Below are 288,358 nucleotides of genomic sequence, written 5' to 3' on the forward strand. Positions count from 1 at the left end.
GACGACATTCCCAATTTAAATGGTCACCTTATTCATATTTCATTCAGTGTTGGTGACAAATGTTCGGCTCGTTTGTGCGCGAGTTCAAGGGTGCTTACATGTGCTGAGGCACGCGTGTGTCCTCCTTGTCGTGCACTGGCGTGGAGGGCCACGCAGACCTCTTCAAAGCTATTTCTCTCCATATGCTAGTGGAGGCTTGGGGGGGGTCAACCTGCAGCACAAGTCTAAAGAGAGGGTTTTCGCTCTGTCCATTGTCTGTCCAGAGGACCTGCAGAGAGAGCCTGCCGCTTTCAGGACACCACTCCCAGCCACTAATATGGCAAATGAATGCATGAGCGAATACGAGGGTGAATAACTGAATGAATAACCAAAGACAATTTACATAATTGCACGTAGGATATGTATTTTCTAAGGCTTGAGCAGATATTTGCATATTCACACGCTATAGAAATTATTCAGTGAATACTGAAGATCCATCATGTAAATACAACTCCTTTGAAATAACGGAAACACGGGGACAAAAAGGAACTCATACAATAATAATGTTAATGATGTTTTGTGCCCTAAGAGAAGCTGTCGCTCCAGCCTCCAGAGCAATTACTGTCAGAGAAAGCAGTGAGATGCCCAAAAATTCAGTTGTTAGCAGGTAAATATCAGGTAGAAAATTAGAAAAAAAGAAAAGGAGAGAGAAATATTTAGTGTGATGTGCCCCCCCCAAACCCCCACCCCCCACCCCTTCTTGGCCTGCAGCATTGATCTTAGCTCAAACAAACCATCCATTTCAAATGTCACGGGGCCTTTGTTTCACACATGTGATCACAGTTTGCAAAAACTCCTCGCAAATTGTTGCCACTGTCTCGTTGCATCATTTGAAGTGCTATTTTCCCTCATGTCACCCTTCTTTGTGATCAAGATAGACACGAGGCTCATGCATGCCGACATCTTTTGAACTATTCAAAAGCGCCACTATCACTCGACGTTCCTTTTGTTGTTGTTTGAGGCAGGATAAGAGGCCCGTGAACCTTCATGTCGCCTGCTGGAGGATGAATGCAGGTTAGTTTGGTGGAACTGAAGGAGAGTGGGGGGTGTTGAAGTGAAGAGAGAGGCAGATGAAGGGGGAGATGGGGGCGGAGGGTAGTGGTGGGGGTTAGCAAAGCGTTCTACATGTGTGTGTGCGTGCTGACCTGCCTATCCTTCACCTTTTGTCTCACTGTGCGCTGCTGTCGTGAGTGCTGGAGGTGGACATGTAAAGAGCCGGATTCTGGCCAGCAGAACGGCACCCCTGCCTGGGTTTTCACCTGCCCGCCCCTTCTCTCTTTCTCCTGCCTCCCCTCCATCTTGCTGGCCTGCAGCTATACACATATTTTTCTTGGTTTGAGTGGGGGCAGGGGTGTCAGTGATGGCGGTAGGGAAGGAGAGGGGGGGGCTAAGAGCAGAGGGAGACCAAACACATTAAAAGCCCAGACATGGGGCATGTAGCTGTGTTTGACCAGGTCATTCTGCGTGGTTACATTTCTGTTGAATTACTGAACGCTTCCTCCCTCAGACTTGCAGCTCACAGTCCAGAACAAGCCTTCGGCCCAGTCTCTCATTTTGCTTGTCATATTCAAATGTCTCCTGTTTGCCAGCCGTGAGTCTATATCTCCTGATTCCTTTGAGTCTTTCTTGACGGACCGGGCACCTGTGCCTTGTGGCTACTAAAAGCAGGGCGCATCAAGCCGCTGCAGATTTGCCCCGCTTAGTCCTCAAAACAAGGTGGGGGGTGTAAATGAGATAGCCCGGAGGTCCTGACGGGAGGGGGAGTCCTGATCACTGTCCACCACATTAAGCACCACTCATTTCCTCACACGCAATCATCTCATCATGTGTGAAACAGCAGCCTCCCAGCTGAAAAACAAAAACAGCCAAGCTAATGAAACACTCGCTTTAATGTGATTCTGAGTGGCATGTCACCTCCTGAAGATGGATAGATGTAGTGCTTTAAAAGTAATCTCATCAATGAGGAGGTTCACTGAATATAAATACAAATGACAGTCGGGGCTGGTGCACTTGGTGTATTTGTTGTATTTGGTGTGCAAAAAGGTACAAACCATTTAGCATATTTGCTGAGGAGTTAGCATGTTTGAAAAACATAAAGAGGAACAACTTGATGATTAACGGTCCATACCTTTTAACTCGCATGTCAGGTAAACAATGATAGAGAGACTACATTTTACTTTACTGCTTTTCAGAAGTCGTTTCTGATTAACTCAAATAGCAGCTTATTGGTACACGTTGGTTATGTTTCCCTTCCAGGTAGGTGAAGCATCAAATTAAGCAGTTACTCAGTACTTCCTCATTGCTTAAGTGTTACGTTGACATTTTATAACCACAGTTTATTTGCTCTAAAGTGAAGCATAACAATGATTAGCTACAGAGTCTGTCTTCCGTACTTTACCATCAGCTGCTGGTCCTGTTAGCCGTCAAGTAAATGGAGCAATCGTACTGATCAATTATGTTTTCTTGAGCAAATACTGATGCCAAACAGGGTTCTGGTTTCTGACATGTTTAACTCAAACCCATGAAGGGACGTGTTTCCTCCACTGGAAGAGGAAGCTTTAAGTGAAGTAAAACATCAGAGATGTCTTTCAATACTTCAACGTTAACAAATACTCTCCACTGACCGTTTACACGTGGCAAAACGGTGGCGTTTTCATGCGTTTTGGCCGTTCGTTTACACGAAAACGAAGTTCAAAGTCACCAAAAACAATTATTTCTGAAAACTTCGGCCAAAGTGGAGATTTTCAAAAACTCCGTCTTCACGTTTGCTTGTAAACACAGGGAAAGGAGATTTAGGCTTCAGAACGTCACATTATGCAACAGAAACGTCACCAGCGTCATGTGTGCGACCTGTGTTTACAATTTGTTTGGCCACCGTCAATATTTTCTTGTTTTATATTCTAAAGTCACACTTAAAAGTAACTCCACTTCTCTGTCACTCCGAACGAAAGACTCTCGTTCCATCTTGGAAGTAACTGGAAGTTACACGTGTATATTCGGGTTTGTGTAAATGATGGTATTTTCCAAAACGTAAATGGGGAAATATCCGTTTTTGTAAATACCCGGCTATGTGTAAACATGGCCTTATTCAGATTAGAACAGTCTGGTGTCTCCTAAATATGATCTTACAAGCCAGGGCTTCTGGGATAGCTTAGCGAAAAGACCCAAAAATAAGAAATGGCTAATTCTATTATTCCACCCAAAAACAAGAACTGAGCAGTGTTGTAAGTGCTGTAACTCATGTATTTGTTTATTTATTCATTATTTCATCATGAGTTACGTGCAGGGACACTAAGCACCGCTGTGTACGTGACTGACCCTGAGATATATACATATACATATATACACACATGTATATGTGTATACATGCGTATATATATATAAACCTGAATTTCATTAAAAAAAAAAAAACGTATCTACGTTTGCAATTCTCAAATAATTTGTTTTATCCAATAATGTGTAGCATTGGATTTCTAAATCCAGATATACAGTAGTTTTACAATTTGATGTGGAGGCTAAATACTTCATCTCGATTTTTCACTGGAAAAAAGTCTCCTGGGCAGCACATAACCAATATTTCCCTCCCATTGTCCTTGTAATTACATGATTGTTGACCTTAACAATAAATCCTTCTTCAGTAGTGCTGCTTCAAAAGCAACAAAGAAAAAGAGGTAATACAAGATCTACTACTGATATTGACCGATCTTCCATCCGTCCATTGTTTTTCTGCTTATCCAGAAGCCTTTCGACTCAGCTCCATCTTCACCACGACAGACTGATGCACCACATGCATGTCCACATGTCGATCTCCCGCTCCATTTTACCCTCACACGTGAACATTACTTGGGAAAGGATCAGATCCCCGACAAAAAGACAGCATTCCATCCTTTTCTTGCTGGAGAGCATGGTCTCAGCATGGTAATGAGCAGGTAATGAACAGAGAGCAGCCTTGGCGGAGTCCTCAACGGACACAAATCCAACTTGTGATTTTGCAGTCACTTATTTAAACACTACTAAAGCATACTGATTTAGCCAAATAGCACTATGTGGTAGGCAGTGTGCAAATTATTGCGCAATCTGGGGTACAGTATATGAAAATACCAAAATAATATGCCACTTCTGTAAAACAATCTCAATCTCAAAATGCAATGTGTAGCCACTGTCTGCTTTCCAAAATCTGAATCTGGCCACAAACTTCATAGTTCTTCAATCCCTTTTACTTCTTAGGGATGGCTGCCTTGACGTGCACAGAATGCTGCCAGTGTTTCCTGGCCTTTAATTAGGAGGAATTCCTTAATGATCAGTTTCTAATGATGACAATAAAGGACAGATATGTGTTTTATGCTGACTCTCAGAGACAGAAATAAATCAACAACAAAACCTACACCTACTGATGTATATCAATTTTGACTATTTTCTACATTTTCTACAATAAAGACAACTAAACATTTGGGATATAACCTGGAATTTTGTGGTGAACAAAAAGTGGCCAAAACAGTAGAGACTCTGCTTCAAACGTTATCTTCTTTAAACAAGTCACCTTTGATGACAGCTTCAGGAGCTAAACACCTGGAATGCTTTTAATTACCAGGTGTTCCTCATTAAAGGTGAACTAGTTAAACTTCTTGGCCTCTAAAACCACCAGTGGGGTTATGTTGGATGGCAGTAAATGCACATTTGACAACTGCAGCAGGTCTGCTCAGCTCAGTAAAGAAAAGCAAGTCTGTCATTACTATAATGCATGAAAGTCAGTCCAGAAGTGTGTCTTCAAATGCAGTTGCAAAAAACCACCCCAACAACACTGGGAAGAAACTGGAACTGGACTGTCCTGGACAAGAAGAGCAGGGCTCACCTTGGTCAAGCAATGCTGACCAAGAGTCACAAACGCCACCTCGGCCACATTTAGAGCTTCTGTCTGAATTTTCAGATTTCCTATCTGGTTTATTGATCAGTACAGATAAAGTCATCATAGTGGGGGACTTTAACATTCATATGGATGTTGACAGCGATAATCTGAAGTTAGCTTTTAATTCTCTTCTAGAATCATTGGGCATCTCACAAAAAGTAAACAAACCGATGCACTGTTCTAATCATAATCTTCCTCATGTATGGTGTCGAACCCAAGTGTCGCCTGTAAACTTCCTCCTATCCGACCACTATTTAAAGGGGACCTATTATGGCATCTAATACCTATTTCAAACAGGCCTTGAATGTCTTAAAAACAAGCTTTTGATTGTTTTTGCTAAATAAATTAGAAATTCAGCCTCTGAGCCATGTCTTTATCTTCACATTCTCTAACCTTATTATCTATGCAGGATTCTGAGTGGGCGGGGCTATGATAATGAGGCACTGTGCTGATTGGCTGCCTGAATGACACGATACACCATTGCGAAAAAATGGCGGAAGCTCCGGCCGGCAGAGTTAGTTGTGGGCGTGGTTTCACGCATCGGAGGCCAACCTATGTAAATCACATTTTGGTTACGTAACGACGGGAGCAGAATCTGAACGGCTCGTAGATCCACATCACACTGGACGGCTCATCCGGGCGGCTGTACAGACACTGCAGAATTCGGTTGCTTTCCTCCTTCTCTGAGTTGGCAGGCTGAGGGGAGACCACTTTATATATGTTAAAGCAAGAGAAAATGTGTTTTTCATAATAGGTCCCCATTTAATAACGTTTGAATTTAACATTGTCGATGTTGGAGCGCAAAATAGGAGGTAAAATTTTAACAGATGTTTGTCCGATGAAGCTATAACAAAATTTAGGAAGGCCATCGCTCATCTTACGACAGTGGAAAATTTAAGTTTAGTACTAAACTGTAACTCGAGCTGAAGTGTAACTTTTCTCTCTTCTGCCACTGTACTGTCACTTTCTTTTCTTCCTCACTCTTCATATATTTATTATGTAAAGCACCTTGAATCGCCTTGTTGCTGAAATGTGCTACAAATAAACTTTGTCTTGCCAAGCGTACTGTATATATAAGTTTATATATATAATACTTTCATTTATTTATTTTATTTTTATTTCATTTTTCATTGGAGTTGTAGACCAGGGAATCTGTGCTAAAGGAAATGGGTTAGGATGGGTTGTACCAGGCAGTGAAAAAATAGAGCGGCAAGTATTCCATATACCTTTTTAAAGGTTTTTGTGGCACTAGTGGCCTTTATTGAGAAAGTCAGTGGACAGGAAACAGGTAGAGAAAGGGGGGAGAGATTGCAGTTTAGAGCGACAGGCGGGACTTGAACCTGTGCTGCCCGCACAAGGACTAGAGCCTCTACAAATGGCACCCGCTCAACGCACTGAGCTATCCAGGGCGTACTCCACATCTTTAAACACATTTAAGATTGTTGGAAAAGCTCTGCTACGTCATGATTCTGATTGGGATAATGTGTGACTGTGATTTGGGCAAAAATATTGGAGGTTGTTTTGTCGACCATATATTATTCTATATTTGTAGAATGAAGAAAGTAGTCAAACTAAAGAGAAAACAAGGCCTGAATCCTGCAGGTCCATGCTTCATGCATTACGTACATACTTTGAGTGATACTCAACAGGGTTTTTTAAAAGTCATTGTATGTCCTAAGATCTTCTAGACATTGTCAATACGTCTCTGCTTTCCGTTATCTGTCTTCAGTGCCTAAAAACATCCGTTATTAAGCAACTTTTTAAAAAGAACTTTTGAACAGCTATAGGCCCATACCAAACCTCCCCTTTCTTAGTAAAGGCATAGGAAAATGTATTTTTCAACAGCTGTAGAACCTCCTAACAATAAATGACTGTTCTGATGTCTTCCTGTCACGTTTCTGGCAACATCAAAGCACTGAGACAGCTCTAGTAAAGGTCCTAAATGACATCCGCTCCAATACTGATAGTGGCAACATGTCAGTGTTGATCTTACTGCATCTCATAGCTGCATTCGACACAGTCGACCAGAACATTTTGATAGACCGATTTAGGAACTGGGTGGGACTTTCTGGCTCAGCACTTGCCTGGTTAGAGTCCGATCTAAAAGACAGGGATTCTTTTTTGTCTTTAAGTTACCAAAAATTGGAGCTAACAAAAATAACGTGGTGTTCCTCAAGGTTCAATTCTGGGGCCTCTGTTGTTTAACATCTAATGCTCCCAGTTGCTCAAATTATGAAAAAGAACTAAATGTGTTACCATAACTATGCAGAAGACACACACATCTATATAACCATCTTGCCAGGAGACTATAATCCAATTCAATCATTGATCAAATGCATCAAATTAAAGTTAAATGAAGATAAAACTGAAATAATAGTGTTTAAAGCTGAAGAAGAAAGATTAAAAGTCAGCCTTCAGCTTCAAGCAGTAAAGTTAAAAACAAATAGCCAAGAAATCTGGGACTGGTTCTGGACTCAGATCTGAACTTTACCAGCCACATTAAGACAGTAGTGAAGTCAGCCTGATATCACCTAAAGAACATCTGGAGGATTAAAGGACTGATGTCTCAGCTGTACTTAAAAGAACTGGTCCAGCTTCTTTTCTTCAGTAGGCTGGACTACTGTAACGTTGTTCTCACGGGTCTCCCTAGAACCTCCATCGACCAGCTGCAGTTAGTCCAGAACGCTGCTGGCCGAGTCCTCACTAAGACTAAGAGACCCGAGTCCTCACTGAGACCAAGAGAGTGGACCATATAAGTCCAGTTCTTATATCTCTAAGAATAGATGTTAAAATCCTGCTGTTGGTTTATAAATCAATTTCCCTTCAGGGATAAATAAAGTATATTTAATTGAATTTAATCTCAGATCTCCTAGTCCGTGATGAACCGACCAGAACCCTCAGGTCACCAGAGTAAGAACCAAACACAGTGAGGCAGCATTCAGCTTTTATGCTCCCCACCTGTGGAACAAACTCCCAGAATGCATCAGGGCTGCTGAAACTCTCATTTGCTTTAAGTCAAAAACCTATTTATTTACTGCTGCAGTTCAGTAATCTCCCACAATGCACTGCAACTTTTATTCCTTTCATCACATTTCTTCAATTCTTTTTAACTTCTGTCTGCCTTTAAAGTCTTTTACTTTTTAATGCATTTTTAAATATTTTTACTTTATTCTCTTTGAAATCTCTTCTACATAATATGTGCTACACAAATAAACTTGCTTTGCCTTAGAGTGGTAAGGTAAAGACAATTGAGGAAGATGGGCATTTTAACAAACGTAGACAACAACCCTGATGAATTATGGAACTATATCTATAGAATAATGCAACTAGTAGACATTTTCTGTGCTGATTCGTCAATAGCATTGACTTCCAGTCACAGATGCTGTCAATAGGACAAGTGCAGGACTGTGACCCGGCAGCTTCTTTACCAGACTCAAATTGACTCATTTTCTGGGAATACTGCAGACTGCCGGCATGCATTAATCCCCTTTTATCAGTGACTAAGTCAACATTGCTCTTGTAGTTTTCCGATTTACCCACCCATCCACTTTAGAAACACATGCAGCTGTGGTTGTTTACAGCAGTAGTGACTTTTACAAGACTTAACACATTTGTACTTCCTGAACACTTCATTTATTAAACTGCATCAGTGCAATTTGTTCACTTAACTACGTGCCTACCTATTTGTTCCTTTACATGACAGGACAGAGCTTCCTGTCAGGAGTGGTTTTATTTCCTCTTATTATGCTTGCAGCATTCAAATGTGCTGAACACACGGAGCGCACCAGGCAGGAGAGGAAGAGAAGGGAAGGAGAGTACGCAGCCTGCTGTAAACAACACTTTGGCTCTTTAAATAAAACATTTGTTTGTGATTGAGGCTTCATGATGTGAACAGCATGACCTGTTTTGCTGGGAGTCTCCAAACAGCCAGCCCGTCACCCGAACAGAAACAGATCCCAGCCCTGCACCCAGAGACTCCAGGCCTATTTATATTGCATGAGAACAAAATTTTTTGACAACTTGAGTGATACATTCATACAAGGCCCAAATGTTTTCTTTCTTATGCGGAGGGTCTGTCTGAGTGACATAAATTGCTATTAATAAAAATTTTAACAATACATTGCAAATGAGTTTTTCCTGTTAACATGGAATGAGCATGAGCAAATGGTGCTTGTTGAGCTCTTCCTGGGAATACGGGCCGTTGTCTGAGTCAACATTTGTAGTAGGTCGGGGAGGAAAGACGGCATGTGGCGCTGCATCCTGTGGAATAACCGGAGCAGATGTACTGTTAACAACTGACAAAACATAGACTGGAAGAGCAGATCACAATGGCAATAACTGATTCTTCATCATTCAAAAACTGCTATTGTTTAAGAAAGATAAACCCTCACAGAAAGTCCCTAATTGTGCAGATTATGGTGAACTGATGTAAAATGAAGACCACTTTTCCTTCATGTTACCTGGATCAATCTTCAATCTGATATTGATTGAAAGAAAAAACAGGAAACAAAGAACTCCCTCACTTTTACACAGAAATGCCAGTTTTCTTGTCTGAAAGAAATATGTTATCAGGCTGCATTTTTGGATGTGTAAAAATTTGCATTTTTAAGACTTGATGGGGGAAAAAAGTAAGAGTTTCTCAGCCTCTCTAGACACATTTTATTGGCTTCATCTGGAATTTGGAATTAGTGACCAGAAGCAGAATTACTTCATTAGAGCATTTCTTTATCATAGCTACAAGTGGTGTTTTGGCATGAAAGAAGAAAAGTAAATGGGAATAATTAACTGGAAGATTCATTCTGATGACACGATGTGTCTTGTGCTTTATCAAGAGACATAAACACGCTTCCAGAGGAGCTTTTTAATCAACATTTTTCACCTCGTGGAACATCAAAAATCACATTCCTTTTCCTTTGTTTGAAGAAGAAGCAGAATTTTCAAATATACGCACATGAAATCAAAACTAGCTGTAATAGTGCTTAGTTGTGTGTGTGATTTGTTTGAACTGACACTTAGGTATTTTGTATATTTAGTAGACAAATAAGACTCATATTTACACTTTAATTTGTATTTCTGAACCTCATCTGTCTTTTTCTATTATTTATTTTTTGGTTCATTCTTCATTAAAGGCTGGCTGGGCTGCATTTGGAGTACACACACTCACACACACATACACACACACACACACACACTGCATGACAGCGGCAGGCCAGGACTCCACTGTTGCTTCTCTATCTCTCCTCTATTCCATCTCTCACTTTGTGCTGAAATAATTAACTGTGTGCATGTTTGAAGGCGGGATTACAGTCGTCTAATTGTAGTGAATGTTGTCATGGAGACTATCGGGCCATCGGTGAATTAACAGCCTTACTTGGCAGTGTTTGGCTAAAACGGGGCTTTGTGCAGATGTCAGATACAGATTTATGATGGTGAAGCAGATTATATTTGGCAGGAAAGTCAATAGGCTCACAACTCTGGACTGGCTGCTTATTTTGATAAACAGCTCTGTGGATGTAACCTGCCCAGAAGCTTGTGTGCTATGTGTTTGCTCTGGAAGTGTGAACTAAAGCAAAAGTTTACTTTCTGCAGCAGCACGGCCGGGTTCTACTTCAAAGTTTTACAGAAATTTACCCCTTCGTTGCTGTAGGGTTTATGAATATTTCACGCTTTTCTCAACTTGCTGTGAAATATAGCAATATTAAATTTAAGATAAAGTCACTTAAAAATGGAAAAGGTGTATACATGCTATTTGAAGATTTTATAATTGGATTCAACAACTGTTTAAAAGGAAACTCATTAATGAAAGGAAAAACTAGTGACCAAAGCAATGCAGCTCTGGATGGCTCGCTCTAAGGAAATGTCTGGAGAAGCCGTTAGAAATAATATCACTCCATGAAGAATTTATAGGAATAACCCTCAAACATCTGGAAAATGTTGGTTTTCTCTTCAACAGGTCGATGAGGGAATGCTGATGACAAAAACAGTCAGTTTTACTGCAATGTGATGTAATGTTGATGACATTATAGAGGCTGTAGTTTGTGTGCACAATAAGAGTATGTTGTAAAGTGTGTAGTTGATGTGCAGTAAAAGTATTAACATGATCGCAGTCAAAGGAGCACAAGTGTCTTCCAACTGGCCGAAGATCAAATCTGCTGCATGATGAACAACATCTCAATGAGATTTTTATTGCATTTCTTTTATCGTTATTGGTAGGTCTTTCTCCAACCAGCATGTCAAACGCAATAATTTGTAAATGTCATAAACTTTAAGTTCTGTTTACGATGGAACACCCGAAACACACCAAATGTTTAAAATGAGACAACTGATCATTTGATGAAAAGAAATATTTTGATGGCAGCAACAAATCTTTCAAACGTTCATGAGCAACTAAATGTTGGAAAAGTAAGAGATCTCTGGGCGTACGGGACAAAGCCAAAAATCAATACGGGGAAAGGAATATTCTCTGTGATCTTTGGGCCCTCAGACGGCCCTGCATTAACACAGGCACACATCTGAAAGGAAGTCACTGCATGGGCTCATGCAGACTTGAAGAAATCACGGTCTGAGAACAGAATTTGCCTCATTTGCTCCATAAATGAGGTTGAACCCCGTTTAAAATGAACTGAGTCAAAGACTCCACTGTGGTCAGGCAAATTGAAATTTGAAATTACTTTTGGAAACCAGGGGCAACACAGTCTGAAATAAAGAGGAGATGGACCATTCAGCTTGTTTTCAGCATTCAGTTCTGTGTATCTGTGATGGTATGTGGCTGCACTGCATCCTATAATAGGCCGCTCACACATCTGGAAAAGAAACATCTGGGCTCAAAAGTATGTACAGGTTTTATAGTAACATATGCTCCAATCCTCACCACATCATTTTTAGGGAAAGCATTGCTTATTTAGGCAAAGGATTGCTAAACTGCACACTGACTTGGACCTTTCACCAGTTTGGCACAACAAGAAACCAAAGTTTTGACAAAGAAGACCTGTTACATAACTCTAGTCAGACAAGGATGGGACAACATTCCTCTCTCAAAACCCTAGCAACTAGTTTCCTCAGCCCCCAACAGTTTAAACACTGCAGTTGAAAGAACAGGGGGCGTAACACTAAAACTGGGGTTGTATTTTCTGTAAATAATATAAGGAAAAAGACCATAAAAGACCACCTATAGGTTTTGTATTGTTTGTCAGAGGTATGCGTGGCTTTCACATGTTGGTTATATGACCTCTAGAAGTTGTGTGGTACCTGTAAATACTTGCAGGTGTTTTTGATTTTTATTTAAAAGGAGTTTTAGCTCATACACATTCAGCTGTGTGTTTTATGTAGATCTACAAGAGTGGTTCTTCTCGAATACAACAGACAGTATGTCCTTCAAAAACCTACTGCTGATGCCTGCAAACGTAATACAAATTCAGTTAACAGTGAGGAAAAAAAACATCCCAGGACCAGGAAGTCAATAACGCCAGTATCCCCCTCAGGGTGCACATTACCATTGTTGTGCGCCAGGTTAATGCACTTCAAACAAGGTTTATTATACACTGCGGTGCACAATAGTGAAGTGAGGAGTGTAGTGGTCATGTACTGTAGGTGAGGGAGGAAACTGATCTTTTCTTTCTTTTATGTTGTTCGTAGCCATAGAATACAATGGCTCAGATATTTAATTTTATTATTTGTATATTAGAGATACTAACATTACAATGCTCAGAGAGCCCCTCATGAAAACTCTCAGATTTTTACTTATCCTTTCATGGAAACCTGATATCAACCTTAGCTTTGGAAGGAATTCATGTAATAGAAATATAATTGCCGGGGCGGATGAGATGGAGAGTTTACAGTGTATAAGAATAATAATTTGATTACTGTATAACAATTATATTTCTATTGTCTTTATTTTAATTACAATTTTTTTTTGTGAAAAAGGATTAATCTGTAAAATTTAAACTCAGATTACAATAACCAAAATAGGTTGTTACCAGGCAGAAAACTGCAATTACACGGGTGAAAAAGTCACAATTAAGCAACGGTGTCTGAATGCCGCTTCAAAGGTCGCTGTATGTGAACAGATAAGGAAATCTTTAATTTATATTTCTTTCATTGGGCCAGAAGTTATCAGGTTGGGATAATATACAGCTTAAATACAAATAAAGAAGTTAAGTAAATAGATAAACTTCACAAAAATCAGAATGTTATTTTAGAGACTGCAAAAACCACGTATTTTGGTTAATCCAGTGAATAAAATCTTCAGACTGATACAAATAATACTACTGCAGAGCGGTTTTGTTGACCCCCCCCCCCCTCAGTTCTATTGTCAATGTAGTCCACTGGAGTAATCGGTCCCCCTCACTCTGGCCTGGGGTCCACTGGGGGCTCTTAAGCGCCTACACCCAGGGGGCTGCAGGTCATCAATATTGCAGTGAAATAAAGTACCATGGTGGTGATGGACAGGGATGGTGAGGTCTACCCAACCATTACTGTGTGCTCCATACAAGGGTTTTAGGATACACTTTGCAATGACTATTTAATAAATGATGAAGAAATATATGGCTAATGTGCATCCTTGAAGTTTTGCAGTTGTGCAGGAGTCTGGTCCTTGGGCCCCAAATGATCATCAGTCAATTACTCAGTAGGTTAAAATACACATCCAGGTCAGGTTCATTTATACCTCAATTAGGCCTTTTAATCGGACCACCATCCTGTCCCAGGCACGAGCATGGCAGGGAAATTGATTTAATTACTTTAAATCAATTAATTCCTGCAGTAGATGGCAATATGTCAACTTTTAGCTTTGATCTGTTGTGATTTTTCAAACTGACTATTTATGAACACGTTTATAAATTTAGCTACTGACAAATTAGTATCATGTGACCAACTGGACTACTAATACTACTACTACTACTACTGCTACTAGGGTACTACTACTACTACTACTACTACTACTACTACTACTGTCACGAATGGGTAGATGAGGACCCAAATGCAGGAAAGTAGGACGCAGGATTTCCAAAAAAAGATGATTTAAAACAAACCAAAAGGGCTGCAGAGCAGGGTTGACAAAAAAAAAACCGGGAGCCAATATCCAAAAACGTGACAGGACACGCGAAGGGTGGAAACAGTACAGACCAGCGGGGATCAAGGGAAAACAAGACCAGATATACACAGAAGGGTTGATGAGACACAGGTGCAGACAATCAGGGCAAATGGGAACAAGAGAAGTCAAAACAGAACTGAAACAAAGACACAGGTTTCAAAATAAAACAGGAACTAACCAAACCATGATAGCTGCTGCTGCTACTACTACTACTACTACTACTACTACTACTACTAGTACTACTAGTACTACTACTAGTACTACTACTATTGCTACAATTGCTACAATTGCTACTACTGCTACTGCTACTACTACTACTACTGCTGCTATTGCTACTACTGTTTCTACTACTACTGCTTCTACTACTACTACTGCTACTGCTACTGATACTACTGCTACTACTACTACTACTACTACTACTACTACTACTACTACTGCTTCTATTGCTACTACTACTACTACTACTACTACTACTGCTATTACTACTACTGCTACTAGTACTACTTCGGCTACTTCTGCTGCTACAACTACTACTTCTGCTAATACTCCGGGTACTACTACTACTACTACTGCTACCACTACTACTGTAACTACAACCACTCCATCTGTCAAAAGGTTATGGCTTTTAATTATTTTTGAAATACTTTTAAATACTGTATATCTTTTGAAGCTCGTCCCCAGTGGTCAGTCAAGGAACTACAACTAAATTCACTATGTTTGCATGAGAGTAGCAAGTTGAATATTGCCGCTTGGGAAAGGTGAAGATGGGAAAAGAGATTTAAAAAACGGACCTTACAGAGAGAATTTCACTTATGTTGCTATGATAAAGGAAAGGAATCTATCTGGACTGTGTTTTGGATTATGTGATTTGAACAGAACAATAAACAAGCACCATTCCCCAAAATTCAACCAGCTATGATTTTATTATTATGTATCAGCTGCTTCTGTGTTTTCAGAAGACCACGCAGAGCAACTAGTTCGGGTCCAATTGGTTGGATGCATGCAGAAGGGCTTTGACTCCCAGTTGTGCCATTTGGGTGTGATACTTTACAGTTTTACCTTCAGTCATACCCCTTTCCCCCCATGCCGGTTGCAGGGCTGGTTCTGGGCCAGTGCTTAGTTTGGAACCGCGCTTTCCATTTCCCCTGACAAAGAACTGGCTCTGGTTCCAGAAAAAGCGGTTCCAAGGTAGCACCAACTCTTTGCTGGGCTAAAGGAAAGAACCGCTTATGTAAGCGGAGGGGGACTGAGTTATTAAAACCAACACCAATAGCAAGACTGCAAGCAACAAATTAATATGGATGCAGCAAAGCAGCAGTGGTCTGTGGAGGAGACAAGCTGTCTTTTAGCGATATGAACCAAGGAGGGTGCTACACGGAGCAAGTCCGTTTTAGAGCAAATATGTTGTTGCTTCAATTTTCACGCCAATGCAAACGCAGCGACGTAACTGATGTTTGCAGCAACGTAATTGATGTTTGCAGTGACGTAATGACGTGGTTCCCCTTAGCACCCCAAGCTATGAAAAAGCAAATCGGTTCTCAGCTGGTTCGCAAGTTAACCGAGTTGTGAACCAGCACCAGCACTGGCTCCGAACCGGCTCTGGGACCGGTTTGGTGGAAAAAGGGTATCAGAGTAATATGTTTTAAATGCATTAAAAGGCTGATCCGTATTGGACTATTACATTCATTAGATTTTTCTCAAGCATGATGCAGCACCTCAACTCTCGGTGAGACCAGATAGATTTCAAGGGTCAGCATGGGGCGACACTTCAGCTTCTTTCCTGTAAGTTTCGCTGACCATACAGTCACTTCTGACCACATTCTATCCTTTCATATAGTCCAAGGATCGCCTAATTATTGTTTGTTTCTTGTATGTAAAAACAATATAAGCTGCAGCTCAAATGAATCGATAAATTATCTTCTTTTATGCTATGAAGTATAGATAAGACTGGCTTTGAACACAGCGGGTGCACAGGAGCCCTGCACAGTTTTTGTTCATTATGCTGTGGTACCTCAGCAGCGGCCTACAGTGCTCACAATAAAAGTCCAATGAACGATGCACATCCTGTATTGACTTGTTTGCTGAATTGTAGAGTGAATTTTCAGATGTATTTATAATGGCCTTATTAAAGCCTCCTTTGATCTAAAGAATACAACAAAAACAGAATAGTCTGTGTTGTTTGCAACCAAAATCCACTGTGGTTATAAAAAAGGGGGGCAAAGATTAATTGGTGTTTTTTAGAAGTATTCACTTTTTTTTAATCATAAAATTTAATCTGTTTCAAAGGTAGGAGGTGGGTCCGCTGCAATTATTCTTTTCTATCATTGATGTAGAGCAACACTATTTCTCTACATGTGACCTTTTTTGTATATAAAATATTCTATTTGAAATACAAACAGGTTTAATTATTGAAACTGACATTCCATCTTCCTTTGAAAGACTGTCAGCTTTTAACATTGGATGAAAAAAAAGGGTATGAGTGAGATTTTTAATGATTTTTACTTTTATGATGAAGACATTCTTTGGAGGTAAGAGATACGAAGCAGGCAAACACTCATACAATGATCTGATGAATATCGATCAATAACTCATATATCTATATCTTATACATATGCCTTACAATTTACTAGATCCTTATTCTTATATTTGTTTGTTCTATTTATGTTCTTTTTCATGCCTTTATTTACATTTTTTTCTTATGTTCCTGAAACATAATGGCGATTACAATTCTTGAATCTTGAATCTTGAACTAAGCTTAAGTAAAGCTGAAGATCGACTATTTATGCTTGTGTTTTTCAAACGATGCCTCAATGGAGTCAAAGGAAAAAAAATAATTAACTACAAAATATTACGTGAAACATAGTGTCACATTTGTCATTGGATTGGCTTTTAATATTAGAGGAATTAAAGGAGGAAATCAAAGACCTAGATCTAAATGCCGCTCGGTGGCGCAGTAGGTTAAGCAAGTGGCTCATATACTGAGGCTACAGTCCCCTGCAGCGGTTACAGGTTTGAATCCCAGCCTGTGCACCTTTGCTGCATGTCATCCCCATTCTCTCTCTCTACCGCCTTCCTGTCTGCAACTTGAATAAAGGGCCACTAGAGCCACAAAAAGAAAAGAAAAACAATGAAACTCCTGCTTGGATGGATGGATATTGCATTCAACATTCAAAACTCCAAGTTAGAGCTGTAGGTAGATATACATCAATATGTCAATGTCAATATGTCGATACAAATGTGGGAGATGCATCAGCAACGACGATGATGACTGGTGGAGAGCTTTGTTGTGTGGTGGTGGACTTCAGGAGGAACAGAAGCCAACCTGCACCAGTTACCATGCAGGGTGATGAGGTGGAGATAGTGGACTTGTAAACAGTCCACTATGGGGTAATAATCAACAGTAAAATAGACTGGACTCATAATACAAACACGGTCTACAGCCAGATATTTTTCCTGACGAGGCTGAGGACCTTTATGCTGGTGAAGAAAGCCCGTTCTATGGAGGGGGCTGGACCTGGACAGCCTGGAGGTGGTGGCTAAGAATAGAGTGAAGGACAAAATCCATTCAATCCTGAACAACCCCTCTCACCCTCTGTACAACGAGCTGTGGCTGATGTGGATTATTCCACCCAGGTCCACCCAGGTCCAGGACTGAACGACTCAGACGCTCCTTCACACCACCTGCCATCAGTGCTTTATAAAAAAAGCTTGACCTAACCTCTCCCTGCTCTGTATGGAGTTTTCCTTTTCTTGTCTCCATCCACTCTGTTGCTTTGTGTATGTATCTATTTGTATTTTTTATATTTATTTATTTTTATTGATGTCTATTCCATTGTATGCTGCTGTGATACGAGAATGTCGCCCCTGGGGGATCAATAAAGTATATCTTTATCTTTTTTTATCTTTTTATTTGTTTTTCTGTCTTCATGAGGAAAAAATAATCCTTTCCAGTTTTTAGGATTCCCAAAATTGGTTCTGCTTGTCAAAATGTTAAAACAATGTGAGACAATATTTTTCCATGATTTTAAGTTGGGTTTTTTTTGTTGTTTTTCTTTTACAACCAATAATCTGTGAATTGATATTTAGAGAAAGGTGGTCAAAATCAAATAATACCATGTGACCAGGCAGACCTCTCCAGGAAACCATTTTGCTTCTGCATTCGTGGATGAGAAAGTTTTGATGGACTTCTCAAGCAAGCTAATTTGCAGTTACTTATTCCTTGGATTACATTATGCATATGTATATCTTAATGAATATCCTTGTATTCCCTTTTAAACACAGTATAGCCTCTCTCAGTTATAAAGTGTTACATACTAAGATGTAGGCTAATTAGCAACAGAACAATTTAAAGCAGCACAATGGAACTTTCAGCTTTTGTTGAGTTTGGCGGCTTCTTTGGACAAAAGCGATAGTGCTTTACCAGAAAGAACACTACATTTCCCATGAGCACCAGAGCGTACTGCCGGAAAGATCCTGTTGCGTGCATTTGTTTTGATAGTGAATGAAATTGTCAGGGTTTGACATTCCCCTCCAGTTGGTTTCTGTTCTGCCTCACCTGTGTCCCATCTGCCCTGATTGTCTGCACCTGTGTCTCGTTACCCCCTGTGTATATCTGGTCTTGTCATTCCCTTGCTCCTTGTGGTTCCGTACTGTGTTATCCTCCATGTGTCCTGCCTGTTTTTGCTCCAGTTTCTTGATCCCTGTTTCCGTGAGTTTTTGATCCTGCTAAGCAGCGCTTTGTTTTTTGGTTCTTGCCCTTTTTTGTTGGAATTAATAAATCCTTGTTTTTTTGAGAACTCCTGCCTCCAGCCTCCCACTCTCTCTCTCCTGCATCTGGGTCCTCACCACACCAGCCTGACAGAAATAAGACGGGACGGACTTTCAAAACTACTTTTCTGTTTTCAGCGGTCGTTTGCAGGATGGATAGCGAAGAAGTAATGTATCTATTTTTGGCTAAACAATATAATATGACGAAGTTGAAAATCACTAAGTTCAATTTGGTTTTATTAGTGAAGTCACCCCCGCCCCCCTATCCTGTTTCAGCCAGATAATGCGCCCCAATTTACAATATACGCTCTGGTTTTGTTCTACTGCACCGTTTTCCTGTCACGTTTTTTAGAGGGTCTTCGTCATAAATTAGTAGTCCAACATACTTACTGACAAAATAAAAAAATACTTTATAACCTGTGAATAACTGAATGTTTTGCAGATCAGCCCTGCACAATTTTACAGTTCTCAGGAAAAACAGTAGAAATGTTCTATACATTTTCTTTGCATTGCATTCTTTCCTCTAGTGCTGTAATTCTATTCAATTGTATTATCATTTTATAAAGCTTCCTCATTGCCAATTAAACAATTTTATGATCACTATTATTATTCTGTCTGTTGTTGATATTGTCAGTAATTTTAGAATTACCAAAACCCAAGACGAATGTGAAAACATTCTAATTTTGATTCTTATTGAACATAGAACTCTACATTTACATTTGTATCATAACAATTCTGTCTCTTGTTTTATCCCCATAAATCCCCATCGGTCGGACATCCCTCCTCGTCTTTAGGCTCACGCCAGCGAGTGAACGCCGGGCCAATATTTATTCTTGTCCGGGCATTTAGCTTGTTACTCTCCCGCTTTCTTTTTTTTCGCCTTCTCCGTTAAAACTTTTATTTTCTTCTGAATTTTCGCTGCTTCACCCATGATACCAGCTTCTGCTGAGCTCTGCGCTCCACGCCCGCCCAGCTTTCGTCTCGACTACGAATCGGGAAGGAGGAGGAAGTGACGTATGCCGTAAAGCAGTCAAAGCCGTAAAAATTGTAGTTTTTTAGTGTGGAAGGGTTCCTACCATGCTCCTCAAAGTTACATAGTGCCAGTGAAGGTGATACAGACCCCCTCAGACCATGACAGAGGTTCATTAAACCTGTTGGAAGTTGATGTACCATCACAATGACTCTGGAAATATTATATTAAGGTGGAAAAGTTACATAGTGCTGCTTTAAGGTCCTTTACATAATAAAAACATGAAAAGTAAAGAGATATAGAAAATAAATTATGAGTTACAGTGCAGTGGCAGAATAGAGAAAAGTCACAGTTTAGTACTTAAATTAACATTGTTTAAATCTAAATTCAGAATTAGTTAAATAATTCAGTGAAAGGCAGCTGTAAACAGATGAGTTTTAACTTTGATTTAAACGAATTGAGGGTTCCAGCGTTCCTGCAGTTTTCTGGAAGTTTGTTCCAGATCTGCAGGAGCATAAAATAATCTGAATGGGGCTTCTCCAATGTTTGGTTCTGATTCTGGGGACACAGAGCAGACCTGAAACATCCAGACCTGAGAGGTCGGGATGGTTGCTATGGCAACAACAAGTCTGATGTATTTTCAGTGATTTATAAACAAAGAGAAGTATTTTATCATCTGAGGTTCAGGGAGCCAGTGTAAAGATTGCTGTCCCTGGACTGCCTGCCGGGTGCCGGCCCGCCGGCGTCGACTGTCGGGGTGGCCCTGTCTCTCCGGGCAGGCTGGCCTCTCGCCGGGTGGGGGTTATGGGCCTGGAGGGTGTGGACCTCCTGGCCGCATGATCGGCCCATGCCGGGTGGCTGGTGCTCGGCTAGGTCCTGGTCCGTCGCCATGGGTTTCCTGGCTGCCTCCTCCCGTGGTCATGGGGGCTCCGCCCGGGGCTTCCCTCTGTCACCTGCTGGGAGGGTCCGGGACTCGCTGGCGGGGGGTTTCCTCCTGTCCCTCTTCTGGTCCTCCGTGCGGCTGCTGGTGGCCTGGGTCCGGGTTTCTTCCTTGTCGGCTTCTGGTCCCTCAGGTGGCGAGGTTGTGCCCTCCCTCCTCCACTCTAGTTGCAGTTTAGGTAAAGCCTTGTTTTTACCTTGCACACACACAATTACCCAGACATACACACACCTGCTCACTCACCTACATGCTTACCCCGCAGTTTTGGGGATAGATAATCACAGTAGCCTAGTCCTGATTTAGTTTTAGAGACCTTGAATGGTTGCTGTTTGTGTCTCTGCCTGTTCCCGTTTCTGTTTGTTTGTTTTCTCTCTTGCAGATTCCAAAGGCTTGTGTTCCCGTTGTGTGTTTTCCTGTGTTTCTCTCATTTCAGACTTGCAGCGGAAGCCACCCCTCTACTTCAGTTTTGTTTTTGTTCAACTGATTTGTTCTCTGCATCTACTCAACACTTGTATGGGCTCATTGTCTCCTGGTGACATTGTTCTGTGTCATCTACATAGTTATGGTAACTTATCTTCTTGTTTATTATTATGTTAAATGTTAAATTGGGGGGGGGGGGGGTCCTAAGAGAACCTTGTGGAACCCCACGTGTAATTTTTGTCAATTTTGATGTAAAGTTATCTGTTGACACAGAGTTGTCCTGTCGTCCAAGTAACACTCAAACCAGTCAAGTACTGTGTCAGAAAGTTTGACCCAATTATCCAGTCGCTGTAGTAATATACCACGGTCAACGGTGAGCTGAGATCCAATAATACCAGAAATGTGGTTCTTCCACAGTCTGTCTTTATGTGGATGTTTTTGAACACCTTGACAAGGGCAGTCTCAGTGCTGCGGTGAGCACGAAAACCTGACGGGCTGTTTCTGAAGCTGTGTAGAGTAGATGTGGTCTCATACCTTTCTCTGGTGTTTGAAGATGAGCTTTCCTTCAGGGAGTCAATATCTTGGAGTAGTGGAGGAAACCTGTTTTCTAAGGGAATTCCTGTGTTTTCAGTTGGTTTCCTTCTATCATCATTTGCTATTGCAACAGTCTGCTGCTGTTTGCTCCTTGGTGCTGGGGTTGAAGAGACATTTCTCTTCGGTGCTGGAAACAATTTATCCTCAGGCTTTGCACCGGGAGCATTCCAGGGAGGACGACTGTCAGCCTGCTTATTGTTGTGGGTCGTCGGTAGATGTTTTCATTTCCATAGAGCATTTACCTCAGCATTCACTTCAAGCAGATGAATTTTAATTTCCATTACTGCTGTTTTCAGGAGACGTTTGTTGTAGTCATCTGTGGAAAAGGGAGGCACCTTGCCCTGATTAGCTTGTGTTCCAAGAAACAAATGCAGCTGCTCCCGAAGTCATCTGGTCCTCCTCTCAGAAGTGATTAAAGAAAGATAGAAACACGGCGGAAAAAAATCCTCCAGTGATTTAAAGTAATAAAGTCCAACTTTTCAGTAGATAAATGAGAGGAAATGAGTAAAAGAATACAAACAGGCAGAGAGCAAGTGGAGGAAACACTGAAAGGAAGCAGGAAGTGCAATAGAAAAACTGAAATGCCACCTTCTAGAACCATATTATTACAGCGATAACCTGAGAAATACTTTTCAGTATGAAGTTCTTGGTCTCTCCCATTGTTGTGGGTGGACTTTGGACCATTTGTTTCCCTTTTTCTAAGATGCTGCTTTTCTTATTGAGGTTTTTGTGCGTTTGTTTATACACATCTCTATTCCGGTCGCATCACAGCCTTTCAGTCGGCTGATATCTTTTTCTGGTGTGGGATGGTTGGTGTGCTTGGGATCATTTTTGTGTTGCTCTACCTGTCGGACAGCTGGCCTCACATCTGACTAATGAATATTTGAATATTCTGGTCTACAGAGGAGGCAGGTCCTGTGGCTGCAAAACCAGTTTAAAACATCACCCTTCCACCTCTGTGCTTCAAAGCTGATAGCCGTGTGCTCAATCACATTTAGTTTTTCCAAACATGACACTACGCATGAAGACCAGACAACTCCACTTTGGTCTTGTCTAACCAAAGGACATTTTTGCAGATGTCCCATGGTTTGTGCAGTCAAGTTTCATTGCTCTTGTTAAAGGCAAGAGTCTCTTTTTTTGTAACCTTTCCTTGCTTGTTCAGTCTTTACTGTCATAACCAGCAACTGTCTTGAATGTTTTGTGCATGAAGTAACCTTTCCCATTGTAGAATGATGAACTCCACTTTGTTTGGAAATGGCTTTTTAGCTATTCTCAGACTTTATGGGAAGCAATACACAACTGAATGCTCCAGACCAGCACTCTCACACTTTACTTCTTCACTTTGACTCATCTTATGTTTTCAGTAAAGAAAGGCTGTAAAGATTAAAGAAGGGGGTACTGTGTTTTGTTGCATGACTGTATATGGATAGCAGCTACAGATATAGTTTTCATTATGTTCACACTGATCACATATGCCAAGTTAGAGCTGTAGGATATTTAGTTGTTTTCTTCAAACACACGAAGGTGTGATTGTCTGATAAAAGTGCAGGGAGCAGTTGGGCAGGGACGTTGCATGTTTCCCCACGCTGTTACAGTTCTGCTTCCTCTCTTAGTCGATTAGGAAACACTTCCTCAGTTGCCAAAAAACACAAATGACTTTCACTGTTTCTCACTGTGCTGATGGGATGCTGCAAAGGTGTGATGTGCATGTTCGCCAGGTTAAAATGAGATGTGATTGCTCGGAGCTGAATACCTCCAACTGCGCTGATCAATGGTCGATGCGCTGTCTGACAGCAGTGTTTAGGTGAAAGAACACTTCCACCTCCGACTGCAGCTGTGGAACCGTCTGACTTGTGCAAATATGACTCATATATGAAAAAAGTCAAGTTGTTGGTTATGTTTACTTTTTCATTTAATCTGTGCCATCGAATATTATGTTACTGTTGGAAAATTTTTCAGACGGGTTGTGAAAAAGCGTCTCTTGCAGGGGGCATGAAAACATCAGCAAATGTCAAGTAACTCATTTTACTCAACATAAAATGTGCTGATCTGTCACCAGGATAGGAGATTCTTTTTTTCTGTAAAGAAAAGACAATTTTGAGGTTCTTTGCAGGTCTATGGTTTTCATTAGTAGTGTGCTGGAAGCCAGCAGCATGGGCACTGGTTTGACTGTATTGCTAGACATCAGTTAGTGGGAGGCCAGCTTGAACATTTGTATTAGTTTAGTATTTCATACATCATTAGAGAACAGACTTACTGTATTCATCCATATATACTCTCGCTGCTCTGCCAAAAAGATGACTTTTCTGTTATATAACCTCAAATACAAAACTCAGGGAACAATGGAAGTGTTTCTTTTCTGTAAACATGAAATTAAGTCAATTATTGCAACATATCACCTTGTGGTTCCACAGTAAATAACACTCAGTATGTCATACTGCAAATGAATAATAAAAAAAGTGTTCATTTGAATCATAAATTAAAACGGTAAATAAATAAACAGTTTGATTTCTCCAAAGGATTCATTCTTTCACATTTCAAACACTACGGCGGCTAATTATAGCCTTAAGTCAAGCGCTTTGATGCATTTTCCCCCAGCAGGAATCCCTGCTTTTCTTTTCCTGGAAGTGCTTTTCTGTCTGTCCTGAGGTAAACTGCCCGATGGCACGCAGCGGGGCTCTGATCACCCTGAGCATATAGTGTTTCTGTGTGTGTAATGCAAAAAGAGAAACGGAGAGAGAGTTGACCCCATACCAGGTTGACTACGCTGTGAAATGGCATGAAAACTGATACCACCGCAGCCTTCAACAAATGCAGATTCTTGACTTTGAAGCTCTGGAAAAGCAACCACAACTGCAGCTCACTCTTGACATATTGCAGAAAATGTGCGTCTCCACAGCAAAATAATACCCTCCTGGTAAAGAGCCGTGGACTCTTGGCTGCGTGCAGCTCCACGTCTGACACAGACGGGCCCTCTTGCGTGTGTGCAGCACAAGCCCAAGATCAACAGCAGAGAAAGAGAAACCACCCGGGGTGTCGGCAGACTGAACGCTGATGTTGGGCCCGTCAAAGGCAGGAGGGCTGCTGCTGTCACACCAAAATGCACCAAACTGTAAACTTGTCTGGCACTGTGAAATGCTTTGAGGGGTAGGGGGACAGGGGAAGACGGGGGGCTTGTGGTAATATGGAGGTGGGGTTGTGTACCCCAGGTACCATATTTTCCGCACTATAAGGCGCACCTAAAAGCCTTACATTTTTTCAAAAGCTGACCATGCGCCTTATAATCCGGTGCACTTTATATGTGGATCAATATTAAGCCGCAAAAGGTCTCGCAACCATAGACGTAGACACCTCATGACATGCTGGAACGTAATCCAGCGTGGCCGCCATATTGGATGGGTCTCTTCACTCCAGGCTAAATTAACTACACTGGAGTTACAGAGTTACAGTTACAGCCAGCACACGCAAGAAGCTGCAAAACAGTTCTTTTTCAAGAGTTTTAGCTCCCCAGCCCCAGTTGCCTAACAGGGTAGTATAAGACCCTGGAATGACCTGGATTTATTTATTTATTTTGTCTTTTTTTTTATAGATATATTTATTGAGGGCAATAAGAGAAAAAAAAAAGGGTTGCCGACCCTTGGTCTAATGGATGCATAACGTAACCCCAGCCTCTACTGTAGGGCCTTATAATGCGGTGCGCCTTATATATGGAAACAGTTTTAAAATGCGTCATTCATTCAAGGTGCACCTTATAATGCGGTGCGTCTTATAGTGCTGAAAATACGGTACTTTGGTTTCCTCTTGGCTAGCATCAAGTCCATCTTTAAGTCCACACCCCACACAGGCATTCATGCCACCTGAAATCCAAAGAAGTACGAATGCAGCAAGGTGGATGGTGGGGGCTGAGGAGTTCACGTTGAGGCCAGAAGAATCCTCCAAGATCGTTCTCCCCTCCCATTAAAGTCAAGCCAGGGTGACATATGACATTCAGATATGCAGGAAATAATTGTTTTCACTGATGCTCCGTGATGATGCCATGTCCATCTCTGAGGCTCCCCGTCTCAGCGGAGTGCTGCTCATGTGTTTCCCATCAGGGAAGTCTGCGGTTACCTTCCTGATTTTGCTGGACTGGAAAAACATAGCTAATATGGTGTGATCTGGAAAAAGCTTTGATGCAGGGGCTTTACAAATAAACCTCTGAATGCCATATGGTTTGCATTCATCTCCTAATTTATTTCCTATAAATGTCTATTGAATATTCGACAGAGCCAACATGTGTGTAACCAGACTTGGAAAACAGAAGGCCGAGGAGAGCAGTTTGCGGCAAAGTGTGATTATTATGATGTGTCTATTTTTTCTCCTCGCTTACGTGATAGATGAGTTGCAGGGCTGCTCCAAAGCAAGCAAACAAGAAAACATACAAACATTTCTACCCTGAATTTCACAGCCCCCAGCTCACCTTACAGTTCCAGGCCTGCCACAAAGAAGAATGCACCCAGAGGGCAATTAAAAAGTAATAATTGTAAGCTTTATGATGACTCATCAGCTGACAGACTTTCCCCCATTAAATAAGGTATTAAGTTACTACTGACAGAGAAGTAAACAGACAGCTGGCGTCCAGTGGTGGAAGTGAGCTTTTCCAAATGCAGCAGACTTTCCTACAGTGGTTTCCAGCACCGAGCAGATCTAACCTGCTTTCTCTGCAAGGCTCTCTGCAGCGACAGAGAACCTAACAAATGTCACTAGTAGCCGTCCATGTGTGTGTGTCAGTTTTGTGAAACATGCCATTTTTCTACTTCTTTATCCTGTTAGGTGTAACAGTTGTTCTGGGCTATTTTTTATGAAAATCTACCGTCTGTCCTTTAACAAAGGACAACGCTCTGTCAGATGGGATCAGATGAACATCTGGTACTGTTTTCTGTTTTTCCTCTATAAAAGGGGATAAGAAAGCAGAAAGAAGTGATCAGGAGGTGAGTAAGTGGGTCTGAAAGTGAGTAGCGGGATGGAGATCAATGGGAGTACTGAGATGAAAATGTAAGAAACAAACCCCAAAAAGCTATGTCAAACCTAAAAACCACTTCCAGTGATCAGCAGTACTCGAGTTGTAAAAAAAAATCAGGGGGGATGGTGGATTTTATCATATGGGGACAGATAATTTGTGCTGATTACAAATAATATAATATATTACAAATAATAGCACTGACCAAAACAGCTGCAGAAATACTGCAGGAATGACATAGCAGCAGTTTTCTGAACTTATCAATATGACTCTGTCCTTCACAGGATAAGTAAAATGGATCACTGCAAAAACTCAAAATCTTAACAAGAATATTTGTCTAGTTAAAATGTCTTATTTTATTAAAAAAATCTCATTCCACTTAAAACAAGACTCATCACTGGAAAAAAACAACAATTTTCACCTGTTTCAAGTAGATTTTCACTTGAAATAAGTAAAAAAATCTGCCAGTGGAACAAGACTTTTTTGCTTGTAATAAGAAAATAAATCTTGTCCCACTGGCAGATTTTCCTACTTATTTCAAGTGAAAATTGTCAAATAAGTTATTTTCCTGGTGTTATTTTTCTGGTGATGACACTAAATGTTGAAATAGCAGTAAAACCACATTCATTGATGAAATGACATAAGGGATGGAAAGGGGGGATGGCAGTTTTACAGGGGGGATGATTTTGACTGTTTTATTTCAGGGGGGAAGCCACCCCCCCTCATCCCCCCTCAACTCGAGTACTGGTGATCAGAGTGACAGGACAACAGAACAAAAAATATAAATCAAACTTGTTTTAGAAAGAGTCTCTTGGAGATTGGATCCCAACTTGATGCCTACAAAACAAGGAAAAACCACAGCGTTGACCAAAGTTGATGGTTAGAGACCACAAGGAGCACTATTTGAAGGGAAAAAGATGATCCGTGGAGGGTACCTACATCTTACCTACATCTCACTGCAAGAACAGTCTCTTTGTGTGGAGTGTGCATGTTCTCCCCATGCTTGTGTGGGAGAACATGTATGCCATCTTAATTTGTGATTCTAAAGTGCTGAAAGAGTGAATGTGTGTGGTGTTTGTGGCCTTGTGATGGACCAGTCCATGATGTACCCAGTCTTGACCCGAGGAGAGCTGAGACAGACTCTCTGTGACCGTGAATAGGGATCAGGGGTTATAGATAAAGGATGGGTGCCTACATTTGTGACAATTGAAGTGGGAGCAAACATAATTGAGCCAAAGGGTCTTAAAACAACATCAAATGGCAAAAAGTGTGACAATTTCACTGTGATTTTCAAGTTTGGTGTGGAAAGACATCCAATAATCATGCATAGGCTATAGGAGTTATAAGGTTAGGTCTTATGTCCACCTGGGTCCTATGATGCTTCAAATGGCAACATTTTGTCAAAGTAAAAAGATGGGCGTGTAGCAGTGACGATGAAGATGGTAAGTATGAAAGTGGAGGTAAAGTAAAATTCTGTAATTGCAAAGGCAAGCAAGACATAGAGGAAGATCAAGAATATTTTTGGTAAGAGTAAAAAGGAGATATGTTGGACTCAAGGCTGGAGAAGGGAAGCAGTTAAGGAAAATGTTTAATGGTGTAATGTTTGCTGAGTTACCATGGGCTTATAGGTTATCATGATGAATTCAAGAGTGGAAAGGTAGACGTTTCATTGCAAATGGTCAGGAATTTAAACACTATTTCAAACTGACAATATAAGCTTCATACTCTGTTCACACAGGAAACATGGTAGACATGGCAACAGGGATTTCAGTGCATGTGGTTATGTAGCTCTCAGGAATTAAGGTAGAGATGGAAAAAGGTGGGAGTGTGGTAATATTTATGTATAATACAGGATGGTATAAATGTATCATTATAGGGAAAGAAAGGACTGCATAACAGTCATGATCTGAAGAGGAGAGAGGATCTTCTAGTCATTATTTATTACAACTCATGTAAAAGAATAAATCAAGACCCACTAAATACCGTTGGAAAACAGCAACAGGGTGACGTATGTAGTGACAACTATGTTTTCTTGGCTGGTTCTAGTTGTGTGTTTTGGGTCTTTATCTTGTTGAAGGACCATGACCTGCGACTGAGACCAACCTTTTTGACACTGGACAGCACATTTGTCTCCAGAACATCTTGAGATTTCATTGTAGCTGCAGAGATTCAAGACCCCCCGTACCAGACGCAGCAAAGAGCAAATAGAGCTGATGTGCTTTGTCTCATCTGTCCAAAAAACATTCTCCTCGAAGCTTTGTGGCTTGACAACATGTATTTAAACAAATCCCAGTCTGGCTTTTGTTTTCAGATGTTCTTCCAACAATGGAGTCCTCCTCGGTGGTCCACTCTGGTTCCAACAGTGATGGACGGTGTGATCCGACACTGATGGACCTGGACCTTGGAGTTCACCTTGAATCTCTTTGGAAGTTGTTCTGGACTCTGTGGTTTCCATTCGTATCATCCGTCTCTCCAGTTTGTCCTCAGTTGTCCTCTTGTCTCCACGTCCAGGGAGGTCGTCTACAGTCCTGTGGAGCTTAAACTTCTGAATGAAATTGTCCAACTGTTGTCACGGCAACATCCAGCTGCTTGGAGACGGTCTTCTAGTTTTGAACATGCTGGTCTGGAAGGTTCCTCCTCGGACAACTGTCTCCTTTACTGTCTCTGGTCCATGTTCAGCGTGGTGGACACCATGATACCAACCAGCAGAGGGACACTTTTAACCCTTTAAACATTTGCACGCTTACAGTTAGTCCAAAACGCGGCTGCTCGTCTTTTAACAGGAACCCGCAAGCATGATCACATCACGCCCGTTCTGGCCTCCCTTCACTGGCTCCCTGTCTGTTTTAGAATTAATTTTAAAATACTATTGTTTGTTTTTAAGTCATTAAATGGGTTGGCACCAAAATACATCTCAGACCCCTACATGTTTACACTCCCTCTAGGTCTTTGAGGTTTCTACTCAGTCAGGTCTTGTCGTTCCCAAAACCAGGCAAAAAAACCAGGGGCGACCGTGCTTTTTCAGCAATAGCCCCTAAACTTTGGAACGAGCTTCCTCCCCACATCAAAATGGCCCCCACACTAGAAATTTTTAAATCTCGTCTTAAAACTTATTTCTATTCTTTGGATTTTAATCCAGCATGAGAGTTGTGTGGTCTCTGTCCTGTCTTTTATGTTTCTGAATCACTGGTTGTTGTCTGTGTGGTGTGTTTTTATTTCGTGCTTTTATCTTATCTTATCTTATCTTATCTCTTATCTATTTTACTCTGTTTTTAGTTTTTACTATTTTATTATGTCTTGCTTTACTCATTATGCAGCACTTTGGTAACCTTGTTGTTTTTTAAAATGTGCTATATAAATAAAGTGGATTGGATTGGATTGGATTTAAACAGTCACTGACTGACTGAAAATAATGTGACCTGGTCACATGTAAAACTAAAGTGTCACTTGCAAGTAACATCAGAGGTGTCTTCAGTCTTCCATCTATACCACTTACATACCAGTGTCATTAGTTTTGCTTTATTTTTTGAACCACAATTCAAAGGTAATGTATGATTATCTTTAATCAGTGTTCCATAAATTATCAAATAATATTACTTTTGTCAGTTCAAGTTATTTCGGTGACAATTGTGGGGTTTTATTTCTTTAATAGAAGAACACATTTGTAATGTGTACAGTCGGGATATAGATACTGTACATGGATGCAAATGGGTTTAGCACACAAGACTATTGATGGAAAAAATTTAATGTGAATGAATGATAATCAAAATAATAGCAACGTTTCATACGTAGATGGTGTATAACACAAAACACAGACATTATAATTGATCTGATGTGGTTTGGTATGATCCAGCCAGCATCCCAGTATGGGAAGTTCTCAACCAAACCTCTGGTGACCAGTACACCACTAAGGTTTGAGGAAGGCTGTTGTTAATCACAAAAGACTCCTGAAAATTAAAGTTTGATAAAGACAGCAAGGATTTTGTATTTCTCTTAAGTTAAGGAAACCTAGATGTCAGAAATTACTTGAGGAAGGTGTCGCAGATGTTGATTTGTTCAGTGGAAAATCAGTTACGTGTTGCAGTCAGCAAATTAGTCAATACCGAAGGATGGGGGGGCAGTAGTTTAAAAAAAGGACCTTGGTTGAAAGTATTCAGACAAGTAAAGACACATAATTCATCAGAAATAATAACTCAATATAAAGCAGCAACAATCAGTAGTGTGACAATAAGAACATCTAAACTATTGTAATCACATTATATTTGAAACAGATGAATAGTGGTTTTGGAGATACAGACAAACGTCAGCACAGTTCAGAAAACGTATAAACTAAAGTTAAGTGCAGTAGAAACAATCTTCACCATCTTCTTCGTTGCACCCTGTGTGACAGAGAAGGATTAGTGACAATCACCAGATTTACCGTGGACAGACCTGCCGAGCTCTCACATGTCCTGCTCACCAATACAGATACTGGTGCCACCATGCAGGGCCGCCGCAAGGGGTGTGCGAACCGTGCGACCGCACAGGGCCTTGCGCCCCAAGGGGCCTCGCGCTATGGGCCGTTTTTTTTTCTTATAAATATCAACAGTCACGTTCCATTACAGACCTAAATGTGTACTAGTCTGTGCATATCAATGAATATATGTGCAATGATGCGCGTGTCTGTTGTTCAATACAACTGATCAGACCAAGCGCAGACACAAGGTGCTCTGATCCAGACGGGTGGAGTTGGAACAAACTGTCACACAATGTCGAGAGAACGAGACAGAATCAGGAAATTTCCATCAGGGGATGAAAAAAGAAAAAAAACTAAAGAAAATGGAAGAGTTTAATGCCTCTCTGAAAGGCTCGTTTGATAAATTTGTTACAAAAATCACCGATCCGACGGGGTCTCAAGCAGCCGTGGGGCCCTGCGTCGAGGCAAGAGATGATGATGAGGCAGGGGAAGGTATCCAGTATTTTGCTAATTGGAGAGTTAAAATTGCGCATATAGACACCCGATCCGACCCGAAAAACCCCCAAAATTTTGCGCGCGCTACGCTCACGCGCGAGGGCCCCCATTGGCCATTTCGCACAGGGCCTTGCAAATCTCCCAGGCGGCTCTGCCACCATGGCCCGACTTTCCAGCTCACTCATCAATGTGCAGAGTTCCTTCGGCTGAAGATTGAATCACTGTGTGTTGGTTGACCAAAGCAAGTGGATGTCCAGATGTCGGATAGCAACACCACTCTTTCTGACTCTGAGGAGCTGCATCTATCCAGACCTGGGCCACATCTGTGCCTGCTCACCGTCACCACGGTTGTGCTGCCACGCTGTTGCTGCCCTGCAATCCCTCTCTGCTGCAGAGCCCATGGATGAAAATGTTCAGTCAACCCTGGCAGCAGGAATCATCTACGTGTCTCTTTCACCCACGGGGGTCCTTTTTATTTTTGTGGAGAAGAAGAAAGAAGCACTACTCACTCAAACATTACCATGGAGGACGAGGATGACGTTGCAGTGAAGAACAGGTGTTTTCTCTTAGAGGAGATGCAGCATATTGTTTTTCATAAACTGACATCATTTCCTGTGGTCTTAATGAAATGTCTATTACAGGCTGGTCAGCATACCACAAAAAGAAGTCTCACCATCCCCCTTTATAAGAAAGGAATAGCAGAGGAGGTGTGAAGGGAGCTGCTCAGCTCCCCTTCAGCTCGTGTGTTATGTCTGACTGCAGGAACGCTAAAGAAACATCAGGCCCAGCTGACTGTTCAATATCTTAGGCCTTGTTCTGGTCCATTCCTCTTTTAGGTTACCAGAGCTTAGCATTAAGATCTGTTGCTTACATGGACACATTTTTTACTGTTTGCAATTAGAACAATTAGAAAAGCTGTAAGACAAAGTACTGGAGGATTATGAATTAAATGCTTCCCTGGAGAGGGGTATGTGATGGTTTTCTTTTCTTTTCTGTGTGTGCTTGAGACCATATTCTTGGGCGTTCAAATTGATGACCAACTCAAAAACTATATGTTAAGTGACCTGAGGTGTTCAAAGTCCAGTCCCAGGATGCTGTGACATCACAGATCCAGTCCAGCTAACTCTGCCGAGTTTCACACCTAGCTGAATTTCCTGCACCTCTTAAGTGCGTAGCACAAAACTGTAACACTGCTTTCAAACGACGTACACTCTTCATCAGTGGGAATGGAGTGGATTTAAGATCCTGGCTCGTCCCCCTCAAACCAGCTGTCACAAACAGAGCTGCAGAGACCTTGCAGTTTCTCTGAGAACTGAGACGTTCTCAGTTCTCCAAAAATTAATTTCCCTCAAGCTTTAGAAATCCCATGTCAGGACTTTGGCCACTTCAAGACTGCACACTGATTTCATCCAAATGTAGTATGTAGGATGCAGGCAACTGAACAATCTGCAGTATGCTAAGAATAACCAGATGGCGTCCTATTTACAGGTTCAAGCGCTGTTTTCAATCACACGAGGAGGCCAGTCACAGCGGTCAGGCCACCAGCTTCCATCTGTGCCAAAGCATAGCCGCTTTTACAGCAGCACACTGCACACTAAGGACTCCCCCAACAGTATACAGCAGTGTTCTTCAACCCGGGTCCTCAGGACCCCCCTGTCCTGCATGTTTTAGATGCTATCCTGCTTCAGCACACCATGATACAAAGGACTGTGTCATTAACAGACCGGTCCAGACTTGGATGAGAATAAAGCCAATAAAGCTGATTTTAAGGTCTGATTCATGTCGTGGACTTGTCTCGTGTATGAGCTGAGCTCGTCCTCCGGGTTTTTGCCTTCTGCTTTCCCATCTTGATATCGTTTGCGCTTGAGTTTTTGCCTACAGCTTCATTTCTGATACGGAAAAACAGTGAAGCATCACATTTACATTGTTGTTGGAAAAAAAACAAAGAAATAAACATACTAGATAACAATGCATACATCTTCCACTCGCTTGACCGCTTTCGTCGGCACCTGTTCGGGGAAAAAAAGAGAGCAACTCTGCTGAAGTTTCATTTTCTGCTTGTTAATATTCTGAAGATGTCCCCAAAGACAAAGTGCAGTTAGTTCTCAACTTTTGTCAAACTAAACTAAAGGGTCAGCCCAGACGGACATTACACGGCTGCCTCGTAGAACATTATACGTGACGGCAGAGCCGACTGGGAGATTTGCGAGGCCCTGTGCGAAATGGCCGGGGGGGGCTCACGCGCGCAAAGTTTTTGGGTTTTTCGGGTCGGATTGGGTGTCTATATGCGCAATTTTAACTCTCCAATTAGCAAAATACTGGATACCTTCCCCTGCCTCATCATCATCTCGACTGCCTCGACGCGGGGCCCCGCGGCTGCTTGAGACCCGGTCGGATCGGTGATTTTTGTAACAAATTTATCTAACAAGGCTTTAGAGAGGCATTAAACTCTTCCATTTTCTTTAGTTTTTTTCTTTTTTCATCCCCTGATGGAAATTTCCTGAATTTATATCGTTCTCTAGACATTGTGTGACAGTTTGTTCCAACTCCACTCGTCTGGATCAGAGCAGCTTGTGTCTGCGCTTGGTCTGATCAGTTGTATTGAACAACAGACACGCGCATCATTGCACATATATTTATTGATATGCACAGACTAGTACACATTTAGGTCTGTAATGGAACGTGACTGTTGATATTTATAAGGGAAAAAACGAAAGAAAAAAAATTGAAAAAAAAAAATTGAAAAAAAAAAAAAAAAAAAAAACGGCCCATAGCGCGAGGCCCCTTGGGCCGCGAGAACCGTTCGCACACTACTTGCGGTGGCCCTGCGTGACGGACAGTGTACGTCCAAATCAGACAACGCTAGCATGTCTGGGGCTTTTGGCAGTTTTGGTGACATGCCGTGCGTTAGACCTAGTGGAAATATATTAAAGGACACATTTGGAGTATGTGACACGTGGCTGCTAAAACGCTCTGCACCCAATATTCATGTATATCCCTGCAGTCCCACTGAAAGCAGTTTATTGCAAGATAGCAGAGTCCTGTATTTACTTTCAGTGGGGCGAAAGGGGGAGAGGCTATAATCACTGATTGAAATGTAAATGTGAGGTAGCTAACTGAAGTGTTCGGGGTGGCCGGCGCGCAGAGTGGAGATATGAATTACAATCTGTCTGACAAATTTTTCTCATCGGACATTATGTAAATGCAGGTATAAGTGACTGGTAGGATTTGAAGCAGAAATTGATGCAGGAGGCGATAAGTGAAAGTGGTTGACAGAGTGATTCTGGTTATCTGCAGATATTTTACATTCAGAGCTGATAATTTGATCATGCAAAGTGTATTCATTACATAAGGGTTCCTGCATGCTGATGGAAGACAGTCTGTTAAAGTTAATATTGACAAGAGGGAGAAAGTAGTTAAAACTGCAGGTTTCAGAATACTTCTGAAACTGTTTTAGTCTTGTTTTCCTTTAAAAACATACAAAACTCACAAGGCGTGAGTCTGTGACGGACTGAGATAAGACAGACTGTGACTCAAAGCCTCGCAGCAGACCCGAGCAACATGCATGTGGGCATCGCTCCCAAAAAGACAATCTTCCCGAAACTCGACACAACGAGTTGTGAATGACACAATCATATGCATTCATGGCTGAGCTCAAATATTGTCAGAAACCCTCACATTTCTCAGACACCACCAAAGAGTCACGTGGGGTCTGTTTTTGTCACAAAGCACTGCAACTAGATGTAGAGTCATCAGAAGTCTGGACGCTGCAGGAAAGTTAAGGGACGCACAGACATGAGACTCATGTTGGAGATTTGGGGGAGACAGTTTTCACTTTTTCATGGCTTATAATAAAAACCTTGCTCTCTTGGTACACAATGGTGTTGGGGTGAAGAGTGGGTTGAGAGCTGTTGGGGTCATGTGTACACATGAGACACACATAATGTGATGTGTACAAAAAAAAAAGCCATGAACGTTTTATTTCACATCTGATTTGCAGTTTTGTATTGTTTTTTTATCCATAAGTCTGAAATAGCAGGTATCATTTTACTCTGGTGACTGAAATCAGACATGAAGCCTGCAGAGATAACAGCGTTAAGTTATAAAAATAAAGCAGAAGAGAGCGTTAATGTACAATTAATTTCATATAGTGACAAAAAACAGCTCTCTCAGACTGTTAATATTCATAATAATGTCTTCCAATCAGAGGTACGTGGTTAGTTCATGGCATCCCTCCCTCTCCAACAGCTGTCAGCTCCTGCCAAGGTGCTCTCAGCTGCTGCCACCTTGAGGGTCCAGTATTTGCATACATAGAGGTTGAGTTTCACCTGTACTTTAAGCTAGGTGTCAATTTCCATGGGATAAACATTATACACACACATATACAGGACTGTCTCAGAAAATTAGAATATTGTGATAAAGTCCTTTATTTTCTGTAATGCAAAAATGTCATACATTCTGGATTCATTACAAATCAACTGAAATATTGCAAGCCTTTTATTATTTTAATATTGCTGATCATGGCTTACAGCTTAAGAAAACTCAAATGTCCTATGTAAAAAAATTGGAATATTCTGGGAATCTTAATCTTAAACTGTAAACCATAATCAGCAATATTAAAATAATAAAAGGCTTGCAATATTTCAGTTGATTTGTAATGAATCCAGAATGTATGACATTTTTGGTTTTTTAATTGCATTACAGAAAATAAAGAACTTTATCACAATATTTTAATTTTCTGAGACAGTCCTGTATATATATATATATATATATATATATATATATATATATATATATATATATACTTGACCTGAAATGACATCAAAGTGAGCCTGTTTGACAGCTTCGGCCTCCTCCTCTTCTGTTCAGTGGCCTTGACAGGAGGCGGCGTGTACTGGCCCGGTTACGCCCAGCCCAGTTCCCCATCTGTAAACAATAGGGGTGTGGATTAGTTTGGAAACAATGCGTGTATTTAAAAAGCTCACTTCCTGTATGAACTCAGCAAGTCTCCCATTAATTTTATTGGCGGTGGCTCCAGCTCTGAAAATCATTGTTTAGTTGGAAAACACAAAACACAGAAGGCAAAAAAAAAGGAATGTTTTGCATCTGGGCTCGGTTCCTGTGTGATATGACGACAGCATTAATAGAATTGGTGCTGGCTATTTGTGTTTGATAATCACTTTTAAGGATCTAAAGCTTAAGAGGAAAAACAAAAATGAGGAAATATTTCCATGTTTTTGTTGCGGCTGCTTCGACATCAGCCTTCTGCTGCGTGCTCTACGTGTTCAGATGTGAGTTTCATGATTAAAAAAAAAGGAAAGAAAAGCCAAACAATTTTTGTGCTTAGTCTAAACTGCCATCAGCAGTCTGCAGAATCTGCCTGCAGGGACCGAGATTTAGCTGAAGGCTGTGCAGCCCAGGAGCAACGCCCACCAACCCTAACTGCCCAAAGCCACATCCTGTCCAAAAGGAAAAGGCTTGCACTTTCTCCTCAGGAGGAACGCATGCATTAATGTGATCTCAATTACCCATAAAGCAGTCCTGCAGCAGCGCTCACACCTCACCGCTACCTCAGTCGGGAGGTATTCTCTTTAATTGTAGCCGATCTGATGGCAGCCGGGCAAGTTTCTGGGGCCTTGGGAGTGAGAAACAAACAAAATCCGGGGCTGCAATGTCGCGCCAAACCAATTTTGGAAAACCGGCTGGCCCCGGTAGGGTTTATGAGTTCATTTCTGAGACTGACAGATATGAGGGGGATGAAAAGGCATTAAGAATAAGCAGTGCAACCTTAGCACATCCAGACGCGTGCTCACAGGCCAGAGAGTAACAGGTAAACTCAGGGGAGGGTGGTTAAGCCTTAGTTAGGCATGTAAATCCCACCCTTTACAGGCAAAGCGCTCCAGTAGATCCCTGTCAATTTCCTGCAGCCGTGCTCGGGCGGATTTACATGAATACTTTCTATCACTAATGCCGCGGCTGCATGGGTTACAGTTTACTCACTTCTGGGTGGGTTATAAAATTAGTTATTTTCATTGCTATTTTTGTCTTTCACAGAGAAAGAACGGTGTTATATTTACAGGCTAACCCGGCATGGGGGCTTATTTTGAAAATTGACTCCTTAGTTTTGTCCACAGGCCAGACACAAGAATGTTAGCTGCCTGGTTCCCGATAAGCTGGCAGAACCTATCAACCCCGGCGAGAAGATAGTGCTCTGTATTTCTGTCATGCTTTATCATCAGCTGGGTGAAACTAAACCCGTGTTAAGCGAGAGTAGAGGGACCATTTCCCTGGATTACAGGCGTCAACTTTAATTTCAAAGACCAATGGTGTATCCGGGTAAGGTGCAGGCTTCGCTTGCCACAGATTGGCAGCGGGGTCCTGATAAGGCCCTGTAGCATTGTTCGTATTCACCGCAGGGGCCCATTGATCTCTGAGTCACTGATTCATTTCATAAAATACAAGGCGAGCGGTGTTATAGTGCTAGCATGGCTCCTCTATTCACCACACACACCGTGTCCTGTGCCAAGCTGTCTCGGCTCTCGGAGGTGCTTAACAGGAAACACACCACAGGGTGACGGATATTTGTCAGGAGTCATTACAGCAGCAGACGACAGTTTCAAGCTTTCTCCCTCTGGGATGCAGCGCCACGGACATAAAAAGGAAAGATGCTTTTTATTTACAACAAAGCGGCGTCGGGTTGTGAGAAAACTTTTACTTTGCGACTTCTTCCAGCTCAGCGTGAGATGCTCTTCCTGGTCAAACTCAACCGGAGGTATCATTTGTAATTCCCGCTATCTGAGAGTCCCATTCATGTCAATATATTGAGCACTTATTATTGAAATGTCTCCCCTCTGTTTTTCCTCACCAAATGTATGAAAAGCATAATCACAACATGAGGGCCCTCTTATTTTATTATCAGTGGGTGTTATTAGAAAACCATTTCAAATGATATGTCACATGGGAACAAATATCATTTACAAACCACTAATGACTTGCAAACACTCCTCTAGCCTCGGGTGCAGAATGACGCCTTCACACAGTGTGTGCTCTGCTCGCCTCTCTACGGGGATGTGCTGGGATGCTGCTCGCCTCCAGAATCAAACAGAATAAACAGGAAGACTCTTTTCTTTCAGCTCAGGCCATACAGTGGCACTAACACATTAATTCTTAAAAATCCTCCCATTTAAACCTGTCATTATCACGGCCATCTAATGGTTTTTAGGTGTGTGTTTGTTGCAAAAATTCAAATGAGACGCTAAAATATGTACATATTCTCTGCAGAGATGGATGCGGTTTGGAGTATTAATAATTAAGTATTATGATTACACTTTGCATCCGCTGCTTGGATCAAACTCACCTCATTGCTGGACTGCTAATAATGATTCATCAATAAAACATTTTCATAATGTCAGAGACACTTGTGTCGAGGCACGGTCTAATTTTATACAGGCTGACGTGGTCATTAGTTCACTACGGCGTGAATGCGTGGCCCTGCACACGCACGCACGCACACACGCACGCACACACACACATGAGGAGGTAGAGGTGGCCTGATGTGGCCTTGGAGACAGTTGCAGCGTCAAGCTGCTCCTTGGTTCATGATAATCACCTTGATTATTGTAAATAACCAAATCAGCGCACCTGTATGTGCAAACATCCTAAAACATTTGACTTTAATGGGACATTATAATGTGTCTTCGTCCCCTGTTTGACTGATCCCTGCGGACTGGAAACTCACCTGCGCTCGGAGCTGCAGACAGAAAACAAACAATGAGAAGAGAAAAAAGCCACAGCACAACTCCGGGTGAAACTTTTCCCACATCTCAACAGAAATTCACGCAGGCTGTTGGACTTGAAAGCCTCCACAAAATTCCCGCTGAGCTGTAATGAGAAAGAACCAGAGGCGGAGAAGCGTCTTATTGCGGCGCAGACATAATCACTTAATGCAAATTGTGACTATTTAAGCACAGCAAAATAATATGATACTATTGTCGGCGGCAGATCGGTATTATAATGTTAGCATGTGCAAATAATCACATTTTGAAGCTGATAAAATTGCGTTATTTGTTCTGGTTGTATCATACACCAATAAAAGCAAACATCATATTAGGATTCATGGCACTTTTCGCATTACGTTATCAATATGTGGGAATAATTGTCTGCAGAGAGATTAAATTACATTATTGTGTATCTTTTTCATGCCTAATAAATAATGATGGATGGCTCTTATTTTCATCACCACCTGCAACCATTTTGTCTTCTTTCCCCCTGCAAGTTAAAAATGAGAGCATAAAGCAGGAAATAAGAGCGGAGCGTGAAGAACCTCGAGCAACACGACGCCTGAGGAGCTGCTGGAGGAAACCTCAGCATCACATCCAGACACAGCTGCACACAACAGCTACACAACAGCTACACAACAGCTACACAACAGCTACACACACACCGTGCAGCGCGGTGCGTTCACGTGCACATCCTCAGACAAGCAGACACTCACAAAGTGGAGTGATTGACAAGGAGATCGGGTCACGGGGGATCTTGTTGCACGGGTGTGACTTAATAAATCCTGTTCCCTCCAGCACATCAAACATTCTCATAATTTTGTAGCACTCTGAGATGTCTTCATTAAAAGAGTCTCCATCTCATCAAAACCATATCTAAAAGTATAAATGCATTTACAGTCAAAGAAACATGTCTGATGTTGCCCCAGAATAGCCTGATAATCTGCTGCATAAAGTAGACCCTTTAGGGTCGATAAAAAGACTTAAAAAAGAATAGATAAACAGGTCTATCATCACATTATGTTACAAGATACTGTATGTAACCTTCCACAGCATGCTGGACAACAAGCATCAGAATGGCTCAGATAGTTGCAGAGTTAGTTCAGATTGGAGCAGAAGTCACCGTTCACCTCTAATTGATAACATTATCGAAGCCTCCGTCTCTCTCCAGCCTCAGCAAAGCCAGTCTTCCACGGGTTATTCTTCAAATCTTGACAAATGTCAGAGATAAAGCAGCAGCTGCTAACTGCATGGTTCACTCTTTTCTTTTGCATAATCTTAATTTTAATCACTTAATTTGCACTTTACCAAGAGATAAGAGAATTGATTAGCCAGAAGTCATCAGGAGCCTTCATGTTTGACTTTTTTCCAGACCACCAACCTCTGCTGTCAATACCTGAGACTCCTGTTGCATGTGATGCTTTCGCAGGCTGCTGTTGTGCTGTGATAAAACAAGGTAAGGACATTAGCCCCCCCCTCCCCCTTCTCCTCCTCCATGTTAATTGGCATCAGAGAGAGAAATTCCTCTGTAACTTCATAACTTCTTAAGTCATGCCTTGTGCACAGCTAGATGTACAGTGTTGTAAAAATTTACATTTTAATGAAATATTTGAATAAGCACTTGAAATTCACTCTAGCAGGTCTCCTGGTTCTAAAACCAACATTTCATGTTTGTGTTTTGAATGGCAGCATGGGAGAAATTAGCATGCCAGTCATACAGATTAGGAGAGCATCGGTGTAAAGACACAGGCTTCCTCAATCAGGGCTCACTGCCGGTAAACGCAGCCCATGACAAGTTTAAATGATAGTCCATTTCATTCAAAAAAAATGGAAAAGGGGAGGGGGGGGGCAATAAATTCACAGGGGAACGAGAAAGTCCCTACAGGAATCAAAGACGGATGGAAGTGAACGGAAGCTCAGACTGTTGCTGGTGAAGGCAATCTGCAGCTCAGAATAATACGCTGCTTCTTCTCTCTCCTCCGTTTTTAAGTGCTAAATCTGTCAGACATTAAATGGAATTCAAACTTACATGACGCTAAATAAAAAGGAAGCTTGCATATTGTGTGCACCTTCACTCTACAAATGCTAAGTGATGCAGTTGCAGATGCGTAGTAAGTAACCACTTAATAAATTAGCAGCTGTTGGGTACACCTCAGCTCTGCCAAGCTGCTGCTTTTTTTCTTTCAAAAATTGCCTCACTTTCAACAAAAGGCTGTAATTATTCTTCAGAGATGTTTGTTCCTGTTCCATGACAACGGTACAGAGTCCCAGCGTTGTGTATTTTGTGATGGAAATGAACAAGTGATATATTAGACTTATTAGCCATGACATACTGTAGGACAGAGACGTTAAAGGTAGAACTCAGGATGGCTGCCTCATTTAAAGCCTGTACAGCAGAGAGCTGCTGCTAATGGATGCTGCTTCTCTGTTAATTCACTGTGACACAAATTGGCAGCACAAGTACTTATTTATGTTGTTTTGCATCCCTTCAATTATTCAAATCAAATACAGATATTGTTTTATTAATGGGGGGTAGTGGGACACGAGTTCAGGTGAGACAGCCGGGACTGCAGCTCAGTGTGGACCTGCAGCGTTGGAGTTCATCAGTAAACTTGTTTGTTTACAGCAGAGCAGGATTAACCTGAGGCTCTGAGCTCCACGTATGCTCCGCGGACGCTCCGCTGTCAACTTAGACTGCTTATTTTGTGTGCAGGTGTCCACAATGACAATGGTTGTAGCCAGTGAATGTTCAGCACAGCGGGCTGTGACCTGTGGGGCTTTGTCTCCTCACCAGAACCGATCACTTCTAATCAAATCTGCCAGTTGTCTGTGTTCGTTGTTTATGTCCTCCACGTATCGGTACATGCTTCTGTATGGCAGGAGAGGCTGAAAGAGACTTCTTATGTTTGTTCATTGTCAACAAATACATCCACCCATCCATCCAATTTCTATTCTGTCCTTGATGTAAATGTGGCAGCATCAAGATCATAGAAGAAAAGACTAACGGTGCGGGTATACGTGTACATGTGTATATATGTGTATATATGCTTATATACGTGTATATATATTTATACATGTGTGTGTACAGTACAGACCAAAAGTTTGGACACACCTCATTCAAACAAATGGGGAAGTGTGTCCAAACTTTTGGTCTATACTGTATCTGTGTATATATGTTTATATCTGTGTGTGTTTATTTACGTGTATATATGTGTATATACATTTATATACGTTTATATACTGTACGTGTATAAATGTATATATACAATGTGTCACTAAACTGCCTGGTATTTGGTATTTATCATCTATTACAGCTGCATCGCTGCTTGTTCTTGTTTCTCCAAAATGTTCTCCACCAATGCCAGCTCATTTTGCTGTTGCTACATATATATTTATATATTTCCTCATTTCCTTATATATGTATATATGTGTGTGTAAATATATGTATATACATATACACATCATCATTGTTTTATCCACCTATAACCTGTATTTTCTTTGTTTAGTTTTCCTATCCAGGACCTTTATTTCTCTTTCTCTTTTATTCTGGATGAAAGTAAGTGAGCTCTTGATTGTGCATTAAAAGTCTTGGTTCCAGCACACAATACCACAATAGCACCTAAATGGGAAACGTTTTAAGAGGAAAAATAACAGCATGCGCAGTTTACTTGAAGAATAACAGGAAAAAAAGAAAATTGAGACAGACAATAAGGGATTTGGAGGACATCAATTTAAGTGAGCCGACGGAAGAGACAGAATTACAAAAACTTAAATATGGACTAAATAAAATCATAAATCTGAAAACAAATTTTCCACTTCGGTGACTCAAATATGAAAACTTTCAATATAATAACCAAACAGTTAAAAACCTGGCAAACCAAGTGAAACAAAATAAAATAAAAAAAATAATAGCAATAATCTCTGTTATCAAAAACTCAGCAGGGAAGCCAACCCAATCACCAGAAAAATTAAACCATCTCTTCAAAAAGTTTCACACCCAACTTCATTAGAAGGAAAAGATCCTGGCATAGAAGACCGCCGTTTTCCCAAATAACAGTAAAAGAAGAAGCATGTTGACAGAAAGAAATGAACATTAAACCTCCGGCCTAACCTGAACAGCTTCCTGGCTGATCTTTATGAACAATTTTGGAATACTCTGAAGCTTTCTTTTCAATATTAATCACAGAAATAAAACAACTTTCAAGACTCCCAAAGGTCTTGAGCACGGCAGCTCACGCCCAGTCATCGACTTCTCCTCACTCACGGACATTGATAAGTATTTTCCATGAAACCTCCAGGAAATGGTGAAAGTATCCTGATGAATAATTTACCCGAAGCAAACTGGATTTATTAAAGAAAGACACTCATTCAACAATACATGCAGACTTATAATTTGAAATTAAACTCTTCACTCCAGCAAGACACAAGTATGATCCTAGATGCAGAAGAAGTGTGCCGACCCCTGGAAAAGCAGATGTTGTGGTTGCTGGTGTGGAGCGTTCAGGTGTGTTCTAACACAATGTGAAAGGGGAAACACATCAGCACCGGTCTTAAGCTCCAGTCCCACAGGAAGCTGAGCTGTGAAATGAGGCCATTCTCGTTAGTCAATGAGCTTGGTCTCGCAGAAGGCCCCACGGAGCAGTTTAAAAGCATCCCAGAACCTTCCCGCTCTGCTCTGCAGAAAATACACATGGAGGCTATTTTGGCGCTGCGCGACGTTTGGTGAAAACCCAACGGAGCATTTCAGCAGAAACACCTCGTCGCCAGCATCACACACAGGGGTTGGTTTGGGCTTGTTTCACCTGCAGGACCTGGCAACCCCGCAGTCGGTGAGTACAGTGATGACAGGCAAAGCCATTTGTCCAATAACTAAGGTTTGGTTGAAATCGGGCCATCCAACAGAACAATGAGCCAGATGAGCAGAACATCTACACCAGAGTTGCAGAAAAATTAGAAAAATCAAGGTTTGTTTTGGATTGGCCTGGAAAAAGGTCCAGGACTGAACTGATGTGGAACGACCCAAAGCCTGATGTTCTGAAGAAATGCTGTTTTTGTTTTTATTTCTCTAATAATAATAATAATAATAATAATAATAATGAAAAAATATTATTATTACCGTATTTTCCGCACTATAAGGCGCACCTAAAAGCCTTTAATTTTCTCAAAAACCAACAGTGCACCTTATAATACAGTGCGCCTTATATATGATCATTACGGTAATTTCTGTTACTGTAGTCAGGGGGATTGTGGGTAATGTAGTTGGTGTCGCCAAAGTAATGGCGTTAAAAACGTCAGGAATCGTCACAGACGTTCAAGACAACAGCAGCGACGCTGACTCGCATAATGGCGACTTTGACGAGACGGAGAAAAGCTGGTTTGGAATATATTTGGAAAGAGTTTTAAAATACGTCATTCATTGAAGGTGCGCCTAATAGTGCGGAAAATACTGTGATTATTATTATTATTATTTATTTGTATCCCATCATCAATTAATCCCGGATACGACGGCTTCGTACTAATCCAAGTTCCTGCTGCTAAAGTCGCTGAGCTACAGGTACTCGTTCCCCCCACAGAATCTTTTCTCCTAATTTTTTTTCAATTAATTATGGCACAGTGAACAAGGACAAATAAATAGATTTAAAAAACATAAATGTTGCTGTACATCTGAAGCTGACATCAATGTTTCCTCCAGTCTGTCAGAGGTGCTCGATCTGAACATTTGGTTACTTTTGGATCAGCGCCGGACGCATCTACCTTTTATCCTCTGCACCCATAAACACGTCAGTCCTCGACGAGAAGTGAATAATGTTCTTTCAAAGAATCTCATTTAAACAAATCTGCTCATCAGACAGACTGTTCTGTTGGAGGAACGAGACACCCGGAGCATCGACACACGTCAGCAGCACGTTCCTCATGAAAGTACATGCATGATCAGCTGGAGTACAACAACTCCGGTATGGACCTGGTAAAGTGTTACACTGGTTTCATTACGCTGGTCAAGAGACGTTGAGATTGTGGTCATTGTGAAAACTCAGGTGCACGTTCTGTGTTCACCACCTCTGATGCTTCTAACGCCTGCAAGGCTATGCTTCCACTGTTGCTCATTTCCTTTTTTATGCCTAATATTGTAGCTAGCCAACAAATAAGTTGCTAAATGCAGACAGATGCATGATTCCACCGACCGGTTAAACGGCCGGCTCCCATGGTGCTCTCTGGCTCATTGCTGCGATGCTGCTGCGTCTGATAGCTGCTGCCAGGTTTAGTTTAATTAATCATGTTGAACGAGAGGTGCCCATCTTCTCATGTGGGCTATTTCTATTCATCTGCACATACTGGTTTTCTGCTCCTGTTGTTGTTTTAATGATTCCAGAGTATTTTACTTGTGTAGCTGCAGTATGTTTTTTTTGTAGCATTGTTTCACTTTCCTGCATCAAAAGTACTGCACGAACGCAGGACCTGCCACAGTATCCATGCTGAACCCAAAGTATGAGATAACATCCTCTTCAGCAACGGGATCAGCAGAACTTTCCTTGCCAGGAAAGGTTTTTGAGTTGAACGCTGACGACCACACAATATTATTATATTTATCTTTACAGCAACTGTAAAATCTTGCTTTCATTCCCATGAATGTCCATTTATTTCCATTAATTCCATTAAACGAGTCAAATGAAACTGCATAGCTTGGATATAAGACCACGCCCCATGTAGGCCGGGAGACTTGGGTCATAGAGAGTGTTGTGCTGTTTACATTAAAGGTCCTAAATCTTAAACTGGTTTCAGAAATAAACCAAAAGAGCTCACAACTTGGTTTCAGGGGGGAAAGAGAAGAATCGCTGCTACGTACCGCCAAGACCAAGCAAGACTTTAATCGCACTGCATCCATGCTCAGTTGTCATCATAGCGCGAGCATCATGTTGGAAGTCATCTTCACTTAGTGAAACCATCAGTGGATCCAACGTCTCTCCCACCCCGAACCCTCTTCTACCAAGAGAAGTAGACGCCTGAGCCATTTACTCTAAGTGTAATTACCATTGGCTACTCACACAGGGCTGCTAACGGATGTGATAAGTACCGTTATACTTTCATCTTTCTGTTTTAATTGCTTATAGTCTTTTGAAACCTGGTGGTGCCGTCCGATAGAGAAGAAAGCAGGCGCAGCTGAGAGTGTTGTGTTGGAGCTGGTATGGTATTGTTGTATATGTCTGCGTATGTTTGTGTGTGATGCATGTGTGTGTGGGGCGAGGGGCAGCGAGGCATGCCTTTTGAACAGCAGGTGGTAATTGAAACAAAACAAGGGCTGATTAGGGAAGCGTCTGGCAACTCATGATCCAAACAGTGAGCCACCGAGGAGCCCAAACACGAGAGCCCTGGAATAAAGTGGTCATCATCTAATTAACAGAACACATTTTAATTACAGACTAAACCAAGCAGTGCACTGTGTCAATTTAACTGATGTGGCAAGGGCCAGTTTACAATATCAGAAACAGACAAATAATTGGAATCTAATTACAAGCAGGTCTATTGCACGCCAGCGCCTGCAGCCCATCTTAATAAACAATTTTTTACATCAAACCATGAATAACAAACACTGCAGGACTGCTAATTGCCTCACTGCAATGTTGGGAGTATGCCAGCTATGACTATTTGACTGAAGCTCTTGTGTGAATGGATGAGGCTGCGTTGTGTTTTAATTAGAATGAAGGGAACAGCAGTCGTCCACGTTTGTTTTTGCAATTATATGGATCTACCCAACACGACTGTGATGTGTCTGGTGTCTGCAGGGCAGGTCGGAGCAGCCGGGCTCGTCTCTGAGGTTAAAAGGCATTATTTGGGAGTAATGAGAAACACTAACTACGGCCTATTAATAAGGGTAAAGTGTGAGCTTGCAGAACCCAACACGTTTTCTGACTTTGTTAAAAATGAGTATATTTTTATTTAGAGTATTGGGGTAGTTAATTTAACAAAGTACATGCCCCGTGGTCCGGCCTTCGCTTCACTGCCATGTAGTTATGGCATTGAATAATTTTTTTTTTTTTTTAAATAAAGAAATTTAAAAAAAGAGTACCCTCTTCTTTCTCAAAATGAATTAAATAATAATAATTTTTATTGTCAGTTTCACAGACTGATGATCAACCACCAAGCCCAGATCAGCAGCTCACGCCTCCGTGCTTGACAGTGGCTCTGAGATGTTTGTGCCGACATGCTGCGTCCGGTTTGGTGCTGTGTCTGTAATATCCATCCAACAATTTTCTTCCGCTCATCCGTTACCTGGTCGCGGGGGCAGCAGTCTTAGCAGGGATGTCCAGACTTCCTTCACCCCCCACAGTTCCCCCAGCTCTTCCTGGGGGAGTCCAAGATGTTCCTAGGCCGGCCGAGAGACATAGTCTCTCCAGCGTGTCCTGGGTCTCCCCCGGGGTCTCCTCCTGGAGGGACATGCCTGAAACACCTCCCTAGGGAGGCGTCCAGGAGGATCCGGTGCAGAAGCCCGAGCCAACTCAGCTGACTCCTCTCAATGTGAAGGAGAGGCGGCTCGACTCCGAGTTCCTCCCGAGTGACTGAGCTCCTCACCCTCTAAGGGAGCGTCCAGCCACCTTGCATAACTGCGGATGCTGCAGCGATCCGTCTGTCAATCTCACGCTCCATCGTTCCTTCACTCGTGAACAAGACCCCAAGATACTTGAACTCCTCCATCTGAGGCAGGACTTCTCCACCCACCTGCAGAGGGCACACCACCTTTTCCCGGTGGAGAACCCTGGCCTCGATTTTGGAGGTGCTGATTCTCATCCCCGCCGCTTTGCACCTGGCTTCAAACCGCCCCAGCACATTCTGAAGGTCCCAGTTTGATGAAGCTGACAGGACATCATCTGCAAAAAGCAGAAATGAAATCCTGTGGTTCCCAAACCGGATCCCCTCCGTCCCTGGCTATGCGTAGAAAATCCTGTCCATAAAAATTATGAACAGAACCGGTGACAAAGGGCAGCCCTGCCGGAGTCCAACATGCACCGGGAACAAGTCTGACTTACTGCAGGGAATGCGAACCCAACTCCTGCTCCGATCATACAGAGACCGGACAGCCCTTAGCAGAGGGCCCCGGACCCCATAGTCACTGAGCACCCCCCACAGAATGGCACGAGGGACACGGTCAAATGCCTTCTCCACATCCACAAAACACATGTAGACTGGTTGGGCAAATTCCCATGAACCCTCGAGCACCCTGCAGAGGGTATAGAGCTGGTCCAGTGTTCCACAACCGGGACGAAAACCGCATTGTTCCTCCTGAATCCGAGGTTCAACTATCGGCCGTAATCTCATCTCCAGTACCCTGGCGTAGACTTTCCCGGGGAGGCTGAGAAGTGTGATCCCCTTGTAGTTGGAACACACTCTCCGGTCCCCCTTTTTAAAAAGAGGGACCACCACCCGGTTTACCACTCCAGCGGCCCCTGTCCCCCTTCTTCCATGCAATGTTGCAGAGGAGTGTCAACCAAGACAGCACCCCGGTGTCCTGCCACTGAGGAGCTTACGAACTACTTCAATGACCTTAGCTTGGGTGATGGACAAGTACATCCCAGAGTCCACAGTCTCTGCTTCCTCAATGGAAGGCATGTTGGTCGGATTGAGGAGATCCTCAAAGTATTCCTTCCACCGCTCGACGATGTCCCCAGTCGAGGTCAACAGCTCCCCACCAGCACCGTAAACGGTGTTGGCAGAGTACTGCTTCCCCTTTCTGAGGCGTCAAACGGTTTTTCCAGAATTTCTTTGAGGCCGACCGAAAGTCTTCTTCCATGGCCTCACCGAACTCCTCCCAGACTTGAGGTTTTGCCTTCAGGACTGCCCGAGCTGCGGCTTGCTTGGCCTGCCGGTACCTATCTACTTCGTCAGGAGTCTCACAGGCTAACATAGCCTGGTAGGACTCCTTCTTCAGCCTGACAGCATCCCTTACTTCCGGTGTCCACCACCGGGTTCTGGGATTTCCGCCACAACAGGCACCAGAGACTTTGCGTCCACAACTTCGAGTTGCCGCGTCGACAATTGAGGCAGAGAACACGGTCCACACGGACTCAATGTTCTCTTGGAAATGAGAGTTGAAGACTTCCCTGACAGAGGGCTCAGCCAGACGTTCCCAACAGACCCTCATAATCCATTTGGGTCTGCCCGGTTTGTCCAACCTCCCCCTCCGCCAGCGCATCCAACTCACCACCAGGTGGTGATCAGTTGACAGCTCAGCCCCTCTTTTCACCCGAGTGTCCAAGACATACGGCCGAAGGTCAGATGAAACAACAACAAAGTCGATCATTGACCTCCAACCTAGGGTGTCTTGGTGCCACGTGCACTGATTGACACCCTTATGCTTGAACATGGTGTTCGTTATGGACAAACTGTGACGGGCACAGAAGTCCAATAACAGAGCACCAATCGGGTTCAGATCGAGGAGGCCGTTCCTCCCAATCACACCCCTCCAGGTGTCACTGTTAATCCCACGTGAGCGTTGAAGTCCCCCAGTAGAACAATGGAGTCCCCAGTTAGAGCACTATCAAGTACTCCTCCCAGGGACTCCAAGAAGGCCGGGTACTCTGTACTGCTGTTCGGCCCGTAGGCAAAAACAACAGTGAGAGACCTTTTCCAGACCCAAAGGCACAACGAAGCAACCCTCTCGTTCACCGGGGTAAACTCCAACACATTGCGGCTGAGCTGGGGTTGTCCAAGTGGATGTCCAAAGATAGACAGTTATCTGTGAAAGAGGTGTGCTCTGAAAACACCCCCTTTAGAACTTGGTACTTTCCTCCCCATGAAATTAAAGAATCGACCAATCCGAATTTGAGTCGAGCCAGGCCGAATCGACTAATAAATCGACCAGTCGACTAATAAATCGACCAGTCGACTGGGAGTTACAGCCCTAGTCATGAGACCAACCCCATAATATCAGAACCAGGCACAGCTTTAACAGTTTGTAACAACATGGCACAGTGTGGAAGGATGAAATATCAGAGCGGAGCTGGACCTGTTTGGTCTTTTGAAATGAAACCGCTGGTGTGGATGGAGCTCAAGCCTGTAATCTAGTGAAAGGCTCTGATAATAATGAGTAATAAAGGTATCGTCAGTCATGTGGGTTGGTAATATAAAGTATTTACCTCATTTTGAAACCCAGTTGGAACCAAATAAACCAAGTATATTCTGTTCTGTTATGTAAAACTTTAAAATTGAAAGAGGGTGTTGTTTTCTCGTGACCTGAGGAGCCTCAGATGTGACACGCAACGACAGACCGGAGCGAGACCGTGTGGTCCCCATGTTGAATATTGAAGTGATTCCCTGGGTACAGACTTATGATCTACACAATGAGCTGGTTTGTGTTGTTTGGCCTTTTTCTGCCTCTCATCAAGAGGGCAGAGCTGCAGAGTTGCACTCAAAACCTAATTGGACAAAAAAGATTGTTTGAGGCAGAGTATCGACTTAATTATACATTTCTTTTCAAAAGCATCACCAGCACACTGATCAAAAGGAAGGAATCCAGATAGAGACACTAGGATGTCTGGTGGGGAAATTGTATTGGCTGACTGTTGAGACAGAAGTTGTTGAGGTCCATCAAGGAAATGAGAAGCTCTGGAGCCCAGCTCTAGGGACCATCTCTGGTGCCCAGCCTTCTCCAGATTTGGGTCAGCAATGAGGTCCAGACCTCACTCCCCAGACATCTCCCCCTAGACCTCTCCCCCCTAGACCTCACCCCCCAGCCGCCTCTGCCAGCTTCACTGGGAGGACCCCAAGGCGTTCCTAGATTGGGAATATAGCCACCCTGCACAGGAAGCTCATTTCAGTTGCTCATATTTGCAGTCTCATTCTTCTAGTCACTACCTTGTGGAGGAAATGAACAAAGATCAACAGGTAAACAGAGTTATACCTTTCGACTCAACTCTCTAATTTCCATGTCAGACTGCTGCAGAATCCACACCACTGTGGATGCCATACCGAGCTGTCTGTCAATCTCCTGTACCAGTCTTCCCTCACTCGAAAAGAGGGGATTCAAACGGGACCACATCATCTGCAAAAAAGCATCAACCCAGACCCCCTCCACCTCTGACCTGGAATGAATCTAACTAAGAGCAACTTGGGGCCAAAATCCTGCTCCATTTGTTTATGGACTGAATCGCAATAGCAACAGACTCCATACCCCATACCTGTACGTATCCCCTGACAGGTTACCCGGCCGGGGCACACGATCAAACATGTCAGCAAAATATATAAGGACTGGTTGGCAAACTGGCAAACCCCATCCAGGACCCTAGCGAGGATATAGAGCCGGTCAGGTTTTCCCAGCCAGGACAGTCCTCCTGAATCTGAGGGGGGGGGGCTGAAACTGAAACTGGAGCACACTCTCCAGAAGGACTGCTCCCGGTGTCTACCATGCCCACTGTTGCAGAGGCCTGTCCACCCAGACAGCCCCACAACATCCAGAGCCTTGAGGAACTCTGGGCCGACTGCATCCGACCTCAGAGACCTGTCACTGTAGAGCTTTTTGACCACCTCAGTGACCTCGGCTCTCCAGGGGAAGCTGATCCAGGAGTCCACAGACTCAGCCTCCTCTGTGGAGGACGTGTTGATGGGATTATGAGGATCTTCAAAGTATGAGTACTTCCCGATGACATCAACAATCACAGTCAGCATAGTCGCTGTACACAGTGTTGGTGAAGCACTGCTTTCCTGCTCGTCTCAGCTACTTGTCAATTTGCCAGAAATCAGAGACCACAAAGGCCTGCTGGTACCTGTCGCCTGCTTCCAGGAAACCTACCCGAACTGAACAGGACTCCCTCTTCATCTCATCGACCCCCCCCACCAGTGGCATCCACCACGGCATCCACAGCTCCGGCCTGCCACCTCAGCAACAGAAGCACGGTGCGAGGTCCATCGGACTCCATGTCCCACACTTACAATACAAAGCCTGAATGAGAGCATCACGTAGGCGATTTTATGTCTCATGCCGTTATTTCCGGTATCAGCATCTCACATCTCTCAGTGTACCCATCACCAACCCAGTGGCATCGTGTTCATCAAGATATTTTACACGCGTCTGGGAAAACCAGGTAATTGTTTGTCTTATGCTGAGTACATTACTGCTGTGAAGACAAACACAACTGTTATTGATTTAAACTAAAAAAGAAAACCAAGCAGTCTCCATGAGCTGATGCAGGGTCTCTCAACCTCAGACGATTCACAGAGGGTTCTTGTTTACTTTGATGAAGAGAAATGTGTCACCAGAGGTCACATGTTTTCAGACTTAAGCGTTAGCATTTCTAACTTTGGTGTGCCAAACTAAGTTTTAACAAGTTGGACAAATGTGTCGTCAACAGTCTGCAAGACACCCAGATTTACGTCTGCAGGAGACGCACTGACGGATCGTAGCACCGCGTCGGTACTCTGCCCCTTATTTTATCCTTCTTTATAGCCCATAATCGTATCATGTGTTAATGCGTGGCTGTAACTTACTGGCTGATTTATCTCCGTGACTGTTTCGGCTCTAAATGATCCTTTTTTAAACACAAACATCTTCAGCGTCTGTGTTCATGTAAACTTTATATTATCTGATCCAGTTTGTGATCAGTCATGAAAACAACACCGAAACACATGAATCAGAGCATTCGGTGAAATACTGCCTGCAGAGAGATTGCTTGTGATTTTATATCGCTTCCATTAAATCTCGTCTTTCACTGGCCTTTATTAATAATACACTTGACATTTATGTTTTCCAGCAATAAGCTAAGCAAGAAAGGATTTATGTCACCCAAAGCTTTTTAACAAATCAATGCAACTATTTGTAATTGCTTGTTTCACAAGATTAAAAGCGCTTAGACTTGATCTCTGTCTCCTGTTTAGTGGCCAGCGTGACCTGCACCTCTGTCATAACCCCCCCCCCCCCAGTCCCGGTCATCAGCATTAGCGCCCATCACCAACGCCATATTGCTATTATTTCTGAGAGTTTTAATGTTACAATTTACAGCTTATCAAATGCAGTTACCTAAATGCTGTTAGGAGAGGACAGTTTAACTGTGTCTTTTTAATGATGATGTAATTTAAGGTTTTAGGCTTAGAGGAGTGTCCTCCAGCGACTAAGCAGGCTGAATTCTGGGGCAGAAAAGCTCCGACACGGTCTTTAAAGTGCAGCACGCCATCGAGACACCGGCCCATTCCTCACCCAGCCGTGAGCCTCGGGGGGGAGTTTGGTTAATAATCATTTACAGTGGGAGACAAAGATTGGGGAAATGAGAAAAGGTGTGGAAGTGTCCAGATTTGAAGGGTTTAATGACACAGACTCAGAAACGCCGTGCGTGGACACAGAGAACGACACGCCTGGAGGTCTGAACAACCAGCATTTTATTGCATGATCAGAATGCTCACGTCAGTCATCGACCACCGACTACAACAGACGAGGAGCCATGAGGTCAAAGACCGGCGAAGTGATGAGTCATCATGTTTCCCTCATAAAAAAGAAAAAAGGAAAACAGAAAACTGGAGTACATTTTTAAAGAAACGGAGAAAAAAAAACCAAGAAGAGAAAAAGAGAAGCTGCTGCAGGATGGGAGCGCCGTGACAGCTCCGGGCTGCCAGCCCCCCCCCCCTCTAGAGAGAAACAAAAGTGTGTGTGTGTGTGTGTGTGTGTGTGTGTGTGTGTGTGAGAGAGAGAGAAAGGAGAATGAGAGGGATGGAATGACAGCACGCTGGATGGGTGCTGATGGATTAATGAAAATGGATTTTAGCTCGGGCTGCCGATTTTGTGTGTGTGTGTGTGTGTGTGTAGGACATTAAACTCCAACAGCATCAAACTTTTAACCTGCCCGCTGTGCTTGAATTGACTCATTTATGACCACTTGAGATATAAATATAAATATTCTCATTTAAAAAAGAGAAAAGAAAAAAGAAAAGAAGAGAAAGAAGCGTGACATGGGTGGAGACATCTTTGATGTGCGGCTGAAATGAATTTCGTGGACAGAAAAACAAAACAAAACAGCATTTAACAATATTATTTACATCTTGGAACTGCATATTTTTTCTTCTTTTTCCTATTAATTTCATATAAAATATCATTAGATTGATACACCCTTATATTATTACTGACGACTGAGAGCCCCCGTCCACCCCCTCGCCCCCGCGACCCTGGGATCTCTCTGCGCGGGTCGCGGCTGGCGCTCAGCCACGGCGGCCGGCGGACCGGCCAGAGACTCGTATCAAAAACAGCTCGACACACGCAGGAAGAAACAAAACTGTACAAAACGCTTCAGGGCCAACAGAGAAAAGTCTGTTTTCTATGTTACAGCTTAAAATCAGCGGTCGGGGATGTCGTCCACCCCCCCCTCCCCAGCCCGCACCTGCCCCCCCACCCACGCTGGATGCTGTGACCCCTCTCCTCTTTTCATTGTGTTGGAAAGCGATGCTCATTAAGGGAAACACATTTGCAGCAGCGTTCTGTTCCAGTTCATACGGCGGGTTCACCAGAGACGTTCAGAGTTGGTACGGAGCAGCTGCGGTAAAGCAAACATCACAACACAAGGGGCTGTTTTGATCTGGGAGGGAGAGGGAGACGGGAGAGCACGGGGGCTACGCTGACATGTATGTACAACCGAATGGTGGGACGTGAAACTAGCCATCGCTACATCAGACAGACGCGCGGCTCGGCCAAACCTCCGTGAACAGAGAGCCTGAGTTTGGATTGGTTGGCAAGAAATGATGAGACCCTTCAGATTAACACGTTAAATGTCTCTTTTTTTTTCACTCTACAGTATCAGACTACACATGCAAGACGTAGGACTGACGGCGACGTGGATTTTCCTCTTTTTGGCGAGCACGTCCCCGCAGGTCTGGGCCGAGGTTTGTGTGCCAGCGGCTTTCTCACGCTGTTATCTTTAGCAAAGCGGAGCCGCACGTGCGGAGGGGCGGCCGCGTTTAGCGCTGCCTTCCCTCCTTCATGAATCCCCAAGTAGCCAGATGAGTTTGTGGAGGAGCTCGGCCCGTTCTCACGATCCCGGCCCGGCTGCAGCTGACCCATCCCGCAGCTGCCCGGGTCTCAAACACATCTAGAAACCACAGCTCGACCCCCTTTTTCCCCGTCGACTTAAATCAGCGGTGGATCTTAAGCAAATGTGGAAAACAATAACTGCCACAAAAGTACCTTGTACTCAGCTTATTTGTTGACAGGAGTGTTTTTTTAATATAAAAAGTAATAAGTTGACAGAAACTAAACACAATCATAAAGACTTGCCAATCTCGACAAAAACTAAAAACCCCCCAAAAAGTGGCGTACAATCATTTCAAAGGATACAAAGAGAGAAATAAACCGTGTGGACCGTGGTGCGGTCCAGCTGAAGCACAGGATCCGTTTCACATTTTTTTCTCTGCAAAGACTTTTCAACTTATCACTAGACTTTCCTCTTCAGCGTTTATCTACAAACCCTTTAAGTGGCACACGAAGATCCTGCAGGAGCACAAACACCCCCCTCCCCCTTTGCACTCACTGGCCCGAAGTCAAAGGTTTCTCTGATTTGGTCGTCGTCTCGTGAGCCTGTCACCTCCTCCTGATCAGTTTTGGTCACAGCGAAGCATGACTGCAGCCCCCCCTCCCCCTCCCCCAAAACCCCCCCTTTGGTTTTTAGAAAAACAAACAAAACAGAAAGCAAGCGAACAACAGAAACACCAGTTTGTGACGAGCGTTTTCCTTCGATTCAGTCTCGACCATTGCTGCCGACATTTGAGGAGATATTTGGCCTCATCTGCGATTGCATGAAACACACAACATTGATTTGTAGTTTATCTTTGGTAGTCACAGAACAAGATAATAAAACACAGCGACAGCCGAGAATGCCTAATAAAACACAAAATAAGAATAAAACTATGAATAAATTAAACAAAAAAAAAAAAAAAAAAAAAAAAAGTGGTTGATTGCAGTCTTGAAATTCTTGGAAATTTACCTGCCGCAGCTGTGAGGCGGCGCCAGACCGGGCTAGCGCTCCACGCCACGCACCGCTACAGCCGCCTCCTTCCCTGAACGTGACGGGATCCACATGTGCTGCACGCGTGTACGAGTGGTGTGTTCGGGCCCGTTCGCGCCGGGCTGTCAGATGCTGGAATGTGCAATGTCTCGGTCTGGCTGCAGGTCCCGGGATTGTTCCCTCGGCGAAGGCAATAAGCCTTTTATCTGGCGCGCAATTATTAACACTCAAAACTTCAACCTAGTCATGCGTGAGATGCGCCGGTAAATAAACTACTGGGAATGCAGGTCTGTCTTTCGAGCGCTGAATGGAATTACAGCGTGGAGAAGCAGACACGTTTGATTAACGATGACAGTTGTGTTCGGGAATCACAATTAGTTGGTCTAAATCATTATCTCGCCGCCGCGCACCTGACATTTTCATTTTGCTTTAAAAAAGCCAGAGCTTGTAAGTGATCAGAAATTGTGTTGCAGCTCAGCGTGCTCTGCCGTGAGCGGCTGCTTTAAAGAATCATTTCATAAGGATAAATCATAACCTGCATGATTTCTCTGTCATTCATTCGCATCTTAAATTAAACTTCATTGATGCGTGGAGAGAGCCTTCATTACGAGTAGTGCATTGCCAATGGACTTCATGAGGAAAGGGGGGGGGCGGGTGTAAGAGGAGGTGATTTCTTTTTCTTTTTGGGGGGAAGATAGTGGAATAAATGACAGAAAAAAAATACTATTTGGTGTCTGACATTCTGCTTTTTGTGAGTGTGTGTGTTTAAAAACAGCATGAAAGGAAACCCTAGACATTCATCATCGAGAGCGTACAGTCTCCACACGGGCATGAGGTCTGATCAGTTCAGGAAGTAATTAATAAAAATATGCAACATCTGAAACAGCACTGAATGATGGAGAGGACACATCATGTTGATACTTTATAACATTTAACCCCCACAAACATCAAAAAAACACCCAGAAGATAAACATCCCTCCCGCCCTGGTGGAATCAAACCAATGAGAAGTGTTGAAGGCAGTGACGGCCAACACAAGTCCGCTCTCGCACACGCCGTGGAGGTTCTGTCTGTCTTTCTTCAGTTGAGACGTGTGTCAGAGAGAGTGGGGGGGGGCGGAGGGGAGGAGGCGAGCCCTCGCTCAGTCCGTCGTGGCTGCGCGGCGAGGGGGCTCCCAGGGGCCACGACGCGTCGCCCTGGTACCAAACGGATCCGTCCAGCTCATGAAGTTTCTTTTTTTTAAGTGTGGCTTAAATCAAAACTAAAAAGGTCGTTTAAAAAAAGGGCCCCCGACGCGGGGGGCGCATCTGTGTTCTCGTGTGTTCGCGCTATGTTTTGTAATGGCACTAAAAAGTCGACCCGGGGCCGCTGAGAGCTGCGGCTGCAGGTCAGTGTCATCTGCAGGGGCTCCGGGCCCCCGGCGGGGCGGGGGGGGGGGGCGGGGCCTTACAGCATGTCGTCATGGACGTGGTCGTCATCGTAATCTCTGTGATGATCGAAATCCGGACTGTGATTGGCAGTTGTTACCAGGGAGAGCGGCCCGTCGTGGTCCTCGGGGTCCAGCGGCTCCTCCTTAACGCTGATGTGATGCCTGGAGGGGGGAGAAAGATCGCACTTCAGTTTGTCACGCCACACTTCCTTAAATAATCTTCAGAGGTTCACACACACACACGGGGCCCGGAGTGGCAACCGGAGCCGGTTCTGTTTATGGAGGACGAGGCGGGGGAGCAAAGACAAACGTCTGCGAGAGAGGGAGCCGCGCCGGGGCTCGTGATAATTTCAGCCTTTTCTTTTCAGGTTTTCCAATCCTGGCAGAGCTGCTGGGCTTTTTTATTTTCACGGCAAACCGACAACAGGGTATTCACTTAGAACTGATAAATGAGGAAGATTAACAACGTGAGATGACGAGAGGAGCGGGGCCGGCTCTGCGGAGCGAGCGGGCTGCCGTTGTCAGCCTCCTGGTGGCGGAGGATCAGCGGCGCGCTGTGTGTTCCCTTTCCTGCTCGTTAACATGCACAACCTGCGAGGCGGGTCTCCAGAGGATGACCCCGAGCCGGCTTCTATCATTAATCAACTTCAAGCAAACACAGCAACCAGACACCGGCACACCAGCTTTAAACTCCAGAATTAATGCATATTTTCAGCCGGGTGTCAATAAGTGAAGAAAAGCGCTGGCAGCGGAGGCGAGCGAGGAGAGAGGCGGCAGCGCACTCGGCACAACACAGCGATAAGAAACAGAGCCCTTACGAGAATAATAACGCTGTCACTTGTAAACAAGGCAAAAACATGAACGCCCCCCCCCCCTCCCCGACCCCCCCCCGGCTCATTGCCTGGGCAAAAGAGCCACTAAAGAGATGAAATCTGCCAAATTTCTCATTACAGAAACAGAAGAGGAAAAAAGGCCTGGCAGTGGCAGAGACGAGACAGAAACAGAACCCCCCCCCGCCCGCCCGCCTCCTTTAGAGCAGCTGCGGGGGCTGGAAGGTCTAACCTGCGGTGCCAGGCTGCTGGAGCGCAGGCTGAGCGGTGTCAGGACGCGGCACCAGCCTCATTTACTACAACAACCGGGGAACGACTGGCACGGTCCCCGTCACAAACGCCCACGCTTGACTTTTTTTTTTTGTTTGACTGAGGCATTCATATGCTAATCAGATGATATATTTGGGTGTAAATTATAAAAAGGGGAAAAAGTAAAGTCAGCTTTTCTATAATTTTCACATCAAAGTAACTCCACGAGTGCCGTTGCCTCGGGTCTGACTCTGTGGCTGCAGGGCAGACATGAAATTGTTATTATTATGCTACTGAACTGCATGCTGATTTTACACTTTGATGATAATTAGCCTTCTCTGGATACCTGATTTTCGTTTGGGCCGTTTATGAGAAGTGCTCTGGTTACCGCGCGGCGTGTCCTGTCGAACCGGCGGACGTGTCGTCACATGTGGGGAACACATGCCGTCAGCTAGTCTGATCCCTGAGTGACGTTCTCTCTACTACGTAACATTCAACAACAAAATAAAGGCATGAAATGGAGCCTAAGCTTTGAATTTTGTTACTTAAAAGAAGAAAAAAAACTGAATTAAGTCATTCTGTACGGGCAGGTTTACAGACATCCTGGCCTAAAGATAGAAGAGCGGCTGCCGGAGAGGAGACTGCCTCTGGGCCAACACACCCATCCTGTTTCTGCCTTTCCTGTTCCACGGCCACGCTCACAGATATGCTCGCCATGATTAGGGATGGCACCTTCCTCTATTTGGCCAGGAGCTCATGACTGCACCCCCCCCTGCCCCCCCCCCAGCTCTGACATGTCTGCCTGGGCTGCACATCGGTGGTCGGCCCCCACATCTGGAAACGATGCACAGCGCGCCGTATTATTTCAGGCTTCAAGCAGCTTAGCAGACACTCCTCTACAACAAGTGAAGAGGGAGCTGCGGTTTCCCGGCCGGCCGCAACTTTCCTACAAGAGACTTTTGGATGATGTCCTCCAGACTAATTATGCTTTCTTGTTGTTTTTCTTTGCGAGGCGGAGAGGCGTTTCTGGATGTGTTGCAGCTCACGTTGCGCGGGCGCTGGGGCCGACGGCTCTGTCGCTCTGCGTTTGGGCATTTTGTAAATATCTCAACTGGGTGGATTGCTGGTTATGGCGCGGCGAAGAGACACCGGCACGCATGAAGCAGAGTTCATAAACCTCAGGTTAAAATAACACGCGGGGGGTGGGAAGGGGGGGGGCTCCTGTCATCTCTTCCTGGAGTTGCGGAGGCTTCAAAAAGGTGGAGTTTCCTCTTGTGCAGGGAGGCCCCGCCGCAGCACTGGCCGTGACCTGACACCATATTCCAATATCATCCCTGGCCGCTTTATTTATTATCCCTCAGACATTGTTTCGGTCTGATCTAACGCCACGTATTAGATCATGCCAGAGCATTCTGGGTGGGCACCGGGAGCCGTCTTCCCCACCTCTGTTTGAAGTGTTTCTGGCTAAGTGGAAAAAGCTGAGAGAAAAGGCGAGAGCCACTCACATAGCTGGCAGGGGCGATCGTCCCGGGCTGCTGTCACTCCCGTTGCTGTTTCCATGGTCCATCGCTCCATTCATCTCCTCGCGGATGGCGTGGGCCAGGGAGCTGAGGGTAGGACTTCCAATGGAAGCAGTAGTGTATAGAGGTATGTTGTTTTCTGCCATCGAAGCCTGAAAAGCAAAGCCCGGAGCGTTAAATGTGAAGCGGAAGAGAGCTGTCAGCACTTTTTCAGTGGGCCATCACTCTTTTCGTGCCAGAACATCACCCTCAAGAAAACAGAGGGCGGTTGAGAGGGCGTGTGAGAGTGAGAGCGCCTCGCTTCTCACCGCCTCTCGCAGGTACCAGCGAGTCCCTTGTATTTGTGTCTCTTTACCTGGAAGGCGGCAGAGAGGGTGGGACCGTAGCCCAGGCTGGTCTGGATGTTCTTCACTAAGGCCGGACTCCTGCAAACACACAAATTAAGTTACGACCGCAGACTCGTGTCTCACCCATGCATGCATTCCTCACGCACCCGTATCTTATTTCCTAAAGAGAAATCAATGCACTTTGAACTAAACACATTTACTGGTGTAGTAATGTGGCTATCAAGGCTACAGCTCTAACTTAACAATCACTCTGCGATACCGCAGGACTGTTTTCAACACTTATCACTTCAGAGGAAGGGGGAACAGGGTGATGGGAGGCAGATCTCGTGAAAGCATGATGGATGGGGAGTTAACACAAAAAGCTTGACGGCAACATCGGCGGGGGGGGGGGGTTGGGGGGGACATGCAGGTGGGGCCACCGGAGGTTTGCAGGGCAGGCGGAGGTGCTTACTGTACGAGCAGCTCGTCAAAGTTCTCAGCGTCAGCGCTGCATTTCCGCGGGCGGCCTCGCTGAATGTGGCGGCCGCGCTTAAACTCCTCCTCATCAACGGTCCAATAGGACCCAAACCCATCCTCTACTCTCACAAAGCACTTATGCAGGGAAAGGTTGGTGCGAATGGCACCCTGGGAAAGCACACCAGCAGGGGAAAGGGAGGGGGGGGGGGGCAGCCGGATGCAGATGCAGTGATGGACAGACACACAGACGGGACACGGACAGACACACAGACACAGGGAGGAGAGGTGAGGATCAAAATGAACATTAGCCATTGTGGGTTATGAAGCATCGGCAGCAGGCTGCTGAAAGCATGAGGGGGGGGGGGGGGCACACCAAAGCAAGCGGGACTGTGGACGCCGTGGCACACGGACAATGAAATGGAGCAGCGGTGGCGGCAGCAGCAGCTTCTCCCCGGCGGACCGGCCGGCCAGACAGACGCTAGTCAGGGCTCACGGAGGCCGAACGTACCCGCTGATCTTTTGAGGCCGTCTCTTTTGGAACTCTATTTCGTCGACTGTCCACACAGCCCCCTTTACGTTTTCTACTCGCACAAAACACTTGTGAAGACTAAGATTATGCCGGACTGCATTCTGCAGTTGGTGAAGGAAACAAGAGACAGGAGAGAGATATTTCTGTCAGTACAGGGAGCAAGAAGGTGGACATGAATGAACCTGGACTGGAAACCACAAACAAACCACAGTTATTGGCAGGAAAATGCTTCGTTGTTGTCGGTGACTCAAGCGACACACATGTTTACACATTTACCAGCTGCCGTGACGGTTAAAGTTAGTGACGTTTCGCTTTTCTCATTAAAAAGCTGCTTTTTTTCCTCCATCAGGCCACACTGAATCAGTGAGTCAGGTACAGAAACCCAAACATTATACTCATGATACACAAAACACGGGTCGCTCTGACCCGGCCTGAGCAAATAAGAGGTTATGTTGTTAATGTTCAACCCAGAGAAAAGGAGAGCCACATAAATGAAAGTGTTTTTTCTGCAGGAGCAGGAGGGTGGAGGATGATACACCCACAGTGTGTTTGTGTGTGTGTGGGGGGGGGGGGATTTCAGTGCTCAGACTCAGATTTACTCGTTTGAATCTCTCTTTCTACACCAGTGGTCGTTTAGGTCTTCAGTTGTTGCTGTGTGTGTGTGTGTGTGTGTGTGTGTGTGTGTGTGCACGTGCACGGTGGAAACACAGCGTGCGAGGGGCTCAGCCAGGAGTCACTGGCAGAGCACCGCTATGTTTAACTAATGCCACCCACCACCAGAACATCCCCAGTATTACAGGGAGACTGTTTTTTCCTCCAATTTTCCTCCTCCTTTCTTTCTTTCAGAAGTGCATTCTGGCCTCCCCGACTCCTCCATGTGGTCCGTGTGTTTACTGAGAGGGAGGCTCCCTTGGAAAAGTGGCGTGTTGTGTATTCGGCTAAAGGGTCACGTATGAGGGTATTATCCCCCCCTCCACCGGCTCAAAGACGTTTAGGGGGTCAGAGAAAAACAAAAGCACCTCACCTTCCACGTGGCTGCGTTGCGCCTGAAATATGCAAACATTCGTGTGAACCAGTTGTAGATTTCGTTTAGTGTTAGCTGCTTTTCCGGAGACTCGAGGATCGCCTGCATGAGGAGCAGTGACAGAAACAAACATTTACACTTCTGCCCGCTTCACAAAGTGATTAATAATTCACGAGCGGCGTTCAGGTCTGCGTTGAGCTCCCCTGAGAAGCGTCCGCCTGCGTGAGAAGTGGCGGGCTTCTGCCCGACCGCGGCAGCGTTTAATTCTGAATACATTTCCTTTTGTGCGTATAAATGAAGGGCAAGCAAAAACATTTCTCAAGCAGATTACAGGACGGCAATTATGGCCGGCTCAGATTAATTCCCGAGATCCCAGATTACCGCGGTCGAGCGGTAATTGACTGGCCATCTTTGAACAGGTTCGTCCCTACTGTTGTGTGAAATGAATTTGGTGGCAGTTGCACCCTCTGAAAGGCTTAATCAAAAGAATGGTCATATATTTGAGACCCAAACACATCCTGGCGCTTGCCTGAACGGATTACACCTCCCTCCGTCTCCGCGGCGCTGAAATCTACTCACAAATGCAGAATTAGAGAAGAGCGTGAAACTGCTTACCTGTCGTATTAGTGACGCGTACGTGAACGGCGGCCGGACATCTGCGTTCATGTAAAACTCTTTGTTCTGACTGATATCTGCAGAGAGGGAAACACGGTTGGTGTTACAGCAGAGGTGTCAAGTAACAAAGTACAAATACTTCGTTACCTTACTTAAGTAGAAATTTTGGTTATCTATACTTCACTGAAGTAATTATTTTTCAGTCGACTTTTTACTTTTACTCCTTACATTTTCACGCAATTATCTGTACTTTTTACTCCTTACATTTTAAAAACAGCCTCGTTACTCTATTTCATTTGGGCCTTTAAAAAAAACTATCCAGTTAAATTGCTCCATCCGGATAGAGTGAATTTGGTTGTGGTTGTTTCAGAGGTTCTTGTCCAGTTTTGTTCTTACATCCGTTCCCTCAGATTCCTGCAACTAAACTTGGATGTACATTCCAATAAAGGTTAGGATAAATGATAACATGCCTCTGAAGTTTGACTTTTTGCACCATTACAATACTTATAGGCAACTAGTCATCATATCTCCTGCTCTCTGAAACACATGTTAATGCTCAATAGTACACATATATGCTTCTTTAAGATATTTGCATTATACTAAGATACATTCATTTTCAATGGCTTTTGTCCTTAATGGCTTTTTTCCCCCTTACATTACTTTTACTTTTATACTTTAAGTAGTTTTAAAACCAGTACTTTGATACTTTTACTCGAGTAAAAAACTTGAGTTGATACTTCAACTTCTACAGGAGTATTTTAAACTCTGGTATCTATACTTCTACCTGAGTAATGAATGTGAATACTTTTGACACCTCTATGTTACATTGATGGCGCCGGTGCCGGGCGAACACACGTGTGTGTGTGTGCCAGAGTTCTGCCGTACCAGGAGAGATGGGCATGTTGTACTTTTCCGAGTAGCGCCGCCGCATGGGACCCACGCTGTGGAGGCTGTTGGCCGTGATGACGGAGTGGGTCTGGGACAGCGGCGTGAGCGGCGCCGTGGGCGTGGTGGGCGTCTGCGGGAGGCTCAGCGGGGGAGACGCCTCGGGGGCCGATTTGGACAGCGTGACGTTGGACACAAGGTTAAGCTGAGGGAAGGACACGGGGAGAGACGGTGAGTCACAGACGCATCACATCCTGGACCTGGAGACGCTCCCACTGCCATGGCAGGACTGTTCCCAGCTACCACATTACACCGGTCATGAAATCACTACACTGGCTTCCAGTGGGTCACAGGATAGAGTTTAAAATCTTACTGCTGGCCTACAAAGACCTGAATGGTCTTGGACTAAAATACATGGTTGATCTGTTAGTTCCTATGAAGCTCCCAGACCCCTGAGGTTCATCTGGATCTGGTTTGTTGTGGTTCCAGAACCAGAACCAAGCAAGGTGAGGCAGCGTTCAGTTATTCTGCTCCTCAACGGTGGAACAAACTTCCTGTAGACCTGAGGTCTGCTGCAACTGTAGATCCTTTAAATCAGGGTTAAAAACATTACTGTTTACTCAAGCGTACTAAATTAAATACTTACCTGCTAACAACTTGTGCTTTTTATTATTTTACCTCTTGTCTTATCATTTTATTTCTTATTCACTGTTTAATTGTGTTTTGCCGCTTTTAATGTTGATGTAAAGCACTTTGAATAAGCTTGTATTGAATTGTGCTATACAAATAAACTTGTCTTGCCTCACTAGTTCCACCACCTTTGTTTAATCCTTTGTCCCGGTTGGGCCTGAGCAGCGAGGGGAAGCCGGGCGTCCCACTCAGCTCGGCGCTGAGGGACGACGGCGTGACCCCCACCTATCGCCCAGCAGCCCTGCCAATAAGCGTCCAGAGGAAGGAGCCAATCGGGGCTAATTACACGCCGAACTTGTATTGTGCAGACCCTAATTAGGCGGCGCTGACGGAGGTGATGTGCTGATTAACCACCGCGCCCGACTGACCTCCTCGTGAAGGCCGAGACGGACGTGGTAAAGATGAACCTGACAGTGTTTCCAGAGGCGGCCCAGCCGGAGAGAGAGGCCTCGGTCCCGGGGAACGGCCGGGACCTGAGACGCCGTGGCTACGAGGTAAACTCATTACGGCGGGGGCTCCTGAGGTTCAGCCTGCTCTCCGGCAGCTGAGGCAGCTCCGAGCCGGGAGCCAAGCCTCCGTCCTGGAGCCGCAGCCGAGTGGAAAACTCCGGCCCGACCTCCCGCTCCAGCAGTTAATTGGCAGGAAAGCTAATGACACATATACATATTCCCACAGAATTGTTCTAATTGCTAATCTGCCAGAGGAGAGCTGTTTCCAAATGAAACACAGCTTGGGCCTGAGAGAGGAAATAAGCAGGACTGCCGGGGTATCGACCTCACGAGGCTTCGGACGCTTCATTTCTGCCGACGACGGCCGGCGCTGCCCGGTACTACACAAGAACTTTGACTGATATCAGGCTGATAACGATGTGACTCGCCCCCCTCCATCGCAAAACCTCCAGAAAGAAACAAGGAAGGAAGTATGTCATTGTATTTTCACTAATGATTACTGAGATGTTTGCTGGAATCTCTGCTGATCGATCGATTCAAGATGTTCATCTGAAAACCTTCACGTTGCCGTGACAAACTGCTCAGAAAACTCTTTAAACGCTTGGAAAACATAAGACACTTTTATTTGAAACATTTCATTTGAAAACCCGACAAAATCCTTATGAATAATGCCAATAATGAAACAATAAAATAAATAATAATACTGATAATATTTAGAAGAACAGTCAAGAAAAACAGACTGGACTGAGTATTAGTTATTGAGAGACACACACACACACACGCACACGCACACGCACACGCACACACACACACACACACACACACACACACACACACACACACACACACACACACACACACACACACACACAGGTGGAGGGAAGTGGGTGCATGCGGGCGACGTCCTCGCCCGCTGCAGAAAGACGACGCGTTGTTCTGAAGCTGAAACTAAATAAATGACACCCGGGTCTGCGTGTTTCTGCCACGATGGTATCAGTGGGGGGGGGGGGGGGCCGTGGTGTTGACTTCTCCTCCTGCGGATTAGCGGGCTTTGTTTCACGTTTCATCCATATTCCCCGGCCGTAAACACGCCGAGGCTTCAACAATGGGCCAGACAGGCTGGTAATAGCCTCGCCTTTGTTTGACTCACCATTTGGGCTCACTCCAGCGCCGGCACAAAATGAGACTTCAGACTGAAATTAATTAAATGGTAATTGGTGATCTAATTATACCGGCTTTGACTCGGCAAGCTGCTAAAGAAAATAAACAAAAAGTCCCTCCTTAATTATGTACGGCGTAAAAGGTCAGATTTCTGACAAGAATGCTTAGTGACACCGTGTGCAGACACCCACCCACTCACACAGACACAAACACACCCCAACACACACTACTAATGTGCTACATCTGACCCCCCCCCCCCCCCTTCTAACTCCGAACACAAAAAAGGGAGGATAGTCCTGATTGCATGATGCTGTGAATGCACCGTATCCTTTTAATTATAACGGGATGGAAACCAGCGGCTCGTCTGGAACTGGAAAGGGGCCCGTTTTACCCCAGAGCACCAGGGGAGCACCTGCGTTTACCGGGAGAACACGTTTATTTACTTGTAAGTCCTCCAGTCGGACATATCAGCCAGAGCTGCGCCGGGGAACGGGAGTCTATTTATTTGAATAAAAAGCCCAGCTCGCCCCCCCCTGAGAGCGTTAGCGCTGAGCTCTGACACAGCCACTCTCCCGGGCCCGGGGGAGAGAGAGGAGAGGCAGCCAAACTCAAGATGCTATCTGCCGGCTCCACCACTTTTCATATACAAATGTCCCCGTGTCAGAGCCTCGTTGTGCTCTAATCTACACCATCACAACGTGTGACACGAGCGCGGCTCCGGCAGACAGCTTATTGTCGTTCAACATCTCCGGGCGCTTTTCTGCTGAGCTGAGCGGAGCTGAGTGCACACGCCGCCTCTGGACGTCAATAGCCTCCTCTTTGACTGTAAATAAATGATACAAGAGACTCCTGCGTGCATATTGTCCACTTGCGTGTGATCCTTCCATTCACGCCCTGCAGTAAAATCATCTCTCCTCATTTGGCTCTGAATGAACTGTCACGCGGGCTGAAGAATGATGCCGCCGCGGCGTCTTAGAGCAGATGCTGCCGTATGCTAAATCTTTGCCCTCTGTAGGAGGGAGATCAAGAAACACAAGACACATTTAGTTGTGAGTCTAATGTTAAAAAACAGGATGTATTTCACTGCTCTTTTAGGTTTTTTTCCTGAACAATTATTTTTAATTGCATTATTAGAAATTCTGGCATAAAAACAAAACGTTTAACATGAAACTAAAGATGTTAGTCTTTGTTTAACCAGGATCCAGACACCTCTTTAGCTCCATAACTATCCGTGAATTTAAACATCCTTTATGTTTTAACACATCTCATTCTGCCTGATTTGTTGGGGGTGTTCATATTTTTACACACATCAAGACGCCTTTTTCTCTTCACATCAACAGCCAGGCGAGTGCTCGCGTCAGATTCTGAATTAACAATATGTTTAACTGCAGCATTATTTCATCTTATCATTTAATTTAGGGGATAATGTCCTATTATTTCTATTTTCTTGCACTTTCTCATCTTTCCTGTATCTTGGAGCAGACGTGCGCCCTCTGAATCGAGGAGGGGGCCGTTACACGACGTGCACGCACTTCATCACAGACACCAAATTGAATCTGGGATGTCAGCAGATGTGGTCCAGCTATATTTACTGCCTCCCTCAAGAGAACAGCTGTTTTTATTTAGCAGATAAATAAGAAGATGGAGGAAGGGATTAATGAATACACGTGTGCCAATTAAGACAAACAAAAGGCTGTGTGTGTGTGTGTGTGTGTGTGTGTGTGTGTGTGTGTGTGTGTGTGTGTGTGTGTGTGTGTGTGTGTGTGTGTGTGTGTGTGTGTGTGTGTGTGTGTGTCAGGGTGCTGCTCACCGGCTGCGGGGTGGCTTTGGGCTCCGTGGACTTGACATGAAGATGCGTCATCATCGCTTGCAGACGCTCTTTGTCTTTCGCTAGCTGTAATGAGAAGGAAGAAGACCCATTTTTGTTTCCACGGTCAGACAGACAAACATCTGCTCCTAACAGACACATTTTAACGACAACTTCATCCAAATAAGCTTTTATTTCTAAAATGTTCAGGGAAGCTGTCAACAAGTCTGCACCCCAGACAGTCTCAACACACGTCAGGGAGAAAATACTGTTATTTATGGCGTCTCGTTCCCTGATATAAGTCCTGAAAGTGAGCGCTGCTTCGGCCGCTTTAGCTGCCAACCTCAATTATGGTGACGGAGTGCGTGCGGAGGGAGCGTGCCCGCTAAACCCTCTGGATGATGCACCGCCGCAGCAGAAACACCGCCACACTGTACCAACAACTACAATTTCATTGTTTAAGGTTAACATCCTGTAAAGCTGAGCTGTTTCATGCTCATTATCAGTCATTTTGGGGCTATTATGCGGCTGATATGTGAACCACAAGTGAGCGATGCCCAGAGCCTGGACCGCGTTCCTTCATTCTTGCTCTATTTGCTTTGCAACTGTTGCAGGGGCCGATATGTGAGGAAATATTTGTTTAATGAATGCTATTTTTCCCCCTGAAGAATGAAATACCCACCTCGCTAACTGGGAGCGCGATGGAGCGAACACCAGCATGTTGTGAATACACACGTGAATGTTGTGTTCTTGCTTGCAGGAAACGATCGTTACAGTCCACTCATGAGGGACAAGGGACTAAAAGTGCTGGGGATCATTCTCCAGACGGGGCTTCAATAACCTCTCTGTTCCTATAAGTCACTAAACACCGAGTGTCTGTCGGAGCGAGTCATTCCACCAAGTGTTTTATTGTTGGTGGCAAACAGTTAAAAGTCATAAATAACTTTAAAACCCAGTAAAATTCAAAATGTAATTATCTTCTCTACTTAGCCCCGGGCCCTTCATATATCTTTTGCTGGCTGTCATGCATACATAACACATTTTTAATGACTGGTTACTAGTGCAAAAATTATTTCTGCTGCCCCCCCTCCTACGAGTGACCCCATGGCTGATATCAGCCACATGGGGAGGGCTTCTGCAGACGCAGAGGAAGCGACAGCGGAGCGAGAATAAATATTTGGATCACAACAAGCGCTGGGACAATACCTGCAGCTCCAGCTGTTGCACGACCTGCATCTGCACCCGACACTGGGCCGTGCTCCTGTCATCCAGGGCGTGCTCGTTGTTGAGATGCCTGGAAAACAACACAGAGAGAAGCAAAAACATCAGGATTCCCCTTCTGCAGCATGTTGGGATGCACGTGCACAGTCTGCAGAACAACTTTCTCTTTTTTTAATGAAAATTCCGTCAACAATTACAGTGTCGGGTTTTACAAACTTCACAAAGCAATTATTCTCATATCAATGTCCTTATTGTTCAGTCCTCTTGTTGTGCTCTATAATCTGTCAATTTTTCAAATTTTTCCTGAAATTGTGTCTCTTGTAATCGTAGTTTATATGTAATTTTTTCCATTACAAATATTTCTTCCGAAGTGCTCCACGGTCGCTGGTTGTGCTTTATACCATAACCTTGTTATTGCTTTCTTACTTGCAGAACTTTAACAAGATAATCATCCTCTTCTTGTATTATATCTTGTGTCAAATTTCCCAAATAAAGTATCTTACAAGATTTGGGAATCTCGTATCCTATTAGTTCAAAAATCGGAGTTCAAAAATCGGACTATATTTTTCCAATTGAATTCTTAGAAGGACTTTAACGTGTAAAAAATGACACTCGGTGTTTCATGATGGTCTCGTCTGCTCTTACAGCTCGCTGACAAGAGAGCTGGCTGGCGTTGCTGAATTATGCACAAGTGAAATGGCATTTCTTCCCACTGCAGCGCTCCCTCGCCTCGCGGACTCTTCCCTTTTGGAGGCTTCGATTGTTACTTTCACCGTTAAAATCAAGAGGACTCGTGTGAAGCCAGACCAAATGTAGAGGACAACAGGACAAGGAGATGAGATCTGTCACAAACTTGAATTATGGGTATAATTACGTGTGATTATTTTATCGAGGAAAGATGTTCTCTTTTTCTTCACGTTTATGACTAATCTAAATAAGTAGCTCGCTGTGTAGCAGACAGGCTTTTTTTCTGTGATTTATATAAAATGGTGCAGATAAGCTTCATGAGTGAAGGAAATGTGATTGGAGGAATTTTATCAGCAGCCGCATGAATTACTGTTTGAAAATGCTTATGCAGGGGCATTTCATTAATCATTTAATCATAATCCGAGCAGGATGTTTGAACTGATTTCACAAATACCCTTTCATTTCACTACTTCATTATGCTCGCTAATGGATCCAATATATTATATATATCATAAATTATATCACATCTGCTGTGACCATGTAGGTCACTGTCGCCAGGCTTGTCTGTGTGTGTGTGTGTGTGTGTGTGTGTGTACAGAGCGGTAGAAAGCTGAGTAACGTCTCTTCCTTTTCCTTTGCAATTTTACTGCAAATCAAAACTAGCCACAGCCAACCTGTGCAGGTACGGCCGCCGCGGCGGCTCTGTGATGGCCCAATAAATCTGATGCGGCTGCTTTATGTTCAGACAACACATTTGTGCATTAAACACCACATTTACACTCAGGGAACAGACATCTGGAGGGGAGGGAAATTGATAGCGCTAAATTTGAAATATGAAGTCACCTGTTCTGCAGCGACACGCGTGACCTTGAGGTGAATGATTTTAATCTTTATGGGAAATGTGCCCCCCCCTCCCCCTTCAGTTCCTCGTATTGTGTTTTAATAACACCTTTTGGACTGTGACTGTGATATACTTCACTTAAAGTTAATTTCTGTGGTTGAAAAATGCAACACAAATAAAAAGAAACTCCAGGAAACCTCCCCGCTGAAATCAATTCAGACTTCCCCGGCCTTTCTATTTGTTTGAATCAAATACATGCCCGTTTAATTAAGTGGGTCGGAAAATGAAACTGGTAAACATTTCAGGACATCTTGCTAAATTTCAAAGCAGAAAATAATAGGTAAAGACGTTTCAAGTCCATTTTAACTGGCGCAGCCTGAATTTTCAATGAAGGGCGGCCTACGTGAGCAGCTTTGGAATTTGTCTGTTCATACGAGACATGCGCCCGCTTCTTTTCATCCTTTGTTACATTCCACTTTATTTCTTCTAATGACATGGAGAGTCACAGTGCATAATTAATAGGAAATGAAATATTCAAATGGCCCTAATGCAGCCTTGAGAGGAGTGTCTGGACACGGGAGCAGGGGATGTGGGGAATTGACATCGAGGGAGACTATGAACGTTGGCATGTGTCACTTTCTGGACTTCAAATGAAGCCACTTTTAAAAGCTCTCCGGCAGGATGACAGACTCTAATGTAAATTGCCACAATAAAACAAGTTAAACAGATATTCACACTGTCGGCTTTTTACATATCGGTTAGTTTGCCGGCATTTCTCTTCCTCCCTCACCGTTTCTAATTATATGGGCTGGAGCCACAGCTTAAGGCTGTGTCTGTGGGGGGGGGGGGTTATCTCCCCACTGCTGGCTGAACTTCAATTAAATGCACACATACAGAAAGTAGTATTTGCATTTAAAATGCCCGAGAAATGTTTGCACTTAGTTCAGATTCTTTTTATGTTCAATATAGAATGAGGCTTTTTTTTGGTTGTTGTTATTTTGGCCTGGCCGCTTTGTTTGTGTTGTTGTTCGTGCATGTTTGCAGCGCTGCAACGCCGGGTAACTTGATGCCGGTACGAGCCGAGGGAGATGATGATGATGACCCTGCAGCACTAGAGGGCACTGCAGCGTCTCGCTGGCGGTGACCTCTGACTGGACGTTCACCGGGGGGGCCCCGGCCCTCCGGAGATCCCCGGCCCCACCCCTCCGCGTGCTCGACCCGACAACAGGAACGAGGGTTTGATCCGTGTACTTATCAAGACACTGTGTGTAGGTATGCCGTGTTTTCTTTAAAAGATAAAAAAAAAACACACTCGCAGTTTAAAACAACATTTCAATGTACTGTTAGTTGTTAGTGTTGGCATGTGGAGTCTCTCCTTCCTGCGTCTCTGGTGCACGGTACGCCGCGTTCTGCTGACTGCACACTCGCAGACAAAAAAAGCTGGGATTTTACTCCCAGTTTAACTTTGACGGAGCATCACGATGTCTGATGTGCTTGTGTTTCGGGAGGCCGGCGGTATCGGTGGCCCGGGCTTCATGTGGAAGTGCTTAAGGGTTGCAGAGTTAACACCTTGGTGAGCTGCTCGCTCTGCAAGCCTGCTGCTGAACAAAGGCAGCTTTGTGGAGACTCTCCCAAAATGTTTTCTTAACATGTTCCAAGCAGTTTGAGCAGTCAACTAAAGTAAACAAGATGTTGCCATGATAAAAACACTTGTAAAAACAAGAGCTGAGTGCACTCTGAGCTCCGCCGGGCACGCCGGCTTCAGCTCCCCCTTCGTTCTATAAACAAAGGGTGAGGCAACGTCAGAGCACAATAAACACTGACGGATTCAAACCGACACTCCCTGATCTGAAACGTGCACGTGTTTGTGTGAAAATGTGCACGTCTGATACACAAGTTAAAATACACAAGGCATTGATCAAGTACAGTGAGCGACTGGACCGGTGAGCCCGGCGCTGCGGCACCTTCCCATGAGTCTTTGGGGCGACTGTCTTCGCTGAGTGCTTGTTTTAGGATAATGGAATTGTGTCATAGCTTGTTTAAAGTGCAACTAATCCGGGGTGACAGTCGCCCATTGATCTTCTGCCACAGCTCCGTAACCATGGCAGGGTTATGTGCTGGATTACCTCAAGCGCTGCACGCAGGGCTGATTACTAAACCTGGGCTCCGAGTCCAGCGCGGAACCGGGGAGGAAACAACGGTTCGGACCTGGTCGGACTCGGACGCTGCACGCGGACGAAGACGTGATGCAGCAGGTGATGCTGACGTGGTTGAGCACGAACGGATAAATAAACACATGAAGTGACCTCTAGTAAAAGAGGCATGGGTGTAAGACAAACGCTGGTTGCAGACTTACAGCGGGGGACGGAAAGGCAGAATTACAGCGGAGGAGGAGGAGGACGGCTGAACGCGGAGACAGCGGTCCTCCGGCCCGGTGACAAGGGCAAACATGCAGGGCTCCCTGAGTGTGAGCTGCTACAGATAAACATCCCACCAATGTTTGTTTGGGAAAAACGGCCCCCGTCACCATGGGAACAGCACTTATCACAGGAATTAGAGGCTCATGCAGTTCCCAGAAAGAGACCCCACCACAGTAGTTCAAGAGAGGGCCAGCCCAGACTCAGGAATAACAAGCAGCTGCACCTGCAGCGCCGCTGTGTTGCAGGGGGTCCCTGGACGTGTAATCGACCCACGAGGAGGACAAACAAACTGTGATAGGAGCACGCCTTCGAAAGCTTTCGACTTACTTGAGGAATGAGTGGAAATCATCAAAAACCGCCTCACATCCCGGCCATTTGCAGACGCCGTGGCCGTAGAGAGGGTGAGTGTGGTGGGAGGGCTCGTCCAGCGTCAGTCTGCAGGAAAACATCCAGAGGGGAAAGTTATCAGTCAAGAGATTACAACTTCTCTTTGTACAGAAGCCCGTGGGCACATAACACGCCCGAGGAATCGAAGACGATCCCAAGACGATCCGAAGCCTCCCTCCATGAACCGTATCTTGTCCTCACATGGAAATATTGACTTTTACTTGATCTGTGAACCTCGGGCTTTGTGAGACCGGCGTACCTGTGTGATCATTACTTGCTCTGCTCTCATAAGAGGGAACTCTTGTTGTGAAAGCAAACCAAATCAATATGTAATTATTTAGTATCACTGAGCCATGTGGCAATTCACTTTGATCAAGACGGCCGGGAGGCCGGCGGCGTGGCTGCTCTCCGGTGCTGCCTGCTGCATCGTGTCCCCCAGCCCACCTGGAGGAGGCGGGAACAAACACCCGCGCCCCCGCTTCACACTGTGCACAAGCTCAAAACATCCCGCCTCGTATCAATTCATCTCCGGACCACGTGGCGTCACCGGGGGCTGATGGGGAAACGCATCTGTGGGGGAACCTATGGCTCGGTACAATCAGTCTAACTAGCGGGAACATCCCTGGAAAACAAACTTTACAACATCTTCCATATGGCGCGAGGCGTGGACGCGTCGGAGGCGAGAGAGAGCGGCCTGTGTGGAGGCAGCGACGGCTAAAAGAGCGAGACAGGCGGCCATATGGACACGGGCGCCGTACGAGACACTTTCAGCTACAAGAGCCTGGGGGACTGGCCTAGATCGCTACCACCTGCCCGGTGCCGCTGCTGCTGCTCCAGCGCGAGCTCGCTAAAACGGCGAGCCCTGAAGTCTCAACGGCATATTTATGTTCAATGAGAAGTCCCGTCCGAAGCTGCTTTTCCTGTGCAGGAGATCCCGTGGAGGACGAGACGGAAAACAATTAATGCTGAAATAACATCTTGTATTTTCTGGCCCGTATTCCGTTCGGTGCAGTTCAAGAACTGACGTATGAAACAAGTTCATAGAAAGCCGAATCAATCCGGGGAGCGGATTTAGCGAGATTAGACGAGCTGGTGTTCAGATTATAATCTAATTTGTGACAATATTAGTAAAGCTGTATCTCAAGTGGGGGATTTTAAAGGTCGTCACAGGTTTCCTGGTGTTATAATTACTTCCTTAAGAGTTCACATTGTTCATAACACGTGATAATTGCATTGCAATTAGAAAGCAGTGAGGCGTACATGGATGCAGTTAGCAGCTCTCCCCTCGCTTTCAAAGATCTTATTTCTGTTATTCAAGTATGAATTATGCATTCATGTTAGCACCTCTGTTTTGATACAGACGGCAGATGACCAATTATACAGAGTTTTTAACGAGGAAACGCGTGGACTGGCGGAGCTAACGCTGGTTTTTTAATTTAAAGAGATCTTTTTTTAATTCTTTGCGGGAGGGCTTGTTGGTTAATTTTGTGTTAATAAGATACTGAAACGTGGAGAAGGATGAGAACCAGCGAGCTGCCGGGAACTAGTATCTTACTGCTGGCTGAAGAGCCCTTTCTGGATGACTAAAGGGTGTAAATGACAGATTTACACTAAATGAGCTGCATTAGTGGAGCACTAAATTGACCTGTGACGGTCCTGTCAGGACGTTGTCGTCGTCAGGATGTTATCGTGAGGACGACTACGTCATCGGCTCCTGTAGATGAGCAGCAACGCTGAAGCGGATGGAGGGAGCGCGGGGTACCAGTCCAGCAGCCCCGGCCCGTTGTCCGGCTCGCTCACGCTGACGACTTGTAGTGGACCTCAAGAAAGATCCGTGGCGCCGTGATGGACTGGATCAGCAAACAAGGGAGGATCAGTGACTGCGTTTCCATGCACTCAATAACCCTTTTAAAACCTGAATATTGGCAATAACCTGAATTTGCACGGCCATGTAAACACCAATAACCCCTTTGAATAACCCAAATTTGCTCATATTCAGGTTTTTAAAAACCCGAATATGAGTTTTTAAAAACCCGAATATGACCCCTGGGTTACTCCTTTTAAACCAGAATATTCGGTCATGTAAACGCCAAACAGAATATCTCCATCAAACAGAACATGAATTTGTTTTCTGCGCATGCTCTGTTCACAAGGAATCCTGGTCTTTTGAGTCCAGGAAGTTCTTCTAAACACGGAGAAACACAAGACCACGCCACACTTTTGGAGTGAGGAGGAGACTAATCCCTTCATAAATGTAATGAAGGAATTAACATTTTGGTATTTGTAGACGGTAGAAAGTACCGCGATAGCCAGATTTACAAGAAGGTGAGCGAAAAGTTGCGGAAAGCAGAATTAGTTTTGAACTCGGATACAGGAAGAAGAAGCGGAAATGACGGGAATTGCATCATGACGTTCTTTATGATTAATCACCATGTATACAGAGATAACCCTGTTTGGTCACGCATGTAAACGGAATATTCCGAAAGTTTCAGTAACCGGAATATTAGCAATAACCCCAATTTTGACTGCATGTAAACGTAGTCACTGTCTATTCTCTCGGCGGGAGTGGGAGTCGCTCCCCGCCGGTACAGTCGGTCCATTCGTCCCCTTCCACTGTCCACCCACACCTGCCCCTCCACCTCCCACACTCATCTGCTGCTCCCGTCTGCACTCCTGCACGCTTCCCCCTTAATGATTTAATTAGCATCTTTGTGTGTGTGTGTGTGTGTGTGTGTGTGTGTGTGTGTGTGTGTGTGTGTGTGTGTGTGTGTGTAAGACAAATGAAAGGCAGGGGAGACAGGGGAGAACTGTGCCAGATCTGATTATTTATTTCCGTAACAGATTGCGGCGTTACAGTCCCTCAGCTGTGGTTACTGATGGTTGTTGGGAAGTAAAGTGGGCCAAGTGCTGTGTGAGGATGCCCCCCCCCCCCCCCCCCTTCACAGAGCTGATGCAGCGCTGCACGGGGAATTCGTGTCAGATACAGATCAGGCGCATTTGATTTAAATAAGCAAATTACTGAATAAAGATGACCTGGCTCACAGGGGTATATCAGTATGTATGTTTCCATCAGGAGGGAAACAACGCGGCCTGGCGGCCCGGTGGCCCGGCGGACGCGGGCCCCGTCCTACCAGGGATCTTATTCAGACCAACACCAACCCCAGCCTGCTCTGTCGGAGCGTTCCTTGAAACAAATAAGAGCAACAACACGTGCCTCCCCGCCTGTGTGTCAAGCCGGCAGTGATTGAATTTCTCTTCCTTCCTTAAGACGGAGTGCAAAAGCCGGTGAGTGATTCCTGTGGATGCACTTAAGGTTTTAGTTGCAGGCGTCATTGTGCCTGGCTAGATTTTATATGACACATGAAACTAACTACATGGTACTTAGGGCCGGCTGTAAACCAATCTGAAGCCGGCCGGGGAAACGGGCCCATCAGCAGAGGCTTGTTTCTGTTGCACGACAAAAGGACTTGCAGAACCGCATCAATTAAAAGTTCATTAAGTTCAGCGCTGGGAGGATGGAGTTGATGCTCTCTATTTACGCCCGGGCCGGCCCAGCCCGGCCCAGCCCATTATCTCCAACCTGATTATTCAAATCCCTGGATTATAACACAGACGTTTTTCTCAGAGCCTGACTTAGAATAATCAGACTTAATAATATTTCATTTTTCTTCCCATGCAGCCTGATTAGAGCCGAGACGCATCATCAAAAGGGAGGAATAAACGCTGTTGATGCTTGTGTGATTCACCACCTCCAGAATTAACACGAGGCGGGATTATTGCTTGGTGTGAATCTAAATGAGCATCATTGGGCTTTTAAATGGCCGGAGTTTCTGTGTTCACGTCGTATCAGTCATCTTCCTCTGACGCGCCGGGGAAGGTAATCCACTCTCTGGAGCAGATGGGGAGGATGAGAATCACCTGCTTGCTTTTCTGACAGATCTAAGATACTGGCAGAATATTCAGGCCGAGACTGCCTTCTTCACTTAAGCTCGTGTTAAAGTGCTGCTGACATCTTCTTTAATCTCTGACAGCCAGCGAGGCCGCCGGGCTGCCAGCTCTCGTGCTAACGTCTGCTCCCATGTTTCATGGAGCCTTCAGCTGAGCCTTGTTCCTGCCTTTAGCTGCTATCCACGCTCACCTTGTTTCCTCGCCGGTGACGCCGTGCGGCGGAGGAAGCGAGTCAATATCCTCCCCTGCGATTTGTCACACGCGGCACAAGAAGATGTTCAGCCAGATGAAGAGCTGGGGGCCCGTGGAGGCTGTTATCTGTGAGAACTACTAACACCCCTTTCTTTTTCATCTCCAGACGTATTTATTTTCTCTCCGCTGACTTTAAAACACAGTGAGGAGGATTAGTCTGTGGCACATGGTTTGGGTGTCACTCAGATCACCTCGGCAGCCCCCTCGCGTCCCTCCCACCAGCAGCCCTCTTCACCTCCGGGAGGCTCGCTGCTTTACTGTGCTAAACATGTTTTCATCTGCGTGGCTTTCGTACCGACACGTAGGTTTTGATCACTGCAACGCGAGTCAGATGTTAAGCAGCGAGCTCACGGCGCCTGGAGGCTCCTCACTAACAGCTCAAAGATCAGGCTGTTTGCAGGAAAACAAGCAAACATGTAAGATGCCAAATTATTTCCCTCCTTAAAGACGCACACACAAACACACACAAAACACTCGGAGAGCAAATGGCTTTCATTTAGGATTCATCCATGTTTTGAAACTCTGATCCAGCCGGTGTTTTCTCTATTAGATCAGGGCTCTTTGGACACGCTGTTCCTGTTATTCCTAAACTGACGTGTTGTTTCTCTACGCATCCGAGTCCTCGTATGGAAGGAAATGCTTTTCCTTTAACGTGAGACAGATCATGAGGTTTTTTGTTTGCAATTTAAATGTAAACTCTGACGTGCTTGGGCCGATACACCGCCAGGATACGGCACCGAAGGTGCGTTTTCGGCCACGTCTTCGCAGCTTTCTTCACGGAAATGGGTTTCAGGGGGCGGAGTCAGCCACGCTTATTTCTGACCTATTGATTGCTGTTTACTCCCAGAGTATGATGGGAAGTTGGGCAGAACCACGGATGGAGACGAGTCTTTTCATCAAAGCGTCTGTGACATTTGAACGACTGACTGAATTAAAACTTTTAACATCTATGCCACCGAAACAACAACAAACTAAATCAAAATGCCAGGATTGTGTTATCGCTTGAAAGTGACCGCACACATTAAAACATTCAGGTCAAAGCTGCACTTCTGCCAGATTTATCGTGAATACTTTGATGGTGTTTCTATCTGTGAGGATGTCATCATCAACGGCAGCTTTACGGAGAACACTAAATGAAGAAAAACCCAAATGAGGCGGGACGGATGGAGAGAAGCCCCGTCCGTCTCCGTTGGCTCTGGTTTCCAGGGCGGGGCGGGGGACTCACCCTTCCCTCTTGTGACTCATGTACTGGCCGTTGGACGAGGCGTGCTGGTTGAGGAGGGGGTTCTTGGGCGGGGCCGGGGAGGACAGGTCCAGGCCCCGGTGGCCGTTGTTGCTGTTGTGCTCCTCCTTCACGTGCGCGGTCGTCACCTCTTTCCACAGTTGTTGCAGCTCTGCTGGAATCATGCCTGAGACAAACAAATTGGATAATTAAATCAATTAACAGCTAATCCAACTCTCTCCTTCATCACTTAATTAAATCAAAGCGTTTGTAAACAAAGCTGAGTATTAATTAGAAAATACTCCACTGCAATGTGATGCAGAAAGATCCCAGCCCCCCCCCCCGTGCCCACTCCTCCCTCCCTTTCTTTCCCATGATCTGAAGCGTGTTTGTACACACAAATCCTGGCATTCACGCACATTTCATGCCCAGAGTAAATAATTAACATCCAGGCGAGGCATGAAATCTGAATAATAGCCTTTATTTCCTCCAACAACAGAGATGTGCAGAACACACAACAAAAAGTTTACAATGGCGACGTGAGAAAACATCCCACCCATGTCTCCTTGAGAAACAGGACCCTGGGGGAAGATTCTCAAAAGCGCATTAATGTGCAAAATACTTAAAGCTCTGCGCCGCCTTCAATTGACACAGACGACTTAAACCTCATTTAACGAGTCAAGCACACTGCAGCTTCCAGGGCCTTTGAAAAAAATCCCTTGAAGACGGTAGACGTCTCTGCTCACGCACGTCCCCGGAGCGCGTGCCACCCCTGAACGGCTCATGAGGGACACCCCTCCTTCCACGGGCTCGGACAGGACCATGGTACGTGTGTCGTGTCCGTTACTCGACACAGACGAGGGCGAAGCTGATGCCTGAAACGTTAGAAAACCCGTGCATGCGTCTCTCCCAGCCGAATCCACCCGTCTGGTGTATCTGGCGGGTTTGTGTTGGATGGAAACGTGTGCCGAGGAAGCGGACGTGTGGCGCGTTTAACCGCAGAGCAAATGGGCAGCACCATTCGTTTAGCATTACAATTAATTAAATCCATTCTCAAGATGAACACTGGAAAATTAAAGATGATTTGCACATGCTTATCTGGCTGGGTTCATATTCTCCGGACCCCCCCCCCCCCCTCCCCCGTTTCTCATCAGCGGCTCTATAGATACCAGAAGTGCTCCTTTCAAGCACCAGATTGTAAAACATTGTGTGCAGAATGCTTAGTCTTAATTTATTCCTGTTGTGGAAAATAACTGTGAGGTGAAGATCTCAATATGATCAGCAAAAATATTTTTAATTTGATAAGCTACTAAAGATTTTAATTATGCCGGTAATGGAGAACATTGGCCTAATGAGGCGGAGGACTCCGGAGAGACGCAGAGGCTAAGAACTGTGAAATGAGTCTGATAGGATTGCTGTAAATTCACGCCGGATCGTTTGCATATCAAAGAGCAGGAAATGATTGCAGGACAAATCAATAACCTTTCCACGTTCCAGCGTGCGTCTCTTTGCATGGGGATGTTTCTTCAGGCCGGCCCTCTTCTGCCCGCCTGTATTCACCCTTATTCCCCGTCATTCTGCTCGGCGCTGCGACGCGTCCTGGTGGAGGTGCACATAGGGTTGCCACCTTTCAGAATTAGAAATAAGGGACGCCCCGATTTCAGCAGCCAAAAAAAGGGACATCCCCAAAACTTCTAAACTGCATAGAAATATATATATTTTATGCGAAAAAAAAAAAAAAAAGCTTTGATTTAAAGTTTAAAGTGCTTTAATAGCATTGAACTTGCATGACTGTACAGACAGACAACCATACTAGTAACTGAAAGAGTCTCCTATGCTACGTTTGTGTAAAAGTATGGTGTAATATATGGTGTATATAGTGTAAAAGTTAATTTATTTCAATACTACAACTGAAAAGGTGAAACTAATATATTAAATAGTCTCATTACATGCAAAGCAATATATGTTAAACCTTTATTTGTTATAATTTTGATAATTGAATTGTTTATTGATTTCATAAAATATTCAATTTTTTTTAGATTTTTTATTTTGGGTTTTCATAAACTGTGAGCCATAATCACCAAAATTATAACAAATAAAGGCTTGAAATATCTCACTTTGAATGTAGTGGGAAATAATACATTTGTTTCACCTTAAGTTGAATTTACTACGAATAAAGTTTTGCAATATATTCAAATTTTCCGACCTTCACCTGTATAAATAAGAGCATAATATGTGTCCGTATTGGTTCAACACGGAACGCAACTTTTAAATCCCAATTACGTAACAATTCCGTATTTCAAGGGACGGGTGGCGAGCCTAGATGCACATCCATGTCAGGCCCGACACCAGCACCGCGGCCCGTGGACCGGCATGCTAATCTGCTGCTCATCGACCGACTCGCCGCCGCTCGGATGATTCGGGGGGACGTTTGCAGCAAAAGTTTTTTTTTTTTCCTTTTGCCTTTCGAGGGTTTAGAGGAGGAAGGTCAACGCTGATGCGAGTGTCCTGCACTCCGACAGTGGGAGCAATCATTTTCCCCCCACTTGGTGCCCGGTGACAGTTGGCGATGTATTTTTAGCCAGTATGCTTGACAGGGCAGCCCGCACTGGCTCAATTACCCAGCAGTCCAGGTGACCCCAACCCCACTGTTTACTCAGATGAAACAGCAGCAGATAGACTCGTCTGATGAGGGAGCTAACGGAGTGGGACCAACACGTCTCCGTCTGGATATACGCTGCACGTTTTATTGCTCTTTGTTCGCACCTTTCCTAACCCGAGCTCCTCCAGCCAACAACATGGCTCATGATTCCTCATAAATGACAATAAAACCACCGTCCCACCAGTAGTCTCACTGGGCATTTTATTTTGTGTCTGGGAGTTTTTCTCTCCATCCGATTACGTTCGGCCGCCGTAATGACACTGATCTGTAAAGCCCTTTTCTTGGGTGCCCGGTATGTCTTTCTTTAAATGCCAGATTGGTTTATCTTTCCTCTTTCCATTTTTCAACACAACTTTTCCGCTCATTACGGCCGGGAAATACAGACGAGCACTTTAAAAAATGTATGTTGTTGGGACACTTGATTGATCACCGGCCTCCCAACTCAATTTTACCTCTGCAGGTAGCTCTGGCACCGAGACAGGCCGAGCTCTTCAACCTTTTCCTGTCCTTGTCCCCGTGTACCCAGGTGACCATGTTCAAGCAAGCAGAAAGTTGATTTAAGGTTCATAATGACATCAGTTGCAGGCCATCATCCCCCAAATAAAAAATGGCCCCAGTGCTCCTGGCTCTTTAAACTGCTCTGTTACTTCTCACGCGCGGCTCTGGTGCCGTGGGGGGACAGTGACACCGCCATTAGTTTATTGTTCCATCACGCGGAGACCTTTACTGCACCCCTGTTTATGTTGCCGTAATCACGCCTGAAATATGTGCTGCCTTAATGCGGCGGGAACTCTAACCGCTGGCCGCTGCCGCACGTATCAATCACTGCCAGGTCAGCTGCATCGGCCGGGCGCTCTCCCCGGCGCGCTGCGGCTCCACCGGCGTTTCATGGCTCGACACATTCTTTGCTTTCATATTACTGACAAATTTGTCTTGTCACCGTCCCACCGGCCGCCCCGGACAGCTTAAATGATGTTGTGCGGCGGGAGGAACTGGCTCGCCTGCTCGGCAACCTCCGAGGGCGAGGGTCCATCTTAGTCAGGATGTGCACGCCAGAAAGGTCACATCTGCTGCACACATGCACACATGCACACGCACGCGCAGGGTGCAAAGAAGCAAAGGAGACGGCTGTTTGTGAGGCGGGTGCTGGGAGGGGGGGGTCAAATTCATATTTATGAGGATTACATCCTCACCAAACACACTGTTGTAATTCACAACAGATACGTCTGGCTTCTTGCAAGCCTTTAGTGTCAAAAGAATTTACGTCAATAGAGACAAATTTATCACCAGATGTCAGCGAGTGTTTTGTTCTTCTGTTTTTAGCCGACCGTCATCCACAAGTTTGTTTACTGGTGGATGGTTCTGATCATCGGAGCGTCGTCGGTGCAGCGAGAGCCCTGATTCCCAGTGGCCCGTTATCGTCCTGCTCAGCTCGTGCTGGGAACGTGCACGACTGAGTTACGTGCATTAACAGTGGCCTTTTCAAATAATTACACTGATATGTAAAGTTTTTTAAATGAATCCAAATCAAAACCATCAGTTTAAAAGTCACGGCAATTTACTGCCTGTGAGTTTGAACCCGGGCGGCAGCGGCTCGCCCCTTCCTCTGCGGCGGTAGCTGCTAGCTGAACGCTGCAGATAAGATCTGAGCTCCATAGGCCCGGCCCGCTGGTGCATGAAAGAGTTTAGTGATGTGGAAAACAGAAAGGTCATCAATAACTTCAAACAGTCAAGCAGAAAATGTGTAGAATAAGAGGAGAAAACCGGGGCCCCGGAGCTGTAAGCCAAGTGTTGGGAGAGCTGGCGGAGACGGCGGGTTAACCATCGGCGGAGTGCGAGGGCAAACTGAAACAAAACAGCGATTGTTTGTGGGGAGGTTCAGCTCCTCATGCTGATGCTCTGATCAACCTGGAGAAGGCTCCTCCTTCCGTGTTTACATGAGAAACGTTCCAAAGAAAGGGTTCAAAACAACCATTTTCCCTCATTCTGGGAACATCTTCCTCTGAATTCTGTCACTTGCATCAGTAACAGCTTGTTTAGCTGCAGTGGTGCGCTCTTGCAGCCCTGATACTAGTTGTGATTGGCTGAACCTGGGCAGGGATTGTGCTCCGACATGCAGGAGTGTGAGCTGAAATCACACAGCAGCAGAAAGTGAGCGTGCGCCGGTAAGCGGATGTACACTCAGGACACCCACTCCCACTGATAAGATGAGATGCCTCGTAGGTATTTGATGACGATATAGAATAAACAGGATGTTCTGAGCCTGTTGTGAAATCCATGAAGACTCCGGTACCTGGCCTTATCACTCGTCTAATGCTTTACTCAAGGGGTGTGTGAATGTTTGCCCGACATGTGACACGCTCACAACAACAGCGGGGGCCCACGCCTCTGCCCGTGGCAATCTTCTGCAGGCCAATGACTGACTCCACAGCCAGTCCAAACAATAACAGCACTGTACAAACCCTGTTTGTGTTTGCCTATTACCTAAGCTCACCCCCCCAACCCCCCCAACCCTCCCAGTTTATCTTGTTATTTCAAAACTGTTTGTCTTTGCCGGGAATGAATAGTCCATGTCATGCTCCGCAGCGCTAATGACGGCATCTTTTTCATAAAGGACCACTCCCTTGCAAAACATTTCAGAATAAATAAAGAAATAAACTTCTTGGCACAACAACACGTACTCCCTCCCTATCAGGCGGCGGGCGGTTTCACAATGACAAGTTCACTGGCAGTTTACGAACAATAGATCCAGTTTTCCACCCGGCCGAAGGAGGCTGCCACCGGGACGGGATCGTGGATCAGAGCAGAGCGTGGATCTTCCTTCCTGAGCGGCGGGATGTGCCACCGTCGTGGATCGTCTCAGACGGCCTCCACCCCGAGTGAATGAGTGAACCGTTCATGTACAGAAAGCGTGTCCCGCGTCAATGAAACCGTGCGCGGCGTGTTGTCTCATTCTTAAATCGTTGGTTAGCATTGTTTTGAAGCAAGAGAGGCGGGTTGAAACCAGGTCCTGCCTGCAGAAGGCCATGCGGCGTGAGTCTACTTCAGACGTGGACTAATTGCGATGATAACGATGCTTGGAGTGCACGGCTCTTAACAAGCGGCTGATTAAAACACATCCAGCTGGATCATTTCTCTGGTTCAGTGATCATTTGGAGGAGTGGAGCCGCCAGTCAGATGTTAAGCTCAGGTAGCATCCCCCCCCCCCCACTACTCCATCTTATTAAACAACCTGAATGAATAAAAGCGGTCACGTTGGAGCGGGCAGCGGGCTAATGCGGGGTACCGACCCTGAGCCAGCGAGTGCAGCGGCAGCCCCGTCTGTCCCGGCTGGATGGTGAGCAGGCCTTGCCTCTGAAGGTTGAGCAGGTGTTGCTGCTGGACCTGCTGGACCTGCAGGAGCTGCTGCTGGAAGGCCAACTGCTGCGCCGACACCTGTTGCTGGGGGAGACACACACAAGCGGAGAAAAGCCCGCGGGAAGAGTTCAGCACAGACACGTAAATCACACTCACGCTGAACTGGATCTGTGTTCGTAAAACTGTTTAAAAGCAGCTTCATGTATTACTGAAGCTGTAAAAGTCGGGACTCGACGCCGCGTCACAGAAGATTTTGAGCGTTCAGCCACAGCAGAACTGATGCAACCGTCATAAATTTGGGCTTTAAGTGTGGGTTAGTCCCAGTCAAGACAGGTAGGGCCATACATCTCCCTCTGTTTTAATTAAGGAGGCGTCGGGAGGCAGATGACAAACAATGAAACAACATAGTTAATCATTCATAATAGGAGCCACAGGAATTTAATTACAGCCATTCATAATTCAGCAAACAACGTGTGACTAAATCAGAGTGCTTAATAACCGGCCCGGCTCACGACTCTGCCCGGCCTGGCGCTGGGCTGGCGGACGCGCCCGCGCGACAAGCTGTGTTCCGTCGCGCGCCGCGGACGACTCGGAGCCGTCCGCTGGTCCGGCTGTGCGGCAGCTGCTCCGGCAACGAGCACCAATGAATTACTGGCTGTGGGGTTGGGGAGGAGAAAGTTCTGCACGGGAACTTTGCTGGGATGATGGAGGGATGAGGGGAAAAAAAAAAAAACACAGAAAGGCTCTAATGCCACCGGTGGGTTCAAAACAACGATGCGACTTTTAACCTCTTTCCCCAGACCCGGTTCCCAGTCAGCTGTTGTCCCAATTAACGGGCCCAACAACTTCTGGACTTCCTGATAAATAACGACAGAAACAGAAAGGCCCGTGTGAGACTCAACAGGATGCCGGGTCTGCTCGTGAGTACACAAGGCCAGTTGTCGGGCGGGAGAGAGCGAGAGAGAGAGAGAGAGCAGAGGGGGCACTAAAAGCAGCGGCGGGGCTGCCAAGCTGTGCACCGCGCCCTTTTACCAAACACAGGATGCACCACTTTGTTTACTTCTCACAATTGACTGCGTACAAAAAAGGTCTGTGCAGCATGGCGGCCGGGTCGCTGGCTGGCAGAAACGGGTTCCCTCGCCCCCCCCCGCCCCCCCCGGCCAGCAGCCTTCCTCTCCCCTCCTCTACCTCCCAAACCACCGGCGGGCGGGATGAGACGCTCCCGGCGGCGCCGGGCTGAGAGGAGACGGAGGCCTTTGCTAGTGCTGCTCCTCCCTCCATCACTGCGAGGAAGGTTTCTCTTCACTCATCTTTTTGTTCATCGGCTCCGTCCTGACAATCGGAGATAAAGATAATAAAAGGAGCGATGTGTCTCATCAAGGCGCTAAACAGAGGGCAGGGGAATGAATTTAACCCCTCTCTCCTCTCGGCTCCCTCCGCCGGTCCCGTCAGCTGACAGGGCTCCCGTGCGCTCCCAGCATGCACGCACATTAAAAAGGCCCCGGATCCAACAGACCAAATAAGAGGTTAACACGAAGTGGCACGCGGCAGAGAAAAATACAGTCCCTGACAAATTACAAAGAGTGGCAGTGGAAGGCCTTTATTGTCAAGCTTCAAATGTAAAGTTAAAGATCTTTGAAAAACTAAATTTTGATGTCTTTAAAATAAAAGAGGCACAAAGCAACAACAGGGGGTTATTGTCTGGCAGTCACGGGGGAGTCACTGCGTAATTCTTATTCTGTCTTTTGATGGCTGCTAGAAATGCGAGTGGAAGAGAGGGAGGGAGGGAGGGAGGGAGGGAGGGAGGGAGAGAAAGAGAGAGCGATGGGAAAAGAAAGAAAACATGGGCAGAGGGGGAGAGCCTCTTGAGGCTGCATCTATTTCCTGTGATCATACATAATATGCTTCAAAAGTGGATTTTCTTTTATTCTCATGCTCCATTCAGCTGATCAATTGCACCTCCTTGCCCCCCCCCCCCCTCCCCGGGTCCTCTGGTGTTTACATCAGATGCAGCTCGGTGACAGGCCCTATCTGAGGCCGAGAAGCTCTGCTGTCACGTTGATTTATGGGAGCATCACACCACAACTTGTCCAAACTGAAGCCCGCAGTTCATTAATTAGGGAGCTGCAACTTTGAAGTCGGGCGTTTCGACAGCATGCGGGCGTGTGCGAGCGTGTGTGAGCGTGTGTGAGCGTGTGTGTGAGCGTGTGCGTGCATGCCGGGGTTTGCTTTTCTGTGCCTCCTTTACTCTCCGAATGGGGAACTCAATGGGGACGAGAGTGAAAATTCCCAGACTGTCTTTGAACTTCTTCTGACCGCACAATAATAATCTGCTCGGTCCGCGGCGACGCCTGTATCCGCCCGTCATTAACACGCATTAAACCGCTGCCCGTGAGCGAGCCCCGCTGTGCTGCGGGGAGCCCAGGAGGAGAGGACGGCTGGAAGGGAAACTCAACATGGGCAACAAAGCTGGGAGCACTCTGCACTGATCTCTCACAATGACATGCCTCCTCTTCCTCCGCCGTGCCCGTGTTAATTACCCAGAAAAGCCTCGCAGATTTATATTCTTCCTGCTGCTGCCTTTCATTGTGTCCTGCACGCGGCTACGCGGGGCTCGCAGGAACGGCCGTCTCTTTGTTGCACTTGTACACCGAAAAGAAAAAAGAAACTGTAGCAAAAGACGGAGCCACAAGCTTCGTAAAAAAACATTTCACGTGGAGCCGGGTCCAGAAAAACACCGTGTTCACTGTATCAGTCAGTTGTTAGCATTTATCCAGCAAATCTGACATGCTAATCAGAAGCATGAGTGCACTTGATTCCCCCCCACCCTCCACCCCCCTCTATTTAACCGCAGTCTGAAAGCAGATGGAGTTCAGGGAGGGAGCGCACATGCCTCCCATGTCTGGCCAGCAGAGCTGGAGAGTCGGCCTACCTCTTTACTCTGCTTGCTGCCTGCATGTTGCTGCTGCTGCTGCTGCTGGAGAAGCTGAAGGTGGAGCTGTTCCTGCTGCTTTTTGTAAAACTCTTGAAGTTGCTGCTGCAGAAGAGACAGGAAGGTGACAACCACACAGAGTCTGTCAGTTGTAGCTTGTCAGAGGTAAAAACACACCGAGGAATGTTAGTGTTTGAGGACGGCGATCTTCGGGACGGCCAGCTGAAACACCGGCGGCACCGGCGGGGACTTTACCTGCTGCAACATGAGGGCCTGCTGCTGCTGGAGGAGAACCTGGAGCTGCTGAGGGCTCAGGACCTGCTGCTGGAGAATCTGCTGCATTTGCTGTGGAGTTATCACTTGAGGTGTCATCATAGCCACTGACACTGGAGCCTGCAGAGCGAGCACAGCGCTGTCAAAACTGTACCACGACATCACAATCAAACTTTCAACACTTCAGCTAAATCCATCTGTGCAGATCGGGAAGAAAAAGAGCTGATGGTTTGCTGGAGATAAACAAGGATTAGATTAATATAACGCGTCCTTCCAAGACCCTTTCTAGGAATTCATGTGCCACATCCAACACACACACACCTGACCCCTCTCACCATGACAACACCACCCCAGACTGAGACGGGTGGAATCAGTACACGACCACCACGTCCACCCCAAAGTCCCCTCGCAGACCCTCCCACGCAACACGCGCTTCTGCCCAAATGCGTCTTGATGTTTGCCGCTCATAAAACATGAAAAAAAAACGACATACCTGGACACATTAAAGCCTCAGAAAAAGCCGCGACTCATTCGTCCCACAGACATGTCATGTAAGAATATCTCATTAGAGACGCTGTCAACAGCGATGTGTTATTTTGAAGATGTGGAGTGCCTGGAGGAGGAGCCATGGCGGAGAAGGAGCGAGCCTCTAACTGACTCCCAGCAGAAAGGTGTGAGAGCACGACACCTCCAAACAAGTGATTTGTTGTGACATTGAAAGAGTCCCCACAGTTGTCGGGGGGCTTTAATTGCTGCAGCGACACGAGGGACTGGGAGTGTGTCTGGATGCTGCCACTCACCGCTGTGACGCGCACTGCCATTAAGAGCCTCTTTGACATGTAGATGACAAACCGCGACTCGGATGAGCGTGGAACTGCTGCGCGTCTCAAAACGCTAACACGTTGTGGCGGTGGCTGCTTTGCATAAATGCACACGTTTTATTTGTATGTTTAAGTGCTGGCGTGGATTTAAATGTACTGTAAAACCTCTGCGTCCGACGTCGGCGTGACAGTCCAGCCCTGGCTGTGCGGCCACCTCTCGGCTGACGACAGGCCTTTGAATTTTTCATGCTTTTCTGAATGTAATTTAGCGGTTTAATATCTCATCCGGAAGCTGGGATTTCTGCGTGTGATGCAGGCGCTTGGTGGCGGTAGCCTCGCTCGTGCTCCTCGCCGCGGCCTAAAGCAAAACAAAGCCCCGGCGTAATGAGCACCGAGCACCGAGAAGGCGGGAAAGAGGGCAGCGGTGTCACGCAGGACGGCTCTGATGCTGCCCCTTAACTTTGCCGTGTTCCTTAAGCCCCCCGACACGACGGAGGCTCAGCTCCACCCAGGTCCCACACGCCCTTCACATCTCTCATTTCCACAGCAAAATGCAGTATTAATTCCCACTTGTATTATGTTTTAATATGCAGTTCATCTTGACTTTTGCACATGACTTGTCCTGTCATTCGCATCGCCCCCGTCTCCCATTTCCTAATTTCACAGTCATTATCCACTGAAGGCCCCCTCTTTTTTTTTGAGCATCACTAATTTTGAAGGTCAACCGAGCAGCCTCGTCTCGCTGACATGCAAGTCCCACACATGATGTGAAAAATGAGGGACATCCACATGTCTCTCCCGGAGCCCACGGTGCAGACAGGACAGACACAACACCTGCATCTTCACTTCTGCTGCACGTTTAAATACGGAGCACTTGCCGTGCTCGATTTTCTGTAAATCTTATTTTCATAAATCCCATAATACATGTAACATGAAGAGCAAACTGGACATTCTTCACCGGGCCACGGTGGCTGCTAGCATCATGACAAGTGACCCAGAGATTCCCTTCAGTGTCTTAATTCTGTGCAGCTGAAGGAGAAGCAGCCGCCGGTCTCAGCCAGCGTCTTGTCGGAGCGTTTGGCTCACACTAACCGCAGCTAAAACAGCTTCCTTTGTGCACAGCTCCAGCGAGAGACTATTACAGACCCCGTTTTATTACCCATTACTACTGAGGTCATTAGCAGCAAGAGGGATTGGATGCTTCTTAACCTATTGATCAGTGTAACTACTACCATTTAATCCTGTGCTGAGGGAGTGAAAACCTGCCTGAGACCGGGTCCTGCTGAGTGGAAGGGCGGGAGGAGCACTTTGGCAACAAATATCGCCTGAATTACACTCGTTCAACCTAAACACGGGACGCCGGTGGCCATTCAACACTCTCATACTGTTCCTCATCTCCTGACATCATGACTCCAGATGATCCACAGAAATACCCCCCCATCCTGAGATGGTTGAGAAGAGGACTCGTAACGGGCTAATAAGTGGAGGGATCCACAGAGCCCAGCTCTAATCTCCTCCACCAATATGAGGGTGTGAAAAAGAGGACATTCTGAGGATGCCAGGAATAGCTGACGTTTATGAATTTCGTGAAGGTGTGGTGCTCTCCAGGTGCCGCGCATGCACCGACACTCAGACCTGGAACGCTCTCACAGAGCTGCGGAGTGACTGCAGGCGAAATACTGTACCAGCACAGACCTGCTGGCCACACACACACACACACACACACACACACACCTCTACACACACACCTGTAAACACACACACACGCACACACACCCCCAGCAACCTAAACTGTGGCATGTTGCCTTGTACATACAAGCACCTGTAAGCTCATGCTTGATGTGCAGATGCTGAATTATTTACATTTAAATGCAGTACAAATGTAAAGGTGCTGAGTAAAAGTGTACAAATGCAAAAGAATACATGATCTACGTTTAATAGGACATATTTAAAATGTTTTTAAAAATAAATAAATAAAAATACACAAAAAAATATTCCTTTTGTTGGCAGACTGGTCCAGAAGCCATCTATTATTAAGTGATGTGTACAGCCACACTTGTGCTTGCTAAAGAATAAAAACATGACCCTCTGATGAGAGACACAAACGTGGCTCGGAAAACATCCCAACGCCACTGATTTAGAGTTAAGCAGGGCCATCCTATCACGAGTCAGAGGTCAAACCCAGGCGTAAAGGGCGAGCAAAGATCCACAACTCAGTCGGCTCATCGCGGCGAGCGAGAGGAAGAAGGGACGAGAGGGCGAGCGGCAGCGACAACGGCACAGTAATCACTGACTGCAAAGGTGCAGCTGCACCGGAGGGAGACGAGGACGGGAAACCGGGGGGAAAGAAACAAAGGGAAGAATTATCAAATTTTCATTTACGCTCCCTGGGGTCACCGAGTTTTGAGGGGGGCATCAAATGGAATAGATGAGTAAAAAGAAATAACAAGCCCGGAGAAAAACGACGGCCCAGCCTGTTTGATGCTGCTGTTTACCTCGGCCCGCTGCGCCGCTCCGAACGACTCCCATCCCGACCGTGATCTCCCGCGTGAAGATGGACAAAAATGTGGATTTCACGGAGCCCCTGTACTTAAGTGATGTGTGAATATAATTAGCTGCTGAAAAGTCTGGAAGACTGATTCTATATCACATTCAGGTTCAGGTTGAAACCTCCGGGTGGAGAATATTTTTATATTGTAAAAACTGAAATAAATATTAAAATAAGAAACTATCTGTCTGTAATTACATGTTTACACACAAACTCTATATATATATATATATATATGTATATATATATATATATATATATATATATATATATATATGTATATATATATATATATATATATATATATATATGTATATATATATATATATACACACACACATGCATATAAATATATATATACATATACACACATTATATATAAATATATATATATATATATATATATATATATATATATATATATATATATATATATATATATATATATATATGTGCTACAACATATCAGGATATGAAGCCCTGAATTCCTGCAGCCTGAAATAATTCCTTCCTCGTCGTCCATAATCAAGCAGTTTAGAAATATTTACGGCTAAGATAAACAGGGTAATCACGGACATTTCGCCTCAGTCGACCGCACGCCCCACACTGCCAGGCTGCAGGAGTGGAAGGTCGCGGCAGAGCAAATGATTTGCAGCAACTGTAAAAACAAAAGTTAAAATTGCGTTTTAATTAAGCGGCCGATTACAAACAAACAGGTTCTGGCTGGAACGTGACCCGGCGCCGGATTTAAGCAAACAAACAAAGCCAAGGGCCCCGGCAGCAACAGCTGAGCTGCGACCCGGGCGCCGTTTCCCAGCGCTGCAGGTGAGCGCCGCTGAGGGGGCAGCGGGCAGGATCACCTGCCCCGTCCCCCCTCGCACACGCGTGCACGGCCCTGCTTTCCTGCGCCGCCGTACAACTCCAGCCCTCGTTAGTGTTTTTATGGCTACACTACGGCGGATCCTCGCACGTCTCGGCGCGTCGCAGCATCCTGTCATGTCGTTGACCTTTGCAGCCACACTTCCAGCTACAGACTTCACACGACATTTGAGAGCTGAAAATGAGCTCGCAGATTGTGAGCGACTTGTGCAGCACACGCCGCCGCTCTCTGTCCCCCCCGGCTCCCCGGGCCCATCGCAGATCGCCGGCTGCACACACAAGTCAGGCGACGCCGCGCATTTTTGGAGGCGTTATTTGAGTCATTTGAGATTTAATTAAGATCACAGCCTCTAAAATCCCTTTCAAATGAAACTGTAGTCAAAAGACAATGGCTGACACATCCTTGTACAGATTGTTTCTATTCTCTGCACACCGGCAACGCAAAGCTAATCCTTGTTTCCATGACGGCAGACAAGAGGGACATAAATTATGTTGCTTCTTGACACTCCTAATGCTGTTGTGTTATGGGATTCATATAAAGTGCACAGCCAACTGATTTAAATATATAAGAAAGATGTCAGCGTGCGCGGCAGGTTTATAGCGTCAACTAAAAAATCCGGACATGCCAAAGTAGTTTCTGTGCACACATTTATATTCCCTGTGTAACATGTTAAAACCCTCATGTCCCTCACTGCTTTGAGAATATATAGATTGTGACTGAGATAAGTGATGAAAAATATCTGGTGCCATAAAACACTCCCCACCATGTAATCTCATCATTATCCTAACATCTCAACCTTTAGATGAATGGCTTCTCGAGTGCAGACTTAATCTTCCGATTTGAAACAGAGACACACATACTTCAGCCGGGAATGACCCCTAAAAAAAAAAAAAAAAAAAAGAAAGAAAGAAACGCCAGCCATTTTCAAGTAAAAACGTGTTTTAGCTGGAAATGCCAGAGAATAACAGCGGAGAGCAGCTGGTGGCTCACTAGATCACGTCTAAACTATTTCCCCCATCTATCTCTGTCTTGCCTGCCGGATCCAGTACAAAGCAGAGAGCGTCCCAGGAAAGGATATCCCAGTGAGCCGTGGGGCTCTGCAGGCTGGCCCCGGTGCCCCCCTCCCGGGGCGTACCGCTAATATCTGGTTGCCTATGTCATGGTTTAGAAATGACAGGTGTTGGCAGCCCCTTGCCTTGACAGGCCACTGCACAAATAATGCTCCTGCCTGAAAGGGCTAATGCACCACTAATGAACAATAAATCAACTTTGATTACAAACTGTCAACCCAATCAACTCGCACCCCAGCCCTCCAAAAACTCGTGGGCTCCACAGCTGCACAGCATTACGCTGGAGACCGCCTGGTTCAGGCTCCTCTCTGCTCCTGCGAGCATCCGGCAGCCTCCTGCAGCTCCGGGTTCACGCTGCACATTCTAATTGTTTTGTTGTTTTTAATCAGTGATGAAAGGAGGTGAAACACTGAAACTCCCAATGTTCAAAAGTGAAATGTGAGAGTTTTTTCACTGTTTACTAAAAATGACTGAGAAGAAAACAGTTTAATCTCAGGAAACAACAGGAAGTCAAACACTTCAAAGCTGTCAGAAAGGATCTCGGCTCGACAAACGGAGCAAAACAACAAGGACTTACCACGTTAAATGTTGGGCTCTCCACTTAAAGTAACACACACACGCGCACACACACACACACACACAGCCCACGACCAGCATTCACACTCTAACTCTGCAGGAAGACATGAGCGATGACATTTCCAGTGACAGCTCGGTTCGTGGTGATGGTGTCAAATATAGAGCCGTGCCGGGCTCTGTCTTAATTCCAAGTGACACCACGAATAGGGTGAGAATTAGTCCAGAGCGTAGCCCGAGAGCAAGGGGAGTCTCACGAGCCCTCATCAACTCAGACCAGCAAACCCTCAGCATCACACACAGGCAGGTAGGAGCAGTCCGCTCCGGGAAAACATCCTCAACTACAGGCCAAAACACAACTTTTTTATTTAGTTGTTCTTGCTAAATTGGTTATCTCACTGTCACTGAAGTAAACAAACCTGATCAACACTTAAAACAGCAGATATAAACGTGACGTAAATGCACATCTGAAGTTAGAAAAACAGCAAAGAGAAACCTCAATTTCTGAGAGCAAGCAACAGCCCGATAATAAGCCAAAGCACTTAATATAGTCCTGTTCAAAAAGATCAATACATCCAGATCCAGTCAATGATCTAATGCAGCGTAATCTTGCGTCTCTGATATCAGCCCGTGCCTTTGTCTCCTCACAGCAAACAAGTGACAGGAGATAACTGCTCCTCTCACATAAAAATAACCAGTCACACTGACAGAGCACCAATGTTAGACAATAAACCTCCTCTTCTCTCTTTTCCTGGTCAAATTAAATTGTCAAGTATTTCTCATTTGTCCTTTTTCAAACACAAGAAAAGCTGCAAAAATCACAGAAATCAATCATATTGACAAACCTGACAAACTCCATTTAGCTGGCAGGGTAAACAGTGTGCCGGGCCACGCGGTGTGGAGTGAAGCAGAGCGGAGAGTAGAGCGGCGAGGGAAAGAGAGAGAGAGAGAGAGAGAGAGAGGGAGAGGGAGCGAGCGAGGGAGTGAGCGAGCAAGAGAGGGGCAGAGACACACAGGCTGGAGAGCGGGGAGGCTGAGAATGAGAAGCTGCCGTGCTGTGGAGTCTCCAACCTTCCTCGGGATACAGACAGATTGCACGCGCAAGGTTGCTCCCCGGCTGACAAGATACAAAACTATCCAATCAACCACGCCCTTCTCCACCAATCACGAGCCGCCCTCTAAACATAATCAATTCAAATGGGGCCACACAATAGGGAGCCGCGGGCTGGGCTGCAGGTGAAGCCGTGCCTTTGTGTGGGGGCCCCTTTAAAAAAAAAAAAAAGAGAAAAGAGAAAAGGGCGCCGTTCACGGCTGTTAACCCTTTGACCCGTGCCGGGGCTCCGGCCGCGCAACTGAAACAATGGGGGCTTAAAGAAAAGAGAGCCTTCAATTAAACAAGTGATAAGTAAACACGGCCAGAGAACCGGCCCGCTATCAGCCCCTTTATTGTTCTGTTACATGCCGTTGTTTACACTGCCACAACAAAGGCATGCTGGGTAAAAATGCACAAACAAGTTGCTTATTTGGACTTTTCCTCCTTTGAAATGCCCCGGGAGACAATAGCAAGCATCTGAAGAGCAAGAATCGTGTATTTATGAGAACAAATTGTTTTTTCCTGTATTCCTTTCAGACATGTGAACGTGTGCGCGGTCTGGGCTCAAACTACAGGATGTGACTTTTTGCAAAATGCTAACAGCAAGTTTGAGTGTAGTGAGCGGCAAAATAAACTAGGGCAACATCATTAATTATTATGATTATTATCGTTATTATTATTATGATTATTGTTTCCTCTCTTCAGAAGAAGCTGAGCCCGCGCGTATCAACAGCTAACGCTACAGCAGCTACGAGGCAATCCATCCAGCTCCATCCCAATGAGAGCAATTAGCTGTCATGATATCATCACACTCCTCAGCACCCATGTGCACTCGGGGAGGGGAAGAGGCAGGGAAACAGGACCCTGCCACCTGCTGGAGATCTGGCTGAACTCACCGGGAGCGACAAGAGGGCAGAACGGGAGCCCGGGCTCCAGTAAACACTCTCCCACCCCACATGAACCAATCCCAGAGCAAAGAGGCAGCCATTCGTATTCTACTACAACTTCTTCTGCAAGTTGGTGAGATCTAAAGAATCATACTTCAGTCACGTCGACGCAGTGGTGCCGTGCATTTACCGGGGGATGAAAGGGAAAGGCGAGATTAACGCCTCCCTTTGTTAATTATCATGACAATAAAGCCAGAGTGGAGTAACGAAGCTCTAAAACACAGTTCATATCAACAGCTATAAAACCTTAGCCAAGGATGAAGGAATGTTGCTGGGATCCGTTCCAGTCCGCAAACACACAGCTAAAATAAACAGAGCGCCTGCATAACAAGCCCCCGCTCTCATCTGCTAATACCTAACAACCAGCTCCGCTAAGCCGGCCTGACCTATATAAATTATTGACTGGGACACCTCAAAAGTGACAGTTCCAATACATATCATGGTGAATAATTAAGTGGAAGAAAAGGGGCTTTAACTTTCTCGCTGACACGCTCGAGACGGCTCACGGAGGAAAGAAAAGGAGAGAAAGAAAAGACAGTGACCTGCAGGCATACAACTCACAACTACACACACTCATGCGTGAAGCGGTTTAGGCTACGGCCACACTCTGCTCCCCCGGCGCGCTCCCTGGGGTGGCACGCCGGCGTATTCTCAATAAAACACCTTCTTAGCAGTAATAGGCCACTGTTCTCATTTCAACGCTCCCAAAGGCCTCATGATAAATTTAGCAGACACACAGTTCAAGCCTCTCTCCTCGCACCGTGTCTTTCTGATCCTCGTCTCTGCGTCTGTGCACATGTAAAATAATTACACATGTGTGCCGTTGTGACACGCTCTCCATATAGATGCTCTTTTTTTGAAGAGAGGAACAGAGAAACATCAATATCCTGGAGCTGTGCCCCCGCCGTCCCCCGTGGTAGTTTACAGAGAAGTGAGCGATTGTGTTCATGACAGAGTGGATGACATTATAAAATCCTCCCATTTCCTGCTCGAGTTAAGAGTGAAAGTATGAGTTAACGTCTAGCCTGGCCTGAGATGTTCTCTGCTGGGCTCTGGCGGAGAGATAACGACTCCGGCTCCGGTTACAAAGCCTTCCCAAAAACGCCGGCGCAGCCAGTGAAGGAGCTGCGCCGGCACGCCAATAAATACGTCGCTGCTGCTAAAGAGGGAGACGGAGGAAAACGGGAAGGAGGTGGAAGAACATGAGAAAACACACCCGTTCCTTTCTCTTGAGAGGCGGCGGTAACCGGGACCATGGTCGCGGGAGGACAAACAACCTCTAAATAAATGATTATTTAACAGCGGGGGATGAGCCCTCCTCTAAATAACAGCACGGCACCAAACGTGCGTCAGCTAAAGATACGTTCAGGGTTTAGAGAAGCGTCCGTACAGATCAGCCGGCGTCTCCGAGCGGGAGCAGAGGTCCGACATGAAACCCAGACAGAGCCAACCTTTGATTTGTGACAGAAGAACAGAAACACTGTTATCTGGCTGCCCACTCGTCGTGCTGTGTGATTTCAGCAGCAATAACAGAAGACGGCGCGGAGGTCAAGGACAGAACGAGCCCACGTCTTTAATCTATACCTCCGTCTCATTCAGCTGCTACTCCTCCACCTCAGAGCCGCTGTATTCTCCTTCTATTGTTGGCGTCAAGGTTTAGCAGAGGTGTTAAAGTGAGAGACGTGCCGTGACATGACCCGGCGAACCCTCGGTTACTGGGAGCGAGTGTCGCTCGGCGAGAGAGGTCACCGCTCGGAGCAGGAGCAGTTACAGTAACTCGCGCCTGACTCGCTGTCCTCCTCCCGGTCTATTAGAGACGGGTTCTGCTTATTTACTTTGAATCTCGCCGTTCAGGAGCACATTGTTTAGTCAGCGCATGTGAACTCTGTATTTGCAAAATATTTCCTGGGGTAATATGCAAGCGGAGTATAACAGAGCTTGTGTTTTCAGTGCGGTTTTTCACTTAGTCAAAACAAGAACACTTTTGGCTTTGACAAATGTCGATTTAGCGAGGCGGGGGAATTTCTGCCGTGTCTTTTTGGCAACTGATTCATCTTTGATTTAAATCGAAAATGATATCAATACAAAGAAACTCAGAGCCGAGTATTTACCAGGTGAAAATAGCAGCTAGTAATAGTGATTCTGTGGTGGCTGGGGCCGTGTGACTAATTAACCAAACTAACATAAAAACCCTTTTATATCCTATTACATCAGATTGTGTACATGTAAAACCACTGGGCGACTACAGTCAGCCAGGTTTGGAGTGGTTCTTGAAGGGGAAGTGGGGTGCAGACTACCCGTCAGCCCGTCCCGCTTCCAGCAGAGCAGCAAACGAATGGAGTAAATGCAGTAGCACGAGTGTAAAAGACGTCAGAGATGTTGATATCATGTGCTCCGTAGACTGAACTACTAGTTTACGCCCTGTGATGTTCGGCTGCAGCTACCATTTCCACCCGAAACATGAAACGCTCCAAATCATTGTGTCACGGCGCCTTTCTTCTGGATGTTTCTGTCGCTGTCTGAGCGAGAACTTCATTTATTTATTTTGCTTCTGTCGTCAAACCAAAGTGAAAATGGAATCAGAGTCAACCAAACTGCCAACAATGTGCATGACACCCGAGGAGCAGCTGCCTCCAGAGCCGATGCTGACGCTGACGGCACCTTGCATAGCTTTTAGTGTTTGTTAGTGCACCCGTCCGTCCGTCCGTCCGCCGCTCTGCAAGCGCTGCCTGAGCGCCTGACACCGACACGTAGCACCAGAGCAAAGACACAACTAATGTAAAAGGGGGGAGTTCCTGTACAGATGGCCGAGTGGGGTGGAGGGTTGAGGAAAATGTTTTAAAGCCCCCGGTGCTGCGACTGGCCTCGACGGTCCCCTCGGTGGAGGAAAACTCTGAGCACGCCCTCGCCAGGTCGCTGCTTGATGACGAGGAACTGCAACTTCATTCTGGATTATCCCCAACCTGGATCCAATCTCTAAGTACATGGCATATTTTTTACAACACACTCTGACCAGCAACGCACACGTGCTGCGTAGGCCTGTGTTGAAAAAATCGATTTCCCAATTCTAAATCGATTCTCATATTAATTCCTAAAAATCGATTCATATGTCTAAAGATCGATTTTTTTTTATTTTTTTTTATTTTATTTATTTATTTATGTTTTGTTTTTTTTACAACGTTTGGTTATTTTTTTGTTTATCCCCGAAAAAGGAATGTTTTGTTGGACACGAGAATAACTGGTGCCATGTTTTTGCCTTATATATATGTTTAAAGGTATAAAAACATTAAAGTGTTAGGTTATAATTGCATAAATTGTCTATTTCATTACTTTATATACTCTCTTAGGGTTACATTTGCAAAAAATGCTAAAAACCAAATGCTCAAAAATTAAAAACCAAAATAGACCGAAAAAGGAACAAATAAAAACGGAATGTGCAAAAAAATAAAACCGATTTCATCCGTCTCTGTTTGCTGCCCTGGATCTGTTTGGTAATTCTGACCCACATGATGTTTCTGAAAGTTTTAGTGACAGTTTTAATAACACTAACCCAAATCAATATCGGAATCAAATCAAATCGGATCGAATCAAATCTTGATAATCGATTCTGAATCTTAAGAATCGGAATCGAATCGATTCTTGACATTTGAATCGATCTCCAGCCCTAGTGCTGCGTCTGCTGCATGGCCTCAACGTGGCGGCGCCTCTATACTTCCTGATAAATCCCATCCAAGAGAAGCACACGTTGTAAAGCTGCTACAGGTAGACTTGGAGATTTGAGTTGGAATAATTGTTGTGTTAATGGCTGTAAAACCCGCCGGGCAAAGAAGCAAGTGTTGGGGAAGAGATCTGACGATGTCACAGCGAGGATAAAACCCCTGTGACATCACTACGAGTCTGTGACTCTGCCACTTTCCCCCTGTTAGCGTGCTAAGCTACGTGAACTGGCTGGTGGACTAAGTTCTCATCTGGGTCAAAGTGAAAGTGAATGAGCAAATTTCCCACAATGCTAAACTACTTTAGTAAGCCCCCCGCCCACTTAAACCAAACTACATCAGAATGGACATAAGGCCTGTGTTGAAAAAAATCGATTTTCCAATTCTAAATCGATTCTCATATTAATTTCTAAAAATCGATTAATGTGTCTAAAGATCGATTTTTTTTATTTATTTATTTTTTTTATTTATTTATTTTTTTCAATCATTAAAACTTTTGGTATTTTTTTGTTTTTGCCCTAAAAATGAATTTCTTGTTGGACAAAAGAATAACTAGTGCCATGTTTTTGCCTTTTAAATATGTTTAACAGTATGAAAACATAAAAGTTTTCAGTTATAATTGCCTGAATTGTCTATATTTCATTACTTTATATACTGTTTTGGGGTTATATTTGCATAAAATGCTCAAAACCAAATTCTCAAAAATTTTAAACCGAAAAAGAACGAAAATAGAAAAAATAAAAATGGAATGTGGGGAAAAAATAAAACCGATTTCATAGGTCCACTGTTTGTTTCTGCCCCACGATGTTTCTGAAAGCAGTTCTATCAGCATTCTGGGAGGTGATTGGTCCTTACAGCATAATTAGCTGCTAATACTTGCTGTTGAATCTCAATATAATACTAGTATTAATATGTTGCATAACTACAGTCATATCATTCATGCAACAGCTCAAAAAACAGTTTTAATAACACTAACCCGAATCAATATCGGAATCGGATGCAATCAAATCTTGATAATCGATTCTGAATCTTAAGAATCGGAATCGAATCTTGACATTTGAATCGATCCCCAGCCCTAATGGACAGTGATCCTATGGACAGTTGTCCCCCGCGTTGACTGGATCATTATCTCACGATTACTACTCAGAACATTCCTCCACACTAATGTGGTGTTGCCGGCGGGCTGCCGCGCAGAGCCACGTTGAGTCAGCGGTGGGTTGGGCTGGGGGAACACCTCAAAGTACAGCCTCAGATCCCCCCGCAGCCCTGGCTGAGCTCCAGATGACAAACGCTGGCCTCGTGCTCCAACAGGCCGGAGCTCGACGAGGCCACGGGCCGACTGCAAAATCAGTAGGAGAGGTGGGGGGGGGAAGAGCCGGCGGCTTTCCCCGTCCTGTCACACGGAGGCTCGGCCCCTGGATTGTGTCACATCACGCTTCCCCCCCAACCGACCACAAATGAAGGATGTGTGGAGCAAACACAGGGAGGAGGGGCGTTGGAAGAAAGCTCACCAACTTAAAAGGCTTTCATCATGTAAACTGACAACATAATCTTGTGACCTGCAGATGCCCTCTGCGAGGGTGGACACGATGGTGTGAAGGCACTGAGAAAAAAGAGAGCAGGAGAGCAGCAGAGAACGAGATGTGCAGATTGTGCTGTAGCTGAGTATGTGAGTATAGAATAGATAAGAATAGATAACACTCGGGCGGTGAAGAGCAACAAATGATGCGTCCGTATCAAATTGAACAACAGACACAAACCAGGGAGTGTAATTGACCCTTCTCTAGCCTTCTGATTGGTCCCTGACTGAACAATCTGAAAAATCATTCTCCGTTGCTACTTCCAGGTCAGAATATCCGGTTGGACCAAACAGCCGTCTCTCTCGTTCACATCAATGGAAAAAGCCTAGTTTTTACTCAAAATTTAAATCACTGGATTACTTTTTTAAAAACTTTGTATTAGTAAAAGGAACACTTGGGAACACACTGCACCGAGTGCAGTGAGGGTGCAGCGTATTTTTATTCCCAAACTAGCAGAAATCTGATCCGTACTTCCAAAACAAAGTCGGCTCGGCAGCAGACCCATAGCTACAACCGCGAAAAGTGTTTATTTATTTATCTTAAAATGGTTTAGCGGTGTGTTTGGGGCACTTTTAAAAGTGACACCCGCTACCCAGAGAGAGAATCACAGGAATACATTTCTTCCCAAAACCAAAGGTAAATTATGAAATATGTCTGCTTTGGATAAAGCTATGTGGACTACGACACTCGCAGTTCAACCCTTCCACCGTGCTATCAGCTAAACTAATCAAAAGATCTCGTTTTCACCGAAAACCTCACCTGAAGTGATCCTGATTTTCTTTGGTCCAATAATTAGAAATAAAGTGATGTAAAGCCCTGTTTTTACAATGGAAGTGGACGGGAGAGATGACAGTTTTGTCCCACCTAGCAACGGGGGCGGGGCTTGACAAAGGGTCAATTTAGACAATGTCCACGCAGGGAACTGCAGTGGCTCCAACTTTAGATGTAAATGGTTGTGTGTCTACATCCAGACAACTCCTGCTTGCTTCTACCTTAAAGTCTCTTCGCTGACCCACGTGAGCGAGACAGACACGGCTATGGTGCACGGACGCTGATCAAGTAAGTCTCTGCAGAACATCAAGTCACTTAAGTTCTCATAGAATCAGTTTCGTCACGTCGCCAAAACGATGAATATTAGCATGTCAAACACATGGTGGCTTTGGAGAGCAACGTGCTTTTAAATAAATCTGTTAAAAGGCACTTTTGTGCAGGTTTAACCCCTCGGAGACGACGCACGCGCCGTCGCGTCCCAATCACAGGGCGGTTACAATGACGCAACATGCAGCACCGCTCAGTCTCCATTTTGAATCGTGTCAAAAGTGCAGACGTCAAACTATACACAAGTCTTTAAATCATGTTAACAGGCCAATGAAAACCAGTTATGATCAATAATATCACCACCATGCTTCTCACGGAACATCCAATCATCAACCAATCAAAGCATCCCATGGCTGTTTGGATGGGCTTTAGTATCGAGAGTTAAAGATTTGGACGTCAAGATTTGGCACTCAAATCGTTCCTTTGTAAAGTAGATGTGTTGTTGCATTTACTCTAATACACTACTCACTCTCTCCTTGACTCTTTTTAATCACTCTGACCTTGTTCGTTGCTCTTGTTGATTGATTGGTCGTAGCGTCTAACAGTGCTAACAGTTGGGGCCCTTTGGGTCGTTGCCAGACCCTGCATCTTTCTAGATGTGGACTAGCGGATGGATAGCGGATGGATGGCTATGGTTAAAAATACTGATATATAGTCAGATATCAGTCACATTGTTTATCTGAAGTTTCTTTGGCACAGATAGTTGCAGAAAAGAAAATAAAAGCTTCAAACCACAGCTTCTATGCAGCTCCAGCAACAGCTACGCACAGCACCTACGCCATCGCTAGCGTTTACACTTCTGTAAAGTATATTTTACGGGAGTTAGGCCCCAAGGCTATAAAAACAGTGGTCGAAGCATTTGGTCACGTGATCCACTGGTTTCTGAAGACCATATTTGAAGCAATGTCGGTTCGGAGGTTGACGGGAACACGGCCACAACGTGTCAGTCAACGTTAGCTTTGCTCCCAGCTACTTCAGCCGAACCGGGTTGAAATATCTGCAGAGCTGCCGTCAGACGTTTACAGTTGAACATGTTGGACGTTTTAACCTGGAGGTCAGTGGAGATGGACTCACTTTTGGACCCAGCCCTCTAGTGGCCGGTGGAGGAACTGCAACAAATCTTAGCTCCACGTGAGTGTCAAGGCGTAAGTAAGATCGCCGGCGCAGGGTTTGGGCTGATAAATATTGATCATCAGTCGCAGCAAACTGTTCTTCTACCCGATTTCAAATCGAATAATAAGAAATAGATGTGGGTAATTCAAAGCAGAAGGAGAACAAATCTACCAATCACATGTCCGCGTTGACTGTACGCATAGTCAGAGGTGCACGTCAGGTGATGCAGAGTACTGCGGCAGGGGGCTTGTGCCGATGGAGAGGCTCTGTGTCAGGACTAGGGGTGGGCAAAAATATCAATATGGCAATATATTGCAATACTTTGCCAGCTGATACGATATTGATATTAAAAATTTGATTTGAGTTTTTTTTTTTATATAATAAATCATGTTTTAGACGGATTGTAAATCCAGTACGATTTTATTGAATACATGGGTATAAATAATATTAATTTCATATCATATAAATAATGTGAAAAACACATGCAAATATGTTACTTTAGTTTTTATAGTTACAATAAAATGGCATGGATAATTTGAATAACATTGTTTTGACTCAGTTTGTCCCATTAATTATCACTATAATCTCAGATTTTAAGGTGCATAATGCCTTTTACAATTTTCAGTGAACTATGTATAACATTGCAATATCTTGCAAAATTTGGATATCGCAATATCGTATCGTGACTCAAGTACCGTGATGTGTATCGTAACGTGAGGTCCTTGGCAACACCCACCCCTACTCAGGACGCCATCGATTCAACAGGGAAGCATACATCTTTAGTCAAACCTAATCAGACTGCCAACAAAAAAAGGTTATAAACAAAGCCCCGGAGGTGAAGGTGGAATCTTTCACAAACAAAGCCAACACATTCAGGTGCTGTTCACAATTCATGTACAGCAGTGCGTGTCTGAATGTGCCTCAACAGTGTCATGGATTGTGAAGCAGAGCTCTACAAGCCATCACGGATGGGAAACCGGCGTAATCTGGATACCACACTGATAGCAAAGACTCCATGTTGACACAACATCTACTGCCCAGCTGAGAGCCAGATAATCCCCTGTAGGAGATGGATGTTCACCGAGGATCCCCTGCAAAGAGGTGTAGTTAACCAGCCCGTCTCGTGAGCAACACCACAACCGAGCAGTCGTTTCCCCTCCCCCCACCTCGGCGCTGGTGGACCATCAGCGAGGGTCCGACAGTGTTGTTCCTAATTACCTATTTCTCCACTCTTGATCCTGCAGCTGGCATAATTAGTTACCTGGGGCTGCAATCCAATTTGAAGTGATGACAAGAAAGTGATCCATGAAAAAGTAATAAGTTAAATCCAATTTCAGACTGCCTCTAATTAAATGCACATGGAACTAATGAGTCAAACCCTACCATTTCACTGATAATGGTAATTAGCGGGGTGGGAGTTGCCGGCTCTCGTTGTTGTGCCACTGTAGGTGTGAAAGCACAAAAGGTACAAGCGGCATGGATTCTTTTAATTACACGTGTCATTCTGTCAATGTAATTTAGCGGCTTCTTGACCAGTCAAGTATGTTTAGCTGCTTTCCAGCCTTGCTAGCAGCTGTTTGTATCTCAAGTTTGATTAAAAAGCCACTAAGCTGCTGAGTACACAGCGCAGGCATCTTCATCTACAGGCGAGAGTGGGCGGTGCAGGAGTGAGGGGGCTGGGGGGCTGCGGTGGGGGGGCCCCCGGTCGGCGATATTAAACCAAAGAGCCATTTAATGCTGATCAAGAATTCTGAAGCTTGTTTGACTCATATTTTTCCCCTTTAGTGCTCAATGCGGGTCACATTTCATATATGTACCGCGCTTCATTATTTTTGACTTGAATGAGTTGGAAAGTGAGTCACATCTCCAAATGAGTAAAAAAGTCTCTCTGCACATCTTCTTGTGCATAATAGGAGAACCGCTGAGATGCATGGAGCCTCGCCTATAGATCAGGTGCTCTTATGAGGTGTCAGTTTACTACATTCTCATAATTGTTGGATCATGCCTTTTGATGACCCGGTCCAACTCAACAGATAATCATTATCCAGGCCGTGTGATGGAGATAGTGGATGTTCTGTGTGAAGGGGCCGCTCTGAGCACACGGTTTGTTCTTGAAAGAGGAAGTGTGATGAGAGCCAGACCGTCAGATCAGATGTGTGTCACAAAACGCATTACTGAGAGAGAAAACAACACAAATCTCACCTCCAGAAAAAGAAAAAAACGAGCAAAGGAGGAAAAAAAAAAAAACACATGCAAAACAAATGAAGCCTAATACATGCTCACATAGAACGGTACACTGATGTTTATGCATGAACACTTTTCCTGAGTGTGTGTGGGGTGGAGGACTATTTAATTAGCAGAATATGTAATCCAGAGATCAACAAACACTTGTCTGGACCTGTGACTTTTTTCATAATGGCAGTTTCAAGCAAGTGAAATATAACTTGCAACGGTGGAGAGCAGGCAATTTACAGCGTTAGTTAGACGCTACAGCGAGTCAGAGCCCTCCTCGCAAGAACCGGGCAGAGCAGGGGAGGGGGAGAGGCTTGTGGGGGGAGGACTCTCTTTTCAATAGCTGAGTGACAGCTTGGCCAAGCTCTCTGTATACATTAATAAATTAGAATTTTAATTTCGTCTTTGTCTGCAGGAGATGGTCTCGTACTTCACTATGTACCAACAACTGGCTGTACGCTGGAATCTGCCGTTGTGGTCCCCTCTGCTGACCTCTGCAGCTTAATTCCCTTGCAGGCTGGGGAAACTGTTTAGTTTGATCCTTTCAACTTATTTGAATCTTGACAAATATGCACACAACTGAAAGGTCATCACAGTCATATTTCATCCTCTGGAGCTATTGTGAAGACATCTGCACAACAAAGAGGCTTTTCCACAACCTGACATTAGACCTAGCTGCAACAATAGCTCATTAAAAAGGGCCCCCGATGGGATAGTAGGGGTATTAAATATTATATATATACATACATAGAGACCAGGGCCTCTGTATTAATTACCAAATATGCCCTGAAGTCGTTTGCAATTTCACACTGACACAAACAACTGCTCCTTGTTCAAACAAAGATACACATCTCAGAGGCAGCTGATCTGAAATTACCGTTAAATATTGCATCAGATATGCAGCAGTGCTCAAATTAGAGCAAGATATTGTGAAATATAAACAAACATTTTTTTTCCTGCTGGTTTCTTTTTTTCTTTTCCTGTGAAAAGCCGTCCATCACCTCTCTATCTTTGATAACCACTTAGCTGCACTCGCCGTGCCACCACCTGGCACCTTCACCCCACTCGCGGCGGTTTCACTTCTCTGTGGCACAAATGCACTTTTCACGTTTCCCCCGACACATCTCCCTCTTCTACACCGTCTCCTGCACACAACTAACACTTAAAAGATTTCCTGTCTGCTGTACGGGGCTGACCACAAACAGTCCACGGATGTCTGCGGGACACCGTGTTGTCCCTGCGTCCTCAGACGGAGAAGACACATTGTTTTTGTTTTTGTGAAAGAGAGTCGGTGTTTGTGTGTTGCTTAATCACACATAACACAGGAGGATACATACCTAACTGCAAATTTTGCAGAGCTAATTTAAATTTCCTGTTTTGCGAACTTACTTTGGTACTTTTGCTCGCACACTGTGTTCTTGTGAGAGTTGCATAAGTTCACTTGATTTTTTTTTTTTTTTCAAATTCTGTAACCACAAAGTAAAATAACTAAAGTGGCTGATAATGAGGTGTTAATATACAGGAGATTATCTGTGAATGAGTACATGTTTACCGTACCTGTAGGCTCTGCTGCTTGTCGTTGGCTTTGGGGGATTTGCGGCCAGTGTTTTGATGAGGCTGCAGCTGCTGCTGCTGCTGCTGCTGCTGCTGCTGCTGCTGCTGCTGCTGCTGCTGCTGCTGCTGCTGCTGCTGCTGCTGCTGCTGCTGCTGCTGCTGCTGCTGCTGGTGATGATGCTGCTGCTGCTGCTGGAGGAGAATCTGCCGGGCCACTTGGAGGGCCTGATGGAGAGAAATACAAAATAAAAAGAATAAATAAACAAATAAGATGAATTTAAAAAAAAAAATCAACCCACGGACCACGAAGCTGTTGCGTGAGGCGGCCAGCCGTCTGAGCATTTTAAAGGAAGAAGGATTAGAGCTGGGGAGGCCTAAAGCTACTTGAGAACACTTTTAACAGGGAAAATCTGCCCTCTTGCCTTTTAATGGACTTAAAAAAAAAACATTACAAAGACTCTTTCAAACATTCCTATTCAAAGTCCTGAAGCTAAAGTAGATATAAACTATTAACAGATGTCACAATAAATTAACAGAGACAAAAAAGTCAACCCCAGCCATCCAGAGGAAATATATAACTGCGGATAGGTTATTCTTACAACAAATACAAATTGTGAAAGCACCTAATCTGTGCTTTAGATCGTCCTTTCACTTGTCTAGAAAGCAAATAAAAGTCTTTATGGCCGCTTCAAATATCTGTTAAAGGACACGGCCTTCTCAGTGGAAAAAAATACAGAGCAGACACATGTTTATTGCTCCAGCTACTCCCTTTTCCCTTACGATAAATAATCAAGCATGCCATCCAGAGCAAACAAAGCTAGAGAGAGCTGGGGGGAAAAAAAACACAGTGGTCTTGAAAACGGTCAGCAATACCAAGAAAAGCAAGCGTTGTGTTCCCACAGTGAGCTGGCCAGCCTCACACCTCCACCAGTAAACCATCTGGGTAAATAACTGGCCTCATTCTTTCCATGATGCTCCGGCGATTGCTGCAGTGATTACACAAACGGTTGCAGGGTGCATCCCAGCTCATCTCACAGGCTCACTATCGATCACTACTCCAGTCCCTTACTTGGGAAATTCAGAAATTGTGAATGTATTTAGCAGAATGTTTGATGAAAGGACACTGGAAAAAAATGAAATAACTAAAAAAAAAAACACACACAAAGTACAAAACAGTGAAAAGAGCAACGTGTGAATGAGTGAGTGAAACCCGTGCAAAGCGGTGTGAAAGTAAGACATCGCAGGGAACAAGACACCGAAAGCTCTGCGTTGAGATGCCAGTAAAGCGTTAATGCCACTATAATGGGAGCTTCAGACAGGACGGGGAGTGGAAGTGAACAGCTGTATGATGGTCTGTGCGTGGGCGTGGATGCTGACCCTCCCAGACACACGGCTGTCGGATGACATCATGTAGCATTAATATGACCACAGGCTACAGAGAGGCCACACTCCTTAGATTTCACCATACTTAACTTTAAAGCAGAAAAATGCAGCGTCTCTGTCTGTCTCTGTCTCTCCAGAGTCTCACACAGGGATGAAGGACATATTTCATTCTGCATATCTAACTGTTTTTGCACTGAAATTTGTGGGGGAAACCCCACACAGCAAGCACACTCATAAAGATAGTGCTAAAATTCAAACTAAGAACTCTGTGAGTAAGATTTACTTCCAAGCACGGGGTCAATATTTACATTTTACATCTTTGGTGTTATGTTTTCACTTCAAAGCACTTTAAGATTCCATGAAAAAGTGAAGTGAACTGAATTTAAAACGGCACATGAAGTCGTGTTGGGGCTGAAGACAACTATCAGAACGTTAAAAAGACAATTAATCGTAACAAAGTCCAGTTTAGTTCAACTTTTAAAGCTCCTGTTAACAATTACTTTCTGTTTTCTACATTTATAAAAAAACAAATCCCTTTTGATTTTTTTTCACTTTACTGGAAAAATAAGTTTCCAACTTCAAGAAAACAACAACTTGTTTGGGCAGTGAAATATTTCACCACAGTTACGTTTAGATTAACTGGGCCGTCGACTCTGAAGAAGAGATCATTCATGAGAAAACTCTGAAGAAAAAACTGCAGTAACGCAATCAATCACTACGCCCAAGGTGTGGTATTACGGGTAGTACTGAAGAGTAAACAATGTTGACTGTTTTCTTTTCCACTTTAACTGATGACACATGCAGTGAAATGTGTGTGCGGTGTGTGTGTGTGTGTGTGTGTGTGCGTGTCTGGGTTTACGACCGAGGGTGTTGGAACAAAGCGAGTTGAGTCAACAGGATATGATAGGAAGTTCAGACAGTAATGGATGAAAATAAACATTTCTGGGAAGTCTTTCCTCACTGTCAGTTATATGTAAAGAACAAAAAAATAAATGAAATAAACAGAAAGTGAAAGGCCAGTTGCTACGAGCGCTGACGCCGCACAGTCATGTTTTAACGTTACACCAAAACCAAAAAAAAAAAGGAATAAAGTTGCTCAACATATTAAAAGCACCCATCTAAACACAGGTAGCCTCAGGCTGGCCGCTGCTGCTGAGAGTCTGGACGGTTGTTCCTTTCTTTTCCACGTAGCATCACAAGTACGGTTTATTAACAGCGCAGAGTAACTGCAGGACAGTTATGACTCCATTAAAGTATTACCTCCAGCACGCTGCAGGGGAATTACATGGTGATTCTAAAAGCAACTCCACCTGGTTTCATGAAATAGGAACATTAGAAAGGCAGTCTCCGACATTTCACAGATTTAACAAATTAGTTTTACAATTAAAATAAGGACAATAATGATGTGACTGCAGCCTTGAACAGCAAAAGGAAGTGTCGTACACGTGGAGCAGTCTTCATCGTGCAACTTTGGGAAAACCTTTGTTTTTTTCTGTTTTTGCATGATGAGTAAACAGTAAACTGGAGCACAGACTGTGCTGTCAGCAGGCTGATAGGCAGTTATGAGGTTAAAAAGGCGGCTGGAGGCGGCATTCCTCTGAGAGGCCTGTTTTACAGAGCTAAAAAACACCTATAGAGACGTGTCACTGCAAAGTTTACAGAGCCCCAGTCCTCTGGGTTAAAGCCTCCCTCGTCCTCGAACTTGCGGAAGTGATCCGATTTTTATTTTAGTGTATTGGATGCTGGATAAATGCAAGAAATGTCACACATTGCCTGATACACGTGCACCTGCGGCATATGAAGCACTCGGAAGTGCGGGGGAGGAGGTTGAGGGATTATTGATGACTTAGAGAAAAACAAATGCTTTGACGTCAGCAATAAAAACTGTAAATGAGAACAAAGTGAACTACACATACGTCAACTTCCGTGACCCTACCGTGTTCTTCTGCTGTGTGTTCGCTCTCTTTTGTCTGTGAAGGACTGGTGACCTGTCAGGGGTGTTCCCCGCTTGACCGGTGTTCATCCAGAGTCCGAGTTTACGGCGCATTACAACCCAAAGTATGCTCCAATTAGGGGTGGGCAAAAATATCGATATGGCAATATATCACGATACTTTGCCAGCCGAATTGATATCGATACATTTAAAACATGATTTTTTTTAAATAAAAAAAAAACAAAAAAAAAAACATTTTGTTTTATAATAAATTGTGTAAAAAAAAAATTGTGTTTCAGAAAGGTTAATTCAGTACGACTTTATTGTATACATCGGCTTGAATAATATTGTTAGTGTTAATTTCATATTAAATGACAGATGACAGATTTCCTTAGCATCTTTTCACTTTCTGTTTTCAGAGCTATCATCATTATTATTGCTATTATTACTATTATTATTATCATCATCATCATCATCATCATCATCATCATCGTTATTGTTATTGTTATTATTATTATTATTATTATTATTATTATTATTATTATTATTATTATTTTGTGTAGACTTATGATACTTAATTTTGTTCTTTTTGTATAGTCTATATTCTTCGGTCAAATAATCACAATGTTGACCAGGGAAAAACCTGTGTTATCTTGTTTGTTGATTTTTGTTTGTGATTGACCGAAATAAATATTAACTAACTAACTAACTAACTATTATGTAAAAATATGAAACCGTGGATTTTACCGGTTTTTACTGTGTGGATGAAAGTTTTAAGCCAACATCTCATCTCACTTTGTATGTCTATTTACTTTACTTTTTTTATTTGCACCATAAAAGAGAAAAACAAAAACAACAACTAACAGACAAAAGTAATATGTGCGGGAGAGGTTAAAAAACCCTGTACGGGCTTATAAAAAGCACCTCCCCAAGGAAATAAAAGAATTGACAAATAAATCAACAACAACAATAATACTGGTATTCACAAAATAAAAAAGAAGCTATAACAACAGACAATAAGAAAACAAACAACATGAGCAGGGAACGCAAAAAACAAAAACATGAGTATGTAGGGTAATAATCCACATCTAACACACTGTAAAATAAACGTTTAAGAGTCTTGATTTAACAGAATATATTTAAGTCTTAACTTAAACATTTTGATATAAGAGGATGATTCAACAATGAACTGATAGGATAAATAGTTATCACGCAGGTGCTTCTTTTCCAGGTGAGTGATTCAGCAGACTGACCCTCAGGTGAAGGTGTGGGTGGTGTTAGAGAGGATGGTGTTGTGCTTGGAGCCCCTGCAGCTGCACAGCTGGATTCGGTGAGAGCTGCTCTCGACTGTCAGCTGTCTTGGTCGCGCGTTTTTATGGCAAAAATCTGTTTATCTCGCCTCTCTCCACCATCCCGGTGCACAACAGCTATTGGACATCGTTTCTACCGGTTACCGGCGCAGAAACGTCTCTCTCGCCCGCTTCAGCTTTACTGCCAAAATGGCCTTGTTTACATTCTAGAGCAGTGGTTCCCAACCTATTTTCCTTGCCCCCCCCCCCTACTTGTGTCTAAGACCAGCCAGGCCCCCCGACCCGTACGTACTAGCACCAAAATAGTCTTTAATTGAAAAAATGAACATTAATTATGTTTTTTTTTATACATTTCTCTTTGGTTTACTCTGTATACATATGAATTTGTTTTTCTCCAATGTCACCAATGTATAAAATACGCACAAAAGGACATAAAAGGACATCAAAATATTTCTGAAAAATGTCTCTTTTAATATGAGACCAACATTTTTTTTACATTTTTCCTTTAACAACCTGTCGGAGTAGATTAAATGTTGAGTAATGATATAATAATAAGGAATGAAATCATTTCCTGTGTTTGTCACCAGTGTATAAAAAACAAAACATATTCAAGACATTCATAAATTATTCATAACAATGTCTTATGAATGACTCATTCGCAAATATAATTTTTACAACTGCATCATTTCAAAGCAGACAAAGTTTTGCGCCCCCACGCGAGATCTCTGGCGCCCCCCCAGGGGGGGCCCGGACCCACTGGTCCGGGAGACACTGATCTAGAGTGTTGCACGCTGGGAATTGTGACGTTATGATCCGGAGCTCTACACCGAGCACCTGAACATCCGCTGACATCAGTAGATCAGGTTTTCTCCTGTCCAGGTCCGTGTGTCCCCAGCGTTGTCGCTGTTGTTTCGAGGGAATGCTGGGAATTACAGCCATCACTTCCCATTTATTCTTCCAGGAGTTTTTGTGAATTATTTTCTCAAACAGATAAATAATTCTGAGCTTATGACTAATCATTTGTTTTGTGAGTTAACAACTTTAAATTTGGGACAAGACCAGAAGCTGAGCTCTAAATGGAGTACTTTCGCGAGTACAGTGTATTACAGTGTACCGTATTACAGTGTACTGTGTTACAGTGTCCTGTTTTACAGTGCGCTCTGTTACAGTGTTACAGTTCATTGTTGAATCATCCTCTTCTATCAAAATGTTTAAGTTAAGACTTAAATATATTATGTTAAATCAAGACTCTTAAACGTTTATTTTACAGTATGTTAGATGTGGATTATTACCCTACATACTCTCATGGTTTTGTTTTTTGCGTTCCCTGCTCATGTTCCCTGCTCATTTGCTTTCTTATTGTCTGTTGTTATAGCTTCTTGTTTATTTTGTGAATACCAGTATTATTATTGTTGTTGATTTATTTGTCAATTCTTTTATTTCCTTGGGGAGGTGCTTTTTATAAGCCCGTACAGGGTTTTTTAACCTCTCCCGCACATATTACTTTTGTCTGTTAGTTTTTGTTTTTCTCTTTTATGGTGCAAATAAAAAAAGTAAAAATAAAGTAAAGTGTACTGTCAAATCAAGGTGTAGTGTGTTGGCGAGACTGAGAGGGACTTAATACACATATAGCCTCAGACTACGATATGGACACATTATTAACTGGAATACGTTATGTAAAGACACAGAAACCACAGACATGTCTTTGTCATCGCTGTCAGATCTTCTGTCTGTACGATGTCACAAGCGTACAGACAGAAAATCAATAATTAGCATCGTTTTATTCATCTCTGCCGCTTCAAGTCCAAACCAAATTAGGCCGACGCTGTTATAAACCCAAAGTGTTAGGGGCTCGTACATCTACAAGCGTTCAGTGTTTGTGAGTCACCACATACACAAGTACACGGACACCAGAGGTGATTCTACTTGCACCCGACGGCCATTTCATCAGACACCTGGAACGTCTCATAAGGTGGTAACAAAGACACTGCAGTTGGGTTTTCTTGTCCCTTAAAATGCTCTACTATTGTCGACATTTACAATGATTTAGAATTCCCCAACCCTAACACAATACCCCCAATGAACAACCGGCATGTATGTATTCTTGACATGGTATTTGTGAAAAGAGACGGGAGCGTCTCTCGCGTCCCTGGGCTATCACGCTGTCATAAGGGAACTACTAAGTACTGCATGTCTTTATGTGCAGCCTGCACATGTGGATTATTTACAGGCTTTGAGGTTTCCTGCTGCTAAAGCCAGCTATGGGTGTCGCACAAATCCCAGCTCAGTGCCTCGCCACACAGTCAAGTCTGCGTCTGCTGAACCCCTCGCTGTCCCTTTACCTGCGGCAACAAAACCAGACTTGTTTCAGGCTGATCTCGCTTTGTTATCACTTCAGGCAACTTACTGTAACTGAACCAACGTGACCATCAAAACCTCATCAAGCAACCAAAGAGACGAGCAGAGCTTTCAGCCACTTGGATCTAGATTAAACTCTAATCACTTTACTAACTGACGGATCGATGGACCACCAACGTGGTAACAGGTGGCAGTACGGGAGAACATGCAGGGTTCAGGGTTCGGGTATCAGGGTTCAAGCCAGGTGGTGGTAAACTACAGGACCGGCGCCGTTGCCGGGGCGTGTTGGTGTGACGCTGTGACCAAACGCCACAGCAGACATGATCAATAAACTTCAAATAGTACAAAATACAGCAGCTCGCATTGTCCTTGGTTGTGGTTTCAGAACAAGTGTATTTAAAATGCATAGAAATCTCAGCTGGTTAATGGTAAGGGAAAGATTACTTTATTCATTATTAATATTTATAAGAAATGTATCCATATCCAAAACCCTGCAAGTTCTACACAGAAAACTATGTTACAGTTCAGAAAATCACAGCTACAGCACGAGACGCTGCCAGAGGTCATTCTTCACTGCCAAAAACCAAGACACCCTATAGTAAGAGAACGGTGATGTACAGAGCTATGTATGAATGGAATTTACTTCCCAAACACTTTGAGCAAACTACCGTACTAGCATAAAATAATTCAAATTATTAGTAAAGAAACATCTCTTAAATAAATACATATAAAACTTATTTAATTATTATTATATGGCTATTGGGTTACTAAAAATGGCAATGGGTTCAAGTTACGATAAGTGATTATAACTTAAACACGTTGTCGATGACTATACATTGTTTGAATTTGTTGATGCTATTTAAAGAAGGTATGATTTTGTATTGTAATGCATTACATCTGAATGTTTCGGAATGACTGTAACCTTAATGTGAGTGTCAAAAAGAGCACTGGTCTTATTTGACAGAAATCTAGAATATATTTTGTAGAAGAATTTCCTTTTTTTTACTTTTTTTCTTTTCTATGTTTCTTTTCTTTTTCTTCTACTACCTCTTTAGGTTTGGTTTTAATTTTTGTCTTGTATTGTATATTATGTGTCAGACCCCAGGAAGAATAGCTGCAGTTTTGCTGCAGCTAATAGGGATCCAAATAAATCTTCAAACTTCAACTTCAAACCGAGGGAGTCCTTGAGTGTGAACAGGTTGCTAGAAGATCCTGATCCCTGCGGCCACCGAGAGGAGCAGGAATGAATGCGCATCTGTTTGCGAGTTGCTGCTCACAAGCGTGTTTTTTCTTGTATTTACTCCCCGACCGTCCGGCTCCGAGACAGCCAGCTACGACTATAGCAGTAACTCTTAACGCAGTTCAGATCAGAAGATAACAGGCCCTCCGGTGTTGCTCTGCAGCCTCTGTGGGTTTAATGTCAAGGTTATCTGCTCAACTTCCTGACTGACTGCACATCTCAGCTCACCTGACATTTATCACCTCCGCCCCCTGCAGCTTCTCCTCAGCAGATAAATCAGGTAAAGCTACAGGTAGGTTTGATATGTAGACATGTTGACAAAGCGCTTGGACTCCTTGTGTTTCAAACTGAAATACGTGTTTTTTTTAGTTTTTTTTTATTAGTAGTTCTGAAACAAGAAAGATATTTTGTTGCTGGCGTCTGTTTGTTTTATTTGCATTTTTCCTCAATAATACAGACGTTTATCTGCAATGCAAAGCAGGAAGTCTGATTTCCCACTAAGTATACAATTAAGGCCATTTCCAAAAAGCCACTCCACATGGAAAACAGGCCCAGCGCTCAAACCTTACACATTACACCGCTCTCGCAACAACACTCCCCCGTCTGTGTTTAGATTCCCAAACTAATTCATGTTGAATACATAAATAAATCAATGTTTTATACCCACTTCAAACCATTAGATTCCCTTCCTTAGCTGCACTTTTCAACTAATCTATTAATATTTATGAAAAGGCTAAACATTTCAAACATCCATGTTTAAACAATAAAGCTGAGTGTGCACTTACATAAGACAAAATCTGACTTCAATAAAAATCCAGTATAGCTCCCCATGAAGTCCCTCAGCTCCACCCCCTCCTTCACAGGTAACGCGGTACATCAAAATGTTCTGGGTTTTTTGGGGTTTTTTTTTTTTTGGAGGGGGGCTTTAAGAAAAACATGACAAAAGATAAGTTATTAACTGTGAGTGAGGGGCCGCCGGAGCAGGAATGATGATGGAGGGAGTGGAGCGGAGTGGGGTGACAGATGGAAGGAGAGAATAACAGCGGCAAACACATCAGAGAGAGATGAAAAAAGAGAATGCAGCAGAGAGGAGGCGAAGGCTGCAAGAGGAGCGGAGGGGAGGGTAAACAGTGCCCCAAACAGGCCGTTGGGGCACTCAGAGCCTGGTACAGAGACCCCCCCCCCCCTCCCCGTCCGCTCCCCCCTGCCCGGCGAGGTCAGCTCAGCTATGCAGTCCTGACAGCTTCCGTTTGCTGTGTGCTCTGCGTTTGTTTGGATTCCCCAGCCTTGCTTAGCCAGCAGCTTAACAACAGATGGCTAAAGAAGGCCCTCCATTCAGAGCAGCCCGGATCAGAACATCACACCAAGGAAAGTACACAAGCTGCAGACAAAACACGCCCACACAAAGTAAGTACACACATGCAAATGACCCGGATTGTCACAGTTGTGCATGCTGCAAGGAAAGGAGGCGCAAACAAGAGCTCGCTTGCTGCAAATAATCGTTACATTGGCACAAAAGGGACGAAAAAAACATATACAAGTGTGCACGAGTGAGCAGAAACACCAACACACACACACACACACACACACACACAGTGATGTCTGATGGCACCACATAACTTCCTGGGATGGTTCAATAGCCGAGGAGATCGCAGTGAAAGCATTTGTGTCCCCCAGTCTTTATTAAATGAATACTGCTTTTATTACAGCTTTAGCGCGGTGTAAACTCATAAACACCCTCCCAGAGTACAAGAGGAACTGTCAGCTAAATATTGTTTCTCTCAGGAGTCGCTCTTCCACCTCAATTACGCCTTTCAACTTCACAGGCTCTGTATGATGAAGTGGCAGTAAAAATCATTCACATTAATACACCATTGTGCATCTGCTGCTAAAGGTAATTAAAGAAGTAAATGACTCATAAGAATAGACATATTAGCCGCAAAATGAAAGGCAACTGGGCTGCCTCATGAAAATATGTACCATTAAGATACTGCATTTTCGTATTGAGGTAATCAGCTCCACTCGCCTGATGCTGATTTAATCCACTCCAGTGGAAAGTCTATCAGCCCACAGCCGCGTGTCACCGTCTCTTATGTCTGCTCACCAAGAGCCAGGCATTCTGCTGCAGCGCCGGCTGAGGAAAGGCTCCTCTCAAAGATGTGAGGTCGCACACCGTCGGAGGAACAGTCAATGCCGAGCCGTCATTGAGAGACAGATGGAGAAAAAGCACGAGGAGAAGAAAATAAAACAAGATCTAAAAAGACCTCTCATTGTTCCCAAACAAGCTGGGAACAATGAAGGAGCGAGATCCCAGCAGCTCCTCTCGGCCTGACCTCAGCTCTTTGCCCTGAGCACACAATGCCCCGGGATAACCGGCGATGAATAAGGGGATGATATCCGGCAAGTTGATAAAGTGAAAGAAAGCAGCAGAGGGATGCCAACTGGGTACTTAGACGAACTGTTACGAAAACACACGCTCCTCCAGATTGCATCTATGTTAGAAGTGTTGCATCACTTTGTAGCAAGGGAGTGTTGTGCTTGGGAAAATGTGTGCTTCCAAAGACGCAGCGTGATTCCGAGAATAGCGTGAGCAGATTTTATCATGTGTGAACGATACTGTGCAGAATGGGAAGCTCTATCCGCCCCGGTCTCATAGACCAGGACTCAACATTATTGATACTTTCAAGACTTCCGGGATATGACCGGTAAAACCCTTAAATCTTTCAATTTAGTCGTGCTGAATATAGATGAAGGCGTTCTGCCCACATCTATGGAAACGTGTGGGGAGAGGGGGGTTGATGAGAGAGTTGCCACAATCGGAGGGTGTCACGCCGCCTCGGGTCTGAACTGACGGCCTCTGCCGTCAGCTGACCACTCCGCGGCCTCGGCCACCACGGGGGATGTTGATCAACTCTCCACGATGCAACAGAAACTCCTCCACATGAACACTCCCACTCATCAGAGAGGCAGGCGGCGAGCGTGACACCGCTCACGGCTCAGCTTCACTGTTCCCTTGGAGATGGATTGGAAATGACATCTTCACAAAGAGCAGAGGAGCATCTTGCTGATTTCATTATGAAACTACGCAGAAAAACTTAGTAGTAGTACCTCAGTACCTCAGTCTCACGTCTGCCTCCACTGACGCTCACAGTGTTGCCCGGTCTTGACCTGAGACCTGAAGTTGCAAGCGCTGCTCACCAAAAACTCACAGTATGTGTGTGTGTGTGTGTGTGTGTGTGTGTGTGTGTTCGTGTGCATGCTGAATGAACATTCCTCCAAAGCAGAGAATTTACTATAAATCACCGGCCGGTCCAATTGGGTATGGATTGAGTTGCAGCGGGGAGAGACAGCTCCCTGGGAATAGCACCGTCTCTGCTGAAGTCATTCCAAGATGGGTAATATAATCATATGCCGCCAGGAATAAAGGAAGGGAAGAGGAACGGGGGGGGCGAATGCGATTGCCCCGGCCATAAAGAGGAGTAATTTCCAACAGTGTCCGGACACATCACCCGTCATGCCGGACGGTAATGTATTACAGCCTGACAGGCAGATGATGGGACACATGGAGGGCTCCCTTTTTGTGGTTTTCCCTTCTTCCAGGTATGATTAAGCCCAAATCACTTGGTGGATAGAAGAATCGGGTGGATGGAGAGACGGATGTTTGCCCTTTCTGGTGCCAACGAAGTCAAACATTAGCAGTAGACACAATCACACCAGGCGCTCCAGCTCATCCCATAAGCTGTTGTTGTTTATTTGGTTCTTTTCGAGCATCAGTGTTCAAGAAAGACCCAAGGAATGATATCCGTTTATATTTCATCATCTTATGCACATTGTGTTTGTGTATATTTGTGACTAAGATGAAGAGCAGATCACCAGTTGGTCCTAATGGGTTCACATACGTTTTCTTGCCACTGTGGGTGTTTTGTTTCTTTGGATGGAGCGAGCTTGGACCCCGTCCAGGTCACCTGAGGTAACTTCCTGCAGTTTTATGGCGTCATGTCACACGTCAACGATGACGGACTTCGCTCCCAGAGCTGGAGTGGACATCATAGCAGGGGAGAGTGAAGCTTAGCAGGATGTAGAGTTGAGGGGAAACGCCAGCAAAGTGCAAGCCGCTAGTCAATGAGAGCGGGCTGACGGAAGGTGTCGTGGAGCGCTACGAAGCGTCTCCTAAGTCAGTGGTTCCCAACCTTTTTTCCTTGGGCCCCCCCTACTTGTGTCTAAGACCAGCCGGGCCCCCCGACCCGTACGTACTAGCACCAAAATAGTCTTTAATTGAAAAAATGAACATTAATTATGTTTTTTTGATACATTTCTCTTTGGTTTACTCTGTATACATATGACTTTGTTTTTCTCCGAAGTCACCAATGTATAAAATACGCACAAAAGGACATAAAAGGACATCAAAATATTTCTGAAAAATGTTTTAATATGAGACCACAATTTTTAACATTTTTCCGTTAACAACCTGTCGGAGTAGATTAAATGTTGAGTAATGATATAATAATAAGGAATGCAATCATTTCCTGTGTTTGTCACCAGTGTATAAAAACACAAAAAATATTCAAGACATTCATAAATTATTCCTAACAATGTCTTATGAATGACTCATTCGCAAATATAATTTTTACAACTGCATAATTTCAAAGCAGACAAAGTTTCGCGCCCCCCCAGAGATCTCTGGCGCCCCCCAGGGGGGCCCGGACCCCAGGTTGGGAGACACTGTCCGAAGTGACCGCCTACCCGGCTCTGCTACAGCCACGCATCAAGTCTATTCTGGCGTTGGCGTGAGCGGATTTTCTGGGAGTCCACTGGAAACTGGGTTTCATGTCTGTTCATCCACATATCCATCCATCCGTTCATTCTCCAGCCGTCTCCTCCCTCCTTCAACTCCTACAGCCTCGACGTATCGACACAATACACTCAGAGCCCTCTTCTCTGTGGAAACACATCCACTTGGAGGATCTGGAGATGTCGGGTGGTTCGTCCATCTTGGCTCATTTGATGCAGAACATCCAAAAAAAAGTCAACCAGGAGGGTCTCAGAACACCGAAGTCTGCTCAGAGCCCCTGAACTGGGCTTTATGGGGGAAACCCAGGAGCTCGTTTCACACTGTGAAGGATCTGTTGGCGTCTAATGTGAGACAACAAGCGGTTTGTGCCGGAGGCCATCAGAGCACGACATGCTTCTCCTGGACTCACCAGTATTGTTGGAATTGTATCCGGCACCAAAACAGGCGGGCAGAGCGGACGCTTCTGGGATGTTTCCAGACTGACCAGTGAGACCACGCCCATCCACAGGGATGGAAGAGATTCAGGATTTATGAATCCAACCTGGTTGAAACTAGGGCTGGGCGGTATGGACTAAAAAATGTATCACAATAATTTCTGGCATTTATCCTGATAACGATAAAAAAAAAATACCAATTCAACTCCACCTTTGTAACTATAAATCTATCACCACATTCAGTCTTTCGAGCCCCCAAAACACTGCTCTAAAAGATACTAAATACTACTAAACGTCATCAATGGGAATTTATCCTTCCTTCCTTCCTTCCTTCCTTCCTTCCTTCCTTCCTTCCTTCCTTCCTTCCTTCCTTCCTTCCTTCCTTCCTTCCTTCCTTCCTTCCTTCCTTCCTTCCTTCCTTCCTTCCTTCCTTCCTTCCTTCCTTCCTTCCTTCCTTCCTTCCTTCCTTCCTTCCTTCCTTCCTTCCTTCCTTCCTTCCTTCCTTCCTTCCTTCCTTCCTTCCTTCCTTCCTTCCTTCCTTCCTTCCTTCCTTCCTTCCTTCCTTCCTTCCTTCCTTCCTTCCTTCCTTCCTTCCTTCCTTCCTTCCTTCCTTCCTTCCTTCCTTCCTTCCTTCCTTCCTTCCTTCCTTCCTTCCTTCCTTCCTTCCTTCCTTCCTTCCTTCCTTCCTTCCTTCCTTCCTTCCTTCCTTCCTTCCTTCCTTCCTTCCTTCCTTCCTTCCTTCCTTCCTTCCTTCCTTCCTTCCTTCCTTCCTTCCTTCCTTCCTTCCTTCCTTCCTTCCTTCCTTCCTTCCTTCCTTCCTTCCTTCCTTCCTTCCTTCCTTCCTTCCTTCCTTCCTTCCTTCCTTCCATCCATCCATCCAAATGTCATCAATGGGAATTTATCGTTTTTACCGCGAGATGACAAATTTTTACCGTGGGGAATTTTTTTGACGGTTTATCGTGAACGGTAAAATATCGCCCATTCCTAGTTGAAACCTTATTTCTGATGTGTTTACAGTATTTTCTTTGCTTTCAGTCTCGGCTTAATTAGTAAGTAGAGTGCAGAGTGGCGGCAGAATCGTTCCCCCCTCGACCTGCTCTCATCGCTGAGACCGGCGGGCCCGCAGGGTCCCATCAACTAGAGGAGATGATCCCAACCAAATGTTCTCAGCTCAGCGTGCTTACAGAAACACGTGATAGAGATGTCAAAAGAATAAAAGTGAAGAAGCAAGAAGACAACAAACAGAACCCACTGGAACCTGATCCGAATGAGCACAACTGGATGAATAATTTGCCCAGATGTTTAATTTTCATTGATGAGCGAACATTACACATACGCAATTAATCACAATCCCCCTGTTTTCAAGCGTGTGACTAAAAACACGACGTCCATAATTGAGAGGTGGAGGGAGAATGCAGAAAGCAGGAGCAGCCCAAACAACCAGCACTGCAGGAACCAAGGGCATGCGGGCTATAGAGCCGCTGGGGTGCCGGGGCGGTGGGTGGGGGTGGGTGGGGGGATGACAGACTGCTGTTCACCTCCATTAGCTGCTATGTGAGAGGGGTGCATCTAGCAGCACACGACCTGTGAAGAATCTTAGATCTCACTCTATCTTGGAATGGGGGCTGCCGCATTAATTCTAGGAAACTGTAATCTCTCGAGCAAATCAAATTACTCTCATTAAGCCAAGAAGAAAACTGCCTCTGTAATAAGTATGTATAAAAAGTATTTATTACCAATAATCACCTCTTTAATATGAGTGAGCTTACAATGGCTTTATTTTTGCTGATTAGGTTTAAAAATTGGGAAACAAGGAAGGGCACAAACTCACGGACACTTACACAACACACACACAACACACACAACACACACACTAATACACAGCTCATGGAGTTTATGAGAGCGCTTGATACAGTGATTAAAGGGGAGGGTGGAAGGATACAGTGCTGGAGGGCCTTGGAGAGGACATGCCTCACCTAGTCATAAAAACACACCTCTGTCTTTAGGCCGGCACCAGAACCGCTCAGCGGGTTCACTTGGAGGTGAATCGGTGAAGAATTCACATGCAAATTTTGCACATGTCATCTCCTCCACGGCACACGTGTAGCCGCGCAGCGTAACCTGGCGCGTGCACGCCCACCGACCGGCAGGTTTGTGAAGGTTGGTGAGTCCAGCGTCACTTACTGGTGCATTTACGAGCCAGACTTCTTCCAAAAAGCCGCCTGAACCTTAATGTCCTGCATGCTGCATTTCAAAAAGAATAAATATCACTGCTGGCAAAACGATCAGTGAGATGTTTCCTGCTCTTCCAGGATGTGACATCACGCTGCCACGTGCGGTTGCTGTGCTCCCCTCCCTCCCTGTTTCTAATAGTTGATTCTTTCTTCACAAAACCAATTAATTACACCTAACTGACAGTTAACAAAACACATCAAAATGGGTGATAAGAAAAAAAAAAAAAGATTTATCTCCACAAAATCAATTAGGACTGAGGGTCAGTGGGTCATTCATTTACTGGTTCAGCATAATTACCTGTTTTCTTCCCCTCATTTACTTCTTTATTCATCTGGGACACTGATGTCCCTGCAAAGCAAAAGAACACTATTTTTGTGATTATTCAAATTAAACATGGACTCCTGAGAGGAAACGTCTGCTGAACTACGAAGCAGCAAAGCTGATTTGCTCTGAAAACAAAACCAGGGGTTTCTAGTAGACGTCGGCCTCCACTCTCCAGCCGCCACGTTTCAGTAGGACAAACATTGGAAATCGCAAATTGATCTAAGAAGTATGAATTATGAGGAGAAATATACCGAAGCGCCTGTGCTTATGCCTCCACCGGCACGCCGACACGTTACAGACGCATTACGGGCTCGTTGCAGACGCGTTACAGCGGTTTCTGCTGCCTTGTGGCCACAAATCACTGCCGCTGCTTGTTTGACTGCCGCTCAAGGAAGCCACATCTGCTGCGGCGTGCTTCGCTGCGGATGGACGGAGAGAAAAGAGAGGGAGCAGGGGGATCACGGCTCACTTTATCTTTTATTTCCTTTTAGCATTTACTACCGAGCTTTAATAAACGGCGAAGGTGTTGGTCTTTTAACAGACAGGAACGTTTATCACGTTCAACACATAAAAGGCGGCTCCGTTGCTCTGCCTGCAGAACGTCACATTAACACTTTGTAAACATCCACCCATAAAGATAATTATTTTGATTGCGAGACTCTTGCAAAGCTTTTTTCTTCCCCTCCTCAACATCTGGTTGAAATATGGGGCAAGTGCAGTTTCTGGCTCCTGCTCAGGTGGTTCAAATCGGCTGCACGCGTTCACACACGCTCGCACAGATACACACATACGCGTAAATAGATTGGTAAGTAACCAACCACCACCCCCGCCCCACTTTATTTTTTTTCCCACTTGTGGCAACTCAGCGAAAAAGGCAGAAGCTGCGGCTCCCCACTTGGCACCTGGCAGGAAGTGATCCTTCTCTCTTCAGCCAGAGAGGTGGCTGGGACAGGCCAGGACTCGCTGCTGCGTTCTGAACGAGCCGGCCGATGCCCCGGCAGGCACGTTGTTGGAGGGTTTTCATCCCAAATGAGCCAACAAAAACGTGAAGTCACCTGGAGTCTAAAACAAACATCTCTCAGGGCACCATTCTTGGTCTAAGAGAAACAATTTAGAAAAAACTAAAAAGGCATCAGAAGCGTTTTCCCCCCATCAGAACTCAGTGATGGGCTGGCGGCTCTGACAGAAGCACATCAGAGGAGGGGAGGCCTCCAGAGGGGACGGGAGCACCGGAGACTGTGATAATTGACCGAGATGCTGCGACCACGGAGCCCCCTGTCCCCTCACCTCCAAATCCCAGTGGCCCTGTTTTCAATTTAACACAGTACTTGAGCAGATTCTACTCGTTGCAGGGCTAAGGCACATCTTTGACACTTTTACATTAAAACGACCCGGCCGTCTGCCGATTGCAACCAAAGAAAAAGGAATCCCTCTGCTGCTACTCTTGCTCCTGATGTATAGTGGGTGGGTAAGTGAGAGGGGTGTCCATTTCCTGTCCCTCCTTTCCCTCCAGAACAGACACAAATAACTCACAGCCTCCTGAGCCTATCTTGATTTCATTCCAGCAGATAAGGACACCATTTATTGTTTTCATTGAGCTGGAGTGCTAAGACAGAGAGCACCAAATTACTCTCAGATTGAGATAAATAGACCACAAATCGCTAATTCAATCCATCTTCGATGCTGGTGATGTTTTGAAGAGAGGGGTTTGTCAAAAGATTACAGAGTGAAACGAGAATATGGTGGTGTGATAGTGGCTGGAGCTAAAACAAAAATAAGAGAGAGACTGACTGAAACCCCAGTTAGTATTCCCTTTGGAGGAGCTGAGGGCTCGGACAATATTATTAGCCTTAAATATGAAACATTACTCAAAGTGCATCTTTCAGAGCTGTGATGAGCAGAGGTGTCAAAAGTATTCACATTCATTACTCAGGTATAAGTATAGATACTAGAGTTTAAAAATACTCCTGTAGAAGTTGAAGTATCAACTCAAGTTTTTTACTCAAGTAAAAGTATAAAAGTACTGGTTTCAAAACTACTTAAAGTATAAAAGTAAAAGTAATGTAAGGGGGAAAAAAGCCATTAAGGACAAAAGCCATTGAAAATGAATGCATCTTAGTATAATGCAAATATATTAAAGAACCATATATGTGTACTATTGAGCATTAACATGTGTTTCAGAGAGCAGGAGATATGATGACTAGTTGCCTATAAGTATTGTAATGGTGCAAAAAGTCAAACTTCAGAGGCATGTTATCATTTATCCTAACCTTTATTGGAATGTACATCCAAGTTTAGTTGCAGGAATCTGAGGGAACGGATGTAAGAACAAAACTGGACAAGAACATCTGAAACAACCACAACCAAATTCACTCTATCCGGATGGAGCAATTTAACTGGATAGTTTTTATTAAAGGCTGAAATGAAATAGAGTAACGAGGCTGTTTTTAAAATGTAAAGAGTAAAAAGTACAGATAATTGCGTGAAAATGTAAGGAGTAAAAGTAAAAAGTCGTCTGAAAAATAATTACTCCAGTGAAGTATAGATAACCAAAATTTGTACTTAAGTAAGGTAACGAAGTATTTGTACTCCGTTACTTGACACCTCTGCTGATGAGCGGAATAATATGTCACGTATGGACTGATAGGATGCAGAGCGGTGTGTCCAGGGAGTGTGTATGAACCCAGTTGCAGCGCGGCAGTTAAACACTGATCTGGTCATCTTGTCCCATGACAGGCAGATCACTCAGGCAGATCACTCAGCCAGCCAGCGATGCTCGGCTTCGGCTCCGGCTCGAGCAAGCATTACACCCCTGCACTTTTGCAGAGAAGATGTCAGCCGGGCCAAATCTGATCAACAAATACACTTCTCCTGTGCCGTACCTATCTGGGATGATGATGACATCATGTGGAAGTAAGAAAAGTGATGGAGACAGCACGAGGAGAAGGAGACAGGGTGAGACCTGCAGCACCAGCTTCCTCTGGGGCGCCGCTTCTTAAAGGCAAAGCGTCTCCACTGGAAAGCCAGGAGACAACATGCTGATTTATTTTAATAAGAGCCATGTGCCTTGCAACGCCCCCTCTCCAACATCAAAGAGACGAGCATTTACATGCTGAGCTTGTCCAACGTTAATAATCAAAAACCCGAATTAAAAAATAAAAAAAGTGTCTGTCCAGCGATGTAGCGGCTGAAACACAATCCTCACGTTGAAATGACATTTCTAATGATGCATTAAAAATGAATTACTATCATGCACTTGCTATTAAAAGATTCCAGAAATTTGTATTATGCAAAGAGAAAAAAATAAATATAGTGTTGAGTTTGCAGATAAGAGGTCTGTAATTAGGAGTAGTACTCCTGCGGTGGAAAACATTTGAAGAATAAACCTGGAATAGTTTGCTTCTTTCTCTGTTGCCCTACAGATATTTTACATTATTCAATTCAAAATACCATCTTTCTGATTCCAACTTTTTTGCATGTTAATGTTTCATGAAAGCCCCCTGGCTATCTATGGGCACAATTATTAGATATCTGCAGAGAGAAATTGAAAAATTTATCATACTCTCAATTTTGTACTTCTCTGATCCTGGAAATGGAATTGAAGAGCTGAAGGTTCTCCGGCATAAACACCTCCATCCAAACACCAACACACAACACACTGCTCAACGGGCTCGTCGTCCTGTGTTTGTACTTGATGAGCAGGAAACTTAGAAGCATGTCGCAAATACTGAATTCACCCCAAAAAGTAAATAAAAGGTTATATATATCAGGGCTGTCAAGTGTGATACACGAGATAAACGCACTGATCAGGAAAAAGACGCTGAGCCCGGCCTGTAGTTCGGAGACCAAGAAGCGATGCAGCTGAAATAGATCGTAAAATAAGATGCATGAAGAATCGGTCACGTGACCTCTTGAGTTTGTTAAGAGCAGTTTTGAAATTAATTTTTCCTGTAGACTGTAAATATAGAAAGAGCCCACGTATTTTTCCCTTGTACGGCATGCCATGTTGCCTTTGAAGTTGATGGGGACACGCCCAGCGTATGTCCATCAAAGTTTGCTGGAGGACGCTCACAGCAGAATGTCCAGGTTCAGATGTAATCCGACTGGGTTAGTATAAACTACAGATTACTTCCTTAGCTTAGTTTAATGACAATGAAATAAGGAGGAAGTGATGACGGCTAGCTATTGGCTAAGCCGCCTGTCAATCAAAAGGATACATTATTTTGTATTAGAATAACTCAGTTCTTGAGTGTTGGACCAAAGTTTGACATATTTAGACTTATTTATTATTCATCTATAATTTCTTCACATATTCTACTCAACAGAGCACAAACACACAAACACACTCTCCAAAGACATCTCCCACTCTTGTCAGGTACGACACGTCTGCTCGCTAACCACATTAAACTAAAGCTGCTACTTCTGCTTCCTGGCAAAGTTAGCGATGAGAGACAAATTGACAATTAATAAGAGCGACATTTTAGCAACGTCTGAAGTGATGAAGGACGGGTAACAACATGGAGGCAGCAAAGGCAGGTGAGCCGAATAACAACGCTCACTGTACTGAACGCCAACCGGCCGGCAGCTCGTTGTCTCTGTAACGATCATTTACTGGTAGAAAAAACTAAATCAGTAACATTAGCCTATGCTCCATGTTTTATGTGTGATGAGGTATTACACTGCAAAAACTCAACATCTTAACAAGAATATTTGTCTTATTTCTAGTTAAAATGTCTCATTTTTAGTCAAAAGAAATAATCTCATTACACTTAACAAGACTCATCACTGGAAAAAACAACAATTTTTCAAGATAAATCTTGTCCCCATTTTTGTCAGATTTTTCTACTTATTTCAAGTGAAAATTTACTTGAAACAGGTGAAAATTGTCAAATAAGTTATTTTACTGGTAATGACTCTTTTTTGACTAAAAATGAGACATTTTAACTAGAAATAAGACAAATATGGAGTATCCCAAGAACCAGCGGTAGCAGTACAACTCTAACAGGACCCTAACAAAACAGCTGGCCATTCTTAGCAGCACTGGAATGACCTCCAGGCGTGTGCATGTGATGTCCAGTTCACCCATGTACGCTGGTGTCTCGCCCAACCACAGCCCTACTGTTGCTCCTCAAACTCAAACACACTGAACATCCCAGAGAAATGACCTTGGGATCGTGTTGGACATCGGCCAACCAGGGGTCACCCATCCACCAGGCCCGCTGGCGTACACAACATCAACAGCCTCTCCAAACAGCTCCTGCTTTAACGTCTGCCCAGAAGCAGCGCGGCTGCCTTTTGTCAACTCACCATCTCCTACGGCATGTCATCCAGCTCTAATCAAGCAGAAAATGGTCATAAATATTTCTCTCTGCTAGATTTCACATTCACATTTCACGCAGGGACATGATATTTCCCTCCTACCTCCGGGGAGTACCTAATGCAGAAAACAGTTACTTATATTCAAGGCTCATGTTTCTTGAGTCAAATGCAGAACATATTCCCCATTTACAGGGAGAAAAAAGGGGGAGGAAGAAAAAATAGGGCAGGGGGAACATAAAGGACTGTCTTATTTTCTGTGCCATTTACTTCCACCGCCATCCCATTATATCATGTCAGAGACTGTAAACAACAAACACCAACAGCGTATCAGGGGCCGCGGAAACAGCAGGATACAATCTTTTGGAGGTCCATCATCAACTGGGGAGGAAAGAAACCATTTATTCTTTTTATTGTTCATTTAAATAACATATATCCTTTTTGTGTACAGAGAAAAGGGTTGCACGAGGATTTATAGGAACCATTGTCTCTGGACTGGCCAAGTATTTACGGCAGATGTCATTCACAGGATGCCGAGCTGCCATCAATGTTATTTATGACGAGACAACCCATCTCGGCATATCATTTTCTAAATGGTACACAGCTATTCACCAGCGGATACTGACCTGTGCCATTTTTCTCTCAAATAGAGGCCGTGTCACCGCTGAGCGCGCAGTGGGGTTGTTATTAATCACCGATGCAAACTTTGATGGGTGGAAACATGTCGAGCAGACCTGTGCACGGCGGAGCTGTCTGTGCGTGTTTACTTCAATCAAGGCTCCTTTGGTCATCCCAAACGGGAGTTTATCATTTTCTGTGCCGTATGCCAAAAATGGAGTTGTTAGCCGTGTGTCATGTCGTTATTGGAACGCAGCCGTGGCACGTCCTGTTATTTACTCGCCATGTCAGGTAGCAAATGCTGTTAGTACATGTAGCTTGTAATAAAGAGTTTAGAAGAAGAAATGCTTTTCGAGGGTTGAAAGGTTGGGAAAAGAGAGAAAATGCATCCGATGCGTTGATGTGTGCGTGGCCGCCACATCCATGGATCATATCCAAAGTAGCATGTTATGAGCACCTGTCAATCTGGGAAATACCATTCCTGTCACACGTCTACGTGCACAATGATACCTACATATGAAGAAGAAACGTGTCTCACTGTATTGGAATGTTGAATTGAACTGAATATTTGATCACCATCCATCCATCCATCCATCCATCCATCCATCCATCCATCCATCCATCCATCCATCCTATTTGGATTCATGGGGTCTGATGGAGCCCAAATAAAGCTACTACCTGCTCCGATTCTGTTATGCCAAATTGAATACAGTTTGGCCCTTTGGACAAATTAACATTGAGTTATTTTCATCCTTAGCAGAGAGATCTGAAATACTCATAAAACTGACATTTATACTCTTATCAAATCAGACCTCAACTAGAGGGGAAAAAGCAACATCTTAACGAGTAGTCAGTGGGAAAGATGAATTCATTTCAAGTCGGGGTGTCCAAACCTTTGACTGGTACCGTCGACGTGTATACGGAAAAGACAATTAGCCCAAGAAGCACCAGGGGAGGAAGAAAGGATTAACCAATCAGCTCCACGAGGCTGACAGCGGTGTCAATCTGCTACCAGATGAATGCATTCGTCTCTCGAGGTCGGTTAAGGAGACAGATTCAACTTGAGTCGTGGTTGGGTGGGGTGTGTCCCACCTCTCCCTTTCCTAACCCTAACCCAGACTACCTCTGCCTCGGATGTGCAACATCAGTGCCTCGTGAGCCGAAAGAGAAGGCACGACGGCTGTTCTGAAGACCCAGAATTCCTCTGGAGTCACCAGGGCTCTGCCAGGCGCAGCCTGGTGCCAAGCGTGAGCACGGATCTCTATTACCTGAACTGTGCCATACGAGTATGAAAATATAAGAGCCAGGCTCACGACAGGGTTTTCACATTAGCCCGGGCGTGTAAGTGCACACACACCAGCGCGTGCACGTTAACACACACCGACGCGTGCACGTGCACCGAGCTTTTTATTTTATTCCGTGTTATTGTCCAGGCAGATTCACAGTAGATGAGGCATTTCTGTCTGTTTATTTCACACATGCACCCCAGGAAGAACGAGAAGAAGAGGACGGATCTTCCTCAAACAAATATGTGTTTGAAAAGACGGCGGCGCCGGTTTCAATTTCAATAGCTCATTTAACCCTTATCTGTCCAAATCCTTGGGGTCTATTCTATGTTAATTGGATCTACATTGCACTAGCATTGGGGGTGTTAACAAGCACAGTCTATGAATATTAATTACCCTGAAGTTTTCTGCACAGGAAAGACTTTACTAATACATATTAATTCTATGAAGTTTTTAAAGTAGTGCTCTCATTAAAAATAAATAGGCGCTGGTCTTGAATGTTTTCCCAGGAGGAAGTGTGCATCCTTAAGTCTATCCCTGACAAATTGGGTCAGATTGGCTAATCTTGAAAAATAGCTTCTTCTTAAAATGGCATTATTATTCAGCTAAGTGTAAACATTGAAGAGGGCTCTTGTTTAAATGCTGTTTTGACAGCGGCCATTAAAGCTAGTCGTGTCTGAGCGTGTACTTTCCCAACGCGCGGCCTCCCGAGGGCCCCGTTAAAATGCTTACTTATTTACACCACTAAACACACAAGTTGCTCAGCTAAACAGTGCAGAATTACTCTGCCAGCCCGCGTGTGCATGTGTGAGGATGCGTCCGTGTGTGGACGCGAGGCGTTCCGGAGGCGCTTGTTGGCTACTTTAAATAAAACATTGAAGATGCATTAGTCCTCTGGCTAGTCGAGGCCGCTCGCCGAGCCATTTAGGACGAACCGGTGCAGATGTATTTCCCAGCATGCCTCCAGCCAGCTGCCTCAGACACCTGCTCAAAGTTTAGAGTTGCCCACTTCAGCACAAACACACAGAGCGAGCCATCAAAGGCCATCCGGGCGGCACACAAAGCCGGCCCGCCCCGCTCCTCCTAATGATACCAGCATGCTCGGGCAATCGCTTACCTGGGAGGTATCTGCCTGCACACCTTTCACAGTTACCTCATCCACACGCTGTCCTCTGCTAAACCCTGCACCTTCACTCATATTCGTCTTATTTTCTAGTTAAAATGTCTCATTTTTAGTCAAAAAAAAGACTCATCCCTGGAAAAAACAACAATTTTTCCACCTGTTTCAAGTAGATTTTCACTTAAAATAAGTAGAAAAATCTGCCAGTGGAACAGGATTTTTTTTTGCTTGTAATGAGAAGATAAATCTGTCCCACTGGCAGATTTTTCTACTTATTTCAAGTGAAAATTTACTCCTCCTAATGATACCAGCATGCTCGGACAATCGCTTACCTGGGAGGTATCTGCCTGCACACCTTTCACAGTTACCGTACCTCATCCACACGCTGTCCCCTGCTAAACCCTGCACCTTCACTCACAGCACACTGATGTGTTACACTTTTTTCTTCAAATACTCGGCGATGTGTGGTGGTAATAACTATTTTTTTTTTATAATGTTTGTGTTCAATGTTTGTTTGGTGAAGTGACTGAATAAAGAATTTCAATCAATCAAAATCAAGCCGTCTTTGTCAACCATCACTCCTCACCTGATCACCGCTGGTACCGTCAGAGGCTCTACTTCACCAGGTCAGTGAGTAAATGTGGTGGGGGGGTTGCTGCGCGCCTGTTTGCCCCCCCGCGTGTCCGTTCTGACAGCAGCCGCGATGCCAAACAAGCCGTTGTGACCCCCCCCCACCCCCCGCCCACATAAGCAGGGTGTGTAAACAGGATGTGAACCTGAGGAACACTCAGCTATTTTAAAACCGTGGGCTTGGGCACACATGCAACCTGGGCTTCATCTGGTCTCGGTCGGAAAGCGGCGGCTGGAGGTAGACTCAACAACACGGATGAGTTCATAGGCCTCCGTCTTGGAAGGCTTCCACAGGACAAAGAAGAGGCGGTGGGTGGTTTACCTCCGCAAACCCCACCAACAAAACCTGGGGGACAAAAGGATCTGAAAGGTTGCACCTAGACTAAAGATCTTTCCTCCAGCGCGGAGAGGAAAAACAATGCAAGCAAGTGTTTTAGAGGAGGACTGATCCATGCAGGGGAAAGTGTGAGTCTTCTTTTCACTGACACAGACTGTTTCTTCCTTTAATAATTATTTCCCTTTTTCCCAACCCAGCGACGCATCACTGTTCCATTTTCACCTCCGTGCGTGTGATTATTAATCAGATCACACATCAATTGCCAGAACCAGCAAAGAAATTCAGCCTGTAATAAAACTGTCATGTGCTGTGCTATAAAGACAGATGTTGCCAGTTGTGTGATAACATAATTAAACTGTTCTGTGAGGGATTCCATAAAATTATTCAAATTGGACGAGCGCTATCATTTTACCAATAAGCAATTTGGGGCAATATGCAGTGTCATAACACTGATGTTATCCTCGCCGCCAGATTTTCCAATAAGTTGGAGCCTCGGCCGGCCTCCTGTGGCAACATGGAGACACCTGAGAGCCGCTGGGGGTGGAGGAGCAGTTGCTGTGTGGAGGCACCTGTGTGTGTGTGTGGGTGTGTGTGTGTGTGTGTGTGTGTGTGTGTGTGTGTGTGTGTGTGTGTGTGTGTGTGTGTGTGTGTGTGTGTGAGAGGTGGCGGTCCAAGAGCAGCAACAGTGTCATCACACGTGGTGAATACCAGGGATACCCTGATCCTACGGTGCATAACTCTACACTAGGGCTGGGGATCGATTCAAATGTCAAGAATCGATTCGATTACGATTCTTAAGATTTAGAATCGATTATCAAGATTTGATCCGATTCCGATATTGATTTGGGTTAGTGTTATTAAAACTGTTTTTTCAGCTGTTGCATGAATTATATAACTGTCTAGTTACGCAACATATTAATACTAGTATTATATTGAGATTCAACAGCAAGTATTGCAGCTAATGATGCTGTAAGGACCAATCAGCTCCCAGAATGCTGATAGAACTGCTTTCAGAAACATCATGTGGGTCAGAATTATCAAACAGATCCAGGGAGGAAACAGAGACGGATGAAATCGGGTGTATTTTTTTAGCATTTTATGCAGAAGTAACCCCAAGACAGTATATAAAGTAATGAAATATAGACAATTTATGCAAGTATAACTGAAAACTTCTATGTTTTCATACCATTAAACATATTTAAAGGCAAAAACATGGCACCAGTTATTCTCATGTCCAACAAAACATTCCTTTTTTGGGCATAAACAAAATAATACCAAAAGTTGTAATGTAAATGAAAAAAAACAAACAAAAAAAACAGCCTGAACTCCATCTTGCCCTGGAGCAGAGCAGAGATGTGAGGCGGGCCGAGCCCCCTGCCCCCCCTGACCTGCTCTTGCTACTCTGTTAGCTTGACCGTTAGCCCGTGAGGGCCCGTGAGGGCCCGAAGGCCGACGGCAGCAGCTTAACACGTGAAGGCCCGGCCTTCGCGCCTCTGCTCCGCCTGAGCGTTTGCTGCATTTGCTGCACATCTGTGCTTGCGTCCTGAGCCTCCCGGTGCAGCGCGGTCCCTGGAGCTGGGAAGGGCAGAGCCTGCTCAGGGAGGATACAGCCGGCGGTTCAGCCGTAAGACCTGCCTTCTGCAAACAGGAAATCTGTGCTCGCTCAGCTCTTTCTGTGGCCACTGTGATGTGTGTCGCTCTCCCCGCTCTGTACGTGAAACCAGAACCCCCCAAACCCCAGCCCCGACCCCCGAGCCCATCTTACATCCTACACAACTACAGTATTCATCTGCTTCATTCTGTCTTTTGTGTGTACGACACGAGCGAGAAGAAACCAGATATTTTAGAAATCTGTCAGAATCTTTTAAAAGGCTCTAGGACATCAATGTTTAATGATCTCCACTCCTATCACGGGGAACAAAGCGGCTGGTGCGCGGGCTCACAGGTGGGCCGCTGCGCGGAGGGTGAGGCTGAGCCTCCTCCACGCAGGCCCAGAGCTGACACAATGGTCCTGGCGGTGTTTATCTGGCAGCCGCAGCTGCACAACACAACTTCCCGTTTCAAAATCATCTAAAACAGTCGTTGCAAAATCACTACTCTTTCATACCGTTGTTTTTTGTTTTCTTTACTCCCCTACAGTGTCTTCACTTCCTCCTCTAGATAACGTTAAAACCACAACTTCCGCAACACAAACAAAAACTGGGGGAAACAAACAGATTCTGGGGCAGATTAAGGTAAAGAAGAGTTAAATAAATAAAACTATTCTGTGAAAACGATTCAAGGTGCTATAAAAGAGAGATAAACACTCCCCAAGGTCTCGCCGCTGCAACAGATACCACATTAAGTTCCTTAAATCGGGAAAATCTGCAACATTTCAAAATCCATTCCTACATTTCAACACCATCTGTCTTTTTCTTGCTCTTTTTTTTTCACACTTAGCTCCCAACAAACAAGCATTTTACTCACTAATAGAGATGTTTAAACCAAGCTTATGGTCCACTTCCCCCCAACCTGACTCGTCCATAAGATGAATTCCCCTGTCAGCATCAAGATGATCAAACAGATTACAATTATTTCATCCCCCATCCTTATTAATGAGGACTGTCTTTCATAGTTATGTTCCCTAATAAGAATAAATGATATGCCAGCGCCAGGTCCGCTGTTCCCACTCGCTCAGGGGACTCTCAAACAAGTCTTTTGAGTCACCCTAAAGGAATAAAGGCGGAATGGATTTTTCTTTTGTTTTTTTTGGGGGGGGGGGGCATGTGTGTCAGTTAGAGGCGTATCAGCGAGCCACAAATAAAACTTAAAAGAACAGACTGAAATGCCACAAAAGTAAAAAGTTATTGACTAATTGAGAAAAGATCGTACTGCCCTGAGGACAATTACGGCGGTTCACGGTGCACGAGCGAGCATCCGGTCAGACGGGGGGGATGAAACGGCCGCCCGCCCGTCTCTCTAATGGAGCTACCTGTGTCAGGAGCTGAGAGGGAAACGTGTGGCTCTTCATCTCCACTTATCACAGGCATCAATTAGCAAAGCTCCTATTTCAAATCAAACAAATGCCAAAGAAATTAACTGCTGGATTTGTTCAAAAAAAGCTGAAAACAAGAAGCAGCGGAGCAGAAAGGAGAGGGCAGGAAAGCTGAGTGCAGTAGACGGAGCAGGGATGGAGGGAGAGGCTTTTCTTCTCCTCCTCCTGTCGGAGCAGACATGCTGAAGAGCAACGACCGGAGAACAGGAGCGTTCTTGGAAGGCCGGCTCTATTCCGGTTTTATTTCATCCCTCCCGGTGTCAAGTGCACGCGCATGACACCGTCTGATCCCTCTGCCTCTCCCCTGACTCACATCTATCAAAGTTGTTACGCTGTTGTCTTTGCAGAGCGAATCAGAATGCGCCCCTGGCAAAGAATGAAGGAAAAGTCAACAGGAATTAGGTTTCGCTGCAACTGTTTACTCAACTGTGGCCTGCAGTTATTGAAATGTTATCCGCGGTGTTGTGTGACTGCTGCGGTAATGAATTCAGCATGGCTGCGACTTTCTCACTGACGACATGTTCCCCCTGAGCTGGGAAAAACCGGGCTGGGAGCCGGGGCCGGGGTCAGGGACCGGGTTCTGGAGCCGGGGGACTGAGGACCGGGAGAACCGGGACAAGTGTATCTCTAACTGGGGGGCTCCAGTACACGAATGAGCCCTCCTCTGGCTCTGCTCGGTACCAATACGCCCCCGTCCTCTGTCCAGATGGCCTGCTGCTGCCACAGACCAAAACCACCCGTCCACCTCACTGGGGTAAACCTGGACGGGTCATCGCTCCATCGCAGGCAAAGTTGCTTTCGTCAACGAATATAACCTTTATCACCTGAGGAAAACGAGACTAGACGCAACGAAAATGCTGGTCATGTGCAACGATAATGAAATATATAATGCAATATCGTAGGGCAGTGGTTCTCAAATGGGGGTACGCGTACCCCTGGGGGTACGTGAAGGCACTACAGGGGGTACGTGAGATTTTAAAATATACATATATTTAAGAAGTAGCATCCATGCAAAAATCCTTTAAAAATAAATATTTCATAAAAAATTGAGGAAAATATAAGTCTAAATTCATAAAATTAATTTTATCTTCAGGAGTAGGCTATTCAACTTATTATCCTAAAACCCCAGAGTATCCCCCACTCCAGGATGGTTCCACCTAACCTGTCAATCACTTGGACCAACGATGGAGTCGTGGTTGAAGCGTAGCAGCAATATTTTTATGTTTAATAAATCACTTACTGATGGCACAGTGCTCTGTTTTAGGTCTTTTTTTTTTACAACCAAAAGTGCTTTGTGCTGGTTAGGGGGTACTTGGCTGAAAAAATATTTCACAGGGGGTACATCACTGAAAAAAGATTGAGGACCACTGTTGTAGAGGAATAAAAACAAGACTAAAATGTAGATTACAAAATAAAAAGCTAAAATGTGTCTTCATTTTCATTGACCAAAACGAGAAGAGACGAAATGTTCCAACAAAGATCCTTAATGTCCATGTTTCCAGTAGTTTCTCTGGTTTAGTTCTGCTGGGTGACGTTAGTCCTCAATCCCAGTCGCTGCAGCGGGGAATCAGATCCAGAAGATGCAGCTGCAGAGTTAGAGGCTGATGCCGTTAACGCAGAGCTCTAGGTTAACGTACATTAAAAACAAAGTTACAGAGAGAAACGCAGGTAACTTCTCTGGGACTGGGAGAAGAGGAAGAACCATCTTTGGATACACTTTCCTACATAGACGTGGAAAACAAAACAGAATGTGTCGTCGAAAAACAAAAAGATGGGGAGAAATGCGGAAAAATAAATATCTTGGAAACTCAAATTAGAGCGTTTTCTGTATCTGGAATGAATGTATTTTTGAGTCTAATAAGGTAACAATAATATAATAGTAAGATAACCTTGTTTCAATTGTAAAATGGGTTTGGTTAAATACAATCTTTGACTAAAACGAGACTAAAACATCATCAGTTTTGTTCGACTAAAACTAGACTAAGCACCCTCTGCTGGGGTTTGAACCAGCAACCAGCGACCCCGCCGCCATCAGAGGCGTGAACATCACGCACCTCGCGGTTCTGAGATAACAATGTGCACGTTTGCCTTTTTAGCCCTTTATTCATTATTAATACATTCTCCTGACGTGTTTCATCCCCTCTACAGATCATTGACCAGAGAAGCTGCACATTTATAGTGACAACTTTCCACATGTAGCTTAAAACACTGAGTTCTGCTACCGATGAGCTGCGGGTGCATTTCCTGCGTGAGGAGAGGCTGGACCACTCCAGCCAGGAACGGGAGGCAGCGGGATGATGATTAACGTCAATGCTGCGTCACGGAGCAGCTGTACGAGGAAGAGCGGCGCGCCGCAGGACCGTCTCCCTCCTCGTACACAAACTGACGGATGCGCTTTGACAACAGACAACAGCAAAGCGGCTGCGCATCATCACCAAACAGCTCCTGACAACAACCCTCGCCGCGCTGTCGGGGGAGAGCCAGATAGCGGCAGACACGCTGATCTTTTCAGCGGCGTTTCCTCAAACGCGGCGTCGTGTGCCACACGTACCGCTGACACCCACAGAAAGAGCGTGTCTGTTCGCCTCAAAGTCTGAGACGGCGGAGCGCTCCTCAGCTCGGATGACGGGATGCATCTCCACACCTCCGCGGCGACGCGGCAGAGTGTGGCATTAGTCGGGAGTGTGAGCGCTGTTTACAATGAGCCAGAGGAAAACGCTGTCATCCTATTGGATGTCATGGTTCCCTAACTGTCTACAGAATCCCGCCGCACCTACATACTTAAAATATGTTTGAACATGCTGATGAATATTTCAGCTAAATGCAGATGCTGCATGCTGGGATAAACACACTCACAACCAAACAATCACAGAGGAAGAGCACTTCTCCTTCTTTAAATATTCACACGGGGACTCAATATACATAAATAATAATAATAATGTGTTTATGTACGGGATGTACTTTGAGGTGGGATTAAATATTAAGAGGCACTTTGAGCAGCAGATTGGGCCTGCTGTTGACAGGTGTGTGTGTGTGTGTGTGTGGGTCTACCTGCTGCTGCTGCAGGTGCAGGAGGTCCACGGCCGTCACGTCCACCGACGGGGTGGCGCTCTTGGGTCTTCCCTCCCTGGACGCCGTCTCCACGCTGGCTCCTCCATTCTGATTGGCCGGTCCGTTGCTCGTCACCTCCGTCCCAGATTCTTGCATCATGACTCAGAAACCTGAGAGAAGAGGCAGAGAGGGAAAACAGGGACAGAGAGGAGCAGCTGTAAAAACACGCAGCCATGAGGTCAAACCATAAACATCTGTCGTGTCCTTCTCACACAAGTCCACTTCGGTGCACGTTCCCCCGTCGCCTCGTCCATGTGTTTGCAGCATGTGCGAGGAGGCGAACGCACGTACCAACACATGGACAAACACATGAACAAACATTCGTACAAACAAACTTCCCCTGAGCAGAGCAGCTCCGTCCATCCAGACCGGAGGAACAGAGCAGAGAGATTCAGGCCTCAGGGTTTTGTGTTTGTGTTCCCCATCACAGGCAGAGGTGTGGTGGAGGTGGAGGTGGAGAGGCCGGGGCCGGGGTCCGGGGCCGGGGGCCGGGGCCCGGGCCCCGGCCCCGCGCACTGCAGAGGAACCCAACCTGAGCCGAGCCAGAGCACAGGCGCCCAAGAAAACATTGGCCCTCCAAAACCAAACACGTTCTATGGAAATGGATCTATTTATTTGCACGGCTCCCAGAAGAACCACGGCAGAATGGCTTTTTAATGGGAAGCAGGGGCCCGGCGTGGGGCCCGCCAGAGGATCTCCATGAGAAACATGCAGGCGGGTGCTGGGGGGGCGCCGACGCCGGCATGCAGGTCTGAACGGCCTCACGGCCTCACGAGCTGGGAAACATCCTCGTTCACAACTTCAGCTGAACGATTGAACGATGACGTTAATGCTGCAGTCCAGTTTTAGGAATATATACCCCCACCCCATCTGGCACCACATAATATATATATATATATATATATATATATATATATATATATATTGTATAGTATAGTATTATTAAAAATAAATGCAGTTAGACTCAAATACACATCTGTACATTTGAATATGAGGTGTTTATCTTGTTGTCTCAAAGCTTTTTTTTCCTTCCTTCCTTCCTTCCTTCCTTCCTTCCTTCCTTCCTTCCTTCCTTCCTTCCTTCCTTCCTTCCTTCCTTCCTTCCTTCCTTCCTTCCTTCCTTCCTTCCTTCCTTCCTTCCTTCCTTCCTTCCTTCCTTCCTTCCTTCCTTCCTTCCTTCCTTCCTTCCTTCTCCTCTCTCCCTTCCTCACTCCCATCCATCCTTCCTTCCTTCCTCCCTCCCATCCTTCCTTCTTTCCTTCCTTCCTCCCTCCCATCCTTCCACCCTCCCTCTCTCCCTTCCTTCCTCCCTCCCATCCTTCCTTCCTCCCATCCATCCTCCCATCCTTCCTTCTTTCCTCCCTCCCATCCTTCCATCCTCCCATCCTTCCTTCTTTCCTCCCTCCCATCCTTCTTTCCTCCCTCTCCTCTCCTCCCTCCCTCCTGTCCTTCCTTCCTCCCTCCCCTCCTTCCTCCTTCCCTCCCTCCCTCCCTCCGTGCACACCCCCCCCCCCCCCCCCCCCCCCCATCAGCGGGATGGGCGCGGGCGACACTCGTGCATATCTGCGCCCGTATTCCTCTAATCAGTGAAATGATTTACAGCTATTGTGCGCTGGTCTCTCCTTCCTGGCGCAAAGCGTCTCGCCTCCCAATTCCAGGGCGGTTAATGAAGCTGACCAAGTCAGGCAGAAGCAAATTAACTTGGCTGATTAATTATTTATATGAAGCAGAATAAATGCTTTAAAACACAGGGCCTCATAACGAAGGAATGTGGATTCATGGTGGAGAGTAGCCGGCCGGCCGGCGTGGTTTACGTGTGCCGGAGCACACGGCGTCTCCGGGGATCGGAGCTGAACTCCCAGGCGCCGCGGGGACACACACTCACGCTGACAGATGGAAAATTGGAGTTGACAACTTGTCACTCAGAATATTTACAGAACGCAGGTGAGATCATCTAGATGTGAGATTACTGAAAAGAAGAAGAAAAAAGAAAAAAAGCTGCTTTGAATCCCGCTTCTCAAGGACACTTTGAAAGCTCAGATTCATTATTAGTCACTGGAGGCCACAAAGAGCTAAAACAGTACCGGGTCCACGGCTCAGAGCAGAAGCACACGATGGTTTGCATCCTCACGACTGAAGAAGCCCGTGTGCAGGAGACGGGCCCGAGTGAGTCATCCGACGCGGCGGCCCGCGCCGGTTCAGTTGTGTGTCACAACTCCCCCACACTTATTGGCCCGTCTGTGCAGCTCGGGCCGGCCTACAGGCCCCGTTCTCTGGGATGTGCTGGTCCGCCCCCCTCCCCCGCCCTGCAGACAGATGTTGACCCGGCTCACCCCTCCAGTCTGGCACGGCCCTCCTCCATAATGGGATTTGCTAAACAAGGAGTGAGCAGCAGGGATACTGTGGGACGGGACGACCAGCCACCGACTCCATCTGCAGGCCGCGCTCGCAGCCGCGGCTCTTAGGAGAGCAATTAACCCAACCCGTCCTCTGGCCAAATTAAATGCCGTCTCAAACGCTGACTTTCTACCACGTGCAGGAAAAGGAGATTTCTTTCTTTCTCTTTATTTTCCCTTAAAGCTAAAAAAAAAAAAAAAAAAAAAAGGGCAACACTAATGGCTATTTTACATGCACTGTCATTGCCGGCAAAATTTTCATAATTGTTACGGAAAGGCGTAAATTTCCAAGTGCATGGCATCTCCAAAAGTAATCAAGAGAATGAGCCGCAGGGCTACTTTAATGTATGCAAAACTAGTGACCCACAATAGAGGAGAGAAAGACTACAATAAATGCAAAGTAATGCGTGCATGCTTGGAACCGGCACTGATGAGGGAATGGCTAAAATTAACACCCAATTAATTTTAGAATTGACAAACAAATGAAACCCATAAATCTACTTTCTCATTAATTTTTCCACCGAATAATTCAAAGCCGCAATATCGCGTATGAAAAACTTGGAGGAAAGAAAAATGGAAAATGGGCATTATCCATCATAAATTTCAAGCAGATAGGAAAGAGCCTTATTAGAGAGCTGCGCTGATAACGGCGCGCCGAGGCGAGCTGAGGCGCGGGCGACCCGGCCTTTTACTTCCCCTCTGCTCAGGGGACGGCCCGGTGTCCGATGACGACGGAGACCCGTCTCCCATCAGGTCCAGTTTAACAACAGATTAGCTGTAGTTGTGGGTCACGTGTCCTGAAACGGTGCAGTCCTGCGTCATGTGTGCAGGCCTCAAACACAAACATTTCAGCTTATTACCGTGTTGGTCTGTTGTTTGCTGGGAACGTGACAGAAAACCAAACAATTAAAACAGCCGTCGTTCCAGGAGACGGGAACGAGACGGGCAGAGAAGCCGGCTGCTGCTGATTATTAGATGCCTCTTTGCTCTTCGGGGGGACTCGCTGGAAGAATAAATAAATAAATACATTTTTTATAAAGCGAACAAACACTGGATAAAAAACAGGGGTTGTTGGGGGCAGAGTCTCTATTTGTTTACAGTTTGTTGTGTTGTTCTGCCTCAGATACGCAGCGCCCGGCGCAGACGGGCATCACGTGGATCCCACCTGAGCGGGCAGGTGGAAGGTTAAGAACGGCTCACCGGGCCGGCCCTCTCCGGAGAGCTAACGCCAGAGACGTTCAATAAACGAGACAGCCCTGAGACAGCCCAGTTTCCTGTATCTGTGTCACGTGGGTTTCCCCCCTGCCCCGCCCCTTTAGGAGACAGGAAGTAGGTCCTGAGTCTATTGAGTCCTATGGGAAAAGTGAACGTGAGCACAGATTATTACCAATTCCTTCGCCCCATAGTAACCTAAGTAAATATGGGACCCATTTTTCAAAAGCCACAAACCTTCTGAACATTCTGACACCAAAATGGACATTTTCAGACCGACAGATTAGGAGAAAATGAACTTTGTTTGAGACCTGTCTCTGTCTGAGCAACACACTCTCGCCAGATTTGGCTCTTATCGTTTTCCCATCGGATAAAATGAAGTTTAAAACTAAAATAAAACTTGCTTCTTTGCTTAATAATACTGTTATTGTTATTATTGAAGTCTTTTTGGAAGGGAAAAAAAATATTAGACTGATCCGATGATCTTGTAGTGGGTGGGCGACCACGCCCACTTAGGAGACCGGAAGTGTATACCATTTCATACCATTGGCAGTAACGGTAATGCCCTATCTTCTGTATGGAGTATCTTTGCTAACGCCTGTCCCTCCGTCATGAGCGCCTGGAATCCCACAACCTTCAGAAAGCAGCGGTGGATCCGAGGCGGGGTCGGCCCGCGCAGCTGCGCTCTGACCCGTCTCCTCATCGCGCTGTTTTCCTTTAGCGCTCGTGACAGTAAAGGCCTCGCCGGCCACCTGCTCCGGCGCGCCCGGTTCTCACACAGCCCTTGTTTACACAAGCGCACAACAAAAGCACAACATCTTTGGGGCGGGAGATAAAGACACACGGGATGAAACGGCGGGAGAGAGGCCGACTCCAGAGCTGTTTAGGTTCGGCTTGGTTGCTAGACTAGACAACACACCGCCGTGTACCGAAGGTGCGACTACAGAATGCTTCCCAAGGCTGCTCGAGGCCTTATCTTTGGTGTTATTTTGGCTCCTGGAGCTGGGGAAAAGTTAAAAAAGACAAACACAAGTTGCATGTAAAAAAGAATAATACAGAACCTCCTCTATCACAGCCTTCATCACTGATAGCTGCTCCTGGTCTCTCTGGAAAACTCCCCTCTGGACGGGATGCAGAAACCCTAGAAGGCTCTCAGACGCCGCCTCCAAACCTGCAACCGCCGCCATCGTCAAGGACTCTGTGAGTCGACCGGGGTGCACCCGTGGGTACACTTGGGGGTGCACTCAGTCCCAGGCTGCACCCGCTGACCCCCACAGGGACCAGGAGCCTGCAGCACCAGACCACTCCGAACTCACAGGTCCTCCGCAGACCCGGTCCACTCACGCCGGCAAAACCAGGCAGCTGTTTGTTTAATAAGTGATGGTTGCCATGGGGACAGTAAACAGGAGGAGCTGGGCTTGTGTTTATGAACAAACACGTCTCCTTGCAGGAGCCATTTAATATTAACCAGGTGGAATGATCGGCCCATTTCCCAGGTGACACTCAGGGCAAGCCCAGTGTAAACAGGCCCGGCGAGGGAGGGGGGGGAGAAGGGTGGGGGGGGCTTTAGGGAATCAAGGTTGATGCAAATACAGCTCTGACCAGAATAAACAGAGAGGCAAATGTCAAGATAAACAAAAAGTCCCTCTCCTGACATCTGAAGACGCATTAAACTGGTGCGTTGCAGCTGCTGGCAAAGTCGCCGTGAATGAGAACAAGGAAGGGAGGGGGGGGGGCGGCCTGCAAGGTGGTCTCCCGTGGAAACACATCATTGTCAAGCAAAGCAATCGAGTGTTTCTCCTAAACCCAACAAACTGTGGCTCTTCACAGCAGCACGGCGAGGAACTTGTAAAAACATGTTAAACATTTACCTCATTCAATTATTCAGTAACTAGGTTTGTGGACGGGGCTGGGGGCGGAGCTACGGCATCCACAACACGGTGCTGCAGATAAAGAAACCTAAATAAAAGCAGAACATTAACCGGAGCAGAGGGATGTTTACGATCTAACTGGCTGTTTACTGGATCAAAAACATAATTACTGAAAAACAGGTGATTACAAAAGAGCAGGAAGTACTCCGGGGGGGGGTTTCCAGCCTCACGTCTCCCTGACTAGGAGCCTTTCATGCATACAGCAACCTGCCATGTGCTGAAGTGAGCTTCTGTGTTTTCATCACATCCCCAACTGATCACATTTACCACACACACACACACACACACACAAAGGAAGGCCTAAACTACAAGGAAAAACACATATTTATATCGCATCAGGACGACCGTAACAGGATTCTTCAGCATGAAATCTGGATCCAAAGCTATTACTCCTGCGTGAGCAGAGAGCAGCACAACATCCCGGTGGCGGCGCCGGCGACGCGAGCATCAGCCCCGTATCACGCCACAAACCCAGCTAAATTAAAAAATACAAATAAGGAGGGGAGTAGACGGAGACTCCAGGAGAGAGTCTGAGTAGATCCATAATTTCAGAAAACACATAGAGCCGTTTGCCTCCTTGGCATGAGGCCGCGCGCGGAGCAGCTCGGCGTGAAGGCCCGCTGTGCTCAGACGATGACAGGATGTGCCAGAAGTAAGGCAGGCCACGGTATTTTTAGTGCGACTGGGGCCGATGGAGAGTAAGTAAATAGAGAAGTCTAATGAGTTTAAATCTGGTTGCGCATGAATGGAATAGTAATTCTGGGATGTGGGGCCCGTTTTAGGAGCGCTGCGCCACACATCTTTTTCCCAGCGACTCTCCTTCATCTGACTTTGATAGCCGGGCTCACATGTGGCTGCTGCCCATTAACACTGCAGCGGGAGGACAGACACCAGGAGACGGGAGGGGGGGGGGGGGGGGGGGGCTGCTGACCACGGGCTCCAGGCGCACGCCGCTTCCCTCGCGCTCACCTCAGGCCCACGTGGGCTCAGAGCACAACACAAAGCCGACCCATCCGGCCGCCGGGGGGCTGCAGCAGCACCTATTCTGGTACCGCAACTTAAAGAGTTTCATGGGTTTTCTAATCAGTTTTAATTGCAGTCCCGGGAAGGCGGGGGCGCTCCGGCGGGAGCGTCCGCAGAGGAAATGTGTCAGATGCATTTTTCCTGGGAAAAGAGTTGGCCTTCACAAACTTGTCTAATTAATACTGCGTGCCCGTGCAAGAGGAGGACGAGATTATTACCACTGCTGCCTTTTGGGGGACGTCGGTTCACCGGAGCGGCCGGCTCCTCTGTGAGCTGACGACGTGGAGTCTAATCAGTTTGGGGGAAAGCTGAGCTGCGCGGCTAAACCGAGGAGGACCTGTGGTAAACCGCGGCCGCCCGCACAAAGCAGCCGCTAATTACTGTCGAGTAAGTCGTCAACCCTGCCAGATGCATGTATTATACTTCCTCTCTCATTATCAGCCGTGACAAGTGGAAGAAACTGATGCTGACATCCTTCTGAACGGCGTCCGGGACAAAAACACGCGGTGCATTTCCATCCCCGACTCTTCTGATCCCAGTTCAGGCCGAAAGGTTTTCAGATCAAAGCATGGGACGGGAGAAACCCCCCCGACCTCGTAAATACACCCGCTCGGCATCCTGACAGAGTCTCCAAAGGCGGACGCTGGGCGGCAGGAAATTACCATATTCTCAGCACTATAAGACGCACCGTATTATAAGGCGCACCTTCAATAAATGACCTCTTTTAAAACCACAGTTCATATAAGGCGCACCGCATTATAAGGCGCACTAAATATATGGTAAAATACCGTACTATAGTGACTGGGGTTGAGTTACGTATCTACCTGATGGAGCTGCGCTACAGGAAATGCTACAAAGTCCTACAGCAAATGCAAAAAAACCATGTATGTCAAACTTTATTAACAAAATAAAAACCAACTAGATTACCCACAATCCCCCTGACTACAGTAACAGAAATTACCGTAATGATCATATATAAGGCGCACTGCCAGTTTTGAGGAAATTAAAGGCTTTTAGGTGCGCCTTATAGTGCGGAAAATACGGTACATCAACCTGCCGGGTCGGTCCACATGACAGTTTGTCGTTGCAGGTTCCCCCGAACACACAAAACCATTTCTGATTAATATTAAGCATATTTACGATTTAAGATCTGTGTTGGGACCACTGGGATCAAAGTGGACCCGGGAATCCTGTGGCGTGCGGCCTGCCTTAATCACAAAAGCAAACTACTGATGTTCCACATAAATCTCACCTTTACACACCGGCTACAGCTATGAGTTATTTCAGGGATGGGGTCCTCACCCACAACTCTGGTCTGAGTTTAGCGGCGAGGCCTCCTGCAGACGCCTCCTCAGCACCATATCAGGCCCATTTAAGCCTAAACAGCATCTCTTCCCTTCTAGCCTGCTCACTTACCCACGAGGGGGTTAAACAGCATGGGAGTTTTGAGTTCCATTAGGTTGTTAAACTGAAGATAAAGGGCGCAGGGCTAAATACCAAAAGACGGTACATGAATTTCTGGGATTTAATGGAATCAGGTTTTAACAACTCTTTTTTGTTAAATACAGCCCATGTCAGGATGATGCGTCCCACTCATAAAGCAGCACAATGACAACGTACAGTGGCACTAATACAAGGACATAGTTCATCATGACATTTTCTGCAATTCCCAACTGATTAGGGTCATTATGTTGGAGGCCTGATTTATGTAGTCATTTCCTCTCACCAATCCTGCATCAATGAATCTTAATGAATTGGTAAATAAGGGTGAAGATTACACTATGTGACACCGCAACATTTCTCACCCTCAACGGCCGAGATTTATGTAGCCAATTAGAGACTAACAGAGAAAATTGGCTGGCAGCAAAATAATATTCTTTATGGGCCAAAATGGAGGAGCTTTCTCAGTGAAGGGCAATTGTATTGTCAGTGTTAAAGTCCATAAAGCATCCTCCTAACCCACCTTCAGAAACTCCTCCCGCAGGCGCGCCATTGTGAGGCGGCGCGTCTGCAGAAGTGTCTTTAACATTCACCGTGACCGGCCTCACATGTTTGATCAGCATAAACCCGACACAGAGCGACAAACATGTTTACCTTCTCGCTGCAAACGTCAGACAATCAGGCGACGTGAGCCGCGGCTCCTCTAATGAAGACACAGGAGCTTTTATCAAGGCCGGCCGTGTCAGAAATATGCCTCTTTCATACCCACATCAAATAAAACCTGTGTACAAAGAAGCCAATTATTTGCGCTAAACATATAATAAGGCGATATTTTTCAATTAGTTTTTTAGTGAGGAGAAGAAGAAAAAAAAGGAGCTTTCTTACAAAACACAACCACAAAGCCTTCATCTTGGTTCTCAAAGACGGTGGATATGAGAATACGATCACGTCTTTGATATACGTCTGAACAACACACGGCCCCGGACTCTTTCCCACTTTCCAGGCTCATCATTATTACAGCCGTGATAAATGTTATTTTCTTACATGTACATTAAGGGGTGCCGAGGATGATTACGGAGAGGAGCAAACAGGTTTTTTGTGTATCACTACAAAGCACAAAAAGCTTTGCCTGCTTATTAATACCAACTTCTTAAAAAGGCACTTAGAGTTATAATGAGCGCCTTTATGTATTACATATTGTGACTAGATTTAGTGTGAGGAAGCGGCTCTCCACATCAAACACGCTGGCTTGCTATTAGGCGGAGGGGCTGAGGGATGCTGTGTGAAAAGGAGTGGAAAATTAAAGCTGAAGCAACGCAGGAAAGGGCTTAATTTACTGGCATGTACAGTATGCAAATGAGATTACTCTCAGCTTAACTGCATCATTTATGTCCATAATAACAGCATCATCATTACAGGGCTCAAATTAAATTACACTCCAATTAGCATATCAAAGTGATTGGTTAAAGTTGAAAACAAATACCAAATGTTGTTAATGAACATCTGTAATCACCATGTAGGCTCTCAGCGAAAACATCCAAAACAAATATGTGTTTGGGAGAAGGGGCGGCATATCCTCCGCAAACAAGGCGCCAGTCTGCCGGCACGTGCGCGCGTGCGCGTTGGCGTGCAGCGTGCTGGTAGGATGGAGCCGTTTCACCTGCAGAGCTCCACACACTCAGGATATATTTCCCAAACTCCAGGAGATCAAAGATCCAATTTCCCACAGTTGCCACTTCAGGAGCTCATCAATAAAATACTAATCACTTCACGGCTGATTCAGAGACTGAAGCCTCGGCTCAAGGCTTAGGGGAGACGTCCGTATCGCACAGAAACACCTCTGCTCCGGCTGTCGGGGCTGCTGTTCGACGTGCAACGCTCTCCGCCGCAGACACTCGTGACACACAGTATATACGTATAATCTGCAGGGGATGGGGTTTTTTTTATTTCTTAGCAGCTTCGTCCCTGAAGCCCGCGCTGGGCTCCGGCAGCCCCCACAGCGCCTCCTCGGGCCCTCTGGCGGGAACATCCACCAAAACCAACACGTTTCACTTCCATCCACCTCACTTCATCCAGAGTTGGTGAATCCAAAAAAAAGTATTTGTTCTCCGAGCGCCACTTTCTCCAGCCGCCTCAGTCCTCCCTCTCGGCAGCGGTATACGTTACAACATTTTAAAGAAGCGTCTTCTTATTTTATTCATTATGGATCCATTAAAAGGCCTTATTCCTGCAAGTATGTAGAGGAGCTGCCTTTCAAGGTAGCGCTGGGGCAAATCTTCTCCATCAGCTAATGACGGCACTCATTACACGGAGAAGCCGGCTAATGAAGGCGCGGTGGCCGGGCCGCTCCCTCGCCCCGCTACAGCCCTATGAAATGCTAATATCTCACATCTAATTAAAGGATACCCAGGTCCAGATGCACCTTCACGGCTAGTAGCTGGTAACATAAATTTTATTTTTCAACACTACACTACACCCGGAGATGTGCTTGAGCAACATCCCATTATTTCATATTTAATACCCCCACCAGCGCCGGGCTTGCCTCGCCGTAAGCCTCTCCTCTCTTCTCCTCCTTTCCTGGAGCAGCTTTCCATCGTGTTTTCGAGCAGGAGGGGTTTTTTTTTTTTCTAATATTTTCTACTTTACTTTATCTTTTGCTCAGCGTGGTCCTTTAAAGTGGCTCCTGAAGTAAACACGCACAACAGCTTTTTCTATGCGTGTGCCACGGGGGGAAAGGTCAGGGTAAAAAACAAAGAGAGGAGGAGAGGAGAAGGGCGGGAACTCGCCGCTGTGGCTCCTGCAGCACCGGTATACATTTACAATGTTTACACATCTCTGGCTGTAAATATGTTTACAAGAAAAACTGCTGCCTTTCTCAGAAAGCGACCTTGAAGCCGGTAAACAACCTTTCACAAAGTTCATTAACGTCAAAGAGAAGACGGTCTTTCCCCTCGCTCGGACTGAAAAAAAAAAAAAGGTCAATGCCATTACCTTATCAACAAAATACTGCTGCAGCGGGCTGGATTTACGGTTCGATGCCAGCAGGTCCTGCCTGGAGCACCTTACAGAGAACCCACCCTGCTGTCTGGCCGCTGCTGTCAACTGAGGAGAACGGATTTCACATCTTCTCCAGGCTTCAAGTGTTTGTTTTTTTCTTTGAATACATAAGTAAATAAAAGATAGCAGGAGACTTTCTGAAAATGCACATCAGTACGTAACCAACGTGTGATCACTTCCAGCTGGAGGATCCCTCGTTGCTCATGTGTGGCGTTACACGGGGCCGGGGGGGGCGGGGCTCTGTCTCAGACGCCATTGGGCGAGAGACGGGGTACGGAGATAAACAAGACCACCCTTTCACACTCACTACTACACTCAGCCCACCAGAAGAAGAAGAAGAAGAAGAAGAGTCTTCTTGCTGTCATGGTCCATCTGAATGTGCCTCTTCAGCGATGGATCGGGAGCACTTTTACATCGGTTCGGTTCCACCACTTGCCAAAGCTAAGGAGTAAAACGCCTGACTTTAAAGGTCAGTGTTAAGAACATATCACATGACGCGTGTTTGATCCCGGCCCAAGTATTTTCCCAAGGATTGTGCGGCTCTGTTCTGTGTAAATCACGCAGTCTGACCTTCTACATTCCTCATGTTCGGTCCTCTCATTCATCTACAGGCACAGATAATACTGGGCAAATATCATAAACGTGAGGATTTTAGGATTGAGGTGAGGCTGTCATCATTCCCAGCCGACTGGGAAAAAAAAAAAATCACATCTGAACGAACTCTGTTTCCCAACTGCTGCCGGACTCACCTGCGGGGCGGTTACCTGGCTCTGAGCTGCGGCAGAAGCGGCTACTTTTTACAATGTTATTTACACTGACTTTGCTCCTGCAGCAGGATCCCTGCAGCCGTTCTCCCTTAAATCATCAGAAGATGTTTCTAAACACAGCCGAGTCGTGGACTTGGAGCCAGGGCGTGACCCGCCGCTGAACCAGCCTCTGCTCGGCCGCTCCAAACACCAAACCCCCCCCTCCACCCCCCGATAAATAACTCTGCACAGCAAACAGAGGCCCATCAGTCAGCCTGCACACAGCCAACAACAGGACAGGGACAGAGATTGATGGAGAGATACAGACAAATAAAGAAAGACCACGAGAAGAGGGGACAACAAAGAGAGGAGGGGGTGTGGGGGGGGGATCAAACGCTGGAAAAGTAGATAAAAAGCCACGGCGGGCCGAGCCCAGCAGCCTGGAAGGCCGGGCGCTGCAGGACTGAGAGGGGCTGCGTTGCCGAGCTGTGACATTTGTTTCTTATTGTCTAAGTGGCAGCTGCACGCATCCCCCCGCGAGGGGCCCCTCGGCTCGGCGCCGGCCGCTTTGACAGGGAGGTAACCATATTAGGACGGGTATGGTAAAGTAAACAATAACATAGTTGCAATGAGATGGAAATTTTTCAGCTAATGGTGTTTGTCATTCCTGTTTTCAGTGCACTGAGCCCTGTGTTGTTTCTAGCCGGCCAGAGAGACTTTGTTTATGAAAACAATGTGGGAGCCAAGGCTAAAAGCAGAGGGAGAAACGGGGAGAAATCATAAATAAATATCACACTGAAAAATACCTCCACTTCTTTCATTTACACAAATAAATCCACGCTTGGTTGGGACCTGCTTCTCACTTTTTCTCTTCCCTTCCAGGCCACGTCTGCACGACGGCAGCTCGGTCTGAAATCGTGTTCTCCTCTTAAATTCACCAGGACAAGTAAAAACAATGAACAGAGGAAAAAAAACAATATTGTTTTAATCCATTTGAAGGAATATTTGCTAACGTCTAGCGGGCGTCATCTAGCTGCCGTGTTAGGCCACGACCGTTTAGCACTTTAGTAGTTCAAAAGCCATGCGGCTCACGGAGCCACGGTGACCAGAAGTGACCGGAGAGACTCAGTGAAGTAAAGATGGAGGAGAAACCGAGGCCTGCTCAACTCTGGACAAGAGCCGGAGCTGTATAACGGACCACGGGGCTAAAAACCGCCGCCGCGCCTCTGTGCTGCTTTACGCAGAGAGAACCGCAGGCTGTCGTACCCCGAGCACAACGCCGTATTTTTGCATCTTTGTACAAATTTTAATCGTCTAGAAGCAACAACAGGACTGTTTAATCCGACGTGCACACATGCACGACAGACAATCATCTTGACATTGAAGACCTTGAAAGGACCAATAAAAGTAATCCCAGTCTGAGGTTGTTACTGCAGCCCTGGAGCCTTCTAAACCCTGAGTGAGCCAATCATTTATGCAGGATACTGTGACATCACAGACCAGGACCTCAGCTAACGGAGCAAAATTAGTCTTTTTACACACACACATGCACACGCCAAAGACATGAAGCTACTTGGACCAAAGGTGAGCCTGAAATGACCCAGCTGCAACCAGCTGTGCTGCTCCTATTGGGACGATAAAGTCAGACATCAACGGATGTCTTCTTCCTATTCAATTCAGGTTTATTTATCTAGCGTCCATTACTATACAAAGTGTCTCTAGGTCAGTGGTTCCCAACCTGGGGTCCGGGCCCCCCTGGGGGGGCGCCAGAGATCTCTGGGGGGGCGCGAAACTTTGTCTGCTTTGAAATTATGCAGTTGTAAAAATTATATTTGCAAATGAGTCATTCATAAGACATTGTTAGATATAATTTATGAATGTCTTGAATATTTTTTGTTTTTTATACACTGGTGACAAACACAGGAAATAATTGAATCCCTTATTATTATATCATTACTCAACATATAATCTACTCCGACAGGTTGTTAAAGGAAAAATGTTAAAAAATGTGGTCTCATATTAAAAGAGACATTTTTCAGAAATATTTTTATGTCCTTTTATGTCCTTTTGTGCGTATTTTATACATTGGTGACGTTGGAGAAAAAAAAAACATAATTAATGTTCATTTTTTCAATTAAAGACTATTTTGGTGCTAGTACGTACGGGTCGGGGGGCCTGGCTGGTCTTAGCCACAAGTAGGGGGGGCTCCAAGGAAAAAAGGTTGGGAACCACTGCTCTAGGTGGTCTTCAGAGACCCAGGATGACCTCGGAGCCAGTTCTCTCCATGAGAGGGAAAGGAGCTGTTGTTGACGGCGTGGAGCAGGTAACGCTCCCTTCACGCGCGCCACACGCCGAGAGCACGACTGTTCTGCTCAAGCTGAACATTTCTGACTCGGTTTAAAGACGTCTTATCAGTCAGTCAATCAGAATAACGGCTTATAAAAACCAGAATGAATCAGAGCGGGATGGCAGCTCTGAGTCAAACCAAATAACCGTCACGTTATTCGACACGCCTGCATCCAAATGATCTTTTCTTTATTTCGGCGGCAGGCGAAGATTTCGTTTAATGGAAAGTAGCTGAAAGAAGTGCCGCGCGGGCAGGAAGTGGAAGCAGACTCGTCCACTCCTGTCCTCCGCGTGGACTTTCTTTGTTTACTTTTCCGCCACCTCTCTCTCCATCGCTCACTCGCTCTCAGCCTCATCCCTAATCTCGCACCAGAAATGCAAGCTGTTTATTTGTGCAGGACTGAAGCCGTTCCATCAAGGAGCCCCACCAGGTGCTTTATCCCTAAAAGGGATTTGTTTTCTAAAATAAACAGAGAAAGAAGAGGACTGCCAGACTCCCATTTACCACGACGCCAGGCGAGTGCAACAAAGTCGCAACTAACCAAATAACACAATTACGGGAACTTTTTTACATAGCGACAAACCATCAATAACCCCCCCGAATGCATCTCCATTCATAAGTTCATACTTCCTCTCCTCAGGTGAGGGAGCGCGTGCTACTATGCGTTAGATATCCCATCATCCTCTGTCCAGCGTGGACTTCTCCAGACTCCAAAATAAATAAAGAGAACAGAGACTTTGCTCCGAAGACAACAAATCAATCACAAAAGCCGGGGCTGAAATAGAGAGTTTGTCACTTTTTCTCTCACGTTTCTGATTTTCTTTTCATCTCGCCGTGACACGACTCATCTGCAGATGGATTCTGCTTACTTTTGTGGCCGGAGTCAATCTCGCGGCGAGTCTCTGTCACGTCAGCCGTCGGCACCTGGTAGCCGACTGTCATGATTAAACCTCCCCACGCCGAGCGGGACGAGGGCGCACACATCCGTCAATACGCCTCAGACCAGAAGACGACGTGTCTGCTGGAGGCTGATAGAAAAATAGATTGAAACCCCACAAACCTGTTTTCACCAACATTTTATATATATATATATATTTTTTTTAAGTAGCTTCAAGTTCACACATCTGAGACAACATCATCAGCACCGCTCCCCCGGCCTCGCGGCAGAAGATAATGCTCGTGAGGGTTGCGCGGGATGCCAGAGGGAGTACGGCTGTTGCTCTGTTGTGTAACACACTGTACTCGGCGTGAGGCGCGTATCTAAGTGTGCGACCCGTTTAGTCAGACGAGTCGGAGGCGGGCGCTCTGCCAGACGGCGTCCTGATAGCAGCTGATGCAGCTACAGGAGCAGAGCGCCAGATAGGGAGAGCAGACGGTGGCCAGGTGAGGCTGTTTAGAAGGCTCTGACACATCCTGCGATCTCAATCAACAGGAAAAGGCAGAGACACCGGCGCTCGGCGCATCTGCCTTGTTCTCTATTGTGACATCTCTGTAGGGACGATAATTTTTCATTTTCATGCTGCTCTGCATCTATTCTGCCTGCCAATGTTTGTAGCCACCGCAGATAAGCTCAGAGAGTAGATTATGTTACTTACAGTGCATGAAACACACAGCAACTAAACTGCCGGTGACAGAGGCATTTAACTTTCCTGCTAGAAATCCCCCCCATGTGGCACTTTCGCTACAGCGACTTGTTTATTATGTTCCAAGCTAGGCATAAGCGATTAAAGGAGCTTTTAAGAATCAAAGTGTTATAAATGCATGGAAACACAGCCGGCTGTAAATGCCACAGAATTAGAAGCTTACCAGGCCTAATACTAATACATGGCAATTTTCAGCTTGATGCTGATATAAAGAAATTACTTTTTTAAAGTAAGCAATAAATGCAGTCAAGGGAACTATTACAGAGGCCCGACTTTCATCCCGGCATAAATCTGAGCTCGACCTTTCTGCGAGTGCAATTCATGAAGCCACTTGTTTATTCTTAACACTTCCATAAAAAGTAGATTAAACAAAAACATTTCGACGGCTAAAAAGGACCGCAGCACAAACGAGAGCCTTCACAGCAACAGAGGAATTACACCAAACTGCATGTTGGCAAAAATATGTCATTCTTTCCCCTTATATGGATTCAAGCAGGACAAATGAAGTAGATCATAAGACAATAACATTTTGAAGCCTTTAAGAGAGAGAAACACATGTTCTGCATCTTTTTTTCCTCTTTGTTTTGGAAGGCTGGATGTCATCAGGCCTGGACGCGGCGGCCAGGAATCGGACCTGCACACGGCAGACATCAGAACCAGCCCGGCTGCACACCAGCTCTCCAGATACCTAAATCAAGCCCTTGTCAGGCGCCTTTCCAGCCGCTTTCAAATTCCTTTATTCTAATTTCTAACGTATGCTGGATCCATAAGGGGAGCGAAACACCGCGCGGGGCTTCTTTACTCACCCCGTTTGATTTTACTGCACTTTAAGAGCTTTTCACAACAAGACAGATTAATCCCATAAGCTGCCACAGGGATTTCTGCATTAGCTCCGCAATCAAACTCACATTGGACGCTCGTGTCAATAATTAAGCTGATTCTGCCACATTAACGAGGATCGCAGGGCCGTGTGGAAGGGCTGATGGTACATCTGCGGCAGGCGGCCCAGGGGCCCGCTCAAGCCGACCTGAGCGTGTGGAGAATGCGCTCCAGATAAAACTACACCAGCATCAATCTTTCAGATCGCACCGTCTGCAGAGATGTGGTCTGTAAACGTGTCGGTGATGACGTGAACGGCGTACAGTGAGGTTACTGACGCGCAGGTTTATCAACGTCTCCAGACTGCATGAAACCTGTTGGGGGGATCAAACAGATCCAGGTCCCTTTCACTGGTACCGGTGTTGTTTTCATTTTATCTGATGGTTCTTTTACATAATCCGTTTAAAGGAAGGTCCAGTATTTGGGAAATGTCCACGTGTGGCACAAATAGCAGCGTGAGGTCGTAACGGGGGTTCTACGGGCCTCTACGGGCTCGATTCCTGTGAGCAGTTGTTTTATGTGGGCTGGTTTTTATCTGTTTATAACTCGTATATCATAAACATGCAGAGGTGTCAAAAGTATTCCCATTCATTACTCAGGTAGAAGTATAGATACTAGAGTTTATAAATACTCCTTACTCAAGTAAAAGTATAAAAATACTGGTTTCAAAACTACTTAAAGTGTAAAAGTAATGTAAGGGGGAAAAAAAAACATTAAGGACAAAAGCCATTGAAAATGATGCATCTTAGTATAATGTAAATATATTAAAGAACCATATATGTGTACTATTGAGCATTAACATGTGTTTCAGAGAGCAGCAGATATGATGACTAGTTGCCTATAAGTATTGTAATGGTGCAAAAAGTCAAACTTCAGAGGCATGTTATCATTTATCCTAACCTTTATTGGAATGTACATCCAAGTTTAGTTGCAGGAATCTGAGAGAACGGATGTAAGAACAAAACTGGACAAGAACATCTGAAACAACCACAACCAAATTCACTCTATCCGGATGGAGCAATTTACCTGGATAGTTTTTTTTAAAGGCCGAAATGAAATAGAGTAACGAGGCTGTTTTTAAAATGTAAGGAGTAAAAAGTACAGATAATTGTGTGAAAATGTAAGGAGTAAAAGTAAAAAGTCGTCTGAAAAATAATTACTCCAGTGAAGTATAGATAACCAAAATTTCTACTTAAGTAAGGTAACAAAGTATTTGTACTTCGTTACTTGACACCTCTGTAAACATGTATGGTTTCAGAGCACGCACGTTTTGCGTGTTCTCGTGTTGTTTCGTGGCCGCGACCAATTACCGCCCCCTTGTGGCAGAAGTGGCACATTGCTACTAAATGCTGTTAGACCAGGATAGCGTAGTCGTGGCATGAGTCATGAGGGTTTACTATCACTCATGAATATTCAAATCTCTGCTGAAGACTGAAGCACCCGAAGCTCGCTTAATATCGTCACACACCCTGCATGAATGAACCTGAGTCTCGACAAGAAAAGCAGATTACGAAGATATGAGATGAGTTTCCAGCGTTTAGAGACAGATGTGTTCCCTCACTGGAGCCCTGAGCTCCAGCACAGCTCTCATTCCTCTCCGTGAACGGAGGCTGGTGTGAAGAGCAAACAGGAGGTCTCCACCGGAGGGGCGGAGATGGCGACCATAACAACCAGAACGGGTACTGAAACGCTGCTTTCTTGCTTTGTAAACGTGGTATTATCACGTCCGAGCAGCCGTCCACACGCCCTGCATTATGCAGCTTCTCGCTGCAAACGTTATTAAACTGATAAATCAGAGTACCAACCTCCATGTTCACCTGTAAAAGAGCCGTCCCTTTACTGCTCGGCACGCCGGCCTCAGAAGAGCAGCTTCTCAGAGCAGTGACACGGTGCACCTGTCCAAACCCTGCCCACCCTCCCGCCCCCGCGGGCGCACGCAAACACAGTACACAAACAGGAAAAACACACCGCATTTAGTGAATGATTAAGCCGACGCAACAGAGCATTCACACACATGCAACAGCACATGCACCAGCACATGCAACAGCACATGCAGCGTGGTGAATGATTGCATGTTCAGGACTTACTTATTCAAAGCAATCTCCAGTTCCAGAGGTGGAAAAACAGCCTCCTCACCCTGCAGACAGGAAAGAACCTATTATTATTATTATTATTAATAAATAATAATGACCACAGCACAACATGATGCTGGTCGTCAGCAGCAAGAAAGCCATTCACGTGCACGACGCTCTCATAAGTTCTGAGAAAAATCAGAAAAAATCAGTTCCGTGCATTCCTGTGCTGTTTGCCGATTGCCGTACCGATCGCCGTAGCCATCACCGTACCTCCGTCAGCCGCCCGGATCGTAACCGCCACCATTCCAGCTCTGAGCGGGGCGGGAAGCACCTGTCACTGATCCTCCTGCAGCCTACTGCCGTGCCCGTGCAACACATCCTCACACTTCCACCTGCCACTCCACTCAAACTACACCCACTGGTGATAACGCAGGGACAATGGGGCTGCTGTATTTGCAAGACAAAAACTTTTCATATTGGTGACAGTAGATGCTTCTCTTGCCCCCGCCCCCCATGCCGGTGAGCGCAGCGCATCTTGACCTGAACCCCCCCCACAAGCCCGCCTCCCATCTGATTGCACAATGTCGTGCTTCCAGAGAACTCAACCCGGCCAAAAAAAAAGGAAAAGAGAGACAGAAAAAACCAGGAAACAAAAGTTAATTTTTATGGTAAACAGAAAAGTGATGGTGAGGCACTATCATGGTGCATTTGAATAAAAGCGTAAAACCACAGCCAATGAAATGAAAAAAAAAAAGAGCTGAAAGGCTGCGTCCCACCGATCTTTTTCTGCCGTTTACATTTGGCAGTCAAAACTGCGGCGGGGCTTTTGTGCAAGTATATCTAAAACAGAGTGAAGGCAGATAGCAACACCCCGGCCCAAGTCACTCAGTTTCCACATTAATTTAGAGTTAAATGCCCTCGTTGAAAACGCCAGTCAACATCCTGCGAGCTCTGAACTCTCCGAGGGCTGAACAATCAGCCAAAATGGACCGTTCCCACATAACTACCCTATTAGGGTGATTCATTACACTTCAATTAACATATCATCAATGGAATCATAAATCAATGGTGAGTGGTGACAAATGACAGATATTTTCAGTTTCAAACTACTAAACATCATTAATTCCCATCACCTGAAAGAGCCCTGGGAGCTAAATGAGTTTACTCAATGCATAACATCCATTTAGATAAATGTTCCATCATTTAATGATGGAAAATTTGTATTGAAGATAAAAGGCAACAACAGGATCCCGATAGCAGCTGTACGCCTTTTCTCCTTGCAATGTAATGCCCATCTCATAACATCTAAACAGATAATTGTCTCCATTTCAAACAGCACAAGGCTCTAATATTGCCATTTAGAACCGTGGGGGTGCAGAGACGGCGGGGTGAGGATAAACAAGCCCACGCTGCTTCGCCCGGTCGGGAGAACCGAGCCCATCACACACTCCCGCCTTGAGATTTTAGGGAACAGAACAACTCCTGGTTGAGATAATTACCCACCCAGGTGGGTTATGTGCATGCTTAGCGAGGAGCCCGAGATGAGAATATGAATCAAAATGCAACAATTTCAGAAGACAAAGGAAAACTAAGGAGCATTTGACAAGCTTTTCCTGGAAGGCCCTGACATGGCGGGCGCAGGTCCACGGCGTTAACAAAGTGGAAAATAGAAAAACAAATGACTTTTGACAAAGAGACATCCTTCAGCCGCTTGCGTGCGGCAGATAAGCAACCATTAACCTGCTACCTTCACCGTCACATGATCCCAACATGTGTTTCCATTCTCCGTGGAAATACCGGGAGGCAGCCGTGGGTGGGGCGGGCGGGATATTCAGGGGAAATGTACAATCAGGAGGGGTTTTTTTCTATGCTAATGACATGCTGTGGTCACATCTCACGGCGAACACGGACTCATTGTGTTCCGCCGAAAACGAGCCGTGAAGTGGGCCGGCCTATTTGTGGAGGGGTCAGCGCTCCACAATGCGCTCTCTCGTCCCAGGTACGTTATCGCTGCCTTTGGCTTTGTTGAAAGATTGCATGTTCAAAATATGAATTAATACCCCTCCACTGAAACTCGCCCGGCCCCGACAAAGAGCCGCATTCAGCGTGGACAGCTCTTCAGCCCCTCTAATGGACAGGCCGTCCTCTCTCTTCACAGCCAGCACACAAAAAGATGAGGACCCATGAATATTTACCACTAAGTAAAGTTATTCCATTAATTACTCCGAGCATGCTTAATACTGTATCTGCAGCTACTTCTGCGGCTGCTTGTTAATGAACCTTCACACATCATTACCATATTAATTAATGCTCAACTCAATGGTTGTCAATAGGAGACTGCCAGAGTTGTCTCGTGGCTCTTTACAGCTCATCCTGGATGTTTGGACCACTTAGTATCAGCATCTGAATAAATCTGCAGGGGCTATTTATCATGCCGGGCCTAACAGTGTGTTTGAATAAAACAAGAAACGAGTGACGGTCTCGGTTCAGCACACCTCGGGGCGGCCGGATCTTTATTAAGAACCCGGTGTAAATAAAGCAAACGGTGGAGGAGAGCTGCGGAGGGATGTCGGCGTGCCGGGTCACTGGTGTTTGTTTGGAGGGTGTGGGCACGATTGGTTTCCAAGGCTTGAAAACACAGGAAAATGTGGAGCATTACTCACCTCTCAGCAGACGCAGCTGCTAACTGTACGATAGCATCGGCCCAGAGGGCTGACTGCTCTGCTCTCCCCCTGTTGTTCTCTGGGCTTTTATTAAGAAAGACTGATTAAAATGAAAAACATGACCAACTCTCGTAAAGGCTGAAACAGTCGGCGTTTAAAGAAGTGGAAAAAAACAAAGTTATTTATTTATTTTCCCTTTTTTAATGTGATTGGCAGGACCCGGCGTCAGGCTGCAACACCCAAACAGGCTGTTTGCGTGTCAGAAACTTCTGTTGTTTACAGACTCAGAACCACCAATTAAAAGTCCAGTCCAGCCAGATTTTATCCGTTTGTTTTGCTCTGAGCTCCAGAGCAGCGCCGCAGCCGTGTGGACGCCGGGCCGGCCGGGTGGCCCGGCTTCTCCCGACCCGTCCAGATCTGCCGTTCAATGAGCAGCTAACAGGACTTTCAGTCCAAGCTCAACTTTACTGTGCAGCATCAAAAACAAGTTCATTAATCAATCAACATGTCTAATCACTGATCCATTCCAATCTATTGATTGGAGAGATGCACAGAGTTCTGCTGAGTCCCAGCGAGGACAGGTCAGGACAGACGGTGAAACCCGGCCCTCTGGATGCAGACCCTTTTTAACCCGGTCAACGTCCTGACAACCTATCCGGTCTCACCCAGTCCCAGTCTGGCCCAGGTCCGGTCTCGCCCCAGCCCTATTAATGCCCCAGACTCCCCAGGTGAAACCAGAGACCCAATAGGATGAAACGAGTCAAGTACAACTAACTAACTTTCTCTGCAACTCTGCATTGCACGTGAACTGGTGCAGCTGGACACATGCAGGCACCCTTACACGCTTGTGCGCCTGCATACCAGGCCCCCGGTCTCGCACTCAGCAGTCACGCCGATTTTTTCCAGTGTCCAGCCGCGGTACTGCAACAAAAAATCCCATGGGGCCCAGAAAGCTTTTTTCCCATAGATCGCAATAGTAAAAGAGAAGCCTCTAAAACTGTTCACAGGAACCTCCAGCTGTAATCACCGGCAATTACTAATCTTTGTAGTCTATATTTTTAAGTCATGGACTTTATATCCGTCAAAAATGTTTTATAACGGCCAGAAAAGTCAAAGAAAAGTCTCTTTCTGGGCGTGACGTCACGGCTGACGTCACAGCCGTGTCGGTGCACTCCATGTATGTATTATATTAATACATATTATATAATTATATTATATTAATACATAAATAATATATGTAATACTATACATGTAATAATATACATTCATTAATATATTATATTAATACATATTATATTAATACTCGTTCTCATCGCCCCGGGGCATGATGGGAGGTGACTCAACTGTGCGTGCTCTATGGGCCCCATAACGCGAAAGTAAACCCGGAAGTCAGGAACTTTTTCGGTGCGTATGCGACAGGCGAGCAACTTCCATTGAAATGAACGGCGGCCATTTTCCGGTCCGGTATCCAGGTTAATATAATACATCCATGCCGTCGGCCCACGGCCGTCCACGCACTGCACACAAACCCTGTCAATCACAAGACCCGCCCTCGTGGAGACACGCCCACAACCACCTGACGGCAGAAACAATGACCGAACCTGCATCAAAGTAACGTTACAGACTTACCAACAAACAGCCAGACAGACTTTCATCATGTTGATTAAACTTTCTACAGATTCAGATTCGGTCCAAGCACTGAATGTTTGAAATCCACTTCTGAGCATGAGGAGAAGCTGCAAGCACAAGTGGCAGGCGTGAAGCAGCTGAAGTAGTGTGTGGTAAGCTAAGTATCTTTCACATGTGCATGCGTATAAGAGCGAGAGAGAGAGAGAGAGAGAGAGAGAGAGAGCGAGAGAGAGAGAGAGAGAGAACCTGAGCCCAGACAGCAGTGCTGAGATTGACTAGAGGCATGCGCTCAAACCCCAGTAAGAGCCGGTGCCTGGCTCCAGATTAAATATGCAGGAAGAGGCCTCTCTGCATAAACATCAGCAGTGGCACAGAGCAGATCCCTGCCGAGAGCCTCACCTGGCCTCTTTAAACCAGACCAGGGCAGGAGGGACGGACCAGCATCACCACGGTCACGTGGGACAGACCGGCCGCCAGGAAGGAGGACATTAAAAATATAACACCTATTCATTCAAATAAACGTCCTCAGTGAAAAGAACAGGACTTTTTCTGGCTCATTATGACCCGATGCCACATAAGTGCTTTTCTTTGGGCTCTTTTTTACCTTTCAAGCCTGGAAAAGCACAACGCATTGACATCTTCAAGACACGTGAACCATTAAAATATGATGACAAACATGTCAGTAATTAAACCCTCAAAGGGGTTTTATTTCACACGTCTAGGTCCTTCAGAAGACAGAAGAGAGGGATAGTTTCTTTATCCTCGAGGTTTCTTTATGTGAGCCCTGAGGCCACTTCCCTCCCAGCACCGGATACTTTCATCTTCAGATTCAAACCTTTTGACGTGCTGCTTGGACGCCTCTCCGAGACGCTTTGCATAGGCGGTGGCCAGATGTCCCTGTGATACGAGTGACTCCCCACGTACGGTGTCCAGTACTTTGGGAGGGGCAGGTATGGTTGCTACCGATGAATAAAACACCGTAAAGGGCTGAGTATGGTTCTGCGTCACACACACGCAGAGCACACGGCGCACCCGTGACACCGTCACGAACTGTTCAGACTTCTCCGTCTCTCCATTTGGTCGCGGTGCAGTACCCCCCGCGGCCACTAGTTAGCGATCTTTTTCTGAATGGTTTATCCGACTTTTTCCGGTCACAGTAAATCAAAGAAATAAGGACAACTATTGTGCAAAAAACAAAAACAAAAAAAATCACACATAAACGAAGAAAAAAGCCCTGGAAGTTCACTACTGCTTCAAACCGGAAACCGGAAATGCTTCGCTTTCAAACGAACCAATCACAGCCCTCTCGGTCTGCGTGTGGACGGCGTCTCCTCGACGCGTAGTTACAATTTTCGGGAGGTGCACGTCACTGACGGCGCAGGTGACGGCGTGTCCTCTGCGTGTACAAAAACCACACGCCGTAGACACGGCGTCGTTTTGACGCAGAAGCGTAATTCAGCCTTAACAGTGCACACAGGTGGAACCCCCCCCATGGAAAAGCTTTAACCCCCAATGGGGCGCTGGTAACCTCAGTCTTGCTGCGTTTCAGAACAGGAAAATGACTCGTTTAAAAGGAGCATGAGGCTCCTTTTAAGAAATGAGACTCTCTAGCGCCACCCTTCGCCACGACGGCCGTGGGGGGTACTGCAGCCAACAGTGAAGCCGGCACGGGAGAACGGGGAGAACGCGCATGCAGCGTCATGTGACGTCACATCTGCAGGACAGCGCGGGAAATTCGGCCCCACAATTGCAGCACATTTTGCAGCACACAGCCTGTTCAAGGCAACGGAGAGATACACTAGAGGGATCATTCTTTTTGGTTTGGAACGCTTCATCTGACATTATTACTAGAAAACTTAAAACATATACGAATTTTTTTCATAAATCCTGCCTCATGCTCCTTTAAGATTTAAGATAATTTCCTTCCCCGATGACACTGGCTTCTTCCAAGATGACAACGCCAAGGTCCATCACACCCAAGTTAGTGGTTCGGAGAACACGAGGGATCGTTTTAACCATCAGACCGGCCGCCAGAGTCCGGGCTGAGGATCGTTGGGCTGCGGAGGGGAGGGCGGTCGGCAGCGCTCCGACTGAAGCAAACATTCACAAGCTCACAGAGCCAGACGGGGTCCAACACCATATGAGTGTGACCCTTAATAAAACCAGTACTTTCAAGCACAGTATGAAGACTTCATTAAGATACTGTTTAATTACAACCTAAAACATTAATTAAAATTCAAAATATTACTTTTAATCAACATATGTAGGTCAGTTTTTTGGTGTGGGTGTTCATTAACTTAAGTCCTGATGAAAAGAAAGTACATCCTGCGATACTTCCATTCATCCTGGCGTCCCCTCTCCTCCAGGTGGACGACCACAGCATTACTGCCCACTATTGTCCATCCTGCTTTATAAAGCCACTCTTAGGACCCCCCCCCCCCATCCCCTCCCATTCTCTTCATCTAACCGTCTCCGTTCTTTGAGGAGAGGAATGCAGACTTGAGCGGTGAGGAGCGACGCTCCAGAGGAGAAGAAAACGATGGGAGCCGAGCAGAGACGTCCAGAGAGGAGTGTCAGATGCTGAGTGACACTTACTGAGGTGGCCAGTCAGGGAGGTAATTTTCATGTGAAACCCCCTCGAATGGATGGGGGGGGGGCACTACATGACAGCAGGGGGTGGGGGAGAACTGATGGGGGAGAAACGCAGAGAAAGGAGAGTAGGATTGAGACTTTGGAAAATAAACACCGGGTAAGGTTTCAAAGGCGGGGGCGGGGGGGTTCTGGGGGGATTTGGGGGGGGGCAGGCATTCCATTGTTGGGGCCAATTATCAGTGGAAAATAATAACAACAGATGGATCCAGAACCGCCAACTTGTGCTGGTGCACCGTGGTGCTGAAGAACAGATGATGAAATGTGAGAGTGGTGCAGGAGGGGCGGGAGAGGGGGAGGGTTTCTGCTGCCCCCCCCCCACACACACACACACACAAACACACCAGATGTGAACCTCCACAAGGACGGCCCGATGCGTGCTCTCTGGCCACCACTCCGGTCTTTGGTCTTCAGCTGGTCAGCACCGGTCAGCACCCCCACTTGTTAGGAACCAGCATCTCCGGTCCGACGCATATGGCTCCCATGTTGTCCTGTCATACATTCAAATCTGCACATTTCTTTCCCGTTCCACCAGGCGGGGTCAAAGTGATGGCCGGCACATGCTGGCCGCTGCATACTGGAGTTTTAAAAACGCCAACCATGAACGGGTCTTGCTTTCCTGTTTTTTTTTAATTAGCACATACTCCTGACGACCTGTTGGGATGTTTCCCAGCATTCCCAGTGATTCTCATATCAGCCGCGGCCCTAAAACAAAGCCGGTCCTCTGTGTGCCCTGTCAAGGGTGGGAGACGTCTGCAGACACCAGTACAAAAGATCTGCCCTTCCTCCTCACAAGAAAAGACAAGTTTTGGTTTCATTAACTCCACATTAAAGTGTAATTATCTCCCTACAGACCGTAATCACCAACAAAAGGATAACGGAATAAAAAGCAGTCTCCTCGGCAGGCGTTTTTTTTTAAGCTGTTGTTCTTTTTTCTTTCCTCCGCACTTCATCTGAGTCCATCAAACAATGCAAAAGACTAATAATAAAGCCGGGGTTTCAAATACTGCAGAAGTTGATTTTTATTTTTTGGCATTAAAACACTTTTCATCAGGCGGTGTGACCGGTTGGTCGGCGGGGGCCGCGGCGGGGAGCAGCGCCGCGTCAAACGGTCTCATTGAAAAGTTTCAGCATCAGGATGGAGACAAAGACAGCACTTCAGAGTTCTGCGTAATCTAAATGACTAGCATCGCTGGAAGGAGCGTGTGATGCTCCCAACGACGAACCCCCGGAGGACTGGGGAGGAGGATAGCAACAGTAGGAAGAAAAAACACTTTTCCTAGATTTAATTAGCTTATGTGAAATAATTGCCATTAGCAAATCCAGCCGAATGGAGTTGAGGCATTTTTCTTTAAAAAAAAAAAAAAAGAAAAAAAGTTATATTTTTGGCCGACAAGGACACAATGGGTTTTCAAACAGGAACCGGCGGGCCATCAGCCATTTACTGCGCTGACACCGAGGTCGAGTTAATTAGACTATTGTCATTTTAATCAGGACAGCTCGGCGGCCATCACTTCCTGAAAGAGTCGGCGGACTTTAAACGGCTGTGGGAGTTTTGTGTACATGCGTGTGTGTGTGTGTGTGTGTGTGCGTGTGAACGTCAGCACGTGCCGTGTATGTGCACACGCGCCGGGCCCGAGGTGTCATCGGGCCACGGGTTACAGAGTATGGTCTGGATCTCTCGTATGCTTAGAACATTAATGAGCTGGAGACGCACCGCGGAAACAAAGGAGCCGGGAGGATCACCAGGGGAAACTACTCGCCTCTGCTCCACTCATGTCTCAGTTCATTTGAAAATAATTTAAATATCAAATATTTGAAATAATCTGCTTCTCCCTGGCTATCACATTTTGAATAGGGAGTCTTTCATGTCTTGGTTATTATACTCTTCTCTGGCATTAGCATTTAAAACATAATTAATGGGAGCATATTTTCAAGGTGCTTACCGTTATTGTTGGAGTAATGGTTTATTTTCTCTCTCTCTGATTTCAATATTCTGCAAACACAATGGCAGGATCACAATAACACACCAAGGAAAGATGAATTACATATCAGATCTCTACTGAGTTCTCATCAAAACGGACAAAAGATTCGATTTAACCGGCCCGCGTACGGAAACTTGCTCAGTGTCGATTCTGGTTGGAAGCCAAAAAACGAGGGGAAGGCTGGGAAACCCCCCACCCCCAGGAAACGGGACAAATCTCAGAGCTGCCACTCGGGCTCGGGCTAGGCCAATCAGCTGAGAGCATTCAATATTAACACGTAAATATGTTTGCAACTCTCCCCCTGGCCGCATCTCAGGCCGCATCTCTGGACACGGTGACCACGGCAACCTGGAGCTGAGACGTGAACCTCTGTCCTCCCCCCCGAGGCAGCACCGGCCACCGACATCCGCACCACTATTTCATCCCCACCCGTCTCAAGGGAACCCGCATTACAGCCCGCACCACCACGATGTCTGTTTACGACTAAATTAATGGTGCCGTGATTTCATCATTTTTAACGTCAGTCATTAATATTTCACTAGGAGTTAATATTAATCTGATCAGAAATTATCTCCCTTCAATAATTCAATATAGACATTAATAATTCAATAAAGAGAATGTTCTACATAGCTGAGGAGGAGAAAGCAGACATTTAATCGCTAAATGTAAGAAAATAGAAGTAGAAAAGTCTCATTACAAACACGACATGTCTGAATGCAGTCAAGTACCAACAAAACTAGAGCTGGGGTTCGATTCAAATGTCAAGAATCGATTCGATTCTGATTCTTAAGATTCAGAATCGATTATCACCATTTGATTCGATCCGATATTGATTTGGGTTAGTGTTGCCTGGATTATATGACTTTAAAATAACTATTGAAATAATAATTTCACAATAATTATTGTGAAATAACTAAGAAATAAATAACTCAAATAGGCATTTCAATATCCATTTAAAGTGCAAAAAAAGAAAGAAATTGCAACAGCTCAAGCAGTAAACAAATTATTTTAGCTTGTCTGATTTATTCTGTCACCAGTGACCAGACACACAGCTTGCCATGAAGCACCCAGCATTTTTCAGGTATTTCATGACAAACTGTGTCCGATAACAGAGAAACCGAACAAGCTATAGTAGATATAGATAATATGAACTTCATTGAACTTTAAGCTGAAATGTCCAGCATTTTCTATAAAGAAAAGTTCATTTAGTTCAGGAGTTTTCAAAACTACTGGGACTACTGGGATTAAAGTTCACCAGGCAAAAATGTAATGATGGGGGAGAAAAAAAAAAAAAAATCGATCTTTAAACATACAAATCGATTTTTAGGAATTAATATGAGAATCGATTTAGAATCAGAAAATCAATTTTTTCAACACAGGCCTAAACAAAACTAACTGTCTGGCTTGTCCCTTTTTTTTTGGGGGGGGGTCAACACAGCAGATCATGGTGTCCCACAGGGCCGGCTCTGGGCCGGGGCTGCTGATGGACCCAGAAACGTTCTGTCTCCAGAGCCAGTGTTTCATTGTTGCACCACAAAGACCAACGACTAAATCCACGAGTGCAGATGAAAACAGATAAGCAGACGCTTGAAACCTCCACGCCATTAAGAGCCCTGCGCTGCCCAAGTTCCTCTACAGAAGATTTACGGGGATTAGACGTTGAAATAAAGGACTAATCTTTATTTGGCAGGAAAGCCAATCTCCCGCTCTGGTCAGCTCCACGCCGCAGACGTTCGCTGCTCCACACATCAGGCCTATTTAAAAACACATTTAAGCCGCATGCCCAGCCCCGTACGAGGTCTCAATGTAATTACACCCAAAAATAAATAAATAAAAGGAGCACTTTAAAATGCTCTATGAGACGTTCAGTGGCGCGGCCCTGGAAGGAGTTATCCAACAAATGACTTCCCATATCCCATTACTGCTTCACCTGCATGGGATTGCATTGTGATAATAATTTCCTTTAGTCATTTTTTCTCTCTCTCTTTTTGGACCTGAGATATGCCTGATTGGAAATGTAACCAGCAGTTTAATGACAGAGAGAAAAAGATATTACATATGGATGTACAGTCAAGACGGATCAACTATTAATCACACTGCTGGACAATGACACCGGCTAAATTTAAACGCAGAGCGAAAAGCCGTCAAGTTAGAGCCTCCCTTATTCCTTAAATTATTCATTACGGAAAGCTGTTATTGCACAGCGTATGAAATTAAAAGTCAGCTCCTACTAAATTACAGTGTCTTTTACGGGGACTCCAGTTGTGAGTGTTTGGACCGCTGACTGCCCCATGGTCCTCTCAGCGGTCCATCCTGACAAACGATGAGGACGGAGGGAGCACAGACAGATCATGTAGCAGCAGCATGTTGCTGCACAGGATTTAAACTCTTACGTCTCACAACATATTTACTCAAAAGGTTTCTAATGATAGAAAAAGGTCTAAGACCAGTCACACGTTTGGATTTTCAGGTTAACAAACCTTCAGATCAACACAAACATGTTAAATGTTACACCACGCCGTAGTTTATTCAATAAAAACTAACGCTAGCATGCTAGCTGAGGAAGACTTCAGCAGCAATAACTCTCAGGGCCTGCTCGTTGTGGGGGATCATGGGGGGGGGGGATCACCCAGAGTCAAAAGCATTTATGTTAGCTTTCTTTGGGTCTCGCTGGCGCTTCAGCCGGGCTGAGTCGTGCACGTTGAGGGGCCACTGCAACACCTTGATTAATTTATTCATCCTCCTCGTGCACGACCCCGTTTCACTCAAGCTTCAGCTTTTGGACAGGTGACCTCACACTAAAATATGTTGGTACACATGGAGGAGTTTACGAACGCCTGGACACTGCTAGCATAATCGCAACTGCCGTACCAGACCAATTAAATGCTTCGGGGGCCCCGAGCCAGGAGGGGGCGCCCAAGGGCCGACCAATTTGCAACCAAGCAGTGACAAATAAGGAGAACCTGATAAGGGCGGGTCCATCAAAATGACCAGAAACTGTCCATCTGGCAGTAAGAAACGAAAGATCAAGAAAGTGGTGAGTAGTGCAGATAATACAGACGTTAACGCAGCTGAGAGCAGCTCGGCCAGTCCTGCTGATGTTGAGCGTCGCAGTAAAACCTCTGCAGCCTTACTCAAATAAAATAACTGTCTTGGACAAAACTCATTGTTCAGCTGTCACATCAAAGCTGTGTCCAGTTAACGCTGACTGCTAAGAATGTTACGTTAGAGAGAGGAAATTTAGAAAATGTGCTACTCAGGTGCACAGATGGAAATAGTTGTGCGTTGTGTGCTCGTGTTTATGTTTTATTTATGAAACTATACAAATGTCACATTTTTCGTTAGTGTCAGATTATTTACGACATAAGGTTAATTAATGAGTTGAAGGGGCCCCCTGTGAATTTTTGCCCAGGGCCCCAAGAGACTCTGGAGCCGCCCCTGAGCATGACGGACGGACAGGTTTGTGATGGGGATTGTTAATGTTTTTAAACACATTTTGCACAGAGAGGCATTTTTTGAAAAATGAAATGACAGCAATGTTGAACATTGTTAAACTCCCAGAAACAGCTGGGAGTTTGTTTTTTTTTGGGGGGGGGGAGGGACTCATCTAACACTGATACTGATGCATGAACTTTGTTGACCGTATCTAGCGGGCTTCCTTCTTTGTTGATTTTTTCATTTATTGTATTAAAAATGGCTTTTTCAGGACTAACACACTACACACCAGCATCAAAGGGGGTTGCTGTTGTTTTCAAAATGATTGATTGTAGTTCAACTGAAAAAAAACCCCACTAAAACCTGAATGTTTGAATTTACGTTGAATTATTTTGACTGGTGTTCATCGTATTCGTCGGTAGTGACCCCGATGCCGAGACTGCAGCGGATCCATCCGTCTCTGACTGCGGAGGGAAGCTCTGCCAAAGCTGGTGCAATAACAGCCACCTTTCACAACCCTCACTTCCAAACTGCAACTTGCAAAAGACTCTCGAGTCGACATCAAGTTGTAGACAAATGTTAACACTGAAGTGAACAGCATCATTTGCCTACGTCCAGCAGACAAAGGCTTTGTTTGTGTGCTCCACATCCTCCACTCAGTGTTTCTGCCCCTCTATCTCTCAGCCTCTCCCTTCCTCGTATTACCCCCCCTCGCAGTAGCAAACTGAGTTGTATGCAAATACTAAAAGCTATAATGCATTATATTGTTTGGTGTTAACATTTGAATATTTAAATGGTGCGTTTTAGATCTAGATATTCTTATTGCAATTTCCATATTCTGTACATGCTGATGACAGTTAAGTTTACCCACATGGCGTACTGAAAACCTTGTGGATATATTTGCATCTTTTTTGCGCCGTGTTGATGTTGCAGACCATCATTTTCATCATTATGCTCGTGCTGGATACATACTTGTTAAGAATGGAAGTTAGCCATGTTTAACAAATGACTGCAGTGTGTGGCCTGTGTCAAAGCCACAGGGATGGATGTGTGAATCACCCACGTACATGCCACTTAACCAAATTGCCAAAGCTGATAAGCCATATTTACATAGGAGTGTTGCAGAGCGTGATTACTATCGCTAAAACTTCCCCCCACGCTTTAATGGAAAGTTGGAAAATAACTTGGTATGGGTTACAGCTGTCCTCTGGAAAATAGCTCAATTACACCCCTAGATATAAACATGGTGTGGTAAACAGATGTGGGGTGACAGTCAGCAGAACGTGAGCTGTCAAGCATGCGTCACTCACTCGCCCGCTCTGATGATGGAGCCCCCACTTCCCTCCCCGCGGCTCAGAATGACGTCGTATTATTTTCTAATGGGGGCAGATTAAGTTTTTGTGAATACCATTAGCATGCCCTCTGTGTGAAACTAGCGTTGCGCTGATCTTTTACGGCTACTGTCAGACAGAAAAATCAGTTTGCCTCAATCGCGGGCGGACTGGGAGTGACTTCAGAGCTCCCCGGCAACAGAAGCCCGGCCAGACAGGCACAAACTGCTTTTCAAACCAAAGGGAGACACCGCACGAGCATTCAAAATGATGCCATATGATGTTATTTTGTCTCATCACACTGTTCATTTGTACTCACACGGAGTATTGAAAAGGACATCCCCTGGGGCTGTTGTCTCATTGGGAGCCTACCTGTCACATGGCTGATACGACACTGTGAGTGCAGCGCGTACATGTGATCAGAGCTGCAGAGCGCGCCCCAGATGACAAAGTGACTAGGGGTGTCAACGCAGCCTACAAACAGGTCTGTCCCTCTGCAGACAGAGAGCTGGGAGCAGCGGAGGCGCTGCCTTGTCTCATCTGCCAGCAGCGCTCGCTGCCTGCCCTGCCTCGTCCCAGCGAGCGTGTCTGATGGTGAGCACAAGCACACGGTGGACAGCTGATTTGATTTCAGCCTGTGTGACACATCTGTTCCTTGTCATGTTGCGTTGGGCCTGTTGAGTGTGACCAGGGCGAACATGCTTCTCATTCCTCCTTTCATGCTCACGGAAAGGGTTTGAACTCACAAACAAGCCAGCATGGTTGCTATCATCTGGGAGGTCAGAGGGCCCCGTGAGACACAACGTGCATCTCTGTAGCCCGAGTACCAGCTCTAGTTTACATGCACAGTACTCATAAATTTGTGCATCACAAATTTATATCTATACAGGACTGTATAAATCTATAAATTAGAATATTGTGATTTTCTCTAATGCAATTACAAAAACAAAAATGTCATACATTCTGGATTCATTACAAATCAACTGAAATATTGCAAGCCTTTTATTATTTTAATATTGCTGATCATGGCTTACAGCTTAAGAAAACTCAAATATCCTATCTCAAAAAATTAGAATATTCTGGGAATCTTAATCTTAAACTGTAAACCATAATCAGTAATATTAAAATAATAAAAGGCTTGCAATATTTCAGTTGATTTGTAATGAATCCAGAATGTATGACTTTAAAAAAAAAAAAAAAAAAAAAAAAAAAAAAAAAAAAAGTCATACATTCTGGATTCATTACAAATCAACTGAAATATTGCAAGCCTTTTATTATTTTAATATTACTGATTATGGTTTACAGTTTAAGATTAAGATTCCCAGAATATTCTAATTTTTTGAGATAGGATATTTGAGTTTTCTTAAGCTGTAAGCCATGATCAGCAATATTAAAATAATAAAAGGCTTGCAATATTTCAGTTGATTTGTAATGAATCCAGAATGTATGACTTTTTTTTTTTTTTTTTAAATTGCATTACAGAAAATAAAGAACTTTATCACAATATTCTAATTTTCTGAGACAGTCCTGTATATATACACATATTAGTGTTGTCCCGATTGATTGGCCGCCCGATCAATCAGGCCCGATCACGGCATTTTCAAAACATCGGTATTGGCCAAAAAAGTATCGGGACATACCTAGTTATTAATGTTTTTAATATATATTAAATCGTTTTATATATCGTTGCATTTAGCGTCACACCCGGCCGGAAGTAAGCGAAACTAACATGGTTTACATGTTTGAATTGTGCCATTCAGAATGTTGCACTAAGGTTAAGCCAAAAAGTATTTTAATTTTCTTGTGTTTGTGAGTTTGACTGGATGTTATTCAAATACCTCTTTTGAAGTTAAATGTATTTATTTTTGTCATTGCACTATTCTGCACTTTTGTTTTTAGTTTACAATTTCATGTTTTTACATTTTGTGGCACCAGTGCTGATAAGCTTTGTTGAAATATATGTCCATGTTGTTCTCCAATGGACAATAAAAGAAACTTGGGATAATTTAGTTTTAGTCCTCTTTTTTTTTTCTTTTTTTTTCTTAAATTCATTGCCAAAATGTATCTGATCGGGAAAAAGTATCGGAAATGTATCAGGAGCCAAAAAAAGTGATCGGACCAGGAAAAATCGGGATCGGCAGATACTCAAACTCAAGTGATCGGGATCGGAACGGGAGCTAAAAAATCCTGATCGGGACAACCCTAATACACATATACATATATACATATATACATATATACATATATATATATATATATATATATATATATACATATATATATATATATATATATACATATATATATATATATATATATATATATATATATATATATATATATATATATATACACACATACACAGTACAGACCAAAAGTTTGGACACACCTTCTCATTCAAACCAATGGGGAAGTGTGTCCAAACTTTTGGTCTATACTGTATACATATATACATATGCATAAATAAATAAATAAATAAATAAATAAATAAATAAATAAATAAATAAATAAATAAATAAATAAATAAATAAATGCACATTTTTTGAGTAAAGATTTGGGTCAACAAAACTTCCCAAGCTTCAGCTTCAAACACACCAAATAAATTAAAAGAAAAAGAGAAAACCTCTGGTTTGTCTACGTGAACCATTTGCATGCGCATCAAACCACGGCCCGTTATGTAAATGTGGGCTCTCTTAAGAGGGTGGGGAAAAAATTTGAGGTGGCTCATTTACATTGTCAAAATGGCAAAACACTCATAATTTCCATTTACTATCAAACTGTTGTGCAGGCGCACTAACCTGGAAATAATCAGCGTACCTGCTTCCTCAGCACAAAAACAACGTAAAGAAAAACAGTCTGAATCCAGATGAACGGCACACAACCTGACTGAACGCCGTGACTGAACGCCGGCCTCGTCCAACCACGAGACGACGCGGAGCAGTGCCGGCGCGGCGGGGAGCCACAGCGCTTTTATGGGGCTCTAATATATTCAAAGAGGGATCATTTACTTAGGGCTTGCATCCAAGGATCAGCCTGTCCTTCATTAGCCTCAATCTGACACGGATGTGAACAACATGTTGGCTTGCCACAGGAACACGGCCCCTCCTCTCTCCCAGCCATCCCTTCGGTGGGACCTGCGCTGCAGATTCCTCTGGAAGTATCACAGGTTGTTAGCATTCCAGAGAGAGTCTGACACGGCTGCACGCTCAGGCCTTAATTAGAGCCTCCATTTGATCATTCAGCAGCTGGGATTTATTAAAAATACGGGTTCACGTTGCAGTACGGTCACTCCCGGTGCAGAGGAGCTAGCAGAGATCCAAGGCTTTGGGGTGGGGGGGGTGTTTGTGTTTGGTTTGCAATAATAAAAAATTAAAAAATTAAAAAAATCACTGACACGTTAGCGAGGAGGTACATTTACAATAAGATGCTTTTTCTTTGAATTCCAGAAAATGATTGATTAATGAGAGACTCCCAATTAATCACCCTGATCAAAGACGTGGTTCCAACAAGGGAGAAGCTTCAGTTCAGATGTCAACTAAATCCCCAGCTTATGCCGACCTGAAAACTACCGGCGGCGTAAACGGCAGCGCGCCAAGGTCGGCCGAGACGATGAAACAGACAGCAGGTTTGAGGTGAGGCCGGCCCGGCGTGAAGGTGAGCGTGTTGTGTGTTTACAATACAACGCCGGGCTTTGAAACTGTTTTTGCAGCGAGTCCATCCAGGGCCATTGTTTGTTTTTGATGTATTTATACACCAAACAAGGTGTAGTGACTTCTTGGATAGCCTGGCCATGCGGCACACACACTTCATTAGCTGCAGCTTTTCTGCATTTGTCACGTTAGCGGTTAAAATCTGAAGTGGCGACGCCCACGCTGCCCCCGCAGCCCGGGCGGTGCCGCCGCCGTCGTGTGCTGCACATTCAGACTGATGTCAGTGAACAACTGCACCAGGAAATGAGAAAATCGGTTACTATGCAAAACCTCCCCTTATCATTGTGTGACATTCAAACTCATAACAATTTTCCTATAATGCCCCACTTTAAGGAGAATGAAAACAAGTCGGCCCTGAAGGTAAAGCACACGAGGAGCCCCGGCCAGCACATGAGGTACTCACTTTGATCTCTGGCTCCACGGGACGTCACCAGCGGCGTCTCCCAGCTGGTCCAGCACGCAGCAGATAGATGGAAGTCAGAGAAGAAGAGAGGAGGCAGGAGGGGAAACCGTGAGGTGGGGGTGGAAGTGCGGGAAAAAAAAGAGAGAAACAGTGGAAATTATTTCAAACTCGAAGGTGGAAAAAAGCCAAAAGAAACAAAGTCTCTTTTTCCGCGATGACCTTTTTCAGTAATAAGTGCCGTATGGGCGCCAGCGTTGTTAGTTCGGTGCCTATACGGCACCTCTGAGCTACGTCTGACAGCAACAGGGAGCGCTCGCTAAACAGGTCACTTTCATATTAATATCCACTCAGGCAGAATTAAATTGGTTTCCCAGCGGCCCGTTTAAATATCCACGGATACATATTTAGCATCTCAAACAAGAACTCCCTTGATTAAACAAATAATGACACAATCCAAAAGCTGTAACTGAGTCCAAATTAATTTGAGCATTGCTCTAATTGCATTTAAACTCTGCTCCTCCCTAACCTCAGATCAAGCATTTTTTTTTAATTACTGGATTCTGAAGACTGAATCCCCACAGCACCGCGAGGAAATAAAAATAGATTGTGTATTTATTCACCATTCACCGTTAAGGTGAGCTGGGTAAAAAGCTGCTCGGTGATGCAACGGCGGCGGGAGTCGCCGGCCTCTCACAGCTGAACTGTCACTCAGCGCCCCGTGCCCCTTTCTTCCCTCCGTTTGCAAACACGCAGGGAAGAAACGGTGAAATGTGTTTCCTGAAAGGGAGGAGAGGTGGAAAAAAAGCCCATCCTGCCCCTTGAATCACCGCCGCCCCGACAGAGGCGACGCCACTGGCCTTTCTGCAGAGGCAGCAGAAGTTCCCCGAGAGGGGAGCGTCTGCCAACTCAAACAGGGCCCGCTCCCCTCTCCGAGAGCCGCCGGCCGCCCATGTGGGCCTGCGCCGGGCTTCCTGAGGGCTCGCTGCAGCTGGAGGACTTTGAATAAAGGTAACGGCAATGTCACAGCTACTGTAAACTGGCCGCGCTGCTCCTGTCAGCAGGACGTTCCCAATCAAAGCAGAAACAAACCCCACCTAAAACACAACGCATTGTTTTTTTTTCCACTGGCCCCGAGTCCAAACTTCCCACGAATCACAAAGAGAGTGCGCAGGCGAGAGGGCAACCGCTGTTCCCTGATCTCGCCAAACAAAATGCCAAGAGAGCAGGCGTGACATTCAGCTCCAGGCTCTAAAAATATGAGCAATTTGAAAATGATTAGTCTTATTTTCTTGTTGAGCGCCTGACACTGGAGAGGAAACCAGAACAATCACGCTAGCTGGCTTTTTTTTTCTTTTTTTTTTTTCTGCTGGATTTAGAAACACTAATTAGTTTTGCTCTCGTAAAGCCAACCTGAAAACGACCAATTAGAAAGTGAAAATGAGATGTGCAGAGGAAACAAGAGCTTGTCATTTCCACTGTTTAAGTCCCACATGCATAACTTCACTGTGATGACTTTCACACAAGCTGGAGATGATTGGCACGCCGCCTACTCAACCTGATGTCATGTACACACTCCCATCACCCGGCTCCTGCTCCGTTAGAAGGAGTCTATTACAGATCTGTACGGCCACATCAAACCCAAGCTGGACAGTCTGGGCGTGCAGATGTCTGCAGCGCCAGGCTGGGGGGGGGGAACGCGGCCCGCCAGGCTGACCACAGCGCCAGCTGCTTTCAGCTCAGGGCCAAGCCGTTACCCCCGCACAGGTGCCTTGTTTCTATGAATTTCCTCTTTCAAGGGTAATGGAGTAATCCCTCCGCACGTATTATTGTTTCATTCCTGCAGCTGGGGCTGCTGCCGCTCACAACTTATATATATATATCTCACGCAGAGTGTTTCACCCGGCGAGTGGAGGGTTCATGCTTAGCCCGGTCGTTAAAAAGTGCACGGAAAAACTTTTGGAAATGATGTATTTACATTAATTTCATCGCCCGCCCCCCAAGCAAGCGGTGGCGAGTGTTTCATCACTGTCGGGCCGAAGACGAATGGGCTGTCAGTGCCTTCCTCTGTCCAGGAACCAGCTCGTGGGCTGGGAAGTGGCTAAAAAAGGCCGGGGCAACGCTTTCCAGGGCTGCACCTTTTACTGGGAGTAATTCTCCGATGCCAGATCGCTGCCAACGTCCTTGCAGCCAATGGCAGAGAGGCCAATAAGTTCACATTAACTGCAGAGTGTAACTGCTCTGAACATCTGCTCATGAATGAGAGCACTGCCCACTAACTTAGCAGGGCTGAAGCCCACTGATGAAAAATTCAACGATCTCCTCGCTGGCACGCTTGTTTCACACTATTCTCCTGAGCCCCCAGAATTACATTAAGAGAATTTCAGCTCGGCCTGGTGTATCTGAGAGAACAGCTGGCGCTGAAAAGGGATCTGCCGCTCGGCCAGAGCTCAGGGACTTCACACAGGATCTGCCTTTTCCTGCACCGTTTGTCCTTGAACAAAAAAATGAAGTATGAAGCAACCAGGTAAGAGTCAGAAAGCAAAGGGTACATTAAACTGATGACACCACCCCCCCCCCCCGTGTGTGTGCTGCAGTGGACGGAGCGTGACCAATGAAGATGTGAATCGATGTGGAAGTGGAAAGGGAAGTCGCTGTGGCAAATGTGACAACGTGTAATTAGGTCCCCCAGCAGACCCGTTCAGTGAACGCATCACACCTTGTTTGGTTTGTTTAGCTCATTAGATTCTTTATCTGAGACATCTAACCCACAAACCCGCAGATGAAGCCCACTGAGTCCGCAGCAGGCTGTTCAGGAGGCGACTAAGACAGATGTTCTGGGAAGCGCGGTGGCGGCGGTGCAGTTCTGACCTCCGGCTGGTGCAGTAACGGGTCAGAACCGGCCACTCAGGCGAGACCGTGGTCCCAACGCCACGTCCGAGCATCAGAACTGTGTCTCGGGTTATTCGCTTTGCAAGAGGCCTCTCGGCCAAGTTAAAATAGCTCTGGAGCGGACGTGACCGCGGCGTACGTTAGCACGATAACATTCACTGGGAGAGTATTTGGGGCGAGGAAGAGAGATTTCATCTTCAGCATGGTTACACACACCTGTAGGTGTGAAGCGACGTAATTAGGGCGGGGGATCGATTCAAATGTCAAGAATCGATTCGATTCCGATTCTTAAGATTCAGAATCGATTATCAAGATTTGATTCGATTCCGATATTGATTTGGGTTAGTGTTATTAAAACTGTTTTTTGAGTTGTTGCATGAATATTAGGGGTGTAACGGTATTTGTATTCGTCCCGTCCCGTCACGGTACGGGGGTCACGGTTCGGTTCACGCAGTCATGCGGCGAATACGTCTGACTGAGTTAAAAAAAAAAAAAATCAATCATCGTTTTTTTTCCCCCTTATAAATATCAACAGTCACGTTCCATTACAGACCTAAATGTGTACTAGTCTGTGCATATCAATAAATATATGTGCAATTCATATATCATCATAAATTGTAGGCTATAATAACGATAAAATGTTCTAATTCTTAATTTACAACTGTCCTGAACGCATCAGGGCCGTGTGCCAACGCGGATTGGGTGTAAAGCCTGATTTATGGTTCTGCGTTAAATCGACGCAGGGCATACGCCGTAGGGTACGGCGCAGTCTACGGCGAGGTTATGCGGCGACGCGCAACCTTCGCCGTAGGCGCTGCGTTGGTGTAACGCGGTACCATAAATCAGCCTTAACAGTCACAGTGAAGGAGATTAGCGCTAAAGTTTAAAAGAGGACTAAATTTGTACAAAGTTTTGAATGTTACCCCGTTTTCCACGTTACCTGGATTATTTTGGGTTATGGAAGAGTCAACTACCGTTGGTGAGTCAGTGTAACCTTCTTAAATAATGTCTTTATCAGAATGTCTTGACCACCTTCCTATTTTAATGTGCTTGTGTTGTTGTCAACTAGACCGCCGAGTCTATTCTCTATTATAGAGCTCAGAAATTATGTTATAGACCGCTGTGTCTATCTATCTAAATAGATTGTGTAATTTAGACCAGTTATGTTTTTTTTGTATTTAAATTGTATCAAAGAATGAACTGAGTCATTCCGTGTGTGTGTGTGTGTGTGTGTGTGTGTGTGTGTGTGTGTGTGTGTGTGTGTGTGTGTGTGTGTGTGTGTGTGTGTGTGTGTGTGTGTGTGTGTGTGTGTTTCTGCAGCATAGGCCTATAGGCTTGGCTCAATAAAAGTGAGAATAAATGTAGTTTGATGGGTAGGATGATGTTGTTGAACGTTAAAATGACTATCATAAGGCCCATGGAGAATGCTCCGTCCCCAGACGGCTCTGCCCATATGCAGCAGTAGAGGAGCCTGGGTTCAAGTATTTATTAAGTGCTCGAGCCTCGTTACAATGTCCCATCCTGCGCTCACATAAACCAGTCCGTGGTAAAATTAAAAACACTTATGCACAAGTTAAATGTTTTATTCTATTTATTTTACACTTTAATAAGAGATGCTTTTTAGTTTTGTAGCCAATTGAACAAACTTTAACTTTCAAATGCTATGATCAAAATAAAGGAAGAAAAAACTCGTCTTATACATTTGGGACTTTTTGTATTTTTTTTCCCGTTGTACCGAACCCGTACCGAACCCGTACCGAACCGTGACCCCTGTACCGAGGTACGTACCGAACCGTGACTTGTGTGTACCGTGACACCCCTAATGAATATATATGACTGTAGTTATGCAAAATATGAATCCTAGTATTATATTGAGATTAAACAGCAAATATTGGCAGCTAATGATGCTGTAAGGACCAATCAGCTCCCAAAATGCTGATAGAACTGCTTTCAGAAACATCATGTGGGTCAGAATTATCAAACAGATCCAGGGAGGAAACAGAGACGGATGAAATCGGTTTTAATTTTTCCCACATTCCGTTTTTATTTGTTCCATTTTCGGTTTATTTTGGTTTTTAATTTTTGAGAATTTGGTTTTTAGCATTTTTTGCAAATGTAACTCCAAGACAGTGTATAAAGTAATGAAATATAGACAATTTATGCAATTATAACCTAACACTTTAATGTTTTCATACTTTTAAACATATTTAAAGGCAAAAACATAGCACCAGTTATTCTCGTGTCCAACAAAACATTCCTTTTTTGGGGATAAACAAAAGAATAACAAAGTTGTAATGTAATGATGAAAAAAAAAAAATACATACATAAATGAAATAAAATAAAATAAAAAAAATCCCCGCCCCCCCAAAAAAAAGAATCGATCTTTAGACATATGAATCGATTTTTAGGAATTATTAGGAGAATCGATTTAGAATTGGGAAATCAATTTTTTCAACACAGGCTTAGACGTAATCGCAGGTATCCACGTTGGATCCGGCCCCCCGGGACCCATTTGAGCTTCAAACAGAACTTTGCACAAGGACATGTACCAACCGAGCGTTTCAGATGAAGATGACGAAACTGTTTCTCCACTTAAGAGTGTGAAGTTTTTAAGGAAGTGATGACTGCTAGCAAACACTAAGAATAAAAGATTACTAAACTCAGTAATTTCACTTCTTTCTTTCTGGAAATACAGTTAGCAGATTCCTACATGTCAGCACAGGATGCAAAAGAGACAGAAATGTTAAGTTCACTGTTGATTTAATCCCAATCTCACTCCCACTGTTCACCAGACTTTTGGGTTTTCCCAGATTCAGAGGAACCAGGAGGAGAGTACGCTCTCTTCTGAACACACGCCGACTCCTCGGAGGAGGTAACTGCTCCGTTCGTCACGGTTATGAAGCTTAAAGCCTCACCTGAGACTCCTGACAGAAGAGCTGCAGAAACTCTGCCCAGGTACGGTTCGTGGGGGAAAGCTGGCGATGACGTCACGAGCAAATGATCTCACTTTCACTTCACTCTCACACTAATGAATCACTGCGGCCGAGAAACGAAGTGGCCGAGTGGAAAGAGCAGCCGCTCACCGGAGAGGCATCCTACTTCCACATTTAGACTTAATTTCTGTTCAGTAAATAATGACGTGTTTTCTTCACCTCAGGCGTAAACATCCTGACCGCTGAAAAAAAGGGTGTATTTTGTTTTTCCACGTCTGTGGTTTCACACAATGAAGCCGTCCTCCCGCCTGGAGCTGGACTTCCACACGTGAAATCCTGAAGCGACGAGCTTTCTTGACCGTTAATGCAATACAGTGAATAATGTGGATATCATGGCAATAACCCAGAGAGGGATCCGCGAATATGATACTGCCGATGAAAACCAAGAGGATGTCTGCAGAGAAGCTCATTTAGCTGGTGACAAATGACACCACTTTGTCTTCCTGACAAGATCCCTCCTTCATCAAACGTCCAACTTCACATGGAAATAGGAAATCGCACATTATCACACTGACAAACAATTACAACCATGTCATTAGCGGCAACCCTGGGCCTGGAACCATTAGCAAAACACAATGCTGCACACCATGCTAACCATCAGAAGAAACACAGGATTAAGATGATGAAAATACACAGATAAATCAATCATGACACAAACAACCTGACGCTCATAGTTGTGCAGATTTAAGCTGTTGGGACGAGGGGCGATAACGGCGGCGCGTGCCAGAGATGAATCGCAAAAATTATCAAAAGCTATCTACCGGAGAAATAATAAGATTTATGCCTTTGTTGATGAAAGAGCAGTGCTCGCCTTATATTAAAAGTCAACACTTTAAAAAGCTTTTCTGCGCTTCACTTAATCAGATACAGAGAATTAGTATCTTTTTTAATACATCTCCCAGTGTCAGCCCGGGAATGGAAACGCAAGTAAATATGACTGCTTACTTCCAACACAGAAATTGTTGACACCTAATGTAATTTCAGCGGGACATCCAGCTGAAGGCACACCGGGGTAATATAATGCTCTTAATGAGAATCCCTTCCAGCTGGAGACCTTGGCGAGATAGCCATAATGCATGGCTTCTCCTTTTTAATAAAATAATTGTTACAGTTATTAAAGATGAATCTCATCACAGTGAAGATGACAAAATAATTCATTACCAAAAGGAAGGCTTTAAATAGCTGCAAATCACCAAGCCCCACCCCCCTCTACCCTCCACAACATTTCATGTGGATGTATGCTGCCCTTAAAGGGACAGAAATACTGCAACTGTCCGTTAAAAGTGTGCAAAGAAAGCAATCACAAAAAACTAACAAAAGCTGCCTCCCTTCCTCGCTGGATGGGATGGACACGGTGGATCTGCAGTATTTACTCTGGTCGTATTTGTTTCAAGTGCTACGTAAAGAATTCATTCATTCATTCATTCATTTCATCTCATGGATGGATGGATGGATGGATGGATGGATGAGATGTAACCTTCTATATCAGTGGTCCTCAATCTTTTTTCAGTGATGTACCCCCTGTGAAATATTTTTTCAGCCAAGTACCCCCTAACCAGCGCAAAGCACTTTTGGTTGTAAAAAAAAAAGACCTAAAACAGAGCATCAGTAACTGATTTATTAAACATAAAAATATTGCTGCTATGCTTCAACCACGACTCCATCGTTGGTCCAAGTGATTAACAGGTGAAGCCAGGTGATTGACAGGTTAGGTGGAACCATCCTGGTGTGGGGGAAACTCTGTGGTTTTAGGATAATGAATAGCCTACTCCTGAAGATAAAATTCATTTTATGAATTTAGACTTATATTTTCCTCAATTATTTATGAAATATTTATTTTTAAAGGATTTTTGCATGGATGCTACTTTTTAAATATATGTATATTTTAAAATCTCACATACCCCCTGTAGTACCTTCACGTACCCCCAGGGGTACGGATACCCCCATTTGAGAACCACTGTTCTACATGTTTACAGCTCCACAGACTTCTGTGCAGCAGTAGTGCTCTAAAGAAGCTCATTAAAGTGAAATGTCCAATCGTGGACTATCAGAACCATATCAATATCTTACAAGTAAAACTGCCATTCATCCATTCATCCATCTTGCCCCGTCAGGTCGCGGGGGCAGCAGCCTATGCAGGGAAGCCCACAATTCTCCCTCCTCAGCTACTTGATCCAGCTGATCTGGGGGCTCCCAAGGCGTTCCCAGGCAAGACAAGGACATGGTTCCTTCAGCGTGTCCCGGGCCTCCCCCGGGTCTCCCCCCCTGGGTCTCCCCAGTGGTCTCCCCTGAGTCTCCCCCCGGCCTCCCCCCTGGTCTCCTCTGGGGTCTCCTCTGGGGCCTCCCCTGGGTCTCCTAGCAGTGGGACAACCATCCAGGAGGCGTCCTCACCAGCTGTCCAAGCCGCCACTTCAGGCTCCTCTCGATGCGGAGGATCAGCAGCTCTGCTCTGAGTCCGTCCCAGATGTCTCCGAGGGAGAGCCCAGACACTATGCTGAAGAAACTCTATCCTTCTGTCACTACCCACAACCCGCGACCATAGGTGAGGGCAGGAACTAGACCGCCTGGTGAAACTGATCAATATTAACCAACAAATCAATTCTTTTAATTTGAATGTAACCCTACATACATTTATAATGTTCCCATACTTTGGCAAACATCACGTCAAAAGTTTTCCACAACTTTTCAAGGGCCAGGAATGCATCTCCACGACCATTTACACACTTTGGGAACATCGAACTGACGTTAGCTTGACTAAACTATCCCTACTTATTATGTCAATCAGAACAACTGAAGTGTTCATTCTCTATGTTTGATATATTAACTCAGCTGCTTCCATCATGGATGAAAATGAACAGCTTCCCCTGGTGTTTACCTACTGATGTACAGTGTACTTCAGTTATTTAGCTCTCGTTACGTTGCTCTGCGGCCGGTACGAAGCGCTCCCCCCAGGAGGACGTGGACATGCAGGCCGACGCGACGCAGCTCCACAACGTTGCAGCTTAAGAGAGAAGCAATATGCTGCGTTGAAGCAAACAACATTAACTTGAGCCACGCCGGGTCCAACACTGACATCAATTCAGGCATGACAGCACAACACCACACGCGTGCGTCTCCAGAAAGCCAGATTACGCTCTGTGGAGGATTTATGGAAGTTTACTGTGGCAGTCAATTTCATTGCAGAAGACAAAGATAAAGCACTTGGCTTTCCCAAAACTTTACACAGTTTGACTTAATTGCACAGCTTCCCTGACGACCCGGCCGGATTAATGGAGTGCGAGCCATCGCCGTGTTCAGGTCAGGTGTGCCTCCTGTTCCACGTGTGAACGGTTGGGACACGTCTGTGCAAACCGGTCCCTCCCAGCCCGTCCCCTTCCTGTTCACCAGTCTCCTCCACCTTTATTTATGCATTCAAAAGAGATAATTTACAGTGATGGCATGGAAAGTTCCCAGCATGCCTTTTAACCTGCCGTTTTTCACTCTCTCCGCAGCAGGATGTCCAGAGGAAATGCTTTATTAAGATCCTGCCGACATGAAGAGCTGCTGTGACTTACTGGTGCATTACTGTCTAAAAGGCAAAGTTATTTAGACCAATAAAAGGCTAATATATTGTTGGAGTGGAATTACACAGAAGTTATCTCTTCCTTAATAACATCACTGCAACCTCTGATGTTGTTTAGATCAATAAAGCCCATTAAAGTACAGACCAGCAGCACAGATACGGCTGCGCTGCCACGGCAGAGTTACTGCTCACGGGTCTGAGGACGCAGGGGTCTGAGGACGCAGGGACCTGAGGACGCAGGGACCTGAGGACGCAGGGACCTGAGGACGCAGGGACCTGAGGACGCAGGGGTCTGAGGACGCAGGGGTCTGAGGACACAGGGGTCTGAGGACACGGGTCTGAGGACACGGGGGCCCGAGGACGCAGGGGTCCGAGTAGGGCTGGGCGATATGGACCAAAAGATATTTTTAGCTGAATGGCGATACTCGATATATATCGATATTTTTTCTGTGACCTAATTGGGGTTTCCCCCAAAGCATTATAGCATAGCATCTCTGTTAGTTTCATTTTTTTCTGAGGCAAACCCTTAAAAAACAGTGAGTTTTAATACAAAGCCTCGTGCCAAATGTCACACAGGAACCTTTATTAACAGAGGTCTGCACAATATCAAAATGTATAAAACAAATGAAATAAAAATAAACTGCCTGCAAATATAGAATAAAATGCTTCTTGAATAAAATAAAACAAATATCCCTTTCCTGCATAACAATTAAATTAAAATACACTGTGCAATTAATACAATGTAGACAGTAACAGGCAGACTTTTCCACTGAGGTTGACAGTTGTGCAAATAACAAAACATTTGTGCAAATCTCAAATAAAACATGTAAACAGATATTGCATCACTTTGAGCAAATCTCAAATACTTACAACAAGTCAACACATTTTACAGATTTTCTGCCAGGAAAACTAACCTGTCAACACTGTCAGATTTCAGCACACAAAGGTACTTTTTTGCCAGCGCGAGGGGTCAGCGTTGATGTACAGTCAATTTGTCGCAAAATAAGCTATATCGATATAAACGATATTGTCTCGTACCATATCGCGTTTGAAAATATATCGATATATATTAAAATCTCGATATATCGCCCAGCCCTGGGACCGAGGACGCAGGCGTCTGAGGACGCAGGGGTCCGAGGACGCAGGGGTCTGAGGGTCTGAGGACGCAGGTGTCCTCTCCGGCACGTAAAGGTGGCCATGTACTCGTAATTACATCAGTACAGGGCCAGAATTCTGCGTGTGGTTTCCCAGCATGCAGTGCTCTTCTTCCCAGTGTCCACCAGGTGATGCACTAAATCACCGGGGACGACGTCTGTCGGCCCGAGGACCGAGGACCACAGTCAGGTTTCTGGGCCGAGCGGCGGATATGTCAAGAGAGGAGACCCGTCTGTCTGCAGAACCACTCTGGAAGTACAGACCGCCTTCACGTGCACCTCCAAATTGCAGCACACACACACACACACACACAAACACACACACACACACACACACACACACAAACACACACACACACACACACACACACACACACACACACACACACACACACACAAACACACACACACACAAACACACACACACACACACACACACACACAAACACACACACAAACACACACACACACACACACACACACACACACACGCGCACACACACACACCGCAAGAAACCACAGGAAACGAGTTATGACGCTATCTCTACCAGCACGCGAGATGACAAACAAGACCTGTTTTTTTTTCGTTCTTTTTTAAAGAACAGAACGTCCCCTCTGGCTGAAACACCGTCAATAGGAAGTTCACAGACGAGATGAGGCGGAGGAACTGCACTCGAGGCTAAAAACAATGTCAAGAAAGAAAAAAAGAAAGAAAGACAGAAAGAAAAAGAAAGAGAAGTGCGAGTGCTGTCTGATCCTGGACAGATATCGTAGGTTGGGCAGCGGAGAAGCTCTGAAGTTCACTCACAAATGTTTCCACCATCCTGCTCTGACCGCACCGTTGCTCCAGAGCTCCGGCCCGGGAACCAGCAGCCGCGGGACTGACAGACAAGCCGTTTCAGGAGGAAAAGAGATTATTACACCTCCCAATAAGAGGACGTTAGCAGGCAGCAGCAGTTACTGGACGTACACCGTCCCACAGTCCACACGCGTCGCCGCGGCAATGACAGAAAAGGCTGTTTTTTTATTTTGTTTCTGAGTTTACATCACGAAAACAACTTTAGTTACATTTAAAGTCAGAAGAAAACACGAAGTGAGGCTTCAGCGAGCAGCAGCGGGACTTTGGGGAAGTCTGAAAAGTCAACGGCTGGGCCGAAGTGAATGTCGTTTCACCTAAATCACGGCATCTGTAGAGGTTCGCCGTGGAGGTGCGAGGCGGCGACTCACGCCCGACTCCACGGGGGAGTAATGAGTCTGAAACATGATCAGCTGTGATAACAGAGACATCGTCCAACGATAAATAAAAGTGAGCAGAGGAAGATGAGAAAGAAAAAGGACAGAAGAAAGAGCACATTTCTCCCCTGCTAGTGAGAGCATAAATAAAGTGTGGCACATCTTTTACCTTCTTCAATTATCAGCCTTGTGACGTGCGCGCTGAGCACAGTGTAATTAACATCTCAGCAGATAATGGGGTCGCCACTCACTGATCAATCTCACACATATATTACCCTCCTTTTACCAGCGCCTGTTATTGTAGGAGGGAAATATTCCAAGTGCACATTTAGTTTTATTTTTTTCCTTTTGGGTGGGGGCCTTTAATAAAACTGGTAATAGGTACAATGACTCATCTCATCTTCCAAAACATCAATAAGGCGGGGAGCCAGCGTGCTAGCAGCGCTGTCCGTCACAGTGAACAGTCATCTCTCCCCTTCATGTGAGGCGCCAGAACCAAGACAAGCCACCAGGATCTTTATTTATCTGTAATCCTTCAAAGGTCCTGAGAAAATACAAACATATTCAACAATGTATTCCTATTTATACTTTTCTAAATAGAACTTATTCATAAAACACGAGACTTATCAATAACTTCAACTGATCATTTAAATCCATAACATCTCAGTTTTGAGTTTAAATCGCAAAAGATTGTAATTCTAATTTAAATTATTCTTATGTTCAATAAATATGAGGTTTATTAGAAGTACATTGTTTTGCATTCCTGAGCACGAGAAACATGTAAACTCTATATTTACATATAAAACATCTCCAACTGATCAATTATGAGCACATTCATTTTGTAAGCATCAGATTTTTTATTTACTTTTGCATCTTGCAGGTTTGAACCAAGATATCGTTTCCAGTGTTTGACTGTAGCGTTGGGTGGTAGCTTAGTAAATAAACTTATAATAATATAGTTATCTGGTTAAAAAAGAAAGGAGGATCTGAAGATGATTCCAGACCGAGACACAGACACACGACTGATCTGCAGGGACCCCAGCTGGATCCCAGAGTCACGGACGGGTCCTCCACAGCACATCTACGTGCAATAATCACCACAAATCAGGTCCGGTTCTGGACAAGCTCGGTTCAAAGGGACAGAAATCACAACAGCAGGCAAACTGGTACAGTTAACTTCATCGTCATTCATAAAACGGCCATCAAAACAAACCCCGGCTTTCATCACCTTCTCTCGCCCGTCATAACTTGGTCTCTGGTGTGAATCCAACATTACTAACGTATCTTCTGCTATGTAACAACAAAGTTAACCCCTCCATATGATGTGGGTTTCATCGGCTATACTCTGCTCGCTAACTTGAATAACAGATCCTCAGAGTCCATGTTGGTATGGAGCTTTTCACGGCACCACACCTGACTGTAAATGCACAGATCTGAACTGTGAGTGAATACAACTTCCTCTGGAAGAGAGTGAGGCAGCAGAGTGCAGTCCCTGACAGCTGCTGCTTACGTTGCATCACCACCAGATCTGTTAATCCCACTTCATGTATGAGCCTGTGCTCCGAAACCTCAAGACTGAGCTCTTTTACTCAAACTCCACAGATGCTCTTTTCTGCTCTGCAGCCCTTTGACTACCAACGCACGTAGGAACAGTGTCTTTAAAGTGGGACCCGTTCATGTTCATCCAAGTGATGTCAGTTTGAGTCGTCAAGAATTTAGTCTGAAACAAAGAGAAGAGCAAATAGCCGGTCTTTTTTTAAATCATCATCATGTGGGACCTCACCTCGTCCCGGCTCAGCACACTCGGTGCAGGAGCTACGAGTAACTGATGCTAAATATGTTCTTGCAAAAGGCAAGAAAACCAGAAAACGGGCCGACCTCTTCCACTCTGGGAGTCGCTGGGAAAGATGATGCACAGACGCGCTGAAAAGTAAACGTTTGTGCAGAAATCTCTTGAACACAACAGATAACAGACCCGAGAAAACATGAATACAAGACCCTGATGAGTTGAACTTTGAGAGCGTGTACGGCTGTATCGTTCAACTCAACGCTGCCTGGACACATGCACGCTCTTTTACAATTTTTGGCTTTAACAGATGTGCTTTTTATGTTGCAGGCTCTCCAGAGTTTAGATGCCTCTGTCCTTGTAGACGGGCCGCGAGCAGCTCGTAAAAACCGGCCTTTGAAACTTTGGGCAGATTCATGCATAAATGACAGCGAGTGAGCGCAGACCAAAACAGCTCACTTTCTCGGTACCATCACAAGGCCTGTGTTGAAAAAAATCGATTTTCCGATTCTAAATCGATTCTATTATTAATTCTTAAAAATCGATTCATGTGTCCAACATCGATTTTTTATTTATTTTTTTTTTATTTTTTTTTTTATTATTATTATTATTATTTTTTTTCATCATTACATTACACATTTTTTTTTTTTTTTGTTTATGCCCAAAAAAGGGAATGTTTTGTTGGACACAAGAATAACTGGTGCCATGTTTTTGCCTTTAAATATGTTTAAAGGTATGAAAACATTAAAGTTTTCAGTTATAATTGCATAAATTGTCTATATTTCATTACTTTATATAATGTCTTGGTGTTACATCTTCATAAAATGCTAAAAACCAAATTCTCAAAAATTAAAAACCGAAATAGGAAAACATTTAAACGGAATGTGGGTAAAAAATAAAAGCGATTTCATCCGTCTCTGTTTCCTCTCTGGATCTGTTTGGTAATTCTGCCCCACGATGTTTCTGAAAGCAGTTCTGTCAGCATTCTGGGAGCTGATTGGTCCTTACAGCATCATTAGCTGCCAATACTTGCTGTTGAATCTCAATATAATACTAGTAGTAATATGTTGCTGAAATACAGTCATATAATTCATGCAACAGCTCAAAAACTGTTTTAATAACACTAACCAAAATCAATATCGGAATCGAATCGGATCGAATCAAATCTTGATAATCTATTCTGAATCTTAAGAATCGGAATCAAATCGATTCTTGACATTTAAATCGATCCCCAGCCCTAACCATCACAGACGTATCTGACCCAACTGGTGTATCGGCAAACAAAGCTGAGGACGAGTGAAACGCTGCCCCCATAGTCTGTTTTAATACAGCTGCAGGTCTTACACCAGCTCTGAGGGGCGTGAAATGAGCAGATGTGTGCAGAGGGAATGTGGAAGGATGACGACGTCAGCAGTACTGCTGTTGTTGGACCTGCAGATGCCCTCGGACCCTCCACGTATTATGACTTCTGGTGCGTTAGCTTCCTTATAACACATTGTTCTGTTTTCTTTGTGTGTTTAGTATTTATGGGTAGATGCTTACCTACATGGACAACAGCCTCAGCGTTGGGAAGGAACACATGTGCCGTAATGGCATATCGGAGATTGTTACACTTCTGACAATAACGTGAGCCGTTTATAGATATTTAGAGACATTTATAAAGAACGTGGTGGGAAAGTACGACGTGACGTTGTTTGAACGATGAAATGTTGAGCTTTAATCTGAAAGTTCCTCGTGTCCTTCAGTCTGGGTAGCTGTTTGGTCCCAAATCAGAATTTCTCACCGCCTCTCAGGACTGAGAGCACCGTGACCCAAAGTAAGGAACTAACGACTCATTAGCAAAAAAAAAAAAAACAACAAAAACCCCTCCTTTGAGTTTCTTTCCCCATACGCTGAGTTTTGTTCTCGTTTTCAGCTCAGATTACGTAACACCCACAAAGACACACTTGGTCCATCACACACCAATGGCCTGTGTTGACTTTGGTACCACCTCCTGGGCCCGGCAGGAAGGCCTGCTGAGTGAGCTCTCTGCTGACTGTATCCAGACCCGGCCTATTACACAATACCGGCTGCCGGCCGGGCCCTGCAGCGGACCAGCACCGCCCCCCAAACCCACTTCCCATTCTTCATCAGACCTGGGGACTGTAGTGTGCGGGTGGAGATGAGAAAGATGGGAGGCAGTGTGTGTGTGTGTGTGTGTGTGTGTGTGTGTGTGTGTGTGTGTGTGTGTGTGTGTGTGTGTGTGTGTGTGTGTGTGTGTGTGTGTGTGTGTGTGTGTGTGTGTGTGTGTGTGTGTGGAGGGGGAGGGAGGGGGCACATCCTGCGTGAAACCGCATCCTGAACAAGCATCGCTGCATCTCACTGTAAATAAATACTCTCTCCTCCGCGCAGCTTCCGTCAACTGTCACCGCCTTGGCTCCCAATCACCTTCAAGTCCAAACAGGAAAGTGCAGGGAGGCGAGGGAGATGGCAGATATGAGCTTTAATTTGCTTCTCACTGCACTTTAGCCCGGGTGCACACCGCTTCCTATTCTCTCGCTCTGACCAGCTGCCCCGGCTTCGCTGCAGACCCTGAGTCCTTCCTGTCACCTTTCATTAGCACATTATCCCGGGAGGAGGCTCCTCCGTGTAGCGGGGAAGTCACCATTTGGTGGAGGCTCCCCGCCTCATTTATGTTGTATTGTGCGAGACATTGAAAGCCACGCGCAGCGACATCCTCTAAGGAGCGCCGCTGCCTTGTTACCTGCTAATCCCCCGTGCATTATAACAGCAGATGCATCTGAACAACAGAGCGTGACGACGGTAACAACTGAGAAATGACAAGCTCTCAGTCACTAAATTGCTTTGTGTTGCCAGATTCTTACCAGATAGGTTAACATCTATTATTTGATGAAGCAGCGACGGCTCGCCGGTGATAAAAACCCGGATTACTATATAAAAGATCTTGATTTCAACCGCAGCCACGGAGAGGAAGCCACATTACATTTAAAGCAGGTCCCATTTCAATTTCCCTTCAAGACTGTGAGCATCCAAGCCCACCGTCTGCCAGCGCTTCTTTGCATTGTTTTATTACACTTGAATAAGCAGAGATGAAAACTGCACACAGCTACCGACCGCAGTCCAAAAGTGTTTGTCCTGGGTTTAAATTTGCCTACGAGGCCTGAAAAATCATGATGTAACTGAACTGTCAAGAAAAGGCTGTATGCAAAGCACTGCTGCTCTTATGGGCCCTGCTGTGTTTATATAATCTAAATGGTCACTGGAGTCAAATTGGCCATAAATAGATTGATAAAGTGCATTCACGGGGACACCTACAGGAACATTTTAAAGGTTATATCAAAATCTAATCAAATTAAGCCTTTAACTGATTAACTGCCATTTATCAGTCAACTGCATAGAAAACTGCTGCTCAAATTCTGTTGAAACAGTAATCAATGACAACGATGACCGTTTATCCAAACCAGACCATCTTCCATCAAAGGAAAAAAGGTGATGTTTTTAAAATGAAATAAGGAAGGACAGTTTTAACGTTATATACACTAACAAACAACAAGAAGTACAGGTTCTTAACGACTCTGCTGAGGTTTAAACCGATGCAGCTCTGAGAGGAGACTTCACCGGACGGACTCAAACATCACAACCGTGATCCAAACGAAGCAGCTCGGGCCTCAACAGCAAAAACAGTGACCAGAGAAGTGCACAAAACCTTCGCAGTGCCTGCTAACGCTCCATCTTTGGGATTGAAGCTTGCGCGGGAATCAGGGAGGCTGCAGTTCCCCGACTGACCACTAGGGGCCGGCTCCAAACGTGAGCCCATCACCACCGACACTGATGCTAAACTTAGGGATGTTGTCTAATGTCTGACATCACCTCCACTGTCTTAAGTTCTGAGCTTATGCTCTTAATTGCAGTAAAAGGCCGTCTCAAGCAGCCGTGAGTCGACGTGAAGGGTCCAAGGATGAAGGTTAAGTAGCAGCAGGCAGCTTATGCCAACTGTCAGTTCTGACAGCGCCGCACAGAACAAGGAAGAAGAGGCTTCAGAGCCTCAGAAAACCAGTGGGTGATGTCACAGGTGGGTTGTCCAGTTCTTCTTATAGAGTCTGTTTTCACCCTGAGCTTTTATGAGGACGTCTTTGCTGCAGCTCTGCAGTTTTCAACATCTGGCAAACACTGACGTCCTCTTCACCTAACTGTACCCACAGAGCTTTACCTGCAGTGTGAATCCTCCTACATACACACACACACATTTACATTAGTGTGTGTTTGTCTCACTGCTGATCTCTGCCCTACTGCATAGGCCAGTGTTGAAAAAAAATTAATTATTTTCCGATTCTAAATCGATTCTCATATTAATTCCTAAAAATCAATTTGTATGTCTAAAGATTGATTTTTTTTTTTCATCATTTCACTTTTGGTATTTTTGTGTTTATGCCCAAAAAAGGATGTTTTGTTGGGCACAATGTTTTTGCCTTTAAATATGTTTTAAGGTATAAAAACATTAAAGTTGTATGCTATAATTGCATAAATTGTCTATATTTCATTACTTTATATACTGTCTTGGGGTTACATTTGCATAAAATGCTAAAAACCAAATTCTCAAAAATTAAAAACCCGAAAAAGACCGAAAATGGAAAAAATAAAAACAGATCTGCTGAATCAGAGGAGCATCGTCCAGACCAAAATCCCAGAATGCAGCATCCTCAAAGAATCTCACATTCATCAGAAATCAGAGATGTGATGAATCACATTTACTCCAGAACATGAGCTGTGTCCGCAGCAGCGAGCATCCACACTCGGGTTAAACTGCCATCTTGATCAGGCAGTGGAAGGCGTGTGGCGCGTCGCTCCAGGAGAAGCCTCACTGGCCAGACGCATTACTTTAAAGGGCAGCGTTTCAGCGAGCACGGCTCAGCCTACCCGGAGGGGTGTGAGTGTCTGTGGGTTTGGGTCTGTTTATGTTTCATCCTCAGGACCCCCGATTGTTGTTCATTTCCTGTGCAAAGACAAAATAAGCATATAAAGGCCAACATGTGCTCTTCCCTTGCCTTCACCCACATCACAGCACTTTTCCGCACAAGTGACTAACCAGAGATAATTATACAATTAAAACAATTTTCCACATCTATCTGTCAGACTGATCTAATTCAACATTCGAATGACAATAATGGACTAGGCCTATTTTCCTCTCTTTCCTCGAGCAAAGCCTTTTCCCCTTTATTACAGAATGCACCAAAGCTATCCGTAAGAGAGGAAACTGGGGGAGCTGAGAGTGTCGTGTTTATTCAGCAGGATCTTAGTGAATAAAACACGAACCAGTGACTTTATTTAGACCTTATGAAGCAACAAGCAAATAGAGAGTTTCCTTTGATCACTGGTTTAGATTAACCCCTGGCTGCACCCACGGCCCCCTTTAACCAGTTTGACATTAATAATTAATCCTGACGTCGTACATCATCGGAGAAGGCTGTGAAAAATAAAGATGAACAATAAAGACCCTTTCTATGATCTGGAACGACACTACGCGGTACTCCCATCATGCATCATTTTGTCCAGTGGCTGATCAGAAGAAAAAGTGTTGACTTTCTCAGTGTGTCTTGTAGCCCGACCAACAATGGGTGTGAGTGAAAAGGGAGGATTTAGGCAAACCTTGACCTGGATATCCTGCACCTCCGTCCACCCAGTGTGCACGAGGCACAGAGGAACTACTCCTACACAAGTTCAAAGGAAATGCTTGCACGGTGCGTCTCTGTCGGCCAGCCCCGCCAAGTACAATGGCAGCAGAGAGTCTTGTTTATGAGCCGTCCTGATGGGGATGCATATATCCATTAGATACGAGCTTGTCCGTAGAAAAGAGTCTGGTAAACAGAAGCAAGTGCCACATCAGCAGAGAGGAAAAAGCTGCCTTTTATGGCAACGGATCACCACCGGCCACAGAGCCCACAAATGGGCCAGCAGAGAAAGAGGAGCAGATAGATGTGACCCTTTTCTCTCATCATGCATGATTCAGCTTCTTCTTTCCCTCTCTATGCTGCTCTCCACTCGCGATTAAAAAGAAAACAAAATACAAAATAACAACCGTCACCGGCAGCAGATTTCATGACACCGAGGGTAATGCAGCTGCCACAAACCCTCATTTCTAGAAACACGGTATTAATTTTTATAAAAACAGGTAATGGACACTTTCTGTAATTAATTGCCAGGTGGATGCAGAGTTAGCACGGCAAAGTTAAAAAAAATACAACCTGACATCAAGATTGGGAAACAGAGTGCAGCAAGGGGGCCTGCTGGGATGGTTTCATCATCGCGCCTGACCCCCCCCGCTGCTGGGAATGGCAGGAGATGGGGGGAGCAGGGAGGAGGAAGACTCTTCTTCACAGTCAGAGATTTAATTGCACGCAGATTCCATTACCTCTGCACAAATGTCACATTCTCCTCTGATCAGGGGGCACAGCAGCCACTGGCAGCCTGGCTGGCAGGCAGCCAGACCATAGTGCAGAAAGTATTCAGCCAATCAGGACTCGCAGGGCAGACAGAGGTGATCAGAGGGACAGCAAGACTGCCGTTTGCCAAATACATGAAGAAACAAAGGAGAGTCACAAACTCCGAGCAGCCGACGGTGCAGCTCGCCAGAGCCTCTCACTCACATCAAATGAGCTACTTTTATATACAAATACATCAAATTAAAGTGAACTGATCTTACAACAAAACCACACAAGCTTTAAATGTATTCGGATGTATAAATGGGTTAAAAATCTAATAATAATTTTGTTTTTCTGGTCCAAGGTCTACGTCCCAGTGGCAAACAATCACCCTTCACAAGCTATAGATGCTCCATTTCATTGCATCAGTACGTACAACATCATCAAACTGATCAATCAGATAAATGATTGATACAAACTACTGAAAGGACTTTTTAGGGGGATATTTTAATTAAGGAAGAACTCGGTTCAGTGGTAAAAATGACAACTTGTGTGGGGCTGGAAAGCTCTGTGGTGGGAGTTTTCAAGCTGCCCCGGTCGCCTGGGGGGATTTCTTGATTGGGAAAAACATCTAAGACCCTTTTCAAAGTGCTCACAAAAACTGTGCACGTGAGTAACAGACAAGTGGAACAACCCCACACAAACACCACCCACTACCTGAACAAATTCAGGATGATGCACCGCTGCTCACTTAAATCACATTCTGATTATTTCCCCCAAAACCTCGAATTCTTTCAGAACTCATTTACTTTATCATTTGCATCAAGGAAGGAACTCACAGCACGCACACAGGCGTACGCAACGAGACGCCCGTGAGCGGAGAGGACTCACGCGTACCAGGATCACTGGGGCAGAGAAGACTGCCACCCCATTCCTCCAATCAGAGCTCAGCCCACGGCCTTGATGGGCGGGGCCACGGAGGTTTTGCAGAGGACAGAGAGAGAGAGAGCGAGAGAGAAGGAAGGAAGGGGAAAGATACACCGATTACAAACAGGAAGTGAAAGGTGGGGAAAGCCCCTAACCTGGTCCTCTGAGCCCACATGCACAGATATGTCATCAGAGCTGGTAAAAGAAAACGTGATCATGGTGACCCACAAATATTTATTAAGTTATGACACACTGATTCCTGTCGGCAGCTCCTGACTTACATGCAAATAAAGTTCTTTCATATCTGCACACTTTAATGAGCAACTTCAACAGGCACAGAAGGTAACATATTAGCGAGCGCCACACCAGCAACTTTCTGCTTATTTCTTCTCGTCTGAGCGTTTTAAATCATTAAAATACATAAAGACATGCTGAATTAACGTAACCAAACATCCACCAACTATACTGTTCCTGAGTGTAAATCTATGAAACAAGTACTTTGGGCCGTCAGCTGTAATTACAGGAGAATAATCGAGGCCTGTTGACCTCGTTACAACCAACAAGTTGTCTGGCACAACTCCGCATACACATCATTTAAGAGACAACGGTATGATTTACACCTGAAATAATCACCCTGAAAGAAAGTCCTGATCAACAGAACCAGAACGCCTCTAATCTGTTGTCTCCCAACGTGCACGCTCCCCTTGGAAACAAACAAAAACAGCATCACACATAGCAGCTGCCAGCGTTACTGACATCTTTCGTTTACGTTAGTATTTTTTCAGATGTCATCATTCATCATTTACACTGACATACTGTAATGTCCATCTGTAGAACCGTGCATGGTTTTTTTCTCCTCACTTAATGCAATGCATTTACTTCTGGTTTTGTCAGCAACAAGGTGTGCATGTGACTTTTATTCATGTTGCCATCTCGGAGACTTTGTCAGCAGAATTTCTTTTTCAAAGCTGCAACATTAAATTTTGCTGCAGAAATATTGACAAAATTCCATTAAAAACTGAAAGAACAGCAACACGAGGATGAGCTTTTCCTTCTTCACCTTGGTCAGCAGAGCAGCAGCCTAGCTGGGAAACTCTTGTGTGCACGAATGTCCTCAAAGTTTTATTCCTGTGTGAGACTTTCCATCCGAGTACAACTGAAATCAAATGGTAGACGTCATCACATTTCTAAAGTCAGGGTCTCCTGGTTAACCTGTTGCTGCAGTCGTTATTTCTGACTCACTGTGCTATCTGGTATTAGAAACAAAAAAGCTGTAAATGAACACGGCAGAAGCAAGTATTTATCAACTGCTGACAACAGCTAACAGCACAGAAAGCAAATATTTAGTGTTCTTAACGCTAGCGCCCATTAATCCATCTGTTGACACTAATTTGGTCCTGCCGGTCCATCAGAGAACATGTCCACACCGAGGACTTATGAAGTATTATTGAATTGAACAGAACTGATCAGATTGTGTTGTCAGAGTAACATCATTGTCATTTAATACTGCTTTTAGATTTACTTCATTCTGACCACTTTCATCAGCCTGTATATCTTTCACAATAAAATGTATATCTTTTACAATAAAATCCTGCCAAGAGCACCATGTTTTCTACTGATCTAACTTAAAAGGGGTATGGGTTTGATAAGCAGCGTGGAACATTAACTAGCTACCATGAGGTGAGTGTCCTGGACCCAAATCTCAGACGATCCACAGGTGGCAGGAGTAGAAAAAAAGTTAGTTTTTCTTATTACAAACAAAAGGTACTGCACACAGGCAAGTTATCCAAAAACCAAATCCAGAAAGGCAACAACCAAGCAGTTCCTCGACTGGCCACTAGAGGCTGGCTGCAAAGGTGAGTCAAGGCTGAGTTATGGTTCTGTGTCAAAACAACGCCGTGCCTACGCCGTAGGGTACGCCGTCACTGACGTGCACCTCCCAAAAATTGTAACTACGCGTCGAGGCGACGCAGACCACACGCAGACCGAGAGGGCTGTGATTGGTTCGCTAAGGTAGCAACACATTTCCGGTTTCCGGTCAATGAAGCAGTCGTGAAGTTTCAGCGCTCTTTTCTTCGTGTATGTGTGATTTTTTTTTTTGGTTTGGTTTTTTGCACAATAGTTGTCCTTATCTCTTTGATTCACTGTGACCGGAAAAGTCGGATAAACCATTCAGGAAAAGATCGCGAACTAGTGGTCGCGGGGGGTACTACACTGCGGCGAAATGTTGAAATACAATTTCGAGAAAAAGTCGAAATGTTGAGAAAAAAGTCAAAATTTCGTGAATAAAGTTGAAATGTTGATAAAAAAGGCGAAATTTCGACTTTATTCTTGAAATTGTTAATTCATTAATTTCGACATTTCGATTTTTTTCTCGATATTTCGACATTTCGACTTTTTTCTTGAAGTGCAAAATAAAAAAAAATCTTCCTCTCTCAAATATATCTTTTCTCCTGCATGGCCCTGATTCAACGTTTCTTGGAGCGAATCATTTGCATTCCCAGTTATAACTAATATAGATACATGCAGCATGTGTTTGCCTTCATTCTAAGGCTTATACAAGACTTTTCATTTTTTGCGGCTGCAGACATATTTGTTTTTTTGTGTTTTTGGTCCAATATGGCTCTTTCAACATTTTGGGTTGCCGACCCCTGGGCTAGCCGTTACCACCTCCTCATCCACAATCATGCTATGGTGCTTAGCGAAGCAACCAGGCGTTTGCATTAACCCGCGTCGGCTAAACGCAACGGTAATCTCTTTAGTCCCCCAACGAGTCGACATGCTAAACAGTATATTCTGCTGCAAACGTCAGCTGGCAGCTCTGCAGATACTTCTGAAGGGATCCGCTGAAGGAGCTGATAGCCAAAGCTAACTTTGATTGACATGTGGAGGGCATGTTCCTCGAGCAACGTGGCTGTGACCCCTACAAAGGAAAAGAGGCTTTGAAACCTCAGAAACCAATGGGCCACAAGTCAAAACCCAAAGAACCACGTCAAACACCAGACACCCCAAGCTATGAAGGCAACTTAGATTTTTCACTTAGATGCATTCAAAATGTAGCGATGAATTTCTATCGTAAAGAACTGCGCTCATCACAAGAACACGACTGCTGCTCTTCACATAAGATCCCAGTCCAGGAAGCTCTGGAAAACGTTCCTCTACCGAGAACACCTTCTGTCGTGTACTCTTCCTTTCATTTCCTAACAGCACTTGAATGTTGTCAAAGCTGCATTTATTTGAGTACTGACTTAACCAGGCTTACTTTGTGGTTTACTATTAATGAGTTTCCATTACCACTAGAATTAGGGAAAACCTAAATACCGCAGATATCTGTCAAATGTCACATAAACCTTTTCACCTCTTCCAGTACCTATTTTTTCTTTCCAATAGTGGCTATGATACTAAGGCTATTGGCCAATAGGCCACTTACTTCTGTTATTTTTGTTTTTTATTTCTTTTCAAATGCCATCCTAAACACATCTTATGTAATTAACATCAGTTGAAGAATACCTATTAAATATAGAGTGGTTTTTGAGTTGTATTTCCGACCTGGGAAACTACCATGGCTCAAGATGTTCAGTTACACGAAGAGATCCAACATTTCCAATAACCAAGAGTCACAGAGGACAATAAGTCCTACCGTTTTACCCATCTCTGTTCTTGTTTTAGCCTGGAAACCACACCCTTGCATCAGGAGCGTGTCACAGTTTAACGTGATACTGAAAGAACGTGATATGAGGTATTCAAGTTTCATGTTCAAGTTTCAAGTTGACTTTATTAATAGTATCGGATGGTACGTAGACGTAAAAACTCACAGGTACAGATACCCTTATTGTTGGCAGTATCTGCGAGTATTTCCAATGCCGACGCCGGTATCTTAACATCCCTAGTGACAAATCTGAATGTAAAAGATAGTAGTAGATAGTAAATTCTGGAAGGAAAAAAAACAGCCGTCACACTTCATATTTCTGCATATTTCTTGGATATTAGTGAGATTCCCAGGGAAATGAACGGTACTGTCCATTGAACAATACATAACCCAAACTAAAACCTCCACACCTAGCCAATGAAGAGACTTAAACACTTCAGATTATCCAGGTGCTGCCCCACAAATTACACAATATAAAAAAAGCTAAGGTAAAATCTGGTCAGTGTAACAAAAATATCAGAGCTACATGATGGCATGAGAAGAAAAATAATCTTTTTCTTCTCATGCCATCATGTAGCTCTGATATTTTTGTTAAAAGATCCCAAAAGTCTGATCTGAAGTGGAATTCATTGCACTTTAGTGATTTCTGCCCTCATGGTGGTCCCCACTGTGAGCTAAACCACATATTCTTTTTGCAGAACATTGTTTTTGTTACATAAATGATGCAACCCTTGTATCATTACAAAATGTCTGAAATCATCTAAGCATGTTGTTTATTTAAGATAAAAACTAGCATGAAAGCTCAAAAGCATTCATCTGAGACCGGATAAACAAGTGAAATATGCTAATGACCTCCACATACAATTCTGGATCATGCAAATAAGGAATGGCTTCTGGTTTGTCCTTGTCACAGGAGTCATGCCTGCATGTGTGGCTTGTTGCCTTGTGATTTATGTGCATACAACTTTGCTGTTTAATGTGCTTGTGTTTCTAGCAGCACAGCAAAAACAAGTCAACTCTCAGCTAATTGGCCCACACTATGAAAAAGCATGTCAAACACCAAATCTATAACTCTACTTCAACACAGAGCTGTGTAGCTCTGTAACCAGACACAACAAACCACAGGCGAACCGTCCCAACTCCTCATAATTCAGCAGTCAGGAATTCAGCTCGCCCCATTAGCGTAGCTGTTGTTTCAACAGCCCGTCCACATTCCTCGGCCTTCCATCGGCTCCAGATAAGACCCTTCTGATTACTCACTTGCATGCCTGTCATTACTCCCAAAAATATGTTGATCCAAACAGTCCGTCACCTTCACCGTGGATTTATGGCTGTACTATTTTGTCTCCATGGACGGCAAAAGAAGAGCTCGCTTAACGAGATCTCGTCACTGATTAGCGACAGACGGCATCACTACCAGGTCTCTCGCATACATCACATAACACTCCTAAATAACTGCTAGGGATATTAAAATAACATGAGCTTGGGTAGGCTTTAACGTTAGCTCTGACTTTGCATCTTTATTATAAATTCACAACAGCCTGAATTTAGAAGAGCTCTTGTTGTTATTCTCTCTCAAGCAAACACCCTAAAACTTCAAGACAGACAACATGTTAAGACACAGACATGCAGTGAAAATGCTGCCTCCAACAATAAACCACTCCCACCTTGCGGCCTTTTTGGTGTGCCAGCTGCTCGACACTCATTCACTGCAACTCTGAAAACATGTGGTTGTAATCCCACTTATTCCACTCAAATTACACAGCAGTTTCTGGGGGAACTCATTACCAGCCACTTTACAGGATCTGTGTTAACTGCAACACATCTATGATCTTAAAAGCATCCCACAAAGCTACTTGAAGGCTTCAAATGTTTCAAAATGATGGTTTTAATTAAAAAAAGGGTCTTGGGGGACCTCCTGCATCTGGTATCTTCTGATACCAAACTGAGTGGTTTTTATCAACATTGCTAATAATCAATCTCAGAATATATCAGATAGTAACAATGACTAGTAACACCAGTGAGTCTTCAGAGTGCACAAAGATTTACCGTCAATCAAGTAGAATAAACCATTGAGGAAAAAGAAAAAAGTATTTGGGATGACAGACTTAAAAAAACATCATCCTGCATAAAATGTCAGACGTCATGAAGACGACAAAGACGAGGAGACAGCATTCAAAGACAGCGGAGCACACGACCAACTGGACTGCTGGGATTGGATGCTGGAGCCTTTTCTGTAATCCGAGGATAGTTGTGACCTGAGCCCACGACACACAGCACAGAGCAGGACCTGCATCTCCAACACTGCGGTACCAGAACTTTTCAATCTTGATTCGGGCCACAAACAACCTGCTGAAAGCCGGTTTCAACCAAACAGTTTGACGACAGACATTTGGACTTCTGATGAGACTTTGACGTTTTTCTACCCCGGTTTACCTGCTGAACCTGCTTTCATTTGCAAAAGTAAGAACAAAGCACTTTAAGGTCAAGATGTGAGAAAATATGCCTGTCCTGTCCTCTGATTCACTTCTCTTATTTATTTATTTTTTAAAGGTTAATGGGGATATATACAATAGTCCCCGTTGAAGAAATATCGAAGCCTCATTCTTGGATTTATAGTAGCAGAGAAAACTGCAGTAAACAAATAATCTTGAATAAATCACATGAAAAAGTCAAAAACAAATAGATTATTCATAATTTAAATCACACCTCAGAACCCACTTGTTCAGATCTGTGATTTTGTCCCGTTATGTCATGTTACTTTATGTCCTGTTATGTCCTCTCCGTGTACTTCTGTGTTCTGATCTTGTCATTTTTGTTTGATTCCTGTTAAGTTTTTTTCAAAAGAGTTATACAAATAAAGTGTATTATTAGTAATATTATTATTATTATTACTAGTGTTATTGTTATTATTACTAGTAGTAGTAGCATTATTACTAGTGTAATTATTGTTGTTATTATTACTATTATTATTATTATTACTAGTGTTACTGCCATTATTATTATTACTAGTGTTATTGTTATTATTATCATTATTATTACTACTATTACTGTATTATTATTACTATTATCATTGTTTTTATTATTACTATTTTAATTACCATTATTATTATCATTACTACTAGTGTTATTGTTATTATTAGTGCTATTTATTATTATTATTGTTATTATTATTATTATTATTACCACCATTACTACTATTACTGTATTATTATTACTAGTATCATTGTTTTTATTATTACTATTTTAATTACTATTATTATCATTATTACTAGTGTTATTGTTATTATTATTAGTCGTATTTATTATTATTATTAGTGTTATTTATTATTATTATTACCACCACTACTACTATTACTAGTGTTATTGTTGTTGTTATTATTATTACTACTAGTGGTACTATTATTGTTTGTTATTATTATTATTATTATTTACAGTGTCCTACTGTCGGTCACCAAGCTCCTACACGGATGTCCAACAGCTTTACCAATCCGACCTCCTGATGCGTTATCTGTCCACAAAGAGGAAGTGGCTTAATAGACATGAATGCAGATCTGTAGAAAACAAAAAGGGGAGTCACTATTTTCAATTCTCTCCTTCAAAACTAAAATGCTGCGGCTGAAAGTGCAGTGACCCTAGAAAACCTGTAAACTGTGTGTGAACTCCTTCCTAATGAACTGACCATGAAGACCATGTTTAAGATAAGTGTATTTCTCCAACTCACTGTCTGCGGAAAGGTCAATACCACCGTTATCCTTCCAGGAATGTATCCAAACAGAAATCATTTCAAAAGCCAGGCATGTAAGAGTGTGATCTGACCACCAACTGGTCCAAACAACGGTTGGAGGAGAGCAAACTTCATATTCTGGCATGACCAGGCTGAACAATCGACATGAATCCAAGGAACCTATCGTTTGTAGGACTTTTAAAAGTCCTTGCAAAGATGTTGAGGTTGACCACAATATACATGTTTCGCATCCCATGATATGGACACAGCTGACTGCAGCAGAGGCTGAAACTGCAGCAGGGAACCTTGGCGCTGTATCGGATCAATGGCCCGACCCATTAAGTCACATCACTCCCAGTACCTTATCTAATAAGAGCCGGTCTCCGGGAACACCCCTGACTGACCCACGCTGCTGTGGACAATTACAAGAGAGTGGTCTTTCAGGACCAACGCCCACTTGACCCGGTAGCGGAACGACGCGGAGGAGATCAACATGATTTAAACTCCTCCCTAAAACGTGCTGACAAGGTTACCGGGTCAATGCAGACATTAACAGGTCAGTGTGTGGCCCACTTGGGAACAATTACTCCCAGTCACAGCTAAGTGGACACTTGATTGAACACGACGGAGGCAGGACACACTTCCCACAGATAACAATCCACAAAGCCATTTAGGATAAAAAGCCCTTGTGATACAGCCTTTATGGGCAAAATTCATCTTCCTTTTCCCTTTTAAAAGAATGTGAGAGTGTGATAGAGAACCATTCTGGGGAAGAAATGAGTCTCTGGAAGCAATGCCATTTCCTGCTTATGACAGAAACAATTACAAGGTGACTGGGAGAGGAGGCTAACCAGCAGGACCAGCTCTTAAGATTTAATTTTTCATTTATGCAGAAAACAGATATGGCATCTCATATATAAGAGGTCCTGCACTTCAGCAAATCCGCACCAAATGTAAAGGAGCTGAACCCGGTGACTTAAACACATGTGAACATAGCCCATAAATATCCTACCTCTAATTAACTGTGTGGGTGTTGCAGTTTTTTTTTTAATGGCGCCCGACCTTTGACCTGCTGACAGTTCGACCCTCCCGCACCACAAACACAGAGGCTGAAACTTTCCCCTCCAACATCTGGTGTCTTACGAATGTAGAGCAACAAAAACAAACACTTGGTGCTTCATCATAACGCGTGGGTTTGACATGTAAAGCACAAATCTAAACAGATGTTTTTAGCCGCCACAGCAGATAAAATAAACTCTGACTACGTGCACGTCTGTGTAAAATGGTCACTCTCGTCCGACCGTCTGTTGGTAAACAAACGGGGCTTATCGATTCACGAACACATTTCCCCGACATTTGCATAAGCTGCGGGTTGTCTGTAGCGTTGTTTCGGTTTTTTACCAGGGGGCTTTGTTTATTTATTTCTCTGCATTAGATAATCTGTTCCACATTGTCCCTGGATGTGCAGCGGTGGTTAATGCTGCAGCTGTTGGTTGTTAGTGGCTGGAGATGACACAGTTCACCACTCCTCCAGAAAACACAGCGTCCCAGAGACAGCTGCAGAGGACAGGGGAGGGAAAACTTTGCCTCTTTTTGAATAAGAAGATAAACAAATCAGTCTGCTGACAAACTGATATCACTCCAGCGCCACTGCGCAGCACTTTTCTCTCTACTTCACCGAGGACCAACTGTTTTAAAAGGAAAAAGAGGTACTAACTGTTAACTATTTAGGTTATAGGTTCTCATTAGGATCATTCTTTTCCAAGTCGGTAAGGTCCAGCCTTCCCAGAGAGCCCGGCGAGGCGCCGTACGCGAGCTGACCCGCTGGATGTTGTGGAAGTCAGCCCTAATTCCCAGGATGCTTTTGTCACCAAGCGGGCATCGTCTAAATACCATCTGGGTATCGCTTACTTCAAGCTGGCAAACGCTCGTGGCAACAAGTGAAGCAATGACAAGGGAATAAATTACATCATTTACTTAAAATGCATTTACCACTGAGCTCATGAATAAATGATTTTTTTCTGATGCCAGTTTGTCCCGTCAGCCAAAACTGGGTTGTACGTGCTACAGATGAACCAACTGTCAAGGGGGGATCAATATGTTAGCTATGTAAAATCTAATTTTACACCTTGTATATTAGCAGCCCCAAATCCATTTACAGCAACAAAGTCTCCCAGTGCATAATACGCCGCACAGAACCAATAAACAGAGCATTTATGATGCCAGCGCTTTAATCACATGCGTCATCTGGGGACGGTGGAGCTCGCTAATTGTCCAAGTGATGCTGAAGGACTGGGGAAGATTGGAGGGAGATCAAGCCTCTGGCCTGGTGAAAACCATATTCCCGACTCTCAAAGCGCTTTAGAGGGCAGAAAATTCAATTGGCACGCCTCCAAGAAGAACAGTCATTAGCACGAGCAGAAAGAGCAGACAAACATCTGAGGTTTCATCCTCGGAATATGACATTTACACGAGCCCGAGAAGCTCGCCACCAATACCATCTCACGAGAGCCTTCACACGCCAGCAGAACTGCACTGGAGCGCCACTCGTGCACCACGCCCGCCATCAGCTGCTGGCCACATCATGAACGTCTGCGTCTCCGGTCACGTCAGTGTTTAGCGCCCCGTCAACACTTTGGTAGCTTCGCGGTTGCCAGATCGGGACCACCCTGATCTGCAGCTCCACCTGATATATGACCCCCGTAAAATTACGCCAGATAATTAACTTTCTTTTCAAAGTCTCAAGTTTAAAAGCTTAATGAAAGCTTTAGTTTATAAAAGGTTGTTAGGTCCACCTGGTCCACCTGATGCAGGGGACTCTGGCCTGGAGCGTATTTGTTGACACCGACACTTTTGCTGTCTAGACACATTAAAACAGATGGATTCACGGTAAAACTATCTCGTTTTGTAAACTAAACCAATACTGACCTGATTTTATTGGGTTTTATCCAATTTAGTTCAGTTTATTTGCAGCGCCCCACCACACAACAAACGTCATCTCAGAGTATTTCACTGGCACTTTACACAGAAAGTAAACAAGTTAGTCCAATTACATCCAACCTAATTCAGTCCAACAATGATTCAATTATATGCCACTTCAATCCAGACAGTTATAAACCATCTATGGTGCGTTTCACTTCCAACGACCGAGCTGGGAGACCCGACGGGTCGTCCTGAGTTCGTCCAAGAAAGGGAGTGACTTGGTATCCCGAGGAAGGCCCGTGGAGCAGGTGGGAGCGGGCGGGGCACCTGCATCCAGCACAAGTCTGGCTCCTTCAGACCCCCCAGGACACTGAAACACGGCGCTCAAGTGTTTGGTCCAGATGTGACAGACGCTCACAGAGATCAGGCAGGTGGTTCAAGCAGACCGAGGAAGAGCTTCAGAAGCACCGGCAAAGCTCCGGAGGCTTTCGTGAATGTGCTTTTATCATTCATACTTACACGCCGCTACATCCAGATATATTTCATGCCACATTCTTTCCCAATGACAACTCTGACTTTCAGGACTTCCAAGGTGTCATGAAATGCTTTTCTAAGCTGCGTGTGGAAAATAAAGTCGCAGTGATCCATAAATAAAAACAGCAGTTCCAGACCTCAGAATGTGCACATCCACTAGTTTTCCTTTCAGTCATTTAGCTGATTTTAAGTTTGAGACATTTAGCTGGACTGTGATTGTCATGAAACTATTTCCAGAATTTTGACAATCTGCCTCTTAAGTTCATCCAGAGGTCGGCATAAACCATGTGTGTTTTTAATCAGTGTCACATCAAAATACTTTCTAGAAGGCAACAACAGACACTTTCAAATCCTTGGAGTTGTCATCAGCTGCCTTAGAGTGAAACCATCAATCCAAAGTAGCAAGAGAGAAAACACTTAAAACAATTACATTGCCAGAGAAATGATTAAGTTTGTTCTTTTGGACAAAAATTGAAATGATTTCATTCTTTCATCAAATTTGACACCATTGTAAAATGTTGTCATGGTATGAATATGAACTCGTGAATTAAGGCCAAGGACAGTTTTATGAAGTCTGACTTTGATCTTGTCCACCAACTTTTAATCAGCTTATCATTGGTTTAGATTGGAAGGTGTCGTCAGATGAAGACGTTCAACAATCACACTGAATTACTCCAACCAACCTAAGTATAGTGCGCTCTTCAAAATACTTTGTCAGACATCTTTCGAATGAATCATCAGCTAGGCGCATCAGTTAGGCAATGAGAAACTGTCTCCTCCATTCTTGAGATACTGACTGGCACTATGTGGTTAACCCTGATGAGAACAACACAACCTCCGAAGGTATGATCTCACTCAGTGGAAAGGAGGCGTCATTGTGAATCTGGTCTGAAGCTGTGGCAATGCAATCGATGGCCCCGGAGTGTCAACAGAACTCACTGAAAACCGACTGATGACAATCAGACGATGCTTATGAATTGTTGTTCAAAAGAATCATTAAAAAAAACGAACTAATGAACAACTTAGTTGGTTCCATACAGACTTGTTAAAGTCAAATGTGTCCTGTAATGATCATCCCTGCTGGTTGGTATCATGGTGTCCACCACACTGGACATGGACCACAGACAGTAAAGGAGACAGTTGTCTGAGGAGATCAGGAAGAACCTTCCAGACCAGCATGTTGAAGACTAGAAGACCGTCTCCAAGCAGCTGGATGTTGCCATGACAACAGTTGGATAATTTCATTCAGAAGTTTAGGCTCCACAGGACTGTAGACGACCTCCCTGGTCGTGGACACAAGAGGACAACTGAGGAAAAACTGAAGAGACGGATGATACGAATGGAAACCACATGGATGGAAACCACACCATCCATCACTGATGGACCACCGAGGAGGATTACTCTGATGGACCAACCACAAAGCTTCTGGAAGAACGTTGTCTGGACAGATGAGAAAAAACTGGAGCTTTTGGACCATGTCACATCATCTCTATGTTCACAGACAAATAAATGAGTCCTTCAGAGAAAAGAGACTGGTTCTGCTGTGGAAGATGGAGGAGATTCGGTTCGGTTCTGTTCTGGAGCTGCTTTGCTGCGTCTGGTACCGGGGGGTCTTGAATCTGTGCAGGGACAACTAAGTCTCAAGACGATCAAGATGTTCTGGAGAGAAATGTGGGGTCCAGTGTCAGAAAGCAGGTCATGGTCCTCCAACAGGATAATGACCCAAAACGCACAACTAGAACCAGCAAAGAACCACTCAGAACCAAACACTGGACCGTTCTGAAGTGTCCCGCTATGAGTCCTGGTCTACATCCTATTGAACATCTGTGGAAACATCTGGAACCTGCAGTCTGGAGAAGAAATCCTTCAGTACTGACGCGTGGAGACGTGTGTCCATCAGGACCAGAACACTCGTCTACAGGTGGAGACGTTTGTCCATGAGGGATCCACTTTCAGTTTTTTCCAGACCAGTTTGTCATTTTTAAATTATTTTAACCACAATTTCAAGACAATATCTGATTTTTTTGACTGTAAATTATTCTTTATTATTTTAGCAGTTTCAAGTTATTTCAGTGATCATTATGGGCTTTTCTTCTTTAGTGGGAACAACACATTTCTCTATGTCTGTATATACTGTGTGTGTGTGTGTGTGTGCAGGATTGTTTACACAGCATGAAATCATACATTAGTTAAACCCACTGAAACAGTCTGCTCGGCTTCAGTTACTATACAATTTACTCCTTAAATTATTCTGGCTTCATTTTTTTCATTCTTTTCATTTCTCTGTCTGTGAGGTTCAATTGAACACTTCAACCTCTGGAAGGTCTTTTACACCAGATTACTATTGATAAAAGAGATCAGAGTGACTGAGCGAGATAGAGTGGATGAAGGATGCTGAATTTTCATCTACTATCCATCTCTTATTCTAATGTAGCCATTATGCTCTAAAAAGAGACTGCTCATCTATTCATTTTATGGAGCATTTGCAAAAAAAGATGACACTGCAAGAGGTTTAGTCAGAGTGATTAAAATTCTTTGAATTAGCGCTTCAATCATCACACACAATTGCATATAAAGTACACAGAAATGCACTCAAAAACCTGGCCCGGCTCCTTTTAGTAGAATATGAAAAGATTAATACACTCATATCTCACTCGGAGCTGTTTTCAGTGCGAGGAATTGATTGGTCAACACATTAAAAGGCGTGTACATCATGCACTCCACACACACAACATGAAAAAGCTTTTAGGAAAAACAACCAATAACTCAGAGCAGCTGCACAGCATATTTACCGCTTTAGCAACAGGTGTAGTAAAAAAATAAATAAAAATTAGCAAAAGGCTAGAGAGCATAAATATGAACAGCTGGGAGGAAAACAACTGTGGTGTGGAAGAAGCAGAAGGCCGTTTGTGATGTCACTATTGACCCAACACTTAAAAAGGCGCAGTAACGTTGTAGTAAAATAAAAAAAACTGACAACAGAGAAGTTGAATGAACCTAAGAGAGAAGCACAGTGCAGGAGTTTCGTCACGAGCGCGCCGGCGGCACCAAATCCAGCTCACGTACAACGGCATCATCACTACTTACGGCGATGGCGAGCTCAAAGGGACTTTCTACTCACATCACAGTTAAAGGACGAAGACGGGGTTTTTACCGGCGGACCTGGAACTAAACAAGAAGCAAAGACGGCTTCAATCAAGCTCCTCTCTCTCCGTCAATCGCCCACTCACACTTATCTCAGTCTTTTTTTAGACGGCAGGCAGCAGAGCTGCAGCCACTTGGAAAAGCAACTTTGAAGTCGCAACAGCATTCAACAACATCATAAAGACGGCGTGTGCTCCGGCATGACGACCGAGAGGCACCGGGGTCGCGGCGCTCAGGTCGACTACACCCACCGCTCTCAGAGCCACAGTCGCTCCCTCCGTTACGTTCTGACACGTCATGTGCCACACGCAGGCGACGTGCCCGTCGCCGCCGTTCTGGCTCTGACAGCGCTTCTGCTCGTGCACCGTTACTTCCGAGCCGTGACACACACGGGTCTTTGGGAACAAATACTGATATAATGATTACACACAACGCTGCTGACGAGCCTCGTGATCATTCATTCTGCTATTAAAGTAAAACTACAGTTTTAAGCTACTTCAGCATACCACAGTAAATAAACCCAGGGTCTATTATTGGATGGAGAGGAGTCCAAACTTTCATAAGAGGGAAAGTCATGCTAGTTGAGGCAGATCTGGGTGAAACATCTGCAGTAAGATGGCAGGTAGAGTTTGAACTTGGGGCCGTCCACCTACGGCAGGACACTAGCAATAAGGGATTCTGGGTCTCGGGAAAGCGCCTAGAGACAACTTCTGTTGTAATAGACGCTATATAAATAAAATTGAAATTAAGCTGAATATTGACCCAACAGTCCTTTGTGAGTGTACAAAATGCGCATAAAGAACCGTAGGTACAGCGGAGTCGGTATGAACAACCCTTCTTATCCACTTCCTGGAGGGTCACCTTCTATCCACACGACTTCAGTGAAATGACATGTTTTAAGCTTAAAAAAGCCATTTATTCTAACGTTGGTCGATTTCTCCGAGCGGTTACATTAACATGTTTCCCACATGTATATCCCCCTCTAACTCCCTTCACATTGTTTCGTTCCCAAACCAAAGTTTACACTCCTTACCATCTAACAATAGCTCGAACATTGATTTAAAGTTAATTTAACCGTAATGTTAGGATTGTTTGCTGATGGACCCATCAGAAACTCTAACTATAATTATTGCATCGCTATGGTTCGATTGAAACTGTCGTTTGAAAATGAAGGTAAACGTCTTAGTTTGACTGAGAGTGAACGCGGCTGAGGTCGACCGTGTCCAGCGGGAGGTGGAGTTGGTCTGCAGGCTCTGCACAAACCCCACACCTCCCTACTGGATTTTTACCCAGAAGCCCACATGAAAACTAGAGTACTGGATGTAGAAATGTACAGAGCTGTCAGTCTGTCCAGCAGCTAAACTCAGACTTGTTGTTTTGCTGTGTGACGTGACAGCCACCCACAGAGGCGTCACCGTCACCACCGACCACCGCGACCGTCACCACGGCGACCATGGCGACCGTGACATGCGTTGGTCAGTAAATTGATCCCAATTGTCCAATTAAACAGCTTAGTCGGTTGATAGCTGTCGCACGTCTTAACTACACACGTGCATGTAGTTATTGATGTATCATATTTGGGCTAATCTCAACTTTATAGGGTCTTAAAATGGGGGTCCAGATACACGTAATCAAATCTTATTTAAATAATTTAAAAAACAAATAAGCTTAGTTTTGACATCAGCCGGGGATATTTGACCTTAATTCAGCATATGTGTGCATAATCCGTATAATCCGACATAATCCTTCGTAAAAGACTTGTCCGTCGCCGGTTCAAACAGCTGAATGTCATAAACAAAATCAACTTTGGAAAGTGTTGCTGGAATTTAAAATAATACCAAAATGTGTGTTTAAATTGTTTATGATTAAAACAATTTAAAGACAAATCGTACATGCTAAGAAAAAATAAACCAAAGATAATCGGATTACGATCTGTGTAAAGACCTAAATGAAACTGTGGTTGATGTTTGGATGAAATCACTTTCTGTTTACAGCTACAGTCACAGCTTCAATGATGTCAAAAACATTAAATTAAATCAAATCAAATTTAATTTAATTTTTTTTTTTTAAAGAAATTTGTTGTTTTTTTATTAAAAATTAAATAAAAAAAATAAAGAAAAATTAAATTAAATTAAAAATTAAACATTTAAATTAAATTAAATAAATTAGGTTTTCCTCTTCTTAATGATGCTTTTGGTCTTGTGTTTTGAATCCAGTTCCCTGTTTGCATGTTTTAACAATCCTTAAAACTCAAATCCTGTCGATGTGCAGATTAACAATTGTTCCATAAAAATCACCCTGATCTCCATGTTGAGAGACACATTTACTTTTAGGATTTTTGCCACAATTTAGCCTCGCCAAAATGTTCATTTGTACAGTCTGATTGGAGTCGTGGGGGTCGTTAGCTTGTAAACCATTTGTTGTGATATTTGACAATTGAAATAAATTAGTAAAATATTTCATAAAAACAAAAGAAATATAGAAACAAAAAACTCAAATTAATATAAACTGACACTATCTTTGTTTCATTTAAAATTAACAGGTCTGAACCTCAGAAGAAATTACATTTCTATTTTTAATCACAAAAACAGCTCCGGCTAATTGTTTATCTCATCTGCACGTGCAGCACATAGCCATTCCCACCATCTGCTCCCGCACATCATTTCATCCCAGGCTAACCTATTGACCGAAATGATAAACAAAAAAATAACTCCTGAGAAAATAACCATCTCCAAGTGGGTGGTTTGGGAGCGGAGCCCCACCCTGTTTACAAGGCTGAGAACAAAAACAAACTCTCTCAAAGGAGCCCGGGCAAATGCAAGTCACACACTGCGTGCAATGCAGGCAAACAACAACAACCGTGTGAGGATCTGCTGGGAGAGCAGGCTATCAGACAACAGCAGCGGCAGCAGCGTGCATCTCTGTATGTGGAGGCAGTGCAGCAGAGGAGGAGAGAAAGAGAGAGGGAGTCAGTGTGAAAGTGGAATTGAGTAGCAAACAAAGTCAAACACCACCCGCACCACCTCGGTGTCAGGTCAGCTGAATCATCAGGAGCCAGGGAAGGCATCGTCACCGGCTTCCACGAATAGCTCACAAAACCACCTCAGAAATGACTCCGCGGAGGCACAACACGGCCGTTTCTCAATGTCCGGGGACGAGGAAGTAATGGACCTCGGTTAACAAGTCCATCAAAGCACAACATCTTCAGGAAAAGACCCAAACACCCCACCCCCAAAGAAAAAGCCCTGAGATGAAAGTATCACGTGTTTAATCCATCACAATAGTAAACAATGACTGTCTAAGGGACACGGGCCCAATTAGCCACCGCTGCTCTGACATGTCAAGTGTTTTAACAGCCTGCACGGATGATAATAGCAACCTGCACACTTTCATGTCTGCTCCAGGCTCATCAGTACCGTAGCACCTTTGCTGGAGCACGGCACTGCATCTTGGGTAATTACTACTTCCCAATTACCTCCCAACTTGTAAATATATATCAAATAAATAAGCAGCAACCAGTCAATTAGGACCACCCTGTCATAATGGGGGTTCAAAATGATGTTTTATGTAGAGGCGCAGGAGCGCAGCGGCGACTTCAAAGCTGGCTTGTATCTGCTGTAACTGGTTAAGAGCACATCTGAGCAGAGCAGTCGCTGAAATAATTCAATCCCGTGTTTGCCACTAAATGAATATGCAGCTATAATTAAAAGAGGTTTTAATTGCCAACAAAGCACAACATTGGAGCGGAGCATTCCAGGAGGAAAAGGTGGGAAAACTGCCGCTGTCCTCTGCAGATGAGTGGAAAAACCTCCACAACGATATCCGATTCAAAGGCGACGCGGAACAGCTGCAGCAGCAGTCTGACAACAGCATTTGCATGGCCGCTCTCTCCTCAGCTCCATTACTTCTCTCCTGTCTCTCCACGAGCACGCGGAGCTGCCGGCTGAGATCTGAGTGGTCTGATGGCTTATCACATAGCGAGCAGCGAGCTAAGCCGGAGTGATGCGCCCAAAAGACATGATCAAAGGACACCAACTTTCCACACAGAAATGATGATGGAGGAGCAGGCCCTGCCATGTTATGCTTCTTGTTAGGCTGCGACTGCAGTCGAGAAAAGTCAAGGATGCTCTGCATTATGCTGCCTATCACGTGTCCCAGGCTCTAAGTTCTAGTTTATGTCAGTAAATGCTAGCTTTGCCACTCTCATTACTCTCTTCACACTTTCGACCCGAATCCAGGCCACACGAGCTTTCATTTCTGAGGTGCTTAACATCCAGCTCTGAAAAAGATATTCAGATCTGACGCTGTGACACAACTCAAGCGTGCTTTCTGAGGTGTGAACGGAGGACCCTGTTAGAAAGCAGGAGAAGAACAGAGCAGCAAGAGACAAAGCGAGATGTTTTCAAAGATCTAACCACACCGTCTGACTGACAGGTGACTTCTGGCAAAGACGAGCGGCACAACAATACCAAACCACATGACTCGTTATCAGAATATTTACCAACACGGCTGTCTGTGTGAAATGAAAAAAGTCCCGTTGTCTGCAGTCGTCCGCCGGTCCAACCGACGCGCCGCCGCATGAATTCGAGCGAGCGCCCCAGCCGCAGATGATCCCCGAGCCAGGCGATCAATAATGTCTTATTCTCCCCAACAAGTCTGACTTCTTCTGATACTGAGATTGCAGCGCCGTGGCTTTAGGGCCGAGGTCTGCAGCAGTTTCCTCTCAAGCTTCTCCCTTAAACTCACAACCCGCCAGACGGCAGCACGCTCAACAAGTTCAAGAAGTCGTATTGTTCTTCAGTTAGTTTCACGCAGAATTCAAGGAAACGTGCTGGTGGTTTTTCTTTTGTTTTTCACCTCGTTTGGTTCAACCGCCTCCAAAGTGCAGCAGAAACCGTGCTAAGTAACCGTAATCTCAGCGCCGACTAAAACCACGCCAGTCTGGCGGTCACCAGCACCCTTTATTTATTTATTTATAGATATATATTTATTTATATATTTATTTATAGATGTATATTTATTTATATATTTCCTCTGACAGCGTCTGCCCAGAAGCAGAGCTGCTGCTGGAAAGCTGCAGTGATGGGTAAAGTAAGAAAGCTGAGGATTTGCATCACCGTGCGCCGGAGCGTTTAGTCGACATGACAGATTAAAGGCAGACGCATCTTTTTGGAAACTCCTACAACTTCTATGTAGGTGCTTGTAAATTAACTTTTAAACGCACGATGCAGGTTTGAAGAGAAAGAGACGTCGCTTACAGTGCTGATGTAACCAACTTTCACTGGTGGCTTCACACCGCTCTCGACTTCACTTCCTCTCCATGTCGCCCTGGAAAGATAAACAAAACAGAGCACTTTAAGTCAGCGTAGAAACTTCTGCAGATTTAAGACAAAAATGTATGGCTAAAAAGGTAAGCGCAGTTCCTTGTGAAGCCGACACGCTCACACACACAGGCTGGTCAGCTGATGCAGACAGGTGCTGACGGTTCACCTTGCAGATGAGCAGCACATATCTGGACGCTTACTTGAATCATTCTTTATCAAACCAGTGTTGTGCAACTTTTTAAAAAAAATTTTAATTGATGTTTGCTTATTGTTTCCCAAGCAGCTCAGATAATCAGAGAATGCAGTAATTACACAAGGAGTGTATAATTCTCTCTCAACGGAGGGGACAGAAAGGTTGCTGAGTCTTGTTCCATTTTGCCGTCTCTTATTTTTCCAAATTGGTATGTTGAGATAATTCTGCGCTTGTACAGCGAGCTTAATGTTGTTATGAGCGCGCTACTAAACCGTGGATTCCTGCCGTCCTGCAGGTGTTTAGTCCCGGTCGTATCCAGTGCACATCCCATCTTCTCTAAGAAGACCAGCAGTTGTGAGGTACCATGTAAATATTTATGAACACCTAAATCAGGGAGGAACCGGGTCCAACTACCTCCCAGCGTGAGAAAAATATGGAAGTGTGTATTAAGGAGCTGATACAGCAGAGGCCAGGGCAGAGTATAGAGTTTTACTCAAATCAGATCAACACAAGAACAATTAATACAACAAGCCAACTTGAGAGTTTGGTTGTTTTTATTTCCCAACAACGTGTGTTCTTTATTATTCATAAAACACGGCCCCGAGAGTCATTTAGTCATTCACTGACTGATGACTCTGTGCCTCGGCATCCCTCCCTCCCTCGACCGAGGACAGTAACTGATGGCCGTCGTGAGCGTTGTGCTGGTTCCAGAGAGACTGGGGGGGCAGAGCTCACCTGAAGCTGTCCACTCTCTGACCTCTAACCTTTACCCCTCATCCCCAGCCCTGAAACAGCACCAGCGAGCGCCGGACCTGTTCTCGGGTCACAGCTACTTTCCCCCCCTCTGAATCAAACATGCAAAAATCACACGAGAAATTCATTCACCAGAAAAATTCCCTTTATTCAACCGTCACTCGTCTGGTTCGGAGCAACAAGCGGCTGGTTTTGAAGGCGTCCCGTCTGAAATCAAATGAAGGGTGAAGCCGGAAAATAAATGCGAAGGAAACAACATGGCAAGTACAGAACCTTCTTCCCACACTGAGCCTAAGACAGCTCTCTTTATCAGTCAGGGGCAAGCAGGGAGCCGTCGGTGCAGAGCCCCTCGGCGCCCAGCACAGGGTGTTTCAATGTGTGTTCACAAATACTGAGCAGCCAGATGAAAGAGAAGACCGCTCCACGCTGAATGCATGAGTGACTGATTACTTTCTTAGCAGCTGAACCTCAGCTCTCTACAAAGACGAGCCTGAGCCCCGGCCTGAAGAGGCCGAGTAGAAACAAGGGCTTTCCAAAGAAGGAAAAAAGGAAGAAAGAAAAAAAAAAATCACAAACACTGCATTAAGTATCTTGCGTCATTACTCTACGTATGGCTGGCTTCCCCCACCACCGCCCAGAAAACCCAGTTTCTTCCCTGACAGCCTGAGTGCTCTTGTTTCTGAATGCCGACTGAAGGGGCGCAGTAACTGAAGGCCGTGCGTCGCCGTCCGTCCGCACGCAGGAGCCACGGCAAACAGCAGGCCAGGAAAAGTTGCGAAGAAAGCTCATCCTGTGTTTTAAAACCTGGGTCAGCATTTGTGAAGGACCATTTCTGCATAAGTGAGCACACAAACCCAGCGCCTGTTCAAATAGTCTGCAGCTCTCTCTCAGGCAGCTCATGACAACAGCCCAGCAGCAGCACTGTTTGATCTCCAATGTTTTCCTTAATCTGGGTTGTCAAGGTTCGCTTGTTGGAGGCTGTTTACTTTACTTCTCCTACAAAAAGTGTTTTTTTTTTCCCTCAGACAATGACTAATCCAAAGACCAAGGAGGAGGGATCACTGCCAGCAACGGCTGTTAAAGCTGCAGTTTCCCTTTTATACATTTTCTGATGGTTTTTAGTCCTGCAGACGCACCGCGCAGAACATTATATTCTCGTGATAAGCAGACACGCTCTGGTTTCACATCCAAACGCTTATCTCTCGTTTTTAGGCGCAAACCCTAATTGTTCTGATTTAAAAGTTCATTAGTGGGTAAATAAAAAAAAAAGTACCTTAGGCAACAGCAGCAGGTGTTTGTGCGTATAATAATAGCTGCAAATGTAACACTCCTTGTCATACTGTATGTCTGCAATACACCTGTTGTGAAAAAAAGAGATAACTAAAGCAGGAAAAGGACTGAAACATCTGAATACTTTTGTTTTGTAGAAGGATAAAAAAAAATGAAATTGATGTGGAGCCAGATTTATTAGTAAATTAGAATGAGCCAATGCAACTAATGATATTAATATAACAGAAAATTATGATTGTGTGTGTATGTGTATATATATATATATATATATATATATATATATATATATAAATAAATAAATAAATAAATAAATAAATAAATAAATAAATGTAAAACACACACACACACATATATATATATATAGATATAAACACACACACACACACACACACTGTAATTGAGTCATATCTTATTCCAACTCCAGTGCACCAACACAGTAAAAGTGTTCGGGTGGTTTTACATGTTTCTATTGATCCAGTAAATCCCAGGCGGATCGAAGTTGTGGGTGTCGTGAATCTGAACCAGAGTTGGGCTGGCCGGACCGGACCAGAACCACCAGTCCCAGACCCAGACCCCGGTCCAGGTCCCGGTCCCGGTCCCGGGCAGGTGGCCGGGGCGCGTGCCCGACCGAGCCCCCACCGAGGCGCGTTCCCGCGGAGCATGCGTGAAGTTGGGGGACCAACACGTGGGGACAAATCACGGACACACAACTTCCCTCGTGTCGGCAAGTTCTGACCGGTTCTGGTCCCGGAGCGGAGCCCCGGTCCCGGACCGAGGTCCGGTCCAGACCAACCCCCCCCCCACCTTTATAAAAGTCCCGACCCTAACCCCCTTCGAGCCCTCCCAGCAGAACTTACCGGACCGGACCAGCTCCAGCTGCAGCAGCGCGGGGAGAGACCTGTCCGCGCGCCCGGGACCGCGCGCTCCCGCGAACTGGAGGCAGAGCCGGGGACTCACCGGGGAGAGAGGACCGCGGACCCGCGGGGACGAGCCGGGACAACTGGGGGTGTGTGTGCGGGTGCGTGTCTGCCCGCCGTGGAGCGTCTCGGCCACAAGCACGCGCCCCGTGTTAATGTGGTTGTCAGCGGAGGAGGAGAGGAAGAGGAGGAAGAGGAGAAGAGGAGATGTGCTTGTTGTTGTTTGGGGGCGTGACGTCACATCCACCTGCTGCTGGGGAAACAGGGCTCAGTGTAGAGGTCCATCACTGGTTCAGGTAGCAGGTTAGGGTCACAACCAGAGGTGTCTTCAGTATTCACATTCATTACTCAGGTAGAAGTATAGACGCTAGAGTTTAAAAATACTCCTGTAGAAGTTGAAGTATCAACTCAAGTTTTTTACTCAAGTAAAAGTATAAAAGTACTGGTTTCAAAACTACTTAAAGTATAAAAGTAAAAGTAATGTAAGGGGGGAAAAAGCCATTGAAAATGAATGTATCTTAGTATAATGCAAATATATTAAAGAACCATATATGTGTACTATTGAGCATTAACATGTGTTTCAGAGAGCAGGAGATATGATGACTAGTTGCCTATAAGTATTGTAATGGTGTAAAAAGTCAAACTTCAGAGGCATGTTATCATTTATCCTAACCTTTATTGGAATGTACATCCAAGTTTAGTTGCAGGAATCTGAGGGAACGGATGTAAGAACAAAACTGGACAAGAACATCTGAAACAACCACAACCAAATTCACTCTATCCGGATGGAGCAATTTAACTGGATAGTTTTTATTTAAAGGCCGAAATGAAATAGAGTAACGAGGCTGTTTTTAAAATGTAAGGAGTAAAAAGTAGATAATTGCGTGAAAATGTAAGGAGTAAAAGTAAAAAGTCGTCTGAAAAATAATTACTCCAGTGAAGTATAGATATCCAAAATTTCTACTTAAGTAAGGTAACAAAGTATTTGTACTTTGTTACTTGACACCTCTGGTAGCAGGTTCGGGTCACGAGTCCGGTGTTCTGCCAATTTCTGCTGCTTTGCCAAAAAATGCAACCAATGGCCTTCTACCTTACACCCTGGACAGGTCACCAGTCCATCACAGGGCCACATATAAACACACAAACCATGCACACTCACACTCACACCTACGAGCAATTTAGAATCACCAATTAACCTAATATGCATGTTTTTGGACTCCAGAACCTCATGTAAAATACATTGAATAAAGTTGCTCTGACATGTTTTACTCTGTAAAAGTCTCTAAAAAGGCGTGTGTGAGGAGTCGTTTTACACATGTGGGCCAGATCTAGAGGTTTCTGAGAGGAACATGATCAACTAGTGGGCTCGGTCTGAGGATTAAAGTCCAAAGAGCCTTTTCCTGTCCTCAACAAGAGACGGGCCGGGCCCGGGACCAGGTCCGCTCAGCGGGACCAGGTCCGCTCATCAGGACCGGTCCGCTCAGCGGGGCAGTTACTATAACCTGTTGCTGTTGTGGTACTTGATAAAGTTTCAGAAGAGCTGCTTATTCCAGGTCCAACTCCTGCTGCATGTGAGGACGGTGAGGATGAAGCTCTCAGGAAAGGCTGTTTGTTGGTGGACAGCGCCCCCCTCTGGCCGCCTCGGGAACTAGAAAAAGTGGCCCACTGTCCTTCACTGTGCTCACGTTCAGACAAACCTTGTGGAGTTTTAATCAGTACTGAGATGAGGGGGGATGAGGGGGGATGAGGGGGGATGGCATCCCCCCTGAAATAAAAACGGTCAAAATCACCCCCCCTGTAAAACTGCCATCCCCCCTTTCCATCCCTTATGTCATTTCATCAATGAATGTGGTTTTACTGATATTTCAATATTTAAAGTCATTACCAGAAAAATAACTTATTTGACAATTTTCACCTGTTTCAAGTAAATTTTCACTTGAAATAAGTAGGAAAATCTTCTCATTACAAGCAAAGAAATCTTGTTCCACTGGCAGATTTTTCTACTTACAGTATTTCAAGGGAAAATCTACTTGAAACAGGTGAAAATTGTTGTTTTTTCCAGTGATGAGTCTTGTTTTAAGTGTAATGAGATTTTTTTTCTAAAATGAGACAATTTAACTAGAAATAAGACAAATATTCTTGTTAAGATTTTGAGTTTTTGCAGTGATCCATTTTACTTATCCTGTGAAGGACAGAGTCATATTGATAAGTTCAGAAAACTGTTTTTTATTGTGGTGTTTTGATGTATTTGATGTAAGCCCAGTGGATATTTAAAGCTTACAGAAGGCTGCATTTAACTGCTGCTATGTCATTCCTGCAGTATTTCTGCAGGTGTTTTGGTCAGTGCTATTATTTGTAATATATTATATTATTTGTAATGAGCACAAATTATCTGTCCCCATATGATAAAATCCACCATCCCCCCTAATTTTTTTTTACAACCCGAGTACTGGTTTTAATAGCGTTGATAACAAAATGTTTTTTTTTTTTTATGGCATTTATAGGGAAATTAATTTATTTTGAAAGGATACCGTCTTTCTTCAAGGACGGGCCCCGAACCGGTCATGAAAGACGTTTGCAGCGCTCACAGATGTGAGAGCCGTGACCTCTGACCTGTCTCCAGGGTCTGGACGTGTCCTTTATCGCTCAGCACACTCGCTCATGTTGCTGCCGCCCAAACTTTCTACCGTCAACCCACCTGTCTCTGCAGGACGGTTGGCCTGACGCACCACACGTGCGCTTTTCTGACTTCACAGTGACAGCAGCAAACAGGAGAAACCATCTTTTCTGTTCCTGCTCTCTTTACTCACAAGAACGTTTCAGAGAAAGAAATCATGTGTTTTTACTACATAAAAGAAAAGCTGCAAGGAAGATAAGCAGGTGTGTGATGTGCGTTATTATACAGCCTCCACTCATAACGTAGGCAAGATGCACCAAATATACTGCTCATTTTATTGCAAGTATGCAAGTAAACAGACACATCAGCCCCTGTAAAGACTCCGCCCTTAATGCTGCATTAAAGGACCGCAGGACAAAACACACACATCCACAACGGAGGGATCATTATGACTCAAATGTACGCAGAACTTTAGAAAATGTATCTTTTACAAATAAGTATGAAACAAGACTTTTAATTCCATCCAGAATTTGAATGTCTGCATCTTAACGACATTCTTCTCTTCAATTACAGTTTCCCTACTTATTATTTTTGTTTCTTTTTTTTTGTATAATGTAAACATTATTGTCTGATATAGGCTAATTAAAGAAGAAATCAAGATGCATGTGCAGTCTTGGGAAGTAATTTAAGGCCTAATCGGATCCCCGTAATTCTTCACAGGCTTGATCTGCATGTCAATACAGGATTTATGAACTCAGCGGAGAACTAAACTCAGCAGTCTGAATTTATTATCGTGTTTTGTTGGTGTCACGGCGGTGATGTGTTGTGCGGATTAGGACCCCGACTTAATGGAGTGCAGTCACAAATTAATTTAGGATCGCTATCGGTTACATAACAGCCTCTCCACACGCACACAACAAAGTAATTAGCTTTCTGTTAATTAGGTAATTAAGCAAATGAACAGGAGCTCCTCTTGATTTCCAACAGTTCTCCCTTGCTGCTGCTGGGGGCTGTGGCATCCAGCATGTGATGCAAGGAAGACAAGAAAAGCGGCCTGCAGTGGCGGGCACCGCCACAAACGGCCTCATCAGAAGAAAACAAAGCTTCCAGGGAACATCTGAACGAGTCGGATGCATTCCTGAAATGACTTTTGCAGAGACAAAGCTAAAAGTGAAATTTTTTAGCTGCGTGAAATAAGGTGTGTTCATCAAAAAAACATGATGGGGATGTAACATGATGCTAAAGAATCTGCCTCCTCCTGCTAAGCATGCAGCTGGACCAGTCACTTTGGGTTGCAGCTGATATGGAAAGACTCGGTTTGGTACTCTGGATTTGATCAATATAAGCATATTTTGAAAGGAAATATTAGTGTCTTTAAGAAAGAACGAAGCTGAACTCTGCAGGTGTTGTCTACACGAGGTGACCGCTGCAAGGTTTAGCAGCGGTTGACAGATGTTTTTTCTTCCAAGAATCTTGCAGAACTTAAAAGATTTTAGGCCAGAAACATCCCCAACGGAAACTGAAATACTCTTCCTACAATCACTGCAATAGTAATATAAAACAGAACCTGTCACAGGAAGAGCTGGTACCAAATGTCGTCTGAAGCATTCTTCAGAAAACTAGAACTTTAAAAGTAACTCATGTGTAAAAATCTCAAGGAAGGTCTTACTTCTCTCTGAGAATCAGGTCAACATTAAGTTAAAACACCTAAAATCGGGTTCAGCTTGTGGGAATGGTCCATACTGGTCCATACTGGTCCATACTGGTCTATACTGGTCTATACTGGTCCATACTGGTCTATACTGGTCTATACTGGTCTATACTGGTCCATACTGGTCTATACTGGTCCATACTGGTCTATACTGGTCCATACTGGTCCATACTGGTCTATACTGGTCCATACTGGTCCATACTGATCCATACTGGTCTATACTGGTCTATACTGGTCCATACTGGTCTATACTGGTCTATACTGGTCTATACTGGTCCATACTGGTCTATACTGGTCCATACTGGTCTATACTGGTCCATACTGGTCCATACTGGTCTATACTGGTCCATACTGGTCCATACTGGTCTATACTGGTCCATACTGGTCTATACTGGTCCATACTGGTCCATACTGGTCTATACTGGTCCATACTGGTCCATACTGGTCTATACTGGTCCATACTGGTCTATACTGGTCCATACTGGTCTATACTGGTCCATACTGGTCCATACTGGTCTATACTGGTCCATACTGGTCTATACTGGTCCATACTGGTCTATACTGGTCCATACTGGTCCATACTGGTCTATACTGGTCCATACTGGTCTATACTGGTCCATACTGGTCCATACTGGTCCATACTCATCCATACTCATCCATACTTATCCATACTGGTCCATACTGGTCCATACTGGTCCATACTGTTCCATACTCATCCATACTTATCCATACTGGTCCATACTGGTCCATACTGGTCCATACTGGTCCATACTGGTCCATACTGTTCCATACTCATCCATACTTATCCATACTGGTTCATATTGGTCCACACTCATGCATACTGGTCCATACATATCCATACTGGTTCATATTACCCATCCATACTGGTCCATACTGGTCCACACTCATGCATACTGGTCCGTACATATCCATACTGGTTCATACCCATCCATACTGGTCCATACTGTTCCATACCCATCCATACTGGTCACTACTGTTCCATACTCATCCATACTGGTCCATACTGGTCCATACTCATTTATACTGTTCCATACTGGTCCATACTCATTTATACTGTTCCATACTGGTCCATACTCATTTATACTGTTCCATACTGGTCCATACTCATTTATACTGTTCCATACTGGTCCATACTCATTTATACTGTTCCATACTGGTCCATACTGATCCATAGGCTACTGGTCCATACTGGTCCGTTCCAAGTAGTTTCATTAACCAATTGCACAGGCTGCATACAGCCATGCATGCAGTCACGTGTGGCAGAGCAAAAGCAGCAGTACCCTGCGCTGGTTCCCTGCACGGGTTCCCTGCGCTGGTTCCCTGCGTTGGTTGCCTGTGTTGTTTCCATGCACTGGTTCCCTGCACTGGTTCCCTGCTATGTTTCCCTGGGCTGGTTCCCTGCGTTGGTTCCCTGCGCTGGTTCCCTGCGTTGGTTGCCTGTGTTGTTTCCATGCACTGGTTCCCTGTACTGGTTCCCTGCGTTGGTTGCCTGTGTTGTTTCCATGCACTGGTTCCCTCTACTGGTTCCCTGCGCTGTTTCCATTCATTACAGGTAGGGAATGCCCTCAGGTTCTGCACCACAGAATTTCATATAAAATACACTGGATTAAAAGTTATTTAGGCAACAGGCAACAACGTGTGAAAATAGGTGACTTTCAATCATGATACATGGACATTGACATTGGACATGGACTTAGGGGTGTGCAAACAAGGGTACCTCACGATTCGATTCGATTTCGATTATTGGAGCTTCGATTCTTTGATTCTTCGATTATAACGATTGTCGATTCGATTCGATTATTGGTGCCACGATTCTTCGATTATTGTGATTTTTAATGCTTCTTTCCATACAAGATTGATTTTGTCTTCATCTGTGGCTACATTTGTAAATAAATAGCCAATCAATTAACTCAGTTCCTCTAACAACACTCATTAAGTAAATAACAAGGTTTTTTGAACATTTGACATGTATTTTTCAAAGACACAAAATAATTTATTTTATGACTATGTAAACATTTGCTCTTTGACTTACTTAACTTTGACCAGGGAAAGCTGCACTTGCATGAGAGCGCCCTCTATTGGCGGAAAACACTGAAAACGGTCAAGCCCTGGATTTAATGAGTTCATTAATTCAAGTAAACAAGATATGTACTTCCATCAAATTTATTTAGTGTAAACATATCTGCCATATTTCAAGTGAACAATAAGAAATGTGCATTCTTGAAAATGAAATGATTCAGCAGCTTATTCAGTCTGGAATCTGGATAGGATAACTTAATTTTTTTTTTTTTTTTTTTTTTTTTTTTTTAATGAATCGATTCCAAATCGTCACGTGACGCATCGCGATGCATCGACACATCGATGAATTGCACCCACATCTAATGGACATTGTATGTGGTGACCCCAGGGATTAGTATTGGGACCTAAACTCTTTATTCTACACATAAATTACCTATTCAAAGTTTTAAAAGTACTACAATTTGTTCTGTTTGCTGATGATACAAATGGTCCGAGTTTTGTTATTTAGTTCCTGTTTTATTTTGAAACCTGTGTCTTTGTTTCAGTTCTGTCTTGACTTCCCTTGTTCCCATCTGCCCTGATTGTCTGCACCTGTGTCTCGTCAACCTATCTGTGTATATCTTGTCTTGGCTTTCCTTCGCTCCCTGCTGGTCTGTACTATTCCTTCCTCCATGTTTGTTTCAGGTCAGGTTTTTGTACTTTCTCATGTTCCTTTGCAATCCTGCTAAGCAGTGCTTTTCTATGTTTTAAATTGAAACAAAACATGTTTTATGGAACTCCGGTCTTCTGCATCTGGGTCCTACCCTCCACATCCTTGACACATATTTTCTGTGAAGGAGAGAATTTACAGCAGCTACTGAAGGAAATTACCTCAGAACTGAACATATTTAAAAAAAAAAAAAATGGTTTGATATAAATAAATAAATAAAATCATTAAATTTGGACATAAAAAAATATACATAACATGTAATAACATGTAAATAGGGGGAAGGTGGCTCAGTTGGTAGAGCGTTCGCCCATGAACCTGAAGGTCAGTGGTTCGAACCCTAGTTCCTCCTGTGTTGCTCCCGGTTGTCAGGCCAGCGCCGTTGTGTGGCAGCTCCGCCGACAACCGGTGTGTGTGAATGTGTGTGGGTGAATGTCTACATTGTAAAATGCTTTGGGGCTGTAGGAGTACAGCTGTAAAGCGCTATATCAGTGTAAGCCATTTAAGCCAAGCCAAATATAGACAGAGTTAATGAAATGAAGATTCTGGTTGTGGCGATCAGAGGTGTCAAGTAACAAAGTACAAATACTTGGTTACCTTACTTAAGTAGAAATTTTGGTTATCTATACTTAACTGGAGTAATTATTTTTCAGACGACTTTTTACTTTTACTCCTTACATTTTCACGCAATTATCTGTACTTTTTACTCCTTACATTTTAAAAACAGCCTCGTTACTCTATTTCATTTCGGCCTTTAAAAAAAAAAATCCAGTTAAATTGCTCCATCCTGATAGAGTGAATTTGGTTGTGGCACAGATGTTCTTGTCCAGTTTTGTTCTTACATCCGTCGCCCTCAGATTCCTGCAACTAAACTTGGATGTACATTCCAATAAAGGTTAGGATAAATGATAACATGCCTCTGAAGTTTGACTTTTTGCACCATTACAATACTTATAGGCAACTAGTCATCATATCTCCTGCTCTCTGAAACACATGTTAATGCTCAATAGTACGCATATATGGTTCTTTAATATATATTCATTATACTAAGATGCATTCATTTTCAATGGCTTTTGTCCTTAATGGCTTTTTTCCCCCTTACATTACTTTTACTTTTGTACTTTAAGTAGTTTTGAAACCAGTACTTTTATACTTTTACTGGAGTAAAAAACTTGAGTTGATACTTCAACTTCTACAGGAGTATTTTTAAACTCTAGTATCTATACTTCTACCTGAGTAATGAATGTGAATACTGAAGACACCTCTGGTGGCGATCGACCACAAGATCTGCTGGAAACTTCACATGCATGTTCAAGCTAAAGTATCCGGAAGTATTTCAGCCTTCTGTAAAGCTAAATATCTAATGAATAATAAAGCATTACATGTTGTATATTGCTCACTCATTTTACCATATTTGAATTATTTTGTTGTGAAGTTTGGGGAAACGCCTACAAATCCTCTCTCCGGCCATTGTGTACAATCCAGAAAAGAGCCATCAGAACGGTTCCAGGACCTCACCAATGATTACCGGTGTATATATAAACTCCTGCCTTCTAAAACTCCCAGAGGCAATGTCCAAGAATGAGTTTAAGAAAAGGCTCAGACTAATGATTTGGGTTGGCTCACGGGCACGGCTGTCAGGGGTCTGGGTGCTTGTGTTGGCGTGGTGGTTTGTGCCAGCCAACCGGGTCGGGACCTCCGGGTTCTGGTCTTGCACTTTTTGGAGTGCTGGGTGTGAGTGGGACTGGGAGGACTGGGGGGGTTTGGTTTCTCTCAGGGTGGACTGTGTATGTGGGTGTGAATGTGTCTAGGAGTATCAGTGTGTAGTTTCATGTGAATGTTTAACTGAATGTCAATTTACAATGTAAAAATTTAGCATAAAAAATGTCTGCATTGGTTTATATGTACAGTATATATGTTTGTTAGTTTTCTGTTGTTTTTTTTTTTTAAACATTCTTTAAAATAAATTCATAAGACTCGGAAAAGCGGATGGATATAAATTGTAATTATTGAATATTGGAGAAGGGGTAGGATTAAATAAGCTGTACTTCTTCTACCCCTTTTCAGACATGTTTATAAGGATTTGTGTGTTATGTTCATCGTTATGCTGGTGCATGTACAGTATATAGATATGTATATACAGACAGGTGTGTGCATGGATAGAGGTATAGTGTGTGTGCGTACTTATATATATATATATATATATATATATATATATATATATATATATATATATATATATATATAGGCATGTAGATGGGTACATGTATATAGACAGGCATGTATGTATGTATGTATGTATGTGTGTGTGTGTGTGTGTGTGTGTGTGTGTGTGTGTGTGTGTGTGTGTGTATGTATATATATATATATATATATATATATATATATATATATATATATACATATACATGCATGAGCGAGCGAGCATGTGCATGTATATAGGTATGAGTATATAGATATCTGTGTATATATAGACAGGCATGTAATCCTATCTATATCCGTGTAAATCACATTGTCTGATTTTTAAAGAATTTATTTGCCAATTATAGTGGGAAATAAGTATTTGGTCAATAACAAAAGTTCATCTCAATACTTTGTTATATACCCTCTGTTGGCAATGACAGAGGTCAAACATTTTCTGCAAGACTTCACATGGTTTTCACAAACTGTTGCTGGTATTTTGGACCGTTCCTCCATGCAGATCTCCTCTACAGCAGGGATGTTTTGGGGCTGTCGCTGGGCAACATCGACTTTTAACTCCCTCCAAAGATTTTCTATGGGGTTGAGATCTGGAGACTGGCTAGGCCACTCCAGGACCTTAAAATGTTTCTTAAGAAACCACTCCTTCGTTGGCCGGGCGGTGTGTTTAGGATCATTGTCCTGCTGAAAGACCCAGCCACGTTTCATCTTCAATGCCCTGCTTATGGAAGGAGGTTTTCACTCAAAATCTCACGATACATGGCTCCATTCATTCTTTCCCTTACATGGATCAGTTGTCATGGTTCCTTTGCAGAAAAACATCCCCAGAGCATGATGTTTCCACCTCCATGCTTCACAGTAGGTTTGCTGTTCTTTGGATGCAACTCAGCTTTCTTTCTCCTCCAAACACGACAAGTTGTGTTTCTACCAAAAAGTTCTATTTTGGTTTCATCTGACCACATAACATTCTCCCAATCCTCTTCTGCATCATCCAAATGCTCTCTAGCAAACTTCTGACGGGCCTGGACATGTACTGGCTTAAGCAGGGGGAACGTCTGGCCCTGCAGGATGTGAGTCCCTGGCGGCGTAGTGTGTTACTGATGGTACCTTTGTTACTTTGGTCCCAGCTCTCTGCAGGTCATTTACTAGGTCCCCGTGTGGTTCTGGGATCTTTACTCACCATTCTTGTGATCATTTTTACCCCACGGGATGAGATCTTACGTGGAGCCCCAGATTGAGGGAGATTACCAGTGGTCTTGTATGTCTTCCTTTTTCTACAATTTTGTTTCTCACGTCCATTGACAGCTCTTTGGTCTTGGCCACATTGTAGTTTGGAGTGTGACAGTTTGAGGTTGTGGACAGGTGTCTTTTATACTGATAACCAGTTAAAACAGGTGCCATTAATACAGGTAACGAGTGGAGGACAGAGGAGCCTCTTAAAGAAGAAGTTACAGGTCTGTGAAAGACAGAAATCTTGCTTGTTTGTAGGTGACCAAATACTTATTTTACCGAGGAATTCACAAATTAATTCAGTAAAAATCCTACAATGTGATTTCCTGGATTCTTTCCCCCCATTCTGTCTCTCATAGTTGAAGTTACCTATGATGAAAATTACAGGCCTCTCATCTTTTTAAGTGAACTTGCACAATTGACTAAATACCTTTTTGCCCCACTGTATATATGGACAGGCGTGTGCATGTATAGGTATGTATATATAGACATGTATGTGCATGTATATAGGTATGTATATATATTAATAAGTGTGTGCACATTGGGTATAGATTTACTTCTTTTGTGTACATTCACTTCAAATAGATTCATGTATTTACAAGGGACTGTTCAACACGTGTATATTTGTATATAGATGCATAGATTCGTACTAGAGTTAACGTTGTCCAACGGTTCTGACATGTCTGGAATGAATCAATAAATGAAATTAACTCTTGTGTTCCTGGTTTTCACAGGTTAGCAAAAATAAAAAAAACCATCCCTTGTGTGGATTTGCTCCAGCTTGTTTTACAGAGTTCTCTGCAGCTGCAGCGGGACGGCTGCTTGGGTCTGGGTTGGGTCTTGGATCCGGGAGCACCTGCTCTCATCTGCGCTCGGCTGTTTGGTTTCAGCAGACAGTCATTTTGGTCTCTGATAGAAATGTCTTTTCATAAGTAAAAAGAATTGCTTACTTTGGTCCTTGAGATTATTTTGACGGTCTATTCAGAATTATAATAATTTGTTTTCAAGATGATGTGGAGAGAGGGGAACTTTCAGACCAACTTGGTTTTCAGTTTTTTTTGTTAATAGTCAAGATTCAAATTGTACTTTTAACTGGAAAGTACTCGTTACCGTTACCCCGACCTAAGTACTCACTGATAGGTACGTTCCATCCTGTCCGAGGTAAGACAGTATTATGGGTAAAATACAACCATGCAGACATTATGCCTCGATAAACAGTCTACCGTTTATTGTGGACTTCTATCAATAATACATTCATCAACAGGTGTACTGTGCAAAAAAGAAACAACCCAAAGCTAGTTGAATTTCATTCCCATTTTATTTACTTTGTCTACGTCACTGCAGCGATCCTGTTTACAGAGGAAAACCGTCCCTTTCTAACTATCAACCAGTCCGAGGGTCAACTACAGAAGTGGTTTGACACAAAAATACCAGGATTCCAGCGATTCTATCCTCGCTGGAATCAAACAATGTTAACAAGGTTAGTGAGGATAACTTAAGACTTTAGATAAATGGCCCAAATGTATGAACTGAATTTTAATATAATTACATATTGTTTTTCCTCCTTTTTATATTTATCAGGCCAGTATCATCACTATCAAGTGGTTTGTTTCCTTTTTCTCTTCGGCAGCAGTCGACACTGAAACATTTAGGTGTGCTGTTCATAATCACATTACTCATATCCTCGCAGGAAAGCGATGCTTCTTCCCTTCTTTTATGGTTGCAACAGAAAGTCCAACTAGCAGGAGAGACATGTAAGTGCTGAAGACATCGCAGTACCTCCTCACTCAGCATCCATTTAACAGAACATAGCAGTAACTTTCATCATTTCAGGGAAAGATCTATCGTGTTGGAAACTTTCTCAGGGTAACCGTTTCTAGACAGGTTTTTATCTAAAAATAAATCTGTCAAAGTATTTAAAAGATCATGATAAAAATAAAACTCCAATCTCCGAGACCGAGCGTAGTTTCCGAGGGACTCCATTATAGCGGCCAGGCGTCGTGGCCGTTATAAGAAGCCTTGTGCAACATTTTCGAGCATCACCCTGATTTGATTTGGACCTACATTTGATGAAGGTTGAAGAAACAAAATGGACATTCACAGCTTCCATGTTGGGAAGGTGCAGCTGAAACAAGTGCTTTCTTTGTGAACGGGAGAACCCCTGGAGCAGCAGCGGGCGTGTTGGCACAGTACGAGTCGACGGGTGTGTTCACTTGAGACGTCTTGGGCGTGCAGCTGCTTCTGCAGGCAGGAATGACTGGTGGAAGCTGTGCACGTCACAAGCAACACAAACTAACGGGTTCTGGATCAGATTTACGCCGGATACAAGTCAGAGCGTTAAGACCCACATCGACATGAAACAAGGCATCAGTCATTAAAATTACAAAAAATATACTGAGAACATTTTCTTGTTGAAAGTGAAAGCATCTTGAACGAGGTTCTGGACTTTGCCTTCACAGTCGAGGCAGGTAAGGAGTCTGGGTTTAAAAAAGAAAATGAAAGAACAAACAGAAAAGGAGGAGTAGAATCTAATGTCTTGAGCGTCCTCCCTCAAAGGCATGATGCTCCATGTGAGCTGAAAGAGTCAGAAACACTACGGTTAATATAAACGTCTGTCGAGCTCCACACACACAAAGATCACGGCAGAGCACAAGCTAGACCTTCACCTGCAACAATAAAAAAAACTATCACAGTCATGAGTCAAGAAGGTCCGGTCTGTGGACTGCCGGCTCAACTCTGATCCAGTCTAGACAGTTTAGAGTTGACTTTAAACAGATTCATCTCATTTAATATTCAGCTCGTACTGACAGACCTTTGTGGTTACAGTATTGGCACTTTTCAACTAGTACCTACTCAGCCCGACTCAGCTCGCCTCCACTCGGATTGGTTCTTTCCCACTAGGGGTCTAACGTGCCGAGTAGATACTTTTTCTGTAACTACTCTGCCGAGGTTCTAAGCTGCTGAGTCGGCTGTATCTGACATCATCACACTACAGGCCACCGATTGGTCGGGGGGTTGGAGTCAGACGTCTGAGTCAGGATGTGACATCAGCGAAAGAGCGACCCTGACGGCGGCTTCTTGTTCATTTTATTCGACAGACAATGGCAGCACAAAAGTCTGTTTCATGATCCAACTCTGAGGGTCAGATGTTCATAAACCTGGTGCTGAGGAGAGAATTAAAAAGGGATCTAGACGGAGATAAGGAACAACCAGATCCACCAGGAGCTCTGTCACTTCAAAGCTGCTCACGGCTCCCAGCTGACTTTTCAGCAGCGACGAGACAAACTAAAAAAATGTAAAAAGCGTTGCCGCTTAAAGCTTCTCCCACTCTCATTATTTAACTTGATATGGAACACAAGCCACAGACCCATCAGCACATATACCATCTCCTCCAGGTTCTACATCTTTAGTGTTGTTGTCTTCTTCATTTAGATCACACAATACATCACAAATACGTCACAGCAGCTTCGTTCTAACTAGTGATGCACCGAACGTTCGGTAACCGAAATTGTTTGGCTGAAAATAGCAAAAAAACACTTTTGGTGTTCGGTGGAATAAGTGGGGAAAAAACGAACAATTAATAACGGCGTGTGATGACGCAATCAAACAGCGAACAGCGTGGATTGAGGGGCGTGCAGTGTTTAATGCAGCATGTCAGATCATTACTTGGATGTGGGGAAAAAACAGAGGACACGAGAAATGATCCAGGCTGAGTTGGATTTGGGAAACCGCTTGGTGATGGAGACGGTCACGGGACGCACAGCGCAGAGAAAAGGGCCCGTACTACCGATGCGGTGGAGAACCCTCACTGTCTGATACGTTTGACGAGATCCTCCAAGAAAATAACCCAGATTTTTACAATTATTATACAAGGCTTCAAAGTGCGGAGATCAGCCCCACTGCAACCCGATTAACTGGATTTGAACGGGAGAAAATGAAAGGATTATGAGAAAAAAAACAATAAGTACAGTACGTAAATTGTGACTGGCGGGTATTTCACTGCACATTTATTTGATTTATGCAATGGTGAAAAAATTGGCAAAATAGATGAAAAACTGCAAAGAACCATTGTTCGGTATTCGGCCAAGTGTTTATTATTATTTTCAGTTTCGGTTTCGACCACAAATTTTCATTTCAGTGCATCACTAGTTCTAACCCTCCTACTTCTGCTCCAGGTGCTGAATTGTTATGGAAAAGAAACCTGCCGAGTAAGTACTAGTGGAAAAGTGCCGTATGTGAAGCAAATATGGAGGCGTCTGTCTTTCCTCTGTCAAACCTGAGGCCCAAACGCACAAAACATATAACCGGGAAAGACAAGCATACTTACACTTATAAAAAACTGCTTTAAAGGTTATGGATGGGAGCAGCTCATAGACCTTTCCCAAGATACTCGCTTCGGTAGCCAGAGATGCGTCTCTATTCCAAATCTGTACAACATCTTCCCGATCCCGAACGCTAACGCTGACGCCGACGATCTCGTCATCTGGGGAGCCAAACAGCCGCGGCGTCAAATTTCACCGACACATTGGGCCTCTTGCTTTCCTCTCACTCCGGTAACGTACCTGTAGCACAGTAGTCTGCAAACTGCTCCCCAATAGTAGCCAGTAACAACTCTTTCCAAACTGCAGACTGAAACATGAAAGTCCAGAAAAGCGCGTGAATCATTGAGCTGCATTAGTGAGGGCGAGTTAGAAGCACGACCACATCACCTACACTGTTGTCTTTTGGTATTTTCATCTTCCAAACTCCACCTTTTGCATTGCTTTCTTCTTCCCTGTTGGTGTAAAGGACAAGAAAGCATGTTAAAGTGAAATAATGATTAGTTTTACATTATAAACTGTAAATAAAAAAAACTGATAATAAAAAAAAAGCTGGTTTATGTGTTAAAACACAAAAACATATAAGAAAATCCCACCTAAAATGACTGTAGGTGTACAGATATGTCCAGGTGGCGTGGGGTTTCTTATATAAATGTAGCGGTGAATCCGAAGCGACTCACCACAGTGGCCTCCGTTCTCCTCGCATGAGGTGATAGCTGCATCTCAGAGGCAGCGCCGTGACGGGAGGGATGTTGTTATACACGCTCCAGAACATCTGCACACACAATAACAGCCACTTCATGGTGTTTTCATTTGAAATGGTCGATATTTCTGAGCTTAGAGCATGTGAAATACTGAGAACACCCCCGGCAGCGCCCCCTACTGGACAACCCAGCACCGGCGAGCCGAAGCTTGTTTCTGCAGTCAACTACAACTATTCTATTTCTTTCTTGTCCTTTTCCCTCACACGAGCATCAAACTGCGTCCCGCTGTCCGGTGACGTATCTTCCAGGTTTCTTCTGCTTCACTTAGATAAAAAGAAAGCTTCCCAGGAATCTGGCACTGCTGCAACATCCACTTCATTCACTGACCGTCCTGCAGATTGTCAATGAAGCTTTTTCACCCACAAACATCCCACAGACCCCAAAAGCTGCAACAAAACACTGTTTTTAACAACTTTTTGGCACTTTTCTTCTCTTCTGGAAGCTGTAACATGGCATGAGAAAAAAAATCTATCAGTAATTCCAAAGATGAGTATAATCGTTGGCTTCAGCCGCTTTAGCTCTTTTCACACATAACCAGTGAATTCCTGAAGAATGTGTGGAGAATCTGGCCTGGACGTTCTCCACAGTTGCCCCGTTCACACACTCTTCCCCACAGCTGAGGTTTCTCACGGCGGGATGTGGTCTCGCAGCCCAAAACCTTCAAACACGTCACCCTGTTTTCATCAGTCAGGAGAAACTGCACCCATCGATTATGTCTCGCTGTCGTTGCCAAATCTATATGAACGTATCCACAGCATCTGTGAGTGGGTGGAAAAATCTGCAGCTCTCATCGCCGCACTCTCGCCCGGCGTAAACAGCCCAGGAGGGAATTCTGCTGCAATCACACATGGCCACTCATTCATCATCTGGACTTCTCACTGCCGAGCTGGCCGAGTAATCTCTGCAAGATTTCAGGCTGATGTGAAGATGGGCAGAGGGTTACCAAACTAGAACAATGTCAGAGGAAGGTTTCTCCATGCACAACTTGGGAAGATCCCACCATCTGCAGCTATAACACCCCCAGAAGATTCAGAGGACCAGGAGGAACCTCCAGCTTTGCAAGGAACTGGGTGCACGTGATCTTCTGGCCCTCTACCTAGGGTTGCCACCTTTCAGAAATAGAAATAAGGGACACCCCGATTTCAGCAGAACAGGCGCCAAAAAAAGGGACATCCCCAAATCTTCTAAAATGCATAAAAATGTATTTATTTTATATGAAAAAACAAAACGCTTTGATTTAAAGTTTAAAGTGCTTTAATAGCATTGAACTTGCATGACTGTACAGACAGCCAACCATACTAACAACTGAAAGAGCCTCCTATGCTATGTATGTCCACATCAGCTAAGATGTAGAATATAGCCTACAGGTGAAGAATATGGTGTAAAAGTTCATTTATTTCAATAATTCAACTTAAAAGGTGAAACTAACACATGTATATTACATAGTCTCATTACAGGCAAAGCAAGATATGTTAAGCCTTTATTTGTTTAATTTTGATGATTGAATTGTTTATTGATTTCATAATATATTCAATTTTTTTTTACATTTTTTATTTGGGGTTTTCATAAACTGTGAGCCATAATCACCAAAATTATAAGAAATAAAGACTTGAAATATCTCACTTTGCATGTAGTGGGAAATAATATATTTGTTTCACCTTAAGTTGAATGAAAAGACCACACAAGACCAGGACTAGAATCCTCCTCTAAACCTGCAGCAACCTCACTTCCCAGACATGTGGAGACAGCTATTAAAAGAAAGGGGGATGCTACACAATGATAACTTCGTGTATGAGCTGTGTTGCTGCCGTCAAATTCAAAACACCGATAAGTTGAAATCTTCCATGAAATGGCAAAATGCATCAGTTTCAAAATCCGATATTTTGATTGTGTTCTATTGGAAAAAGATTGGCCCTGAAATTATAGCATTCTGTCTTTATTTAAGTTTTTGAGTTTTTGAGTTTTCCTTCACGCAAGCTCATCTTAAATGCACCGGACTTTCTCTGCTTTCTAGATGAAGCTCTTTAAGCCGACACCAAATCTCACCTGAACAGTTTGCACCGTGTAGATCTTCTTGAGATTGGACTCACATTCTGCAGCCGTTGTGCCCGGTAACGACCTGGAAGAACAAGTAAATACTGCTTTAACTGAAGCCGGATCAAACGCTGGGGGAAGACGAATTGGTGCCAAACCGATAATCTGGGGTCGTCTTCTCTTTTGTTTTCATGACTTTAAATGTGTAACAGGATTGTTTTCCATCCCTACAATTTACAAAGATGCTCAGAATAGACGTTGTGATGTGGTTTACACCTCAGGAGGGTTATTTAACAATAAACAAATGAATCAAACATATTTCTATTTCATCAGATTTCCACTTGTTTGTACTGTAGATTTTCACCACATGTGACGTTGAGCAGACGCTTTAAACCAAAGCAGACTACAACAGAGGAAAACAATCCAGCTACCGGTACTTTAAAATAGTAGCTCACAAAGTGTAAAACAGCATTTAAATAATGCAGCTGTAAATAGATGTTGAGTTGGGTATTTATTTAATTAGTGATTTGATTTGATTTTTTAAGGATGAAGGTAACATGTAGACTGCACCTTTATTTTTAATTTTTTTTTTTTTCTTGAGGAATTTTTGTTATCCCCATGGAGGCAATTTGTTTTACTGTCAGGCTTATCTCTTACTTCTTGCTTTCATTTCATTACTTTAATTAATCTTTTTGAGGGTAGGCAAACAATAAGCTTTGCTTCAGCCTACTCCTTTTTCGGTCTAGATGATATTTGTATATTGGAAATTTTTTGTAATGTTTTCTTTGAACAGTGTATTCGTTTTCTTGTTGTCATTTTTATTCTTTTTTTTGTGATGTCATGACCGAAATAAACTAAACTAACTAACAGCTATGTGACACCAAGATTACATTCAGCTCAGGAAGTTAAAGGGGGGCAGCGTTTACCACAACTCGTTCCACCGTTGAGGAACGACGTGGGAGAAGTCTGACTGAGTCCTTCCCGTGTGAAGAGGGAACAAGGTTTCTGTGAAGAGCTCGTGCTCGTGAAGGGGTGTACGCCTTTAGGAGCACGTTCAGATAAGCAGGTGCAGACCCAGATATCACCTTCAGGCAAAGGACAGGGTCTTACGTTTTATCCGAGCAGCCACAGGTCGCCTGGGAAGCTCAATGAACAGAGGTGTGACGCGTGTCCGTCTGGGTTTATTAAAGACCAAATGCTCAGCTGCATTCTGGACCTTTTGTACTGGTTTGATGGCACAAGCTGGAAGGCCGGCTAGGAGGCCGCTGCAGCCATCAAGGCGGGATATAAACATGACCTGCACCAGGAACTTAGTTGCATACTGAGTCAGGTTCTGTCTTGTTTGTTGAAGATTGTAGAGCAAAGCAGCACGACCGAAGCACCGAGGTCAGAGACAGATAGCTGGTCATCAAACATGACACCCGGGTTCTTTGTAACCTTGGTGGGAGTGACGGTAGTAAAGCCAATATTTATGTTGATTTGGAGGCTGAACCAATGATGGGCAGGGGATAACCAGGACTTCAGTCTGGCGGTTGAAGGTGGTGATCCTACTGTATTTGCCAAAGAGAAGGGGGCCACGAATGGAGCCTTGGGGAACCCCTTGGAGAGGTGATGTAATGAAAATGTTTTCCCCTATGAACTATGTCCAAACATGATGGAGGACTGCTAGCAGGAAGTAGTTTGGATACCTCACACTCAGTGGGAGAGAAGATGAAGAGAGCTTGGCACTGCTGACTGGGGGGGCGGTGTCACGTGTTAGGACTGCCACGATGCCATGTTGGGTATGGGTCACCAAATCAATAACAGACAAGGTGGCTATCATCAGTAAGCAAAAGAAGCAAAGCTGTCAGCGGGTTGAAGACAGGAAATAGTTTCAGAATGTGATGGCAGTAAAAAACCTGGCGAGGAGAGACTGTTTTTGAGGTGAACGGCTTTGGACCCCTGAGCAAAGCCCTTAACCCTATAATTAGGGCCCGAGCACTTACAGTGCGAAGGCCCTATTGTATCTGTAGGTCGGTCTTTCTTTCTTTCTTTCTTTCTTTCTTTCTTTCTTTCTTTCTTTCTTTCTTTCTTTCTTTCTACGAGATGATGGTTTGCATTAATGGGCGTGGCAAAATGGCTCAACAGCGCCCCCTAGAAAACTTTTCTCTCCAATAACTTTTGAATGGTTTGACATAAAGACTCGTGGGTGGTGTCATCGGACATGGTTTTGAGTCCTTGAACATAATTGGTGCAAATCAGCCCCGCCCCTTGTTCTGATTGGTCGATATTTCATAGTTCCTATTTTCTGCCATAACTTTTGAATGGTTTGACATAGGAAGTCGTGGGTGGTATCATTTCTGATATGCTTATGGGGGGCGGTGGCCATGAGTGCGAGGGCCCGTTCATCGCTGCTTGCAACTTTAATTATTATTATTATTATTAATTAGTGGATGGTCTATATTCAATTCAATTTTATTCATATAGCGTCTATTACAACAGAAGTTTTCTCTAGGATCTTTCCAGAGACCAGAACATGACCCCCAAGCAATTATTACATAAATATAACATAAACACTGGCAGTTAAAAACTCCCCTATTGGGAGAAAAACCTTAAGCCAAACAGTGGCAAGAAAAACTCCCCTTTACGAGGGAAGAAACCTTGAGCAGGACCTGTCTCATAAGGGGGGACCCTCCTGCCGGAGGCCAGCTGGACAGAGCAGGAAAAGAGAGTTAGGAAAGAGATAATGAAGAACAGAGAAAGGAGAGACACAGACACAACGACACAGGTGCACTACAGGGATGACTACACAGCAGATGTAGACACCAGACACTGAGGTGGTCGGGGGGGGGGGGGGCTGCAGGTCAGGATGTCCGGAGGAATCTACCAGACATCCATACAGACATATATGATGATTTGTTACATCTAATAAACATCATATTTTTGTGAAAGTAGCAATTAAAAGTCTGAAGTGCCTAATTTCACAAATGAAATGTATCATAAATGTCTTCATCTAAAATAAAATGCAAAAACTCAGAAGTGCAGGTGTCATCAGGTGGAGGGGGTGGAGTGTTGCTCAGCTGCTTGACAGCCAGTTGAGGGTCAGCTGTATTGGCCTTAATCTTATGTAACCCGTGAATGACACCTTTATTCCAAAAATAAAACCATAAAGAGCATCAAACCTCATAAAAAGAAGGTGCATTTTAATGACAGCTCAGGAGGCCCTCTGCACCAGAAAATAAAAGTCTTGTGTGCAACAGGTTCAAACAAAGATCACTTCTATCAAAACAGCAAAAGTTACCATTTTTGTGCGATGCCACCAGTTTTATTTGAGTGTTTGTGGGAAATAAACTTTTTATTTCCTATAACCCCCTGCAAAAATGGTCAGGGCAGGTTTATAGTTGCATATTATACGGTGATGCCTGTCACCTGAGGAATCACATGCTCAGACATCAGACAGCCTCGTACAAGGGTTTGGATCTGCAGACGGGACAGGGATCTGCAGAGGGGATACTGGTCTGCTTGCGTTCTGCTATCAGGCACCACTACTATGGAACCAACTTCCAATCTGGGTTAAGGAGGCTGACACCACCTCCACCTTTAAAACTAAACTTAAAACCTTTCTGTTTAGTAAAGCCTATAGTTAGCGTTTAGTAAACCTCTAGCTGGTGTTGGTAAATCTCTAGGTAGTGTAAACTCTAGTGTGTTAAGGCCGAAATATGGTTCTGCGTCAAAACAGCGCCGTGCCTACGGCGTGTGGTTCGTCCACGCAGACCACACGCCGTCACTGACCTGCACCTCCCGAAAATTGTAACTACGCGTCGAGCGACGCAGACCACGCGCAGACGGAGAGGGCTGTGATTGGTTCGCTTGGTAGCAACGCATTTCCGGTTTGAAGCAGTCGTGAACTTTCAGGGCTATTTTCTTCGTTTATATGTGATTTTTTTTTTATTTTGGTTTTTTGCATAATAGTTGTCCTTATCTCTTTGAGTCACTGTGACTGGAAAAAGTCGGATAAACCATTCAGAAAAAGATCGCTAACTAGCGGTCGCGGGGGGTACTGCACTGCGACCAAATGGAGAGACGGAGAAGTCCGAAGGGTTCAATACGGCGTCACGGCTGCGGCGTGTGCTCTGCGTTGGTGTGACGCAGAACCTTAATTCAGCCTTTAGATTCGCTCCTGTAGTTTTTTGTGCTGGCCCCCCCTTCTCTTCTCTTTCTTCTCTTTTGTACATGGTGCAGCATCCTCTGCCGGTGGCGAAGAGCATCTCTGAATGCACAACACCGGATCCTGCAGTGTGGGAGTGAGGGGGGCAGGGTAACGGCCCCTTTTGGGCGGGGGAGAAGGTTCGTCCGTCAAGACTCCTCTCCCTGGCCCTGCCCCTTCTCAACCTTTCCCCGACCCTGCACCCCAACCTGGGACTTGATGATTGGGCCCCCGGTCATCCCGCTGCTGCTGCTTCCACCTGCCTGCTGTGCTGTTGACGTCCCCGACCCCCCAGTCTGGCCCTCGGCAGGAGGGTCCCCCCTTATGAGCCTGGTCCTGCTCAAGGTTTCTTCCCTCCTAAAGGGGAGTTTTTTCCTGCCATTGTTTATGTAATAATTGCTCGGGGGTTTACGTTTATGTTCTGGATCTCTGGAAAGCGCCTAGAGACAACTTTTGTTGTATTAGACCCTTTATAAATAAAATTGAATTGAATTGCAGACGGGACAGGGGGACAGAGGTCTGCAGAGGGGACAGGGGTCTGCAGAAGGACAGGGGTCTGCAGAGGGGACAGGGGTCTGCAGAGGGGACAGGGGTCTGCAGAGGGGACAGGGGGACAGGGGTCTGCAGAAGGACAGGGGTCTGCAGAGGGGACAGGGGGACATGGGTCTGCAGAGGGGACAGGGGGACAGGGGTCTGCAGAAGGACAGGGGTCTGCAGAGGGGACAGGGGTCTGCAGGGGGGACAGGGGTCTGCAGAGGGGACAGGGGTCTGCAGAGGGGACAGGGGGACAGGGGTCTGCAGACGGACAGGGGGACAGGGGTCTGCAGAGGGGACAGGGGTCTGCAGAGGGGACAGGGGGACAGGGGTCTGCAGAGGGGACAGGGGGGGCAGGGGGACAGGGGTCTGCAGGAGTCCCCCCGGTCGTCTCCTGGAGGCCTCCAGACCACCGGGGGTCTCCCTGGTTGTCTCCCCCCCTCGTCCCAGCTCTCTCCCGGCTGTCCTCGGCCCAGAACCAGGTGCAGATCTTACCTGTCCAGCCAGAACCAGGACATCTTACCTGTCCAGCCAGAAGGTCCAGGGCGAGTGCAGGGGCAGCGTCTCCGTGTCCTCCTCCCGCTGTCTCTTTGTGATCTTGTCCAACTCCTTCTCGTCGATGTCAATGTTGTTGTCTGTCTGTCTGTCCATCTGGAGACCCGCGGGGCCTGCGGGGACCGCCATGTCAGCAGCGTCAGGCTGAAACCCGTCTGTTGTTGTGCAGGAATCCTCTGATAGGAACTGGAAACAGTCGCTTTGGGGGTTTTGTGAAGGAAGAGACAGAAACACAGCGCTGCTTTCCGCCCACCGCCCCTGACGTCAGCGCGTAGCGCTGCGTCGCTACTGGGACGGAGATCGTAGCGAGCAACGATGCTTCACTCGGATACGTTTCTACACCACCACACTCACCTGTCCCCGAGGCACAGTAGTCCATGAGCCAGAGCCCAAAATTTCACTTGTACCACTCAAGGTGACAAAACTTGCTCATGATTTTTGAAAATATCTATGTCTGTAGATGATATTTTGGTACGATAACCCTTCCCGAGTGGCAGCTGTATCATAGTTTGAGTGACATTATGTGATGATTCTGTACTTGGTTAACCTTCTTAACACTATCTTAAGTACACACAGAACCTGATAGCCTCACTATAATCAGATCTTGACATATTCCCATTAATAACGATGTTCATTTTGTTTACAATATTGTTATGTTTATAATGTTGTTTATAAAACTAAGCGGGTTCCTTATCTCATTGTTATGTCCTTTATATCCTGTATTTGCATGATACAGACCAGTTTGTGACATCAGCCTAGTGTCTGTTATAGTTTCATAGGAGCCTAATGATGCTCTTCTAGTTTAAGGCTCACAATCAGAGGTGTCTTCAGTATTCACATTCATTACTCAGGTAGAAGTATAGATACTAGAGTTTAAAAATACTCCTGTAGAAGTTGAAGTATCAACTCAAGTTTTTTACTCAAGTAAAAGTATAAAAGTACTGGTTTCAAAACTACTTAAAGTATAAAAGTAAAAGTAATGTAAGGGGGAAAAAAGCCATTAAGGACAAAAGCCATTGAAAATGAATGCATCTTAGTATAATGCAAATATATTAAAGAACCATATATGTGTACTATTGAGCATTAACATGTGTTTCAGAGAGCAGGAGATATGATGACTAGTTGCCTATAAGTATTGTAATGGTGCAAAAAGTCAAACTTCAGAGGCATGTTATCATTTATCCTAACCTTTATTGGAATGTACATCCAAGTTTAGTTGCAGGAATCTGAGGGAACGGATGTAAGAACAAAACTGGACAAGAACATATGAAACAACCACAACCAAATTCACTCTATCCGGATGGAGCAATTTAACTGGATAGTTTTTTTTAAAGGCCGAAATGAAATAGAGTAACGAGGCTGTTTTTAAAATGTAAGGAGTAAAAAGTACAGATAATTGCGTGAAAATGTAAGGAGTAAAAGTAAAAAGTCGTCTGAAAAATAATGACTCCAGTGAAGTATAGATAACCAAAATTTCTACTTAGGTAAGGTAACGAAGTATTTGTACTTCTTTACTTGACACCTCTGCTAATGAAGTATATGTGTAAACATCAGGAAGTTACTCCGTTCAAGTGGCTGACTATATTTTAAACTACAAATGAAATGGATGAATTGCTTGTTTTGCACCTTTTTCGCTTCAAATTGAAGCTCATTTTGGTAAAGCACACACTATCCTGCAAAGTATTCTCTAAATAATACCAATAAATAAAAACATATTATCTTATAGGATGTGTGTATTGTCTGTGCATGAAATTGCAGTTAAAAAAAAAACAATAAAAGATTTCTGACATACAACAGTAAATATAATACTTTGTCCACCAGAGGGCACTATGTTAACTTACTACATCTTTTATAAAAATAAATTAAAAAAATCCACACACACACACACACACACACACACACACACACACACACACACACACACACACACACACACACACACACACACACACACATATATATATATATACAATATACTATATTTGTACATGGGGCCCATGTGAGATGGAGATGGACTGTAAATGGGGCCTCCTATAGGACTATCCACTTGTTCCAGCCTCCATGCACATTCCCTCATGACGCCCCAGAGCATTTATATCTCACATATGCCCCACATACAAATGTTTGTTCCTGCGAGGCTCCTGGGAAAGAGAAACCCAGCCAGGTGACATGTTGTGTAATAAATATCTGATAAATGACACTCACCATATTCTCAATGAAAATAAGTTTAGCTGTAGGTTTCTGACAACCAGGTTACAGCTGACATATGTACCCCCACCCCCTTTGAGCTAGATGTCTCCATCTTACTTTATCTTCAGTCTGTAGCCCATTGTTGCTTGTTTTCCGGATACTTTGGTTTAATTACCTCTCAAAGTCCACAGGATCAATTATTTGTTCACACCTAGGCTTAAATTACATCCTGGCATTTCGTGAAATTGTGTTCTATTAATGTGCAGCGATGATATTTTGTTTGTTTCACCTCCTAAGACCCAACGTATGTGGACATCACATATTTTTTAATGGGGCCTAAAGCAACCAGGAAGAAATACACTGAGTCTTAGGAGGTCAAGTATTGTATGATTAAATTCTTAGGGCGTGTAATCTAACTACCCCACAGTAGACTTCAGCTGTCAGTCATTCTCCTGTATCCTTACGTTAAGTGTCAATGAGTCACTTGCAATCTGATACAACTAATTCTGTGTAACACTGCTCAGATGAAAACAATGCATTTGTGCTCCTTTTAACTAAACCGTCTGTTGTTGTTTGCATTTACCTGCCTTGTGCAGAAAGGTGCAGCATTTCCACATGATGGAAGCTCCGCTTCCAGCGTGTCAATCATGCTGACCACAAGAATCGGATAGATGTTGTTTCTCAGTTTTCTTCATCATAAAAAGTCACTAGGTGGCGCTATTCAAGACCACCATGCCCGCTGCCTTTCTCCAAATGCATCAAATGGGACAGATGCTACACTCATCTTTATGTATCTTTTTTGAAAAACACCTTGTGATGTTTTGAATGTCTTCTCTTCCCATTAACTCTGAAAAGCTGAAGCCCGTTCTTTACACAACATCACAAAAATGGATGTCTAAATCGTGCTAATTTAAAACATCAAAATAATCAGTGAATACAATTTTGGGAAGGATGTAGGTCTATAGATATATTATGAGCAGTGAAGGAATATTTTTATAACTGAGAAGTCAGCATTTGAGTCTATGGAATAAAAAAGAACATCCAACCAGAGTTTATGATCTGCAACTAAGCCTGAGGGTTTTAAGGTTTCTAATGAACTTAAATGTGTCGTAATAGACTCCATCTGAGACTTGGTGATATTCCAGAGACGTGTTAATGATATGACATGAAGACATGTAGTGGCAAAATGTCTCTTTTCACCAAAAAATGAAAGACTACATTTCTGTTGCCTGTTGCTGAACGCGAGCAGTAAAGGAAAGCGATTGGTCAGTTTGGAGTTAGGTAACCCAGGTAAGGGTTTTAAGGCCTTGAATTAATCATCCTGATTGGTGCTTGTAGACGGAAGATTCAGGAGCTCCGGTGACATTTGAGAACTCCACGTTTTGCTTTGAGCAAGGAAAACCCGAAGTGCCCTGGACACTATTAAAAGCTTGGTCAGGTGTTGTTGCAAAGAAACATATCAACAGACACAAGCATGGAAGTAGAACGTTGTATTTGTTGAGTATAATCTGTTGTGTCATCAATCAATGCCTGAATTAATCTATAAGACTGATTTCTTGTGATGATCTGATTTAAGTTTGTGCCATAATTGTTTCAATCATGCAGAAATCCAGACCGACCTCTTGATTTACTTAATCCAAAGGAAATTCAAATGGGAGTTTTTTAAGATCAAAAAACACAATTTAATTTCATTTGAGTAATTAAATCACTTTATTATATGACATGAGATGCTTAAATGACTGTATATACCGTATCTTATGTCTGTGGAGCCTTTGACTCCCTGCTATTTCTATATTTTTTCTTTTTAATTAATTCATTTATTTGTATTGTATTTTTATATTTTCGATCACAACAAGAGGGTACTGTACATACATAGAACACAAACCCCCACATCTCAACTTCCAATAAAAAATTAAGTCGGTCAAAGTCCATAGACTACACAACAAGACATATTTCATGCTATAATCATGCCAAATATTATTTTCCTATCCTAAGTTGGGGCTGGTCCGTTAAAGAACCAAAATGATATCCAAACATAAACCCTCAAAACAAAACGGAAAGAAAACCAAAAACCTAACAAAACAAACAGACATAAACGGTGGGAAAAGCCCACTTAAAACAAACAAGACAACAAAACAACACAAACCATTGCACTCAGATCTTATCATTGTCACTATGCCTTACATTGACCTACGAGATTCTTAATATCAAATTTTATATGAGATTGCCATATTTTTAAAAAGTCTGAAGATCTGCCTTTACTCATTTAATAAATATCGTCAAGTGTAAGGTAGCTTGAGAGTCCACCAGTGGACTAATACTGGGGGTTTAGATTCTTTCAAATTTAAAGCTATACATTTCCTGGCTGCCAACATAGCAAGATCTATCTGCATTGATATTTGTTCCACTTGTCTGACATACTAGTCCCCAAAAGACATAAACGAGGTGACAGGGAGACAAATACATGTAAACATTGAGATATCAACTTGGTAACAGAATTCCCAAAAAAAGGAAAGTGCATCACATGACCAAAACATATGAAAAATTGTTCCTTTTTGTTTCTTACAACGCCAGCAGAGAAATGACATCTCACTGTTCATTTTTTTAACATGTTTCTTTATTGGGTAGTCCATGTAATGCATATTACACAATAAACATTTTTTAAAGGATTCGACAGAATACCCCGTTTTATATTTTACGGTAAAATATAAAATTTTGTGTGTGTGGTAAAATTTTTACCACACACACAAAAAACAAAACAAAAAGAAAAACAAGTAAAATAAGTAAAAAGGACACAAAACTTAACATAACAAACACCCCAAAACACGCACACTGCAAAATACGTAATTATAAACAGGTCCCAAAGTAAGTACCAATTACCAATCAAACTCTGACTGAAGAAGACAATAATAATAATAGGAAAAATAAAGTAATAAAACGAAATACAGGACACACAAAACAACAACAACAACAACAAAAATAAATAAATAAATAAACAAATAAATAAAATGAAATAAGATAAATAAATAAATATTTAAATAAACAGACATAAGAGGAACCCTAAAAAAATAGACATGGTTAGCAATATCATACTTCTCTATAATTAAATTAAATCAAATTAAATTAATCTTCCAAGGATGCCAAATAATTAACAAAAGAAAGAATAGGTTCCCAAATATAAGAAAACTTATCAGAGCAACCCCTAATACCGTATTTAATTTTCTCTAAATATAAAAAGGACGCTCACTGTTCATTTTATGCAATTTCTCTGGCGTATAATCATCTTATAGCCTATATTTTTTTAATGGGCCTAATAATTATGTTCAAATGACACTGTTGGTTTCTCATTGTAAAATGCATGTTTAGATGCTGCGGTTGCAGCAGTGCTCGGTGAGTCGAGGTGATCATGTGTCCGCCTGCAACATCTGCATGCGGTGCGTGGAGACGGACTTCCCACGGATCAAGCCTGATTTATGGTTCCGCGTTACACCAACGCAGAGCCTAAGCCGTAGGGAATACGCGACGACGCGCGCCGTACGTACCCTTCGCCGTAGGCTCTGCGTCGATTTAACGCGGAACCATAATTCCGGCTTGACTCCAGGCTCTTGGATCCGAGCGGACGTGCGTCGCATGAGCGCCGCCGCTCCAGCCGAACATGTTCGCCCTTTCCAGCTGCGCAGACCTGCTCAACGACCTGCTCAACGACCTGCTCTTCCACCTGCTCTTCCCCGGGGTGGCTTCGTGAAGCCGGCGGTGCGTAATTGCGGCCGAGGAGGATCCGTCCGTCCGTCCGCCATCGGTGCAGCCCGGGATGCGCTTCGTGCGCGGCGTGTCTCCTGCTGAGCCGATGCCTTATTCGGAAATGCTGCTGATTTCTGCAGCGGATGGCGTTTTTTCACACCGGACACTTGTGAGAGAATGAGGGACAAAAAGAAGAAAAAAACAGGGTTTCTGCTCGGCGTCGGCGGGGACTACTGCAGCCCATCGAGGAGGGATGTATTCATGAGACTGTGTTTTTATTTCTGTCACTGCTGGAAAAAGGGGGGAGTCGTGCTGTTTTTGCCTCTCGCACCCACAGATCTGCCGGTGTTCTGCCGATTTCTGCTGCTTTGCCGAAAAATGCTACCTAATGGTTTTCTACCTTTGTAGAGCTACAATTTTACTGTGTTTTACTCCCTAACCCACTTCCTTTCCCCCCAAGTGGTCCTTGTCTCTTGCCAGGCCGTCATTGTAAATAAGAATGTTCTTAATGACCTGCCTGTTTAAATAAAGGTGAATGACTGAATGAATATCAAATATAGCGATAGAATTAAAAAAAATTTTTTCTCTTTATCGTATAATGTTCACAAAGTGTAATGCAATTCATGTCATGGGTAGTTTATTTTGAAGGATCAAATACTCGACATCCCATATTATCAATTTTACATCGTGCAAGAAATGATGGGCGTGGCAATCAAACTTTGAAAATCGACTGTGCGCATGCGCAGAACCACAAAGTAGTATTTCTCGGCAGGAAGCGAGGATCGGCAGAACACCGGGATCCCTCCGCCGTCTGATGGTTTGATGTGGGGGCGCACGCCGCCTCGCCCGCACCCATGGCCAACAGCAGCGCGCCCGCGGAGAGCAGCGCTGCGTCCCTGCAGGGCTCCGCGTCCGCGGCCTCCGCGGCCAAGCTGGCCTCCCTGGGGCTCATCATGGGCACCAGCCTGCTGGGCAACGCGGCGCTGTCGGCGCTGCTGCTGAGGGACAGCTCGCTGCGCAGGGCGCCCTACTACTTCCTCCTGGACCTGTGCCTGGCGGACGCGCTGCGCGCCGCCGTCTGCTTCCCCTTCGTGATGGCGTCCGTCGGCGGCGGCGCCTGGCCGCACGGCGCGCTCGGCTGCAAGCTCGTCGCCTTCATGTCGGTGCTCTTCTGCTTCCACGTCGCCTTCCTGCTGCTGTGCGTCAGCGTCATCCGCTACATGGCCATCGCGCACCACCGCTTCTACTCCAAGAGGATGAACCTGTGCACGTGCGTGGCCGTCATCTGCATGGTGTGGACTCTGTCCGTGGCCATGGCGTTCCCGCCGGTGTTCGACGTGGGCACCTACCGGTTCATCCGCGAGGAGGAGCAGTGCACCTTCGAGCACCGCTACGTGAAGACCAACGACACGCTGGGCTTCATGCTGATGCTGCTGGTCATCGTGGGCACCACCCACGTGGTCTACGTCAAGATGCTCTGCTTCGTGTACGACCACCGCAAGATGAAGCCGGCCCAGCTGGTGCCGGCCATCAGCCAGAACTGGACCTTCCACGGGCCCGGGGCCACCGGCCAGGCCGCCGCCAACTGGATCGCCGGGTTTGGGCGCGGGCCGACCCCCCCGACCCTGGTGGGCATCCGGCAGGCGTCTCACCCGGGCAACAGGAGGCTGCTGGTGCTGGACGAGTTCAAGACGGAGAAGCGCATCGGGAAGATGTACTACATGATCACGCTGGCCTTCCTGGTCCTGTGGGCTCCGTACATAAGCGCGTGCTACGTGAGGATATTCGTGCGTGGGGCCCCCGTCCCGCAGCTCTACTTGACCGCCGCCGTGTGGATGAGCTTCGCCCAGGCGGCGGCCAACCCCATCATCAGCTTTCTGTTCAACAAGGAGCTCCGGGTGAGACTCAGGGCCTGCCTGCCCTGCTGCCTGGCCACGCAGACCCCCATGGAGCCCTACTGTGTCATATGAGCCCTCCCCACCCACAAATACTGCCAAAGACATATTGATATGCTGTTTCAGAATGTACCCGAATGCTCCCCAGAATGTGTTTGTGTGGCTACTTGCTTACAAAGATGACGAAGGGGCGGAAATCTGTTTAGTTTAGCACATTATCGTTTGTTTTTATGACATTAATCCAACAGGACTTAAAGCCCACTCGTGCTGCACTGTGGTTTCCTGTCAGACTGATTCCAGCAGGAGTTTACTGCACAGCAACATCACCAGTGTGAGATTAACTATGGTGTCTACGTGTGACCCCTCTTTACTGTTATTTAACACCGTTCACCGGGGTCAATTTAACACTGCAGGTGTTGGGAAGCATGTCATGCTCAAAATATAAACTCAAACCTAATGAATTCTACTCTGAAAGTTTTACTTTTACACTAAACTGTGGTAAAACAACACTAAAGGAGTGGGCACACATGCTGATGTTACTGTGTGCCTGGCCCAGAAATCCCCCCGTGAAATAACCAGAGCCTGAATCAGAGCTCAGCAGAAAAGAAGAAAAGGAAATACAGCAATGATTCATAATTTCCAGCTGCCAACAAGTTATTTAAACCAAACTGATGCATGCTGGGAAGATTTTCTCATTCCTCAAACAGCTTTAATGGAAGACAGAAAAGATGTGGTTTATCAGTGACAAATGGCCTAACGGAGAGGTTTCAGGTTGAGAACTGCCCACCGCACAATGGTCAGGAAAAAAACACCAAACTTAATCAGGATTTGTTGATAAAAGTGAATAAACATTAACAGCTGCACTCACAGCAAGGTTAGTTAAAGTAGGAGCATGTCGCACACACGATGTGATGCAAACTCAACGTTTGGGGACCAAACACTTATGCAGAATTGAAAAAACCTTGTTAAAGTGACACAAAAACAACAATTAGGATCTGGCAGAAGTGGAGGAAGGTCCTGAGGTTGGAGTGTGAGGAGGGGTGGATGGAGCGGTGTGTTCATCATCGCTGGTGTCTGCACTGCAAGCATGAGGGGGTTATGGCCAGGGGTCGCTCCCGCCGCTCAGGTCCTGGTCCGGCCACGTTTTGTGCCAAACGGTGTGCTCGGCTGACTACTCCCGCACTGACTGAGCAGGTTTCTCTATTCGTATTTCTTTTCTTCCCACGTGGCATCGGTGACAAAGCCAGGATTTATCAGCCTCAGACTGGGGGGAGTGGTTCAGGGAGCATGAAACATCATTTTCACACATGAATTGATCACCACAGAGTTCAGTTCTCAAACTCATTCAGAATCTTTGGGCTGGGATGGAAAAGACTTCCTGCAGTGGTCCCGGCCGCTTCATAGATTAGAAATACAGGCAAAAAAAAATCACATTTACAGAAAAGAATGCAACTCTGAATAAAAATACCTGCTGTGACATCACACCAGCGTATCAACGCTGTAATCAAAGCCAAAAGTGTTCCAACAAGGCGTTTTTTATCTGGTGGTATATTTGAACGGTGTCATGAAAGCATTTGTATAGAAAAGCATCACGACTGAGTCACCTTCTCATTTTTGCTTTTGCATGTGTCGTAGGTGACATCCATTCCAAGTATAACCTTGTACACGTGTAAACACGAACCTTCTAGTATCCCATATTTTCCCGTCAGTGAGGCCACGTCACAATGGTCCACAATGATGAGTTACAGAAACGTCGTTGTAGCTCAGTCTCACCTGCTCCGGCACCTGTGACACCCTCAGTCATCATATTTATTTAAATACCATAAATGAGACACTGATCTCAATATATTTTTTATGACTGTAGTAAATGCTGTAAATAGTGTAAAGGTTCATCCCCCCTCCGTCCCACTTTCTTTTAAAGATGTTTCATATTTAATCACATATTAGCATTCTTTGTGTGGAACAAAAATCTTGTTGAAAATCATTTGAAAATCTTCTCCTTTGCCGGTTGTGCTGAGAGGCAGCGGTTTCACTTGGGCTGCAGGATTCACGTCACAGTCAGCATCCCTTTTCTACGGATCTGCACACTGGGACTGAAGATGTGAACTTTTGGTGCTTTACAAAGATGTTTGCATTGTTTGTACTTCTTAGCCAATAAATAAGAAATGGATGAGAAACTGTTGGGATTCTGCTGTCTGTTTTTGGCCTGCCAGCCACCGAGAATGTGACTTTCCTCAGGAAAGTATCTGTCCGTCCGTCCAGCCCACAAACAAGATCGACATACTCACGTGTAGCCAATGATCTCTGGGGGTAAAACAAATTCAACAATGAAACTGAAGGTTTGACGCTAATGATTTCAAATATTAAAGTTTCTCCTCGACAAAAGTGTTTTTGGAGGTTCGGAGAGCAGATGGCTTCATCTGTCTGCTTACAGCGACATTAGTAGTAACCAAACACACCCTCAGACAAGAACGACATGCAGTTATTTCTTCATCAAAAACAAAAATGAAGCAAAAGACAAAGTCTTGATTCCAAAGACGAAAAATATTTTCAGCAGCGGCCTCTTGTCCTTTTGTTGTGTGACAAAACCTGAAGCAGAGATTATTGTAATGCAGCCTCGGAGTCTCCACACCCTCAGTTACACTCATGCAGCAGCAAACGCACGAGCAGGAAGAAGCTGCAGACAAAGAGACACAAGGAAGTGCAGAATAAATATGAAAACTCAAGCCTTACCTGACTTAACACCCCACCTCAATCACAGCAATGCCCTTTTACCTGGCCTTCCAGCTTGTGCAATAAAACCTCTACCAAAGGTCCAGAATGTGGCGGCATGCCTGGTCTTTAATCAGCCTGAAAGGGCAAACGTCACACCTTTCTTCGTGGAACTGCTACCTGTGGATGATGGAATCAAACACAAGTCGCTGACACTCACCCCAAGGTGACTCCGGGTGCTCACTTGCTTTCTTAAAACTCAGCTATAAAGGCGTATCCCCCTTTGCAGGCGTTGTGCACATCAGAAGAGCATGACCTGGCCTGTGCTCTCTTCACAGAAGGCCATCTTAATAGAGACTGTTTTCCAGCGTCATTCCTCAACGGTGGAACCAGTTAGAAGTACCGTACAGTCCCTTTCTATGTTCAAAAAGCTCTTGAAAGTACTTGAAAACAAAATTCACCTTAGTCCTGCACTTACCTGAATGCCGTCTTAACCTCACTTACTCTACTCTACTGTTTACTGTGGTTTAACTGTTTGTAGGTCCTCTTGGATAAAAGTGTCTGCTAAGTGTAGTGTAATGTCAAAGTGGAGGTTATGACATCAACAGCTGTGATTTTTCGGTATGATGGGTCTTGAGGGAGCATTTATTCCCCTGTTAACCAGATGTTTTCTTGTTGATGTGACAGATGTGTTTCATTTTAAATCTAATCTACATCCTTCACACGGCTGAATATTTACCGTTACACAAACAGATGCTGCCAGAGGGAGCTGCAAGCCAATGAGGTGATGGACGGTACACATTTGCCTGCTTTTGATTAAGATCACATTATAATCAAAACCTTTCCGGCCCGCTGTTGTGACACTCGTGCAAATATGTCAAAAGCTACATTACAATTAATTCCTGACATCTTTACTGTTTACATTGTGCATTGTGTGTTTCTCCTCAGGTTCAGGAGGGAGATGTCCGGCCTCCACCTGGATGGGACGTTAACGTGAGAGTTTGCTGTACAGCTGCTAGCTGTTAGCTTCAGTTATTTTGACCACGGTTGCATCTGTAAACTACTTGCAGTTTACTGCATAGCATGTTTGCTGTGCTTTATGTAGCAGAAGAAAAGTTGTGGTCTAAATAGCTGTGCTTTGTGCTTGTTTGGCAGAGCCAGGCTCCAAAGCAGATGACAAGGCAACAGACTTCTAATCACCACATAGAGGCGTGGAAATTATTCAGTATTTTCAAGGGATCATCCCTTTGTTGAGAGCAGAAAACACTGCAGATCCAGGCCAATAAAGGGCTTACTGGTGTCCCACAAATACCAAAGGCACTGAAATATTCTGCTCCGATCCAACTTTGTGTTTCAAAATACATAATTGTGATTGTGTGTTACAAGACTTTATCTCTTGTTATTACATAGGAAGAGAAATACAGTTTCAGATTCCCCTTACCTTGGAATATCTTAATCTTTATGCATATGTTGAGCTGAAATGGGATTGCTTTTATCGATGCACATTTGGGTTGTCCCTAGATCAGGTTAGTACTTATGCACTAGGTTTCTGAAACCTGCATGCTCGCTGAACTGAGAAAGAAGACACTTGATTAGAAATAAAGACAGTTAAAGTGTTTATAGAGGTTTTCCTTCTGACAAAAATACAAATATTTAGACATAATAAATGTCTAAACTGATGGAGAGGAACTGTCACGATGAGGATTAGTTGAGGACCCAAAGGCAGGAGAGCAGGAGGCAGGAGTTCACAAAAGGCAGGGTTTATTGGACAAAAACAAAACCAAAAGCGCTGCTTAGCAGGATCAAAAAAGAACAGAAACAGGGATCCAAAACTAGAGGAGAACATGGAGGGAGCAAACATTACGGACCAACAAGGAGCAAGGGAAAGACGAGATTAGATATGCACAGGGGATAACGAGACACAGGTGCAGACAATCAGGGCAGATGGGAAACAGGAGGGACAGAACTGAAACTCAAAAACTGGGGGAAATGTCAAAACCCTGAGGGACCATGATTAAGACTTAACCCTCCCTTTGTTGGAGCCTTGATTGGTCCCAATCACTTGGCTCTCTTCATCTTATTTCGCTCCCCAAACATCAGGGACTTGGCCTTGTACTCATGTAAGTCATGTAACCACTCTTGGTTGTCTCCTCTGCAAAGCTGTTCTCGAGATAAGGCAACTACTTCAAGTGATTAAATATACATAAGCCTGTGTGATACCTTTAAGTGATAAAGCATGCGAGAAAGGTCACAAATTCCAGATGATGTTTATAGACCTTTCTATGTTTTAGTTCTCCGTACCACATGCAAAGTCTGAAATACATTCCCAACGCAGACAATAAAACATCACATAGTAGCAATAAAAAGCATGATTTAAAATACAAACAAAAATAAAAACAAAAAAAGAACAATAGATAAAATCAGATAAAATCAGTAGTTAAAATATGATTAAGTTTAAGTCAAGCTTAAGTGACAGTGCACATTTGGAGCTTTATTCAAATGCAGCTGAGAACAGCTGAGTCTTCAACCTGGCCTTAAATACACTGTGTTTCAGCTGATATTAGAGTCCTTGGCAGAAGTGCTAGAAAAGGACTTCAGTACTCACAGAAGCCCCTTGTACATTGGTGGATACCCCGCGTTTAACGCTGGGTTCTAGCATGTCGCCTGTCCTTTTTACATTGACCGACGTGAGGGGGGGGTGTCGAGCTGCCCCGTGAATAACTCGTCTCCAAGCGTAGTCTTAACAGCGGGTCAGGTCTAATCTAAACAGAACTAACGCGGGGTCGCGGGTTGTGGGTTGTGGGAGGGATTTTGTTGATCATGTAACCTGAGTCCAGTCCACCAGGGGAGTTAAAAAAAAAAGTATTATTATTATTATTTTATAAAACAAGAAATCAGCTGATGAGAGTAACAGCAGCAGTAGGATGTCACAGGTAGGATCTATATTAGCAAAATGAGTAACTGGGGAGGCGAGGAGATCCGTAAGCTGCCTAGCCTGAGACACGAGGACACCATGAACCGGCTTATGTCCGGAACCAAGGACGGTCCATTGTTTGAACAACTGGTCACAAAAATGACAAACCGGGGTTTTGCAAGAAGCAAAAGCTGACCAAAAAAACGTTCATGCTGATGTTCATCCATCCTCGTTTTGAAAACTACACCTGTCTGGCAGCGTATAAATCTTGCTGATGTAGGGGTAATATGTCATTCTACACACTCACACATCTTATCCTGATGCTTCCCGACGAACCTTCTCTCCCCTCAACTCACCTTCAGGCACGAGGTGACAAATAACATGCCTTGCATTTATAAACATGCGTTCATCATCCAGCGATAAAAGCGGGATCCAATCTAAAAACGCCTATAGATACCTAAAGTTACCTGAAAGGGCATGATTGGGAGGAACAGCCTTTCTGATCTTCATCTGAGTGATGTTCTGTTGATGAACTTCTGTGCTGGCCACAGTTTGTCCATAATAAACACCATGTTCAGAGATAAGGGTGTTCGTAAGTGCAGGCGGCACTTAGGGTGCTGTTTGTTGAACAGTTTCATTGTTATGTCATCAGATTTGCAGCCCTATGTTTTGGACACTCAGCTGAAGAAAGGGGCTGATCTTTCAACTGGTGACCACCTGGTGATAAGTTGGATCAGTTGGCAGGGGAGAAGGTTGCCCCGACCCAGCAGACTTAAAATGATAGTGAATGGTTGCTGGGAATGTCTAGCAGAGGGACTCATTAAAAAGATCTTGTCTCCTACCTCCAACAGGAGTTCGTGGCACTAAGTCTGAATGGGCTTTACTCTGTGCCTCTATTGTTGAAGCGGCTGACAGGAGCTATGGCTGCAAGGTTGCTGATATCTACTGTGGTGACAATTTTCCAAACTGATGGTGGACATTGTGGTTGAGAGGTCCTCGAGCGGAATAAGAAGCTCTACCAGGGTTAACTTTTGTGGTTAACTTGTGGGACTCCAGAGGCAGCTGACAGGTAGTTGTGGGTCAAGTCTACTGTTGGTCCAAGTTGCTGAGGCTTGGTTATTGCCTTGGAAGGACTTGAGTGGCCATGTAAAGTGAATTTCAGTCAGAAACAATCTAACCAACTGCCAGGCTCCTCTGGTGGGAAAGCTGCGCTTTACCAACCCTGTGTAGAGAGAGTGGGGTGTTTTGCTCCCAACTGGGGATGTTGTCAGGCAGTGGAAGGTGTACTTCTCAGTCCCACCAACACATCTTCCACAGGTGGAGTGAAGTCTGTGGACTCTACAGTGGGGTTACCCAGTACGGGCTCTAAAGTTTGGTAATTAAAAAAGTCCGAGGCAGCATTGGTTTCAGGGGTAGATGAAGTCCTCCCTTTATTCCTTAAGGCTCTGGGTGTTGTAGAGCTCTTTTAGTTGGGATGACTCTGCAACATCACATCAAATATCGGGGGCAGTGCCTTAAGACTGGCAGAGTCTGGGAGACTGGGACTTACCTTTAAGAGAAGAAACACCTGTGGATCTGTTCCAAGTGATAATCCTTAGCCTTCCTGATAAGGCAGGACAAGAGTGCCTGGTTGATAGTTGAACCTCAGATTCAGGAGGAACAAAGCGGATTTTGTCCTGGTCATGGTACACTGGACCAGCTCTATATGCTTGCAGGGAGCATGAGAGTCTGCCTCACCAGTCAATATGTGCTTTGTGGACTTAGACAACACATCTGGCCAGTTCAGGTCATAGCCTATGTAAATAGAATATTAAAGCACAGTGGTCTAAGGATTTCATCTCTGCTTTTTGATTACGCTATGGTCCAGTTGGTATCATTGAGTCCAGATCGTCAACTCTTTCTGGAGCTTTTTGCAGCCAAGTGTGAAAAAGATGAAAATCAGCACCCCTGAAACCATCGTTCTCAGTCAGAAAAAGGAATGCCCTCTCCACTGCTTCCAAGTGGAGGAGATTCTCTGGGTCTTGTTCGGGGTGAGGGATGGATTGAGTGGGAGATTGACAGGCTGACTGATCAGTGCAGAGCCTGTAGTACTGCAGAATCTGTACAGTTCTGTTGTGGTAAGAGTTTAGCCCAAATCCTAACTGGATAATTTATCTTTCTTGGAGATATGGTGCAAAGTTCGGTCATTTGGAACAGACTTAGAGTAGTGTCACTGCTCCTCCACGACCAGTGGACCCATTTGGATGTTTTGGGCATCTTGTTAGGATGACTGGTAGACAAGGCATCTCCGGACATACTGAAGAGGTCACGTCTGTTGGAAACACTTGGATATTCTCCTAGAAGGGCGGCAGGATGTGGTCGGGGAGAGTGAAGTCTAAGCCTTCATTTGGGCTGGATGGTTGGATTATTGGATGGATTTGTACACATGTACATTTTCTTACATGTATTACTACATGATATGTACATCAGACTATGCAATTGTCCTCTTGGAAATGTCTGATAATTTGTGATTTGTCATCAAGAGTATTATTACACTTATAGTGACACCAATGTCATCACTATGCTGGTGACCAATGCAAGAATTTAAGCTGCTATCACTCAAGTCTTTTCTACAAGTCTATATTCAAACTTTAGACTGTAAAATGATGGTTTATGATCAGGGCTGCACATAATTATTTTGGTCTGGTGCTCAGAGGAGCCCTTGGATATGTGACTTGGGGCTCCAAAAACGCGGTGACCAGTCTCGCCGGATCGATAAAAAAGAGGGATGCAGGAATAAGTTATAGGCAAAATGATATTTATTCACTTATAAAGATGAATTAACAAATTATGGTGCGTGTTAGTCTGTAGAGTCAGTATAAAAGCATATTTTGCACCTAGGGTTGCCAACTTTCAGAAATAGAAATAAAGGACGCCCCGATTTCAGCAGCACAGGAGCCAAAAAAAAGCCCCAAAACTTCTAAACTGGATAAAATTGTTTATTTTATATGAAAAAACGTGTTCTTTAATAGCATTGAACTTGCATGACTGTACAGACAGCCAACCATATAGCAGCTGAAATAGCCTCCTATGCTCTGTATGTCCACATCAGCCAAGGTGTAGAATATTGCTACAGGTGAAGAATATGGTGTAAAAGTTAACTTATTTCAATAATTCAACTAGAATTTGGTGCAAAAGTTAACTTATTTCAATAATTCAACTAGAATTTGGTGCAAAAGTTAACTTATTTCAATAATTCAACTAGAATATGGTGTAAAAGTAAATTTATTTCAATAATTCAACTAGAATATGGTGTAAAAGTTAATTTATTTCAATAATTCAACTAGAATATGGTGTAAAAGTTAATCTATTTCAATAATTCAACTTAAAAGGTGAAACTAATATATTACCTAGTCTTATTACATGCAAAGCAAGATATGTTGAACCTTTATTTGTTATAATTGTGATGATGGAATTGTTTATTGATTTCATAAAATATTCTCTAATTTATTTTTTATTTGGGGTTTTCATAAACTTTGAGCCATAATCGGAGAGCAGCGTCTTGCTGGTGCAGGCACGCTGCTGCTGCACGCAGTGACGGACACTGGCTGATTTATGGTTCCGCGTTGCACCAACGCAGAGCTTACGGGGTAGGATACGCGGGACCGCGAACGTACGGTGCGCGTCGCCGCGTAACATGCAGCCACTTCTCGGCGAACACATGTTTTCTGTTCGATTCGGGTAGTGGTTCAGTTTGGCATCTCTTTGTAGTTGGTGGTGGTGGAACGCCAAAACGTAATGGCGCTTGCTTCTTGGACATTTTGACGAGACGTGTCGGGGTTTGTTCAGTAAGGGGTTTGTTAAGCTGCTTGTGATGATAGATCCTTACCTCTCTTCCTGCCCAACCCACCGCCGCAACGAGTATGGAGGGGGAGTAAGGATGCGCTGTGATTGGCCAGTACCAACTTTGAGTTGCAGTTCTGGGGAAAAGCTCTCGCAATAGATTTTTTAATATTAGTATTCTGGTCTGGCCATAACCAATAATATGAGCCCCAGCTGTTGGTACGCAAAAGCGCTTCGCAGCACAAGATTGACAGCGCACTGTGGATTTTGACGGCGCATGCGCTCTGGCGGCCCACTTATGTGCAGCCCTGTTTATGATTCACTTATTTCATTTTTGAGTCATCAATAATTCACACAAGGTAAAAATATACATTTATCAAAGACCTTTGCAACAGTTTTGTGAATTATTATTATTTTCAATGGCTTCATATTAATTGGACCAATCTAGAATGAGGTGAATTGTATTTTTGAAGTGCCCTGAGATGACGTTTGTAATGATTTGGAGATATATAAAGCTGAACTGGAATGAAGTGAATGCCTTGTCTGTAGTAGAGTTTGAAAGACAGAAACCTGTCTTGCATTTATGAATCTACTGGCTGTATCTCCACAGTGGTGTTGCTTCAGACTGCAGTCATGGATGTCGAGCCCTGGAGCGAGGCAAGGCTGTGCACGGCGGACAAATCTAATTTTAATCTTGAGCTTTGAACAAATGCTTTCAAATATAAACTGACAATGATTAGTTTCATGGAGACATGTTTTTTTATTAGGTTACTCTTGATGTTTCAGGGTTATTTGTGTTTACGAAGGGCCTTCTATAGAAACATGAGCAGAAGTGCTTGTTATTGCTCGAGTACTGATGCAACAAAGGGAGAAAACAACGCGCAATGACTTACGCTTTTACCGCTGAGTTATAAAGAAAATGCAGTAGTGAAGTGATTTATTTTTTCAACACAGACAAAAAACTTCTGCAGGAATATTTTAATAGATATGAGTCAATGAAGTGATGCTATTAAAGATCAGGAGGAGAATGGATACGGTGGATTTTGTTTTTAATAGATTCTCACATATAAATTCATGAATAAATAGATTCTGGGCTTTTTACATTAACATGAGGTATTTATTTATATCCAATATATCCAATATTTGTTTTCAAGAGCAGACAACGCAAACAACAACAGGTTGTCTTTCAAATATAGACTTTAATTTAAGCAGACCCAACAAGATGACGAGTAATCAAATATATCTCTGTACATTAAATTAAAAACAAATGTTAACATGATGAAATAGTTCAAGTACATATAGGCGATAGAATGAGCACAAATATTGGTCTTCAGAGGAAGTAGTCTGGATATTTGTATGGTGAGAGACATTTGGACCTGCCGTCCTCTATGACAACACAGGAAAGGTTGGGCAGGCAGGGGCACGTATGGTGGAGTCTCCTCCCAAAAAAAGGAACCTAAAAGAGGAGATAAAGACACAGCAGCGATGGGAGATCTGATGCAGCTCAAGACAGTGAAATAAGGAGGACACAAGGCTGAATAATTCTTTTTAACAAGTCGATATGTTCATTTTGAGGGGGAAGTCTTCTACGGGTCATTTCAATTGCAGACATGATTAAAATGAAACAAAGAAAAGAAGAAAAATGAAACACAGAAAAGAAGAAAAAGTTAGATATTTGGAAACTCTGGCATCATCACAGAGCGGAGAGCTTACCTTGTGGCTCAGAGGATGGCAGTGGTCGCCGTCGCGTCCCATGGGCGTGCACATACGCAGGCTGCGGATCCACAAGCTCACCGCGCAGCACATCCCTCCTCCACACTGAGAGTCCCTCTCACAGGCCTACACACACACACACACGCACACGCACACGCACACGCAAACGCACACACACACACACACACACACACACACACACACGGATGGATGATGGATGGCGTAACAAGCATTTAGCATTTCAGTCTTCAGTACGGTCGTTCCTTCTTTGTTTAATTCAATACTTTTATGAATAGTAACTGTTCTTTATCTTAAAAGACCGCTTTTATTTGCCAGCTGGTCAATAAATAACAAATCATTTTGTGAAAAATTGCATTTAATGACAGAAGGATGTATTATTCTAGTGATAGCGTGCACTTATTCTCCCAGCATCCTTCAGCCCCACAGTCAAGGATCGGATGTGGAGAGGCTGAGTGACAGCTCTCACTTCGGACGAGATGACAGGGACACAATCAAGAGGAATAGCAGTGATTTCAAGTGACAGACGCTGATGAAAATCACTCTCTGTTTATGTCCACATTCCCCTCCTTTGATTGCCGTCAGCACGGTGAGGGACGGCCGCGATGACAGACTCGGCTGTTCTGTCACCACAGGTTATTGATGTGATCTGCTCTTATTTACATGCATGGTAGTAACTGCTTTGAAAAATCATTTAAAAAATACATTTATGGCTTATTGTTTGATATAAAGAGATACCAATGTAACATACTTACACAAATCTAATTATTTGGACCAATATTTCAAAGAGAAGCACACATGAATTTATGAAATAAGTAATGAAATAGCTGCCACTTCTGTTTTCTTATTTAAATCATTTATTGAGATAATTTCTTCTTGTTTTTTAAGCAGTCTAAAGTGTAAACACATCAGACGAATCACCCTAAATATGTGCCTGTAACAGCACAGCAAATATGAACAGAAAAGGTCGAGAGCTTATCCACTTGCGTGCACTTACCCCTGTGATGACGGCGGAAGATCCGTGCGATGCCAGAAACAACGATAAGAGCAGCGTGATGAAGGACCTCATGGCGAAGAGCTGCCTTTGTGTTCTCATGCCGTCCAGGGTGAAAACTAAAGATGCTGATGGACCTCGCTTCATGTGCATCTGTAACACACCGCAGAGCAAAGTGGCCTCCAAACTCGTGTGTTGAGGGCTGGCGGAGGTTTTATAAACTCTGTTGGCCATTCAGAAACACTGTGACTCACTCACACTAGCATTCTCTGCAGGAGCTGGAAAGAGAGGACCAAACAATGACCCTGCTTTCTCACACCAATGATAAAGCAGTCAGTTATACTCCAGATGGAATCAGCGCAAACATATTCAATGTTACCGCTCCCCCCCAAAAAGCCTTTCAGGCTCCAAGGCTACGGTTTTACAAGACCCTTTCAGGCCAGCACTCGGTGGTGTTCACAATTCAAGCAACTGAAAGGACATGAAGTTCTGAGGTCACTACACTCCCGAACATTGAATTGCCGTATTACCGGCTTATCTTTTCAAACTGTAATTTGTGTGTAATTTGTGTGTAATTTGTGACAGTTATTTTAAAGATGTGGTCAGAGGAGACGGTGTCCTGCAAATCAAAGATTCAATATGTTTATTGTCATAATCAACAGGAAAGCAAGTTCTCTGTCCTGTCATTTTTGTCATTTTGTACGCTAGCCAGTCGATTTCATTCATGACGGGCTGTGTTTGTACAGTACTCAGTGTTTGCAGGGTGGACTGTTGCATTGTAAATCAGACATTTCAAAAGCCGAGTTATTCAAAAGAGATAATCTGAAACATAGCACAGAAATTTTTGGTTAAAAATAAATTGAGCTTCCCCCCTCCTTTCTCCCCTCTATCCCCTCTCTGGCCGGAACCAATCAAGACGTAGTGATTCCAGGTCCTGGACGGGGGTTGAGGCTGGTGGCCTTCCATCCCCAGCCATGTGCTGTCTCCTCGGTGCTGCAGGTGTGTGGCGGTCCGGCTGGCTGCTGCACTCCATGGGTCCTGGGCTGGGTCAGCTTTCCACCGTCTTGGGAGTGGGGCCCATCACCTACACTTAGAGCAACACCTACACCTGCACAGTGGGAGGCTGGTCCGTCCCTCTGTCCGTCCGTCCAGTCGACATCATAGCTGTATGCAGTACTGGAGTTGAGGGGGGATGAGGGGGGATGGCATCCCCCCTGAAATAAAAACGGTCAAAATCATCCCCCCTGTAAAACTGCCATCCCCCCTTTCCATCCCTTATGTCATTTCATCAATGAATGTGGTTTTACTGCTATTTCAACATTTAGAGTCATCACCAGAAAAATAAGACCAGAAAAAATAACGTATTTGACAATTTTCACCTGTTTCAAGTAAATTTTCACTTGAAATAAGTAGGAAAATCTGCCAGTGGGACAAGATTTATCTTCTTATTACAAGCAAAAAAATCTTGTTCCACTGGCAGATTTTTCTACTTATTTCGAATCAAAATCTACTTGAAACAGGTGAAAATTGTTGTTTTTTTCCGGTGATGAGTCTTGTTTTAAGTGTAATGAGATTTTTTTTCCTAAAATGAGAAATTTTAACTAGAAATAAGACAAATATTCTTGTTAAGATTTTGAGTTTTTGCAGTGATCCATTTTACTTATCCTGTGAAGGACAGAGTCATATTGATAAGTTCAGAAAACAGTTTTTTATTGTTGTGTTTTGATGTATTTGATGTAAGCCCAGTGGATATTTAAAGCTTACAGAAGGCTGCATTTAACTGCTGCTATGTCATTCCTGCAGTATTTCTGAAGGTGTTTTGGTCAGTGCTATTATTTGTAATATATTATATTATTTGTAATCAGCACAAATTATCTGTCCCCATATGATGAAATCCACCATCCCCCCTGATTTTTTTTTACAACTTGAGTACTGGCTGTATGTGTCTCTTTATACTTGGAATCTGGAATGTGAGACTGTCTTGCCACGTCCCACGGATCAGAAGGTGGAGATGCATCAGCAGGAGCCGCAAGAGTTGTGAGGCTGGCGACATGTTAACTCAGTTGTTGCAGCTGAGTGTGGATCACCGTGTGCGTATGCTCGAGTGCCTGTATCCGTTATTCCCGTCAAGCTACGGCAGCGCTCTGATGAGTGAGAACTTGCAGGATCTGATCTGGAAGGGTCGCGGGACTAGCATCCGCTGGATCCATTAGTGGCCAGATTGTTCTGTTATGGGAAAGCTGAGCAGCAGGATGAAAACACGGACACAGAGCAGGTGGACAGGTTTATTCCAGTGACTGACCGGGTAAAGAGGGGAGGCTGTGAAAGAGTGAATCGCTGTCAGGCAGGCAGGTCCGCAGGGGGACAGGTGAACAGGATTCCTGGTGGGACTAAATGGAAATAAAACAACGTTTAACAAACAAGAGAACTTTTGCAGGAACAAAATTTTTTTTCACCAGTTGTCTGCATATAAATGAATGGTTAATAACATATTTAGCAAAACCCAGCTTTTTGATCTTGCAACAAAGGATTAAAAACTAAATTTAAGCTGCAAGCAGCGATGAACGGGCCTTCGCACCCTTGTGCATGTTCAGGCGTGCTGCAGTGGAAGCGCTTGTATGACTTGCATGTAGATTCTTCAGGCTCAAAACTAAGTCCAATGACACCACCCACGAGTCTTTATGTCAAACCATTCAAAAGTTATGGCAGAAAATAGGATCTATCAAATATTGACCAATCAGAAGAAGCGGCGGGGCTAATTTTCACCAATTATGTTCAAGGACTCAAAACCGACACCACCCACGACTCTTTATGTCAAACATTCAAAAGTTATGGCAGAAAGTAGGAACTATCAGATATCGACCAATCAGATGAAGGGGGCGCTTTTTGGCGTCTAGCGTCGCCACGGTAACGCTTTTGACTGAGAAAAGTAATGCGTGTCGTCGCAGGATGGAGACGCACATTTTGATGTATAACATACCTGGGTGCACGTTACGGTTCGGGCGAAGAAGCGGCTGAAGAAATGGCATACATTTTGCCAAAATAACACGATTAATTCAAAATGGACGACTTCCTCTTTTGTTTCGGCCATGGCACCAAGAGACTTTTCATTAAGTTGCGACATGATACAGGTGTGTACCGATTTCCGTGCATGTACGTCAAACCGTATCGTGGGGCTTGAGGCACAAAGTTTTCTAGGGGGCGCTGTTGAGCCATTAGGCCACGCCCATTAATGCAAACCATTAAATATCAAATTGTTCGCCAGGCCTGGCTTGCGTTCAAAATTTGGTGACTTTTGTGGCACGTTTAGGGGGGCAAAAAGGCCCTCATTTCGTCGGAAGAAAAACGAGGATAAAAACAAAAACAATTCCTACAGATACAATAGGACCTTCGCACTGTCAGTGCTCGGGCCCTAAAAAGCCCTGATGTACTCCTGAAGTCTTGTAAGTGTCACTGTAAACTCAGAGGAATGAGATGTATCCTGGTTACGTCAGGCAAAGATGTTAGTGTAGGAAGCAGGATGGAAACACCGAACGATGGCACACAGAAAGGCAGGATGGCGAGCTCACATCCCAAACACAAGCCATTTCTATTGTTGGCCGACCCAGCAGAGCACAGTTGGATAAACCATGTCGTTTATCACCGAAAATATGTAAAAATGCTGGATTTCACAGGCAGCGCTGCATCATTTGGCTTCAGGCTCCTCGATACCTCCAGGCCCATTTTTTCATCCACAAACACGGTGGAAGGATGTATGCCAGTAGATTATGGGGATTTTTCAAATGCTCCCGTTAGAGGATCAGCTGCTTGGATGACATAATGTCACTGTGCCATGCTCCGAACTGTCCTCCCCCATTTATTTTGCACAACGCAACTTGTCCCGATCCCTTGTTCACACATAATCTGATGTGGATTTTCTTTCTGTATTACATGACATTTGGTGAAGGGCTTGATAAGGTTTGTGAGCGTGGGTAATGCAGGCACCCACCTGCTGGGACAATCCCACAAAAGAGATTAAAGAGGACTATGGGCGTGCATTTCTCACTGCATTTTCTGCCTAAATCCTCACTGTAAAGTATATTAGATAAAGGAATTAGCTTTACCGCCTCCACACACCAAGACATAACTTAAAGTATGTCACTTTCACTGAGATTGCTGCTTTGAGGTCTTGGAGGAGAATAAGTGTTCCAGCAAAGCGGCTCAGCTCATTACGCCTTGCCTTGCTTCCTGCGTATTCGTTTGTCATACAGTGGTGTACAAGTAGTGCGGAAACGTTGTCCTTGGTTGACAAAGTAACAGTTGACAACTGGGTGCACAAAGACCGAAGGACACCACACAGCTGCCGATAATCTGGGACAAAAATCACTGCTTCAAGGCCGCGGAGTTCAACATTGTGACATTTTACTTTGAAACCAAAGAATAACTTTGGAATGACACATTCAATGTGACCGGATACATCACAAATGTGCACGAATCTCTAAAGCCATCAGTTGCATCTTTTTGTCTCTTGGTGACATGGATCTCTGAGTTGTAGTGAAATAAGAAGCAATAAAAGAATGAGCACTGCTCTGCTGTCTTTGATCACTACAAGGATATTTCCCGTTTCACCTTCCACACGTATGTGACAGCGCTTTTGAATTAGTTGTTTATCATTTATTTTTTATACTTTTAGACCATGTTTCGAGATTAAGAAGGTAAGAGGAACCTTCAGGGAAAATAGATCAGAAACGTTGCGGAAGTGAAAGCTGGCAATAGTTTTGATGCCCTTTAAAATATTGCTCTGATATACAGGTATGACAACCTTTATATAACTTGAATGTATTTATTTACGCTTTCCAAATATCATAGCCTACTAATTAATAATAAACCCATTCATCCTTTATTTTCTAGACAATGAAATCATGCACACTCACACCCAAAGGTAAACTTAGAGTCTCCAGTCAACCGAACATGCAGGAGGAAGCCAAAGTAATAGAGACATGTCACAACTTCAGCAGCTTTATTTTAATCCAAAAGTGCTGCTAAACAGGCAACATGAAAAACACGCTGCAGACGACTTAAAAAGTTACTAAAGTCCACAAAACTAGGAGAAAGATGGACAGATAGTGCACGATACCGAAAAAAGAAGCAGAGACAGCAAGGAAGGAAAGTAAAGCAGGACCGCGCGCACACACACACACATACACACCTCCACAAAACTCTATCTATTACATATTGCGATGCAAGCAAAATGACCCGAAGGAGGGGGTATATTCCAAGCCATTTTACAATTGAAAATGGTGTGCATTTTGTTCGCAAGCTACAGTTGTTGTTAGCAAGCTAAAGTCACAAAGCACAGGGGTTGCATTGCTATGCCACTATGGCACTAGGTCACTATGCCCAAAGTGGTTAACCTCGATTGCAATCCAGGGGCTTGAACCTGGGCCCTCCAGACCCCAGCCCCAGCTAACCACTAGGCTACCACTCCGCTGCCTCAGAATGAACCAAAACCAGCCCGAACACAACTAGAACCCCCCAAACAAAAGCAGCAGCAAGAGGGCACAAATGGACAGTAGGACATGCCGTTTGTTTTATAATTCCAAAGGAATACATTATAAGAATATGTCACTTAACAAATCATGTTATTCTTCAATAACTGAAGAAGCTCTAATGCTAGAATGAGTCATGTAGTGTCTACGGCAAAAAAAACTTTATGCAGCTGCTCATGTTCTTAATTTTCTTGAGGTTCATCACCCACATATTTGTCAGGGTGTTTTCTGAATGAGTGTTATTCAATGATGACGAAGCAGTCAGTCATCACTGGTTTTATATCAATGTACATTGCTTTTTTTGGGGATAATATCAATTTACAGATATCTGACCAGTCTACTATTGAACAGGCTACCTGATCTCTGATTGGGCCAAAACTTTGTTTTCCCATTCAACTGCCTCTTTAGGATATGCCAACTTTTTTACTGAAAAAATCCAAAAGATTAGAAAAACAGTAATTGCATCAATATGAAGTCATAGCATCAGATCTGATTCCAATAGTAAATTCATCCCTTTTGTCAGTTGTTGTCCCCCAGACCTTGAAGAGAGCAGTCATCAAACCACTGTTGAAAAGAACAATCTTGACAAGTTGCTCATGCTAAATTGCAGACCCATCTCAAATCCTCTGTTCATCATTAAGGTTATTGTAAAAGCTGCATTTCAACAGTTAAATACCTTCTTAACTCTGACCAACCGCTTTGCACATTTATTTTTATGACCAAACCACAAAAACAGCTGACATTGGACAAAAGTCTAACAACCCAAAGCAATGAAGGGTGGTGATTTGCATTCGACTTGAAAAGCTTATAAGATCAAAACTCCCCACCAGTCAACTAGAACTAATAATGCTTTCTGGATAGAAGGTGAAACATCTTCAAGACCAAAGAATAAGGAAATCAGCTGCCTTGATTCAAGTCTTTAAGATTTATGATCATCTAGATGACTGAGAATCTACATCAGCATACTGTACACAGATGAAGCTGCTCTTCTTGCTATGGGATGAGGCCTGTCGTGGATTTGAACCCTCTTCAACACTTGTTTTGATTTGATGCACGTTTATATCCTGAGAGGTTGTGCCGCACATCACCCATCCTCAGTGAGTTAGCGCACAGTGTCCTCTGGGAAAAACGTGAGCATCACTTTCTCTGCACAAACATGCAGACTGGTTCCCATATAGCTCTGCTGGGTGTTAATGAGCTGTGTGATTCACAGCAGCCAAATCTGGCTTCCTTAAGGAACTGCACACACTTTACATGCAGTCCTTTGTGAGGAGAACAAAACAACACTGGAGCATGAAGAAGTGGCAGGAACTGTGGATTTTATCACTTTTTTGAAGCAAATCATAAACCCCAACTAGACATGTTAGAAGAGCTGCTTATGAAACTTATTCTCACACAGACACATACAATATGAAGAGAAAATAAACCCACCACCTTGTTCGATTGTCTTTTACTAAACAGCTTTTAGAAACATTGTTTTTATGTGAAACTCAAAGATCCGTTTTGCCTGTTAAAGTGGGACAAAGTGAAATTAAACCATTATTATTTTCTTTACATTAAAGAAAGGATAGACAACATGTCCTTGATGTACCTTGATGGATGGTTTGGATGGATGGATGGTTTGGAAGGATGGATGGATGGATGGATGGATGGATGGATGGATGGATGGATGGATGGATGGATGGATGGATGGATGGATGGATGGATGGATGGATGGATGGATGGATGGATGGATGGATGGATGGATGGATGGATGTCTCATGCATCAACACACGTGATTCTAATTAACGGCCCTCATTAGCTTGTCATCAAGGCCTGCACAGCTCTGTTGAAAACACAGCTACATGTATCACGGTGTGTTTAAGCAGGGTAGTAGCATCTCAAATATGCAGGACAGGGGGGCCCGAGGACCGGAATATAAAATCCCTGCCATAGATAAACTTAAAATGACTTTGAATGACATTTGACACAAATAGAAATTGGGATACTGAAAACTCAAACTGACCACCACTCCCAGTGACATGAGAGTTACTGAGTTACGTGGGAGGTCAGTGTGAGCAGTATACCGCTGATCCTTCCAACGTCCCAATAAAAGGACACCCCAAAATGGAAAACTTTGTCACAAGTTACAAGCTACAGATGTCACAGGTGATGGGAGAGGGTGTTATCAGCATGCTCAACGGAGGGATGTCTGTCACAACTGTGTCAGAACGACTGACTGTGTTCTGGATCGGAGGGTTTCCGCTCCAGAAAATAAATAAATCAGGCTAAAGTCCACATATTGTTTTTATTCCACAGGGATTCTTAACACTTTGAATTATATTTCTAGGAGCTAATTCATTTTCACTCAGTGCGAGGTGCATTTGGAGGCCACAAGATGAAAACTAATTAAAAATGAAAGTCTGTACTATTAGAGCCACTAAAAGGACATCATAAAAATACACTCCAAAAGGAAGTGAGTCTTCTAAAATGTTTCTAAAGTGTCTTCAGATGTATTTTGTGCATGTTGGGGCATACACATAAAGCCTCATGCATATTTATGTGGTCACTAATTCTTTTTTTTTTAATCATAGCTTTTTCGTCTCCATAAACCTCTAATAGGACTTGTTGCTCCAATTTTGAGAAGAATATTGCCCCATTTTCCTCCATTATTATTATGTTTGAACACTGCTGCTGTGGTGCGGTGGGCGTGTCCCTGCTGGACCATAGCACAGGTGTGCAGCCCAGCAGCACACCTGTGCCTCATCTCATAAGCAGCTGTATTTGTTGTTTCTCCAGTGGTTACTCTCTCCAGCCCCACGCTAGTTCTTTTCTTAGAAAACTAGACGTGGTTTCATCCAGCCAAAGACTCAGGATTAGCTGATGCAGGTTCAACTAACCTTGAGGTGAGGGTCTATTACACCTTCTTTCCAGAAAAAGAGAGAAAAACGCAAACCACCACGAGAAAAACAAGCAAGACCACAGACTCAGTCATAGTAAATCTTATTATATCCTACATGTATCAAAATATCAGAAAAGACTGGTAAATTTAAAAGAGCCCTGGACATCATATCATAAACACTCAGTCAAAAATAAATATATATTTATATATAAATAAAAAAGATTGATATGCTTAGCCACTCAGTGAAACAGATGTCTCTTGATTCTCCTAATATTTTTAGAAAGACGATTTCCTCTCTTCAAAAGGCCATCACATGTATTATGCAAGATGCTGTGGAATAGTGCATTAGCCTTCATCTTTTATGTTTTCAGCCAATTGAGTCCTCCATTTATTCTATTTTCAGGATATCAGATTATTATTTTTCTTTTCATTTGAGAGGACATCATTTAAACTTCGCATGCTGTCATCACTTTGACTATTTAGAGTAGACAATATGTGAACATGATTTTCTGCACATAACATCCCATTTCCTCTTCATGGTGTGATGGTAAGCAAGGAAATGTGGTGAACATAAAAGCTTAAGCTTCACAGCTTCCTCCCACAACAGATCATTTAACACCTAGACTTTGCTAAGAATTACCGGCCATTTGTGGGAATGTTAGGTGAATGAAAACAAAGAGTTTAACCAAGAAGTGCGTCATTAGTCGCACACGTGTAAATCGCCTGCCTCCCACAACAAGGGGGGCAACGTGACAATAAAAAAGTCCAATCCCTACGTGGACCTCCAGTTTTTATGCAGTAGTCGACATGGTTTCCCACAACGCATCATGAATGCCCCTTCGGAGCTCCTTTGGGAACATGATAGTATAATTTCTCACAATTTCTGTTAGCCTTCAACAATTGAGTGCACTCAAGGTTAAAATACAGATCCAGATCAAGTTTGGAGTCTCTGATGTACACCTCTGCTGTTTCCTCTTATATTTCCCCTCCTCTAAGCAGAGTTGTCCACAATAAAATACATAAAACTTGCAGGAGACACACATGAAGGAACTTCCCTTCACAGATTTGAACATTATCAACAGTATTTCCACTGCTGGCATCCAAAGTGCTTAATTCACAACTCTGTTAACTAAAAACTGAACATGACACTAACTGTCATGTTGTCATGTCCATAACAAGTCTATGAATTTGCTCTGACTGTTTTAAGTGTGTTAGAAAAGAACTGAGGGTAACCTACACAAATACTGAGAACTATGGTGCTTATTTTAACTTCACCAGTAAACTGTTCCCATTATTGATGTATTCAGGGGTTATACAGTAAATTACAACTTTATGATGTAATATACTAAAAATAATCCCTAATGCTCTGAACGCGTGAATTACATTACATCCATTGCAGCAATGCACCCATCGTACACGACTACCTACTGCAATCACGTTTTCATTATGCAGATACTCTCGATCGTCCCTAAGTGTCCTGTCAACAAGGGCAGAGAATACAGACCTTTTATTTTATTTATTTATTATTTGTTGCCACTTTTTTATCATTCCCCCAGCAGCTACGGTTCATGGAGCCCATTTACATGGAATAAATAAAGTCTGGGCTTCACAAGAGGTTACTGACAATCCCCACATGTGAGATAAGTGTCTGATCATGCACTAAACTATAAACTTGGACATCAGTGGCAAAAGATCACATTTTCACTGACTCTTACAAAATAATATAAGAAAATGGTCACTTTAATGTGACATGTGTGCTTAAGCTGCCTGCTTTTTCATGAAGGCTTGTCTGTCAGACCGGCGCTGGTACTGAGCCTGATGGGAGAAACATGATCTTTGCTGCCTGCTGAGTGTTATCCATCTAATCATCACTGTTCTGGTGACTTGCGGATTTATTTTCTCATTCATTTCTATATGTGGCAGTTTTAACTCTACAAATGATGCATTTGTACTGGTTTAATATCACAGATGTCTCCTGCAATCGGCAAGTCCCGTCCCGTCTTGGTCCCCCTTGGTTACTGTGGAGGGACGTGTTCAAAATCTATAAATAGATACAGTTGGTAGAAGACTTGTTTTTACTGTTGTCGCGATCTCAGATGGATACCATAGTTACCATAGTAAAGCCTCACATCTCTAACTGTTTTTCCCCACTCAGCGACAGACCCGCTGAGAAACCGACCCTAGTAATTGGCTCCGACTCCAGCGACCATAGTTAGGTGCATTCCAGGGGTCAGAGCGGATATTTGAAGCTGCTGGCAAAGACTAATCGTAAATTTGGTAAAGTTATCATACATGTCGGCACTAATGACACCCGTCTACACCAGTCGGAAGTCACTAAAATTAAGGTTTGTGTCGGTGTGTAACTACGCCCAAACCATGTCGGACTCCACAGGTTTCTCTGGTCCCCTCCCCAATCTGACCAGTGATGAGATGTTTCGCTGCATGTCATCGCTCCGCCGCTGGTTGTCTCGGTGGTGTTCAGAAAACGATGTGGTCTTTATTGACAATTGGAAGATGTTTTGGGGAAAGCCAGGTCTGATTAGAAGAGATGGCTTCCATACCATGGGGGATGGGGCAGCTCTTATTTCTAGAAATCTGGCTGATATTATTAGAAACTCACCCTCACAATCCAGGGTCCAGGCCAGGCTTCTCTACTGCTTCTCGAGGACTAACGCCTGCCAATAAAACAGTAGGATTGCATTATGTAATTGGCGACTCTAACAAGGTGCCTCAGAAAAAATAGAATTGGTTGCAGTTCCCCGCCCTCCAAAGGTTTACCAGTTGCGGCGTGATACAGGGGTTAATCAAAATAACCTTGTAAAAATTAAAACAAATGTGCATTTAGTACCAATTAGAGAAAAATTAAATGCGGACAACTAAATATATGATCGTTAAGCTCCAAGTCTCTATTAGTAAACGATTTAATTACAGAGACCAGGAGTGATATTTTCTGTTTAAAAGAAACGTGGCTACAGGAGGAAGAGTATGTTAGTTTAGTAGATGAAACGACAAGATAGTCAATCATTGAGCTTCGGCCTAGGGCGTCCTGGTGCCATGTGCACAGATGGACACCCTTATGCATGGACAAACGGTGACAGGCACAGAAGTCCAATAACAGAGCACCGCTCCGGTTCAGATCGGGGAATCTGTTCCTCCCAATCGCACCCCTTCAGGTATCACTGTCATTGCCCAAGTGAGCTTTGAAGTCCCCCAGTAGAACAATGCCATCCCCAGTTGTAGCACTATCAAGTACTCCTCCCAGGGACTCCAAGAAGGCCGGGTACACTGTACTAGAGGGCTGCATTGGGATTGGGTCCCGCCGGGTCCCAACGGAAATCTCGCGGGAGCGGGTGGTTTGAATTTTGCTGCGGGCGGGAGCAGGCGTCTAAAAAAAACTACTGCAGGATCAGTATGTAGTCTAGCGACAAGATGGAAATCAATGACGTGAAAAAGAACCTCAAACAAGGTCTTTACAAAACAAAGACAAAGCAAGGCAAGTCAGATATTTGGAGAGACTGCATTTAGTGTCTGTGGCGCATCTTGGAAGAGAGACGCAGGGATTGGGACCGCAGTCGGTCAGCAACATTCTCTTCCTCCACAGCAATGTAATGGCCAAGTGATTAATTTGTTAAATTACAGTAATTCGTTTCATTCATTAACATTGTTTATTTTATGTTATTTATCAGTGTTATTTGAGCCACTCATAACCTACTCTCGTTGCTATAACCGCAATCACATAATTGATGCGTGCGCAAAAGGCGGGTTTTGCGGGAGCGGACGGGAGTGGAACACACACGTTGTGAGTGAGGGCGGTAATGGTCAGAAATGCAGCGGGAGAGGGATGAAGAAAACAGTCCCGCGCAGGGCTCTACCTCGGTGTCGCAAATACTGGCGACGCAACACTCCCTGATTTATCTTTAACCATCTGTGGCTTGTGACCCGCTCTTAGTCTGGCCCGTCACCTAGGACCTACCAGGGGCGTAATGCCCCCGACAACATAGCTCCTAGGATCATTCGGGCAACACAAACCCTTCCACCACATTGAAATGCCCAGGTCTGCAAACTCCTGGTGCATGTTGTTTTTTTAAATTAATTTATACCTATTAAAAATCGTAGTTGAATGTACATTTAAAGATCTCTTACAGATCCCTAAAGTTGTTCAGCCATCATGAAACAAAGGTTGACATCCCAAATGTAGAGACCCGTCTGTGTAGAGCCAGAGCTGTCAGCTTTATATAAATTGCCTGAAGCAGAAGCAGAAACAGCATCATCATGTGGGTGCACATATGGAGCAGGCTGGTGTGACAGATCGAAAAAAGGTGGTGATGATTTGCACAAATCTTTTTGGTAACGTCACGCATTTCCTCCAACTTCCTCTGCATGACATCCTCCCTTGGATTGCATCTTATCCAGGACACCAGACTACCAGAGCCTGGCCTGGCAGCAAGTTCTCCTCAAAGTAGCTGTCGCATATGGAATGGAAACACACAATCTGTTGGGTTCAACATCTTGATACATAAGCTATAATTCAACTTTAGTGTTGAGTACCCCTGTGCTGTGCAGAGCTGCATTATGGAAATGACAACATGAATAATCCATGAGATAAAACACATTTGTCACCTGTAAACAGTAAAACTTCTGACATGTGGATGATGGTGACATGGTTACTAGATCAGAAGGTTAATGGAATTAAATAAAATGTTTTGAGTTTTTTATATGTTTTATATTTTTATTGTTCTTTCTGTAATTAAAACATGATGGAAGTTTTAAGTGAATGGTATTGGCCTGTAATGCATTAACGTTAGTGCTACATACAGTCCAAGCCAAGCATTTAGACAGATGTTAAGGCCATTTGTTCTTGGCGAAAAGAAAATTTCCAAAAATGCTCTACATCGCCAGTTCTTGCTTCTTTCATTGAAAAATAAAATATTGGCAAAGTCATTAGGTCTGATAAAGGTTTTTGGCAAAGAATGAGAATACAATTTTTGATTGATCTGAACATCCTGTCTAAAGAGGTCCACCTAAAGCTGCATATGACAACAGCTTAACGGAGATCAAAGATGCTCAGAGGGCAAACACTGTCCCCAAATATTTTTCTTCCCCCCATTTCCTCTGGTAAAAGAAAGAAGTAATAACCTAACTAGCTGAGTGCCTTCAGGGGAGCAGCTACTTTGTCCACTGTCAGAAACTGGAGCTTGCATGGCAGCTATGCCAGTCTGACAGTTAGGATTATGAATATGGACAGGGAATGTTTTATGAAAGGGGTGAGGGAGAGCTATTTTTACTTTTGTATTCACATGTTTGCCTTTTTTTGTCTTAATTTTGGATTAATTTAAATAATTCTATATCTTTTCTAACATATGTTCCAGGATCTGCCACAGTTATGGGGGGGGGGGGGGGGCTGTATATATATATGTACCTATATGTAATGTTCCTTTTGTAGCCAAACTTCTTTAAAAAGTAGTTTCAGCTCAACTCTGTGAATATTTACAAAGAAATAATCTGCTTAAGGAGTTTAAGTCAGGATTTAAAGGCATCACAGCACAGACACTTCTCTGGTGAAAGTCACCGGTGATCTCCTCTTGGCCTGTGATGGTGGACTGTCTTTGTTGCTGTTATATCTCTGTGCTGCATTTCATAAAATTAACATTTTACTACATAGGCTTAAACATGCTATTGGAATTAAAGGCGAAATTAAAGGGGAAAACAGACAGATAATGAGGAGAGACACAGACACAATGGCTAACTGTTGCACTACAAGAATGACTATATAAACAGATGCAGACAGCAGATACTGAGGTTGTCAGAAGGGGGAGTATTGTAGGTAAGGATGTTAGTAGGTATCCAACAGACATTTATACACACAGGTGGAAGCAAGCAGTGGGATGATCAGAGGGGGGACTGCAGGTCAGCATGCAGCTCTTGAACCTCTGGCCTGCAAACATGCACAGAAAGGAAAAGGAGGGGTACAACAAGCTACATGAATAATGCAGAACAATGATGGTTATGAGATACTTATGAGATAATTAATTACTGGGAAAGAAAAAGAGGAGGGGTGATGGGCACCGCTCAGTGGATCATGTTGGTGTCCCCCTGCAGCATGAAGCTCTGTTTAAGACCAGATGCTCTAGTCTTGTCCTGTAGCTGCAGCTATGACTACTGGCCCTAACACACTAGAGTTTACACTTACTAGAGGCTTTACAAAACAGAAATGTTTAAAGTTTGGTTTTAAAGGTGGAGGTGGTAGCAGCTTCCTTAACCCCAATTGGAAGTTGGTTACAAAGTAATGGTTCCTGATAGCAGAAGACTCACCCTACAAAATCTACATATGGATACTCTAGGAACTACGAGTAAACCTGCCCTCTGAGAACGGAGAGCTCTATCAGGAACATATGGTACTATTAGGTCTTTCAAATATCGAGGTTTTTTACCCAAGTAATAAAATTTTAATTGGATTCTATGTTTTACGGGGGAATCAATGGAGTGAGGCTAACACTGACTGGAGAGACGTGGTCTCTCCTGCTGATTCCTGTCAGCACTCGCGCTGCTGCATTTTGGATCAGCTGGAGCCTATTCAGCAAATTACTTGGACATCCTGCTAATAATACATTACAGTAATCTAGTCTAGAAAATACAAACACCTGAATTAGTTTTTCCACATCACTCTGGTAGAGGATGTTCCTAATCTTTGTGATATTACGGCGATGGAAAAAAGCTGTTTTACAAACCGGATTAATATGCAGTTTAAACAACAAATCCTGATCGAAAATAACACCAAGATTTCGCACAGTAGCACTGGATACAACACCATCGCAACACCATCTTGTCCCATCCTAAGGTGTTCAGAACCAAAAAATAACCTCTGTTTTATCGGAGTTTAGAAACAAAACATGTGTGGAAATTCAGTCCTTGATGTCCCTCAGACATGCCTGAAGTTTAGCTGTTGGTTCTGTTTCATCTGGCTTCATAGACAAATACAGCTTTGTATCATCAGCATACTAATGAACATTGATGCTGTGGTTCTGGATGATACTTCCCAAGGGCTGCATGTATAAACTGAACAACAAGATTGGCCCTAGCACTGAACCCTGCGGAACACCAAAGCAGACCCTCAACTGTTCTGAAGAAACCTCATTAACGTGAACAAACTGGAATCTATCTATACAAATAACTGGCTTGCAACTACCTTTTTCAGAATTTCAGATACAAATGGAAGGTTGGAAATTGGTCTATAATTAGCTAAAATGTCTGGGTCAAGAGAAGGTTTTTAAAAGTAAAGGTTTAATTACTGCAACTTGAAAAACCTGTGGGACATATCCTAAGTTTAGGGATAGGTTGATCTGGTCCAGTATTGTCATGCCAATAAGAGAAAAAACATTTTTGAGTAGTGGAGTCCTGATGGGGTCTAACAGACACCTGGGTGATTTAGCTCTTTTGATGACTGAGGTCAGCTCAGCGAGGTCTATAGGATTGAAACAGTCTAGAGTCAAGTCAGAGCCTAAGGAAGTTGCCAAAGTGGAAGAAATGCCCACAGCCGCAACCAGGTGGGCCTGGTTGATATCGAATTCTGATGATTTTACTGTTAAAGAAACTCAAAGTCTTCACTGCTGAGAGCTGCAGGAATACACGGCTCAACAGAATTGTGACTTTTGCCAGCCTGGCCAGAGTGCTGAACAGAAAACATGGATTATTTTTATTTTCCTCTATTAACGAGGAATAATAAGATATTCTAGCTGTGCCCAGGATCTACTGGTGACGCTTGCACTTGTGGACATCCTTAGGTGTGAATACGGTGCCTGATACAAATGAGCCATAACTAGCACATAATCCAACAAAGAATAGGGGGCGCAATACACCCACAAAAAAGTGAATAAATGCACTATCTTTCCTTTTTCCATGATGTTTGTATTGAAATTGTCAACAGTGTGGACAGACATAGATGTCAAATTACAGAAGCACTTTATAATTTCCTAACAACATGAAGGAAGGAATCCTGGTTATTATTATTATTATTATTAGGGCCCGAGCACTTACAGTGCGAAGGCTCTATTGTATCTGTAGGAATTTTCCTTTTTTTTTGTTTGTTTGTTTCCTTCTTCCGCTTCTTCCGACGAAATGAGGGCCTTTTTGCCCCCCTAAACCTGCCCCAAAAGTCACCAAATTTTGCATGTAAGCCAGGCCTGGCAAAAAATTTGATATTTCATGGTTTGCATTAATGGGCGTGGCCTTTTGGCTCAACAGCGCCCCCTAGAAAACTTCGTGCCTCAAGCCCCACAATACGGTTTGACGTACGAACGAAAATCGGTACACACCTGTATCATGTCGCAACTTAAAGAAAAGTCTCTTGGCGCAATGGCCGAAACCGAACAGGAAGTCGGCCATTTTGAATGAATCGTGTAATTTTGGCGCAATTTATGCCATTTCTTCGGCTGCTTCTTCGCCCGAACCGTAACGTGCACCCAGGTGTGTTACATCAAAATGTGCATCTCCATCCTGCGACGATTCACATGACTTTTCTCAGTCAAAAGCGACGATAGACGCCAAAAAGTGCGCCCCCCCTTCTTCTGATTGGTCGATATCTGATAGTTCCTACTTTCTGCCATAACTTTTGAATGGTTTGATATAGAGAGTCGTGGCTGGTGTCTTCCGCTAAATGTCCAGGCCTGAAGAATCTACATGCAAGTCGTACAAGCCCTTCCACTGCAGCACGCCTGAACGTGCACAAGGGTGCGAGGGCCCGTTCATCGTTGCTTGCAGCTTTAATTATTATTATTATTATTATTATTATTATTATTATTATTATTATTATTATTATTATTATTATTATTATTATTATTATTATTATTATTATTATTATTATTATTATTAATAAATGTGATCATTTAATATTTAAAAAAATTTGATATACTGTAATTATTCTTGTTCTAGCAAGATTTCATGTGTGTGTACTTAATTTGGTTTGTGGAGTCCGGATTCAATACATACAGTAAAAAGAAGACTACTTCAGTCTTATTGGATTCTGGATAGTTGCTAACACAAGCAAGCAGTCAGTGATTAAAGACCCGGGATGCCGTTCACTCTTCTCAGACTCATTTCACCTGCCGCAGGGTAAAGCTATCACCTCTAATATACTTCCTTCCCTCAAGATGATTATCTGACTTCCTGCCTTTTTGTCATTGTCACTTTCTGTAAATGGCTCTTGTCCCATTTGTCAAACTTCCCCCCTCCCATGTACCAGTCCTCTGAGTACAGAGTGCATCTACAGTTTTCCCTTGTAGCTATATCTTGTATCTATAGCAAAATGAGCCAGCTGATTTCATTCATCTTTCTGCAGCAGGAAATTGTTCTTCATTTATTTTTTCTCATGTTTCAGGGGTAAGCACTACATGCTAATGATGATATCACAGATCTGAATGAATGCCTTTGGAACGAGACTCCAAGTAAGGCTGAGCATACACAGGAGGATGCAGGCTCTCATTTAGGCAACAGAGGACAAACACAAAGCATCCAGGTAGCTTAAATACTCAAAGAACAAACCCTAACCCTCAATTACACACTGATCAATTTGTATCCTCTTTAGTCCAATTAATTACATCAGAGGGCATCAATTGACGAATGGATTGGACACAAGGTGAATTAACTTTTTCTTGAAGCACTGGCTCCAATTATGCAGTTAATTAAACTTGTCTGTATTGAGTTACGGGACTTCATAGGCTTCTGGTTAATCGACACAGCCCCGCTGTTGATACAGCCACCTGAAAGAAACAACACAGAACAAACCCCTCTTCCAGTCCTGAGGTGTTGCTTATCATTAGGCCTCATTGTGTATTGTGTGGAGCATTCGGTTATGTAACAAAGAGGAGGGAAGACACCAGCAATGACCTTACAGAAGCAACTGTTGTCATGATTTGGACTTTTATTTGCAGACGCAGGACCTGAGCGATCTGCAGTCATCAAGTCATCCATGAAGGATGCAACACGTAGAGGCAATTTCCCATCAGACTGAATAAAAATGAACTTAAAGCACCATTGTAAAGAATATGTGCTCATAATCTTTAACTATTCATTCATTCATCTTCTTCTGCTTATCCGTTCCCAGGGCAGCAGCCTCAGCAGGGATGCCCAGACTTCCTTCACCCCAGACACTTCCTCCAGCTCTTCCGAGGAGAGTCCGAGGCGTTCCCATTCCAGCCGAGAGACATAGTCTCTCCAGCGTGTCCTGGGTCTTCCCCTGGGTCTCCTCCCGGAGGGACATGCCTGGAACACCTCCCTAGGGAGGAGGGACATGCCTGGAACACCTCCCTAGGGAGGAGGGACATGCCTGGAACACCTCCCTAGGGAGGATCCAGGAGGATCCGGTACAGATGCCCAAGCCACCTCAGCTGACTCCTCTCAATGTGAAGGAGCAGCGGCTCGACTCCGAGCTCCTCCCGGGTGAACTCCTCACCCTATCTCTAAGGGAGCGTCCAGCCACCCTGCGGAGGAAACTCATCTCGGCCGCTTCGCTTGTATCCGCGATCTTGTCCTTTCGGTCACGACCCAAAGTTCATGACCATAGGTGAGGGTAGGGGCGTAGATTGACCGGTAAATCGAGAGCTTCGCCTTTCGACTCAGCTCCTTCTTCACCACGACGGTCCGGTACATCGACCGCATAACTGCGGACGCTGCACCGATCCGTCTGTCAATCTCCCGCTCCATCGTTCCCTCACTCGTGAACAAGACCCCGAGATACTTGAACTCCTCCACCTGGGGCAGGACTTCTCCACCCACCCGGAGAAGGCACGCCACCCTTTCCCGGTGGAGAACCATGGCCTCGGATTGGAGGAGCTGATTCTCATCCCAGCCGCGTCGCACTCGGCCTCAAACCGCCCTCTTTAACTAATGAATTACAAATCATGTGATGTGGACCTACTCAGTTTACCACTTCTGCATTATAACCTAGTATTGATTTTAGTTCAGCCCTATTAAGGTTGAATGAAAGGCCTTACAATCTTTTGTTTCTGAATGATTCCTGAACCTTTAAAACTCAAGGACTTTTTTCCATCATTGCGCAGTAATGCAGCTAAGGGACGTGTTGGCTTCATTTTAGGCTGGACACATTTCAAATGCAGCTGAATTTTGAAGAAAAATTTATCTCAGAAGGGCATTTTTGATAGCGTCCACACAACGACCCCACCTCCGAGCCAGATCAAACAGATGAGAATTTTTGGCAATATCTTCTCCATCCAGTCATTGCTTACACAATTAAAAACATTTTTTTTTCTTTAGAATGAGTAATTACTGTATTTATTAATAGCGGAGGGGAGGGATTTTTCAGATCCAAAAATACAACCCCTCCATTCACATAAAGGAAATGCAAATGACTGCCAGAGCCAACTTGTCACCACATCACATGGAAGTGAAGATGCGACTGCAGCACATTGTTAAACTAAACTGCTGGAGCGCTGCTCTAAAAATAGAAACCCAGCTGAGAACTCTGGGATGTGGGGATGTGGCCCAGAGCAAAAGGAAGATGAGAATATGGAGAAAGAAAAGGGATTTCACTGAAAAGCAGGTGAGAAGACAGACTCCAGAAAAGGGGGCCACGTAAACGAGGGGCTGGGGCAAACGAAGCTGTATGAAAGCTCTTCGTGTCATTCATATAAACCGAGCTTAGTGGGGGGGGGGTCTCCCACAGGGTCGGACTCCCAGATTCAATGCAATTCAGTTTTCACTTCTCTGCCAAAACCGAGATGCTGCAGACGGAGACGAGCACGGAGAAGGGCGGCTCACTTTTCCTCTTTGAGGTTTTTTAAAGCGAAAGACTTCTTAAACAAGATGTCACAATTACAAGTTGACACTACTGCAGCTAATACAACTACAATTAAATTCAAACTACTTTATTAATCCCTGAAGAGAATTCATTAAAGAAATCTAAAAAGTATATCTGTTGAAATCGCAGAAGCTGATGGGGTTTACAGCTGAACTGTAGATGGACATCTTAGATCACGACAAATCGATTTTATTTGTCATGTGCACTATTTACAGGTGCTTTGAAAACGTTATGGGCCTCTTGCCCCATGGGTTAGTATGTGGCTGACAGTATTGTCCTACATGTAGCACAACATTTTAACTTTAACTCTTCTAAAAGTTGAACAAGTTTAGCTTCAGCCGATCTGTTGTTAAACTGTCTGGATGTAAAAGCTGAATCCGGCCTTGGATTCATATTTCCGGCCCTGCAGTGACGGGGAGGTTGAACTGTAAGCCAACTAATATTGGGGTGTGATGCTGTGGTGCGGTGGGGGAGCGGGATTTTAAACGGCTGGATATGGTTTTAAACCATTTGCCATTACGGACTGATCCAGGGACTGATATCCTCCTTCAAGCCTCTGTTTCCGGCTAACAAGACCTCTTATTGTACCTATGCGTCATCGGTCAGAGGCGCGTGTCGGGGTCGTGATCTCACAGCATCGACTAAACTAAAGGAAATGAGTGTCTGGTTCTTTTTACATGCAGCGTCAACATTTTCCACCCCCCTATTCCTGTTGAGGTCATGGAAACCCACATCCCTGTCCTGACTGTGAGTGTAACCTCTCCTGATTAGAGCTTTCATGCATGTCCGCAGATCTATCTGTGCAACAACGTGTGACAATATAACACCTTACCCTCCTGTGAATCTCCACCGTTCCAGCACGTGTTTCCCGTCTGCTTCTTCTGTCTCCAGCGTAACTGAAAGCAGCCCGTTTGTTTTCACTGCTTTTTTATTTTGTTTTGTTGCGGCATTCATTTTTAGTGAGTTATTCATAGGCAGAGCTCGCTTGTAAACTAGACTTCAGAAATAGACTTCAGTCTCAGAGGAACCACCGCAGGAACAAGAGGAGGCGAATACACAAAAGCATTTTTGACGTGATGCAACATTGTGACACAGAACACACACCTCTTTATTTATCTGGCGGTAATAATGAAACCTAATTGACATAACAATCATGTGGACAGAACTTTAGTGATTAAACAGAAGCATCTGCCCCCCCCGCCCAGTCTGCTGCTTAACCTCAGTGGGTGATTCCATTGTTCTAGTCTCATTTTCTTTTGAAACTCAGAGAAATGACCAGAAGGCATGACTGCCATCTCTCTCTGTCTCTGTCTCTCTCTCTCTCTCTCTCGTGTTGTGCCAACAACCGGGCTTCTGTGATATTCGACATCCCAGCCGGACATTTAACAGCCTTTTAGGGGGTATGAAGTTTGGGGCAGTCTGAATTATGCATTATGGGAAAAGCTTTCGCTGTGAAAGCTGAGGTTTGCCTGTACTGCATTTTTCTTTATCTTTATAAAGTTGTTTTGTGATGATTTGTGATGAACAGGACTTCAGTCACCTGTGTGACTGTTTTGGTACAGTAGATATTTAGCTTTGTTTTTCACACACATGTACATACATCACCCACTGCATTCAGAAGAGCTTTTGCATACTAGGTCTGCTTGAAAAAGCTTCATTTTCTCCATAATTTACCAGATTATTTATCTGCAACAGCAAGCGATCAGTGGGGACTTTTTTTCCAATTAACCAAAAATATAATCTGGACACAGCACACACTGCTTCAGCTCAGCTGCTGGGACTAATATTTATACTTGGCGAACCTTTTTTCCCATTGAAGACTGATCGTTACCCACATTTCTTCCATTAAACAGACTTCAACCATCCAAAAGGGCCCATCGAGAGACATAATACTTCCCACATCAAGCATTTCATGTTAGCTATTCCAGCATTTCCTTTCTTCCTCTCTTCATCAGTCATCTCAGGATGAATTTACTCTTAACCTCTTGAGTTTCTGCAGCTTTGTTCAGTCAGGTCCAGCCTCCCTCCAGTGTTGCCTCACGTGTATCTCTGTAGAAGACAGCATTGCAGCATCTCTCAAAGTTCAAAGCCCCCACCCAGCGCAGCATCATGTGGTGAAGCTCCAGGTGAACTGGGGCTGCCGTACCACATGGAAAACGGGTCCAAACTGACAGGGTTGTGTTATGTTGGGATTTTCATTTGATTTCAGCTCAAACACCCAAATATTTTCATCATGTGTCCCACTTAGGCGGCCTTCACGCTGCACCGTTTTGAGCCAGATTTGCAACTTTTCAGTCTTGCCAACAAAAAATGACTGGAGGCAAATTGGCTTTCGATCAGTGCAAACTACTTGAAGCCCAATCAAAGAGGCCCACTGTCACGTCGCCGAGCCACTCCAACGACTGGCAGCATCTTGGAGCTCTGGATCCGCTGCAGCCAATGAGAGAGCAGGGCGTGATGCGGCGTGAGCGGGAAACCTGCAAACCAAGGAGGAGAGGCTTGAATGTTCTCTGTGCTATTCAGTTTATTGAAATGTATTATTTATTTATTTCTATGCAACCATTGATTTTACTTGCATGGTTTTTGTGTGTATTTATAACATTCAGCATTACGTTTTATTGTAATTTGTTTTGTGTTGCTGTAGCAATTAAATTGTTTTGATGTAATTTGTATTTTTATCTAATTTGTGTTTTATATATCTTGTCCCTTTGACTTTTTATTCTGTAAGGCATCTTTATGAATGAATACAGTTAAAATAAGGCCACGTGTGCAGCTGCTCCACAGGAACGTACGTCAGGCCTTTCCTGCAACCACAGAAATGTGAGTTAAGAACTTCAAGTTTGTCCTTCAGGACAGCAATTTATTTTATTTGAATATTTCTGGGTTATTCTTTTGATTTCCTCTTCTAGGTGAAACTAACGCCTTCTACTCCAGGCTGTTCACCCTTGAGATGCAGATGTAACACAATAAACAAAATAAAAGCTGCAAGCAGCGATGAACGGGCCCTCGCACTCACGGCCACCGCCCCCCATAAGCATATCAGAAATGACACCACCCACGACTTCCTATGTCAAACCATTCAAAAGACATAGCAGAAAATAGGGACAACCAATCAGAAGAAGGGGCGGGGCTAATTTTCACCAATTATGGTCAAGGACTCAATACCGAGTCCGATGACACCACCCACGACTCTGTATGTCAAACCACTCAAAAGTTATGGCAGAGAAAAGTATTCTAGGGGGCGCTGTTGAGCCGTTAGGCCACGCCCATTAATGCAAACCATGAAATATCAAATGTATCGCCAGGCCTGGCTTGCATGCAAAATTTGGTGCTAGACACTTTTTGGCGTCTAGCGTCGCCATGGTAACGCTTTTGAAAGAGAAATGTAATGCGCATAGTTGCAGGATGGAGACGCACATTTTGATGTATAACACACCTGGGTGCACATTACGGTTCGGGCCGTATTAACTGCCGAAGGAATGGCATAAATTGCGCCAAAATTACGCGATTAATTCAAAATATTCAAAATGGCCGACATCCTATTCAGTTTCGGCCATGGCGCCAAGAGACTTTTCTTTAAGTTGCGACATGATACAGATGTGTACTGATTTTCGTTCATGTACGTCAAACCGTATTGTGGGGCTTGAGGCACAAAGTTTTTTCTGTCTGAACCAGATGAAGGGTGGGTGCGCTTTTTAGTGTCTAGCGTCGCCATGGTAACGCTTTTGAAAGAGAAAAGTAATGCGTGTTGTCGCAGGATGGAGACGCACATTTTGATGTACAACACACCTGGGTGCACGTTACGGTTCGGGCCGTATTAACTGCCGAAGGAATGGCATAAATTTTGCCAAAATGACACGATTCATTCAAAATGGCTGACTTCCTGTTCGGTTTCGGCCATGGCGCCAAGAGACCTTTCTTTAAGTTGCGACATGATACAGGTGTGTACCGATTTTCGTGCATGTACGTCAAACCGTATTGTGGGGCTTGAGGCACAAAGTTTTCTAGGGGGCGCTGTTGAGCCATTAGGCCACGCCCATTAATGCAAACCATTAAATATCAAATTTTTCGCCAGGCCTGGCTTGCCTGCAAAATTTGGTGACTTTTTGGGCACGTTTAGGGGGGCAAAAAGTCCCTAATTTCGTCAGAAGAAAGAATAAAGAAAGAAAGAAAAATTTCCTACAGATACAATAGGGCCCTTGCATTGTCAGTGCTCGGGCCCTAATAACCATGTTACAATTCAACATATTGTAAATCAAAGATTGGTTACTGTCGTTAACAGTAAGCTGACACATCTTACCACTCAGTATGGTGTAAGATTATTGAAGTGGATCCCAGACCCGTGCTCAATGGTTCAGCTCATGAGAGGTTCTGATCAAACACGAGCAGGATGTATCCAGTAATAAGGCCTGATGTGCTGTATGTTTGAGTACATTTGCCTTTTCAGAGTGGGATTGATCGTAGATAAAGCAGCTTGATGGTCAGACAGGGACGTGAAGACCTTCAACATTTATCATGCAGTCACACTCAGCCGCTCGCTCCCTGTGAAGCTGCGTCTGATGCCAGCCTTTAACGCCCATCCTCCAGCGGCTTCCTCTGCAGCAGCCTTTACTAGAGAGCAGAGCTTCCTGTCTGGCACAAGCTGCCAACATGGATTAAATTCTTGACTCACTGCCATGCTAAGATTCAAGCTCTCTCAGAACTGCCAGGCACTTTGAATAAAAGCAGCCACCAAACGGCAGCTCGTCAAGCGGCAGCTCGCCGCGGTGCTGCGTGCTCACGCTGAAATGTTCATGTTTCCTAAACCCACTTGGCATCACAGCTTCAACTGATGAACTCAGCCTCTTAAAACCGACAAAGCCTCCGTCCCCGCTGCATCAGTGCATCTTCTTAGTAACGAGATGACACGATTTTATGTACAGAAGAGGAGGCTGCTCCAGTGTCTGTGTTCGTGCGTTTGCTCTCAGTAATCTGCCTTCATCTCAGAGGCAGTTTAGCAGGTGGGAGAGGCCGAGAGCAGGATGATCAGAGGGAGAGGGGGATGGAGAGCAGGGTGGAGACGGAGACACAGAGAGAGAGAGAGGAGCTTGACTCCAGGCAACAGATGCCCGTTTAACATATCTCCGTAATTAGGAGGATGAAGATGAAGACGTGAGGCCACAGCTGCTGCCGTCCGTCTCAGGCTGCATGGAGCGCCTTGAATATTCATGTGACATTTTTAATGACTTTTCATTCTTTCTTTTAACAATGATGCTGTGTTGTTCAACGACTGCGTGACCTCAGCACCTCATATCCATTAAAGCTGAAAGCATTTAATTAGTGTAGAATGAAAGTGGCCCGTGGTGCTGATATACTACAGCAGGAATGTGTTTTATGGTGATTAAGCACAAAGTAAGTCAGGTCGCATCAAAGAAGGGTGAATTGCTTTTGTACCAACATGAATACACAGGACAACAGTTGCATGTTTGCATTTATAGTGAGTGAAGTCCCACTGAGGGATTCCAGTACATGCAAATATGTGCAGACTCGTGCTGACGGGCCAGAGGTAAAAACCTTTGTAATAATGTGGTTACATGAACAGCAACGGCGCTTCCCGAGAACACTCCGGGGAGAAGAACGACGAGCGGATGGAGACGAGCTCCGGAGAGTGCAGCACGCACTCGTCCGTCTTTGTCAGAAACTTCTGCTCGACTGATGCCATCAGGCTTTTTTGGGGCCTTGGTGACGCAGCAGCGGCCCATTTCTGAACCTTCTAGATCAATTATTCAGATGGCTTTCCTATAAATATCAGTCTGTTCGGGGGAGGAGGAATCCGGGGCACGGCGAGCGCTGCGTGCAACCCAATCTTTCATGTGACAGGAGGAATGGAAATGACAGGGTACCCGAGACCCGCCCCCCAATAGAACTGGTTCAACCCTCGGAGCCACTTTGTCACCAAAGTCCTTTAAATGTATAACTCTGCGACCTCATC

At 44.4% G+C, this 288,358-nt stretch overlaps 4 protein-coding genes across 15 annotated transcripts; 1 reads left to right on the top strand and 3 right to left on the bottom strand.

Annotated features, from left to right (window-relative positions):
* Positions 1–54,829: 54,829 nt before the first annotated feature.
* Positions 54,830–216,124, bottom strand: foxp1b (forkhead box P1b). 12 transcript variants are annotated; one of them, XM_061727927.1, is made up of 20 exons: positions 216,054–216,123; positions 175,857–175,900; positions 158,064–158,113; positions 139,243–139,412; positions 107,994–108,066; positions 107,845–107,909; positions 88,599–88,736; positions 88,344–88,448; positions 85,345–85,495; positions 79,396–79,579; positions 73,911–74,018; positions 69,621–69,708; positions 68,418–68,501; positions 64,308–64,512; positions 63,423–63,499; positions 62,808–62,909; positions 61,763–61,884; positions 60,807–60,876; positions 60,437–60,603; positions 54,830–58,014 (listed from the first exon to the last, which is right to left on the bottom strand). In XM_061727927.1, the coding sequence occupies exons 4-20, from the start codon at positions 139,399–139,401 to the stop codon at positions 57,870–57,872; spliced, it is 2,043 nt and encodes a 680-aa protein (XP_061583911.1). In that variant the 5' UTR covers positions 139,402–139,412; positions 158,064–158,113; positions 175,857–175,900; positions 216,054–216,123; the 3' UTR covers positions 54,830–57,869. The 12 variants fall into 12 exon arrangements, with proteins under 12 accessions (XP_061583911.1, XP_061583910.1, XP_061583901.1 ...); XM_061727926.1 differs by having other exon boundaries at positions 88,344–88,445; positions 107,845–108,066; XM_061727917.1 differs by having other exon boundaries at positions 107,845–108,066.
* Positions 216,125–230,981: 14,857 nt separating this feature from the next.
* Positions 230,982–242,419, bottom strand: LOC133448924 (eukaryotic translation initiation factor 4E type 3-like). Its single transcript, XM_061727930.1, has 7 exons — positions 242,136–242,419; positions 236,905–236,977; positions 234,775–234,869; positions 234,489–234,549; positions 234,338–234,404; positions 234,103–234,258; positions 230,982–232,350 (listed from the first exon to the last, which is right to left on the bottom strand). The coding sequence occupies exons 1-7, from the start codon at positions 242,294–242,296 to the stop codon at positions 232,304–232,306; spliced, it is 660 nt and encodes a 219-aa protein (XP_061583914.1). The 5' UTR covers positions 242,297–242,419; the 3' UTR covers positions 230,982–232,303.
* Positions 242,420–248,054: 5,635 nt separating this feature from the next.
* Positions 248,055–250,809, top strand: gpr27 (G protein-coupled receptor 27). The gene has a single exon (XM_061728685.1). The coding sequence runs from the start codon at positions 248,953–248,955 to the stop codon at positions 250,066–250,068; it is 1,116 nt and encodes a 371-aa protein (XP_061584669.1). The 5' UTR covers positions 248,055–248,952; the 3' UTR covers positions 250,069–250,809.
* A 9,935-nt stretch (positions 250,810–260,744) lies between these two features.
* On the bottom strand, positions 260,745–262,284 carry prok2 (prokineticin 2). Its single transcript, XM_061728686.1, has 3 exons — positions 262,170–262,284; positions 261,155–261,280; positions 260,745–260,897 (listed from the first exon to the last, which is right to left on the bottom strand). Exons 1-3 carry the CDS (start codon positions 262,266–262,268, stop codon positions 260,772–260,774), a joined length of 351 nt encoding a protein of 116 aa, XP_061584670.1. The 5' UTR covers positions 262,269–262,284; the 3' UTR covers positions 260,745–260,771.
* Between the last annotated feature and the right edge of the window lie 26,074 nt (positions 262,285–288,358).

The sequence above is a fragment of the Cololabis saira genome, chromosome 8 (assembly GCF_033807715.1).
Source record: "Cololabis saira isolate AMF1-May2022 chromosome 8, fColSai1.1, whole genome shotgun sequence".
Lineage (NCBI taxonomy): Eukaryota > Metazoa > Chordata > Actinopteri > Beloniformes > Belonidae > Cololabis > Cololabis saira.

Excerpts from the sequence above, each read along its gene's own strand:
- foxp1b (XM_061727918.1), bottom strand. The coding sequence starts at position 139,401 with ATGATGCAAGAATCTGGGACGGAGGTGACGAGCAACGGACCGGCCAAT. Across the intron at positions 88,449-88,598 it reads AGGCCCTCATGTTGCAGCAG|CAGCAACTTCAAGAGTTTTA; the intron begins GTAAAGTCCCCG and ends TCTCTTCTGCAG. Across the intron at positions 74,019-79,395 it reads ATGAGTCACAAGAGGGAAGG|ACTGACGCTGGACGAGCCCT; the intron begins GTGAGTCCCCCG and ends GTTTTCCTGCAG.
- LOC133448924 (XM_061727930.1), bottom strand. The coding sequence starts at position 242,296 with ATGGCGGTCCCCGCAGGCCCCGCGGGTCTCCAGATGGACAGACAGACA. Across the intron at positions 234,405-234,488 it reads AAATACCAAAAGACAACAGT|TCTGCAGTTTGGAAAGAGTT; the intron begins GTAGGTGATGTG and ends TTCATGTTTCAG. Across the intron at positions 232,351-234,102 it reads TAAAGCAGTTTTTTATAAGT|CTCACATGGAGCATCATGCC; the intron begins GTAAGTATGCTT and ends TGACTCTTTCAG.
- gpr27 (XM_061728685.1), top strand. The coding sequence starts at position 248,953 with ATGGCCAACAGCAGCGCGCCCGCGGAGAGCAGCGCTGCGTCCCTGCAG.
- prok2 (XM_061728686.1), bottom strand. The coding sequence starts at position 262,268 with ATGAGAACACAAAGGCAGCTCTTCGCCATGAGGTCCTTCATCACGCTG. Across the intron at positions 261,281-262,169 it reads CTTCCGCCGTCATCACAGGG|GCCTGTGAGAGGGACTCTCA; the intron begins GTAAGTGCACGC and ends GTGTGTGTGTAG. Across the intron at positions 260,898-261,154 it reads GCCATCCTCTGAGCCACAAG|GTTCCTTTTTTTGGGAGGAG; the intron begins GTAAGCTCTCCG and ends CTCCTCTTTTAG.